This window comes from Lonchura striata, chromosome 7, assembly GCF_050655825.1.
Source record: "Lonchura striata isolate lonStrDom1 chromosome 7, ASM5065582v1, whole genome shotgun sequence".
NCBI lineage: Eukaryota > Metazoa > Chordata > Aves > Passeriformes > Estrildidae > Lonchura > Lonchura striata.
Window position 1 is genome coordinate 1,326,474 of NC_140709.1, and position 283,176 is coordinate 1,609,649.

At 49.4% G+C, this 283,176-nt stretch overlaps 4 protein-coding genes and 2 long non-coding RNA genes across 25 annotated transcripts in view; 3 read left to right on the forward strand and 3 right to left on the reverse strand.

Annotated features, from left to right (window-relative positions):
• Positions 1-26,517: 26,517 nt before the first annotated feature.
• Positions 26,518-29,384, reverse strand: LOC144246645 (uncharacterized). The gene is made up of 2 exons (XR_014956439.1): positions 26,924-29,384; positions 26,518-26,790 (listed from the first exon to the last, which is right to left on the reverse strand). It is a non-coding gene; the product is annotated as an uncharacterized LOC144246645 (long non-coding RNA).
• A 46-nt stretch (positions 29,385-29,430) lies between these two features.
• Positions 29,431-52,371, forward strand: PRPF40A (pre-mRNA processing factor 40A). Its single transcript, XM_077784864.2, has 26 exons — positions 29,431-29,808; positions 32,736-32,873; positions 34,879-34,959; positions 36,240-36,270; positions 36,486-36,508; positions 37,196-37,273; positions 37,350-37,460; positions 38,334-38,454; positions 38,899-38,923; positions 40,543-40,815; positions 42,710-42,818; positions 43,082-43,146; positions 44,335-44,499; positions 44,794-44,902; positions 45,363-45,513; positions 45,613-45,746; positions 46,302-46,416; positions 46,526-46,617; positions 46,723-46,839; positions 47,553-47,690; positions 48,472-48,567; positions 49,987-50,073; positions 50,185-50,281; positions 50,382-50,443; positions 51,043-51,177; positions 51,375-52,371. Exons 1-26 carry the CDS (start codon positions 29,446-29,448, stop codon positions 51,465-51,467), a joined length of 3,009 nt encoding a protein of 1,002 aa, XP_077640990.2. The 5' UTR covers positions 29,431-29,445; the 3' UTR covers positions 51,468-52,371.
• A 1,320-nt stretch (positions 52,372-53,691) lies between these two features.
• FMNL2 (formin like 2) lies at positions 53,692-172,134 on the reverse strand. Of its 12 annotated transcripts, none has more exons than XM_085584062.1 (28): positions 171,872-172,134; positions 105,109-105,192; positions 100,624-100,704; positions 97,746-97,822; positions 94,919-95,002; positions 92,801-92,953; positions 83,484-83,592; positions 81,229-81,305; positions 78,833-78,926; positions 76,611-76,685; positions 73,964-74,074; positions 71,487-71,636; positions 70,589-70,690; positions 69,888-70,197; positions 68,990-69,175; positions 68,028-68,048; positions 66,448-66,572; positions 65,501-65,703; positions 63,769-64,003; positions 62,693-62,761; positions 62,520-62,600; positions 61,819-61,948; positions 61,576-61,739; positions 61,365-61,466; positions 60,576-60,674; positions 59,671-59,794; positions 56,867-56,913; positions 53,692-55,465 (listed from the first exon to the last, which is right to left on the reverse strand). In XM_085584062.1, the coding sequence occupies exons 1-28, from the start codon at positions 171,986-171,988 to the stop codon at positions 55,427-55,429; spliced, it is 3,249 nt and encodes a 1,082-aa protein (XP_085440188.1). In that variant the 5' UTR covers positions 171,989-172,134; the 3' UTR covers positions 53,692-55,426. The 12 variants fall into 12 exon arrangements, with proteins under 12 accessions (XP_085440188.1, XP_085440185.1, XP_085440187.1 ...); XM_085584059.1 differs by having other exon boundaries at positions 56,820-56,913; XM_085584061.1 differs by lacking the exon at positions 56,867-56,913 and adding an exon at positions 57,917-58,050.
• Positions 156,409-164,940, reverse strand: LOC146766858 (uncharacterized). The gene is made up of 2 exons (XR_014956436.1): positions 158,227-164,940; positions 156,409-158,171 (listed from the first exon to the last, which is right to left on the reverse strand). It is a non-coding gene; the product is annotated as an uncharacterized LOC146766858 (long non-coding RNA).
• A 21,041-nt stretch (positions 172,135-193,175) lies between the features above and the next one.
• On the forward strand, positions 193,176-217,442 carry STAM2 (signal transducing adaptor molecule 2). 4 transcript variants are annotated; one of them, XM_085584083.1, is made up of 14 exons: positions 193,176-193,277; positions 202,231-202,315; positions 204,806-204,881; positions 205,761-205,856; positions 208,072-208,218; positions 209,070-209,139; positions 209,475-209,661; positions 210,305-210,399; positions 210,823-210,902; positions 211,066-211,153; positions 211,547-211,601; positions 212,452-212,605; positions 213,582-213,739; positions 214,731-217,442. In XM_085584083.1, the coding sequence occupies exons 1-14, from the start codon at positions 193,226-193,228 to the stop codon at positions 214,903-214,905; spliced, it is 1,518 nt and encodes a 505-aa protein (XP_085440209.1). In that variant the 5' UTR covers positions 193,176-193,225; the 3' UTR covers positions 214,906-217,442. The 4 variants fall into 4 exon arrangements, with proteins under 4 accessions (XP_085440209.1, XP_085440208.1, XP_077640994.2 ...); XM_085584082.1 differs by having other exon boundaries at positions 193,191-193,277; positions 210,820-210,902; XM_077784868.2 differs by lacking the exon at positions 193,176-193,277 and adding an exon at positions 193,676-193,779 and having other exon boundaries at positions 210,820-210,902.
• Positions 217,443-219,237: 1,795 nt separating this feature from the next.
• The window catches only part of CACNB4 (calcium voltage-gated channel auxiliary subunit beta 4), an 81,463-nt gene continuing 17,524 nt past the window's right edge, over positions 219,238-283,176 (forward strand). For 2 of the 6 annotated variants that reach the window (XM_085584076.1, XM_085584081.1), the window contains exons 1-8: positions 219,238-219,373; positions 219,448-219,531; positions 275,117-275,236; positions 275,501-275,623; positions 279,734-279,864; positions 280,619-280,695; positions 281,272-281,291; positions 281,400-281,480. In XM_085584076.1, coding sequence (XP_085440202.1) covers positions 219,365-219,373; positions 219,448-219,531; positions 275,117-275,236; positions 275,501-275,623; positions 279,734-279,864; positions 280,619-280,695; positions 281,272-281,291; positions 281,400-281,480 — 645 coding nt within the window. In that variant the 5' untranslated portion in view covers positions 219,238-219,364. Of the gene's footprint in view, positions 219,374-219,447; positions 219,532-252,515; positions 252,675-252,864; positions 256,062-275,116; positions 275,237-275,500; positions 275,624-279,733; positions 279,865-280,618; positions 280,696-281,271; positions 281,292-281,399; positions 281,481-283,176 lie in introns of those variants that run through there. The other 4 variants (XM_085584080.1, XM_085584075.1, XM_085584079.1 and 1 more) reach the window with 3 other exon arrangements.

Here is a 283,176-nt window from a genome sequence, read left to right on the forward strand (position 1 = left end):
TCACACAAACACCCCGGCGTTCTCCCTGCTCCCACATCCCAGTTTTAGCTGGACAGAAATTAAAAACGAGCTTTGTGGTGGAATATTTGAGAGAATTCCGCAGTGTCCCAGCAGATCCCTGTGGGAGCAGTGGGACACGGCTTCTCCTGCCCTGCTGCCTTGGAGTTCCACACCAAAAATCCATCAGCCCCCAATACTGCCCCAGGGCTGCTCGTTTTTCCAGGCCACTCTCCTGCCACATCCCTGCTTTTCTTGCTCAGTGGCTGATTCCATTTATAAAAACCCGAATTTCCCAATGCTGACCCCCTCTCCCACCTCACTTTGTCCACAAAAACCCACGGGGACTGCAGGAAAATTCTGCTCCTGAGCCCCCTCAGGGCTGGGAATTTTGTTCTTTGCTCAGCTGCCTCCAGAATTTGGGTGTGGGGAGGAAATTCCTCTTGCAATTATTGATAATCCCTTAATTTGTTTTATTTTTAAGCAGTCAGGGTTACTCTAAATTGCCTTTATCCTTCTCCTGTGAAGTCTCATCTCACCAACACCTCCTGTTCCTGCACCACATTCCCACCCCCATTTCATGCCAGAGATGGAATTAGCATGAGGAAAACACGATTCCTCACCTCAGATCCCAAATCCAGCTGGAATTTGGTGGAATCCACCACCACCCTTCTCTCACTTCAGTTTCTCTCTTTCCTTAAGGAAAAATGCTGGAGCTTATTCAGGATTTCCGAGGCACTCCGGCACCTCCAGGGGAAAACCCAAAGGTGACCAAATTCCGTGGAAATCACCCTGATTTGGGTGGGAATTGCTCCAGCTCTCAGCCATTATCACCTTCCAGTGGATTTGGGGATTCCTTGGGCCCCCAAGCTGGGAATTTGTTGGAAAACAAAACATTCCTGAAATGAAATCCAACCAATCCCAAGTCATCTGAAGGATCAGGAGCACCCCTGGCTCTCTTACTCCAGAGTTTTGAGGTGTGGAGATTGATGAAAAGAGGCCCCAGCCCGGCAGGGAAAAGCAGAACAGACTCATCCACAACCTGGCTTGGGATTTGTTTCCATCTTTTCAATCATTCTGCCCTTTTTTGCCCAGTGGGATTCATCCCTCTGCTGCTCCCAAGCTGCTTTTTCCAGGATGGATTCATGCCTTGACAGGTTTGGAATTTAAAAGTCCAACCCTGCAACAAAAAGCAGCAGATAAAACCAATAACAAGCAGAACTGACTGAAAAAAACATAGAAAATAATTTGAAAAAAGACTCCAAATTCAGGAATTTTCATGCTACAGGGGAAAACAAATCAATTCCCTGGAAGGGTTTTGCTGGCACTGCTGGAGTTTTGTTTTTAAAGGAATAAAAAATGCCACCAAGTTGGGCCAAAGTCTTTGCTTGCCCCTGATCTGAGGGAAAAATGAGGGAGAAAAACCCAATTTAATCCCAATGGATGCAAAATCCCAACTTTTCCCATTAAAACTTGGGAATTGCAGCTGCCTGTGACGCCCCTCTGGTCTCACTGAAATGTCAGGGCCTTGCTCTGCAAAAGCAGCAAAAAGCACCAACAGGAACCCTGGAAAAGCTGAATTCCCTCTGAATTATTTCCACGCAAACCCCAGGACTGCAGCAGGACAAAACCAGCAGCAGAAATCTTGGGCAGAGTTAAATTTAAATGGAATTATTGTCACTTCTCCCACAGAAAAAGCAGGCCAAGGGATCCAGGCCCACCCCAGGCAGGTGCTGCACCCTCCCAGGGACAATTCCTTCCCAAAATTCCAGGAAATTTTCCCTCTTCCAGCTCCTTCCCACCCTGTTTTCCTGACTTTCCAGCCAACTCCAGCACCTTCAGAATAAATTGTATTTTTACAAAGCCTTTATATTTACAGGGAACATCAATAAAGTCACTGCTGAAGGAACTTTGGGAGTGGCTGCTCCCAGCTCCAACATTCCCAAAAATAAACCAGGATTTACCTTGGCTCTGCTTGTTTCTATCTGGAATTTGGGAGAGGTTTATCCACGTAAACCCAGCAAGTTCCCCAGCCACTGGACATGGGGAAAATTCAATATTGGCACTCTCAATATTCCCACTGTTGGCTGATTTTTTACTCCCCATCACTTCCCTCATATTCCCCTTTTTCCCATCAGCATTTTCTCATTTTACTGGAATTTCTCCTCAAGGAAAATTCCTATTTAAAGAGCAACACGGTTCCATGAATATTTCCTTAATGGAAATAATTTGGGCCTAAGCAGCAGTTTAGCAGCTGGAGAAAACAAATGGAGTTATTTTAAGCTCAGCCTTTGTGCTGCAGTTCAGGCCTAATTTCATTTTATAATAAAGCCAAACTCTTATCATACTTGGAGAAATATTTGGATGACTTTCCCAAATTTTAATCTAATTCCTGCCAATTTATTTTGAAGGCTTAATTTCAATTGTCACAACAAGCAGCGATATCCAACCTGGAATTGCACATCCAAACCGTGGGAGGATCCCACACCAAAAACTGCTGGGAACAGCCAAAAATCTCTGATTTTATCTCAGTGCCTCAGTTCCTGCTCGTCCAACAGCACAAAAAATAACAGCAACCCGCTCTATAAAACTTAAATAATAAAATCAATGAGGTATTAGAGGGATAATTAATATTTCAATTAATTAGGAACAAAATCGTGCATAGAAGTGCTGGATTTAAATGCAAATTATTCACATGGTTTAGGAGTGGAAAAAAGCCCTGAACAGATGAATTCTGTGATATTTTTTTATTTGATCTGGATGCATTTTGTTGGAAAAATAAATGTGGGAGTATAGACTTAAACTGTTGGGACTCTGTGTCCTCATTAAGCACTAATTGCTCCTGTTTATCCAGCCAACATTTTTCAGCAGGAGAAGCTTTCCAAAATCCTCCTTTTCTCCTTTAAATCATCCCCGTATTTGTTGGAATAAAAGGAAGGCTTAAATTCTATTTTGGATTCATTGTGATTTAACCCCATGACAGAACCAAAATTCTCTGGGCAACGGAAGCCAAAAATCCAGGAGGAAATGGGATGTGTTTCTCCAGGAGGAACTGGATGTTTCCCTAAAAACCATCTCAGCTGTTGAAGCTCTCCATCAAAGCACATCACTTGGGACAAAATGTTTTTGGGAAAAGAGGATTCTGCCATAAAGGGAGACCTTGAGATTTTTTGGGAGCCGCCAGGTTGGAACAGGGTAGAGCTCTAAAAACCAGGAAAACGGGATTATGCTGATTTGGGAATTGCAGCCAGACCTGCATCCATATCCCACCACCAAAATCCCTCACAACCAAACTGCTGGAAAGGCTGGGAGAGCTGGGAATGTTCCCCTGGAGAAGGGAAGGATCCAGGCAGAGCTCAGAGCCCCGGGAATGTTCCCCTGGAGAAGGGAAGGATCCAGGCAGAGCTCAGAGCCCCGGGAATGTTCCCCTGGAGAAGGGAAGGATCCAGGCAGAGCTCAGAGCCCCGGGAATGTTCCCCTGGAGAAGGGAAGGATCCAGGCAGAGCTCAGAGCCCCTGGCAGGGCCTGAAGGGCTCCAGGAGAGCTGGAGAGGGACTGGGGACAAGGGATGGAGGGACAGGAGCCAGGGAATGGCTCCCACTGCCAGAGGCAGGGATGGGTGGAAGATTGGGAATTGGGAATTCCTGGCTGGGCTGGAATTCCCAGAGCAGATGGGGCTGCCCTGGATCCCTGGAGGTGTCCCAGGCCGGGCTGGACCAGCCTGGGACAGGGGAGGTGTCCCTGCCATGGCAGGGGGGTACTGGGACAATCCTTGACACCTCTCCAACCCCAGCTCTCCTCACATTCCATGGAGTTCAGACCCACATTTTTCCCTCTCTCTGTGGCCCAGGAAAATCCAGGCCCCAGGGCAGGAAGGGCTTCTCTCCACTCCTTGCCCTGGAGCACTGCCCACATTCCCAGCTTTTATTTCCTGTGGGGTGGGAAATTTTCCAAGTCCCAACATTCCCCTCCACCCCTCAGGCTTTTCTGGGATGAGCCTTGATTCCTTTTCCATGCTCAATGTAGACCTGGAATGGGGCAATAGGACCTAAAAGCCCCAGAAAACACCGAATTTGGAGGGTCTGGAGCTGGGGAGCCCCAGAGGTGTTGGAATGTGACTCAATCCCACATTTCCCCCCCATTCCTGCCTAATTGAATCCCAGTTCTGGGCCTTCATATGGAAAAGGGATTTGTGTCCATCTCTCATCCATGGCTTTATTGGACTGAGGGTTACACAGCTCCACAGCCTCATAAAACACAATCAACTCTGGAAAATGCTTTTCCTGCCTTCCAGCCCACGGCACAAATCAGATTTCAGGGATAAGATCCAGCCTGCCTTTATGAGGAGAAAGGGCATTAAACCAGGACTAAAATAGGAACCACAGAACTCTCAGGTTTATGTGGAGCATGGATTGGGATGTGCTTCACAAAAACACTTCAAAGATCTTCCCTTTCACTGAAATTCTGCAATCCAGGGCAAATCTGGGCTCAGCAGCAGGAGGTGGCCCAAACACACAGACAGGTGAAGCATCTGCCCACAAAAATCTGCTCATACCTGGCAGCATTCCCAGAGGTCGGAATAAATCCTTCAAAAATTGTCAGCTGAGGCGCAGAGGGCAGACAGAGGAAGGAGAAGGAGATGATAACAAGAAAAATTTGCTTTATTGAAGCTGTCTGTGCTAAAGAGGAAATGACACCTCGGGGGCAGGAGGGCTTTGAAACTCAAAGTTCTCCTTGAACAGACTTCTCCGTGTTTTCCAGCCAGAGCAGCAGGAGAAGCCAGACCAAGGGAACTGTTGCAGCTGAAACATTCAGGGAAGGGCTCAGATGTTCTCCCAGAGCAGCTGGGGCTCCTCAGAATCCCTGGAATGTCCCAGGCCAGGCTGGAGCAGCCTGGGACACTGGGAGGTGTCCATGGCCATGGCAGGGTGGAACGGGATGATCCTTAACATCTTTTCCAGCCCCAGCCATCCCAGCACTCCATGAAACCCAAACCCACATTTTTCTCTCTTGCTGTGGGTTTGTGGCCCAGGAAAATCCGGGCCCCATGGCTGGAGGAGCTTCTCTCCACTCCTTGCACACGAACACTGCCCACATCCCCAGTTTTTGGTTCCTCAGGGCAGGGGTGTCAGCAGATCCCTGGAATTCTGGGGTTCACACAGGCCCCATGTCCAGACCAGCCCCCCCAGGCTGACCAGTCCAGCTCGTGTCCTGAACTGGCCTTTTAGCCAAACCAGCCCAGCCCTGGGTAAATTTTGGTGTTGCTCCGAGGGCAGAGGTTCCCCATCCCTCTTCTTTCCCCACCTGGGAGTTGAATTTCTGCCCTGAATTCCCACTTCCAGCAAAACCAAACCCACAGTCACGCCAGGAGTGTTTTCCAAGAGCTCTGCAGAGCACAAAAAGAGATTTATTTTGGATAAATCCCCATTTCCTTCCCAGCTCTCTAAAACCAGGCTGAGGCAGAGCAAGCGGAGCTTGGATTTGAAACGAGTTTTTCTCCTCAAGCTCTGGAATAGGATCCTGGGGATAAAACCAGCAGCAGAACGGGCAGCTCTCACTGCACTCCCAGAATTGGATTTATCGTGGAGCTTTAGCACTTCCACTGCTGAGAAAATACAGAAAATGTGTAAATGCAACTCAATATTGCACCGAGCAGCAACAACCCCGAGCGTGCTGTGAGAGCTGCAGCTCCTTTGGGATTGCCCTGCTGGGAGAGGCCTGGAGATGGAGATTTATTCCTGTCACTCCAGAATTTCCATCTGGGAGCAGAAAAAGCAGCATTGGAAGTGCTGTGATAAGCAGCTCTCTGTCCTGACTGCTCTATTGCTTTGGGAGGGAATAAACAGAACCTGGGTTGGTTTTCTGGATTATAATTTGATTTTTTTCTTGCTAAAAAAAAATTGATTTATTTTAAATCACTCCACGCACCTTGGAACCTTTCCCTTCCCGGAGGGATTTGCCTTTTAATGGCATTCTCACACATTCACCCTGTCCAGTTTAAATGGTGAGGTGATCCTTGAGCTCTGCAAATCCAACAAATCACCACAAAATAGCAGAGCCAGCAGTGAAATGCCACTAAAATTCCTCCTTGGGCTTCTGCGGAACATTCATTTCCCAGATTGTCACCAATTATGGGCAGCCAAACATACTTAAACCCAAATTCAAGCTTGGTTTGACTCCTCTGACACCTTCCAAGCCAGAAATCTCCATCCCTCACCTCCCTTGGTGGAGAAACCTTTCCTTACACTTAAATTTTCTTATCTACGAAAAGATTCCACTCCAGAATATTAATTGCATTAATTACAGTTATCTCAACCAAACAGACATTTAATTACAGAATTCAAGATCCACAGACCCACCAGCATTCCCAGCGTTTTATTTAGCATTCCTTTTAATCAGAGAGAGGGATGGGGGAGTTATTGACCATGGAATGATGGAGTGCTTGGGATGTAAAAGCTCAAAATTCCAGCCCTGCCAGGGGATGTGGGAATCCAGGGCTTCCCTCTGGCTGCCCTGGCAGGTCTGGGAGCCTGGCAGGGGTCAGGAACCCATGGACAGAGATCACAGACAGTGTCTGTACAGAGCCCCCAGAGACACTGGCTGTGATCTCTGCCCATGGAAAAGAGTTTTCAATCTTACAGGATGAATTACAAGTTCTGAGTGTTTGATATCGGTAATAATTAAGCGTGGCACGGGTGCAAAAGTAAAATTTTAGGATTCTAGATGAGGGGTCCAAAGGGGACAAGCTGGAGGAAATTGGGTGTGCCTTGTCCTTTTTCTCCTTCTTCATGCCCTCCATGTCTCACTGTGGTGTTGGCATTTTTCTGTTGGTTCAGGCTGGGGACACACTGTCCAACGTAGGTGACAGATATTGGCACGTTCTTGTAAATCCAGCCCAGGGAGTTTCTGGTATTTAATGTTTGTCACATCCCACTGAGGGCAGAGCCCCACACGCTGCCCTGCAGGACAGAGCTGGGCAGGGCAGCAGAACATGTGAGAGATCAACAGAATAAACAACCTGGGAACCAGCACAGATTGTTTATTATTTCTTCTTTGGCAATAGGGCAGAAAGACAGAGACTTTTACAATCTCAGAATCATTTAAATACCTCAGATTCCGACATGGGGACACCTCCCTCTATCCCAGGCTGCTCCAGCCTGGCCTTGGCACCACCATGTGGATTGGAACGTGGGATCCTGAGGCTCATCCCTGTCACTGTCGAGGCAGGACGGGAATGAAGAGACTCTGACTCCAAGGCTGTTGAGAGTAAAACTCCAATTTATTCAAAATACCCCACTCTTTTATACAGAGCTCCTCAAGGATCAAATCCATTGGTTGTGAAGTGAAAACAACTCAACCCATTGGTGTACAGTGCTTGACGCACAGTGATAGAACTTAACCATAAACAATGTGAATAACAAGAGAGATAAAGAATTATTTACATTCTTTCCCAGCTCTTTCCCAGGCTTTTTGCCTGGCTGGAAACTCTCGTTTCTTCCTTTGACTGAATCCGAGTCCCACACATCCCCACGTTTGGGATAAGCCAGGACAGAGCTCCTGCAGGAATTCCTGGGAATGGGGAAGGCTCCAGCCCTGCCACCCCCACACTGCCTGCCCCGGGTGCCGGGGGATTATCCAGAACATTCCCCTGCTCGCCCTCTCCCACTGAAAACCCATGGCTTGCTCCTGCCATTTGTTTTTCATCTCCTGGTTTGTCACAAAATAAATTCCACCTTGGATTCGTTTCAAAGCTTTGCATCTTCAGGGCAACAGGGGGAGATGAATTTGCCTTTTTTTGGGTTTTTTTTGGTTTTTTTCCTGGGAAAAAAATACCCAAAAAAGCTGCTGAAGAATCCAATTAACTTGGGAAACTTCCTGTCAGTGGAGATGATGGAAATGAAAAATGGGAATAAATGCAGCTGGAGTGGCAAATGCTTCTCTGAGTGCATGGAGCACAAAATCCATCACCTTGTTCCTGGAATTTTCCAGAGTGTTTTCTCTGCTCTGTGCACCCCCAATCCCCCAAAATGCTCCCTGGCCAGACCCACATCCAGGTGGGAATTCCCAGCAGGGATTTCCCAGCAGGGATAATCCTGCCTCATGATTTTATATCAACTAGAAATCCCAATAAAACCCCATCCCAGCCAGAATTCCTCCTGCAGTTCCATTCCTGTCCCTGTTTGTTGTTCCAGGATTCAAACCCTGGGTTGTTGCTCCCGAAAAGTGCCAGAAGGATTCCTGGGAAGCTGCAGGAGCAGGCAGAGGGAACTGCAGAATTCCCATTCCCTCCAGGTTTTTTGCACTTAGGAAACCCGGGAACAATCCTTTGTTTCCATGGTCCATTTATCCCTGGGAATTTCCAGGTGAAGAACTTCCAGCAGACACAAGGATGGTTTCATGAAGACAAATTATTCCCATTTTCTGGAAGGATCCAGGTTTTGTGCAATACCAGGACAAAAGCAACAATTTCTCACCTGAAACAACTTCCCCACAGACTTTCATTCCAGGATTCCAGAGAAATCCTAAAGAAATCACCCCAAATTCCCCACGATTTCCACTCCTGGAATATCCTGAGCTGGAAGGATCCCACAGGATCATTTTCCAGCTGCTGGCCCTGCACAGGACATCCCAACAATCCCATCCAAACATTCCTGGAGCTCCAGCAGGAAAAATCCAGCAGGGTTCTGCAGGCCCACAGAATTCAGCCTCAAATCCAAAGCAGAACCTGAATTTTGGGATTCATTCAGGCAGGGATCAACTCAGCTCCCAACGTTTTTACTCCATCCTGGGAGTTTCTGTTGGGAGAGGAGGAATCTCATTTCATCACCTGCTTCCAGGGGTCTTTGGGTGCTTCCCAGGGTTCCTCGAGGAGAGGGGGAAACAAATCCCGGCAGGAACATTGGGAATATGACCACTAAAAATTCCAATAATGCATTTAATTATCAACATCCAACAGCTCCCACTGCTTCTTTCCCAAGTCCTGAGCAGGAATTCCCTGAGCAGACACCTCCACCCAGGTTTTTCCAGCTTCTGAGCAGGGTTTAGAGCAAAAATCTCCTGGGAATATCCTGATTCCAGCTCGTCTGGGCTGACTTCCGTGTGCTCATTAAAATAAAAAATCTGAGAGTGAGAGCTGCTGGCTCCCCACTGAGGGGGTGGATTCAGATCCTCATCTCTCCAGCCCTGGAAAATTGACACCAGCGAGGCTCCAAGCATCCATCCCAAATTACCTCGTGAATCATTTTCCCCTTCTGGGAAAGAAAAAGAAGGTGAAAAAAAAGAAAACAAGCAGCAGCTCCCTGGTTATTTTGTGTTTTGTCTCATTTCACTATTGCCACCTGCTGAGGGATATTTTATGCTCCATTTCTTCCACTCTTTTTCCAGGTGGGAATAAAATGTCATTTCTTTTCTTCAGGAGTGGGAGGTCTCTGGCTGAGGGGCACCCATGGAATGGGAAGATTGGGAGCAGGAGTGAGGCCCAAGGAGCTGGAAAATCCTTCCTGCATTTCACCCCAAAGCAGGGACCAGCTGCTCCAGGATTTCAGGAAAACAGCGTGGAAAAACAATGGGATTTGTTGGAATAGGACACCCCAACCAGGGATTTTAAAGGATGTGACCAGCCCAGGACACCCCTGCAGCCCTGGGTTCATTCCCCTTTCTTGTGGGAGCGAGGATTTCCCCTGCTGCTCCACAGAACACAGTGCTGCCTCCCCTTCATTCCCAGTGATGGATTTGATGCCTGAAGCCAAATTTTCTCCTTTTTTTTTTTTTGGCCTCCTCCCAAGCCAAACCTCAGCCCTGCTGTCACTTCCCTCATCACCTCGCAGGAATTATTGCAGCGGCTGCAAATATGCCAGGATGCAGCCACAGCTCCCTAAAACCTCCCATCCATCTTTCCAGAGGAAACCTAATGGCTTTTCCACCCCCTCCAGCCCATCCTGCCTCCAGCACTCCGGAGCATCTTTTATTTAACAGCAGCAGCCAGGCCCCTGCTGAGAGCAGAGGCTGGGGGGGATCTGGGGGATAACAAAACCATTCCTGCTCTTCCCATCAAAGCTGCTGCCCCCAGGATATCCCGGAGCTCAGGGAAGGAGGCTCGGGATGTTTTGGCCACTCAGCCAAATCCCAAATTAATCTAATCCCAGCTTCGTCTCTCCCCATTCCTGGTGTTGCACACTTTTGGACATCTCCCTCTGGAGACAAAGCTGGAGGAAGAAAAGACAATTTTCCTGCCGAAATTCCTCCAGTTTTTCCAGCTCCTGACTCCAGCAGGATGCAGCGGAGGAGGTGAAAAAGGCAAATCCTTTTAATTGACCTGAAACTCAAAGTAGTCAAACCCTTCTGCTTGCACCTTGGAATATTCTGGCTATTCCTGCCTAAATAACCCCATTCCCAGCAGGCAGCGTTAAAGACTTGGCTGAGTTTTGCTGGGATAACCCCAGAGCCTCATTTTCCCTCTCTTTCCCTCTGGAATTGCAGTTTTCCTGGCCAAACAGAAGGAAAAATGTCCACTCCAACTCTGGCACTCCAGACAGAGCCTGCTGTCAAAAAGGAATCCCAAATCCCTCATTTTTATGGGATCAAAGTTGGAAAAGAGCCCCAAGATCCCCAACTCCATCCCCAACTCCACTCAGCTGAACCATCCAGGCTCAGAATCAGCACAGGAAAAGGACCTGGACCCTGCAAACTCGGAGTAATTTTAATTGGGAGCTAATTAAGGGCGTGAGTGACAGCACAGATGGGAGTCAGCAGAGCTGAACTTTTGGAATTTAAACCTCCCAACAATTCAGCTCTCAGCGGGTGGGAGATAAGGCTGGAAATCAGAGCAAGCGAAGGCAGAGGCAGCAGAGAGAGAAATGACAGCTTGGGACAGCTCAAGGAGCCTGGGATTTGTAGGGATTTTAACTGCCAGGTATTAAGGAGAAGGTCACACCCTCAGGAATGGATATTTTTTGACTGCCTTGGATTTTGCACAAATCCATCATTTTTTTTGCCAGGTTTTGTGACTCAATGAAACCTCCTACACCTCCCTCCTGCTCCCCTAGGCAGTGCCTTGGGCACCTGGAGAGGAGATTTGGGAATGAGCCATTCCCAGCTCTGCTCCCCGTGCCCTGGGCCTGGCACTGCCCATGGACTGTGCCCCTCTCCTCTCTGCCCAGGCAGCCCCTGGGTTCAAATCCAGGATTTCTGGCACTCAGGGAGCAGCTTTGAGAGGATCCAAATGTCCATTTTACTGAGCCAGCAGCAGCAAATCATCCTGAGTTTTATCATCTCAATCCATTTTCATTCCCACATGGAAAAAAATATCATTTTAAATCCAGGAAGTCCCTGAAACCTCCTCCTTGACCTTCAGCCAAATCCATATTTCACCTTTCCCTGTGAGCACAAACCACTCACAGATCCTTTCCCACGCCCCTGCTCACATTCCCTCCCTGTTTTTTGAAGCGGGGCTGCTTTGTGTTCCAGCAGAGGAAGGATAAATGCCAGGGATCCATTGTTGTGGGAGATAATGGGGAAAAAAACACCCAGGAAGCAGGCTGGGATATTTTCAGGAATGCAACAAAACATTTAGGGAAGGATCCAGACAGAGCTCAGAGCCCCGGGAATGTTCCCCTGGAGAAGGGAAGGATCCAGGCAGAGCTCAGAGCCCCGGGAATGTTCCCCTGGAGAAGGGAAGGATCCAGGCAGAGCTCAGAGTCCCTGGCAGGGCCTCATCACCAGCAGCTCGCTGCTCATTAACCGCCCGGCGCTAATTGTGTTAGTTAATTGTGATCGGTGTCTGTCCTGCTCCAAAGCCGGGATGCAGACAGCCCCAAGCCCCCTTTCCTGCCAGGAGCATCTCCCTGTCCTTGATCCTGCGCTGATCCCAGGGGAGGGAGCCGCTCTGCTTCCCTGGGATGAGCGGCAACATCTGGCCGGAGCCGCACATCTGGGCGCGATTTGCTCTGTCACCTCGGGACACGCACGTGGGAATCACCACGGGATCGGCGGGATCATCGGACAGGGCTGAGGATGGAGGACACACAGCGGGAACAGCGGGACGGGACTGTCGGAACTCCAAATGTCCCTCAGACATTTTTGAATGTTCCAGGCCCAGGTCAGAAGCATTTGAGACCCTGGCACAGCTGGAAACAGCTGGGATTTTGGGTTTGAGCCATGGAATGAGTTACCAACCTTGCAGGAAGAACAAGAAGTCACAAAAGTTTAGATATTACAGTAGAAGTAGTCACAAAGTAGAGGGAAGAATTTTTTAGTGTTGTACAGGGGGTTTTAGCACCTGTCCAGGGGGGTTTTAGTTTTGTATATGGGGGTCAGAAGTTCTAAGATGGAGGAAAGTGGGCTGACCCTGTTCTTCCTCCTTCTTCTTCCTCACCTCCATGTTCTTGGTGATGTTGGCACTCACAGATTGGTTTAGAGTAGAAAATCACCATTTAATATAGGTAATAGGCATTGGGGAACACTGTAACATGTAACACGTAATGTACCATATAAAAGATAGAAAATCACCATTTAATATAGGTAACAGGCATTGAGGAAAAACTGTAACCATGTAACACGTAATGTACCATATAAAAGAGAGCAGCAGCCCTGGTGGGGAGAGAAGCAGCAGTCGGGGTCAGAGAGGATGTCAGGGTGTGTGTGTGCCTCTGCCTGAGCTGTGAGCAAACCACAGCAGCCCAAGGAGAAAATCTTTTAGATAACTTGCAATAAACTGCCTTGAGACTGGACAACAGAAGAATACTGAGTCTTTCTTTGGAAGCTCGGGCTGGAGGAGAGACTTTTCCAGCACCAGAGACCCCAGACCCAGCCCGGGGTTCTCACACAGGACCTTGGTTTGGGATACAGCTCCTGGGTGCTGGCACAGTGGGAATGCCAGGGAATTCTCTGTATGGGAATGGGAACATGCCTGGGCTCTGCTGGATTTGATCTGTCCCGAGGGAACTGCAGAGCTTTTCCTGTAAAAAAGGGGGATCAGGAAGGAGCCTCTCATTCCGTAATTCCCTGACAGGGTCGGGCTCTGCTCCCCGGGAACAGGGACAGGAGGAGAGGGAACGGCCCCAGGCTGTGCGAGGTTTAGTGGATATTGGCACTATTCCCTCATGGAAAGGGTTTTCCAGCTCTGGCACAGCTGCCCAGGACAGGGGTGGATTCCCCATCCCTGGAATTGTTCAAAACCTGTGGATGTGGCACTCGGGGACAAGGGGCAGTGGTGACCGTGGTGGTGCTGGGTCGGACTCGAGGATCTCAAAGGTCTTTTCCAACCCAAATAATTCCATGGTCCCGCCACCATGGCTGGAAGAAAAATTCCATCCCAGAATGATCAAGTCCCACCTTGGGCAAACCATCAGTTTTCCCAATGTCCATCTGGGAATATTTGAGCCTACAACCTCAGGCCAGGCTGGAATTATCCGACAGGAGAACCTGGAAGTGCCCACAAACATTCCTCAAAAACTTTCTTAGGGCATCCACACCCCATTAGCCAAAATCCTTGGAGTTCAGCCACGTGACCTCCAGCCAGACTGCACTTGGTGGATATAATTCCAAGAATTTCCCATCAGGGAAGGGTTCTGACTCAGCGTGGAAGTGACAGAGGTCACTTCCTTGCTGGGCTTGTCCTTCCTTGCCGCTGGAATAAAAAGCAGCATTGAGGCTCTCCCGTAAATCCAACATTTTAGATTCCTTTAAAATTCCCTGGGGATGGAGGAGAGCAGCTGTGGGCTCATCCCCACCAACCCCAGGTTCCACAGAGGAATGTGGAGATCCCAGGGGTGTGGAGAGCTCAGGGTTTGTTGTCCCACCTTCCTCTCCATCAGATGCACGAATCCTCCAATTAAGTTGGCACCTGCCGGGATTTTTGTTACTTCCCTGCTCCTAAAGCTGAGAAAAACTTGGAGGACGGCTCCAAATGTTCCTTTGTGCCAGGCTGAGGGTGGCAAGTGGAGCAGCAGGGGCAGAAGGAGCCGCAGATGTTCTGCTGCCTGAGCTGCTGCGTGGGAAAAGGTGCCAGGAAACCCGGCCCAAATGCTGCCGCTGTCCTTGAGCTTGGCTGGAATGGCTGTTCCTGGCTGAAATCAGGGATTTATTTGGGGTATCCCAAAAAAACCACAATGCCCAGAAAGGGGTGCTCCACTCCCAGCCCCGCTCTCCAGGCGCCGCCGCCGCTCCAGACGTGAACTGTTAACCACAGGCCAGGGAGAATCCGTTGGATTCTTTGGATAATCTTCCAATAAAGCCCAGATTTGGCTGGGAGTGCTCTCACTTGGTAGCAGAGGCTCCTAATTTGTGGCTAAACCCCTTTGGGAGGGATATTCCTGGATATTCATCAGCGCCGGGATTATCCTGCATTTGTCCCTGCTCCGTTGGCAGCTCGGCCTGAATCCCCAACAGGTCTGAGAGCAGCGTGGGCACAGAGCCTCCAGCCCATTCCTTGGAATTCCTGAGGATGGGATGCTCCCCATCCACCTTTTCCACACCCAGAGTCTTCCCGAGAGCTTGGGAGGAGATGGGAAACGTGTGTGAGGGAAGAGGAAAAGTAAGGAGGGTGGTGGGATGAGTTCTGCCAGGAGCACCCCAATCCTTTCCCACCCATGTCCTTGGAGCTGCTCCGAGGATGGCAAATCCAGGGAAGCACGGAGCTGGATCCCTGCTGGGTCACCCAAGCACCCATTTATGCTCCAGAGAATCCCACCATTCTGCTGACGGAGCCGTTTTCCAAGAGCATCAGGATGTGCAGGGACCTGGGAACCTTCTCCAGGATCCTTCTCCCACAGCTGCAGTCCACAGAAATGAAAATTCCTTGGAGACTGAATCCCAGCGTTCTCCAAGGTGCAGAGTCCTCTTTCCCAATGAAATCAGGCCCAACATTCCCAACAAAACACACACTCCACCCCAGATTCTCTGGGATGTGGGAATTCCTTCTTTCCCATCTACCACAAGTCTGGATTTGGGAATTTCCCGACTCTGGCCTGCTCCAGTGGGTGGAGATTCCCAGAATTCCGAATTCCCCATCCAGCTCCAAAGCCCTCAAGCACCCGGAGGCTGGAGGCAGCAGAGGGATGCCAGAAATTTGGGAATTCCGGGGTGTGGCACTGGGCTGGTTGGGATCGGTCACAGGTTGGACTCGGTGACCTTGGAGGGCTTTTCCCACCTCATAATTCCACCGTTTTATGGTTTGATGGGATGCGGTCACCTTCATGCCTCAGTAACTGCACCAGCTCACGCTGGATCTGTCGGAAAACAAATCCATGGGGAACTCGACAATCCATTCCCACTGCAAAATGATTCGTTTCCGTGAGGAAATCCAAATAAATGTGGATTTCTGGGAGAACCGGATCCCAGCCGGCGACTGCCACTGAGGCACCAGGTGTGGAAAGAGCCCCAGCAGCATCTGCTCCAGAAAATTCCCAACTTTTCCTACAAAAATCCCGTCAGGATGCTCGGGGCCACTTTCTCCCACTTTCATCAGTGTTTAAGGATCATTTTAATAAGGATTCATTTTAATTTTCATTTCCGTTTTAGTTTTAATTTTAATCCCATCCCAGCATGGAATGGACAAGAGATTCCCTCAGGGATGGGAGAACCGTGGAAGGAACTCACTGGAATTTTTAAAGTATTAAAATATAAAAATCCAGCAATAATTAGGTAAAATCAGAACTCTAATTAGTCACTCCTTTTAATGAAGCTGCACTTTAGGTTGGTAGCACGTGAAACTTCCAGGAGAATTCAATTTTAGGACTTTTTTTCCTGGAATTTCAGACTGTTTTAGGTTGGAAGGGACCTAAAAATCCATCCCATTCCAACCAAGGGCCACCTTCCACTATCCCAGATTGCTCCAAGCCCTGTCCAACAAATTTTCATTTTTATTTTCATTTCCGTTCTCATTCTCATTTTTGTTTGAATTGTAATGTTAATTTAATTTTAATTTTAGTTTTAATTTTTACTTTAATTTCAATTTTCAATTTTAATTTTCATTTTCATTTTCATTTTCATTTTCATTTTCATTTTCATTTTCATTTTCATTTTCATTTTCATTTTCATTATTTTCATTTTCATTTCCTCTCTCTCTCATTTAGAACTGAGCTAACTAAAATTGACTTTAATTTCAATTTTTCATTTTCATTTTCATTTTAACTTTCATTTTCATTTTCATTATTTTCATTTTCATTTCCTCTCTCTCATTTAGAACTGAGCTAACTGAAATGAAAACCCAGATCCAGCTTCCCTTTTCCAAGAGCTGTAGCCAAGCCTGAGCCTGGATTTATTGCTCCCCAATAAATCTTCTGCCCGCGCTGCGGCAGCCTCGATAAAGGCTGCCACTCATCCCGCTGATGGAAGGGGATCCTCGGGGCTGCTCATCCCTGCGGAGAACAATCGGGATGAGCAGCCCTCAATTAGCTGCAGGGATCATTCCTGATGGAAACGAGGCATCCCGAGATCCTCAGGCTTTTCCTGATGGATCTCCCGAGCTTCTGGGCACCAGCAGAGCCGGGGCTGTGCTGAGCTCCGGGCTGCGAAGTGGGAGCTGGGCTTTGCCAGGCTGAACTCACAGGAGCTGGGCTTTGCTCCTGCTGCACTAAACGAGGGTTGGCTGGGATATGGGGAAGGAATTCCTGGCTGGGATGGAATTCCCAGAGAAGCTGTGCCCCTGGATCCCAGCCAGGCTGGACATTGGGGCTGGGAGCAGCCTGGGATGGTGGGAGGTGTCCCTGCTGTGGCAGGGGGGATTAGGAAATCTCGAAGGTCCCTTCCCACCCAAACCATCCCATGATTTTATGATTTTGTGCTTCCGCGATCCTCCCAGTGCTGCACCCTGGGGAAATATTCCAGGATTCGTGATCCCTGTGTGCCGTGGGGTGCGGTGGGAGCAGAGGATCCGGGGATTGTCCTGCCCCAGTGGCAGCACCCACGTTTGGAATCAGGCTCTGGGTGCCCCTGCTGAGGCTCTGCCTGGATTCCAGGGGAGCCCGAGGGCAGGAAGCTCCCAGCTGGAAAAAGGCACAATCCTGAACCTCTGGATGCCCTTGGCAAAGAAAGAGATTTTTGTGGGGCACCTGTCAGGACCAAAGAGAAACAAACCCAAACATTTCCCTTTGTTACTTCCCAAGAAAAGTTGGAGACACTGCTCCTTGGTTTTTTTTTTCTCTCCCATCCAGGCTTTTCCAAACCCAGCAGACCCCCAGGAGCAGCAGCTCCTGTTGTGCCCATTAATTCCACCTCATTCCCAGGGAGATATTCCGAGGTGCAGAGCAGCTCTCAGGGCATCTTTTATTCTCTACACATAATTCCAACACAAAGCAACGTTGGTGTAAAACATCAGGAGTCCGATTTATGAAATGCCTGTGGCTCGGATGAATCACTTTGCACATTAATTATGGTAATTTATGCAGATGAAAGGCCAGAACAAGAGAAGTTTCTATTTATTTAGACCAAAAGCACAAAAGACTCGGCAAATTGCATTTTAACTGGTGAGGAAAAAGGGTTTTCAGTCATTGCAGCCTCACAATGGAACTCGGGCTGAGCTGGCGTTAAAGAGATAAGGAAGAAGGAATTCAAAGGGATTTTTTAGCTGCTTTTTGCCATGAGTTCCTTGAATCATCCCAGAATCCTGGATTTTTGGGTGGAAAGGGAACTTAAAGATCATCCATGTCTGCCCCCAACACCTCCCACTGTCCCAGGCTGCTCCAGCCTGGCCTTGGGCACTGCCAGGGATCCAGGGCAGCCCCAGCTGCTCTGGGAATTCCAGCCCAGCCAGGAATTCCCAATTCCCAATCTCCCAGCCATCCCTGCCCCCTGGCAGTGGGAGCCATTCCCTGGCTCCTGTCCCTCCATCCTTGTCCCCAGTCCCTCTCCAGCTCTCCTGGAGCCCTTCAGGCCCTGCCAGGGGCTCTGAGCTCTGCCTGGATCCTTCCCTTCTCCAGGGGAACATTCCCGGGGCTCTGAGCTCTGCCTGGATCCTTCCCTTCTCCAGGGGAACATTCCCGGGGCTCTGAGCTCTGCCTGGATCCTTCCCTTCTCCAGGGGAACATTCCCGGGGCTCTGAGCTCTGCCTGGATCCTTCCCTTCTCCAGGGGAACATTCCCGGGGCTCTGAGCTCTGCCTGGATCCTTCCCTTCTCCAGGGGAACATTCCCGGGGCTCTGAGCTCTGCCTGGATCCTTCCCTTCTCCAGGGGAACATTCCCGGGGCTCTGAGCTCTGCCTGGATCCTTCCCTTCTCCAGGGGAACATTCCCAGCTCTCCCAGCCTGGCTCCAGCCCCTGGATCATTGCACCAAGAGTATCAATTCCATTTATTTTCTCCCAAAAGCCAAAGGTTTTCCTGCTGCTGTGCACCTGTATCCACCTGTTGGAGCAGGGTAAGATTTCCATCTCTCCCCAGCACTGCTTTTCCCAATTTTCTCCTTTTATTCAGGATTTTGCTCTGGAACCACCTGGCATTTCCTTTATTGCCTAAAATATAACTCAGTGCTTCTAAATAAACCTCTAAATTTCACAGCTGAAAGCAGGAATAGGGGCCACCCCTTGGAAAAGCTGAAGGAACACGGAATTCTCAGCTCGTTTGCAGAGTTGTGTTGATGAATAAATTAACTAAAATAGAGTTTGCTTAAACTGCAGCTTTCCAGAAATTCACCCCAAAAAAGGGAATTAAACCAGGCCAGAGGTCCTGCATCCAAGAGGAAAAAAAAAAACTCGAGGTGAGTTTTAGGAATCTGATAAAACCTAAAGGAATTGTACATTACAGATAACTGTTTAAGAGGAATATTCTCCTGGAAAATCAATTTTTTTGCTCCTACACTTGGTTCTTTCCACAGGGTCTATCACTGACTGACAACGAAGTGTCAAGTTTAATCCCAGCCCATGGAGTTATGGCAGCAGATTATACAGAATTTAGTTTTTATGATTTATGGAAACCTGCACTTATCAATACAGTGCTGCTGTTTTCCCTTTTTCCATTGTTCTTCTTTTATTCCTTTCCAAAATTCCCTTTTTCCAAGACCCATTGTAATCCAAGAAGCGAGCAGAAACTCTGAGTGCAGCAATGGAGCTGGGAAGGGAATGAGGAATTCCTGAGGGAGCTGGGAAGGGAATGGAGAATCCCTGAGGGAGCTGGGAAGGGAATGGAGAATTCCTGAGGGAGCTGGGAAGGGGCTCAGCCTGGAGCCAAGGAGGATCCCCAGGGATCTTTTCCCTCTCTGGAATTCCTTGCCAGGAGGGGACAGCCGGGGGGATTTGGGATCATCCCAGGGAATGGGACAGGAGCAGAGGGAACGGCCTCAGGCTGGCCCAGGGGAGCTCAGGGTGGATTTGGGGGAAATTCCTTCATGGAAAGGGGCTCAGGTGGAATCCCCATCCCTGCAGGGAATTCCCAGCCCCATGGATGTGGCACTGGGACTCAGAGATCTCAGAGGATGCTGCCAACTGAACAATTCCACGATTTGATCCTCGAGCATCATTCCTTAAATCACTTTTTCACCTCTCTGTCCCTCCTCCTCCTCCTCCTCCTCCATGGTCTCACCCCCATCCAGCAGCCCTTTCTCCAAAGGCAGCTGGGGCCAGGTGGCAGAAGGGGAGGAAGGACGGGATCAAAGGCTCAGGGTGGATTTCCAGAGCCTCTCCTGGATCTCCAGAGTGCGAGAGCAGCTGAATAATTCATCCTTGGGATATCATCACCCGCCTTTTGTAGGTCACCGGTGGCAGTGACAGACGCTGAGCACAAACCGACGGCCCGAAATTGCTCCACGGAGGGAAATTTAATCCAAATCTGGGAATTATTTGGGAAAGCTAAAAATAAACTTTCAAAAAAAAAAAAAAAAAAAAGAAAAGAAAAGAAAAATAAAAATTCCCCTGAGGATGCTGGGTGTGCTCCGGGACTCACACACTGGAATGAAGAAATGGTGAATCAGCTCCTCAGGGTGAAGTTTTTTGGGAGCCATCCGGGGGATGGAGCTGCAGGGAATGACGAGGGCTGGAAGGTCAGATTGCAATCCACACAGGAGGAAAAAAAGAAGGAGAAGGGATGAGGCCACCCGAGCACAACGGTGGCAACTCTCAACACTCCCTCAGTGGCACGGAATTGGATCTCAGGCACTGCCCTCGCCCTGTGCTTCCAGCCAGGAGTGCTGAGAGAAATCGGAAAGCTCCCGGGAAAACCTGATCCTACCCGTGGAAAAGGGGCAAGTCTGGGTCAGGGAGGGCTTTGTCCATCAGGAACAGGCTGGGATCTGCACCTTGGGAACCTCCTCCAGGGCTGGGGACAGCTCTGGGACCCTCAGGACAACAGGGACCCTGAGGGGTGGGAGAGTGTCCAGGGAAGGGATCGGAGCTGGGAAGGGAACAGAGAATTCCTGAGGGAGCTGGGAAGGGAACAGAGAATTCCTGAGGGAGCTGGGAAGGGAATGGAGAATCCCTGAGGGAGCTGGGAAGGGAATGGAGAATCCCTGAGGGAGCTGGGAAGGGGCTCAGCCTGGAGCCAAGGAAGATCCCCAGGGATCTTTTCCCTCTCTGGAATTCCCTGCCAGGAGGGGACAGCCGGGGGGATTTGGGATCATCCCAGGGAATGGGACAGGAGCAGAGGGAACGGCCTCAGGCTGGCCCAGGGGAGCTCAGGGTGGATTTTGGGGAAATTCCTCCATGGAAAGGGGCTCAGGGATTGGCACTGCCCAGGGAGGGTTGCAGTGCCCATCCCTGGAGGTGTCCCAGGAATTCTGGAGGTGGCACTCGGGGCTCTGGGTGGGGACAGGGTGGGCATGGGGCACTGCTGATGGGATTCCATTACCTTGGAGGACTTTTCCAGCCTCAGAAATCCTGGGATTCTCTGTTGGGAAGCTCCAGCTTTGCACTTCCAGACGTGCAGATGGAGGAATTCCCCACCCATCCCTGGCACACAGCGGAAAAATTCCAGCTGCATCCCAGGTGGAGAAATTCCAGCTCCATCCTCACTCCACCCCTCAGCTCTGCCCTGCTGGGTGCCAACAGCTGAGCTGCAAATTCAATTTTATTGAATTATTTCAACGACCCAACCAGGCTCTGCAGACTCACTTTGGCTTTTAAATGCATTTATTTGAAATTTCTCAAATCCTGGGCGTGAAGACACTTGAAAGCAGAGCAGGAATTTTGTTTTCCTGGTGTTTTGACACCAACAGCTGGAGGAGGAAGGGGACAGGCCTGCTTTGAGAACCCGCTGAGCTCTCCCACAGACAGCACCTGCTTGAATAAAACACATTTTGAGGCCAATTAAAACGTATTTTTATACATTTTTAATAGGGGCTGTCAGTCACACAAGCACCTGCTGCCACCGCAGCTGTGGTTTCTAAGAGAATGGCTCATCCTCAGGCATCCCTGGATACATAATTCCTTAAAATCCTGCATTTCTTACAGGGAATGTTCCTCCTCAATTTCATCCTGACGCACAACTGGTTTCTATTTCTCAGAGCCACATTTTTTCCTTCGTGATTTCTATGAAGGAAATTAAGTGAGACAAATGAAATTCCACATACGACTGGAGACTTGATTTTCCTGGGAAAAACACTGCAGGAAAAGTGGGTTTGTATCGTTTGTAAGGAGAAAACCTCTCCTTACATTTCCTTCTGCAATTATTTAGTCTTTAAATCTGCAACTAAATTCTAAACAATGCTAAAATATAGAAAATTTAATTGCACAATAACACAGCAGCAATTTTAGTCTTTGTCTGTTTGTTCAAACCCGTTTGTATCCTTGGTGCAATTAATTTTGGAGTTTACTCCTGGCTGCAAATGTCTGGCGTGGAATTATAACTGCAGGATTTATAAAAACCATAGGGAAGAGAAACTCCTAAAATCAGATAGAAAAGCAATCCTGTTTTCACTGAATCCAATAAAAATTCTTAAATAACTCAGTACCTGCGGGGTTAGAAAATAAAACAGAGCTGTACAAATATCACCGAGCCCAAGGGTTCGAATATAGGAACCCAAAATTGCTGATTTGTATCAGGTGGAAGTTAAACAGGAGAAGTGAGGAAAAATTACTGTATTTCATCACATTTTAATTGTAAATTGGTTTTGTCTGCTTTTCCCTGCATCTCCGAACCAGCATGAAAATAATATCAAGGAAATCAGAAAATTGGAATTTGAGTTTGGAATTCTGCTGTGTGGAAGATAAATATTCCAGTTTTGTGTTGGACATTCCCACTGTCCCAGGCTGCTCCAGCCTGGCCTTGGGCACCGCCAGGGATCCAGGGCAGCCCCAGCTGCTCTGGGAATTGCAGCCCAGCCAGGAATTCCCAATTCCCAACATCCCACCCATCCCTGCCCTCTGGCAGTGGGAGCCATTCCCTGGCTCCTGTCCCTTTCCAAAGTCAGCTCACGGGCACTGCCAGGATGGAAACACGACGTGCTGTAATTGCATTTGGCATCCAAATTAAAAAATCTAATTATATCCCATGCCTTTAAACACGGTTAATGAATTGAAAACTTCCTCAGGAACTCGGCCTGGAGGAGAGGAGCTCAGAGGTGACCTAAAGGTGACCTGGCAGGGCCTGAAGGGCTCCAGGAGAGCTGCAGAGGGACTGGGGACAAGGGATGGAGGGACAGGAGCCAGGGAATGGCTCCCACTGCCAGAGGGCAGGGATGGCTGGGAGATTGGGAATTGGGAATTCCTGGCTGGGCTGGAATTCCCAGAGCAGCCGGGGCTGCCCCTGCATCCCTGGCAGTGCCCAGGGCCAGGCTGGATGGGGCTTGGAGCAGCCTGGCACAGTGGAACATGACATCCCTGCCATGTTCCATGGGATGGGATTTCAGGTTTGATCCCAAACCAGTCTGGGATTCTGTGGAATGTACTCCAGAAGTGGGATAACGTTCAGTAAAAGAAGTAGAAGGGAACAAATGAAGAAATAAGGGGGGAAAAAGCCATCCCAGAGGATTATTCACTATGAATTCACCTTCCTGAGGGAGTGGCCACACCTGGATGTGGAGCTGATGTCCACAGCTATTCCCAAAAATCTCCCCTCAGGCTGTTTATTCTGACTCTTCGATCCCACTTCATATTCCCTGGAAAAGCCACTTTTGTTTCCCTTGCTTCTGGGTGTGATGCCATGCCCAGGAGCAGGGAGTGGCTGTTATCCCACTCCTCTGGATATTCCCTGGAAAAGCCACCTTTGTTTCCCCTCCTAATGGGGAAGATCCCATTCCCAGGAGCAGGGAGTGGCTGTTATCCCACTCCTCTTCCCAGGGTTTGGGAATTAACTGTTTCAGTTCCTCTTAAGCTTTATCCCCACACTCATATTCAGCCTCAGGAGGCTCCTTAGGGCACATCCCAGGCAGCTCCAAAGTGGGAAAGCAGCAATTCCAGCTCATCCAGAGCTGTTTTATTGGGATTTCTCCACACGCTGCTCCCCCACCTCTTCCCACGTTTATTTCCCATATCCAAAGGCTCCCAAGTGCTGCTGGAGAGCTGGATTCTGGGAAGCAGCTGTCACCACTCTCCTGGCTTTTGAACATTTCTCTGGAGAGATTTTTTATCTTTCCAATTTTAATCCTCTCTTACGACTCCGGGATTTGTTTTTCCACCAATAGTCCAGAGCCCCTTTTTATTTCTAGCACTTGCTGGTAATGAAATCGGGATTATTTGCCCTAAATCCATGAATTCATCAGCTACGCAGCAGCGGGATCAAGGCAGAAATATTACTGATCTCTGCTCCAGGGCGTGATTTTTATGGAAAAAACAACAAGCAGATGGAAACAATAGGGTGGGAGCAACAATTCTTTAGGATCAAATCCCTTGTTAACCACTGAAATCTGGGATTAGGCACGTGAGGTGCAGCTGGGTTTACCCGAGGTTCTCCTGGAGGGCAAATCAGGTGGGAAAAATCCGACAGTTATTGTACAAAGTCCAAATGATCCCTCTTGGAGTGAGGATTCCTGTAAGCCAGGAGGTATCCAAGGGGAATGTCAATTTAATTTCGGAATTCCCACATCTTTTCCTTTGCATTTTGCCCTGGATTTGCTCCACCTTCCTCCCATCCTTCCTCTGGCGCTGGATTTGGGATGTGCTCCTCCTCATGGCACCCATCCCTCCAATTCTCACTTTCCTGAGCTGTTAAAAAGAGGAATTCCCCAGATCCTGAGTTTTCCAGGCTCCCAAATTCCCTGAAATAGATCTCCTGGATGGACATCTCCACGCTCGAGCTGCTCCAGGCCCCTCCAGAGGTGACACCTCATTTTCAGAGGAATTCCCACTCTTTCCATCACATGAAACATCCCCTAGGAATTATTAATCCTCAGATTCAGACTTTGTTTCCAGGAAAAGAAGCTGGATTTAGTCTTTTTTACTTTTCCCTGCATTGGGCTGGTGACAATCCAGCTGTGGCCTGATGTTTTCTGGGATGAAAAGTGGGAGCAGAACACGCCTGGGATAACACATTCCCATAGGGAATGCTGCAGCATCCAGAAAACCCAATCCCACAGGAAATTTATAAGGAAAATTCACTGCTGGGAAATCGGATTTTCATGAGCTAAAGAATGAAAAACAAGTTTATCAGAGGAAGAAATAATGGCAAAAAATACTTGAGGGATACAGGAAAAAGCTCCCTGCAGCTGCTTTCCAAAGGGTGCTGTGCTGAATCCATGGATTCAGACATCCTGGCACTCCTGAAAGGAAAGGAGAGCCCCGCCCTCCCCACAGAACCACTTAAAAACCCCAAATCACTGCAATTCCTAAATAAATTATGAGCTCTAATGGAAAAGAGAAACCCGACCGAAAAAACAACCAGCTAAATCTGCTGGAGGCCGAGCTGCCGGGAAAAGCCAGCCCAGAGGGAAGGCAGCTGCAGCTGCCCGCTGGATCCCATGGGATGGGATCCCCCTGGATCCACTGGAGCAAATCCCGCCGGATCCCACTGGATGGATCCAGATGGATCCCATTGCATTGAATCCCGCTGGATCCCACTGGAGCAAATCCCACCAGATCCCATTTCATTTGATCCAGCTGGATCCCATTGCATTGAATCCTGCTGGATCCCGTTGCATGAAATTCCACTGTATCCTACTGGATGGACCTTGCTGGATCCCATTGCATTGAATCCTTCTGGATCCCACTGGATGGATCCTGCTGGATTCCATTTTATTGAATCCCATTGGATCCCACTGGATGAATCCTGCTGGATAGAATCCTGCTGGATCCCATTGGATTGAATCCCACAGGATCCCATTGGATGGAATACCATGGGATCCCACGGGATGGATCTCACTGGATGGATCCCACTGGATGCAGCTGGATGGAATCCCACTGGATGGATCCTGCTGGATTGATCCTGCTGGATGGAATCCCACAGGATCAAATCCCACTGAATGGAACCCCACTGGATCCTCCTGTTGCATGGATCCCGCTGGATGGATCCTACTGGATGGATCCTGCTGGATCCTGTTGCTTGGATCCCACTGGATCCCATTGGATGGATTGCACCAGATGGATCCCACTGGATGAATCCCACTAGATGGAGCCCGTTGCATGGATCCCGCTGGATCCTGTTGGATGGATCCCACTGCACGGATCCTGTGGGATGGATCCCATTGCATGGATCCCACTGGATGGATCCCGTTGGATCCCACTGGATGGATCCCATTGCATGGATCCTGTTGGATGGATGTCGCTGGATCCCATTGGATGGATCCCGTTGCATGGAACCCGTTGCATGGATCCCACTGGATGCATCCCACCGGATGGATCCCACCGGATGGATCCCACCGGATGGATCCTGTTGGATGGATGCTGCTGGATCCTGTTGCATGGATCTCACTGCACGGATCCTGCAGGACGGATCCCACCTTTGGGAATGCCCCGAGCGCGGTTCCCCGGCGGGGCTGGAGCCGCGGCTCCGGCAGCCAAACCGCGTTTTCCCGGGAATGCCAGAATTCCAAAGGCACGGGAAATGAAAAATCCATTTCCAAGTCCTCTCCTTTCCCTCCTTGCCCGGCCGCCGATTCAGGATGCCGGGACAAGCCGAGATTCCCTGTGCGAGCCCTCTCCCTGCTGGCCGCTCCAGGAATTCGCCTGGAATTCTCTGCCTTTCCACAGGAAATCCTGGGAAACACCCGAGAGCAATTTTATATTCAGTTTACAGGAAAGAAAAGTTTTTCTACGAGAAAAAATAAAGATCACTGGTTAAATATATTCCAGCTAACAGGTAAAATTCCATGGAAAGGGAATTCCAGAGCTCATTGTCCCAAATATCTTATATTCCAGAATTCCATGTTTCAGAATTTGCGTTGCAGAATTTAAATTTCAGGGGTTTTATTTCAAAATTTGCGTTCCTGAATTTTTATTTCAGAATTTTCACTTCTGTTTTTATTTTGGAGGTTTTTATTCCTGAATTCGCATTTCAGAATTTGCGTCTCGGGGTTTTTTATCTCAGAGTTTGCGTTTTCAAATTTACATTGCACAGTTTTCTATTTTAGAACTTTCAGCTCAGATTTTTTTATTTCAGAATTTCTATTTCAGAATCTGCAATTCAGAATTTTTATTTCAGAATTTCTATTTCAGAATCTGCAATTCAGAATTTTTATTTCAGAATTTTTATTTCAGCATTTCTATTTTCAGAATTTCTATTTTCAGAATTTCTATTTTCAGAATCTGCAATTCAAAAGTTTTATTTCAGAATTTTTACTTCAAAGTTCTCTTATTTCAGAATTTGTATTACAATTTTTAAAAAATTTTGGAGTTCTGTATTTCCTACAAATCCTGCCTGAAAATCCAGGTTAAAAAGCAGAAGTTTCCTCCAGGATCAGGAAGAAGAGTGAAGGATTGGATGCTCTATCAAAATTTCTGTAAAAACACAAAAAAAAAAGTTTAAAAAATCAGGAAAAAAAATTAAATCAATTCACTTGATTTGGACTGATTTGAGGCAGCTGTGCTTAAAAATAAAGAAATAAAAATACTCCAAGTACTAAAGTTACACCTTGGGCTGACAAAAGCAGCTGTGCCCCGCTGGAGCTCTGCTCCCTGCACACCGGGAGAGACTGAAATGAGATTTCAAGATTTAATTGAAAATCAATTTAAATTTTAATTTCACTGCTTGATCATGGCCGAAAAATCGGATTAATCAAGACCTTTTTGGGTGGATTTAGAGAATTCTTTAAGCTCGGGGAGGTGAGGGTTGGTGTTTATCCCAAGAGTCCAAGGAAGAACCTGGGAGAGGGGAGGTGTCCCTGCCCACGGGAATGTGGGATTGCAGGAATTTTTGTCCTTTTTTATCCCAATAATTCCATATTTCCATGAGCCGAGCCAAGCCAGCCCCTGGCTGACAGCAGCCACGGGATTGATTAAATATCTGTACCCCAAAATGCAAAATGAGGTGTTTGATAACCGTGGAGGCGTGTGGAAATCCAGGAATATCATGGAAAATAAATCCACATCCCTGACAATCCCTCTGCTCAAGGGGAAGAACGAGACATGGGCAGGGGACAGGAAAATATTCCAAGTTTTGTAACTCCAGGAAGAAAAACACGGATAAATAAACATGCCAAGGGGGCAGAGATCATTCCCTGGATATCCCGAGTCGTTCCGCTTTGGAGTCCCCACTTAAATTCATTTATCCCGCAGAATTGGGAATTCCTGGCTGGGAAGGAGATTGGGAATTCCTGGCTGGGAGGGAGATGGGGAAGTGGGAATTCCTGGCTGGGAGAGATTTTGGGAATTGGGAATTCTGGCTGGGAGGGATTTTGGGAATTGGGAATTCTGGCTGGGAGGGTGGGCTGGAATTCCCAAAGAAGCTGAGGCTGCCCCTGGCACAGCCACGGCCTCGCGGCTGCCAGAGCTCCCGGAGCGCGTCCCGATCCCAGCGGGACATTCCCGATTCCCAACGGGACATTCCCCATTCCCAATGGGACACTGCCCATTCCTCCGGGACATTCCTGATCCCCAGCAGGACACTCCCCATTCCCAATGGGACATTTCCAATGGAACATTCCTGGTTCCCAATGGGACATTCCCAGCGGGACACTCCCGGTTCCCAACGGGACATTCCCGGTTCCCATTCCCGATCCCAGCGGGACACTCTCGGTTCCCAACGGGACATTCCCGGTTCCCATTCCCGATCCCAGCGGGACACTCTCGGTTCCCAATGGGACATTCCCGGTTCCTATTCCCGGTTCCCAATGGGACATTCCTGGTTCTCAATGGGACATTCCCGGTTCCCATTCCCGATCCCAGCGGGACACTCCCGGTTCCCAATGGGACATTCCCAGTTCCCAAAGGGCCATTCCCAGTTCCTATTTCCGGTTCCCAATGGGACATTACTGGTTCCCATTCCCAATCCCAGCGGGACATTCTCCATTCCCAATGGGACATTCCCATATTCCCAATGGGACATTCCCGGTTCCCATTCCCAATCCCAGTGGGACATTCTCCATTCCCAATGGGACATTCCCATATTCCCAATGGGACATTCCCGGTTCCCATTCCCTGTTCCCATTTCCCGGTTCCCACTCCCGGTTCCCACTCCCGGTTCCCATTCCCGATCCCAGCGGGACATTCCCTGTTCCCATTCCCTGTTCCCATTTCCCGGTTCCCATTCCCGGTTCCCATTCCCATTCCCGATCCCAGCGGGACATTTCCTGTTCCCATTCCCGGTTCCCATTCCCGATCCCAGCGGGACATTCCCTGTTCCCATTCCCGGTTCCCATTCCCGATCCCAGAGGGACATTCCCTGTTCCCATTCCCTGTTCCCATTCCCGGTTCCCATTCCCGATCCCAGAGGGACATTCCCGGTTCCCATTCCCTGTTCCCATTCCCTGTTCCCATTCCCGATCCCAGAGGGACATTCCCTGTTCCCATTCCCTGTTCCCATTCCCGATCCCAGAGGGACATTCCCTGTTCCCATTCCCTGTTCCCATTCCCGGTTCCCATTTCCCGGTTCCCATTCCCAGTTCCCATTCCCATTCCCTGTTCCCATTCCCGGTTCCCATTCCCTGTTCCCATTCCCTGTTCCCATTCCCGGTTCCCATTCCCGGTTCCCATTCCCGATCCCAGCGGGACATTTCCTGTTCCCATTCCCGGTTCCCATTCCCTGTTCCCATTCCCATTCCCGGTTCCCATTCCCGATCCCCGCGGCCGCTCCCCTCAGCGGCACCAACCACTGCGCGCGGCCGGGGGGGGGACCGGCGCCACCCCGGCCGCGCTCGGCACGTACCACCGTCACGCAGAGGGGGGGGTACACTGACCCGGCGCGTACCACCCGCGTCCGCCTGAGGGGAGCTCTACCGCCACCTCCCGCCGAGTTGGAGCTGCGGCGCGCGAAACCACCCCCTCCTTCCGGCGCTGTTGGTGCCGCCCGGCGCAGCGCGCACCTCCCCCGGCCCCACGTGAGCGCTCTCCCGGCGTGCCCCGCGCTCGGCCGCCGCAGCCGCCGCTCCGCTCCGCGCGCCGCGCTCCCGGCCGAGCCGCCCGCGCCGCCGCGGGGCCGCCCCGCTCCCCGCCAGCATGTCCGGCGGCGACTCCACCGCCGCGGCCGCCGCCGCCTCCCCGCAGCCTCTGCCGTTCTCTCTGCCGAAACCGCCGCCCCTGATGCAGCTGACTCCGGGCGACGCGGTGCGGCCGGTGGGCTCGGGCGCGGACCAATCGCCGAAGAGCGCGCGGCTGGCGGCGCGGCCCGATTGGCCGGCGGGGAAGCCGGTCAGCCTGCTGGCGCCGCTGCTGCCGCCCCGCGGCGAGCCCGAGCCGCTGCTGCCCTTCGGGCCCGCCGCGCCGCGCCCGCCCCTGCGCGGCCGCCTGCTGGGCCGCTGCGGCGGCTCGCTGCTCAGCCCCGCCATGCGCCCCGCCGCCGTGGACCGCGCCTCGCTCATGGTCAGTGCCGCGCCGGGCCGGGGCAGCGGGGGCAAACCCATGAACGGGCTCGGGGAGCTGGCCCGCGCGGGGGAGGAGTTCCTGCTCCTGTGCAGGTGGGATTCCTGGGCATCGGTTCTTGTCTGTAAAACCCTCTCTGGGCACCTGGAGCCCGCACAGGGGAGGAGTTATTGCGTGTGTTCCTGGGCATCAGTCCGTGCCCATCAGACCCTCTCTGGGCATCTAGAGCCCGAATAAGGAAGGAGTTCTTGCTTGTGTTCCTGGGCATCAGTCTCTGCCCATCAGACCCTCTCTGGGCACCTGGAGCTCATACAGGGAAGGAGTTCTTGCTTGTGTTCCTGGGCATCAGTCCGTGCCCATCAGACCCTCTCTGGGCACCTGAAGCCCACACAGGGAAGGAGTTCCTGCTCCTGTGCAGGTGGCACCTCGTGGGTATCGGTTCTTGTCTGTAAAGCCCTCTCTGGGCACCTGGAGCCCGCACAGGGAAGGAGTTCTTGCTTGTGTTCCTGGGCATCAGTCCCTGCCCATCAAACCCTCTCTGGGCACCTGGAGCCCACACAGGGAAGGAGTTCTTGCTTGTGTTCCTGGGCATCAGTCCCTGCCCATCAGACCTCTCTGGGCACCTGGAGCCCACATAAGGAAGGAGATCCTGTTCCTCTGCTGGTGGCATTCCTGGGCATCAGTCCCTGCCCATCAGACCCTCTCTGGGCATCTGGAGCCCGCACAAGGAAGGAGTTCCTGATTGTGTTCCTGGGCATCAGTCCCTGCCCATCAGACCCTCTCTGGGCACCTGGAGCCTGCACAGGGAAGGAGTTCCTGCTTGTGTTCCTGGGCATCAGTCCGTGCCCATCAAACCCTCTCTGGGCACCTGGAGCCCACACAGGGAAGGAGTTCCTGCTCCTGTGCAGGTGGCATTTCTGGGCATCAGTCCCTGCCAGTCATCTGCATAGAGAAGGAATTCTTGGTCCTGTGCAGGTGGCACTTCCTGGGCATCAGTCCCTGCCCATCAGACCTCTCTGGGCACCTGGAGCCCACACAAGGAAGGAGTTCCTGCTCCTCTGCTGGTGGCATTCCTGCGCATCAGTTCCTGTCTGTCAAACCCTCTCTGGGCACCTGGCACCTGTATAAGGAAGGAGTTCCTGCTCCTGTGCAGGTGGCACTACCTGGGCGTCAGTCCGTGCCCATCAGACCCTCTCTGGGCACCTGGAGCCCACACAAGGAAGGAGTTCCTGCTCCTGTGCAGGTGGCATTCCTGGGCATCAGTCCCTGCCCATCAGACCCTCTCTGGGCACCTGGAGCTCACACAGGGAAGGAGTTCTTGCTTGTGTTCCTGGGCATCAGTCCCTGCCCATCAGAGCTCTCTGGGCACCTGGAGCCCACACAAGGAAGGAGTTCCTGCTCCTGTGCAGGTGGCACTTCCTGGGCATCAGTCCTTGCCTGTCACCCACGCAAGGATGGAGTTCTTGCTTCTGTGCAAGTGGCACTTCCAGGTGGCACTTCCTAGGCATCAGTCCCTGTCCATCAAACCCTCTCTGGGCACCTGTCACCCACACAGGGAAGGAGTTCCTGGTCCTGTGCAGGTGGCGCTTCCTGGGTATCAGCTCCTGCCCCCCAAATCCTCTCTGGGTACCTGTCACCCTCACAGGGAAGGAGTTCCTGCTCCTGTGCTGGTGGGGCTTTCTGGGTATCAGTCCCTGCCCACCAAACCCTCTCTGGGCAGTGGTGCCCGCACAGGGAAGGAATTCTTGGTAGTGTGCAGGAGGCACTTCCTGGGCATCATTCCCTGCCCATCAAACCCTCTCTGGCACCTGGAGCCCACACAAGGAAGGAGTTCCTGCTCCTGTGCAGGTGAGATTCTTGGGTATCACTCCCTGCCTGTCACCCACACAGGGAAGGAATTCTTGGTCCTGTGCAGGAGGCACTTCCTGGGCATCACTCCCTGCCCATCAAACCCTCTCTGGGCACCTGGTGCCCACACAAGGAATGAGTTCCTGCTCGTGTGCAGGTGGGGCTTTTTGGGCATGAGTCCCTGCCCCCCCAAACCGTCTCTGGGCACCTGTCACCCACACAAGGAAGGAATCATTGAAAAACTGAAAGGTGTGGAAATTAAGGGAGAATTCCTTCCCTGTGAGGGTGGGGATTCCTGGGGTGGAATTCCAGGCTGCCTCATCCCTGGAAGTGTCCAAGGCCAGGTTGGAGCACCTGGGACAGTGGAAGGTGTCCCAGAGGCTGAAACTGGAGGAATTCGGGTCCCTCCTACCCAAACCATTCTGGGATTGTGTCTTCAATAATTTGTTTTTTTTTTTTTTTTCCTTTCCTGCTAACTATATTTTCCAAAGGGAAACTCTGCCTGGGTTTTATCCTAAGGAACTCCGAGAGCCGTGGAACAGAAATCCCTCGGAGTGTTTGAATCCCTGAAAAGCCCAGGGAAGGGGATCTCCTTTTCCCCCTGCTGTGTGACACCCAGCCCCAGGGAGGCTTCTGGGATAATAAACAAATCATTGAAAAACTGAAAGGTGGGGAAATTAAGGGAGAATTCCTTCCCTGTGAGGGTGGGGATTCCTGGGGTGGAATTCCAGGCTGCCTCATCCCTGGAAGTGTCCAAGGCCAGGTTGGAGCACCTGGGACAGTGGAAGGTGTCCCAGAGGCTGAAACTGGAGGAATTCGGGTCCCTCCTACCCAAACCATTCTGGGATTGTGTCTTCAATAATTTGGTTTTTTTTTTTTCCCTTTCCTGCTAACTATATTTCCCAAATGGAAACTCTGCCCGGGTTTTATCCTAAGGAACTCCGAGAGCCGTGGAACAGAAATCCCTCGGAGTGTTTGAATCCCTGAAAAGCCCAGGGAAGGGGATCTCCTTTTCCCCCTGCTGGGTGTGTCTGGGGCGCTCGCCTCGCCGCTGATTTTCTTCCCTGGTTGTTTTCCAGATGGGCCACCCGGGAATGCCCCACTACCCCCCGATGGGGATGCACCCCATGGGGCAGAGACCCCCCAACATGCCCCCGGTCCCCCACGGGATGATGCCGCAGATGATGCCCCCCATGGGGGGACCCCCGATGGGGCAGGTAAGGCAATTCCAGCAGCTCCTGCTCCATCCCTCAGGAAAAGGGATCCCTCCTGCTCCCCGGGAGAGGGAGAGGAGAGAATTTGGGAGTTTATCTTAACCGGGGGAAAACCCTTCTTACGGGCAGCAGGGAGTGGATGCACCTTGGTGACTTCAGTTAGTAATTGGTATGGGAGCAGGTAATTAATGCACCTCTAGCTTCACTTTCAATCCAGAATTTGGGATCGAGTCAAGTTTTTTTGGAATGAAAACAGATAGTGTAATGCACCTCTTAATTTTCAATCCAGAATTTGGGATTGATTCAAGTTGTTTTTTGGAAGGAGAACAGGTAATTAATGCACCTGTAACTTGAATTATCAATCAGTATATTGGGATCGATTCATGTTTTTTGGAATGGGAAAAGATAATTAATGCACCTCTATTTTTCAGTCCATAGACTGGAATTGAGTCAAGTCTTTTTTTTTGAATGGAAACAGATAATTAATGCACCTCTAATTTTCAATCCAGAATTTGGGATTGATTCAAGTTGTTTTTTGGAAGGAGAACAGGTAATTAATGCACCTGTAACTTGAATTATCAATCAATATATTGGGATCGATTCATGTTTTTTGGAATGGGAAAAGATAATTAATGCACCTCTATTTTTCAGTCCATAGATTGGAATTGAGTCAAGTCTTTTTTTTGAATGGAAACAGATAATTAATGCACCTCTTAATTTTCAATCCAGAATTTGGGATTGATTCAAGTTGTTTTTTGGAAGGAGAACAGGTAATTAATGCACCTGTAACTTGAATTATCAATCAATATATTGGGATCGATTCATGTTTTTTGGAATGGGAAAAGATAATTAATGCACCTCTAATTTTCAGTCCATAATTTGGGATTTATTCAAGTTTTTTGAAATGAGAACAGATAATTAATGCACCTCTATTTTTCAGTCCATAGACTGGAATTGAGTCAAGTCTTTTTTTTTGAATGGAAACAGATAATTAATGCACCTCTAATTTTCAACCCAGAATTTGGGATTGATTAATGTTTTTTGGAAGTTTCCTGTAGACTTTGAAGGAATAAATTTGTCTTGAGGCTTCACGTTCCTTTAATTCTTGGCCAATCCCTACATCCACACACATGAACGTTTACAGCAAGAGAAAAACCAAAGAAATACAGATTTTTTTTGCAGAATTCCTGTTGGAATCCTAGAGGTTGGTTTACAATCCCTGTGTCCTGATGCCATGGGATGGGGAAAAACCCAAAGGTGCTGACAACTCCTCTTCCTTTGCAATTCCTTGGACACAGCACCCATATTTTCCTCAAACTGGTCAGCAAAGGCTTGGTGGGAATTTTTTCAGTAGGGGTTTGCAGTTCTGGGGTAAAAATAAAAAAAAATTTAAAAAAACCTGAGAGTTTTGACTCATTAGCACTGCATGTGCTCATTAGGAAGTGAAGGCGAAAATCTGGTTTATTTCTCTGCTTTTTTTTTGTACCTCCTTTTCCACAATTCCCACTCTTAGCCAGGGAATATTTCAATATTTCATATTTTAGGGAGGCACTCAGGACTTTTTGGTTGGTGGAGAGCAAAAAGCTGAAGGTAAATGTCACACCTGGGAGTTCTCCTCTCCTTTGTTCCCCGTGGCCTTGGAGTTCTGCAGGAATCATTCCCAATTTGCCTTTCCTGCTTTCTCAGGATTTCAGGAATGGAATCACATCCCACATCATCTGCTCTTCCTCCTTTGGAGTTCAAATGGGTTTTTTTGTTGTTTCTTACCCAACTTTGGAATCTGGACACGCCATTCCTATAGGAATATCCCAATTTAGTGGGAATGGGATGAAAGGAATCACAATCCCACAAATCTCATTTATTTTTCCATGCCTAAGAGGGATGTTTGGGTTGTTTTGTTTAGTTTTTTTATTTAAAAAGAAGTATCAAATAATGGCTTTTAAATAGAAATACTGTATTTTGTGTTGAGAACATGATAAAATGGATGGGAAATGCTCTTGAATTCCAGATGCCTGGAATGATGCAGTCGGTGATGCCTGGAATGATGATGTCCCACATGTCCCAGGCTGCCATGCAGCCCACGGTTCCTGTGAGTTTCATTGCTTTTTTTAAAGTTTTTTTTTTAGTTTTTAAAAGCTTATTTTAGCAGTTGCTGTTGATCACTCTTTGCTTTCTTTAATTAGAAAATAAGAATTTCAATTTTAAATGTATTTTTCATTACAGTGGAGTTTTATGTAGCTCTCGAATGATTGTAAAATAAGATTTTTGTGATTTTCCTTTTAGTTTTCCTTTCATTCCTTACCCTTCACTTCCTGGAGTTTGGCAGGAATCACTGTGACCTTGGATTGTTAAATTGTCTGACCAAGAGATTCTTTTCTCTTAAATTGTATTTTTTTAAGAGTTGTAATTCAATATTAAAGAGATTTGAATCCATTAGAAAGAGATTTTTTAATTAAAAGTTCCCAAAATTCAGCTGAGTATAAAAATTTCTGGAATGGCTCAAGGAATGAGAAATTCTCTGGGTGGAAATGGAGAGAGAAAAGTTAAAATACAGGTGAAATCTCTGAGGGGAAAAAAATTATATTAAATCCTATTCTTAAGAAATAAATTTAGCCTGAGCCTAGAAGATTCATTTAAAACCAGTTCCAGCCATTTCAATTTAGAAATAAATTATTTTTATGTTTCCTTTTCCCGTGCAGATTTAAATCTCTAAATTCCTATGGAATTTCTTGTAGTGCTGAGCACAAACCTTTGCTGTGCTGATTAGAAACAGAGAAATTCCTAAAAATCAGTATTTTGGTCAGATGAATGCTCTTAAAATACATTAAAAATTCCTAGAAATTACTATTTTGGTCAAATTAATGCTCTTAAAACAAACAACAAATTCCTGGAAATTTCCTGGTTTATTCCTGTTGGATAATATCAAATCAAATAGATCCAGTGTGATTTATTTTCACTTTTTAACCAAGTTTTCTGGTTTCCTGAGGAATATTTGATGTTTGTAGCCGAGAGCTGGAAAGAAACCTTAACCAAAGCTAAATCCACAAGGCAAAAATAGGAAAACTTGGAATTTTGTTGATTTTGTTTTCCTTGACGGGAAGAGCTCCGTGAATGCAACTTTAATACACCCAAAGCTTTGTGCCCCATAATTATCCCACTTAATGTTGTTCCTAATTGCTTATTTAAGGAACAGGAATAATTAAGAGGGAAGCAGGAATCCTTATTTAAGGAATTAGCCTTTTGTGGCAGAAAGGCCTTGTTTGGATAATGAATATTGGATTTATTTTAGGACTTAATTCCTTGGGAATTAATTATTTAAATTTTTTTTTGTCTAAACATTTAATTGTTTTAATCTAATTATTTTTACAGCCAGGAGTGAACAGCATGGATGCACAAGTAGGTGAGTAAACAAATTGATATGATTTCAAAATATTTAACCAAAGTCAGCTGAAACATTAAAAAAATTCCACTTTTCTCTAAAATGGAGTGGGGCATTTCAGTCCTGGAATCTCCATTGGTGCCCAGGACGTTTTTTTTCTTTGCACACATGGTGGAATTTTTAGAAAAAATGAAGCCACCAGACCTTTAATTAACTTTTAATTATTTATTTTTCAGGAGTGACCCCTCCTGGGACTCAGGTATGTGGAAAGCACAGTTCCAGAAGGTTGGAATTCCAGTGTGGTGTGTGGGGCAAACTTGGCTTTAGGGATTTCAAGGAAAAGCTTAATTCAGGTTTTTCCTCCTTTTCTTTTTCCCTCTCCCTCTTTTCCCCTGCATTTTTCCAAATTTTTGGTTGTTCTTTGAAATCTGTGGGCCTTGTCCCAGTTATTAATTAATAGATTCTTTTATTAAATTAATTATTATGGAATAGATGCCATCCACATTATTTCCATGAGATTTCCATCCTGCCCATTGGCCTGTCAGGAAATCCAGTTTTCCATGGCCACATCCAATCCCGGATCCACAGTAAGTGGATGCAGACGATTCCAGGGAATTCCTGGGAAAAGTGGCCACGGAAAGCAGCAGAAGTGTGGAGTGAGCGAGCTCAGGGAGCCACTGAAGCAAATTTTCCTCAAGATTTGGGAACAGGGAGTGCTGCTGGAATTGTGGCTTGGGCTCATTGTATTCTGACCCTTCACTTGCACTGATTCCTGGTGGGAATCAGGCCCTTGGGAATGTGCAAATGAGCAGCCCCGCTCCCAAAAAAAGGAGGGTTTTGGGCAAAATACTGACTTCATGTGTGAATTTGGCTCCCTGTGCTGCTGGAAAATCCAGGATATTGGGGTGAAATTAATTTCCCAAGGCCTGCTTTGTCTCCTCCTCAGACAACACATCCCGTGGTGTCCACAGTCCAGCAGAGCTCCACCAGCAGCAGCTCTGCCGGCGAGGAGCACTCCAAGCAGGTTTGTATCCCTCTGTTTTTCTGGAATTCCATCCCGTTTTTCACACCGTTACTAATTCCCCTTGGAACGTTCCCAGAAATCCACGTGGACGGAGCACAAGTCCCCGGATGGAAGAACTTATTACTACAACACCGAGACCAAGCAGTCCACGTGGGAGAAGCCAGATGACCTCAAAACCCCTGCTGAGGTAACCAAATCCCAAATTCCTTCTGGGATTTTGGGGCAACACAGGGATTTCCAAACTGCAGCAGGGAGAGTTCTGCTGGAAGCAACGGGAGCAAACTCTTCCAATAAGAAGCGTTCCTAAAATACTTGGATTTTTCTCCTTACGCTGGGAGAACCTGAGGGTGGAAAGTGGCCAAAATTCCTCAATTTTCCTAATTTTTAAATAGTTTTTTAAAATTAAAAATGTGTCACTTTTATTACTTAGCGAAGTAATGGAGAAATAATTAAGAGAAGAAAAAAACGTCTAAGATTTGCCATTTTGGTCAAATTAATGCTCTTAAAATACACAACAAATTCCTGAGAACTCCCCTGGTTTATTCTTGTTGGAGAATATCAAATCAAATTGATCCATTGTGATTTATTTTCACTATTTTTAGAGAAGTAATAGAGAAATAATTAAGAGAAGAAAAAAAAAAAGCCTAAAAATTGCTATTTTGGTCAAATTAATGCTCTTAAAATACACAGCACATTCCTGAGAATTCCCCTGGTTTATTGTTGGAGAATATAAAATCAAATAGATGCAATGTGATTTATTTTCACTTCTTAGCCAATCCTTCTGTTTTCCTGAGGAATATATGAAGTTTGTAGCTGAGAACTGAAAATAAACGTTAAGCAAAGCTAAATCCACAAGGAAAAAAATGGGAAAATTTGGAATTTTGTTGCCTTTTTTTTTTCTTAATGGGAAGAAATTTCAGGAAGAAAAAGCTCCAAGAATGCAACTTTAATACACCAAAAGTCTTCTGCCCCATAATTATCCTACTTAATGTTGTTCTTAATTGCTTATTTAAGGAATTACTAAAGATTTTCCTTGGAAAATCTGTTTTCTCTCTGTCAGCAATTGTTATCCAAGTGTCCCTGGAAGGAGTATAAATCAGATTCTGGGAAGCCTTATTATTACAATTCCCAAACAAAGGAATCCCGCTGGGCAAAACCCAAAGAGCTGGAGGATCTTGAAGGTAAAAGGCTGCTGGACTTGTGTTTTTATAAATATCTATTAATTAATTGTATTATTGATGTAAATAGCAACAAAATCAGCTGGGGGAAAAGAATAATTGTGGGAAAAAAAAAAGAATAGGCAGCAGTAGTTTAAATATTTCCTTCCTTCAAATTCTGTTTAATAATCTTGACTTTCTGGGTTTTGAACTACCTTTTCATGGATTAAAAGAATTATTTTAAACCTGTCATTTTTATATTCCCCAATCTTCCTATCATGGCATTTCTAAACTTTATTTTAATCTTGATTGATTTCAGTCTTTGAAGGACACAAACATTAACATTTTTGATAGTAACAAAAACATTTAAAACTTCTCTTTTATTAAATCAAGAATTACCAGAACTCCCTGTTTATATGGACTATTACAAATCTATATATTAATTGTTTTTCTCCTTTTTTCCTCTAGCAATGATTAAAGCTGAAGAAAACAGGTACATTTTTAATATTATGCTAATCTTGTCCTGAGGGCCTTCAGACTTTTTCTGAGGGCCTTTAAGCCTTTACTGGGTGTCTTCAAAACTTTCCTGAGGAAGTTTAAACCTTTTTCCTGAGGGTCTTTGAACTTTTCCTGGGGGTCTTCAACCCCTTTTTTTCCTGGTGGGCTTCAACCCCTTCTTGGGATCCTTTAAACCCTTTTTTCCTGAGGTTCTTCAAGCCCTTTTTTTCGTGAGACTCTTCAAGCCCTTTTTCTCTTGAGGACCTTCAACCCTTTTTTCTCCTGAGGATCTTCAACCCATTTTTCTTGGATTCCTTCAAGCCCTTTTTTTTCCTGAGGATCTTCAACCCTTTTTCTCCTGAGGATCTTCAACCCTTTTTTTCCTGAGGATCTTCAACACATTTTTCTTGGGGGCCTTCAGATCCTTTTTTTCCTGAGGCTTTTCAACCCTTTTTCTCCTGAGGATCTTCAGCCTTTTTTTTCCCTGAGGATCTTCAACCCCTTTTTTTCTTGGGAGCCTTCAGCTCCTTTTTTTCCTGGGAGCCTTCAGGTCCCTTTTTTCCTGAGGGTCTTCAACCCATTTTTTCTTAGGGGCCTTCAGATCCTTTTTGTTCCTGAGACTCTTCAAGCCCTTTTTCTCCTGAGGATCTTCAACCGTTTTTTTCTTGGGTGCCTTCAGCTCCTTTTTTCCTGGGAGCCTTCAGATCCCTTTTTTCCCTGAGGATCTTCAAGCCCTTTCTCTCCTGAGGATCTTCAACCCTGTTTTCCTGAGGATCTTCAACCCATTTTTCTTAGGGGCCTTCAGATCCCTTTTTTCCCTGAGACTCTTCAAGCCCTTTTTTTTCCTGAGGATCTTCAACCCTTTTTTTCTTGGGAGCCTTCAGCTCCTTTTTTTCCTGGGAGCCTTCAAATCTCTTTTTTCCTGAGGATCTTCAACCCTTTTTTTTCCTGAGGGTCTTCAACCCTTTTCTTCCTGGGAGCCTTGAGATCCTTTTAGTTCCCGAGGCTCTTCAAGCCCTTTTTCTCCTGAGGATCTTCAACCCTTTTTTCCCGGGAGCCTTCAAATCCCTTTTTTTCCTGAGGGCCCTCAGCTCCTTTTTTTCCTGAGGATCTTCAACCCTTTTTTCCCGGGAGCCTTCAGATCCCTTTTTTTCCTGAGGGCCCTCAGCTCCTTTTTTTCCTGAAGACCTTCAACCCTTTTTTTCCTGGGAGCCTTCAGATCCCTTTTTTTCCTAAGGCTCTTCATCCCTTTTTTTCCTCCAAGGCTCTTCAAGCCCCTTTTTCTCCTGAGGCTCTTCAGATCCCTTTTTTTCCTAGGAGCCTTCAGCTCCCTTTTTTTCCTGGGAACCTTCAGATCCCTTTTTTCCCTGAGTCTCTTCAAGCCCTTTTCCCTGAGGGTCTTTCACCCTTTTCCCTGAGTGCCTATAAACCTTTTCCGAGTCTTTCCCTCACCCTGAACCCCTCATTCCCCGCTTCCCCCTCATCCCTAAGCGCCTCAAGGCCGGTGATTTATTCAAGTTTTTTACAACAACTAACACACCTCTACCTTTAACTACCAATATCTAATTTGGCATTTACTCAAGCTGGGGTGACCGCTGTTGCTTTCCTCCCCAGCACGAAGCCGGAGGATGCGGCGGCCGCCTCGGCCGCGGCCGGGGACGCCGCGAGCGCGGCTCCGGCGGCCGACGGCGCCACGGCCGCTCCGGCGGGAGCCGCTCCCGAGGCGGACCCGGCCCCGGCCGCGGCCGCGGGGGACACGGACGGAGCCGGCGCGGCCGCGGCCGAGGAGCAGGGCCAGGGCGGCGCCGCGCCCGGCGCGCAGGACGGCGGCGCCGACGCCGCGGCCGCCGCCACGGAGGAGGCGGCCAAGCAGGAGGGCGCGGGAGAGTGAGTGCCAGGGGAGCGTGGGTTTGCGTGGGGTGTCGGGGGGATCGTTCCCTGCGAGGCTCTGGGATGGTGTTCCCAGCATCCCTGAAGTGTCCCAGGCCAGGTTGGAGCAACCTGGGACAGTGGAGGTGTCCCTGCTGTGGCAGGAGTGGATTGGGATGATCCTTCATGTACCTTCCCACCCAGCCCATTCCATGATTCCCATCCCAAGCACCAAGATCTTCCCTTAAACCTTCAAGCAAGTTCAAGGGAATGAATAATTTACTGGGAGCAGCCTGGGACAGTGGGAGCTGTTGGATTGGGATGATCCTTCATGTCCTTTCCCACCCAGCCCATTCCATGATTCCTATCCCAAACATCGAAGATCTTCCCACAAACCTTCAAGCAAGTTCAAGGGAATGAATAATTTACTGGGATCATCCTGGGACAGTGGAGGTGTCCCTGCCGTGGCAGGAGTGGATTGGGATGATGCTTCGTGTCCCCTCCTATCCAACCCATTCCATGATTCCCATCCCAATCACCAAGATCTTCCCACAAACCTTCAAGCAAGTTCAAGGGAATGAGTAATTTACTGGCAGCAGCCCAGGACAGTGGAGGTGTCCCTGCCGTGGCAGGAGTGGCTTGGGATGATGCTTCGTGTCCCTTCCCACCCAGCCCATTCCATGATTCCCATCCCAAGCACCAAGATCTTCCCACAAACCTTCAAGCAAGTTCAAGGGAATTAATAATTTACTGGGATCAGCCTGGGACAGTGGGAGCTGTTGGATTGGGATGATGCTTCATGTCTCACTTCCCACCCAGCCCATTCCATGATTCCCATCCCAAACATCCAAGATCTTCCCACAAACTTTAAAGCAAGTTCAAGGGAATGAATAATTTACTGGGATCATCTTGGGACAGTGGAGGTGTTCCTGCCATGGCACGATTGGATTGGGATGATGCTTCATGTCCCTTCCCACCCAGCCCATTCCGTGATACCCATCCCAAACACCAAGATCTTCCCACAAACCTGTGGGAAGCACACTTAAATCAAGTTCTTCAAGGGAATGAATAATTTACTGGGAGCAGCCTGGGACAGTGGGAGGTGTCCCTGCCCGTGGAACTGGGTGGGCTTTACTGTCCCTTCCCATCCACCCCATTCCATGATTCCATGATAATTCATGGAAATAATGGAGTAATTCCATGATTCCATGATAATTCATGGAGTAATTCCATGATTCCATGATAATTCATGGAGTAATTCCATGATTCCATGATAATTCATGGAGTAATTCCATGGCTCCAAGATAATTCATGAAGCCTCAAGACTTTGCTGCAGTTTTTCATTTCTCAGCAGCATCAGTGACAAGATCATTCCATGGATTTTCCAGTATCTGTAAGAATTTCCCAGCGTGCCATTAAGGCACCTGTTTATGCTCCTTTTCCATGGATCTGTGCCATTGGTTATCACTGGAAGAAAATAAAATACTAGAGGGATTTTTATCTCTTCCAGCCAGGATTCCTTTTTTTTAAATAATGAAAAATCTTTTATGTGGAAAATTATAACTTAGGATTTTTATCATTCAAATAAAAAAAAAGAAATACTGTGAAGGATTTTAGGCAGCAGGATGTAATTAAGGAGAAAAAGCCCATTTTTAAGCACTTCTTTATATTTTTATATAAAATATTAATATTCCTGCTGAACTTCAGCATTATATTTTTAAGAATAATTTCTAGATATAACCTTAGCAGGCAGCCAATTGCAGGAGGGAAAGCTTTTGTCTCAATTATTGACTTTATTATTTTTTTTACTTGGAGTTGCTATTTAGAAAACTCTTTCTGTGGTGGTTTTTGACTCTTCAGTGCCTCTAACTTAGGAAAAAATGTTGAAACAATAAAACTCTTTTTGTTTTAGTGCTGCTGCAAAGAAGGAGGATGAGGATGCCCAACCAGTTAAAAAAACCTACACGTGGAACACAAAGGAAGAGGCCAAACAAGCATTTAAAGAACTGTTAAAAGAAAAGGTATTTGGGCCAGTTATTAATGTTTTATTGCACTACAACACCTGGATTTAATTCCATTTTATTTGCCAGGTTTTACTTGATTTTCTTGGGGAAGAACTCCTCACTCTTGAGGAAATGAAGGAAAAGAACATGGCAGTGAAATGTTCTTTTAGCTTAAAAATCAAATGTTCTTTTTTCTTTTCCCCATGGCTGATTTTAAGGAATTGTTCAGTGTTGGATGTTAATTCCAGGTCTGATTCATCCATAATTTCCTGTTTTCACAGCGAGTTCCATCCAATGCTTCCTGGGAGCAGGCCATGAAAATGATCATTAATGACCCCAGATACAGGTACTGAGTCCTTCTTTAATTCCACATTTAGGGAATTCCACAAATTTAGGGAATTTACTTCCAAAAAATCCAAAGTTCTGTCAGCAACAGATACTCCTGCACTTGTGCCATTGGCAGGGAATTGCCTTCCTTTCCTCCATAAGGAAATGCTTCCAACTGCTTCATTTTTATTGGGAAGGAGTGTGGAATTTTATCTTGATTTGGGGATTAAAATGTCCAGATTGATTTTATCTCAAATCTGAAGTATTCAAACCTGTTGCCTTTTGCTTTCTGGTTTTGATTTCCTTACTTAATTTTCTTGGGTTTTTTTTCTACTTTTTTTGATTGCTCTTGGTTTTTTGTTGCTCTTTTTTTTCCTGGTGTTCTGATTTTCTTTTTTTCTTTGTTCTGATTTTCTTCTTTTGTTCTGATTTTCTTTCCTTTTTTTGGTTCAGATTTTATTTTGTTCTGATTTTCTTTTTTTTTTGTTTGTTCTAATTTTCTTTGTTTGTTCTGATTTTCTTTTTTTTTTTATTTTCTTTCCTTTTTTTGGTTCTGATTTTATTTTGTTCTGATTTCCTTTTTTTTGTTTGTTCTAATTTTCTTTGTTTGTTCTGATTTTCTTTTTTTTTAATTTTTTTTCCTTTTTTTGGTTCTGATTTTATTTTGTTCTGATTTCCTTTTTTTGTTCTAATTTTCTTTGTTTGTTCTGATTTTCTTTTTTTTTTATTTTCTTTCCTTTTTTGGTTCTGATTTTCTTTTTATTTTGTTCTGATTTTCTTTTCTTGTTCTGATTTTCTTTCTTTGTTCTGATTTTTTTTTTCTGATTTTATTTCCTTTTTTTGGTTCTGATTTTATTTTGTTCTGATTTCCTTTTTTTTGTTTGTTCTAATTTTCTTTTTTTGTTCTGATTTTCTTTTTTTTGTTTTCTTTCACTTTTTTGGTTCTGTTTTTTTTTTTTGTTGTTCTGATTTTCGTTCTTTTTTTGTTCTGATTCTCTTTTTTGTTCATTCCGATTCTATTCTCTTTTTTCATTCCAATTCTCCTTTTCATTCCAATTCTCTTTCTTTTTTCATTCTGATTTTCCTTTAACTTTTTCAAATTTTAATTTTTTTCCCTGATTTTCCTTTTCTGATTGTCTTCTCTTTCTGATTTTTTTTTTTTTTAATTAATAAATAACATTGCACTTTCCTTTCCTTTCCTGGGAAGTGCTTTGGCAAAACTGAGTGAAAAGAAGCAGGCCTTTAATGCCTACAAAGTTCAGACAGAGAAGGAGGAGAAGGAAGAAGCCAGATCCAAGTACAAGGAAGCCAAGGAATCCTTCCAGCGCTTCCTGGAAAACCACGAGAAGATGACATCCACCACCAGATACAAGTGAGAGACTTGGGATGAAAATCTGGGATTAAAATCCTCATGGGATGCACTGCTTGGAGTGGCATCCACTTCCATTTTTAGATTTTTCCTTCCTTTAGAAAAATTCAAAAGATATCACAAAAAAAAAACAAAACCAAAAACCAACACTTCCCAAGAGGGAAAATCAAGGAGAATTCCTATCAAAAGTGTTCCTGCTTGGAGCAGAGCCCTCCCTGATGTTGAGGGGAACCGATGGATAATTTAGCCACCAAGAAATAAAAATGAAGTTGTGTGTTTTTTGTTTGTCTTGCCCAGAAAAGCTGAACAGATGTTTGGGGAGATGGAAGTGTGGAATGCCATATCCGAGCGGGACCGGCTGGAGATTTATGAGGATGTTCTGTTTTTCCTGTCCAAGAAGGAGAAGGTAAATTCCCTCCAAATCCATCCAGCATCTCCTCACTTGTTCCTCAAACACCTCACACCTGTGCTTCAGGCTTTATGGCAGATAAACAGCAGCTTGTAGGGAAAATTTGGGGGTTTATTGAGATTTATTCCTGCTGGTTTTACTGCGTGTTTTATTTCTGGGGGATTTTAATCAATCACATGATGGATTTTATTCTGAATCTCTGAAATAATAATAAGATGGAAAAATTGTGCTGTTTTGTGTCCAGGGATGGGGCTTGGAGCAACTGGTCCCTGTCCCAGGCAGGAGGTTGGAATGGGATGAGCTTTCAGGACCATTCCAACCCAAACCGCTCTAGAATTCCATGATCTTGTATCAATTAAATATTACTCTCATATTTTCTTGGAGAGCACACTAGATATCTTCCATTTCTGTCCAAACCACCTCAAACTGAGCCCAAAAAAGAAACTTTTCCCCTCAGGAACAAGCCAAGCAGCTGCGGAAGAGGAACTGGGAAGCTCTGAAGAACATCCTGGATAACATGGCCAACGTCACCTACTGCACCACCTGGTCAGAGGCCCAGCAGTACCTCATGGACAACCCCACCTTTGCCGAGGATGAGGAGCTCCAGAGTATGGCCGTGGGCTCTGGAATTCTTTGGGGAGGAGGATTCTTCCTGACTTGGAAGGAATAACCTGATTTTTCCCCCCTTCTCCCTGTGTTCTCACTAGACATGGATAAGGAGGATGCCCTGATCTGTTTTGAGGAACATATCAGGGCCTTGGAGAAAGAGGAGGAGGAAGAGAAGCAGAAAAGCTTGCTGAGGGAAAGGAGGAGGCAACGTAAAAACAGGGAATCTTTCCAGGTTGGTGGAATTTGGGATTCTGTCCTAAAAATCCCATGGGATATCATGGGATATTCCACGTGGGTTTTTTTTTATTCCTGAGGGTTGATTCAAGGGGGTGTTTAAAGCCTCAGGTGTGGGGCTGTGGCATTTTCTCTGCTTGGAGAGCTGGAAAAGTAGGGAAAAATCAGAGGGAATAGGCCTGGATGGGAAGGAGATGCAGCGGGAACGTTTTAAGTGGTGGGGAAATGCAAGAGAACAAAAAAAGGGGATTTTTCAATCCTATTGGAACAAGAATGGAATTCCAGTTACCAAGCCAATCCATCCCAGTTGGGACTGTGCATTTTCTCTACTTGGAGAGCTAGAAAAGTAGGGAAAAATCAGAGGGAATAGGCCTGGATGGGAAGTAGATGCAGCTGGAACGTTGTAGGTGGTGGGGAAAAGCAAGAAGAACAACAAAAGGGGATTTTTCAATCCTATTGGAACAAGAATGGAATTCCAGTTACCCAGCCAATCCATCCCAGCTGGTACCAGGGAGAAGCTGGAGGAATGGCTGAATTCCCTCATTTTTTGCAGCTGTTTCTGGATGAGCTGCACGAGCACGGGCAGCTGCACTCCATGTCCTCCTGGATGGAATTGTACCCAGCCATCAGCTCCGACATCAGGTTCACCAGCATGCTCGGCCAGCCTGGTAAGGAGGGGAAATCCTGGGATTTGAGCAATTATTCCTGTTCCTCAGCACCTAAAAATGCTGCTCTGGGGTTAAACCTGACCTGTGCCTTAACTAAACCCTCCCTCAGGATCAACCGCACTTGACCTGTTCAAGTTTTACGTGGAGGATTTAAAAGCTCGTTACCACGATGAGAAGAAGATAATTAAAGACATCTTAAAGGTGAGCATTACCTGGCTCCTCCTTTCCCATCCAAGGGAGCTGGGATTTCCTTGGAATTGGAGGAATTCCCCATGTCCCTCACACCAAAGGAGCTGTTTTTTCCAGGATAAAGGATTTGTGGTGGAAGTGAACACTTCCTTTGAGGATTTTGTCACTGTCATCAGCTCCACTAAAAGAGCCACCACGTTGGATGCAGGGAACATCAAGCTGGCTTTCAACAGTGTAAGTATTAATTAATACATTAATTAATTAATTAATTAATTGGGATAGCTGGGTAATGAGGATGGAAAATCCCTTCTCCAAATACAAATTGGGGTTTATTTTCTAACTAATTCCATAATATTTGAGGAATATTCTGTTATTTGGGGTTACTTAACTCATTTCAGTTGCCAAAATAAAAATAAACCTTAATTCGAGCAGTCAACATTCCTAAACTTGAGGAACTCTGGGATAGGAATTCAGTGATGCTCTCCTGTTTGTACATTAAAATTCCTCCTGATTTGGCTGGTTCTGCAATTTTGCATCATTTGATTTTCATCAACACCAATTCCATGCTTGGAAAAATACAGAATTGATTAATTATTGATGAAGTAATTTAATATCATAGCTGTTATTAATTAAGTACGGGAAAAGCAATTAATTTCCTTGTCATTTCTGAGTGATTCAGACACAACCGTGAGGGTGGAGTGTGCCGATATCCCAATAAATGGAATTTATTTCTGAGTGACTCAGACACGGCTGTGAGGGTAAAGTGTGCAGAAATCCCAATAAATGGAATTTATTTCTGAGTGACTCCGACACGGCTGTGAGGGTGAAGTGTGCAGAAATCCCAATAAATGGAATTTATTTCTGAGTGATTCAGACACAACCGTGAGGGTGAAGTGTGCAGAAATCCCAATAAATGGAATTCTTTCCCTTCCCTTGGATCCCCGCAGCTGCTGGAGAAGGCGGAAGCGCGGGAGCGGGAGCGGGAGAAGGAGGAGGCGCGGAAGATGAAGAGGAAGGAATCAGCCTTCAAGAGCATGCTGAAACAAGCCACCCCCCCCATCGAGCTGGATGCTGTCTGGGAGGATGTAAGGATGAGAATCCCTTGGGAAAAACATTCCCAAATTCCCAGACAGCTCCCTGCTAATCCCTAAAAAAACCCATCTTCGCCAGCCTCTCCCTGGTCCTGCTGGTGGGGCTTCAAAACCCCGTAAACACCCGTGGTTCCTTCAGGAAAATTGGGTGGGAAAAGTTTCATCCTTTAGACACACAAACATCCTAAAAGAACTGGGAAAAAAAAACCCAAAACCCCCCCAAAAAATGCCACAACCGCCCCAAAGTTAATTGAAATTATTTAGAAGTATAAACTTCGTCCTAGGTAAAATACCCTGGAGAATCTTTACTTTCCAAGGATAATTTATATAAATATTTGGGGGTTTTTTAAGCTTAAATGGAATGTGCAGGGAAAGCAGTGGGATTCTCCATGTTTCCATGAGTTAGAGCTTTCCTGAACGCTGGAAATTCGGGATTTGCTTGGAAATCTGGGATTGCAGGTTTAGCCTTGTAGCACTTCAGGGGCTTTTCAACTGGTAAAAATAATTTTTTTAAAAAATTATTTTTAAAAATTATTCACTTTATTTTTTCATTTTTCTATTATTATTCTTATTTTTCTTATATATTTTTATTTATTTTTATTTTTACTTTTATGATTTCTTAATATTTCTATTATTATTGTTTTTATTTTTCCTTATTTATTCAGAGTTTTAGTTTTATTTTTAGTTCTTATTTATGTCTTATTTTTATTATTACTTTTATTATGCCTTATTATTTTTATAAATTAATAATTAATGGAATTAATTTTCCTGACAGATCAGAGACAGATTTGTGAAGGAACCAGCATTTGAAGACATCACCCTGGAATCTGAAAGGAAAAGAATATTTAAGGATTTCCTTCATGTACTTGAGGTAATTATTCCTTTATTTTTGAAGTCATTGGACAACAAACAAGAAAAATTATTTCTACATTGAGTGGGAAGGGGAAGGATTTAATGGGATTTTTTCCATAAAGTGGTATCAGGAGATTAATTTGATTTTTTCAGCTCTCACACTTGGGGGTTTTGTTCCATTTCTCACAGTTTGGAAGAATTTGAACTGAAATTTTGCCTTTTAATTCTATAATTTCCAATTAGGCAGAGCAAGGGGTGGGTTTGGATCCAGGGAGCGGATCCATGGGAATCCAGGTGTTTTTCCCTGCTCCTGGCTGCCTTTATTGCAGCTCCAACATGCCAGCAGTGCCCATTTTTAGGTATTTTGGCATGAAATGGTGATTGTGGAGTTTTTAACTTTGCCCAGCTTTTGTGGATGAGGAGAAACATCCCATCAGTTATTGGGATGTCCTGTAGGAGATGATGAGATGGTTCTCCCATTAAATGCTGATTTTATGGAATTTTTAACCTTTTCCCAGCTTTTGTGGATGAGGAGAAACCTCCCATTAATTCTTTGGGATGTGCTGTAGGAGATGATGAGATGGTTCTCCCATTAAATGCTGATTTTATGGAATTTTTAACCTTTTCCCAGCTTTTGTGGATGAGGAGAAACCTCCCATTAATTCTTTGGGATGTGCTGTAGGAGATGATGAGATGGTTCTCCCATTAAATGCTGATTTTATGGAATTTTTAACCTTTTCCCAGCTTTTGTGGATGAGGAGAAACATCCCATCAGTTTTTTGGGATGTTCTGTAGGAGATGATGAGATGGTTCTCCCATTGAATGAGGAGAAAGATCCCATCAGAGTTTTGGGATATCTGTAGGAGTTGATGAGGTGGTTCTGCCATGAAATGGTGATGATGGAGTTTTTAACATTTCCCAGTTTTGTGGATGAGGAGAAAGATCCCATCAGTTCTTTGGGATGTGCTGTAGGAGATGATGAGGTGGTTCTGCCATGAAATAGTGATGATGGAGTTTTTAACCCTTCCCAACTTTCTTGGATGAGGAGAAAGATCCCATCAGATTTTTGGGATGTGCTGTAGGAGATGATGAGGTGGTTCTCCCATTGAATGAGGACAAAGATCCCATCAGATTTTTGGGATGTGCTGTAGGAGATGATGAGGTGGTTCTCCCATTGAATGAGGACAAAGATCCCATCAGATTTTTGGGATGTGCTGTAGGAGATGATGAGGTGGTTCTACCATTGAATGAGGAGAAAGATCCCATCAGGTTTTGGGATGTCACTGCCCCATCCCTGGAGCTGTCCAAGGCCAGGTTGGAGCACCCCGCTCTGGGAAAGTTCTCCTTACCCAGGGTGGAACAAGCTGGGATTTTAGGGCCTTTCCAAGGCCAATCCCTGCTGGAATTCCGAGCTCTCCCCTCCTTGCCTTGCCCACAGCACGAGTGTCAACACCACCACTCCAAGACCAAGAAACATTCGAAGAAATCCAAAAAACATCACCGGAAGCGCTCCCGTTCCCGCTCCGTGAGTATCCCTGCAGCCCCTCCCTCTGCACTGATGGTGCTGGAATTCCCATTCCTGGTTGGAATGCCATGGAATTATTGACTGGGGTTCTCCCCTGGGCTGTGTGTGAAGGGCTCGGAGTCCGAGGATGACGACAGCCACTCCAAGAAGAAGCGGCAGCGCTCGGAGTCGCGGTCGGTGTCGGAGCGTTCCTCCAGCGCCGAATCCGGTACGGGGTGGGATGGGATTGGCTTTACACCAGCTGTGCTCTTCTCCTGTGGGATTTACCCACTGATTCCTGGGGGGTTTCTGTCTCCCTGTGGCTGCAGAGAGGAGCTACAAGAAGTCCAAAAAACACAAGAAGAAGAGCAAGAAGAGGAGGCACAAGTCGGTAAGTGGAGCCCAGTTTGCAGTTGGGTTATGGACAGCCTGGCACCCCAGCTGGATGCTCCTGGAGAAAAACTGGGATCAAGGTGGAGGGGGGAGCTGCCAAAATAACAACTCTGTAAACCACCTCAAACTGCTGAATGTGGAGGGTTTAACTCCAGGTGAAGTTGCCTGAGCTGCCTGGCAAATCCAGGTGTTCTCCTTGCTGGAGGGAGCTGGGAAGGATCCCGACCATTCCTTGTGCCTGCCTGAGTGTCAGGGTCGTGCTGGAAGCTCCGAGTTGCACAAGAGCAGCAAAAGGATCCAAAATGCAGCAAGAGCTTCACTTCTCCCTGGCAGGGTGGGCAGGCCCTGGCACAGGGTGCCCAGAGCAGCTGTGGCTGCTCCTGGATCCCTGGAAGTGCCCAAGGCCAGGGTGGACAACCTGGAGCAATCTGGGATGGGGGAAGGTGTCCCTGCCCACGGCAGAGGTGGAATGGGATGAGACTTAAAGTCCCTTCCAACTTAAATCATTCCGTGATTCTACAATTCTTTAAATGGAAGTTGGACTTCAAAATATTCAACATTAATGTTCACTATTCCCATTTTTTTTTTTCCCCACAGGATTCGCCAGAATCCGATGTGGAACGAGAGAAGGACAAGAAAGAAAGAGAGAGGGACAGTGAGAAGGAAAGAGCCAGACAGAGATCCGAGTCCAAGCATAAATCCCCCACTAAAAAACGGCCTGGAAAAGATTCCGTAAGCTCTGCTTCCTGTTCTTCCTGCTGCTTTGGGCTCTGCTGGCTGCAGCCTTGCTCTGGGAAAGGGCAGAGGTTGCACTTGGGGATCCTGGAGCTCTGTGCCGTGCCCCAGTTGGGATTTGGGGGTTTCTGGCTGGGTGTCCCAGCGTGGAGCCTCCCTGGATCCCATCCTGACCCTGCCCCATCTCTCCTCAGGGAAACTGGGACACCTCTGGCAGCGAGCTGAGCGAGGGGGAGCTGGAAAAACAGAGGAGGACTCTTTTGGAACAGCTGGATGAAGATCAATGAGAAGATCCTTGATACCAAAAACGTTTACAGGTGGCAAAATAAAACCAAGCCTTGTGTGGGCAAGGCCCTGGGGCCGGTGGCCCGTGGCCCGTGGCCACAACAAGGGTGGCTTTTAGTTTTTTACCACTTCAATCCAGTCAAAAGTAGAAAAATCCATGGAATTCTGAGGGCAAAGCTGTGCCTGGCCTGGAGCTGCGGGGCGGGATGGGATCCCCTGGAGGGGACACAGAGGTGGCAGCAGTGTCCCCAAGCACTTTCCCGTGTCCTTCCCAAGGCAGGGAACAACCCTGGGCTGCCTGGGCAGAGCCCAGCTCAGCTTTGGGGAAAAAACTCCTGATTTAAGTCCTTGTGCTTTCGTTCTTTGGATTTGCTTGGGTAGGATTTTTTTTTTTGGGAAGGCAGCAGGAGTAAGGAATCCATGTCCTGATGTGTTCTGCAATCCCCTGGATTTTGGGGTTGTTTGGCACTGGGGTTTTTGTCCAAGATTGATCCGTGTCCAAGTCCCGACTCCATCGATCCCAAATGCCAGGGAATGCCGTGTTTGGGAATTCTGCTGTGCCAGCAGAGGGAGCGTGTGGGACACGAGCACCTCGGCATTCCCAAAATCCCGGCCCAGCCCTGGCTGTTACTCCAGCGTTTCTCTCCACCTTTTCTCTCCCCCTTCGGAAAACTTAGGAATAAAAATCCAATGTTAAACGCAATTCCATGTGTTGCCTTAAGAACCTGCTGCAGAATGTACCTGCACAGCCAGAGGAGGGAGGAGGGAGCAGCTCCAGCCCCGTTTTCCAGCCCCTGCACGTTCAGGGAGGTGCCCCCAGCCCTGCTCGGTGAGAAAACTGGGAAGCCGCTGTCCTTGGAATATTTTTGTACATTTTTATCGATGATTAAACCTTGTCTTTTAGCATGTACTGGTATTTATTTCTCCTTAAATACTCTGTACAGCTCTGAGCCACGGACTCGCTCGTAAAACCTGATTTGAAGACTTCCAGATTCCTTTTCAGGAGTTTTTCCCTGAATTTTGACCACTTTTACCAGTGCATAAACACATAAGGATCCATTTATCCTGGGAATTTTGTGGCTGGGGTGGTTACAAGGCTCAGAATCCTTAAGAACACCGTGAAATTGAAACGAGTTAATTTGAAATATAAAAGGCAGGAGGTTGTAACCATTTTTTCCTGGGATGCTTTGGAATTTTCTGGAATGGTTTGGGATGGGAAAGCACATCCCAGTCCTGCTGTTTCCTCCTGAAGGGTCATTGCTCATCACCCATTGCCTGGGGAATAAACACCTGGATTTGGTCAAACAGGGCTTGGGTGGGGGGGTGGTTTGTTATCCATGGGTGTTTGGTGTGGAAATCCAGGTTGGAATATTCCAGGTTTTTCCCTGCAGGGTTTGGAGAACAGGAGGGCAGCAGGTCCTGGGAGCTGAGAGGAGGATTTGGAGTCTGACAGGTCCCGAGGGTTTGTAAGCAGGGAGGAACTTCTCCCAGAGCTCTTCTTCCCTTGCAGCCACACAAATTCAAGGAGAAAGATGTTCCTCGGGGAATATCACCTGTAAGAGGTTTGCCTTGATTTTTCCATTAAAAATAAAAAAAATGGGAATGTCAGTTAGTCCAGTGGTGGGGTTTTCTTAACATCTTAATTCACTTTGCTGGAAGAAACTCAGCTTAAGCTGAGCCTGCTTCAGGTTTATTTTTCCAGCTTGTTTTTGGTGTTTTCCTATTTCCCAACCTCTGCCTTCTCTCCTGGGAACTGGAAGGAATTTTAGCCAAATTGATTCTTTTTGATGAATCACTGGATTATTTTGGATGATTTTTAACCGTGTCCATCAATGTTGAAACCATGGCTGTGCTGGTTAATCCTGATCTCCCTCCTCAGAATAATTTTATTAAACCCTTTTAAAAATTAAATTTGATCTTAAAATTCAAATTGTTTGGGCCTTAAATATTTGAATTGTTTTGAGTGCATTTCTGGCAAATATTAATCCCCATTTATTTTATTTCTCTCCTGGAGCTGATCCAGGTGTCTCCCAGGAACATCCACACCCCAAATTTCTTCCCTCAGCCTCTTTGAGATTAATGAATAAGAAATTATTTCAAAATTCTTTCAGTCTTCATCCACACAAGCTCCAGGTGTTCACCTAGCAAATAGCATTTTTTTTTTGGCAAAAAAACCCCAAACAAAACAGGTAAAAGTGACCCAAAAAACCCCTCTGGATTTCAGTGTAGTAGTGTAAATAGTTTATTTGATTTTATGGCAGGAACAGACCAGGAAAGGAACGTGAACTGCTTTAGAAACACTCCTAATCTTGCTAAGAAGCAGATCTATGACTAGAAAAATATTAAAGAGAACATGCCAGCTTGGCTTTCATTCTCAGCTTTTATTATAAAAATACCTTTGAGCTGAAGAAAATGAGATTTAGTGCTTATACCCCAACAAGTGCTGAAATTTGAAATTCAAATTACCCAATTTTCTTTGATCCAAACACTCATTCCAACAGTGGCATGTTCTCTTTAGCAGGTCAAGTACACAGTGCTGTAAATGCAAAACTTGGCAGTTTTTCAAGGAAAAATTCCTGGAAATTGGTCAATGTGGTAACTCTTGAGTCCGAAACTGTCCTTTTAGTTAAATATAAAAACAAAAACTATAAGTTAAAATAACATTCAGATTGTATAGCACAGGCTTGATGCATTTATTTCATTTTAAACAATATTTACAATATTACCCAGAGGCTAAAGTGGGGGCGGGGGGGTAAGTGTAAAAACCATAAAAAACTGCACCAATTTTGTAGCAAAATATCTGTACATTTAAAAACAGATTATCATATAACTACACATTATCCAAGGGGAAAAAAAAAACAAAAACAAACAAACCAGGGACCTTCACCAGTGGTTCACAGGAGCACAATGGAAAAGGGCAAAGAAATTCAGTGGTTAAATACTATACAAGAAATTTTACAATGAACAGATGGATGAGCCCAGGCAGGGAAGCTGGAAGCAAAATGGGATTTGGGAAGGACAAAATTTCTCCTCAGTCCGGCTCTTCCCAACTCCTGGATGCTGCTGGCAGGGAGTGGGATCCATCCTCTGCTCCGGGGCACAGGGAGGGGCACCATGGTTCTAAATCGGCCTCCTGACCCTTTCTGGGCTTGGAAAACTCCATGGAGAGCATGAGCCCTGCTGGGAATTTTAGGCTGGGCTTCCCTTCCCAAGGAGCCTCAGCGGGGATCTCGGAGCCGGAGCAGGGTTGGAATTGGAATCCCCCTGCCAGCAACGGGACTGCACGGGTCCTCAGAGCCTGGCACTGGTTACTGGGTGTTAATTGCTTAGTGCTAATTAATTAAACGCGCCGTTACCCCAACGCTGCCCGCCTCGGCCGCCCAGCCAAGCCCCGGAACATCCCAAAGCCCCGCGCTGGGCTGGGGGAACCTCCTGTTCCATTCCCAGCCCCGGGGGCCGTGTTCCGTTCGGAGCTGCACGGCTGGGAAAGGCCTGGCTCCTTCTTGGGATTAATTCCGGGTACGGAAAACCCTCCAACGTCTTGGTTTGCGGGTTTAATTTAAGTTAAGTGCAGCTGAAGGCCGAGCCTGCCCCTCGGCCCAGCGTTAAAAGCCAAGCGCATCCCAGTTTTCCCAGTATTCCAGTTTCCAACCAGTCAGGCGCACGGGAGCCCTCACTCTCACCAACCCAACGCCCCAACCCAACCCCTATTTTACATTTTGGTTACAAACCCTACGGAGCCTCGGCGTCCAGAGAAACCCGACCGAGCCCGATCCTACGGCTCGGATGCACCGGAGCGGGAGCTCCCGTTGGAGGCACTTGGCGTGGCGAGCGCGGCGCGGGGCCCCGGCTGGAAGGTCCGTGGTGCTCCCTGGAGAAGGTCGGGACGGGGCTCACATGGCCAGCTCGGCGCCGTTGGAGCGCAGCCCGTGCTCGTCGAAGCGGCGGCGCACGCTCCTCCTCAGCGCGTCGGCCCGGCGGTACGGCTGGTTCCGGAGATCTGCGGGGAGCCGGCAGTCAGCAGCGCCCACGCGGGGACGCGCGGACACGCGGAGCGCCCGGACAGACGCGGAAAGGCCCGCTGGAAGCCAGTCAAAGCAGCTTGTGGAGGACGGGAGCGAGGGTGGCACCGCGAGGGGAAGGACGGACGTGCCCGAGCTACGCGCCCCAGCGGCCGGTTAATACTGGTGGGATTGGGGTGCTGGTGGGAATGGTGCTGTGGGAATGGTGCTGTGGGAATGGTGCTGTGGGAATGGCCCCTCGCACCCACCACCAAGGCCACATCGACCCCAGCCCGCTGGTTCGAGGTGTTCCCTGCGTGTTCCCACGCGCCAGAGCTGCAGGGTGTTCCTCACGGCAGCTGTGTGACCCTGCCGGGATGGATTTAGGATCCTCACGTCCCCATTTGGCATGGATTCATGGAGTCGTTCAGGTTGGCAAGGAGCTCCAAGAGCTAAAAGAGGTGCCCCTGGGAAAAGCAGCTGGCACTGGGTTGGGATTCTCCAGCTGCTTTGCATGGCTGGAGGGATGCGCCATCAGCCAAAGGAGGGGAGAGCTCGGGAGGGAACACTGAGCATGGGATGGATGGATGGATGGATGCATGGAGGGAGGGAGGGAGGGAGGGATGGATGGATGGATGGATGGATGGATGGATGGATGGATGGATGGATGGATGATTGATGGATGGGGGATAAAGCTGATGGATGGTGGAAGCCCATTACAGGTGTCATTACAGGTGTGCTGTCACCTGTGCACCTACAAGAGAACGAGCACTGAAGACAATTCCAGCTCAAATACTGGTCTCCTGGCCAACAAATTTGTGTTGGACTGGGCAAATCCCTCAGATGTCCTGGATAATTTGTGTTGGGGGTTACACAGAACTCCCAAACTTCTCAGCTCTCCCCTCTCTACACCTAGAGCTGGAGATTGTCCACCTCATGCAGAACCCAACTATGGGATGCAACACCTGGGGACAAAACTGGTTTGGGCTGGACTTGAAGAGAAATGGCCAAACCGGAGTGTGACGGTGGTCACCAACCAACAACACCTGGGGACAAGATTATTTCGGGCTCAACTTGAATTAAAATGGCCAAAATGGAGTGTGAAGATGGTCACCAACCAACAGCACTTGGGGACAAGACTGTTTTGGGCTCAGCTTGAGGAGAAGTGGCCAAAACAGTGTGATGATGGTCACCAGCCAACATCCTGTGGATCCCTGCACCTCCAGAGGTGAAAATCAAGGATCTGGGTCTCAAGTGGCCTCCAGGGTCTCACCAGTATTAGCTCAGCCACATCTACCACCAGCTGCCTGGCACAGAGAGAGAGGAGGAAGCCAAGTAAAAAGAGATGCTTGCCAGCTCTGGGAATCCTCCACCACGGCTGTGCTAGAAGAAATCCTTACCCTCGAGTGAACATTGGGAAATTTAGTGATATTATTCTTCTTTAGGGCTAAACAGAAAACAAAAAACAACAAACAAAACAGAACACAAAAAAATGATGGTTAAGTAAAAAAAAAAAAATGGGATGGAGAATGAAGAGCAAGTCAAGTCAGTGTTCAAACCTCCCGGGCAGAAACCACAGAGCAAGAGGGGTTAGACAGGGCAGGAGGGACAGGAGGCCGCTCCCTACCCCACTTCCAAGCTGCTTTGAAGGTTGGCTCCAGGAAGAGGACACAGAGAGAGCCCGAAGAGCGAAGAACCATGGAGTGGGTTAGTTTGTGGATTTATTGGCCGATGGAATTCCACAGGGAACGGTGAAAGGAGCACTGCTGGTTCCTTAAGCTGAGTGCTTAACGAGGACAGCAGTGTCCAGGGCCATGCTGGGTGGGGACACACCCGTGGGACAACGGGCACCACGGTGGGAATGGCTCAGTTCCATGCCAGGTTTGCCTTGGCACCGTGCCGGTGGCTTTGCCCTGTGTTCCCAACTCCCAGCCCTGCTCCATGCACTGGCTCCAGGCTCAGAGAGAATTCCTGACTCCGTGAAATAAAGCTGGCATGGAAGCGGCATGGAATAAAAGAGTTAAATGTGGACACGACCGAAGGAGGAGAGATTTCACCCCATGCAGCTGAACATGCAGGAGCTCGCGAGGACTCCTAAACCACCCCGTGGGTGTTATTCCCGAGTCACATCCACCCAGCCCGACATTCCACATGCAATTCCACATGCAGAGCACCCCGAGGTGACACAAGCCAAGTGAGCTGTCACTGCCTGGGCTCCTCAGCCCTTGCACTGCAGGAGACCCATCCCAGTGAGTCCCAGCTTGCTGTTCCACGGGACACAAGGACAGCCGGATGGGATGGGATGGGATTAGGGACGGGATGAGCAGGACATGCAACAGAGGGGACGCCACTACAATGTCAGGAGGACGCTGGACACCACTACACACTCGACAGTCACAGACTCCTGGCTGAGATCCACACAAACAAAGTGGCAAAAAGTCTACAGCGACCTTCCTGGCTTCTAAGAGCGTCAGGTGTGAAAGAGGGAGAGTTTAGTAATGGAATTCCTCGGGGACAACGGGGTCGCAGAAGAACCGAGAGCCGCGCTTGGCGCTCCGGGCGGTGAAGGGCACCGTCTTCAGCACTGCATGGGAACAACAACAGCCACACACGAGCCGAGGTCAGCGCTGCCCCGCCGGGGACACCGCACAGCTCCAGCCCGCTCCTCCTGGCCTGGGGACAGCGGGGTGGACACGCTGCAGGAGGAGTTTCACCCAGCCTGGTCTGGCTTGGAAGCGACCTTCAACTCATCTCATGCCAGCCCTGCCGTGGCAGGGACACCTCCACTGCCCCAGCTGCTCCAGCCCTGTCCAGCCTGGCCTTGGGCACTGCCAGGGATCCAGGGGCAGCCAGAGCTGCTCTGGGCACCTGTGCCAGGGCCTGCCCACCCTCCCAGCCAGGAATTCCTTCCCAATCCCTGACCTTTCCTTCATCTTAAAGCCATTCCCCTTCCAATAAAGGGATTGCCTTGAAGAACTTGCTTTAAGGTGTGCTACGGGTTTGTGGGGAGACCTTGGTGTTAGATTTGGGTGGGAAGGGACCCTAAATCCCATCCAGTGTTACTCCAGCCATGGGCAGGGACACCCCCCACTATCCCAGAGTGCTCCAAGCCCCATCCAACCTGGCCTGGAGCACTCCCAGAGATGGGGAGGTGCAGGATTCACCGGGAGATCTCCAGGGATGGGGAGGTGACCTTGGTCCCACCTGACCTTCCATGCCTGACCTTTCCTCCTCCGTGGCTTGAGGGCCCCAAATGGGCAAACCCAGGCACAGGAGTGCAGGAAATGTTTAATTGGAGCCTGGCAGCCTCTCCCCTGGATGGTTTTCTCCACAGGGATGGGCGTCTGCCACACAATCTGTTCCTTCCACAGAGCAGGAAAACCATTTTTTCCAATTAATCAAAGTCCCAGGAGTCCGGAGGAGTTGTGGAAGCAATGCCAGGTTGGATATTATTGCCACCCTGCCCTTTAAATGAGGAATGTTATCTCAGGGCCATTAATCAAGGTTAAAAGGAGCTGGGCAAGCTTCACACACTTCATCCAGTTGGGCAAAAATTCCCTGGCTGCCTTAGTGAGGGATCAAGCAGCTCTCCTGCCCTTCAGCAGGGAAAAACTCCTGTGGAAAACTTCCAGGAGCAGTTGGCAAAGACCCTTTATTTTTGGGTTCTGCACAAGGAAACTGAGTTTGTGAAGCTCCTGAGGTGTTTAAATCATTTTCCTTCCACACCACAGGTGAAAAACGTGTGGCAATCTCACGGTTCTGCAATCCCTGTAGCTGGAAGTGTTCAAAAGGATTTAATTCCTGGGAAAGATGGAGTTCAGGTGGCTCTTAATCAGCAAATATTTCCTGACAGTGCCTGGCTGCAGCAGGGGCTGCGTCCCTTCCCCCTGGGATCTGCAGGAAAACCTGGAGCAGTCTGGGGTCGCTGAGGGTCGACTGAAGGATTTCTGGGATCAATCTTAATGAAAACAGAGCCTCTCCATCCTCACCCTGATCCCATTTGTGGGGGGAAAAAAGGGATCCGGGACAGATCCACCGGGCACAGCTGGAGCAGCTGCTGGGATCAGGCACCCCCTGCCTGCTCTAAAACCCCGGGAACGTCCCCGGCAGCTGGAAGAGAAGGAGCAGAAGCCTCTGGACCTGCTCCACAGCACTCAGGCAAGAGAGGAGGTGGAGCAGAGCCCGGGCACTGGCAGCAGGGTACCTGTGATGATGTCCTCGATGGCGCCGTCCTTGCCCTCGTACACGTGCCGGTTGTCCTTGACCTGCCGGCGCCGCAGCTCCGCGATCAGCTCCTGCTGCTGCCGCTTGCTCTTGTGGGACGGGGACTGGGAGCACAGGCACGGGTCAGGGCAGCTGCCCCCTGCTCCCCTGGGCTCCTTCCCGAGCCTCACCCACCCCTGCAGCCAGCACTTCCCGCAGGAGCTGCCATTTCCACTGCGTTCCCTCCTCCTCCTCTTTTTCCTCTTCTTTTCTTTCTCTTCCTCTTTGCCCTCCCCCCATTTCATCTCCTCCTCCTTCTTCTCGTCCTTCTTTTCCCCCTCCTTTTCATCCTCCTCCTCTTTCTTTTCCTCCTTTTCTTCCTCTTCCTCTTCCTCCTCTTTGCCCTCCACCCCACTTCTTCTCATTCTCCTCTTTCTCCTCCTTTTCTTCTCCTCCTCCTCCTTCTCCTCTTTTTCATCCCCCTCCTCCTTTTCCTCCTTCTTCCTCTTCCTCCTCTGCCCTCTCCCCCACTTCTTCTCATCCTCCTCTTTCTCCTCCTTTTCTCCTCCTCCTCCTCCTCCTTCTCCTCTTTTTCATCCTCCTCCTCCTTCTTTTCCTCCTCCTTTCTCCTCCTCCTCCTTCGTCACTCCCACTCCACAGAGAAACCAGGCAAGGATAAGAGCTCGTGGAAATACAGACAAGACAACTCTCCACCTATTTCATTTTCCTTAATTTTGCCAACTCCCAAAGCAGCAGAACCCACACTGGAATTTTTCCAGCCTATCCCAGTTCGCTCCATAAAAACTTCCAGACTCTTTGTAGGCAACTACAAAGTTCCTCACTCAGAGCTGAGGTTTCTGGAAATCAGGAACCCAATCCCAGCTGGAAGCTCTGTCTGTGCCACACCTTTTGGTCCTGCTGCTCCATCAACGCTTCTTGCTCCATGAGTTTTTCCATTAAGGCCTGCTCCTGCTTTTTCCTCAGCTCGTTTTCTTCCTCTGCTTGCTGTTTGTGAGAAAATCCACAGGTTAGAGATCCCAGGGAGCCAGGGAGGAATGGGATCCGTGCCAGCACGGGGCTTTCTGAGGAAGGGAGAGGAGGAGGAGAGAGAAGAAGAAGAAAGGCAGAAGGGAGAAAGGAGAAGGAGGAGAAAGAGGAAGAGAAGGAGAAGGAGGAAAAAGAGGAGAAGGAGGAGGAGGAAAAGAAAAGGAGAAGAAAGAGGAGGAGGAGAAGGAGAAGAGTATGAGAAGAGAAGAATTTAGGGGAGGACAAAGAAGATGAGGAGGAGAAAGAGAGAAAGAAAGAGAGAAAGAGAGAGAAAGAGAGAAAGAGAAAGAGAGAAAGAGAAAGAGAAAGAGAAAGAGAAAGAGAAAGAGAGAAAGAGAAAGAGAAAGAGAAAGAGAAAGAGAAAGAGAAAGAGAAAGAGAAAGAGAAAGAGAAAGAGAAAGAGAAAGAGAGAAAGGGAGAAAGAAAGAGAGAAAGAGAGAGAAAGAAAGAAATAGGGAAAGAGAGAGAGAAAAAGAGAAAAAGAGAAAGAGAAAAGGAGAAAGAAAGAGAGAAAGAAAGAAAGAGAAAGAGAAAGAGAGAAAGAGAGAAAGAGAGACAAAGAAAGAGGGAAAGAAAGAGAGAAAGAGGAGGAAGAGAAGGAAGAGGAGGACAAGGACCAAGGACAAGGACAAGGAAGCTCTGGATTACCTTGTAGGCCTTCACAAAGCGGACAAACACCGGGAAGAAGACCGAGGGTGGGGTTGTTTTGGGGTTCTCCCCGAAATACTTCACAGCATCATCAAAGGCATCCTGCAACAGGCACAGCTTCAGCGCCCTGCACACCTCCCAGGCACCCTCCCCACCCCCAGCATCCCATGGAAATGCACCCCCCCAGCAGATCCCGGGAGCACAGAAGCACCTGGGCTATTTTGGCATCGTCCTGGAGCTTCTTGAGCTTGCCCTCGTTGCTCTGGATGAAGTCCTTGAGCATGGTGTTGTGGTCGTGCATGGTGTACTCGCGCTTGGTCAGCTCCAGGCCCCGCTGCAGCTCCTTCACGTCCAGCAGGACGTTCTCCAGGGACACTGCGAGGGCCAGGGGAAGGCTGAGCGTGCCAGCGGTGCCAGGAGTGCCAGCCTGGCAGGGCAGGGGACGGGGCTGTACCTGCTGCTGCCTTCTCCACGTAGTGCAGCTCGTTGTAGAACAGGGCCACGTGCTGGTACTTCTCCTTCACCACGTTGGAGATGTAGTGCAGCAGCGTCTGCTTGCGGTCCGTCGACTTGGTCTCCAGGAGCTGCGGGGAGCAGGGACGGAGATGTGGGAGCTGAGGGAGCTGGGAATGGGCTGGGAAATTCCTGAGGGAGTTGGAGAGGGGCTGGAGAATCCCTGAGGGAGCTGGGAAGGGAATGGAGAATCCCTGAGGGAGCTGGGAAGGGAATGGAGAATCCCTGAGGGAGCTGGGAAGGGGTTCAGCCTGGAGCCAAGGAGGATCCCCAGGGATCTTTTCCCTCTCTGGAATTCCCTGCCAGGAGGGGACAGCCGGGGGGATTTGGGATCATCCCAGGGAATGGGACAGGAGCAGAGGGAACGGCCTCAGGCTGGCCCAGGGGAGCTCAGGGTGGGACCAGCAGGAATTTCCCATGGAAAAGGGGCTCAGGGATTGGCACTGCCCAGGGAGGGTTGCAGTGCCCATCCCTGCAGGGATTTAAAGCCCTGTGGATGTGGCACTGGAGACATGGGGCAGTGGTGGCCTTGGCAGTGCTGGGAATGGTTGGACTCCATGATTTGGGAAGGTTTTTCCAGCTTCAAGAATTCCACAGCTTTAATTCCAGCTGGTGCCCAGAGGACATCCCTGCTTTTCTCACCAGGTCTAAACTCTGCAGTTTAAATCCGTACACAGCCCCTCGTTTGCTGCTGTTCATGTAATTCCCAAGGGCCAGGATGATCTGCCAGGATGAAACAGAGCAGAGCGGGAATTCTCAGCACAAATTCCTGGAGCTTTAGACACCACTGGAAGGAGAGCTGAGACCAGACCTACCTCCAGGATTTTCTTAAGTTTTTGGGATGACTTTATGGAGACAGAGGCAGCGATTATGGCGTGGAGTTGCTGCAGGGAAACACAGGGAGAGCTTTGGTTAATGCACATCCAGCCAGGAGGAAAATCAACATCCAAACACTCACATCCTGGGAAAAAAACTTCCTGGTTTTTATCCACACCATGGGACAGAGCAATGGTGTCCCTCTGCCACGGACCCAGGCTGGGAGCCCCGGGAATGTTCCCCTGGAGAAGGGAAGGATCCAGGCAGAGCTCAGAGCCCCGGGAATGTTCCCCTGGAGAAGGGAAGGATCCAGGCAGAGCTCAGAGCCCCGGGAATGTTCCCCTGGAGAAGGGAAGGATCCAGGCAGAGCTCAGAGCCCCGGGAATGTTCCCCTGGAGAAGGGAAGGATCCAGGCAGAGCTCAGAGCCCCGGGAATGTTCCCCTGGAGAAGGGAAGGATCCAGGCAGAGCTCAGAGCCCCTGGCAGGGCCTGAAGGGCTCCAGGAGAGCTGGAGAGGGGCTGGGGCCAAGGGATGGAGGGACAGGAGCCAGGGAATGGCTCCCACTGCCAGGGGGCAGGGATGGGTGGGAGGTTGGGAATTGGGAATTCCTGGCTGGGCTGCAATTCCCAGAGCAGCTGGGGCTGCCCCTGGATCCCTGGCAGTGCCCAAGGCCAGGTTGGAGCAGCCTGGGACAGTGGCAGGTGTCCCTGCCATGGCAGGGCTGGAATTGGATATTCCTTCTTTTCCCTTTTTTCCCTGCCCTCTCTGGGATTCTGTCAATGTTCCCCTGCCCTGATTTGGACTCCAGGATTCCAAACCCAGATTCACCCCCTGAGATATAAATGAGGATCCACATTCCAACCCCTACAGCTGTCCCAGGCTGGGTGGAACAGAATTCCAAGGGCCCACGGACCAGCACCAGGAGTAACTTTTCCCAACAACATTCCTTTGAGGCTGCCCAGGGAATGGGCACATTCCTAAGGCTGCCAGGGATGCCCAGGCTGGTGCTTTGGGTGTCTGTGCAGGGAAGGGGTTGGATCCATGGTCCTGTGGAGATTCCCTGCTGCCACTCACCGGGGTGAGCATCTGGATGCTCTCGGCGAAGTTGCCGATGAAGGCCATGATGGTCATCTTCTGCATCAGCCTCTCGATCTTGCTGAACTGCATCATGAACCTGTCCTCGTCCGACAGGTTCTCCAGGGGCTTCCTCTCCCTCTCGTACAGCCGCAGCACCTTCACCTCGTTCTCCGTGGGCAGGAACCGCATCAGGCACTCCACGAAATCCACCGGCAGCGTCTTCAGGTCAAACCTGCGGGAACACCCCGGGAAAAGGCTCAGGGGACAGAGCTCACTGGGAAGTGACACCCATGGGTGTCCCTCTGCTCTGGGGCCAGCCTGGGAGAGCTGGGGATGTTCCCCTGGAGAAGGGAAGGATCCAGGCAGAGCTCAGAGCCCCAGGAATGTTCCCCTGGAGAAGGGAAGGATCCAGGCAGAGCTCAGAGCCCCGGGAATGTTCCCCTGGAGAAGGGAAGGATCCAGGCAGAGCTCAGAGCCCCGGGAATGTTCCCCTGGAGAAGGGAAGGATCCAGGCAGAGCTCAGAGCCCCGGGAATGTTCCCCTGGAGAAGGGAAGGATCCAGGCAGAGCTCAGAGCCCCGGGAATGTTCCCCTGGAGAAGGGAAGGATCCAGGCAGAGCTCAGAGCCCCGGGAATGTTCCCCTGGAGAAGGGAAGGATCCAGGCAGAGCTCAGAGCCCCGGGAATGTTCCCCTGGAGAAGGGAAGGATCCAGGCAGAGCTCAGAGCCCCTGGCAGGGCCTGAAGGGCTCCAGGAGAGCTGGAGAGGGACTGGGGACAACGGATGGAGGGACAGGAGCCAGGGAATGGCTCCCACTGCCAGAGGGCAGGAATGGCTGGGAGATTGGGAATTGGGAATTCCTGGTTGGGCTGCAATTCCCAGAGCAGGCTGGAGCAGCCTGGGACAGGGGAGGTGTCCCTGGATGAAGTGGATGGGCTTTAAGGTCCCTCCCAACCCAGGATTCAGCTCCACATGAAGAAAAGCAAAGATGAAGCTGTGAAGCTCCTCCTGCCCTGCCCATGCAGATGGGAACAGGATCCAGGGATAATGGGAATGATGCTTCTTCCACTTCCAAACAATGGCCATTCCCCCACCCCTCCAGGCTCACTTTTCCAGGGAAAAGAGGAGGGGAAGAGCAAATATTTGTATTTAAATGGCCCAGAGTCCCCTAAAGCCCAACTGCCGAACCTGCCAGGACCTGGGACAGGTTTGGGTCACCCTCAGCCAAAGGCAAAGCTTGTGCACCCACATTTTGGAGGTATTCCTTAAGGGAAGGGTGGGAGATGTTTGCCATGGCCCCCATGGGTCTGGATGGATTTGGGATCAGCCCCAAGGAGCAGGGAAGGATCCCTATCAGTTCCCGAGGCCACTCCCAAACCTAATTCCATGCACAATCTGCTCCAGCACCTGGATTAACTCATCCCTCATGGAGCAAGGCAGAAGAGCTGCCTCTTCCCAGGTTCCCTCTGGATTTTGGGACAGGAAAATCCCTTACTGGGACAGGAAAATCCGTGGAGCTGCCACGGCAAGCCGGGTAGGCTGGAACGAGCTGCTTGAATAAGGGAAGCGCCAATTTGGCCAACCTCGACAGCGACTCAGCAACACAAATCAAAATTCTGATTTCTGGGAATTCACCAGCATTCCGTCCTTCCCCTGGAATTTTTTCCATCGGCTGCCGACTCCAAAGCACTTCCCAGGGAGCCGGGGGCAGGGTTGCTCTGGTGCACTCACACGTGGATGGCTTTGCAGATCTCGTCCGCCGTCTTCCCGGCTTTCCGCAGGGTGATGGCCAAGTTCTTGGCTCTGTTGGCATCCAGCAGCGTCACCTTGCTGGATCCTTTCTGAGGGATCTTCTGCTTGCTGGAGGTCAGATCCATGGCCGGGCCCTGGGCTTTCGTTTTGAATATCTCCTCAAATTCATCCACGTTTAGATCCTGGAAAGGAAAGGAAAGGATTTATCCTGCAGGGAACGCTAAATCCTAATCCACAACTGCAGGGGAAGCGTTGTGGTGGCTGAGACAGGGCCACGGAATCATGGAATGGCTTGGGTTGGAATCTTAAAGCTTATCCCAGTTCCAGCCCCTGCCATGGGCAGGGACACCTTCCACCAGCCCAGGTTTTCCCAATCTGGATTTGGAACGCAGAGAGCTCTGCCAGAGGCTGAGGGATGGAAGGAACACACTCCTGAGCTGGCCAGATCCCAGAAATCCAGCCCCAGACAGCTCTGCACGTGTTCAGAAATTAAGGAAAACACTGGTGAGCACTGGTGCCTCATCCAGCCACGGCTAAAGCATCCGTGGGAGCATCCAGGACCTGGAAGGAGCCCTGTCCCAAGGCCACTGCCGTGCCCTATCCCTGTGGAGATCTCCCCACAGCTCCCTGACAGGAGCGGGCAGCCAGCTCTGCTCCCAGGAGGAGAGGAAATGGAATCGGGCTGCTCCAGCAGAGGGTCAGCTGGATATTAGGAAATCCTGGCTATTAGGAAATCCTGGCTATTAGGAAATCCTGGCTCTTTCCTTCCTGGCCCTGGGAGGGGCTGGAGCCCCCATGCCTGGAGGGATTTATCCCCCTGTGGATGTGGCACTTGGGGCAGGGCTGGGAGGTCCGAGAGGCTTTTCCAAGGCCACCATTCCATGGCTCCAGGCGGCGCTGGGCAGCAGGGGAGGGAGCAGGGGCACCTCGAGGATGCGCTCGTCGTCGATCTCGTTGAAGACGGTGCCGTTGATCTGGTTGGGCTTCAGGGCCACCCAGTTGAACACGGGCATGCGGAACTTGGTCTTGATGGGCTTCTTGATCTTCACAGCTGGGGACAGGACGGGGGGAGCTCCTGGAGAACCGCCTGGGAACGCCCCGGCGCAGCTCCCCGGGCGGGCTCCAGCACTGGGGAGGAGCTGGGCAGAGCTCATTGTCCCACCGGGATCCTGGGAAGGTGCCTCTGCTTCCAGAGGCTGCTGGAGAGGGGAGTCCCACCCCCAGGGCTCTGCAAACCTCCCCGAGGGAAACCCGGGATCCCTGGAGCGCTCTCAACTCCCAGGCTCTGTCCCAATTCCATGGGAAAGGGGGGGAGTGGGTGGATCCAGCCCACCCTGAGCCGTGGCACAAGGGAAGGGAAAAATGCCCCGCTCCCAAGGCTTTGGGAAGTGGGATCTGGGGAAACTGCAGCGGGGCAGCTCTCAGCAGGTCTGAGTTTCAAAGCCAAAGGGGCTGAGCTGCAGGAAAGCTGAGCTTTAGCAGGGCTTTAAAACCAGGTTTTAAATCCTGTGCTGTGCAAATCCAGCAAACCCGAGTCATTTGGGAACTTTGGAGACATTTAGGAATTTATCAGAGGTGATAACATTTAAAAATTTCCATTTGTAAAAATGAAACCTGGAAGTGAGGCCTGATTGAGCAAGGGAACAACATTTCTATTTCTATTTCTATTTCTATTTCTATTTCTATTTCTATTTCTATTTCTATTTCTATTTCTATTTCTATTTCTATTTCTATTTCTATTTCTATTTCTCTATTTCTATTCCTACTCCTATTCTATCCCTATTTCTATTCCTATTTCTACTCCTATTCTATTCCTATTCTATCCCTATTTCTGTTCCTATTTCTACTCCTATTCTATTCCTATTTCTATTCCCTTTCCCATCCTATTCCCATCCCTATTCCATTCAATCTGCAAGCCACATGCATAATTTCCATCATCTAGTTCCCATTTCCTTTTCCTTACATGAGAACACAAAATTTTTCCTTGCTACAAAATCAATGAATTAAAGTCCATCAATCAACCTTTTGCTCCTGAATGACTTCCCAAAAAAATCTGGTAAATATGGAACAGAAACCCCGGTCCTGCAGTGCTGGACACCAAGTGGGTAACAGGGAATACACGGAATATTCCAGTAGGTATTTTGGGAATTGCATTTATCCAACTTGTGCTCATCTACACTAAACGGGATTTTGCTCTCTGCTTAATCAATGGGGTTACTTAAAATAATTCCTAAAAGAAAAGAAGGAATAGCTTCGAACGCCCACGGAAAAAGGAATTTTCTACTTGTGCACCCATTGGAATGGATAATTAACTGCTCCCAGGTTATTCCAGGACAAGGAAGATAACATGGAAAAGATAACAGAGCTCAGAACCCCTTCAGATTCCCCTCCTGAGCCCTGGGTGCCCAAACCCAGGGTTGGCTCCGACCTCCCCCTGCCCATCCCCTGGAACCCCCAGGACACAGGGAATGCCAGGATAAGGAATACTTAGCAGGAAGGAACCTACAGAAGAGCTTGATGGGCCCATCTTAGCAGGAAGCAGAAGGAACAGAGAAACAAGTGTTAGGAGAGGTCAGAAAAGCAGCATTTGTTATTTCCCAACTCCCCTCGGCCCCACGGCGCTCCTGCCCTGGGAATGCTCCTTCCTGCAGAGCCCCTGGCATCCAGAAAAGCCACTCCCAGTCCCATTCCCTCGGAATTCCCACTGAAAAATGGGATCTGCAGCCCAGCAGCCCCCAGAAACCTCCACGGCCACATCCCAAGGCATCAGTCCCTCTTTCTGGGGCTGGATTTTCCTACAAAACACCCTGGGACCCTCCGGATCTAGGATGCTTTTTGTCTTCCAAGGAACCTTTAAAGGCTGGAATATTTAATTCGATTTTTTGTCCTTAATGAAGCTGTTAATGAGAGTTTCTTGCTTTGGACTCATAATGAGCTCTGGAGATTTTTGGGGACACCAGTGAGCCCTCACTCACTGCCTGAGACACCTGGCAGGAGGCAGTGACTAAAACACGGGCAAGGATGGGCAGCAGATGGCTCTTCGTTCCAAAAAATCCCCAAACTTTGCCTCTTCTTCCCAAATTCCCACCAAAAAAATCGCAAATTTTGCACAGATACTTCTCAGAAGAAATCAAACCCATTTTCTGTCAAAGTCAGAAACGACCCTATTTATAAAATATTTTTGGTGTGAGTTTTGTTCCACTGGAGAATCCGACTCCTCCAGACCAACCCCAAAGTGGTGGGTGGATAAATCCCAGAATCTCACACTGGTTTGGGCTGGGAGGGACATCGAGGATTATCCAGCTCCCCCATCCCAAGCTGCTCCAAGCTGGACACTTCCAGGGATGCACGGGGCAACCCCAGAGACCCCGGAATGCTCCTTCCTCCCAGGAACTCCTGATCCCAACCCCGGTGAGGAGCACTGGGGTGTGTTTAGGGGTGTCCTGCCCTCCTCTCAGGGAGCTTTACCTGCCAGGCCAGAGTTGAAGACCACGGTGGGCGAGGAGCCGGGCAGGGGGGGAGCCGAGGGCGGCGGCGGAGGGGGCAGCGGAGCCGGAGCCGCGTCCGGGAGAGGAGGAGGAGGAGGAGGAGGAGGAGGAGGAGGAGGTGGAGGTGGTGGAGGTGGCACAGGCACCGCCACGGGGCCGTTGGGCACTGTGGGATGGAGGGAAAATGGAGTTACCGTGGAGGGAAGGGGCACAGAGGAAGAGCCACAGCACTGCCGTGATGTCCCCTCCCCACCCGGAGCCACCAGAGGCCTTCAGCACCTGGAAGTGCCCTCAGGAAAGAAGGGAACCACTTTTCCATCCGTGGAAAAGCTGATGGAGGGGGCAGCCAGGTGGGGGTCATGCTCTGCTCAGGGAGCAGGGACAGGAGGACAGGGAATGGCTCAGGGCTGGGTAACAGGAGGAGTTTCCCCATGGGAAGGGAGGTCAGGCACTGGAGCCACCAGAGGCCTTCAGCACCTGGAAGTGCCCTCAGGAAAGAAGGGAACCATTTTTCCATCTGTGGAAAAGCTGATGGAGGGGGCAGCCAGGTGGGGGTCACGCTCTGCTCAGGGAGCTGTGACAGGAGGACAGGGAATGGCTCAGGGCATCGGGAGGAGTTTCCCCATGGGAAGGGAGGTCAGGCACTGGAGCCACCAGAGGCCTTCAGCACCTGGAAGTGCCCTCAGGAAAGAAGGGAACCATTTTTCCATCCGTGGAAAAGCAGGTGGGGGCCACGCTCTGCTCCCAGGGAGCAGGGACAGGAGGACAGGGAATGGCTCAGGGCATCGGGAGGAGTTTCCCCACGGGAAGGGAGGTCAGGCACCGGAGCTGCCCAGGGAGGTTTGGTGCCCACAGCTGGGCTCTCCCCCCTTGCTCACCTGCCTCAGGTGAGCCCGGCAGGGCAGGCAGGGGGGGTGGAGGTGGGGGCAGTGGCACTGAGGAGGCAGCTCCAGGTGTGGCACAGCTCCCTGGCACCGCCTCCACTCCTGCTGGCACCATCCCGGAGGCCAGGGCCACGGGAAGGATGGAGATGTCCCCATCCCCTTTCTTCTGGATCTTGATGGTTCCCTGCTTCTCCAGCTCGTGGATCTTCTTCTCCAGCGTGGATTGGCGCTGGATGGCTTCCTCCTTCTCCTTCACCATCTTCCTCAGGGTGTGAACCTGGCTGTTGGCGTCCTTGTAGATCTCCTGGAACGACACAGGAGCAGGGAATGTGCGTTCAGAATTCCAAGGGCAGGATCAGAACGGTCTGATCCACAGAGGGGATTGCACTGCACGTGCCCAGGGCAGCCCCCCACAGAGAAATTCTGGATTCTCCCACCCTTTGGGACCTCCACGGGTCCAAAACTCCCACCTGGAATGCTCCAGACCTGGGGAATGAGATGCACCCACCTCACTCAGTGATTCCAGGCACATGCACAGGGATTTCTGTCCATCCTTTGAGTGCACACATAAACAATTGCACCTGGAATCTGCCCAGGGCTCAATACTGGGAAGCCAAGAGAATTCCCCTGCCCCAGCTCCATGATCTCCACTCCCTGCATCCTGAATCCACCCTGGGCTTCCCCGTCCCACTCACCCTGATCACATCCAGTTCTTTGTTCCTTTGCATCAGCTGCTTTTCCAGTTCCACAATCTTGGCCATGGCTTCGTTCTCCGTATCCTGGAGTTTTTCAGATAACTACCCAGCAAAAAGAAATGGATTAAAGAACTGGAAATCTGGGGGTTTATCCATCAAAACAAGAGGTATCCATCTTGGATAAATGGATAAATTATTGATATTGCAGGAAACCCTGAAGCCTTTCCTTGGAAAGAGAACAGCCTGAGATGGGAGACATCAAGTTGGAATGTGTTTGGACAACCTGGGATAGTGGAAGCTGTCCCTGCCCGTGGCAGGGGTTGAACTGGAAGGCTTTTAATGCCCCTGCCAACCCAAACCATTCCCTGGCTCCTACAGCACCTCAGAGAGGCAAACACTGCACAGTGAATTAAGAACATTATTTATTCCATGTGATGGGAATACAGGGATGCTGAGAGAAGGAAAAGCCTTTTCTCAGTTTTAAAGTACGGAAAACCCCTTTTTTGTCTTATTATTTTCCAAGAGCCAGGCCATGTCTTCCAGCCTAAAGTGCCTGACACCAAGGTTTGGGACAGCAAACCCTGAGCATCTACACAAGAGGATTTTCCAGGTCCTTCCCTCCTGAGCCTCTGCTTAAAGCACAGCCAGGATGTTTTTTCTCCCCTATTTTGGGCCTGCTCTGCTGAGGAGTTGGAGTTTTCCATGGACATCAGCTCTCCCAGCTCCTACACCTGAGCAGAGGCTCCCTGTGCCAGGTGAATCCTCCTTGGAAGCACAGCCAGAGTCTGATTCTTTCCCAGCTCAGATCCCAGGGATCCCAAGGCTTTTTCCCAGCGAGCCTCCCCCCAGACTGGGCTGTGCCAACCCAGAATATGCAGGAGGCAGCGTGGGCACTCACGTGGGAAAGGTTCTCTTCCAGTTCTTCCACCCTTTCCAGGGCTGCGTTCTTGGTCTCCGCGTCCTCCAGCAGAGCCCCCACATCAAACACGTTGTCCAGGTAGGCCTGGATCTGCACCTGCAGCTTGTCACTCTCCGTGTGCTTCAGCTTCTGCAGGGCCCAGGGGACACGGGGGACACGGGGGACACCGGTGACAGCGAGCCCTGGCACAGCTCTGGGCACCTCCACCACCCAGGGAGACGCTTTGGACCCCAAACACCCCCAGCTCTTATCCTCTGTCCCTCCAGGGGACATGACAGCTTCCCTGCCCATGGAATGGGATCTTTAGGGTCCCTTCCAGCCCAAACCATTCCATGATTTCCTCTGGTTGCTGGGAAAGGCTCTGCCTGGTGCCCATGGACTCCCCAGAGCCACTCCCAGACCCCAAACACACCCACGGCCAGTGCAGCCCTGTCCAAACACATCCCACAGAGCCCAAATCCCCCTCCTGGTGGACACTGAGCAGGAATCTGCAGGGACAACAGCAGCAGGGTTTCCATGGATGTGCTCTCGAGGACAGGGGGAAAAATGCTGCCTGGAGAGGCTGTGGCTGCCCCAATCCCTGGAAGTGCCCCAGGACAGGCTGGAGGGGCTTGGAGCAGCCCGGGACAGCAGAAGGGTCCCTGCATGTGGCCGGGGGGATCGAGAAACTCCTTAGGGTACCTTCCGACCCAAAAGATTCTGGGATCCCATGGGAAGTAGAGAAGGGGAACAAAGGAGCAGCTGGCAGGCAGACACCAGAGGACTGGTGGCTGTCAGGGAATCTCAGAGGAGACTCCTCCGGCCTGGAGCCGGGACGTGGCAGGGCGGGTGGCTGCCTGCGGTTCATCCTCCCTTTGTCATCAGCTCCACATCCAGCTCCGGCCTGTAATTGCAGCCGGCTGCGGCCCTGCCCCACTGCAGCCCTGTCCCACTGCGGCCCTGCCCCACTGCAGCCCTGCCCTGCCCCACTGCAGCCCTGCCCCACTGCAGCCCTGCCCCACTGCAGCCCTGTCCCACTGCAGCCCTGCCCTGTCCCACTGCAGCCCTGCACCACTGCAGCCCTGCACCACTGCAGCCCGGCCCCACTGCAGCCCTGCCCTGCCCCACTGCAGCCCTGCCCTGCCCCACTGCAGCCCTGCACCACTGCAGCCCTGCCCCACTGCAGCCCTGCCCTGCCCCACTGCAGCCCTGCACCACTGCAGCCCTGCCCCACTGCAGCCCTGCCCTGCCCCACTGCAGCCCTGCACCACTGCAGCCCTGCACCACTGCAGCCCTGCCCTGCCCCACTGCAGCCCTGCCCTGTCCCACTGCAGCCCGGCCCCACTGCGGCCCTGCCCCACTGCAGCCCTGTCCCACTGCAGCCCGGCCCCACTGCAGCCCTGCCCCACTGCAGCCCTGCCCCACTGCAGCCCTGCCCTGCACCACTGCAGCCCGGCCCTGCCACCACACCCCTCCAGCTGCGGGACAGCCCCGAAACTGCGGGTGAGGAGTATCGGGAAGGGGGAGTGGGAATGGGGGAATGGGAATGGGGGAATGGGAATGGGGGGAATTGGGAATGGGGATTGGGAAGGGGGAATGGAAATGGGGGAATGGGAATGGGGAATAGGAATGGGGGAATGGGAATGGGGATTGGGAAGGGGGAATGGGGGAAATTGGGAATGGGGATTGGGAATGGGGGGAATTGGGAATGGGGGAATGGGAATGGGAATTGGGAAGGGGGAATGGGAATGGGGGAATGGGAAGGGGGATTGTGAAGGGGGAATGGGAATGGTGGAATTGGAAATGGGGATTGGGAAGGGGGAATGGGGGGGATTGGGAATGGGGGGGATTGGGAATGGGGGAATTGGGAATAGGGATTGGGAATGGGGGGATTGGGAATGGGGGATTGGGAAGGGGGGGACTGGGAAATTGGGATCGGGAAGGCAGGATCGGAATGGGGGATCAGAATGGGTGGTTGGGAATGGGGGATTGGGAATGGGGGAATTGAGAATGAAGGAATGGGAATGGGGAATTGGAAATGGGGGAATTGGAAATGGAGGGGATTGGGAAGGGGGGGATTGGGAATGGGGGGAATTGGGAATGGGGGGATTGGGAATGGTGGAATGGGAATGGTGGAATTGGGAATGGGGGGAATTGGGAATGGGGAGAATTGGGAATTGGTGGTTGGGAAGGTGGGGAATTGGGAATGGGGGAAATTGGGAATGGTGGAATGGGAATGGGGGAGACTGGGAAGGGGGGGTTTGGGAATGGGGGGAATTGGGAATAGGGGGGGTTGGAAGGGGGGATTGGAATGGGTGGTTGGGAAGGTGGGGAAATTGAGAATGGGGGAATTGGGAAGGGGGGAATTGGGAATGGGGGGGGATTGGGAATGGGGGATTAGAAGGAGGGATTGGGAATGGTGGATTGGAATGGGGGACTGGAATGGGGGACTGGAATGGGAGCAGCCCCAGACTCACATCCAGGTACTCGTCCAGGCCCAGCTTGGTGAACTCGTACTGGAGGTGCACTCGGAAGTTCATGTCCTCCACGGAGTGCACCACGATGTTGATGAACTGCATGCAGGCCACCTGCAAGGACACCCCCGGTGAGCCCAGGGCTGGAACTTGAAATGCAGGCAGTTCTCAGAACCCGGGGCTGGTCAGCCAAAATTCAGAGTTAAATACGGGATTTTGTCTGAGAAATAAACACAGCATTTCATCTTTGAAAATAACTTCTATCTTCAGAGTCATCTTCTATCACTCTGAAGTTCCTGAAGTGAGAATGTAGATTTAAAGTTTAAAGTAGAGACACATTAAGAAGAAGAAAGTTTAGAGTTTTAGAGTTTAAGATACAGGAAAAAATAAAAGTAGTTACAAAGGTAAATAAGAAGTTTAGAATATAGCACTGTAGGTTTGTATGTTATAATGTGATTAAGGAAGTTTACACTTTAAGATGAATTTAAAAGACGAAATATTTACAGATTAAGTTAAAAATATAAATATCCTTGCTAGCAATGTTTTATTGGTTAATAAATCTTTAGAAGTTCCTATAATTAGAGGTTTTGTGACCTTATGAGCTGAGCGGTGAAGATTTGAACCGACCTTTCTTTCTTTTGCAGAAGATAAGAAAAACAAATTCCATCATCTAAAGCAACCCAGAAATCACATCTCAAACCTATTCCAAATTCCTCCACAAATCCCCAGCGCCAGGTATCCCCAGGAAGGGCTGGAATGGGATCTGTGGGACCAGCACTGGGACAGGACGCCCAGGCTGGGCTCAGCACATTCCCCTGGGGTTCCTCCAAGGGAAAACCATCAGCTGCTGTCCTGAACTGCTCCACTGCCAGGCTGGGCTCAGGCAATCTTGGTCTGCTGGGATGACGGGGAATGAGCATTCCAGGAATTAAATCATGTCTGCAGAGTCACCTCCCCAGAGCAGGAACACTGCCTGGGTCAGGGCAGGCTCTGAGAAACCAGTCCTGGGCTTAAACAGCCTGGAAAAGGGAGATTCACCTGGGCTTGGGCTTAAACAGCCTGGAAAAGGGAGATTAATCCTGGGTTTGAGTTTAAACAGCCTGGAAAAGGGAGATTCATCTGGGCCTGTTTTAAAATAGCTGGAAAAGGGAGATTCATCTAGCCTGAGTTTAAACAGCCTGGAAAAGGCAAATTCATCTGGGTCTGAGTTTTACCAGCATGGAAAAGGGAGATTCACTTGGGCTTGGGTTTAAACAGCCAAGAAAAGGGAGATTCATCTGGGTTTGTGTTTAAACAGCCTGGGAAAATGAGATTAATCTGGGTTTGAGTTTAAACAGCCTGGAAAAGGGAGATGCACCTGGTCCTGGGCTTAAACAACCAGGAAAAGGGAGATTTATCTGGGCCTGGTTTTAAACAGCCTGGAAAAGGGAGATTAATCCTGGCCAGGTTTTAAACAGCCTGGAAATGGCAAATTCACCTGGGCCTGAGTTTTACCAGCATGGAAAAGGCAGATTAATCTGGGTTTGAGTTTAAACAGCCTGGGAGAATGAGATTAATCTGGGCCTGGTTTTATACATCCTGGAAAAGGGAGATTCACCTGGGCCTGTAAAAATGAGGTTAATCTAGGCCTGGAAGCCCCAGTTTAGGAAAGGGAATTTGCACAAAAAGACCTTTGCTGCTTGCCCACAGCACATGGAGCAGATCCCAGGGATTGGCATCCACACACATCCCAAGCCAGCCAGGGCCAGGCAAAGGCTCTCCAGGGCATGGGGTGTCTGCAGTGCAGGAATTGGGGTACAAATCCCAAGGATTTTCCTTCCCTTGCCACACCTTGCTGTGCCCAGGTACCCCCAGGATCCTCTCTGGGAGCTGCTCCAGGAAGGAATTTCCCTCATCCTTGCTGGGTTTCTCATGGATAAAACCCCATCCTGCAGCATCCCAACACCCACCAGGATCCCTCCCGGATTTCCAGGAGGAACCTGAGGATTGGAGCAATCTGATTTTCCTGCAGGAAAGCCTCCAGGAGAAGGAACAGAAGGCACCCCATGGATCACCAGTTTGCCACTGGAATTTGGCCCCTTCCCTGGGATCCGTCCCAGGGCCCAGAGGAAAAATGAATGGGATAAATTTAAAAATCCAGGCTGGGTGCCTTGAGGGGAAATGCAAGGATCATGTAATTTCCTTCTTTTCTTTTTAAATCCAAGGAATTTGCCAGCCTGCCTCCCTCACACCATGTTGAACCTGCTGGCCCTCAGGGCTGTGATCCTGTCCTGGAGCGTCCAAAGCCCGCAGGAATCACCTCACTGCTGCTCCAACACCTCATTTTTGGCAGAAAAAGGTCTTTTACACAAAGCTCAGCACTGAATTGATACGAAGTGCAACACAGGCCTCAGAATTCCAGTGCTGGGGTGGGAAATCCCGCTCGGAACGGACCCACATCGGATCCAAGCGCTGAGCAGGAATTCAAGATTTTTCCTGATTAAATTAGGATTTGTTGCTCACACTCCAGCAAAAAAAAAACTCAGATTTGGGAGATTTTTGCCATCAGCCCTGGAACCAACACCCTCCCTGCTGCTACTGAAACAGCAGGGCTGGGCCCAGGGAAGGAAAATGATGGAAAACCCCGGAATTTCTGGAAAATCCCACTCACCATGAAGTCAATGTTGTTGTCCTCGTTCCGGAAATGCTCCATGAGCTTCTCGAAGCGCTGCTTCTCCCCGCACACCTGAAAAGCAGCAGCACACCTGGGGTCAGCCCCAAAAATCACTCCAAAACCACATTTTATCTGCTCGTTCAGACCCTCCCCAGCCAGGTTTCCTCCCGTTAAAATATCAGGAATAATTCCACGTGGGCTCCTGCAGCGTGAGGCTGAGGAGCCAGGCACAGCTCCTGCGCATCTGTCATTACCATAATTACCAAAGAACTCTTTTTTATCTCTTTTCTCCTTAAAAATTGGATCTTATCCATGAGTGGAAGGAGCAGAGCTGCACCAGGCTGTGCCACAGCTCAGAGCTGACTTTTCTCTGTAATTAGGGAGAAACCCAAATGACAGGGAGGGGAAAAAAAGAGAAAATTATCCCTGGCTGAAGGAGGAGTGAAAATAAATCAGTGCAACAATCAGAATTCCAGAATGACCTTCCAAAAGCTGTCTGGATGAGCTGCATCCCAATTTATTTTCTTGGCATTTCTTCTTGCCTCGGAGCAAAACACATTGGATTCTTCAAAGTCATGGACACCTTCAGAAAAGCTCCTCAGCTCTGAGTTTTTTCTTCCAAAGCACCTGAATCCTGGGTTTATTTGTAAATTCCAGATTTCCCACCCAGAGATGCCACGAGCACACCTCCCCTCCAGTATCCCATTTTTATGGAATATTTTTGTATAAAAACAACCCAGCAGCTCTGCTGGGTGAGAGTCCATGCTGGGAAGTGCATTTTGGGTTGTTTGGATTGTTGTTCTGTGTTGGGGAGCGTTTATTTTGTTGTAGGTTTTTATTATTTGAGATAAGCTCAGCTGGGATATCCCATTCCAGCACTTTGCCCACCCTGGAAGGTGCTGGATTTGTTGGAATTACAACTCTTTTGCATAAACATGGAAAAGAGGGATAATATTATTTCACTAATTTGAATTATCATTATTTCCAGTAATTGAATTATTATTAATATTTGCAATTTTATATTATGGTTTTACTTGTTGGGGAACACCTTTTATGGCAAAAGGTTTTTATTTGTTTTATATTTGGAATGGTACTGATTTGTATAGTGGTTTTTTATTGTATTTAAAGTAACAATTTGATGTTGCATATTTTCTGTAGATTTTGGGTAACATTTTGTCATTTATTTAAATTTTTTATACTTGAAATATGTTTTTTTGGTGAGTTTTGTTTTTATTATATTTGTGGAATTATTTTGTTGAGGGGTTGCATGGAGAGTTGTGAGGGGCTTTTTGAGGTTTTTTTCAGAAGTTTTGGAATTGTTTTTTTTTTAAGACATTTGTTTGGATTGTTGTTCTGTGTCGAGGAACGTTTGTTTTGTTGTAGGTTTTTATTATTTGAGATAAGCTCAGCTGGGATATCCCATTCCAGCACTTTGCCTGCCCTGGAAGGTGCTGGAATTGTTGGAATTACAATTCTTTTGCATAAACATGGCAAAGATTGATAATATCATTCCAGTAATTTGAATTATTATTATTTCCAGTAGTTGAATTATTATTAATTTTTTTTTTATATTATGGTTTTATTTATTGGGGAACACCTTTTATTGTAAAAGGTTTTTATTTCTTTTATATTTGGAATGGTACTGATTTGTATAGTGGTTTTTTATTGTATTTGGGGTAACAATTTGTGTGGTTTTTGTAGGTTTTAGGTAGTATTTTGTTATATGTTTAAATTTTTTATACTTGAAATATGTTTTTTTGGTGAGTTTTGTTGTTACTATTTCTGCAGAATTATTTTGTTGAGGGGTTGCATGGAGAGTTGTGAGGGGCTTTTTGAGTTTTTTTTCCAGAAGTTTTTGAATTGTTTTTTTAAGACATTTGTTTGGATTGTTGTTCTGTGTTGAGGAGCGTTTGTTTTGTTGTAGGTTTTTATAATTTGAGATAAGCTCAGCTGGGATATCCCATTCCAGCACTCTGCCTGCCCTGGGATGTGCTGGGAATAAAAGGCGCTGGAATTGTTGGAATTAATAATAATTCAAATTACTGGAAGAATCTCTTCTGCATCAACACAGGGACCACTGAATGGACACCGGGGTGCTCCAGGGGACACCTGCACTGATGGAAAACCCTTCCTGCAGGGAATTCAGCTGGATGAGCAGGCTCCCACCCACCCCTAAGAGATGTGGGGCCACCCAAATTTGCCCAAGCAGCTCCACCAACCTCCTTGAAGTTATCAAACGCAGACAAAATGATCTCGTGGCCCCCTCGGACCAGGCAAACGGCTGCCAGGAGCTCCAGGACCAGAGCTTTTGTCCTGTGGGGGCAAAAAAGGGACACTGAGGCACAGCTCCTGGTCCTGCAGGGACGGGGGGAGCTGCAGCCTCGCTCCGTGCGATTTCCACCCCTGGAATAAACGTCCCTGCAAGGTGCACAGTGCTGCTGCAGGGAATTTCACCTCTCCTGCCAGCATGCAGCTCCCCCCCTTCCCCGTTTTTAAAGCTTCTCAAACCATGCAGGGATTGAAATCCCGAGTTGGAAACTCAAGCAAAAAGGCACCGGAGGAAGAAGCTGCTGCTCCCAGGGAATTCCCTGCACACGCCTGGAGGAGCAGCTCTGCACCCCCAAGCGCCTTCCTCGGAGGCCAGTTTTTAATGGAGCAGCTTAAAATTCCAATCTGCAGTTGGCCTGACACGAATCTGAATTATTCTCGGTGATAATTTGTATTTATAGCCCCACACACACACACAATTCACTGCAGGAACGCAGGCTGTTGGAGCACGTCCTTCTCCTTAAAAATCAGGAATTTGAGCTGATTTTCAGCAGTGAAGCTGAGAGAAAAGGAGATCACTGAGGGAAAAACATGCAACAAACTCGGTGTAACCCTCCTGGAAATAATCTACAGTATTTCCTTCCAGGATTCCTGGAAAACAAAAGACTTTCTGGGCAGCTGAGCTCTGAGCAGAGGCAAACCATGCACACACAGGAAAAAAATTAGTCCCATGCTCAAGCAGCGACTCAAAGCAGATGTTACAGAACAAGAAATACCTTGTGGGCTCTCAAAGGGTCAAGGTTATCTTTGGAAACCAGAAAAAATGGTCACTTCCCTAGGAAATTTTAAATGGAATGTTCAATCCTGCCTCCTCAAGGGTTTGTTGTTTTTTTTTCCTCCTGCCACAAGAAAAACTTGCAGGTTTTTTTTTTTTTTTCAGGATCAAGGAGGTGTGGTGGGGATTTGCTGGAATATTCCCTTTGAGGGGAGGGGGTGGAGATCTCTGGGGTTGGAGTTTCCAGTGCTGCCCACAGCTCTGGGGTGAGCAGAATTCCCTGGAGCTGGGCTCCCAAACCTCAGGGCTCTCCAGCAGCTGCCACGGGGCTAAAACAAACACAGCTTGGGTTCTGAGCAGGGGTTAGCCCTCAGCTCACTCCAGTCACGTTTCAAAGCAGTTCCTTTAGCCACCAAAACAGAAATAACCCACTTCTTCCAAAAGTGAAAACTTGGGTTCTCCCCTGATTTCCAGCCACTGGAAAATGATAAAAGTGATGATAAAAACGAAGATAAAAAATGATGATGAAAAATGATGATAAAAATGATTTTAAAAATTACAAGAACAATGAACTTTACGTTTCTTGGCTTGCTGATTTGGGGTTGAATAAAAGAAAGAAGGAAGAAGCTGCTTCCCTGAGAAGATTCCTGCTCCCAGCCTCAGTCCAGGCTGGGAATATACATCCAGTGAGGTTATCAGCTCATCCCTGTTTCCTTGGAAGCATCTCTGTGTCAGAACTGGACTGGTTTGACCTGCCAAGGTGCAGAATTCCAGGATCTGCTGGAGAGGGACCACAGGGATGTGTGGGAGAGGAGGGACATGGAATCACCAGCAGCTCCACTGAGCAATTACAGCATCCTGGCTGTGGCTGCAACCTGACCCAGAGCAGAATTCAAACCATCTCCCAAAAAAATTCCAGGCTAAGGATCTTGGATAACATTCCCTAAAGAAGATTCTCCCTGGCTGTGGCTGCAACTTGACCCAGAGCAGAATTCAAACCCTCTCCCAGAGAAATTCCAGGCTAAGGATCTTGGATAACATTCCCTAAAGAAGATCCTCCCTCTCTTCAGGAAAATCCCACATGAAGCTGCTCATTGCCACTGGGGTTTCCCTGCACTGCAACAGAGCAGAAAGGCTCCGGCAGCCAAATTTCAGCTGAATCCTAAAATTCCAGAATGGTTTTGGTGGGAAGGAGCTTCAAGATGATCCAGTGCCACCCCTGCCCACGAGCAGAGACACCTTCCACTCTCCCAGCCTGGTCCTGGACACTTCCAGTGATGCCAGCCAGAGCTTCTCTGGGAATTCCATCCCAGCCAGGAATTCCTTCCCAATGTCCCACCTAAGTCCCCCCTCCTTCAGCCCGAAGCCACAATTAAAGCTGGAGAACTTCTGAACTTTCCGAGCTTCTGAAAGCCCTGGGATCAGACACGCACTGCTGGTTCATCTGCACCATTCCAGATCCCTCTGATCCAGAGCCAAGCCTGGTTTCTCCTCCAAATCCCCCTCTGGAAGCCCTTTCCAAGCCCTCCTTACTCACCTGCTTGTCCAACGTGAGGAGCAAGGGGAGCCTACCTGGGGTTCTTGTTGTTCAGGCTCAGTGCAATCTCGTTGACGGCGTGAGGATGGGACATGACCATGTTGAATCCGTACTGGAGAGAGAAGGGACAATCCGGCTTGGTCTGACCCCAAAATCCCACCAACCCCACCTCTGAAAGCTTCTCACCAACCCCACCTCCCTGAGAGCTTCTTCTCACCAATCCCACCTCTCCTGACAGCTTCTCACCAATCCCACCTGAGAGCTTCTCACCAATCCCACCTCCCTGAAACTTCTCACCAATTCCACCTCCTAAATCTCCTCACCAATCCCACCTCCCTGAGAGCTTCTCACCAATCCCACCTCCTAAATCTTCTCACCAATCCCACCTCTCTTAAAAGCTTCTCACCAATCCCACCTCTGACATCTCCTCACCAATCCCACCTCCCTGAAACTTCTCACCAATCCCACCTCCCTGACAGCTTCAAGCCAGACAAAACCTGGTGGAATTTCACTCCAGAGTCTTTCATTCTCCCACTGCCCAGCACAGCTTCCAGCTCTGGCCATTCCATGATTTTCCAATTCCCTGCCACCGGCAGCGTTTGGAATCTAATTCCAACCTTCCTCCCACTATCCCAGGGTGCTCCAAGCCCTGTCCAACCTGGACACCTCCAGGGATCCAGGAGCTGCTTTTGGCCACTTCAGCCACCAAAACGGCTCCGAGAGCTGCTCCTGCACCGCCCTCAACTCTTCCTGCTCATCCCGCTCCTGCGGTCCCTGGTTGGTGGAACCTCCCTGACTGTCCCAGCTGGAATCTGCAGGAACACAGCCGGCTCTGCTCTCCACAGCCCACAGGGAATTCCATGGGAATGCCCATTCCCATGGGATCGTTCCTGCCTCCCTGCCAGCTCCTCACGAGGAGCTCAGCTCATCCTGCTCTGAGAGGAAAATCCCAAATTCCCGAGGCTGCCGGGGCGCGCTGCCCGGCCCCAGCATCCCGCTGGAGACCGGGAATCTCTGAGAGCGAGATGAGCTCGGTCCAGTGCGTTATTCCCAGTTATCCCACGGCTCTGCCATAGGCGCATTCGAGGGAAACCTTGGATTTCCCATCTTCTCCAAAAATCTCCTGTTTTGGAGTGTAACTGCTAAACTCCGGACTAATAACTAAATATAATATGACTGAATTCCTTTATAATAATGTTATTTTATGATTCATTCTAGAATTATTTTATAATTCATTAATACTACATAGAAAATATTTGTTATTTAATATATTTGTATTATTATCCATTTTATACAGCACTTAATAGATCATTTAATATATTCATAATTATTATTTAAATATTAAATAAAATTTTAATTATATATAATATTATTATATATAACATATATTATATATATAATTATAATTATACATAATTATAATTATGTATAATTATAAAATTATAAAAATAAATTTATAAAAATTATAAAATATATATATTTTATATTATATAAAATATATATATTTTATATAATTGTATATAAATAAAATATATATAATTATATAATACATAATATATCACATATAAAATATAATACTATTATTAGATATTATATATTATATAATATTATATAATAATTATTGTAGAATGTTATAGTTTATTCTCTTTATCTATTTCATGGATATTAATGGTATATTATTTTATATTGATATAAAATTATATAATATATTAAATATATAGCAAATAGATTATTGTTTTATTTATTATTAATATGATAGAATATAACATATATTTATATTATTATATATAATAATATATTATTATATATTATGATATAGTATTATATAGTATTATATAGTATTATATAGTATTATATAGTATTATATAGTATTTTATTATATGTTATGTTATGTTATGTTATGTTATGTTATGTTATGTTATATATATATATATTAACGTGTTATATTATCGATACTTTTATCTATAATTTTATATAATTATATTATATTATATTATATTATATTATATTATATTATATTATATTATATTATATTATATATAAAATAATAATATATTATTTCCTTTATAACTTATACTAATATACCTAAACTCCAGACTACTTATAACCTAATTAGCTGCATATCTAATGAGCAGGAGCTTGCCCATCACGTCCAGGCTCCCACTGCCCTTTCCCTAACTCCCTGAACACCACCGCTGTGTCCCGGTCATTCCGATTTTCGGAGAACTCCGACATTCCCCCAGTTCTCCCCTCGGCAGCGCCGGCCCCGCTGCCGGAGCTGCTGGATCACCTGGTAGTTCATGATGGCCCGCAGGCACATGATGCACACGTGCACATCGTCCTTCTTGCTCACCAGCCGCGAGTTCTTCAGGGTCCTGCGGCTGGGCAGGGTGTTGTACCTGCCACAAAAGCACCAAAATAGCACCAAAATCCCATTGTCCATCAGCCACGGCTCCCGATTTCGGCAGGGACAAGAAAGGGAAGTTTTGGAAATGCAGGAGAACCCAAAGGGAAGAAATGAAATGTCTGACTCAGCTCAGAAGGCTGAATGATTTCTTTATAGAACTATGCTAAAATACATTCATATACTATTTGAAGGAAGATACTAAAATTATAAATTTACTTGTTTTAACTCCCATATCTGTGATCCAGCCTCTCTGAGCCCAGCCCCAGGTGGGTTGAATTGGTTTGGAACGGGTTGGATTGGGTTGGGTTGGGTTGGATTGGGTTGGATTGTATTGGATTGGGTTGGATTGGGTTGGGTTGGATTGGATTGGATTGGGTTGGATTGGACTGGATTGGATTGGGTTGGGTTGGGTTGGGTTGGGTTGGGTTGGATTGGATTGGGTTGGGTTGGATTGGATTGGACTGGGTTGGATTGGACTGGACTGGATTGGGTTGGGTTGGGTTGGGTTGGGTTGGGTTGGGTTGGGTTGGATTGGATTGGATTGGGTTGCATTGGGTTGGATTGGGTTGGATTGGATTGGGTTGGATTGGATTGGATTGGGTTGGATTGGACTGGATTGGATTGGGTTGGGTTGGGTTGGGTTGGGTTGGGTTGGATTGGATTGGGTTGGGTTGGATTGGATTGGACTGGGTTGGATTGGACTGGACTGGATTGGGTTGGGTTGGGTTGGGTTGGGTTGGGTTGGGTTGGGTTGGGTTGGGTTGGATTGGATTGGGTTGCATTGGGTTGGATTGGGTTGGATTGGATTGGATTGGATTGGGTTGGATTGGATTGGATTGGGTTGGATTGGATTGGATTGGATTGGATTGGATTGGATTGGCCACCAGGCTCAAACAATCCTCACCAGAATCCACCCAAGCCATCACCCCAGGGAAACAATTCTCCAAACACATTCCACGTGGGAAAACAAGGAGCAGAAATAGAAATTGTTTTCTCTTCCATTTCTCTCTGTGCACCTCCATGAAAAATCCTGAGAGGGAGAGAGAGAAATGTGCTGCCACAGGAAAGGGAATATCCCCCCACCGGAGTTTTCCAGACAAGCAGAAATAAAGGAGGAAAAGGTGGAAATAAAGGAGGAAAAGGTCCTGGCAAGGATAAAAATAAAGGAGGAAAAGGTCCTGACAAGGATAAAATCCCCAGGTTTGGGCTGCACCTCAGCCCGTCCTGCCAGCACGGGTGACAGGGAATATTCCCAGGAAAACTGGCACGGGAAATGCTACACTGTTTATTGTGATTCCCTGGCTCATCCCTGAAAATTCCTGGTTTAAATCCATGATAAAAGCAGGAACAGGGAATATCACATCAGTTTTCCATACTTCTTGGCTCATCCCTGAAAATTCCCTGTTTAAATCCACAAAAAAGGTAAGGATGGGGAATATCACACTGGTTTATTGTGACTTCCCAGCTCATCCCTGCAAATTCCTCCTTTTTAAATGTACAAAAACAGGGAATACCACACCGGTTTATTGTGAATTCCCAGCTCATCCCTTTGAATTCCTGCTTTTTAAATGCACAAACCAAGAGGAACAAGGTGCCACAGCAGGGCTGGTGCTCCCTGTGCCCACCCTGCCCACAATTCCCAGATTTCCACAATCCCTCCCCTGGGCTTTTCCTTCCCAGCCCTGCTGAGATGAAAGGAATCCCACAAATTCCCCAAATTCAAAGCAGGATTCTATCAAAGGAGTTTTTTCCTTTTTTTTTTTCCATCCATAAATATGAATGAATCCATCAGCTCAGGGCACTGCAGGATTTTGGGAAATGTGACCCAGTTTGAGATCAGCACTCCATATTAACTAATGTAAAATTATATGTAATATGTAGATTAAATAACATTAAATGATAAACATGTACTATTTAATATTAGTTTAAATAATTATAAAATAAATTTCAAGTTATAAAATATTGTATTATTACAAAGGACTTTATTCAGGAGCTGAGTGACCCAAACTGGGAATCTGAACTGGGAAGTGTGGGAGCACCTCCAGTGCTGCCCGGACCTGCCAATGCCCCACATTCATCCCACCAAATGTGAAAAAAAGAATTAAAGTTTTTTTAGTCCCACAGGGATGGTTCCTACGATGGTTGATCTCAGATTTAAATTATAAAGGGCTGCAGAATTATTTTCCATGCATTTTAAATCAGATTAATGAGATTTTTATCACACCACTGTTGGAAGAAAATTAATTTCCTCAGTGCCTGGTGAATCCCTAAATTTTAGAATAGAAGCATCCACCTGTTCTGTTGGCTCTAAGAAATGGGGGGAATAAACAACAAAAATTGGTATAAATCCAGATTTTGGTATTTCCAGGTGCTTGGAAAAACAGAATTGGGAAGCAAGGATACTCCAGCACATCCAGGACTGGGACTGATCTGCCTGGGTCCAACCACCTGGATGGAACCTTCCCAAGCTGAGATGTCCCTCAGGGCAAATTGGGAGAGCTGGGAATGTTCCCCTGGAGAAGGGAAGGATCCAGGCAGAGCTCAGAGCCCCGGGAATGTTCCCCTGGAGAAGGGAAGGATCCAGGCAGAGCTCAGAGCCCCGGGAATGTTCCCCTGGAGAAGGGAAGGATCCAGGCAGAGCTCAGAGCCCCGGGAATGTTCCCCTGGAGAAGGGAAGGATCCAGGCAGAGCTCAGAGCCCCGGGAATGTTCCCCTGGAGAAGGGAAGGATCCAGGCAGAGCTCAGAGCCCCGGGAATGTTCCCCTGGAGAAGGGAAGGATCCAGGCAGAGCTCAGAGCCCCGGGAATGTTCCCCTGGAGAAGGGAAGGATCCAGGCAGAGCTCAGAGCCCCGGGAATGTTCCCCTGGAGAAGGGAAGGATCCAGGCAGAGCTCAGAGCCCCTGGCAGGGCCTGAAGGGCTCCAGGAGAGCTGGAGAGGGACTGGGGACAAGGATGGAGGGACAGGAGCCAGGGAATGGCTCCCACTGCCAGAGGGCAGGGATGGCTGGGAGATTGGGAATTGGGAATTCCTGGCTGGGCTGGAATTCCCAGAGCAGCTGGGGCTGCCCCTGGATCCCTGGAGGTGCCCAAGGCCAGGCTGGAGGAAATGGCACAGTGGGAGGTGTCCCTGGCACAGCAGGGTGGGATGGGATGGGCTCATTCCAGATGATTCTGGAATATCCCCAGGGAGAAAACTCCATTCAGGGCTTGGGCAGTGCCCAGGGAAGTTCTGCTCCTGTCCAGCTGGAATTTCCTGGGATCAGCTCCTGCCTTTTGTCCCACTGCTGGCATCACCTTCCTCTGGGCACAGCTCCCAGAGCTGCCCCGGGCCGTGCCCAGGTGAGACCTGGCCAGGAGCATCCCTGGAGCTCCTGTGCCCAGCCAGCCCCAGCACAGAGGGAATTCTGCCCTGGCCTCCCAGCCCAGCTTCCCAGAGCCACCAGAACCAAGCATTCAGGAGGAATTTTGGTAGAGGAACTCCAGGAATTCAGGCTGGGGATGCTTTTCCCTGTGTCTGCAGCCATGCCAAGGCTCCCTGATGGTTTTGGTTGCTCCCCAAGGTGGGGCAGCTCCAACACCTCCCCTCGTGCTCCAGCAGCCAGGGAAAGGGTGGCCGAGCTTCTCCTGCTTTCCCTTCAGCGCTGGCTCCCCAAGGCTTGGCCCAGCAGCTGGAGACTGCTTGGGTTGGATTTCCTGCCTGCTGCAGGTCCCAGATGATGTCACCCCCAGGATATTTATCCTGCTAATGAAAGGCAGATGGTTCCTCTCTCATTTCCCTCCTCGGAAGGGGAACTACAAAACCCTTCCCCTGCAGAGGAGCAGGAGCAGCAAAGCCGAGCCCGTGGAAGCTCCTGCAGAGGGGAAGGGTCTGCGAGGGGGTGGCACAGGGGGGAGGGAGCTGATGCTGAGATTTGGGGTGAGGAGGATGAGGAAGAGAGCAGGGTTTCACCAGCAGCACGGGAAAACCAACAACCAGCAAAGCCAAGGCTGACCCTGGGCCGGAACTCAGAGTTTGAGGTTCCTTTCCTCACCCAGATCTGACAGAGAAACGTTTCTGTTAAAGAACAATTCCATAATTTTTTAATATTTTAGAGCCATGGACCTGCTCCCAGGGCTGGAGCCCCTCTAGAGCCAGGCTGGGAGAGCCCCGGGAATGTTCCCCTGGAGAAGGGAAGGATCCAGGCAGAGCTCAGAGCCCCGGGAATGTTCCCCTGGAGAAGGGAAGGATCCAGGCAGAGCTCAGAGCCCCGGGAATGTTCCCCTGGAGAAGGGAAGGATCCAGGCAGAGCTCAGAGCCCCGGGAATGTTCCCCTGGAGAAGGGAAGGATCCAGGCAGAGCTCAGAGCCCCGGGAATGTTCCCCTGGAGAAGGGAAGGATCCAGGCAGAGCTCAGAGCCCCTGGCAGGGCCTGAAGGGCTCCAGGAGAGCTGGAGAGGGACTGGGGACAAGGATGGAGGGACAGGAGCCAGGGAATGGCTCCCACTGCCAGGGGGCAGGGATGGCTGGGAGATTGGGAATTGGGAATTCCTGGCTGGGCTGGAATTCCCAGAGCAGCTGGGGCTGCCCCTGGATCCCTGGAGGTGTCCAAGGCCAGGTTGGATGGGGCTTGGAGCACCCTGGGACAGTGGGAGGAAGGTTGGAATTAGATTCCAAACCCTCCTGGAATTCCAGGACATGTCCAGTCCAGTGGTGCACACTTTGAATGCCCCAATTTAATACAAATCACAGCTGATTTCTCCCATCATTTTCACCCTTTTAGCTGCTAAAAAATATCCTGTTTTCCGCTGGCTCCCAGGAGAGTAGCCCAGGGTGGGTCTCACAGAGGTGAGAAGCTGAAGTTCATCAGGGCTGGGGGGGTTTGGGATCCATCCCTGGGATTTTGCTGATGCCGGGTTGGAAACTCTGGGGTTTGCATCAACTGACAGCAAAAAATTCCTTCAGAAATGAAGGTTTTGGCTCATGCCAAGCAGTTTGGGGTTTCTGTGATCTCCTGGAGATGCTCACAAAGATGTTCTGGTAGATGTTCAGGAAGTATCTGACAAAAGGACAATTCCCCCAAAGCCCCTGAGCAGTGAAAGTGTCACTGGCAAAGCCCAAATTCAGAGCCTGCAGCTCCCAATTATCAAAGCTCATTTCTGGGTTTGCCTGGATCCTTCTCTCCTCACAGACTCGACACTGAAGTTTCTCAGTCCAATCCACGTGAAAACTCCAGGATTTTCCTCAGAAGAAAGGGAATTTCTAATGGGCTGGGCCGCTGCAAAGCCTGCATTAATATTGATCTGCCAGCAGAGTCTGGCTCTCAGCAAAGCTCCTTCTCCCAAAAAAGCAGCAACGAAATCCCCGAAGGTTCTTCCCCCTTTTTTCATCCTCCTGCCCTCATTTTGGAATCGGTTTCCCAAATCCCCGTGCCTCCTCTTTAGGAAAAATCCCCTCTCAGTTGCCAGGGAAACAGGGAGCAGGGAATGGGCACTGAGAGGAGCGGTGGGAGGCAGCTGGGGCTGCAAGGAGGGAGGGAAGGTCCTGGAGCACGGACACAGCTCTGCCCACCCTGGCCAGCTCCCGAATTTTGCATTATCCGGGCAAAATCTTCTCAGCCTTCTCCTTTCTCCTCCACATCTTCCAGCCCACGTCTCAAAAAATCTCATTTATCAGCCGAAGATGAGGCAGAACCTCCTGGTTTTGCCCAAAGAAACCACCCTGTGCCCCCTCCTCAGTTGAGCCTTGTTCTGAGGAAAGGTTTCTCCTTCAGCTCACTGATTTTACTAATCATAAAAATTACAATTCAAAAATTATAACTATAAAAAACTCCTCCCTTCTTAAAAATCTCTCACCTACCTTTAGCTTTCAGGCTTTTTTTGAACGCACATAATTCCCAGCCATTGAAAAAAAAAATATACATTTTTAAAAACAGACCTTTAAAAAAAACCGCACCCTTTTAAAAAACACACTTAAAAAAAAAATAAATTTAAAATAATATTAAAAATACAGATTTTAAAACACGGATTTAAGCAAAAAAAATTTAAAAAAACAAATCTAAAAATGCTGTCCCAGTACTAAGATGGCTCTGCAGGCAGAAGGAAAATTTTGGCTGGAAAACTCTGTCAGATCCCGTTTCCACGGCAGTTTTGGCCATGAGCAAAGTCTCTATTTATAACAAAAAAGGGGAAATCAGAGAGCCGAGGACTAAAAGCTCCAAGTTGAGGTATCCAACACAACTTTTTGCACCACCATAAGGAGAACTCAGCTCCTGCTTCCATGCCAGCTGTTTCCCTCTCTCCGCCAAAATCCCGCCCGGAGGAAGCCTCTGGGGTGATTTATGAGGTGACAGCCACACGTGCTGGGGTTGTCACTTCTTCTCCTGGGGTTGTCACTTCTCCGGGGTTGTCACTTCTCCGGGGTTGTCACTTCTCCTGGGTTGTCACTTCTCTGGGGTTGTAATTTCTCTGGGGTGGTCACTTCTTCTCCTGGGTTGTCACTTCTCTGGGGTTGTCACTTCTCCGGGATTGTCACTTCTGTGGGGTTGTCACTTCTCCTGGGGCTGTCACTTCTCCGGGGTTGTCACTTCTTCTCTGGGGTTGTCACTACTCTGGGATTGTCACTTCTCCTGGGGTTGTCACTTCTCCTGGGTTGTCACTTCTCTGGGGTTGTCACTTCTCTGGGGTGGTCACTTCTCTGGGGTGGTCACTTCTTCTCCTGGGTTGTCACTTCTCTGGGGTGGTCACTTCTCTGGGGTTGTCACTTCTCTGGGGTGGTCACTTCTTCTCCTGGGTTGTCACTTCTCTGGGGTGGTCACTTCTCTGGGGTTGTCACTCCTCCTAGGTTGTCACTTCTCCTGGGGTTGTCACTACTCCGGGATTGTCACTTCTCCTGGGTTGTCACTTCTCTGGGGTTGTCACTTCTCTGGGGTGGTCACTTCTCTGTGGTTGTCACTTCTCCTGGGGTTGTCACTTCTCTATGGTTGTCACTTCTCTGGGGTGGTCACTTCTCTGTGGTTGTCACTTCTCCTGGGGTTGTCACTTCTCTATGGTTGTCACTTCTCTGGGGTGGTCACTTCTTCTCCGGGGTTGTCACTTCTCCTGGGTTGTCATTTCTTCTCCTGGGTTGTCACTTCTCCGGGGTTGTCACTTCTCCTGGGTTGTCACTTCTTCTCCTGGGTTGTCACTTCTCCTGGGTTGTCACTTCTCTGGGGTTGTCACTTCTCTGGGGTGGTCACTTCTCCGGGGTGGTCACTTCACTTCTGCTGGGGCTGTCCCAGCCCCGCTGTCCTGGCATGGCAGCAGCGCTGGCTCCGTGCCCCTTCCCTGGCACTTACGGGATTTCCCGAGCGGGAAAAGGGAACGGGGGAGAAGTTGAGGTGGAGATTGGGGCAGGGGAGGGGTACAGGGAGGTGTGGGAAAGGGAAAAGGTGGAAGGAAATGAAGAGGAACGATGTCATGGACACGGATGGTGCTCCTGAGTTAGGAATTCCTAATCCCAAGCGCTCCTCCTGAGGACACGGCACCTCCTGCCGGCTCGGGCTGTGCCGCTTCTGGCAGGGCAATTCAGGAGCAAAGAACACCAAAACCACTCAAAAAAACCCTAAATTAACTCATCCTGCTGCATTTCTTCCCCAGAGCTCTCCTCCTCTGCACTGCCTGAGGGCTGGGAATTAAACCTTCCAAGGTTTGGAGCCAACTCAACATCGACCCCGGGGCCAAGGTCGCTGCCTGGCACACCAAAGCCACCTCTGCTGGAAGGGAAAGGCTGGAAGTGGCTCCAGTTTTGGGATCTGCTACGCTCGCGGGATTATGGAGCAAAACTCCATGAAAGCCAAAAAAAAATCCCAAAGGATCCCGCGCTCTGAGCTGCGTCCTGAGGAACAGGGCTGGTGGCTGCAGTGGGACATCCAAGGAATGAAGAGAGGTGCCCGTCAACCACTTCTGGAAAGTGATCCTGCCTTTTCCATAAATAAAACTAAAAAAAAAGGAATGTTGGGAAAGAGAGACGCGGTAGCCAAGCGTGGAATGGTGAGAGGGTGACAGCAGGTTTGGGGGAGGGAAGTGGCCTCCCCAAAGAATCCAATATCCCAAAGAATCCAATATCCCAAAGAATCAAATATCTCAAGGAATCTAATATCCCGAGGAATCCAATATCCTGAGGAATCCAATATCCCGAGGAATCCAATATCCCAAATAATCCAATATCCCAAAGAATCCAATATCCCAAGAAATCCAATATCTCAAGGAATCCAATATCCCAAGGAATCCAATAACCCAAAGAATCCAATATGCCAAGGAATCAAATATCTCAAAGAATCCAATAACCCAAAGAATCCAATATCCCAAGGAATCCAATATCCCAAGGAATCCAATATCCCAAAGAATTCAATATCCAAGGAATCCAATAACCCAAGTGCTGCATAACGCAACTCCACACCCAAGGAATCCAAGATCCCAAGGAATCCAATATCCCAAAGAATCCAATATCTCAAGGAATCTAATATCCCGAGGAATCCAATATCCCAAGGAATGCAAGATCCCAAGGAATCCAATATCCCAAATAATCCAATATCCCAAGGAATCCAACATCCCAAGGAATCCAATATCCCAAAGAATCCAATATCTCAAGGAATCTAATGTCCCAAAGAATCCAATATCCCAAGGAATCCAATATCCCAAAGAATCCAATATCCCAAGGAATCCAATATCTCAAGGAATCTAATATCCCAAGGAATCCAATATCCCAAGGGATCCAATATCCCAAAGAATCCAATATCCCAAGGAATCCAATATACCAAAGAATACAATATCCCAAAGAATCCAATATCCCAAGGAATCCAATATCCCAAGGAATCCAATATCCCAAGGAATCCAACATCCCAAAGATTCCAGTATCCCAAGGAATCCAATATCCCAAGGAACCCAATATCCCAAGGAATCCAAGATCCCATCCATGGCAGCACAGAAGGAACGTGCTGCTGGCAGAGAGAGGCCGCAGGGTGGGAGCCCCAACTCCCACGGCTCCATGGGAACGCTGGGCGACATTTGGGAGCAGAGGAAACGCGTCCTCCGCTCATCCTGCCCTGGGAAGTGATTCCTGCCCCTGAGGGGCTCCTTCCACCTCCGAGCACCGAAATTCCTTCCCCCTGCTGGGCTCGGAGGGCGGTCAGGGATATCCTGGTGGGAGAAGCTGTCCCTCAGCGCCCATCCCCGGCTCCGTACCGCAGCGTGGAGTGCCGGCCGGAGCGGGAGACGCTGTTCCCCACGGGAGAGGGCAGATTGCTGCCCCTGTGCAGGTCCTCGATGGAGCGGCTCCAGGGCTTGGACTTGTCCATGGAGCTCTCCACGCTGTTCTCCAGGCTTTCGAAGTCAAACCTGCAAGGAAACGGGAATGCCAAGGCCGGGCCAGGCCGGAGAGACGCGCGCGGAGTTTTCCCTCCCGCCGCAGCTTTCGGAGGAATCGCAGCGTCACAGGACAAAGCCCAACGGGACCAAGGCGAAGGAAAAGCTCTCCAAAAACCATCAAATCCAAGTGATCCCCCAGCACTGGGAAGGTCCCGTCCCACCCAAACAATTCCAAGGTTCTGTGAGCCCAACAGGTGGAATAACAACGGGAAAGGAGAGTTGTGGTGCTGGAGGGACACGGGAAAGTCCAAGGAAACAGGATGAGCTTCGCACGGGGAAGGAAATTCCACACCAGGTTCATTCAGGTTGGGAAAAGCCCTCCAAGACCATGGAATTCAACCATTCCCAGCCTTGCCAAGGCCACCAGTGATCCTTGTCCCCAAGTGCCACATGCTCAGGGCTTTGAATCCCTCAGGGACACATCCAAACAGGATCTAACAGCTTCTCCAACATAAAATAAATGCAGCACTGGCTGCTTGCTGAGGAATAGCCTTGCCTGGAAGGAAAAGCTGGGAATTCTGGGGGCTGTCTCCAGTGAATCTCCATCGATCAGCTGTGCAAGTGCCACCTTGGTTTCCTCCAGCCCAGTTCGGCCCCACAAACCTCCCAAAACACTCAGATATCACCACAACCACACCAGATTCTCTGATTTCTGACTCCTTGCCCATTGTTCTGCCATTCCAAGCAGGAATTGCTTGTTCCCCTTCCAGCTCCTGAGGTTATTACTCATTTTCCCCAAGCAAAAGGGGAAAAACCCAGCGAGCTCCTTGCGTACATTTGTATAAATTTAGGAAGAAAGGCTTTGTACAAACATTTCTTTTTGCTGTGCACGGTTTTTTCCAGTGGGTAACATTTGAAACCATAGGATTTTCCCTCATAAATTTTCCTGCAACCCCACCACAAATCTCTTTTCTGGGCAGTGACCGACGTAAATCTGATGGCAGCCTCGCTAAAAATAAATTATCGGCTCTCCCCAGCTTGATTTTCTGTTCCAAAATTATCTTTAACCTAAGGCTTCTCTTTCATTTCTATAGAAAAAAAAATCTGCTATGATACCCTGGATGACTGTGGATAATTCCCCATGCCTGGAGTTCTCCACGGGCAGCTTGGATGGGGTTTGGAGCACCCTGGGGTAGTGCAAGGCTCCCTGGCCACGGCAGGGATGGGATTTAAGGTCCCTCCCAACCCAAACCAGCCCAGGCTGATTCCATGACCATAAAACAACGTCTGAGCTGAAGATCTCCACTGAAAACTCATTTTCCCTGCTGGTTTTTCAGAACCCACCTCATGATTTATGACCCAAACAACTCAATCTGATCCCAAGGTCCCAGATGTCAGAAAAAAACCCTTTATTTCCAGTCTTCCCAACTCCCAGAAGATCTCTGGGATTGCTCCCGAGTTGTGCTGCAGCACATCTGCTGCCCAGCAGCCCGGGCTGCTGCCGGGAGCAGCTCCTGCAGGGAGGGAATCCCTCTGGACCCAGCAGGAATACAAACCCTGGGCTTAGACACCAACTGCAAACCCATTTTCAAGGAATTCTGCATCTTTCCACACATTGTGGGATGGCTTCTCCACCCCTAAGATGCTCGGAGACCAAAGAGAAAAAATTAGGGATAGAGATGAATAATCTCAAGGTTTAAATTCAGGTTTTTGGGGTTGGTTTTTTTTTGTCTGCTGCGATGAAATAATTCCAGATTCACATCAAGATTCCCTCTGCTCTCAGGCCCACAGAATCATGGAATTATTGAGGCTGGAAAAGACCAGAACCACCAAACACTTCTCTGCCCACCAAAGCATTTTTTGAACAATTCCAGGGATTAGGATTCCACCACTGCCCTGGGCAGCCTGTGCAACACTTCACCCCTTTGGAATGAAGGAATATTCCCTAATATCCATGTTTTTCCTGGCAGGAAATCCCAGGAATGTCTCACTTACGTGACTGCATACTGGGCAAAGCTCAGGTATTCCACCAGGACATCCAGGCCTTTGTTCTCCTCGTTCAGGAACTCCCTGACCCACCTGGGAGAGGAACACCAGACATTAGAGCCGTGCTGGGGCTTTGGGATTCCCTGGAATTCTCAGAAAAACTGGAGTCAGAGCCACTGCAGCAGTCAGGGGAATAAAAAAAAAAAGGTTTTCAAAATGATTTAGACTTCAAAGAGTCCTTTGGATGCTTTGCAAATGAACTGAAATTCAGTTTTTTTGCAGCACTCTGGAGGTCAGCTCCTAACACAGGGACGTGGCTCCGTTTTTATCTCATCCTGGTTTCCAGCAGGCTGGAAAAGCAGGAAAAGAATCTCTGATGGATACCCTGGGTGTGCATTTAACAGCAATTCTGCCTCTCTTTTAACAGGTGTTCACCTCTCCCAGTGAATTCTGGCCCCTGGGCTTTGCAGAATAACTCAGGAAAGTCTGTTATGTTCCAAGATGTTGAAAATGCCGAGAAAAAAAATGGAAAATCTCTTTAAAACTGCAAAGCCAGAGGGGAAAGGAAGCTCAGCACAGCCCCAGCTCTTCCCTGGGGCAGCAATCCCCTGGGAGGGGCTGGGTGCCGCTGGAATGAGGGAATCCGGGCAGGGAATGGGAATTCCGGGCTCGTGCAGAGGGAATTCAGCACCTGGGACGTGCTGGGATTTCAGGAGGGACATTTTGGATCAATTCCCCGCGAAAATAACCAGCCCGGGCTTCCATAAAATGTGTTTGGGAAAGAATTCCTCAGCCAGGGCTCCCAGGGGAATGGGCACCGGGGCTGCTCCCTCTTTTATTGGCTGGGCAGCACCCAGGGTCCTCCTGCTCATCCCAAATCCAGGAACACCCATGGGTGCTTCAGGGCTCCTGCTCATCCCAAATCCAGCAGCACCCATGGGTGCTTCAGGGCTCCTGCTCATCCCAAATCCAGGAGCACCCATGGGTGCTTCAGGGCTCCTGCTCATCCCAAATCCAGCAGCATCCATGGGTGCCCCAGGTTCCTCCTGCTCATCCCAAATCCAGGAACACCCATGGGTGCCCCAGGGTCCTGCTCATCCCAAATCCAGCAGCACCCACGGGTGCCTCAAGCCTCCTGCTCATCCCAAATCCAGGAGCACCCACGGGTGCCCCAAAGCCTCCTGCTCATCCCAAATCCAGCAGCACCCACGGGTGCCTCAAGCCTCCTGCTCATCCCAAATCCAGCAGCACCCATGGGTGCCTCAAGCCTCCTGCTCATCCCAAATCCAGGAGCACCCATGGGTGCCCCAAAGCCTCCTGCTCATCCCAAATCCAGCAGCACCCATGGGTGCCCCAAAGCCTCCTGCTCATCCCAAATCCAGGAGCACCCACGGGTGCCCCAAAGCCTCCTGCTCATCCCAAATCCAGGAGCACCCACGGGTGCCTCAAGCCTCCTGCTCATCCCAAATCCAGCAGCACCCATGGGTGCCTCAAGCCTCCTGCTCATCCCAAATCCAGGAGCACCCATGGGTGCCCCAAAGCCTCCTGCTCATCCCAAATCCAGCAGCACCCATGGGTGCCCCAAAGCCTCCTGCTCATCCCAAATCCAGGAGCACCCACGGGTGCCCCAAAGCCTCCTGCTCATCCCAAATCCAGCAGCACCCATGGGTGCTTCAGGGCTCCTGCTCATCCCAAATCCAGCAGCACCCATGGGTGCCTCAAGCCTCCTGCTCATCCCAAATCCAGGGTGAGCAGGGCTGCAGCAGCTTCTGTCCCACGGGAAATTGGAATTGGTGGGAGCGAGGATGGGAAAGGGATGTCTGATAAAAAATTAAATTCTGATTCCAAATTTCTGCTGCAGCAATTTGAGATTTGCTGCTTTGGGGATAAATGTGCTGCTCTTATTCCCAGCCAGGCTCCATGTTAAATCTGAAAGACAGCAGTTGAGGGGGGTGATACATAAATAGTTAAATTTAAAATTTAAAAAGCCGAAAGTTATTATTTATTAAAAACAATGTATTGTTTCTCTAAAATTTTAGATTTCTATTTTATGAATTTATTAAATAGAAATAGAAATTTATTTCTATTTATTCTGGACACAGCTTCACTCCCTGTGCTCCAGTTGAGCAGGAGCCGATTCCAGCCTTTCCTGAGCCCTCAGAAAAATGTGGATGAATCCATCAGGAAAGGATTAAAGCTGAATTATCCTCCCGAGATGCCCAGCTCCCCTTAATTAAGCCCATCAGCTTTAATTAGCAATCAAGTGGCATCACTCATTGACACGCAAAGGGGTGTACTCTCAAAGACAGACACCTGTAGAATTTAAAAATAAATTACTAAATAATAAAAATTAAATTAATAAATAAAATCAATTTTAAATGAAAATGAATAAAAATAAAATGAATAAAAGTAAAAGTAAAAATAAAAATAAAAATAAAAATAAAAATAAAAATAAAAATAAAAATAAAAATAAAAAAAAATAAAAACTAAAAATAAAATTAAATAAACTAAAAATAAAAATAAAATAAAACTAAAAAATAAAAATAAAAATAAAATAAAAATAAAATAAAAATAATATTAAAAATAAAAATAAAAATAAAAATAAAAATAAAAATAAAAATAAAAATAAAAATAAAAATAAAAATAAACTAAAACTGAAACCAAAACTAAAACTAAAAATAAAAATAAAAACTAAAAAAATTAATAAAATTAAAATTAAAATTAAATAAAATAAAATTTAAAAATTAAAAATAAAAATAAAAATAATTTTTAAAATAAGATAAAATAAAAATTTAAAAAAAAATTAAATTGAACCAGAGGCATCAGAAATTCTCACCCAATGTGGTTCGTCCTCAAGGAAATTTCCAGTTCTCGGAGCACCTGAGTCGACTCCTGGACTCGTCTCCTGAATTTCTGCAATGGAGTGAGCAGCAAAAATAACAATTAGGCTCCATGAAAAAAACATCACCATCTCACCCAGCACAGAGGGAATGAAGAAAACAGGGAGGAACGGAGAACTCCCCTAAATCCCCAGGAATGCAACAACAGCCCAGCAGTCAACACGCGTGGAGACCTCCCTTCTGCTCCCAGGAACAGCACGAAGGAAATCAAAAACCTGGAGATGAAGAAATGTTTCCTTCCAAGGCAAGCTTGGACACCAAACCTTCTCCTGAAGGTTGCAGAGCCCCTGTGCTTTGGAAAGGAGGTGGCAGAGAGCCGGGGGGCTCCTCCAGCCCAGCTGCAGCGGGGTTGGAGCATCCTCTTCTCCCTGCCCGCGGGAATCCCTCTGGAGCAGCTGCTGGGGACATCCCCGGCCTGAAGGAGAGCTCAGGGGGTGACAGGGATAAGGGCAGGCTCGGCTGGGATGTTGGGAGGGAATTCCTGGGTGAGAGAGTGGCACAGGCCACGCAGCAAAACCGGTGCCAGCGCCTCCGTGGCAGCAGAGTCCCGCTGGGGTGAGAATTCCGGGCTGGGTCTGGGGTCTCTGGTGGTGGAAAAGTCTCTCCTCCAGCCTGAGCTTCCAAAGAAAATTCAGAAATCTCTGTTGTTGGTCTCAAGGGAGTTTACTGCAAGTTATCTAAAAGATTTTCTCCTTGAGCTGCTGTGGTTTGCTCCCAGCTCAGGCAGAGGCACACACACACCCTGACATCCTCTCTGACCCCGACTGCTTCTTCTCTCCCACCCAGGGCTGCTGCTGTCTTTTATATGGCACATTACATGTGACATGTTACAGTTTTCCCCAATGCCCATTACCTATATTAAATGGTGCTTTTCTATCTTTTATATGGCACATTACATGTGACATGGTTACAGTTTTCCCAATGCCTATTACCTATATTAAATGGTGATTTTCTCTCTTTTATATGGTACATTACGTGTTACATGGTTACAGTTTTCCCCAATGCCTATTACCTATATTAAATGGTGATTTTCTATCTTTTATATGGTACATTACGTGTTACATGGTTACAGTTTTCCCAATGCCTATTACCTATATTAAATGGTGCTTTTCTACTCTAAACCAATCTGTGAGTGCCAGCATCACCAAGAACATGGAGGTGAGGAAGAAGAAGGAGGAAGAACAGGGTCAGCCCACTTTCCTCCATCTTAGAACTTCTGACCCCCAGGTACAAAGTAAAACCCCCCTGGACAGGTGCTAAAACCTCCCTGTACAACACTAAAATTTCCCCTCTGTTTTGTAACTACTTTTACTATCCCATCTAACCCTTTGTGAATGCTTGTTCCACCTTCAAAGCTGGTAACTCATCCCATGGCTCAAACCCAGGTTCCTCCTGCTCATCCCAAATCCAAGAGCATCCACGGGTGTCCCAGGTTCCTCCTTCTCATCCCAAATCCAGGAGCATCCATGGATTTGTCACCATGGATGTGAATTGTCACCATGGATGGAATTTATCCCCATGGATGGAGGTGATCTCCATGGATGGAGGCGATCTCCATGGATGGGAGTTGTCACCATGGATGGAGCTGATCTCCATGGATGGAAACTGTCACCATGGATGGGAATTGTCATCATGGATGGGAATTGTCACCATGGATGGAGCTGATCTTCATGGACGGAGCTGATCGCTACGGATGGGGGCTGATCCCCATGGATGGGAATTGTCACCATGGACGGAGTTGATCCTCAAGGATGGAGCTGATCCCCATGGAGGGAGTTGTCACCATGGATGGAGTTGTCACCATGGATGGAGCTGATCTCTATGGATGGGGGCTGATCCCCATGGATGGGAATTGTCACCATGGACGGAGTTGTCACCATGGATGGAGTTGTCACCACGGATGGAGCTGATCTCTATGGATGGGGGCTGATCCCCATGGATGGGAATTGTCACCATGGACGGAGTTGATCCTCAAGGATGGAGCTGATCCCCATGGAGGGAGTTGTCACCATGGATGGAGCTGATCTCTATGGATGGGGGCTGATCCCCATGGATGGGAATTGTTACCATGGACGGAGTTGTCACCATGGATGGAGTTGTCACCATGGATGGAGCTGATCTCTATGGATGGGGGCTGATCCCCATGGATGGGAATTGTCACCATGGACGGAGTTGATCCTCAAGGATGGAGCTGATCCCCATGGATGGAGTTGTCACCATGGATGGAGCTGATCTCTATGGATGGGGGCTGATCCCCATGGATGGGAATTGTCACCATGGACGGAGTTGATCCTCAAGGATGGAGCTGATCCCCATGGAGGGAGTTGTCACCACGGATGGAGCTGATCCCCATGGAGGGAGTTGTCACCATGGATGGAGTTGTCACCATGGATGGAGTTGTCACCACGGATGGAGCTGTCACCACGGATGGAGCTGCCACCATGAACAAACAGTGCACTCAGCTGCACTGAGCCTCTGCCAGGCCAATTCCCAGACACAAGGACTCAAAACTCGGACGTTCCTTCTCAGGGTGAGCAAAGGGCCATCAGACAGGGGTTTGGCCAAAGCCAGGCCTAGAGACAATTTGTCAGATCATTTACTGACAACGTGATTAAAACAAGCCGTGCTCCGTGCCAGATGGTCCTTGGCTTCCCAACATCTGCTCTCCTTCCCAAGCTGGAGAACTGCAGCAAATTCCCAATTTCTCTTTGCTTCTCCCTGAAACTTTGCACAAAGGCAGGAAGGAACCTGGACCCCAGCACCATCCTGGCTGAGGAACGAGGGACAGGCAGGAGGAAACGGGATGCTCCTCACCTTCCTGGTCACTGCTGGGTCCAGATATCCCTTCAGCTTCTGGATGTACGTGTGTGGAGGATTCTTCACTTGGAATCTTTCCTGGAAAAGAGGCAGGAATAAACATCAGCCATTTTACTGTGTTTACCCACAAAACACATGCACTGCGTACATATTAAACAATATAGATCTGTGATACATTCTATTCCTAAGTGGATAATCTACGCATGAAATTAAAATAGATTTAAATGGATCTTGATAATTATATCAACAGTATAAAAAGACATCTTAAACATTTGGTGGGAATTCTGAATTTGAGTTGCACATCCATCTGAAGTTCCAGGGTTTCTGCTCAGCAGGAGCACGGAGAGGAAGGAGAAGGGTCAGGAGAGAAGCTGCAAGCACCAACACAAAATCCTTTTTAATCACTTGAAGCAAACCTTCCCCTATCCCAGGCTGCTCCAAGCCCTGTCCACCCTGGCCTCGGGCACTTCCAGGGATCCAGGGGCAGCCCCAGCTGCTCTGGGAATTCCAGCCCAGCCAGGAATTCCCAATTCCCAATCTCCCAGCCATCCCTGCCCTCTGGTCCCAACACCTGGTGCAGGGATCACTCGATCTCCACTCAATCCCCCCTCAGCCCCAGGTGCCAGATTTGGGTGCCAAACGCCAGCTCTGGCTGTTGAGAGCTCCCTGATTTTTCCCTGCTTTCCCAGTGTCCAGCTGGAATTTTATCCCACCAAAGCCGCCGTGAAACACGAGCTGTTCCACGAGCCCTGCGCTGCATCCAAACCTCCTCACAGCATTCCCAAAGATTCTGATCCTACTTGTATCCTGGAAGGACTTCAAGCTATTCTGCCCCTTTCCCTGGAGGAAAGATCTCATCCCAATCTCCTGACATTTCCTCTTTTATCTGAAACCTCCCTTTATTAGGTCAGGATGCAATTCTGACTGCATTATCCCAAGGTTATTCCAGAATGAACAGGACACCCCTGCCCAGTTACCAGAACTGTCTGAACACCACAAGTTCTTCCCGTTATTATCTTGCTGCTTGCTGGAAAAGAAGTAATCCATCACGGCCAGCAGGAAGGAAAATGAAGGAAAAACTCTTCCCTGAGCTCCACCAGGCCTGGTGGGAGCTCAGGAAGTCACAGAGCACTCAGGGCTTTCCTCTTTTACAACTGGATTCTTTTTCCATGCACCTCCACGCAGCTCTGGAATTGGCATTTCCTATTTTATCTAAAAACCAGCTCAGAAAATGCAAAGTTCTTTGCTGAGGCTTCTTCTCTGGACAAAGTGACACCAGCAGGGCCTGTCCTGCTCCAGCACCGTGTCCACCACCGTGGATTCTCCTTGGCTCTCTCTCAGGGATTCCTGGAGCCAGGCTCACCTCAGTGGCTCCCATGGGGCAGACAGAGAATTCCTGGAACCCCAGAGTGGTTTGGGTTGGAAGAGCCCTTAAGGATCCTCCAATTCCAGCTCCTGGCAGCAGTGTCCCATCCCAACAGGGCTCCACCTTCCCTCTCCCCTTGATTCCCCCCTTTTTGGGGGCTCTCTGCTGCTGACAGCGCTGTGTTCACTCCAATCCCCCAGAGAAGCTCTTTTTCTCTTTTGGATTAATTCCTCTTCCCACATAATCCACCCTTGTCTGCTGAAGTGACAGGAGCTTTTCTCAACCACCAGCTTTAATTGCCTGGAATCCTCAAAATTAAACGTTTCAAGAGACTCAAGGAGCACATTTGACAGTCTGGGATGCAGCTACTGGATGTTTTTGTTTGTTTTCTTCAAACCTGGCTGCAATTATGTATTAATGTAATAATCTCTGCAGCAACTTAATTTAAAAAGACGATGCTGATCCTTGTGGAGTGGAATTATTTGGGTTAAAGGACTTTGCAGATGTTATCCACGAGCAGCAAACACCAGCAATGCTCCTACCTGAGGAGTGACCAAAAATGACTTGTGGTAAACATCTCCTAGGCCTGGAAACATTTTTACAGCCCCCTCAAGTGTTTCTTTTTTGCTGGTTTGGAAAGCTACGAGGGATTAGCCTTTAAAATTGCCCTTTCCTGGCTACGATTCCTGTCTGGGTTTATCCAGCTCGGAGTGTTTTATATTAGAGGCTGATTAATAAGCTGCAAGGGCCAGGCTGTGCAGTGAGGCCTCCAAGTCACCCTGGATGTCTGGTCACAGCCACCCTCTTCCCAAAAATCCGACTGGGAGCTCCGAGGGCTTGGGAATGGAGCTGGTTGCAGGGCGACCTTCCTGGAATCCACCAGGATCCTCTCGTGGTCCTCCTTGGGAGCATCCCAACACCCACACTTCCCAAGGCACCGCTGTGCCTTAAAAACCACAGTGAAAGAGTTAAAAACCCCTGCTTTTATTTCCTGTCAGCTCCTCCCCTCCACTTCTGGCAATTCCCACCCACTCCTTGGCCAGCTCTGCTCCCAAAGCCAGGATTTGAACCATCTGAGCGATGAGGTCGGGCATTCTCACCCCACCAAAAGCCTCAAATCCGGGCTGGAGCGGCCAAACTTTGCTCAGCAGATGCTGTGGGGTGACATCACGACTGGGACTTTGCTGGATGGAGCCATTCAGACACACAGCAGAGTTCCCAAATCCTGGCAAAAGCCTTTTTATCTCCATCTCCTGCAGCATCATCTGCAGGCTGAAAGGACACGGAGCAGCAGGGACTGCACGCTGCCTTTGTCAGCCACCAGCCCAGCAAACCAGCTTAATTCCCAAGGATAAAATCCTTTCTGACTCGGAAAATCCCTGGGGAGGGGTGCTGTAAGGCAGGATGGAGCAGCACAGGGAATGGAAGGACAGCAGCACAGGAGAGAAATGAGATAAGCTGGGCTCAGCACCTCATTGGGGGAATAAATGGGGAGAACTCACTGGGATTCAGTTCTGAATTTGGGACAAGGGATGGAGGGACAGGAATGGCTTCCCAAAGCCAGAGGGCAGGGATGGCTGGGAGATTGGAATTGGGAATTCCTGGCTGGGCTGGGATTGCCAGAGCAGCTGGGGCTGCCCTGGATCCCTGGCTGGAATCAGCTGGGATAGTGGAAGGTGTGCCACCAGGGCAGGGCTGGGACTGAATGGCTCTGAAGTCCTTTTCAACCCAGCCCCATTCCATGATCCCATAATTCAGGGAAAATCATTTATTTGATCATTTGTTCATTTGATCATTTGTTCATTTGTTTGGTCATTTGCTCATTTGTTCATTTGTTCATTTGATCATTTGTTCATTTACTCATTTGATCACTTGTTCATTTGTTAATTTGATCATTTGATCATATGTTTGATCATTTGATCATGTATTTGTTAGTTTGATCACTTGTTCATTTGATAATTTATTTGTTCATTTGATCATTTACTTGTTCATTTGATCATTTGATCACTTGTTCATTTGAGCACTTGTTCATTTATTTGTTCATTTGATCACTTGATCATTTGCTCATTTGTTCATTTGATCATTTGTTCATTTGTTTATTTGATGATTTGTTCATTTGTTCATTTGCTCATTTGTTCATTTGCTCATTTGTTTGGTCATTTGATCATTTGTTAATTTGATCATTTGCTCATTTGTTTGGTCATTTGATCATTTGTTCATTTGATCGTTTGTTCATTTGTTTGATCATTTGCTCATTTGATCGTTTGTTCACTTGTTCATTTGATCATTTGTTTATTTGCTCATTTGTTCATTTGATCATTTATTTGTTCATTTACTCATTTGATCACTTGTTCATTTGTTTGCTCATTTGTTCATTTGTTCATTTATTCATTTGATCATGCATTTGATCATTTGATCATTTATTTGTTCATTTGATCACTTGTTCATTTGCTCATTTATTTGTTCATTTGATCATTTGATCGCTTGTTCATTTGTTCATTTGAGCACTTGTTCATTTATTTGTTCATTTGTTCATTTGATCACTTGATCGTTTGCTCATTTGTTCATTTGTTCATTTGCTCATTTGTTCATTTGATCATTTGATAATTTGTTTGGTCATTTGCTCATTTGTTTATTTGTTCATTTGATCATTATTATTTGCTCATTTGATCATTTGCTCATTTATTCATTTGCTCATTTGCTCATTTGCTCATTCATTTGCTCATTTGCTCATTTGCTCTTGTTTGCAAGACCCTGAGGTCAGGCTGAGCCTGTGCAGGGCAAAGCCAGCAGCGCCCAGCAGCCAGAGGGAATCCAGGATGGAAACCCCAGAGGGGAAAGGGACCATCCCTGTGTGAGCTGGCACCAAACAGCTTCTGCCCGACCTGCTGCCAGCACAGCCCAGAGCTCAGAGCCCTCTGAGGAACCATCCACGCCACAAACCAGGGAGTGCCAGCAGCCCAGGACGGGCTGGGGTGGCTGCAGCCACCACTGCGAGACCTCCAGGAGCAGAACGGGGCAGGAATGAGTGCCTGAAACTCCCTGCACGGTCCTGCCCAGCCCAGGGACGCTGTGGATGGAGCAGCTGGGAGGAGGCACCTCCCAAAAGCTCTCACCTGGTCACAGATGAGCTCCCACTTCTTCTCGTTGTCGTACTGTCGCAGGAGCCGGGCTTTGTCCGGGGGCAGGTTCATGGCATTCTGTGGAGAGAAGGAGCACTGTGAGACACCCACCACGGCCAAAGGGCTGCAGCAAGCCAAGGCAGCGTGCCTGAGGTTGCTGAATTGTTCCCCGTGAGTTCCTGATGCCAGAGCTGCTCGGGAACGTTCCCTCCCCGTGGTGGTTTTGGCCCCAAAAGCTCCAGAGAATCACGAGGCGCCCGAGGGCAGAGCTGGGACACACGAGGTGAGCGACTGAGGGCCAGCCCTGAGCTCCAGCTCCTGCGTTTTTAGGGAAAAAATATTCCCTCTCAGGGTGGGAAGGTCATGGCAGAGCTTCCCAGAGCAGCCGTGGCTGCCCCTGGATCCCTGGAAGGGTCCAAGGCCAGGTTGGACACAGGCTTGGAGCAGCCCGGGATGGAGGGAGTGTCCCTGCCCATGGGATGAGCTTTAAGGCCCCTTCCAGTCCAACCTGGTTTTGGATTCTGTGACCATCCACCTCCCTCCAGCAGACAGGACAGGGTTCCCCGAGCTGCCACAGGCACAGGAGCCACTCTGTGCCCCAGCCAGGTCCCCCTCCCTTCCCCTGAGCACATTCCAAAGGGAAACACCCTCACTGCAGCTGGGGCTGCAGGACAGTCCCCCCAGTGAAATGCCACTCCATTAAACCTCCAACAGCTACCCAGGCTGGAAAATCACCATCCCCACCTTATCTGGATGACACAGATCAGACTGCCCAGCCCCCAGAGACAACAATCCCAGACCCTGAGTGACAGGACTGGAAGGAAGGGGAGAGGCAGCAATTATTCGATCCCTATCGCTCCTGCCTCCTTTGATGTGAGCTCGGCTTTCCCAAGAGCCCTGTCCCAAAATATGAAGCATAACTGTTGTGCTTGTGCTCCTGGAGAACCCAGGAAGGGTGGATGGGACCCAGGAGCATCTGGAGAGGACCCAGGAACACCTGGATGGGACCCAGGAGCACCTGAATGGGACCCAGGAGCACCTGGATGGGACGCAGAAGCACCTGGATGGGACCCAGGAACACCTGGATGGGACCCAGGAACACCTGGATGGGACCCAGGAGCATCTGAATGGAACCCAGGAACACCTGGATGGAACCCAGGAACACCTGGAGAGCTCTGCAAACACCAGGTCTGGGAAGGATCCCCATCAGCCCAGCCGGGCACAGCAAGGCCAAGTGGTGGGTGGAGAATCTGCTGAGCACCCCTTGGGCTCCAGCATCTCCTGGGCTCCAGCTGGAATTCCCAGACTGGCCCCAGTTAAGCCAGTTGACCCCTGGGGACCTCTGGCAGTCCATTCCCAGTGAGGAAGAGCTGGCCGGTCCCGGTGGCACCGGACACAACAATAAATCAGGAATCAATAAATCAGAGTTTTGGACTGGAATCCCGCTCCAGGAGCACCTTCCCCAGCTGTGTGACACACAGCCTCCAGATTTATTCCAGCAGGCTGTCCTGGGGGTGCCTGAACCATCCCAGACCCATCCTCTTCCCTTCCTTCCCTTTGTTTCCTTGCACAAACCCTGTTGCAGGGAAGAGGAAGGATGTGAGCAAGCAGCACCTGTGGGGATCAGCCAACCAGGACACCTCAGTGGCACCCGGAAAATCAGAATTGAAGGGAGCTCCTGGCAGGATCACAAGTGCCAAGGGCGGTTCTGTGCCAGGGGATGCAGTGCTGACCACACTGATGGGCACCAGGGCAGAGGCACAGCTGAGGCTTTGCTGGAGTGCTCCTGCTCCTGGGGATCCCCTCCACACCTCCTGCTCCCATGGCTGCTCCTCCCAGAGCTTGTTTTCCATCAGATAACGATGACTCTTTCTCCTGCTCATCCCTGCTGTCAAGCTGACAGCATTTATAGGCTCTGATCATATCTGGGCTGGCTTCTCCTCCCAGTCTCTCACCAGGCACCTTATCAGCCCCGCTTATCATTTCATGCACTTCTTGGTATTTCCCCTGAGGGCTCTTCCAGCGCCATTCCTTGCTCCTGAGCCGTATTTCACAGCTCCACTGGCTCCCAGCTGGAGGAAAAGCTCGGGTGTTTACCTGCACTGCAGCTCTTGTCAAGCTCTGATCTCCTTTAATCAGCTTAGGCACCCTGGCTGGCACCAGGGCAGGAAACCTGCCTGGAAAGCTGGCCATGGCAAGAAGAGCCAGGCAGCATCATCCCCCCATCATCTCATCTCCCCATCATCTCCCCATCATCCCCCCATCATCTCATCTCCCCATCATCTCCCCATCATCTCCCCATCATCCCATCTCCCCATCATCTCCACATCATCTCCCCATCATCTCATCTCCCCATCATCTCCCCATCATCTCCCCATCATCTCATCTCCCCATCATCTCCCCATCATCTCCCCATCATCTCATCTCCCCATCATCTCCACATCATCCCCCCATCATCTCATCTCCACATCATCCCCCCATCATCTCCACATCATCTCATCTCCCCATCATCTCCACATCATCTCCCTGCCAAACGAAGCGCCCCAGCCCAGTCTGCAGCAGAAACGCTTTGCTGTGCTCCACACAACCACTCCAGCTCACTCCAGACCTCCCTGCCCTCTCCCACAGGCAAAATCCTCTCTGCACACCCTGGCTCAGCTCCCTGTGTGCAAGCTGAGGGTGAACTGCATCCCAAAAAGGGATTTCAAGTGTCACCGTGGTGTGGGCAGGAGCAGGGGCACTCCACAGTCCCTCCAGACCTTGGCTTGAGCTCTGCTGGAGGGAACTGGGAAGGAAAGAACCACCTTGGTTACCTGCATGTGGCTGTGGCACGTGCTTCTCTCTCTCAGGATTTTTCACAGAGGAAAGAAAGAGAAAACCATTTCTGTTTCTGCTCCTTGTTTTTCCCATGTGGAATGTGTTTGGAGAATTGTTTCCCTGGGGTGATGCTGGGTTGGGTTCTGGTGAGGATTGTTTGAACCTGGTGGCCAATCCAACCCACCTGGGGCTGGGCTCAGAGAGGGGCACAAGTTGTGTTAAAGTCAGAGAAAGTAGTGTGTAGTTTTAGTATCCTCCTTTTATATAGCATATTAATGTATTTTAGCATAGTTATAATAAAGAAATCATTCAGCCTTCTAAGCTGGAGTCAGACATAAATATTTCTTCCCATTGGGTTCACCTGCATTTACAATTCTAAACAGAATCCCAGAATGATGAGGTTGGAAAAGACCTCTAAGATCATCTATTCCCTGACACCTCAGCTGGACTATAGCACCAAGTGCCAAGTCCAGTCTTTTTTTAAACACATCCAGCGATGGTGATTCCACCACCTCCCTGTGAAGACAATTCCAGTATTTTATTATTCTTTCAGTGAAAATTTTTTTCCTAATATCCAACCTGTGCCTTCCCTGACGTAGCTTGAGAAAATGGGATCCTAAACCACAATATTTTTACCTCCATGGGAAGCAGCAGGTTTATTTTATTTTTTTTTTTACATCCCTGCATGGCAGTACCCCAGTGGCTCCTGAAATGCAGGAGCACTGCTCCCAGGCCCCAAACTCCAGCCTCAGCAGCAGCAGGAGCCGAGGCAGAGCTACTGAGCTGGCTCCAGGAGGTTTGCTGGAGTCACACCCAACCAGACTCATGGGTTGTCTGGGTTTCTCATTCCCTGTGGATCCCTGGAATGACTCACCAACATCTCCTGGCCGCTTCCAGCTCTTCCAACCCTGGGCTTCACACACCCCAGAGTTCTTTAGTTAATGACAGGCCTATGTCCTGTGGTTTCCCTTTCCATCTTTTCCCAATTAGAGCTTTGGAGGCTTCTGAGAGCAGAACTGATCCCTCCCTAAAGCAACCCAAACTCCTGCCTGTGTCCCCTGTGCCACCACCCACTCGTGCAGCTGGAGACCCTTTGCCAGCAGAGCAGATTGGGGCAGCTCAGGAGGAGCTGCACCTTTAACTGCATCCCACAGACCCTTTTCCATCAGTGGGAACTGCAGCTGAAGCAGCCCCACTGCTCTGCATCCTCATCTCCATCCCCATCCCCACCCTGGCCGGCCCTGCCGGGGATGGCTCCTCCCAAGCACAATCCTGGGTAAAAATCAATTTTTGGCCAGGCTATTTTGCCCACCTTCCTCACTTCCAACTTTCTGTCGGAACTCAAAATGTCCCTCAGACATTTTTGGAGGTTCCAGGCCCAGGTCAGAAGCATTTGAGACCCTGGCACAGCTGGAAACAGCTGGGATTTTGGGTTTGAGCCATGGAATGAGTTACCAACCTTGCAGGAAGAGCAAGAAGTCACAAAAGTTTAGATATTAGAGTAGAAGTAGTCACAAAGCAAAGGGAAGAATTTTTTAATATTGTACAAGGGGGTATTAACACCTGCACAGGGGGGGGGTTTACTTTGTACATGGGGGTCAGAGGTTTTAAGATGGATTTGGGATTTGGGCCTGCCCTGTCCTCCCTCTTTCTCCTTCCTCACCTCCATGTTCTTGGTGATGTTGGCACTCACAGATTGGTTTAGAGTAGAAAATCACCATTTAATATAGGTAATAGGCATTGGGGAAAACTGCAAACATGTAACATGTAATGTACCATATAAAAGATAGAAAAGCACCATTTAATATAGGTAATAGGCATTGGGAAAAACTGTAAACATGTAACATGTGATGTACCATATAAAAGATAGAAAAGCACCATTTAATATAGGTAATAGGCATTGGGAAAAACTGTAACCATGTAACACGTAATGTACATATAAAAGATAGAAAATCACCATTTAATATAGGTAATAGGCATTGGGGAACACTGTAACATGTAACACGTAATGTACCATATAAAAGACAGCAGCAGCCCTGGGTGGGAGAGAAGAAGCAGTCGGGGTCAGAGAGGATGTCAGGGTGTGTGTGTGCCTCTGCCTGAGCTGTGAGCAAACCACAGCAGCCCCAGGAGAAAATCTTTTAGATAACTTGCAATAAACTGCCTTGAGACCAGACAACAGAGACTGCTGAGCCTTTCTTTGGAAGCTCGGGTTGGAGGAGAGACTTTTCCAGCACATGGAGCCCCTGACCCAGGCTGGATTCCGACAACTCTCCTCTACCTCGGGCTGCTCCCAGGGCTGGGGAGGAGGAAGCCAAGCTCTGCTTTTCCAGCTCTGGAGAGGAAAGAGGAGCCCTGCGCTTCCCAGGGCTCAGCAACACCTCCAGCCCAAGCCTGGAGCAAGCACAGCTGGACCCTGCACAGCTCCTGCTGTCTGCAGGGGCTCCTGGCCAACCCATCCTGGCTCCAGCAGCACGGGGCTCCGCTGTTCCCCCCGAATTCCAAAGTTATTCACGTCTGCTGCGACGTGCCAAACAAGCTAGGTAAGCTTTCCGCTCCTTCGGTTTGCTCTGGGCTGGCTGGATAAAGCTGGGCCTTAAATTAATCACAGTAGCAGATGGAAAACTGGGGGGGGGAGTACAAGCAGACCTCCAAAATATTCAACTGCTGAAGAGTTAAAAATAAAACCAGTATTTTTAACCTAGGAAACAAAGCCCAGCTCCATCCGAACTGGCGGAGCCTCCCGTTTCAGGTTTTGGCACTAAAAAGTCTCATTTGTGGACTGATCTGCAGGGTTTGGGCACTAGCACCATGGCTTGGCTTTGTCCTTGGGCTCAGAGATGTCCCCTGGGGTTGTCCTGCTGTCCCCTCCCGTGGAAAATGGGCACTGAGGGAGCTGCTGGTGGCCACACGTGGTGGCCCCAGGCCTTGGGGCTCCTGCAGCCAGCATTATCCAGGGAAAATGCTGAAATACATCCCCAGGTGTCAGAGCAGGGTGAAGCACCCAGCTGGAAAGGGAAGCACCAGCAGATGCCTCCAGGTGCCACCTGCAGGGTCACACCAGCACCAACGCCAGTGCTGGAATGACTGAGCTGTGCTTTTTCCAACTTACTCCTCGTTTTCCTCAGGATTAAAAGGTCCAATGTTTTGGAAAACCAGCGTAGGAGCAACTCAACTGACTCAAAAGCATGAGCACTGCTAATTAATAGCACTGCTAATTAATAGCATCGGGCTGCTGCTCTTATTGATCACATCATCTTCTAAGTCCGCATCCCTTTTATTAATGAATCCTGACATTAATTGTGCTGGGAACGAGCACGGAGTCCTCCTGATCCATTTGTTCCCATGAACGGCCCTGGATGTGTCAGTAGGGAGCTCATGAAGCCCTAAAATTTGGGATGTCCTCACCATCCAATGGATGGGGATGGAAAAGGGCAGGAAAGCAGAGCCAGGCAAGGGAAGGTGAGTCCGACCAACACCAGTGCTGGAGGATAAAAACCATCCATTAAAAACCAACCCAACAAAGAGTTAAACTCCCCACTCCCATAAAAGCACTGCTGACCTTGAAAGGAATAAAGGTACCCCAGGAAAACCTCATCTGGCAGGAGACACCCTGATGTGGCAGGTGAGGGTGAAGGGAATTCCCACTCCTCCTCCGTGAGACACTGCACAGTAACTCAAACTCCTGAGAATTAATTCCCAGCTGGCTTTCTCCTCCTGGCCTCCCCCTGACTGGGATTACTCCCACCTTCCACTCCTCCCAGAGAGATGGAAAAGCAAGCCTGGATCGTTTCTGGCTTCCCAGAAGCCACACTTAGGAAGAGCACTTAGGAGAAAGATCAGGGCTTCAAAACACTTCAGACAAGTCTCGGTCCTCGTGACTCGGATTTACACACCCACATCAAAGCTCTGCTCTTACTCCAGGCTTCAAGGACTCCCTGACCTCACCTGGAACTTCCCAATCTGGGTTTGTTCTCCAGCCCATTTGTCACACTTCCCAGTTCCTGAGGTTCAGCAGAGAACTCTGCCTGCAGCTCTGCAGGGTTTATCTCACTGCCTCCACCACAATGAGCTGCATTCCTGAATTTTCCTGCTTTTCACTCAGGGCTGTTTAAAGTATTTTTAACTTTTATTAATATCCAATGAGTTCTTACAAAGCAGACCCAAAACTGGCTGGTAAGGCAAGTCCATAGCTCCCACCTCCAGACCACTGAGGCAGAGCAGCCCTTCCCTGGCTGGAGGGAGCCTGAGAACCAAATCCCAGCTCCAGAGCGGATCCGAGTTTCCTCCCTGGCACTGAGCTGCCCACATCCTCCCAGTGACCAGCATCCAAGAGCAACCAAATCCCAAAACTATTAAAAAGAGAATGAAAAGCAACAGAAATCAGTTCAGATGGGTCCATGTGACGTTGTCACCCTTGGCTGTCGGAGATGTGATGGCTGAGGCTGGAAATGTTCCCTCACAACCCCTAAATTTAGCTGGTGTGAAAAAGAACCAGTTTAGAACGAGGAGGGTGCCCAGGGCTCTGTGCTCATCCCTTGAGGCTGGAGCAGGACAACTCCAACCTCCCAGCTCTCATCCTCTCCTGGCACAACCAAGGGGCTGTTTGGTGGTGGCCTGGAGCCATCAAGAGTCCCCAGTGGGACCTCCTGCCTCACCCTACTCACTAAATCTCACTAAATCACCTCTAACCTGGGGTTTACTACAGGTCTGCACCAGCTGGGTACAACATTCACGGGGGCATGTGGCACCTGGGGACGGGCTGGAAGTGGCCTTGGCAGAGCTGGAGGAGTGGTTGGATCTGATGACCCCAGAGGGCTTCTCCAGCCTCAGTGATTCCGTGATTCTTCATCCTAACACACTTCCCAAGTGGAACACACATTGAGCAGATCACGCCCAAAATTCCACAATCATCCAGGTGGGAAGAGACCTTGAAGATCATCGAGTCCATCAACTCTAAACCATCCCTAAACCATGTCCAGAGACCTCCTGAACACTCCCAGAGATGGTGACTCCACCACACCCTCGGGCAGCTCATTCCAATGCCTGACTGCTCTTGCAGGGAAAAAAAAAATTCCCAATATTTAACCTGAACCTCCCCTAGTGCAACTGAAGGGTCATTTCCTGTCGTGCCTTCACTTGGGACATGGCAGAAGACCCCAAGCCCACCTCAGTCCATCCTCCTGTCCAGGAGCTGTAGAGATCAGTGAGGCTCCCCCTGTGCCTGCTCTTCTCCAGACAAAAATTCCAGAAGAAATTACAAAATTCCATAAAAAGCAGGTCCTGGCCCCAAACCCTGCTCACTTGCCATGGCTGGAGACAGTTCCTCACCCTGCCCTAACTGTGACCCCTTCTGCAGAAAAAGTCTCTGTGTAGCTCCAGGAGCTGCCTACCAAAACAACCTCGGGATTTTTGCACAGCATTAAAATTTAATTCCAGGGCCTGGCCTGTAAAACAGCCCTTAACATTCTCCTAGAATATTAAAATGCAACTTTTTTTGCAATTTTCTGTGCTACTTAACTTCCCAGCCCTGCTCTGGTGTGTTTATTTAGGAAAGCCAGAGGCAACTGAGGCGAGCTCCAAGTTCCCTGACTTTATGAGGGATCCAAGCTAAGCTAAAATTAAATGTGCTTATTGTTCTAATCCTCCTCCTCTCCTGTTTTTTTTTTTTTTATTAAACTTGTCTTTGATCTAAAATTACCAATGCTCTGCCTGCACCAGGCCTTTCTCCTACTAAAGATGCCCCAGATCTGCAGGGAAGAGCAGGAGAAGCTCCCACAGCATGGAGGGACAATGCTGAGGGCGTGTGGAGCTCATCCTTGGGGAATAATTGGGAAAAAAAAAAAAACAAATCAAACTCTCGAATTCTGGATCCAGGATTCCCCCCATGCATCTCTGCGTGGTCACCCAGGAACATCTACTTCACCTTTAGAAGGGGAAAGCTGGCAGGTAGAAAATTGTGGTGGCAACCTGTGGTTCCTCAGCTGATGAGGGAGGAGCGAAGCATCCAGGAATCGTGTGGAAGGGAAGGGGGGATATTCCTTGGGACACCATCACCTCCTGGCTGTTTATGGACAACCTGGAATGCTGATGGAGCCTGGCTTGGAGAGCCAGGGATGTTAACTTCCTGCTCTGAGAAGAAGGAAGACCCATGGTGAAAGTTACAGGCCATAGGAAGCAGATTAGAGTAATGGAAACAGATTGGCAGAATACTGATAAAGCTGTAAATTGGATAAAGGAAGAAGCTGTTGACTTTACTCAATCATTTATTCTTTACTTGGGACTGAATTTACCACACCCATATCCATCACCCTATGCACAAGAAAATTTTGGATCCTCTACATTTTTAACACCTCCCTATTGGCTTGAAAAGGTATGTGGATAAAAATTTGAATATTAATTTATTAAGAACTGTGCTTATTACAAACAGTATTTTAACTGGTTTTTCAAGAGAGACCCAGTCTCGATATTTCACTATGCAGTAAGAAGTACTTGATGAGATGTTAGATTTCTGATTGAAGGCCAAGAAAACAGAAGTGACAAATTTGGCCCCCACGGGGCTCCGGTGGACGATGCCCACGTGCAAGGCGGACGCTCAGATTCCTAAGTTTTGCCACCCCTGTGCTTTTCCATAACTTTTCTGAGCCCTTCATCCTCCCCACGTGCAGCTCCCTGCTGCCCTTGATCAGCACTGCCATTTGCATATTTATCATAAATTAGCATTTCCTTCCCAGCTCTCCCCAGAGGTCAATGTTGGGATGGGAGGAGCGACAATCCTGGGTGGTGGGACATGGGATTTGAGGGACAATTTCCTCATGGAAAGGGTGGCCAGGCCAGGGGAATCCCCATTCCTGGAGGAATTTAAAGCCATGAGGATGTGGCACTTGGGAATGTGTGCTGGGGAATGGTTGGATTGGACATCCTGGAGAGCTTTTCCAACCTTGAGGAGTCTCTGATTCTCTGATCCCAAACCTCTTCTCCTCACTGGCAGAGCCACGACGTCTCCAGCCCCACTGAGGGAACTTTATCCAGGAAACCTCTGGAAGGTTTTGGGGAGCGAGGGCTGCAGTGACCACAGAGCTGCTTGTTCCTCTCAAAAATCCAGACTCAGCTTGACGGCCTCACGTTTTGGGAAAGCTGCAACCTCAGTCATTCACCACTGGAAAAGAATTCCATGGTAGGAACGCTTCAAAGGCCAAGCCAGGCCTGACTCACTCCCAGCTCTGCCCCGTGGCTTTATGGAATCGCTCACTGCTGATAAGGCAAACCACAAAATCCAAAATTAAAGCCCTTTCAGTGGAAAGTCAGAGAAAGTGGCTCCCAAAGAACCAAGATGTGTATTCCAAATTGCACAGATGGCGGGCAGTGCCCACGATTCCATCCACGGGGCAACTGCAGGGCACAAAAATGCTGGGAAACGCACACAAAAGGGGTTCCCAGCAATTTTTACATCTTTTCCACTCCTGTGCTGCCTCACAGCAGCACAGGGAGCAACGAGGTCCAAGCATCCCTACAACGATCCCAAAAACACCGAGGAATTTTGGTTTTTCTCCGGAACTTCTCCCCACACTCCATTAAAAAAGCAGATTTGCTTTTTTGCTTTTTTGTGTCAGAAGATCCCATCCCCTCATGCTGTTCCCTACAAACCCTCTGGAAGTGGAGCATGTCTCACCTGTGGGATTGCACTGCTGCTCATCCCCAGCTGCTCAGGAGGAACAGGAAAATTCCGAGCAGCAGCTCCAACCAGGGACTGTCAAAGCCCATCTGGCAGCTATGCACACCCCACTGCACCACAGCTGGATGGCATTTTGGGAAGGGATTCCTCCCTCTGAGGGTGGGAAGGCCTGGGAACAGATTCCCAGAGAAACTGTGGCTGCCCCAGGATCCCTGGAAGTGTCCAAGGCCAGGCTGGAGTGCCCAGGGATAATGGGAGGTGTCCCTGCCCATGGCAGGGTGGGATGGGATGTAATATTCCATCCCAAACCAGCCTGGGATTCTGTGATTTCTGGGATATTCCTGAGGATGAGAAGGGCTTTTCAGAGGGTGGGTGGAGCAAAACCCCTCCGAGCTCCCCTCACATGGAGGATCCCTCACTTCCCCTCCAAAGGGATGAGCCGGTCAGGGCTGTCGGCCAAGTCAACCTCACTCAGGAAAAGCTGGATAAAATTCACATCAAAACACTGAAACGTCACCTAACTGTAATGTTTAAGGCAGCTGATGATCCCAAATTATCCAACACACCTCCTCTGTTAGAGATAACGTGCATTTTCCCATCAGAAATGATGGAATTCCGGAGAGGCTTGGATTGGGAAGGGCCTCAAAGCCCATCCCATCCACCCCTGCCATGGCAGGGACACCTCCCACTCTCCCAGGCTGCTCCAAACCCCATCCAACCTGGCTTTGGACACTTCCAGGGGTGCCACAGCTTCTCTGGACAACCCGTGCCCACCAACACTCTCCTCACATCCAGACAGAAATCCATGGAATTCACTCCAAGTGAGCTTCTGACCCAACACCAACCGAGATTTCAACTGCAGCGCCCACCAAAAGCAAAATCCTGCCACCATCCCCACAGAGCCAGATGGAAAACATCCCCCCCCAAAGCCAGAATAAACCACAGGGATGTGTTTAAAGGGAAACCAATAAAAATCCAGGAGCAAATCCAACCCACGGGGCCGGCACGGTTTAGTCTCAGGACAGGAAACCCTGATGGATGCTGCTCTAGGAACAAAACCTTCATTTGAATAGTATGAAGGGTCAGATGAAACCAAGAAAAATAAATGAAGTCAGGGATAAAAAGCCTGGCCTGGGGCCTGGTCCCAGGTTTTCTGTCTCCAGTGAATGTCAGCATGAGCCCTGCTTGGAAAACCACGTCCCAGACAAAACTGCTGCTTTGGAGGCAGCCAGGAACTCGCTCAGATGCTCAGGATTGAAGCCTTTGGAACCTATTTTTAATTTTTTAATTCTCCCTGAGCTCTCTCCCTTCCCAACATCCTCCAGCCAACCCAGGTCTCCCCTCATGCTGCCCAGAGGGAGCAGATAAATCAAAAGAACTCCTTAAAAAAAAAAGGCAAATTATTTACATCCCTCTTTGCTGCACTCAAGTACTTGCTGAACAGGGAAAGCAATTTATTTGGAAGTCTATTACACCTAAAAATGTAAACACCAGAAAAGGCTCTCACACACCAAGCCTCAATCCCAAGGGAATTTTTCAGAGCAAGTTACAAACTTGGGTTTATACTGGAAATATTTACAGGTCTCACTACTGCAGGCACCACTCCAGCCCGGCAGAGGAGGTGCAGGGAAGCCAAAATAAACCCAAATCCTGTGATTTTCCAACCCTAAAGAACAATAATTCCTGCAGCAGGGCTGCTGTGTCCAGTGCTGCCATGTCACCGTCCCCGAGGCTCCCTGACATTGCCTGGCAATAAATCACCTGGGCTGGCAATAAATCACTAAAATCGTGTCTCACACACTCGTGGGCATTGTGTGAGGGATTTTAAGTGACAAAAATCCAGCATTTCCAGACACCAGCCCTGGTTTTTGCTGCTTCACCGGACACAAATTTCGCGGCACCTTTCTGAAATATTTTTCCTGACGTGTTCAAGGCTCCACGGGTTTGCCAAGGTTGAGGCACCAGGATTTCAGGGAATGAAGGTGGCCCTGAGCAGACACCTCTGTCTGCCCTCCCTTTTCCCCCTTTCCCAGAAAACCTGCCCTTTGCTGTGTCCCAATTCCCAAATTCATCCATGTGTCCTGCCTGGTACGGATATTTTACACATCAGGCCCAGGAATGCACCAGCCTTCAGTGTTCTTAAGTTTCCCAGGATCTGAGGGAGTTTATTCCCACTTCCACTGGATTTCCATGGATCTCAGGATGGGTAACTCCACTTTCCTTGAGTTTCCCTGGGACTGGGGGTGTTTAAACCTTATTTCTTTGAGTTTCCCTGGATCTGGGGAGTTTAAACCTTATTTCTTTGAGTTTCCCTGGATCTGGGGGGGTTTAAACCTCATTTCCTCAACTTACCCTGGATCTAGGGGGGTTTATCCCCACTTGCCTTAAGTTTCATTGATGTGGGGGACTTTATCCCTTTTTTTCCTTGAGTTTTCCTGGATTTGAGGGGTTTATCCCCCTTCCCTTTTATTTTCCTGGATCTGGGGGTGGGGGTCCTTTATTTCATTGAGTTTCTGTGGCTCTGCATGGGTTTACCTCCCTTCTCTCCTCTTTCCCTGGATCTGGGAGGGGTTGCTTCCCTATTTCCCTGAGTTTCCCTGCATCTCAGGTGGTTTCTCCTTTTTTTCCTTGAGTTTCCCTGGAGGGGCCATACAGGCAGCAGCTGAGGGCACTTGGTTTGTTGGAGAAAAAGTCTGAGGGGGGAAAGACTTATCCCACTTTGGAGCTTCCTCCTGAGGGATCACTTTGCTTATTCCTTAAGCACTTTTACTGTGGCTATCCCAAAACCAGCCCCAAAGGTAGGTGCTAGACCAATAAATGTTTGAACTCGCCCATAAAATCCCTACTAGGTTACTTTTTCCAAATAAATCTGTGGCTGTGCTGGCTGGGCTCCCATTCCCAAGGCAGTTCTGGATGCTATTTTTAATCTCTGTGAGAAGATGAATCCAAAATTTGTGGACAGGCACCTAAACTCAGGAAAAGAAGGGGAAAGGGGAAAAGGGGAAAGGGGAAAAGGGGAAAGGGGAAAAGAGGAAAAGGGGAGAGGGGAAAAGGGAGAAGAGAAGAGAAGAGAAGAGAAGAGAAGAGAAGAGAAGAGAAGAGAAGAGAAGAGAAGAGAAGAGAAGAGAAGAGAAGAGAAGAGAAGAGAAGAGAAGAGAAGAGAAGAGAAGAGAAGAGAAGAGAAGAGAGAAGAGAAATTTCTTTCCAGCTCCTGTCATCCCAGAGTCATCCTTACAACTGAATCCCACAGGATTTCTCACCTGATGGCAACAGATGTTTACAGTTCCCTTTGTTTATCCACAAATATGTTTCTAATTTCATCTTTTCATGTCAGACACACTTCACCTGCTCACCCTCCCAGACATCCACCTCGTGATTTTCCTGCTGCAGGAAGCCTGTAACCAGACAAAACTTGGATTTCAACAAAATTCCCTTTGATGAATGTTTATTAAACTGTGAAACAACTGGAATTGTGACGGAGAATTGTGCTGCAACACCACACACTGGTATCTCCTGCCAGGAGCACAGCCAGGGTGCTGCCAAAATCATGGAATCATGGAATCCCAGGGGTTGGAATAGACTTCCAAGACCACTGAATCCAACCTGTGATGGATCACTCAGCCCAGAGCGCTCAAGCTACGGTGCTGATGGCACAAAAATGGGGAAATTATTCCACACACCTGCTCTTCCTCGGGTTCCCTAAGGCACAACTGTCCCTAATTCCTGGCTGAATTCATTGGACTGTCAGGATGGCTCTGCAAAGGAAGCTGGATTCAGTTATCAGTGAACATCCAAGGACTGTGAGGTGCAGATCCCAGGCAGAAGGAGCTGGGCTGGCTGTCAGCACAATCAGGAACTGAACAGATTCAGGCTTGACGACAGAAACAGCCAAAACTTATTTATAAAGAGGCTTTCCTGGGAATATTTTAGTCCCCTGGGGGCGGGTGCCTGTGGCATGTGGCACCTGTGTGCAAGGGTGTCACCCACGAGTGAAACTCCGGGATTTTCACGTCTGGCTGTGGAAGTGCTGACGTGAGGAGAGCTTTGTAAAAGGAGCCCTGGCTCTCCTCGGCTTCCCACGCCGGGAGCTGGGAATGGGAATTGGGTTAAAGAGCTCCTGGGCTCCCAGGCAGAGCGTGGCACGGAATGAAAACGAGCCCTGGCCGGCACATGACCGGGATGAGCAGCAGGATTAACCAGCCTGGCACCAGGAACAACCAGCTCCCAGCCTGGGCCAGGCTGGAATACCTCAAATTCCGCTTGAAACGGTACAAAAACAAACCAAAAAAAAAAAAAAAATCCTTTTATCCGCTAAGTATGATCCAAGTCTGGCACAGGCAGCTCCATCCTCGGAGGGAAAACGGGATCCGGCCCTGAGCAGCCTGCTGGGAGCACCTCAGGCTGTCAGGGATTCCAGGGAAGCTCGCTGGTGATGGGAGGAGCAGCAGCAATCCCACAGGGCAGACAGAGCTGAGGAAGCTTGGTGCTGCACGTCACAAACAGCTTTTACCTTCAGCTGGAGTTGGCAGAGCAGAAATGTTCTTCCCAGCAATGGCACTTCCTTATCAGCCCCACACTTCATTATCCTTATCTGCGAGAACTCCGAGATGCCATCGGCAGGTCCCCACTTCCGTGGCTGAAGGAATGCCAACAAAAACAGCCAAATTCTCCCGAGTGAGCTCAGCCCCACGGCCTGGATGGGGTGCAAAGGATCAGCTCCCTCTCCAAGCCTCGGCACAGGTCCCACTGCCCAAACACCTCCCAGCCCACGGGGACGATCCCTGCCTGGCTGCTGTGCTTCCCTTGGGATCATGCCTCAGCTCCAGGGCTTCCACACAACACCAGCCCGTGCCTCCTGCACCTCTAGAACCCAGTCAGGGTGTCCGGAAGCCCTGCTGGAAGCATTCCCACCAGACCCAAATTTTGGGGCCCACACAACGTGACATGGTGCCAATCTGGAGGCTTTGGGGAATTCTCCCCTCCCAGCCTCTCCTGCCCTTCCTGGGAACCTCTCGGGGATGGCCAGCATGACTGGTGGGTTCATTTTTGGGGCACAAAGATACCAAAGGAGAGTTGTGGATCTGGCTGTACCCCCCAGCTGCCACCAGCACGGAGCAGTGACACCAACATCCCAGAGGACAGGGGAGTGATGGCACAGCCAGTGGAGCAGCTGCTCCAGGACAAATCCAAATATTTCTCATGCCAATGGAGCTCTTGGATGGCGTTCCAGCACCACAGATCCCCTGAGGGGAGGCTCCAACCTCAGGGTGCCACCAGCACCCCCATTCCCAATGGGAGCCGGTGGGCACGGGCCAGACCCATCCTTCCAGAAGGCTCCAACTCCCCAGCTGCCCATGGGAATGTCTTCTCCAGCTCCACAGGCACCAGAGATGATGGGAAGATTGCAAATCCCAGCATTACCAAGGCTGCAACAAACTGCTCCTAATGATGCCCCTGTGGAACAGATGCTCAGCCTTCTGTCACCGCACTCCAAAGTGGCTCTGGCAGCAGGGACACCCCAGCACAGCCCCACAAACAGGATTTCACACTTCCAGGCTGGAATTCTGCCTTTGATCAGGCACTGGGGGACAGCAGCACCCCCGGGCAGCCACACAGCTCCATAGGGAAGGACCAAATTGGAAGATTTGGGCGAAACTTAGCTCCTTCAAATTTGGCTCCTGCACTGTGTCCAGGCAGAGGGATGGCCCTGATCCCCAGGGAATGTCACATTCCCAAGGCTGCCAGAGCTCAGGGGAGGCTTGGACAAGGCTCTCAGGGATGCCCAGGGTGGGACTGGTGGGGTGTGCAGGGCCAGGGGTTGGATCCACCATCCTCTGGGTCCTTCCAGCTCTGATTTTAAGTGGGAAGGGCAATTCCTACAGCAGCCAGGCCCCTGCAGTGCTCAGGGGAAATGGGGCTGGGGGCACTGTGGGACCCCCAGGGCAGGGAGGACACACGGAGCAGGAGCAGCAGCTCCCAAAATCCCGGCCATTCCCGCGGCGCCTGGAAGGAGCCTGGCTCTGCTCCTGGGAACAGCACAGCCAGAGCCACGCTGGGCACAGCACAGCTAATTAGTGTCCCTTTCTGTCACTAATGAGGGTGGGAAACAGCACTGGATGTGGGATGTCTGTGTTCCAGGAGGGCTGACACGCTCTCCCAGCTCGGCTGGGATAATTCCCTGTGCAGGAAGGGAATCCCAGCTCCATGGCAGCAGTGGGAGCTCCACACCTTCCTGCCAGGGTGACACGGGGGACAGCAGTGAGGAGCACCCAGCCGTGAGTCCTACATCCACACACCACTCCCAGCAGGGAAAATCCTGATTTACAGTCCTCATTTCCTCCGGGATGCCCAATCCGGGTGGTTTTCCTACCAAAACAGGTGCCCACACTGAGCTGGCACAGGGTGAGGAAACCAAACCAAACCCCACAACCCAAACCTCACACAAACACCAATTTTACAAACACATCTTCCCATTTCCTTTGGACAGTGAGGTCTGTGCCAGGGTCAAAAATCCAAGAGCTCAATCCTTTTCCATAATCCCATCTACTTCTCCAGCTGTATTTTAGCCTTTTAAACAATGTAAAACAAAGGAACACCTGGAATTCCCTCTTCAATACCTGTGTTCCAGACCAATGCTCAGTCCTTTTCCATAATCCCATTTACTTCTCCAGCTGTATTTTAGCCTTTTAAACAATGTAAGACAAAGGCACACCTGCAATTCCCTCTTCAATGCCTGTGTTCCAGACCAATGCAGGGAACAGCCTCACGACACCTTCACTTCAAATGTCACCTCAACAGATGGTAGAGGAGAGCCAGGAGGGACAGGTGACAGCAAAGGCAGCAAAGCAGAAAGCTGCTTTCCATGGGCTTCCTTTGAAATTTCCTTGGAAATGATGTGGCATCAAAACCGACTTGGCACAAATAACAGTTGTGGAATTAGGGCAGGACCTGGACACGGCCTCTTCCAGCAGCTATCTGGGGAATCTGTGCTGATACTCTGTATTTGAACAGCATTTATTTTCTATTCCTAAGGTACAAGGTGGATTTGGTGGACAAGGATTTATTCCAGGAACTCCTCACGGGGTTTATTCCAGGAACTCCTCACGGGATTTATTGCAGGAATTCCTCACAGTTTAAGGTGAAACAAATCCTTCAATTTGAGTGGAGCAGTGGAAACTGATTCTCACAAGAGATTCCAGGATACTGCCAGCTGAGCTAGGTAGGATGGATGGATGTGCTGATGAGGATGGGGGTGTACCAAGGACAGAGGCAAAGGGCAGCAGCTCAAATCCCCATAAAATCATGGAATATGGAATCATTTCTAGGAGGAAAGAGACCTCTAAGGTCATCGAGTCTAATCCAGTCTGATCCCATCCTGCCACAGCATGGTCAGAACTCTCTGCCTTTCCAACCCACACAGAATTCCAGGAATTCAGCCCAAAACCTCAGGCTGAAAGTCACCTGAACAACACATCCACAGGGACGAAAACAAATCCACACAAGAGCTGCCAGAGCATCCAGAGAGGAACAAGTAGAGAGGCTGGGACTGTTCCAGCTGGGAAATGGGTCACTGAAACAGCACTTGGCTCATAATTAACCCCCTGTGTTAATCAGGCTCCTTGGAAGGGTGGAACCCAGCAGGAAGAGCTCAGGAGCTCCTGCCTGGATGCCCAGAGCTCCCATCCCAGCGCCCATGGAAAGGAGAGGTCATCCCTGGAAATTCAGGATAGAATTCAGGATATGATCCAGGGCGTGTGGGACTCCATAACCACCCACCTTTTTTACGTAAGGCAGCAAAATAACTCAGATAAATCCAGCATTTACAGCAAAACGTGGTTATTTTGCTCCTAAATTCCCAACCCTGCACTTCCAGCAGGGAGCAGAGATTGGATACTTCAAAATCCCACTTTGCCTCCTCACCTGCATCCCAGTTTCCTCCCCAGCTCCCAGTTCAGGAAGGAAAACAAGCATTCCTCATGGACAAGAGCCAGGGGAATGCTCCTTGCCCTGGGCTAAGAGACCAGGAGGTTTTGCTGTGGCCAAAATGTTATTTTTATAAATATGCACCAAGCTTAATTACAACAAAAATATTCCAAACAATTTTTTTCCCACCTCACAGAAAGAGGCAATCGAAACCTGTTGCTAAAGGTTCCCTTGGAGGAGTTGAAACCCGACCGAGCAGAGCCCTCTGAAATGCAAACCCTCCCTGAAAATGTTAAAAGCAAAAATGGGACGCTGGAACAGCTTCTGTGTCCAAACACAGACAGGAAAACAAGCACGGATAAAAGGAAAAATCCAGCCAGAGAACAAGGAGTGGTGGAACTGATCCGTGTGGGCTCGGGGCAGGTGGCCAGGCAGATGGAACAGCTCATCCCACATGGACACACGGCTCCAGAGGGTCAGCACGGAGCAGGAACCCCTGAGAGTGTGACAGCAGGGATGGAGCGGGGCCAGGGAAGGGAACGGAGCTGGGAATGGGCTGGGGAATTCCTGAGGGAGCTGGGAAGGGGCTGGGGAATTCCTGAGGGAGCTGGGAAGGGAATGGAGAATCCCTGAGGGAGCTGGGAAGGGAATGGAGAATTCCTGAGGGAGCTGGGAAGGGGCTCAGCCTGGAGCCAAGGAGGATCCCCAGGGATCTTTTCCCTCTCTGGAATTCCTGCCAGGAGGGGACAGCCGGGGGGATTTGGGATCATCCCAGGGAATGGGACAGGAGCAGAGGGAACGGCCTCAGGCTGGCCCAGGGGAGCTCAGGGTGGATTTTGGGGAAATTCCTTCATGGAAAGGGGCTCAGGGGGAGTCCCCATCCCTGCAGGGAATTCCCAGCCCTGTGGATGTGACATTTTGGGACATGGGGCCGTGCTGGCCTGGGCAGTGTGGGGATGTTGGACTCCAAGGTCTCGGGGAGCTTTCCCAACCCAATGGATCCCGTGAGCTGACAAGAACAGCTCCATCCTCTGCAAACAAACACCTGGAGCAGAACTGGTTTCAAGCCCTTTGCTCATCCCAGCTAATCCTGGATGTCCTGAGGCCAGGCAAGCAGGAATTCCTGCTCCCACCAGCCAGGCTGTCAGGAAAAGGAACACAAACACTTGGGATTCCACAGCCAGTGCTTCCCATTGACTGCAATCCATGGAATTCAAAAGGCCACTTTCACTCAGTCATACCATTAATACCAGCTAAAATTCTGGGCTCTTGGCTTAGAATGAAACCAAAAGAGAGCATTATAAAACCAGTGTGAAACCTTCCAACACCACATCCATCTAAATCCCTCTGGATTCCCTAAAATGAGACAGAAATACTGGAAGACACACAAAAAGCCACACTGGACACCTGTGAAAGGGGAGGGCAAGACTATGCTGTTCTTTAACCACTAAATCATGGAATTCCAGACTGGTCTGTGTGGGAAGGGACCTTAAAAGCATCTTATTCTACCTCCTGCCATGGGCACACCTTCCACTAGACCAGGCTGCTCCAAGTCCCATCCAACCTGGATTTTTTGCATCTCTGTGCCTCTGAGAAAACAACCTCCTTCACTGTGCTTCATTAATAAACCTTTCCCAAGTGCTCTGAGCATCCAGGTTATTATTTCTTCCAGCAAAGTGATCAAATCACCTCTATCAATACATCACAAGAGACACTGCTCCAGGTCCTTCCTGAATTTAAGAGAAAAGCAGGAATTGGGCCCTGCATCTGCCCCCAAACCCAGAGCCCTGCACCCCGACGTGGTGGTGATGAATCAGTTTGTGGAATCAGCTTCACACCACCCTGAGAAACACAGGCCTTTGTCCAAAAGCATTGGTCAGAACAAAAACAGAACCACCCAAAATTGAACTGCACTCAAGTGCTTAAAAAAGGAGGAAGGGCAAGGAAGGAGTAGACAGGGCTGGACATGAGGGATTTGGGCTGGAAGGGACCATCTCACGAGGATACCCACAAATGAAGGAGCCAGGAGAAGGATTGATGCAATATTTTCTGCAGGGTGGCAAGATTTCTGTAAGTGAGATGCTGTCTGCCACCCTCAGGGGCTGATGGCAGTGGGAGCAGTGTTATCCCCAACACCTTCCATGGAAAAACTCTTCTGCTGAAAAGGCCCCACAAACCAGCTGCAAACCACCCCAAAAGCAGGATCAGGGGCACTCGTGTCCCTGAGGATAAAGCCAACTGGAGCACCAGAAAAAAATGCTTTTACAAGGAATCGCATAAAGACTGGAATGGATTTAAATCTCCTAAACCTGCCCTGGTTTTCCCTTCACCAGCAGTATCACCACTGACCCCGTGGTGATGGGATCCCAAAGGGAACTTTCAGTGATCACAGAATCCCAGAATTGGTTGGGTTGGATGTTGGAGCTCATCCAGTGCCACCCCTGCCAGGGGCAGCTTCCAGCATCCCAGGGTGCTCCAAGGCCCATCCAAGGTGGCCTTGGGCACTGCCAGGGATGAGGAGCTCCCAGAGTGAGGATGGGATCCCAAAGAGCAGGGATGAGGACGGGATCCCGTTGGGATGTGCTCTGGGATGACCTTGCTCCAGCAGGGAGGTTGGATCAGATCACCCCACTGGGGTCCCCTCCAGCCCAACCCATCCCACGAGGGCCACCAGAAACGCCATGAAAACCCAACCCAGGAAAGCTCCAGCCTGGAGGAAGCTGGGAAGATGCCAGGGGAGCAGGAGCAGGCAGAGAGGAGGGATTTGAGGGATGTGCCAACGCTCCAGCCCCTGCCGGGTCACTGGTGTCACTCAGGTGTGACAAAACCCTGGTGGGGGTCTCCAAACCCAGCAGCTCCAGAGCCTGGGATCAGCCGAGGAAGCAGGGCCAGAGGGATCCCAGCCCCGAGCCCGGCTGGAATTCCAGCCCCGAGCCCGGCTGGATCCCAACCCCGAGCCTGGCTGGATCCCAACCCCGAGCCCGGCTGGATCCCATCCCCGAGCCCGGCTGGATCCCAGCCCCGAGCCCAGCTGGGATCCCAACCCCGAGCCCGGCTGGATCCCAACCTCGAGCCCGGCTGGGATCCCATCCCCAAGCCCAGCTGAGATCCCAAGCCCAGCTGGCCCCCAGCTCCTCCAGATCCACCAGCAAACCTTGGGCCAGGCCAGCGCAATCCGGGCGCGGCCCCGTGGAGATCTCAGCGTTCCCATCTTCCCTGACAAGCACGGATTCCATGGAAGAGCCAAGCACGGGGGCAGAGGGCTCTTTTCTCTGAACACGTTTTACTGATTAGGGACTCGTGGTCTCCACCAAAACCTCCAACAAAGGGGACGCACGGAGCGGGGTTTTGGGGACACCGCACGCTCCAGGTCCTCTCCCAGCTCCAATGCTCATCAGGACCCCGGGAAGCTGCCTAAGAAGCTCTAATTAATTAGAGTCATTATCTAAGTCATGCAGTTTCCCTGTTTAGATAGGTTTAAATTGCATTTTTTCATGCCAGGAATTTCTCCCGTTGCAGCTTTCCACACACCAGCTCTGCCATGGCCATTTTCTGCTCCGGGAGGGATCAAAATCCCTGGGATCTCCACTCAGCCAACACCTACAGGGCACCAAAGGCTGCTCAGGGAGGAATCCCAGGCAATTATGAATAATGCAGGGATCTCAGCATCCATCAAGGCCTGTTAGGATTTCATTTAGCAGAAAACAAGGGATCATTCTGCCTGTTATTAAACCCAAAACTCCTTCCCAGCCTGTGCTGTTCAATTAAACATAACAAGCTCCACGCCGAGAGCCAGGATGCTCCTTCTTCCACATCCCAGGATTTCCAGGCGCTGCTGTCAATGCTTTCCATCCAGTCTTAGGGGAGATTTATTTATCAGCATCGAGCTTGTTTTTGTTCTTACGGAAGCCTGACAGCTCTACAGAACTTTCAGCCTCATTATTGGTCAAGAGAGCTGAGTCAGCCCCCATCCCACCCAAAATCCAACATAGCCTAAAGCTGGGAATCCACCTCAGCATATTCCTCTTCCACCTCTCCAATCCAAGCCCTTCCAGCACCTCTTTCCCAGGTGAATCTGAACCCAAAACTCACAGCAGTAACAAACCCCAGCATCCTCATCCATGACTTCCATCTGCATCCAGCCACCCCCTGCCTTTCCAGGGCTCTCTGATGCCCCAGTTTTGCAGCCAGGCTCGGCCCCTGGAAGCAGGACAATGCCAGGAGGGTTCCCTGAGGCTCAGCGCTGCATCCCCAGGATATCCTGCACACCAGCCCTGTCCCGAGGGAGCTCCGGCTGTGCCTTCAGCTATCCCACTGCACTGCTCCCAGAGAACAGGCCCTTTGCTCAGCAGTCAGTAAACAGGCTCCTTCTGCCAATTATGCAAATCAGATGCAGATTTATCCCAGCTTGGCCAGTCCCACCAAGGAGAAGGGAACAGCAGCATCCCGATGGTATCGGCCCCATCCCACTGTTCCATGAGGGGATCCAGAGGCAAAACCATACCTGGAAGGGCTCCCCTCACCCTGCAAAGCAGAGCCAGGGCATCTCTTCCATGCCAAATTTCCAACCACCCCACATCGGGATCACCTGTGGTTTGATTTCCAAGATTCTGCTTGGTTTTCCTCAATCCTTCATGGAGGTGACCTTCAAAGCACCCACGGGCCCACAGATCCCTCCTGCTCCATCCATACCTTTGGAACTGGAGCACAGACAGGGAGCAAACATTCCTTACACCAAAACCCCATCTTCAGCCCCGGATCCCACGGGAGAACGTGCTGGTTGTGGGAATGATGTGGCACAGGCCTGAGGGGAGGTGGCACCAAATGTGAGGCCCATCACCTCCAACACCTTCCATCCACACTCCTGCTGTTCCCCATGGCAAAGAATCCCCTTTTTGAAGGCTCTAACACCACCTGGGTGCTAAATACTCTTGCTCAGTTCTCCTGCAGAACACAGCTCTGGTTTGGAAAAGCACCCTACGGATTTCCTGGTACACGGCGTGTGCTGAGATTGATTTTAGGACCTACTTCTTGCAGGAGCTGCTTCAAGCCAAATTACAAAGTCTCAGCATCAAGCTGAGGATCATGCTGCTAATATGATGCAGTCTAAAAACAGTGGGGTAATTTTATTCTTTAAAAATCTTTTACAGAGTCGTTTGATTATGTTTTCTGGGCTCCACAGCCGCCTGGGAAACAGGGGGTGCCAAAAACTCCTGTGGAAGGCAGCGGGAATTCTCTGCCATGCTGGGCATTTTCCCACCCTGCACTTCAGAACATCCCCTCCCCTTCCATAACAACTCCCTGCTGGAATTGCCTTTCCAAACCCACATCCAGACGTGTTTTGGAAAATTTGACTTGGAAGATGTTCCGGGTGAGCCCTTTTGGAGACCAACAGGGCCCCTCCCGGGGTCACACCTGGGGCCTGGGGGCTCCCCCCTCTTCCTGCTCAGGGAACTGTGCAGAACTCCCTGGAATCTGCTCCAGGAACAGGATCAGGACTCGGATCGGGAGCTGAGCCCAGCTTTGGAGCCAGCTCTGCACTGAGGAACACAGAGCCACACCCCTGCGATGGGAACTTGCTTAGGGGATCACTCAAGGATTCAGGAACTGCCCTTCAGATCCCAGGAAGTTTTCTTAATTGCTGGTGAAGGAGTGGTCAAATTGTTAGGAAGAGTGGTGGGATTGAGAGGACAATCCATGGACTAAAATGCAAGGAGATGTATCCAACAGGGACGTGGCACCCACAGCATCAAGGCTGATGCTTGGATAACTGATCCCAAACTCTGCTCCTGCCTCCCAACATTCCTCCCAGCCCTGAATCACCAGGGAGCAGTTTAGGATTGCTCAGGAGTCCACTATCACCACACAGACTTAATATTTCTCATACTATTTCTCATGCTTAATATTCTCATACTATTCCTAATTTCAGTAAGAATCTCTAATCTCAAAGTTATTCCCCCCCCAAAAAAAAGTTTTTAAAAGAAAGAACAGCCAAAAACTCCTAAAATGCAACTCAAGACTTAGTATTTCTCATATTATTCCTAATTTCAGTAAGAATCTCTAGTCGCAAAGTTATTCCCCCCAAAAAAATATTTAAAAGAAAAAACAGTCAAAAACTCCTAAAATACAACTCAGACTTAGAATTTCTCATATTATTCCTAATTTCAGTAAGAATCTCTATCCCACCCCATTATTCCCCCCAAAAAATGTCTTTAAAAGAAAGAACAGCCAAAAACCCCTAAAATGCAACTCAGACTTAGTATTTCTCATATTATTCCTAATTTCAATAAGAATCTGTAATCTCAAAATTATTCCCCCCAAAAAATGTCTAGAAAAGGAACAACAGCCAACTCCCCCTAAAATCCAACTCAAAAAAAATTTTTTCACCTGCTGAGAAAGCCCCAAAGTGCAAATCCCCAAAGGCACCACGATGAGGAGGTCACTAATTAAAATATTAAAAAAAACCCCAGCAAACCCCAAACCTGCCTCAGGTTGCTCTTTAATTAGATTTGTTTACAATAGCAATGGGATCGCTCTGGAGATATTCTGGGAAGCTCCTGCCAGAAGTGATTTACCTTCCTCAGCAGGAAAGGTCAGGCAGGGAGCAGCTTTTAGCACTTTCATGGACATCTGCTGATGCATCCGGAACACAAAGGAGGAGGCAGGAAAGGCTGGAGGCAGACAAACCCTCTGAAATACGTCTTTGTCCAAACAATTTTCTTTTTTTGTTTTTGGTATCCCAAGAACAATCAAGTAAACTTGGCTGGGTGTGTTTTCAGTGCTTATTCAAGCGCTCTCCAAATTCTGCTTTTTGGTTACTAGGAAGCAGGGCAGGGGCTGGGGGTGATGTCAAGCTTTGACAGCTCCAAGAGCCCCAGAGAAGCTGACAGAGGTGCAGCCTCATCCCAAGAGCCTGCACTCAATGGGAAGCAGGAAAAATCATCCCCATCCTCACTGGTGGCTGAAAAATTCAGATGAATTACAGCCAAACAAGGCAGGACCTCCAAACGGAGGCGAATCGTCACTGGGAATTGCTGGCATCTGCTGGATGCCTTTCATTCCTGGATCAAAGTTCTTGAGGAACCTGAAGCAATTAAAGATCACAAAGCCCGTGTGAATCACGGAGGCTTTTATTGGGATTTCTCCGGGCTCAGCTGAGAGCTGACCACTCTGTGCTGCTTTGAAGGTGATTTGGCTGCCCAGGACAGAGGTGAGAGGTTCTGTGAACTTCCCTGGATCCCTGGCAGTGTCCCAGGCCAGGCTGGACAGGGCTTGGAGCACCCAGGGACATGGGAGGTGTCCCTGCCATGGCAGGGGTGACACTGGATGGGCTCTAAGGTCCCTTCCAGCCCAAACCATTCCATGATCACTGAAAGTTCTACAGGATGCTTCCAGAATCTGAAGTTTATGTGAAAGGCATGAAAAGCCAGGATTTAGCTGCACTGCAGGTTTCTGCCCTGACAGCGTCCAGGGAATGGAGATTCCTCCCTTGTTCTCTCCCACGGTTTGACCCCCTCCTTAACCCCATTTGCATAACCAATTATCACACTGGGTTTGCTGCACTTAAATTTTAACAATCCACAAGGCTCTGAAAAGAGATTTCTTTACAAGTTCATGTATCACAAAATCCCTGAGGTTGGAAAAAGCCTCCAAGGTCATGGAGTCCCAGCTGTGCCCCATGCCCACCCTGTCCCCACCCAGAGCCCGGAGTGCCACCTCCAGAATTCCTGGGACACCTCCAGGGATGGGCACCCCAACCTTCCCTGGGCAGTGCCAATCCCTGAGCCCCTTTCCATGGGGAAATTCCTGCTGGTCCCACCCTGAGCTCCCCTGGGCCAGCCTGAGGCCGTTCCCTCTGCTCCTGTCCCATTCCCTGGGATGATCCCAAATCCCCCCGGCTGTCCCCTCCTGGCAGGGAATTCCAGAGAGGGAAAAGATCCCTGGGGATCCTCCTTGGTTCCAGGCTGAGCCCCTTCCCAGCTCCCTCAGGGATTCTCCATTCCCTTCCCAGCTCCCTCAGGGATTCTCCTTTCCCTTCCCAGCTCCCTCAGGGATTCTCCATTCCCTTCCCAGCTCCCTCAGGGATTCTCCATTCCCTTTTCAGCTCCCTCAGGGATTCTCCAGCCCCTCAGTGTCCTTTTTGTCACGTGGGGAGAATAAAAAAAAAAAATATAGGAGAAAAATTAGGGGGAGAAAAAACAAAACTACATGAGGGAAGTTTGTGGAGGGCTCTGCTTCCTTCTGGATGCTCTGGGATGCATTTTGGGCATCATGGCATCTCCAGAACAGATCCCTGCCAGCCTCTGCTGCTGCCCGCAGCTCCCACTCCTGCAGCTCCAGCAGTGGAGCATCCCACCCCTGCACCAGGGCAGAGATGAAGGAAATCCACAGGGAGTTTGGGGAAAATGGGAAAAACGAGCTCTGTGTTCCTGGGTGGTCTTCCAGGAAATCCAGAGTCCCTTGGAAGGAGCTGGAGCAGCTCCTGTGGGGTGTCAGATCCTCCAGTAGCACCAGTGATCCAGGTAGCTCGGGGCACACCCAGGCTCCACACCTGGGAATGTGCTCAGGAGAGGCACATTCCCAAAAAACAGAAATCCCCACTGCTCTGGAGGACTCCAGCCCAACACAGCTCCCACTCCCAGAACAAATTCCCTCATTCCCATCAAGCCTGACCCCCACCATTCCATCTCCACCCTGCTGAAGGGAACTGCAAGGAAAGTATTCCAATTTCTGAGGAGTTACTTCCTACACACTGTGCGTGGAGTACATGGAATTCTGTGTCCCAGCTGCTCCCTGAGCTAATTCCTGTCAACTCTCTGACCCTCCTCGGCAGCCCAAAAAGCCAATCCAGGCATTTGGGTCAAAGAGAAGGCAAAGAGATTTTTTTTTTGTTTCTCTTGTTTTGTTCTGTTTTTCAGTAAAATACCAGAAAAATGCTGAGAAACCCACTTTCAACTGAGAACAAAACATCTTGCTGGCTCACCATATATTAACCCCAAAATTCTGTGTATAAACAGCCCTACAACCCTGCTGGGCTCAGAGCCTTAGTGAGAACCCAGGAAGAGGGAATATTTTGGAATTCCACCACTCAGTGAAAGCAGAATCTGGCCCCAAATCTTCCATCCAGCTGCTGGTGCCATGTGTACATATCTGCTATGAAGTAAACAACACATTTTTGGATAAAAATTAGAATAACAACTTAAAGTGAGGCTTTTGGCATCCTTTCCTTCAGCAATTCCTGCAGCAAACCCACAAATCTGTGGTTAAAAATGATTGTGGAAAACGGGGCAGGACTAGGAAAAGTAATAAAAGCTTTTTCAAGTCAAGTTGTTGCAGTTTTTAGAATAAGGAGCTCTGGCCACCACAGATGTCCATGGATTCTGCAGTGGAGAGGGATGGCAGGAGCACCTGGAGATGTCCAAGCTGTGGTGGTCACATCCCTGCTTTTCCCACCCATCCGTGGGTCAGAGTCAAACCTCAGTTGATCCAAATTCACCAGGAATTAATTTGGCTTTTCATTATCAGTGCTGCTGCTGCCTGAGCTCATTGTGTCCCCAGCTAAGCCAAAAATAGTGTTCCTGACCCAATTAAATTGCCATCTAGGATGACAAAAGGTGAGGAGAGGGGAGAGTGCAAGTGGAGCAACCTCAATTAACAGGAATTAATTTGAAACTCAGCCCTCCTTGCCCACTGCTGAGCCACCCACGGGAGAAATAAATGCCATATGCAAAAAAGGTGATTTAGGCAGCTCGTTGCTCTCAGGTGTTTCAGTGGCTCAGATTTACATAAATTATAATCTCTGGGGTTTGATCTCGTGTTCCCTGCTCCCCATCCCCTTCCTTTTGATGTCACTGGGAATTTTCCCTGTGTGGGACTGCAAGGCAGGGACCTCTTCCTGTGAGGCACAGACACAGGAATTGCTCCCTGGGGTCATCCCTGGCCTTACACAGCATGGGAAGCACAACCAAGCCTGGACACTTCTAAAAAGTCTGAGCAGAGAACTGAAATCCTGCTCAGAGAGAAGAAAACAGCAGTAAACCCTCTCAGCCTGAACCAAGCTAAGATTTCACTGCCTGCATCTGACATTTTATCTCCTGACTTCCCCGATCAGATACCAAAAAAAAAATCCCCCGGCAGTTTGTTTTTCATAGCAGATATTTTTGTGATGAATTCCCCTTTATTGCCCGTGGAAAACTCCCAGTGCTTTGATACTCCAGGCAGCATTTAACTCCTGGATGCCTCCAACACCCCCTGCCCACCTTCAGAAACCCTGCTTGGGAGGAAAAGCTGGGGAAGAGCAGGGCTTGTGTACAGAGCAAAGACAAATAAAGGGAGGAGAGAGGAAGCTGGAGGCTCCTGCACACTCCAGCCCATCCTACACCCACTCCTTTGGGGCAGGAGCTGGAGCCAAGAGCCCTTCCCAGCACGGAGGGAGGGATGAGCACAGATCCACTGCCCTCCCTCAGCTCTTCCCCTCCCCTCATCTCCCCATCCACACTGGGAATATGATTCCTGTGGATTGCCTTGCCACGTTAAGTGGTGAAAATCTTCCTGCTGTGGCAGCTAAAAGCTGTCGTGCAGCAGTAATAGTGATAAAAAAGAATACCGTGCCCTCCGAAGTGGGGAAAATTACTGTTGTATCCACTGATCCAACAGATCTGACAAGAAACTGATGCAGGACAAGGTACAAGAAGGATTAGATGGGATATTGGGAAGGAATCCCTGGGAGGGTGGGGAGGCCCTCAGCTTCCCAGAGCTGGACAGCTTCAAATCCCTCCTATCCCCTTGTGCCACGCTCCTGCTGGTTGTGCACCTGCAAAAAATAAAATGTTGGCATCTGTGGGTGTAAGAGGGGAGGAAATGCACAAAAAGGGCTTTAAAAAAGCACCTTGCTTCTGACAAATCTGCAATAACTTGGAGTTAACTTCTAAATCCTGGGATAATTCCCTCTTCTCCTTGCCCCCTGCACTCTTTGGAGGATTTGCTGGGATCCCCATACAGCTCACATCCAGGGAAATGGGTCCTGGCTGTTTGGGATCTCTGGGAGCAGCAATCCATGGAATGCATCACTCAAAACAGCAACACCCCCAGTACAGAAATCATCAAAGCCCCTGTGATTTGCTCAGGGAGGTTTTTGGAGCATCCCAAATCAGCAACACCCTGAGAACAGAAATCAGTGAAATCCCTGTGATTTGCTCAGGAAGGATCCCAAAACAGCAACACCCTGAGAACAGAAATCAGTAAAGTCCCCATGATTTCCTCAGGAAGGATCCCAAATCACCAACACCCTCAGAACAGAAATCAGCAAAGCCCCCATGATTTGCTCAGGGAGGTTTTTGGAGCATCCCAAATCACCAACACCCTGAGAACAGATATCAGTGAAATCCCTGTGATTTGCTCAGGAAGGATCCCAAAACAGCAACACCCTGAGAACAGAATTCAGCAAAGTCCCCCATGATTTGCTCAGGGAGGTTTTTGGAGCATCCCAAATCAGCAACACCCTCAGAACAGAAATCAGTGAAGCCCCCATGATTTGCTCAGGGAGGTTTTTGGAGCATCCCAAATCACCAACACCCTCAGAACAGAAATCAGTGAAGCCCCCATGATTTGCTCAGGGAGGTTTTTGGAGCATCCCCAAGGTGGGGACACCCGGGATCTGGAACGCCGCGCTGCCTGCCCGGGGCGAAGCCGCTGTTGTTCCTCCTCACAGTGAGCTCACACCAGCTAATTCTTGGAAGCAGCCACAGGAATATTGATGGGAAACATCTGGCAAAGGATGCAGAGTTACCTCAGCTCCCCTGGCCCCGGCAGCGCCCCGTGGACGCGCTCCCACCGCAGCGCCCGGCCCCTCCGGACACCGCCCGGAGCTGCTGCTGCGCTCCTGTCAGACCCCAAACTGCCCCTCCTGCTCCATCCATCTCCTCGCCCTTCTCCTTTCCAACACCCCTCTGGGCCAAGAGGCACCAGGAGGCTCCTGGATGTAAGGAGGCAGCTCTGGATTTCGGCCCCCTCCTGAATTCTGGGAGCAGGGAATGCTGCGCCACGTGCCCGGCTCTTTCCCAAGGATGGGCTCCCAGGGGAGCCAGCCCTGCTCACTTCCACTCCAGGCACCCCAATCCTTATGGAATCACGTTCCAGGATCCCAGAATTGCTCAGGCTGGAAGGGACATCGAGGATTATCCATCCAGTCCCACCCCCTGCCATGACAGGGACACCTTGCACTGTCCCAGGGTGCTGGAATGCAGGATATGGATACAGCCTCTCAGCATTATGGCAAAATGTTCCCAATTTGTCATTCCCCGTGACACTGAGCTTCCTGCAGCCACTTCTCAGGGACACACAGGGGGAATTTCAGCAGCTCCACAGGAAAATGCATTTTGTTAAATTTCCTACAGCTTTTTTCTGCAATATAAAGGGATAACAAACACTTTCCTTCATCCTTCCAGGGCAGTTCTGCTACATGGGAGATTCCACTCCAAACTGGACAATTCCTTTGGTGGTATCTCAGTCACTCCATGCCACTCAAATTGAGTATTTTTACCTGCAATAATCCAACACCCCACCCACAGATTATTCCATGCCCTTTGAATCCAATGGCTTTCAGGGAAAACAGAAAACATTTCCAGCACCAGTTCAATAAAGGCACCAAAATAGATTATTTTGTCTTGACAATTTTATCGTCTTCTTTGGCACATCCCTTGGTTGAACCATCTGTTTAAACCCACACAACCCTGTCACTTGGGGAGCTCTCAGGAGCTCCAACTTAGATGATGGAGAATTCCATGGAATCATAGAATCACTGAGGTTGGAAAAGGCCGACGAGACCACAGAGTCTCAGCAGTGCCTCATCCCCACCTTGTCCCCAGCCCAGAGCCCCGAGTGCCACCTCCAGAATTCCTGGGACACCTCCAGGGATGGGCACCCCAACCCTCCCTGGGCAGTGCCAATCCCTGAGCCCCTTTCCATGGGGAAATTCCTGCTGGTCCCACCCTGAGCTCCCCTGGGCCAGCCTGAGGCCGTTCCCTCTGCTCCTGTCCCATTCCCTGGGATGATCCCAAATCCCCCCAGCTGTCCCCTCCTGGCAGGGAATTCTGCAGAGCCACAAGGTCCCCCCTGAGCCTCCTTTTCTCCCTTTCCCAGCTCCCTCAGCCTCTCTCATGATTCACTCTCTAAACCCTTCATCTTCCTGGCCAGGTGCAACACGGATGATGCTGAACCTCAACACTGACGACACTGATGCTGATGAAGCACAACAAAAAGGATGGGAATTAATTCCTTTTCCCTCTGGATCTGGGCTCTTCTCCTGGCCTGGGACACTTCTTGCCCCTCTGAGGTCACAGAACTCTGTGGCCAACACAGAGGAACGAGCACATCCAGTGATGCCTTGGTTGGAGGTACAGACAGAATAAAGCAGGGATTAATTCAAAGGATTTATTAAATTGATCTCCTCCATGGATCCACCTTGGGCAGCACCAGAGCCCAGCCAGGGCTGCACCCAAATGACCCAAAATGGTCCCAAAAAATGGATGATTGGTCACAAAATGATCAGTTCTGCTCCATTGGCACCTTGCAGTTCATTGTCCCATTCCAGCTCCAGCCCAGGCAGTCCCACCCTGCTTGTTTTTCTCTCTCCAGCCCACGCTGTTTGTGCTCCTGGGCTGAGATTTGGATCATTTGGGTGCCCAGCTGGAGCAGGAATTGTTTTGTCTCCCTGATCAGCAACACTGAATGTGAAGCTCAGAGCTGCACACCAAAGCAGCACAGAGCCTGAAAAATAGAAATGCTAAACCCTGAGGCATCACCAGCACTGCCCTGCAGAACTGCCATGGTCACAGCGCTCCCAGCCCCGAGCTCCCGTTCCTCCTGGTGCTACAGGGAGCCAACTGTGCTGTAAACAACTCCACGAGCCACTCCAGAGGGAGGAACACCCTCCCTGTGCCCGGGGTGGGCACTTCCCACTGGCAATTAGAGCCCAGCTGGAAGGGCTCAGCTTTTAACGTGATCGGATGCTTGGAAAATCCGGTTGTTCATTTATTACTTCAAGAGGAGCTGAGTTTGTTTGAAAATCTAGTCCTGACTAGCCACCGAGCCTCTGCAGAAAACTGGTCCTTAATCTCACCACATCTTGGTTTCCTCACCTTTAATTAGAAGGTATTTAATATATAAACCTCCTCCACTGAGACTCTGTCAAGTAAACTTCCCAAGTTTCCCCATCCTGGGAAGGATCGTGCAAGTTTTCCCTCAGTGACAGACACAAAGGAATCGCTCAAAAATTGTGGGATCCCCCCCACCCCGAAAAAATCCAAGGGGGACACCCCGACGGAAAAGAGATGTTGTATTGGAGGGATTTTTTTATTTCATGGTCAGGGGCACTGCAGGCAGCAGGGTCAGAGTCTCCTGGTCCCTGCTGCTGCAGTATTCCTGGAATTCCTCAGGTGGCTGGAGGAGGTGTGCCCACCACAGCCAGCTCCACCGGGTGTCCTGGCTCCCAGAGCAGAGCTGCAGCCAGGAGAAAGCCTGGCTGAGCTGGGAGGGCATCCCCCAGCCAGGGACTGGGTGCAGATATGGATTAGGGCACTAATCAAACAAGCCTTCAGCTAATCCCAGGGGGAAATGCATCCCAGGAACAAAATCCCTGCACGCTCTGGCACAGATGGAAAGCTCTTCCCAAGCAGAAGGAAAGCAGGGATGAGGGAGGGACTGGGGAGACTGGTTAGCCCTGCAGCAGCACTCCCAGCTTTCCCTTTCCCAGGCACAAAAACCCCTCTGTAACTGAACTGCCGACAGGAGAAACAACCCCCAGGCAGGAACCCACAGCCCAGGATGGCAGGGGAAGGGCTGCACTTTTTTTGGGGAGCTGTGGCCCCAGTGTCCAGCACTGACCACGTCCCCTGGCCACAGCCCACAGCTGGAATCACTTTCCCTCTCCACGAGGCTGCTCTTGCAACACTCCCAGCTGGGTGTTCTCCTTTCCCTGCTCCCACTCTGAGTGCCATCCCATCCCTCTGGCTCCCATCCTCAGGAACAGCAGCTTTTCCTGCCTCTTCCTCCCACCCAAGTGGCTCCCAACACCAGGAACACCAACAGGAACCAGCCATCAATTAACTGTTACAGTGCCACTCCAAATAAATATCCCAGGAGTGAACATGGCTCCCAGATTTATCAGGGAATGATACACTTGGATGGATGCAGCTGCATAAATTCCCAACATATCATGATCCCAGAAGGTTAAGTCATATTTTGCCTCAGCAGATACAGTGGGGATCTATTTGAACCTCCACAGCCCATTCCCATCTTCCAATTTCTCCCTCCAGGCAGCGCCCAAGCCCAAATTCCACTTGGCAGTGACTCCAGAAATAATCCAGCTGAGTGGCAAGTGGGCACAGAGGAGCCTGTGGTGATTATGTGGGTTCTGCCTTCATGTGAATCTCATTATTTATACTAAAACACAAGTTTAAGCCAAGCACCACAAACATAAATAAATGGATAGATATCCCTGGCTCATCCCAGGCTTTCACAACTTCTGCTTTCTCTCCTTTGAGTCGGGAAAGCAAATCCCTTCCTTGGAGTTTTCCATGGATCCCTCCCTGACCCACAGCTTGTTCCTATCACTGACCCACACTCGTCCCCTTAATCCGTTTTGGAATTAGTTCCATGGGATTGGGAAACCCACAGGAACACTGAGGTCTGGCTTGCAATTCCCAGCAGGTGTCCCCCATGGAAGGTGCAGGATGGGGCTCTCCCCAAGCCACACACCCAAATCCCAACTTTGTCCGTTCCTCCTGGGCTGTTTGTGCTCAAATCCTTTCTCCAAAGGATTTGAATCACCCACTCAAGGATTTGGAAACATTCCTGCCATCCCATGGAGCAGGGCTGGCACTTGCTGGGTGGAGACAAGCTGGAGGAGGAGTCCTGGAAGCCAGGAGATAAAATTCCCTCTGGCACCACACAGATCTCAGCTGATGGAGAACACCACACCCAGCTCCCCAGGCTCCATCCAGGCAGGAATAACCATGCATGAAGGATGCAGCATCATCTCCCTTTGCAAACCAGGTCCTTGTCCCACATAAAACAGCACTTTCACTGCTCTCATTCCCCATAAAGTCACTTCAGTTCTCACCTGCTTTGAAAGGAGTGATTCCTGCCATTGCTCCCACATGAATAATAATCCTATTAAAAGTGAGGAAATGATACAGGGTTCCTCCTCAGATGTTACAGGTGGTGACAGAGCCACCATCAAGTCACAGCCTGTCCTGTCTTGGGTGCAAAGGCAGAGCAAAACATGAACCTACAGCTCCAGTTTACAGGAGGAACGTGACAATTTCCAAAAACCAATAAATCAGCAAGGTGCTTTTATTGATCCTTCCTAGCATTTCCCACAGTGGAGATGCTGGGATGGGGCTTCCACACAGCTCTGCCTTCACAGGAGCACAGCCAGCTGCACCTCCCAACCCTTGGGGTGTCCATGGGGTGTCCCTGGGTCATCCCAGGACCTGGGGACAGGCAGATGTGGCCGCAGAAGCGGCCTGTGCTGCCAACTCCCTGGCATTTCATCCCTCCCATGGAAATATGCACAGGGACCACAGCATCAATGCTGCCTTTGTGATCTCCTCAGCTGACTTCATTCCTCACATATATCCAAATGGAAGAAATTAAATGACATGACAAATCCATGACATTTTCCATCTGAAGAATGCCGAGGAGCAGCGCTTGCTGGGATGAATGAGGTCCCACCGCTGCCAAGCGTGTATCTTCAGGAAACTCAGAGTTATCCTGCCAAAGGGTGGGGGGAGACCAAATCCCCTTCCTGTCTATAAATATTTTTCTGCTGTTCTGCTCCTTCAGCAGAGCTCTTCCAGATTTCTGTCGGAGCAAAGGAGCGCCGGGCCTGCCTCTGACGCAAGCCTGGAGCAACTCCAGCGACATCAAACACCAGAGGCAGGGAAGGACGGGACATAACCCACGCTCATGATGTCCTAGAACTCCTCTCCTCCCAAAAACTTCCCCCAAATCCCCGTGGCTGTGTCTGTCTCACAGCTCTCCAGTGGGGCTGGGTCATGGGGAGGTAACACTGCATGATCCCACATCCCTGAGGATGTTCCCCAGTCCCTCATCCAGGGCTGGACGTGTAAAATCCGAGCAGCAGGTGGTTGGGGATTTGAAAATAGGAAGGCTTAACCTGCCTCCTGCTTTTCTCCTTTTTCAAGGAGCCTGCACAGCCCCTTGAGCAGGGCAAGGGAGAGGAGCCCAGCACGATCCCAAACCTTTTCCCCAAAGGGGAGGTCTCTGGGTCAGATGTTCGGGAAGCGAGCGAAGGCAAACCCCGGGGTTTGTACCTTCAATCTGCTCACCAGATGTGCACTTCAAAAAGCCTCCAAGTCCAAGCCAGCTGTAGGAAAGATCCTTTAAAGTCCTGTGCTGTGTGACCTACATCCCTGATTCTTCGCTCCTTCAGCAAAACTCTTCCTTTTTTCCCTTGACCTCCGATTGTTTCCCGTTTTATCCCACAGGCTTAACAGCCATGCGAAAGTGCATCGCCAGCGATTTAAGAGCAAGGAAGAGAGAGATGTGCAGCTGCCATGGAAAACCTTGATGTGTGTTATACCCTCGAGGTTCCAGCATTTCCCAGGCAGCATTTCCCATCTCCAAATCCCTAAAACCCGAGCCGGGCAGGCAGGGAGGGCGCAGCCAGAGCCGAACAAAGGCGGGAGCGCTCTGTGGAAGCGCTTGGCTGGAATTTTCTCCCCAGGTACTCTGAGCTGCATTCAATGGCAGGAGCATTAATGTCTAGTCCATTCTTCCAGCACATTGGCTTGACCTCCTTGGATGTTCAGAGCTGAGCAGCCTCTGGCTCTGCCCTCCCTGTCACCCCCAGCGTGCCCGGCTGCCGTGGGATTCCTGCGTGTGCCTGTCCTGCATCAGCTGCTGCAGTGGGATCATGGTGATGCCTTGTGCAGGCTGCCCTAGAACAAGGTTAGGCAGAGCCACAGAATAAAGCAGGGATTTATTCAAAGGATTTATCAAATTGATCTCCTCCATGGATCCACCTTGGGCAGCACCAGAGCCCAGCCAGGGCTGCACCCAAATGACCCAAAATGGTCCCAAAATGCACGAGCGCTCCCGGGGGCTCTCCCTGGGATCAGTTCTGCTCCATTGGCACCTTGGAGTTCATTGTCCCATTCCAGCTTCAGCCCATCAGTCCCACCCTGCTTGTTTTTCTCTCTCCAGCCCACGCTGTTTGTGCTCCTGGGCTGAGATTTGGATCATTTGGGTGCCCAACTGGAGAAGGAATTGTTTTGTCTCCCTGCTCTGTGCAGAGAACTCAGCAACACTGAATGTGAAGCTCAGAGCTGCACACCAAAGCAGCACGGAGCCTGAAAAATATCAAAGCTAAAACTCAGGCATCATTCCCCCCTTTCAGGGGCTTGACAAGACCTTTACCTTGTTGAGTCTCCATTCTAAATATCCACTAATAGCAGGCATTCCCTGGGCGCTGTCCCTGTTGGCACTGTCCCTCGGCAGCCCAGGTGAACCAGGGACAATCCCTGTGCCACCAACGCCTGCCCGCTCCTTCCACACGCCCTGCAGGAAGCTCTCAGTGCTCAGAGCTTCCCGAGCTGAGCCTGGAAAAAAGCATGGCACAGTGCCAGGCTCAGCTCGTCCAAAACCATCTTAAAGCTCCGCAGCCTGGCGCCGGTGCCAGGAGAGGATATGGATGTGCCACTGACCCAGTGACACAGTGACTGCGGGCACGGCTGGCACCAGGCAGCTGCCAGGGACGCCACGGAGCTGCCAGGCTGTGCCCGGGGCTCCTGCAGGTAAAACCAGAGCAGGAATCCAGGGAAGCTGTGCTGGCAGATGCTCCTGCACTCCGGGAAAGGAAATCCAACAGTGAAAAGGGAAAGGGAGACAGGAACGCGAAGAAAACAGGGAAAAACGTTTCTGTCCACTGGAACCATATCCTATCTATTTTTAATATTTAAAAGGAAATGTGTTTGCTGGCTCATTTACAATAAAGCTTTTCATCCTCTGCAGCAGAGTAAAGCCCCAGTCACAACTGCAGGAGAAGCAGCATCACCAAGCCCCAGAAGCTGCACCTGGAGCTGGGCCAAAGGGGACAAATTAGAAATAAGGTTTTAGAAAAGCCTCTCCCCTGTTTGCTTTCATTGTGAAATATCATTGAAGCCAGCAGCAGGGCAGTGCCCTTCTCCTGCTCAGCAGCAGCTCATCCCACCCTGGGCTATTCCATGGCAATGCTCCCCAAACCCTCCTGAGCACCCCGTGCAGGAGGGCAGCCCGCTTTGGGCCCTGGGCCTTTCTCAATCTCAGACAATGCCACTTCCCTCTGTTTGCTGACATAATCCCTAAAATAGGAAACTTGTTCATAACAAAAACAGACACACCCACACCCACAATGACAAAGCTGTCTCCACAGTAATATCAACACCAACCTGCTTTCTCCCTTGTTTTCTTACAGAGTTTATTTGCAATACAAGCACAGATAAATGTTTCGTGCTGTTGATTTTTTTTTCTTGCATTTTAGGATGAAAAATTCCAGGAACAAAACTTACAGACGGAAGTTTTTCACTGCCAACCCTCCAAATTGACTGGGGCTTATTTTAATTTCTCTGAAACAATACAAAAGCAGACATTCTAGGGAACGGGGCTTGTACTTCTGAGTGGTTACACCTGTATTAATAAAATCACAATTGTCTCATTTGCCAAAACTCCTGGATGGAAATGGATCAAAGCCCTTGCCAAGACGACGAGGCAGAGAATCACAGGATCACCGAGGTTGGAAAACACCTCTGAGACCATCGAGCCCAGGCCTTACCTGTGCTCACCACTGAGCCGTGTCCCCAAGTGCCACATCCACACAGCTCTGGGACACTTCCAGGGATGGGGACTGCACAGGAGGAGATGCTCCGGGAGAGGAGGGAGCTCCCAGGAGCTCCAACAAACCACGGTGCTGATGTGGCAGAGGGAGCCAAGCACATCCCAGCTCCCACCCCATGGCCAAGGATATCCCTGGTCTCCCCGACCAAACACATAATGCAGGAGTGATGTGACAGGCACAGAGCCTGGTGACACCCCAGGGGTGACAGCCAGGTTTGAATGAGGCACTTTCACCTGGACGAAGCCAGCCCAGATGCCCACCAGGAAGGGTTTGACAGACAACACAAAACGCTGCTCCCGCTGTCCCAAATCCCTCCTGGAGCCCAGCTGCACTCCGTGTTCCACCTCACATTCCATCTCATCCCAAAGCAGGGGTGTGAGCATGAGCCTGCACGGAAAGGGAGCAGCACCAGCACCAACAAACAGCAGCACAGCTCGGTGCCCCCACGTTTCCCTTGGCATGCCGGGCACATTTCAGTGGCAGCTCTGTCCCCCTGCCCGCTTCTCCTGCCCTCCTGGGGGGATCCAGAGGCTGCTCCCACAGGAACCAGCACACCCTGGCACAGGGACACAAAGGAGACCACGGGGACAGCCAGGAGCCCACGGGGACACAAAGGAATCCACAGGGAGAGCAAAGAGACAATTGGGACACAAAGGAGTCCACAGGGACAGGAGGGAGCCCGTAGGGACAGCAGGGAGCCCACAGGGACAGACAGGAGCCCACAGGGACAGCAAAAAGGCAACTGGGACAAAAAGGAACCCACAGGGACAAAAAGGAGCCCACAAGGACAGGAGGGAGCCCACAGAGACAGCAAAGAGACAACTGGGACAAAAAGGAGCCCACAGGGAGAAAAAAGGAGCCCACAGGGACAAAAAGGATCCCACAGGGACAGACAGAAGCCTACAGGGACAAAAAGAGACAACTGGGACAGCAAAGAGCCCACAGGGACAGACAGAAGCCCACAGGGACAGACAGAAGCCCACAGGGACAAAAAGGAGCCCATAGGGACAGACAGGAGCCCAAAGGGACAAAAAGGAGCCCACAGGGACAGACAGGAACCCACAGGGACAAAATGGAGCCCACAGGGACAAAAAGGAGACCATAGGGACAAAAAGAAGGCCCACAGGGAGAGCAAAGAGACAACTGGGACAAAAAGGAGCCCACAGGGACAGTAGGGAGCCCATAGGGACACAAAGGAATCCACAGGGACAGCAAAGAGACAGTTGGGACAAAAAAGAGCCCACAGGGACAAAAAAGAACACACAGGGACAGCAGAGAGCCCATAGGGACAGACAGGGGCCCACAGGGACAAAAAGAGACAACTGGGACAAAAAAGAGCCCACAGAGACAAAAAGGAGCCCACAGGGAGAGACAGAAGCCCACAGGGACAAAAAGAGACAACTGGGACAAAAAGGAGCCCACAGGGACAGGAGGGAGCCCATAGATACAGACAGGAGCCCACAGGGACAGCAAAGAGGCAACTGGGACAAAAAGGAGCCCACAGGGACAAAAAAGAACCCACAGGGACCAAAAAGGAGCCCCCAGGGACAGGAGGGAGCCCATAGGGACAAAAAGAGGCAACTGGGACAAAAAGGAGCCCACAAGGACAAAAAGGAACCCATAGGGACAGACAGGAGCCCCCAGGGACACAAAGGAACCCATAGGGACAGCCAGGAGCCCCCAGGGACACAAAGGAGCCCCCAGGGACACAAAGGAACCCATAGGGACAGCCAGGAGCCCCCAGGGACACAAAGGAGCCCCCAGGGACAAAAAGGAACCCCCAGGGACAGGAGGGAGCCCATAGGGACAGCAAAGAGGCAACTGGGACAAAAAGGATCCCACAAGGACAAAAAGGAACCCATAGGGACAGCCAGGAGCCCACAGGGACACAAAGGAGCCCCCAGGCACAGCAGGGAGCCCACGGACACCGGGGTGCACCAGCTTTTCTGGAAACCCTCGTGAGGAAGGAGCTCCCCTCGGAAGCGCAGGCAGACATCCCCGGGCCCTCAGCACACACAGCCGCAGCAGAAGTGCCCGTCTGAAGGGGAATTTTCCCTTAATGAAAAGAGCCCTTTCAACTGCAGAAGGTACAAGGAAGTAAACACGCTCGTGGGTGTAAGAAAATAAAGCCTTTTCATTTAAGCAGCACTTAACGTGAGCTGTAGAACAAGGAGGAAACCCAGGCGCGCTCCTGGCGTGCCGGGGCTGGGGTGCCTGCGAGCCCTGCACCCCTCAGGTACCCCCAGAACATCCCTCCTGCTCCCATGGGAAGCTCTTCCCACGGCCCTGGACCTGCCGCAGCTCCTCAAGGAAACGTGAAGGAGAATTGGCCGGGGGAAAATTCATAAATTCACGGCGGCTCTTTTCCCTTGGCTGCGCTTTCTCCAGCTCCTCGACTCCAAGGCTGGGGTTGTGTCCCCTGATCCTGCTCCCGGCTCCAGAGGGGCTGCAGGACCATGGCTGAGCCAGGAGTGGCACCATCCCATGGGAAAACCTTTGTGTGTCCCTCCGGGCTGCCCTGGGACGGGGGGAAGCCAAAGCCCGCAGCCACACGGCTCCATTGGCTGCGCCACGGCACTGCTGGCACCAGCAATTAGGGCTCCCTAATTAATGGATAATCGATAATTTTGTCCCACAGTTACCGGAGGATGTGGCAAAGCCACTCCACATTCCCTGGAGCAGCCCATGGGAGCCTGGTTTACCTGGAGCTCGGAGCACCGGGCAGTTTAATGAGCCCTGGCAGTGAGGTAATTAAGTCACTCACTAATCATCCAGGCAGACAACACTGGGGACTTTTCACTGCGGCAACCTCTAAACATCAACAGATTTCCACCCAAAACTGACTTTGTTCATCAGCTGAAATCCCTCCCACAGCACAGCTTCCCACCGAGGGCCTCATCCATCAGCTGTCAGGGAGCTCCTGGCACCAGAATTCCTCCTGTCCAGAGAGAACTGGGAGAGAGCATCCCAAAAGTGAGAGGGAGGATGCTGAACTCTGCAACATCTTGGCCACTGCTTCTGTCACCCACTGAGCCCCGGGGAGGTGGTGGGAGGGTGGCACAGGAGGTGCTCCCCCCTTGGAGCTCTCACAGGGGACAGAGGATGAGCAACCCTAAAAATCCTTCCTCAAACTCCAGCTGCCTCTGACAAGGAAAGGAGGAAAAGCGAGGCTGGTGCACACCTTCTGCTCATCCCAAGGTCTTCCAAGGTGCCCACAAGGATCACAAAGCCGAGGAGATGTAATTTCTCTCTTCCCTGATTGCACAGAGGGGAATTTTTCCTCCAGACCAGGAGGGTTTGTGATTTTCTTTCGCTGTTACTGTGAAATAACAGTGCTGCTGCAAACCTCCTGACGGGTTTTGCATCAAGAGTTTAACCATCAACCACCCCGGGCCAGGAGCCAAACTCACATCCCCCTGGAGCCCCCAGTGCAGGGCCAGCCCCACGAGAAACCCATTGGAAAAGGGTTTTTCCAGATGTCCAATGGGAAATCCAACCGAGCTGCCCACGCGTCTGCCCTGACCGCCAGCAATCCCAGCCTCCCCTTCCTCCTCTCACTCCAAATGCTCCAAAAGCACAATTAAAATAAACCCTGAGCCCTCGTGTCCCTGCAGCCACGTCACATCCCCTCACCATCCCAAAGGACACCCAGAATTCCAGCCAGGCAAAATCCTTGGGAGAAGCAGAAGCATTCGAAAAATCGTTTCAACTCCCTAAAAATCAAAGTGGTTTCAATTCCTTCAAGACACTCAGAGATCTTCCTTCTTTACAAGCAGCTCGTGCTTCAGAGCCTCTTCACAAAACCACCCCCAGCTCTGATGTATTTTCCACTGCCTGAACAGCCCCAGAATCAGGGATCTCCATGGGATGCAGGAGGAGCCTGAAGCTGAGGCCAGCTGCCCATTTTGCAGAGTTTAAACCTGCCTGTGTCCTGCTCAGGGAGTTAAACCAGAGCCTGCCTGGCTCAGTTTTGGGCTCATGTTATTCCTGCTCTTTGCTGGCGTGTTTGGATGTGCAATCTACATAATTATCCCAGATAATATCCCTTGTCCATGACAAACATACAGAAATTCACATTCCTGAGCTGGCTATTAATGGCTCCACAAAATCAATTATTTTCTGGAAGGCTACACCTACCCACTACTGCAGTAATTTTGCACTCAATTTACTTTTCAGCCCCAAATTGCTAAATCTTTTATGGAGACGGATCTGTACGCTGCAGCATTTTGTAATTTTGAGGAAAACCAGGGAAGGCCCAGCTGGTTTTCTCTTTACAGCTGAGATTTGTTGCTGTGGCTGCCCCTGGATCCCTGGAAGTTTCCAAGGCCAGGCTGGATGGAGCTTGGATCACTCTGGGACAGTGGAAGGTGTCCCTGAACATGGCAGGGGTGACACTGGATGGGATTTAAGGTCCCTTCCCACCCAAACCATTCTGTAATTCCATAATTAATCAACATTTTAATGCCCCCGACTTCTTAAAAAGTTCTCAGGTGTAACTGAGGTCAGGGTAGCACAAGATTAATTTCCCAAATCCCACAGCCAGAGCCTGGATTTCCAGCCTGCCCCAGCAGCACCCCCAGCTCTGGGGACACGAATCTGTTGAGGCAAGCCCAGAGCTGAAGCTGTAATTTCACAGAAGGAAGAAGCGCCTGTGAAACACCTTCCTTGAATGCAGGCAGGTATTTACAGTTATCCCAGCACAAAAAATGCAAAAATTATCTGTTCAGACATGTGGTCTGGCTTGGAAGCACCAGGAGGGTTATGCTGCAAGCCTGGAAAAGTGGTTCAGGAGAAACATTATCCTGCTGGTATCATTATCGTTTTTCATTATTTATTTTAATACTCTTTTTTTTTGCCCCAATCCTTAATTTTTCACTGTGACTTCCTTTCTTCAGGAAGCCTATCTGGGAAATGGCTCAGAATCCCAGGCAGTTTGGAACGGAGCATTTTAATCACCTGCTCATGTGCAGGGTACTGACTTGGGAGGGTTTTTATTTCATTTCCAGGCTCGGCAGAGTCACTTCATTAAACCCAACAAGGCTTCAACAGGGAGCTTTTGTATTGGAATCTATAAATTACCCCCAGTAATGAAGAGAAGGGAAGGAGACACCCCTCCCACATGGAATTCCTGGGATCCCTGTGCAAGGGGAAGGAGTGGAGCAGGCACTTTGGGCTGTGCTGGGACCACCAGGAGCCCGCAGTGCCCGATTTGCACCTCCATCCCACCAAAGGAATGGAGATGCTTCAGCCATGCTGCCATTCAGCAGCTGGCACTGGGAAATTCCCATTCCTGGAGGGATTTCGAAGCCCCGTGGATGTGGCACGTGGGGACGTGGGCAGTGCTGGGGAAGGGTGGACTCAGGCTTGGAAAACCCAAGCCATGCCGTGATTCCACGACTGTAACACATCCCCCAGGACAGGATTGTTGCTGCTTCCTCCAGAATTCCCATTCTCCCCTTCCCAAGGCCAGGAGGTGCTGGGGGGGCAGTGGGTGGCTGCTGAGAGCCCTGTGCCAGCTCCCAGGGCACAGCCAGCGTGATGCCACCCCTCAGCTGGGGACATTGGTGACAGGAATGGCAGATGGCACCGGCACCAGCCCTGCCAGCAATCCTACACGTGCCAGGAACCCAAAGAGCTCCTCCATCCATCAGGGAAAGGTCGAGCCAGGACAGAGCCCAGCAGCTCCCAGAGAGCCACAAGGTCACAAATCCCCTCCTGCAGGAACTCAGATGCAACACAGCACCTTTAAGAGTTAAAAAAAAGATCTTTTTGGGTTTGTTTTTCTGATGTTTGGCTCAGCCATCCCTGCTGTGGGAGTTGGTACCCTCCCAATTCATGAGTTATTCCTTCTGGGTTTGCCCTTCACAGGTCACAGCATCCCAGAAGGAAAACAAGCTGGGTTTCAGCCCCAGGGCCAGCGGGTTTGGAGGTGGCACATCCCCAAAAGGAGGAGAGAAGGATCCCACTGCTCCCGGCCCTGCCCAGGGCACCCCAATCCCCTCAATCCCCACGGGCACACAGGTGGCACCCACAGCTCACTCCAGGTTGGAATTCAGGGATCAAAGCTGGAAGGTGGAATTCCAGGTCCATTCACACCCCTGCAATCTGGAGCAGCCTTCAGTCCATGCTGTAGGGCCACCCCACTGCAAAGTGACAAAATGAGTCCCAGCACCCAAAAATGCCTCACCACACGGAATCAGGGGATGGTTTGGGATGGAAGGGACCTTAAAGTTCATCCCATCCACCTCCCTGCCATGGCAGGGACACCTCCCACTGTCCCAGGCTGCTCCAGCCTGGCCTTGGGCACTGCCAGGGATCCAGGGGAACCTCAGCTCCTCTGGGAATTCCAGCCCAGCCAGGAATTCCCAATTCCCACCCATCCCTGCCCCCTGGCACTTTCAATCCATCCCCCCTTCCCCTTCACCAAACACAGGACTAACCCAAACGCACAAAGCTGAACCAAGCTCTGTCCCAAAGGCAAAATACAGAAAGAGCAAAGTTAAAACCAGTGGATATTACAGAAGTGCAAAACTGAAACGCACAGCGCTTGCCCGAGCTCTTGATTCCTGACCTCCCACCACCAATCCATCTGCAGGGAGTGCAACAACAACAGGACATAAAGCAGATCTGCGTGGGACAGGAATAAATTTGGGTCTGAAATGAGGGGCATCTGTTCTTTGTAATGGCAAACACCAGAGATGTGCCCCCGTGAGCAAACTGACGGCAAGAAATGCACGGAGCCAGGGAGAGCTCCTCCTGACGTCAGCCAAGCTGTCCATAACTTAACTCAAACCAGAATTTGACCAGGAATACACACAGAGCTGAGCAGAAATTAAATGTAAATGGAGCTCTTCTAAAAAAGAAAACACAGGAAATATGCAGGATGAGGCTGATTACTCAAGAGGAGCTACCACAGGGACCGAATTTCCATCCTTCCTGAAAATAAATCAGGAATTGCATGTACACAAATCTGACTCTGGGGCTAGAATATAGAAAGCTTTCATATGCATGCCTAAAATATTTATTATAGAGGTCTGGAGTTGTAAGACACACGGTGATATAATTAAAAAAGGATTGTGCTGTGCCGTCATCTGCCATGTCCTAAAAAATGGGAGAGTGTTGCAAGAGCCTGGGGAAAGAGAGAGGCTCACCTCAAATCATTGCTGAGACCCCCAAAATTAACTGAATATATAATAATCATTAGTAATTCTTAAAAAAGATGACACCACCACCACCAACAACATAATATAATAATAATGTTATACCAACAGTAACAAGAATAAGAAAAATAAAATTTGTTTGGACTCCCTGGCACTGTATATTTACTCCTTGATGGTCACAAACTCAAGGTGGCCAAAGCAAAGCTCATCCCATGGTAAAACCAGTCCTGGATCAAGGATAACCAGACTCAGATTTAGTTAAAAGAAGTTTTTCACTCTCTTGAGTGGGAGCAAGAAGAAAAACCCCCCAAATATCCTAAATTCCTTTTTTGAGATAGAACTCATTTAGTGCTTTAATTCCTTACTGATGCCAAGCCTTGCTGCTACTCCTGAAAATTGGAAATTCAGGATTTCTTTTGCAGTGCTCTGGGCTGGCACCACCACCTTTACTGCTCCACAGGGGTGACAGGGGCAGGGAAACAGGAGCTCCAGGAATGTGGCTCCAGGGGGGGCTGACAAGGATACCATCGCAGGGATGGGTGACAATCCAGGGATGGATGACAATCCCAGGGATGGATGGATGACAATCCCAGGGATGGATGGATGAAAATCCCAGGGATGGATGAAAATACCAGGGATGGATGGATGACAATCCCAGGGATGGATGGATGACAATCCCAGGGATGGATGGATGACAATCCCAGGGATGGATGACAATCCCAGGGATGGATGGATGACAATGCCAGGGATGGATGGATGACAATCCCAGGGATGGATGAAAATCCCAGGGATGGATGGATGAAAATCCCAGGGATGGATGAAAATCCCAGGGATGGATGGATGACAATCCCAGGGATGGATGTATGAAAATCCCAGGGATGGATGAAAATACCAGGGATGGATGACAAGGATCCCATTCCAGGGATGAGTGACAATGCCAGAGATGGATGGATGACAATGCCAGGGATGGATGACAATCCCAGGGATGGATGGATGACAATCCCAGGGATGGATGGATGAAAATTCAGGGATGGATGGATGACAATGTCAGGGGTGGATGGATGACAATCCCAGGGATGGATGGATGACAATCCCAGGGATGGATGACAATCCCAGGGATGGATGACAATCCCAGGGATGGATGGATGACAATCCCAGGGATGGATGGATGAAAATTCAGGGATGGATGGATGACAATCCCAGAGCTGGCCTCGGGCTCGGAGCAGGTGGCTGCTCCAGCTGGTCCCAACCCCAGGCAGCAGAAGGCAGCTCCAGCACTGATCCCAGCAGCCTCCCAAGGAATGTGGATTTTGGAAGTCATAACGTCCTGCTTGATGGCAAAAGGTGACACCACAGCGATGTTCTGGCTGCCCCTGGATCCCTGGGAATGCTCCAGGCCAGGCTGGACAGGGCTTGGAGCAACCTGGGATAGTGGAAGGTGTCCCTGCCCGTGGGATCTAAGGTTCCTTCCAACCCAAACCATTCCATGATCCCATGATTATTGTCACTCTGTCTAATTACCTAAAAAACCTTTGGGTACCCAACTCCTGATCTTGTTCATGCCCTGATTTTTTAACTGCAGGGATTATGAAAGAAAGTGAGAGGTTCCAACTAAAAACTAAAAAGAAGAAAAGGGAAGAACTCTGGAGGATACCAGGGGCATCCACAGCTTCTGTGGGAATTCCATCCCAGCCAGGAATTCCTTCCCAATATCCCAATATCCCATCCATCCCTGCTCAGCTTCAGTTTGAAGCTGAGAATAAAATGTCTCTGCAACAATAGCAAAGAGAACTATGTAATTTTTTTTTTTTAATACAATTATTAAATACATCTCCAGCCTCCCAGGAGTTTTCCAGGCACGTTCAGATGTAATATTTGCCAGGAAAATAAACCCACGCAGGGAGTTTTCTGTGAGCTGGACAGGCAGGGGATGTGCAGAGAGTATTCCTGCCCCTTGGAATATAATCCCACCCAAACTGAGCTGGCACAGGAGATCAGGGAGGTGAAACCTTCCCAAATTCCTGGTTTTCCTCACTTAAGCAATAGCAGCACAGAGATTTCCACTCCAAGCTTAGGACATTTTTAGCAAACTAATGCCCCACACGCCCCAAAAGCAGCCCTTGTCTGGGAGCTGGGTTTGACAGAAAACCCAGAGTTTAAAAGGTGGCAGAGGGACAGAAAAGAGCCCTGGCATTCCCCAGAAAGCCAAGGGAGCCAGAGCCAGGCAGTCTGAGGCTGGAAAAGCTCCTTTGTCTCCCTCTCAGGGTGTCCTGGGAGCCCTTCCTTGTCCCCACGGAATTAAATCCATGCAGAAGCTCCTGTGGGAGCTGCTCCCAGGTTCAGGGCACCAAACCCCCCCCAGCTCCGTGCCAGCTCCCAGAGGGGCTCAGAGCCAGCCAGGACCTCCCTGGAGCCAGAGGAGCACAGGGAATGCTCCAGGAACAGATGGCCACATGAGGAATAAACCTAATTACGGGGGAATTTTTGTCCCAAAAGGGCTGGAGCCCAGCAAAATCTGTCCCGGAGTGCAGGAGCTCTCTGAACTCAGGTGCCCAGGAGATGCCATCCACGGGCTGCAGCTGCCTGGAATTATTGTTCCACTCGCCCTGCTGAAAATCTGACCAGCAATTAAATTCATTTCCTTCCCAAATCCCACTCCCCTGAGGAACACCTTCCCCAGGCACAAAAAGCAGAATTCAGGGAAGTGTCCCTGCAGCAGCCCCACTCCTACAAACAGGCCAAACCACACAAAGCCTCGATAAATAAATACAACTCCAAAAATGCCTTCTTTTCCCCTGAATTTCTCTAGTTTGTCCTTAACCACTTGTGTCCCATCTTTCCCAAAATCTGCTTCCAAAACCAAGGCTGTGGTGCCAATTCTCTGCTGTGCAGCTGGGTCTACACAACAATGCCAAAGCCTAGGATTCATTACAGTTTATTAGGATTTATCCCAGCGCAGAGTCAATAAGCAGCTCTCAGTGTGGAACGTTTTGCCCTGATAAGCCGAAATGTGGGGGTGATGTTGTGGGAGTTTAAGGAATTGAAAAACTAAAATTGTTTTCATGTGTTTTGCTGCGTTTCAGGCTACATTAAAAAACATTTGCTGGGATTATTTTTGTGAGGACACCCGTTCAATTGGATTAATTATCCTCATCTGTTACTATTCCAAATACTGTCATCATAAAAGCATTTAACAATCAATTGCTAATCATATATGCTTGTATTTATGCATCTGCTCCTGCACCAGTCTAGGTCTGGCAAAACCCTACTTTTAAGGACCAGGTGAGCTCCAAAAGCATCCAAAAAATGGAAAAGCTGAGCCTGGCCACATCCTGGATTTCAGGCCTCCTAAGCTTTTCCAATCCATTCCCTAAATGAATGCCCAGAAAGATGATTATTGCTGCTTTGCAGTTGTCGTGTGTCATTAGTGCTCCTGCCTTCAAAGCAATTTATGGAGATTTCTGCTCCAAAAGCAAGCAGGGAAGAGCCTGGCTGGGAGTGCTTGGCCAAGATATTCCCCACTTGTGGGAATTTCCATCTCTTGGGAATGCTGGGCAGGAAAAGCCCCGTTCCAAAGCAGCCGGGGCAAAGACAAAGCTGGGTTGATCTCTTTGGGATCCTGGGTGCTCCAGCACTCACCCCACTGCATCCATCCACGGCTCCAGCTCCACAGCAAGGCAATGAAAAGCCCATTTTTGTTTTCCACAGCCCAGGAGTTAACCCCAGCTGAGAAATAAAGACCAGCAGCGTGATTCATGCCCAACATCTGCGGGCCAGAGCCACTTCTCCTCACACTGGGCTGTGCTGAAGTTGGTTTCCAGCAAAAAAAAAAAGGGAATGACAGCCCGAGTTTGATCCCACAGGAATGGTGCAGGGAGAGCAGCTCTGCCTGCCTGAGCTGTTCCCTGGGAAAACACAGCCTGAGTGAGGCTTGGCTATAAATGGGAAAATATCCTGATTTTCCAGATGCTGATCCCTCGGAGAAGGACTTGGGGTAAGGGATGGAGGGACAGGACACAGGGGATGGATTCCCACTGCCAGAGGGATATTGGGAAGGAGTTCCTGGCTGGGCTGGAATTCCCAGAGAAGCTGTGGATCCCTGGAAATGCCCGAGGCCAGTGAAGGTGTCCCAGGCAGTAGCACTGGGAAATCCTTACATCCCTTCCCACCCGAAGCATTCCATGATTCCAAGGCACAGCCATCCCTTCCTGGTGGCTCCTGCCCATCCAGGGAAGCTCCAGGAACACTCCAGAGACTCCCTGGCTGATTGTGCCATAAATAACCCTGGCACTGAATTACTGCAACAAGTAAAACTTAATTGAGTCGCCCAGGAAATTACTGGAAAATGATCCTTGTTTTTATCCCTAAGCTACTTAAGGGCCATGCAAGCAAACCTGTGGAATACTGAACACAGACAAGCAGGGATAATATTGTCTGCAAGCAAAAAAAAAAAAAGAAAAACACACAACAAAAACCTGGATTGATTTTGGCAGAGGAGGATTAAGTTATGGAAAAGAAGCTCAGGCCAGAGCAAAGGAGGCAGCAACAAAATAAATAACTGCAGATGGAATCACAGGGAGAAGGAAAAGGAAAAATCACTGGATAAGGGAAGGGAATACACAAAATAAAGGAGCATTTTCAGGAGCCACACTGAGCTCACCAAGGAGTTAAACTCCTCCATATTCAGATTAAAGCATAAAAGAATAAAAATCTATAAACTGCTAGGATGGAGAAAATGAAAGCGATTTAGAGGTGCCACCAACAACAGTAAACATGAATTATTCCAGCATTCACAAGCTATATCCAAACAGGCATCAAAATATTTACAACTCGAGAGTCCTGAGCACCTGAAAAGCTGAAGAAACCATGAGGGAAGGGAGGGATGCACTGCCACACACCAGGCTCCAAATGGGGAAAAAAGAGAAAGAAAATATCCTTTCCCAAACACCAAAGGAACAGGATGAAAAGAGGGTGTCTAAAACCAATAAATCTGAGAAATTTAACATGCAGGATGAGACAACAGCAAATCTGTCCTAACCCAAATGTTAAAATAAATTGCTCAAGTTGTGCAGCAAGTGATGAGCAAGGTGAGCACTGAACAGGTCCCTCACTGCCGGGTTATTCAGTGCTTGGAACAGCAAAATTCCCTTTTTTCCCCCTGGTTTTACCAGCTTTAGGAAATGCCCAGCAGCAGTTCAGGGGAGAAGCCAAGGTGCTGCTGGGGAGGACAATCCCAGCTTCTCCTTCCACACGCTGGGTGATCCCTGAGATAACTCCGTTTCTCCAGGGATTTTGGGGACCAGACCCTCTGGGCTGCACTGCACCCGGGGTTGTCACCTCAGGGTGACAGAAAAGGCTGCTCCAAGCTCCAGCTTCTACCAGAGTCACAAAATCCAAAATTAAAACTCTCTGGCCTTTTTCTGTCTTCAGCAGGAACTTTTTTCACTCCGCAGCCCCCTGGCACACAGCACCCCACAAGGAGATTTCCCAAAAAACCCCTGGATCAAGGAAGCCTGGTTTCATTCCCAGCCCCTTCCCCAGGACCAATCCCTTACCCTGTATCACCTCCCAAAAATCAGATTACACAACTCTCCCCTACATACCAACATTTAAGATAAAGGCATCTCCATTTAATGCCCACTCCAGGCATCCATCCCTCACGAATCTCCACACCTCTGCTGGAATTGCAGCTCTAATATTCCCACATAGAGACAAAAATACCATTTTACTTGGAGAGCTGGAAGTCACTCCTGAAACGAGACATTTCCAAAGACAAAAAAAAATCTCTTTTTTTGGTTGGGTGAGAAACGTGACTGCATTGGGGCAGCAGCATTTCTGACCATCCCACGTGGACCTGCCAAATCACCAAATCCTACACAACCCCTGAATTTTTAGCAGCAGCATTTCTGACCATCCCACGTGGACCTGCCAAATCACCAAATCCTACACAACCCCTAAATTTTTAGCACTCCGGTGCTAAATATTATATATAAATACATAAATGCCATACTTGAATGGGCTCGTGCTTTGTTTTTCCATGGATTTTCTACTCCAAATGATCCAATTCCAGCAGAATGTGAGGCTGCCTGCTCCCCAGTTTTGTTTGGAAAACTGCTGATCCATTAGCTGTCAATTAGCATCAATTCTCCTGCTGGAAGCACTGTCTCCATCCCACTCCCAACTCATTTCCTAGGAAGAAATGGGATCCCTGAACAAAGCTCTGCTTTTCCCATTATTCCATTCATCCTATGCACAAATACTGGGATAATAGAGTTTATTCAATCTCATTTGAGGTTTTTCCTGGCGTCCTGGTTCAGAAATTATCAGGAATTGCTTGATGGTTAAAAGGGATTTTTGAGGATTTGATGCATGGGATTTGAAAACATCCCGTTTCAGGCTGGAATGCTGTTTTAAGGAAAGGGAAGCTTTCCTGTGAAGGTAAAAAAATACCAATCTGTGGCATTTCATCAGCTATTGCAAGCCAAAGCCAAGGCACTGCCCTGATTCCATTGAATTTTAAATAAAACTATCAAACTGTCCTGATGTATCCCACGCTGAGGTGGGACATCACCCCAGCCCTGCACACTGGAGAGCACTTACGGTGATTTTCAGACTGGTTTCACCTCAGAAAAAAGCCCCAAACACGTAAAAACCCCAATCTGTTTTCCAGATGATTTAGCTATTAAGTGAAAGGCCAGTAAAAATCTGCCTAGAACTTAAATTGGCTATGACCAAGTGAAATGCTTGCTCATGTAACATAAACCCCTGCACAATATGGTGCTACCACAACCCAGGGGCTCTGGGAAAAAGATGTTGCCTATTAAAATAAAATTTTTAAAAAGGAGAGGGTTTTATATTTTCATAGGAGCTGAGGAGTTGAGCACTGAACAGAAGGAAGGGAAGAAAACCCAGTGTAAAGCACTACCTAAAGAGCCTGTTCAGAATGGTTGGTAAGCACAGCTATGGTTTTATTTGGAATAAAAGAAAGCCTTTTTTATTTTACAGGAGTTCCTGCGTTGCATGGGAACTGAGGGGTTAGGTTAACACCTGGCTAGGTGATATTTTCCAGAGGTCAAAATGTGACATGAAAGTGGGAAAAATGGCATCAAAACACACCAGGAACGTGAGGACACCACTGGGCTCCCCTGGCAGGAACAGGAGATGCTGCTCCGAGATCCCAGCTCCTGGGAAAGGCTCCAGTCAAAAACCAGGAGATGGAGAGTGGGAAAATAACCCTAACAAATAATGCCAATGTGATCAAAACCTGGTAGAAGAGACTGGCTCAGCAGAGGCTGGGCATCCTCAGCTGCCAGGCACGGGAACTGTGGCAGTGATGGAACAGGGAAATGCCCCCTCCTTCCAGCACAGCTTTCCCTGGAGAGGAATCCCAGAATCCCAGACTGGGTTGGGATGGAAGGACCTCAAACCCATCCCAATCCAGCCCTGCCATGGCAGGGACACCTCCCACTGTGCCAGGCTGCTCCAAGCCCTGGCCTTGGGCACTGCCAGGGATCCAGGGGCAGCCCCAGCTGCTCTGGGAATTCCATCCCAGCCCCTGGCCAGGAATTCCTTCCCAATATCCCACCTAAATTCCTTCTCCAGCCCAGCCCCTGGCCAGGAATTCCTTCCCAATATCCCACCTAAATTCCTTCTCCAGCCCAGCCCCTGGCCAGGAATTCCTTCCCAATATCCCACCCAAAGCTACCCTTGCCACTGGCATCACCTCCCACAGCTCCTCCTGTGCATCTCAAGGATTCCCTCCAGCTGTGGCACAGCAAACCCAGCCTTTGTTTTTTTTTTTTTTCCTTTTCCCCACCTTTCCCATTTTTGGATGGGTTTCCATCCCCCATTTTCCACAGCCAGCACACAGCTCCCTCCTCCTCCACCCCAAGCACACAAACACCACAGTTCAGCCTCCCACTAATGCAAAAAAATGTTAAACCCTGCTCCCTAATGAGGTGGATTTGCTCGTGGCATGTTGATATTCCTCCAGCCACATTCCCTCCCACGAAGTTCCAAACGAGCAGACAGAGAGGGCTGAGCTCCCACAGCTGGGCTGGAAATGTCCTGGAATGTCCTGGAATGGCCAGGGAGCCAGGGATGGGGCAGGGACAGCACCACAAACACCAGCCTGGCCAAGATCAACCCCACCCCGGGCTGGGCACCATCCCCCAGGGAAGGACCCGCACAGACATCTCCAAGGATGGAGGCTGGCCAGAAAAATCCATAAATCTGCTCTTGTAATCACTGTCTGAAGCCTTTATCACTGTTATTGTTGTTGTTGTTGTCATTCTCGTGATGCTGCAGGAGCTCCAGCTCCCCAGAGAAAAGGGGAAGTTTTCACCCAAAATTTGCTGATGAAGGGAATGAGCAGAAAATTTAAAAAAAATTTTTTTTAAATTAAAAAATATAAACCAAAACAAAACAAAAGCTCTGCTGATTGAAAAGAGGAGGAAACAGCCAGAATTCAGGCACCTTGTAAAACAAAGCTGGGTGATTCCTGAGCTCCCAGAGGAGCAGCAGCCGTGTCCACGGCTGTGGCATCCCCCAGCACAAGGTCAGTGGGATAAGGGCAGCCCCATGCCAGGCCTGGATCAGTGTTTTGGCTACACACAGTGAAGGCCTCCCTGCTTGCCCTGGTATCTCTGTGGGAAAAGGCCCTGAGCAGGAAATCGTGCTTAAAAAGAGTTAAAAACCTGAGCCCAGCAATGAGCAGCCCTGGGGCAGACCCTGAGCTGTCACAGCAGCAACATCTTCTTGACAAGGAATTCCCAAACCCGCTGTTTCTGGGATTAAATAAATCCAAATCTGAATTTTCCAAGTGTTAAAGAAGAGGTGCTTTTCTCCCTCCACATCTTTTCTGTGAAACACTTTGGCAGAGCAGCAGCAGCTGGGATGTGGTACCCGATAAGCCTGTGGGTTAAGCTCAAAATACTTCAGCAGGTATTACTGGTGATGTTTCAGTGCATTTGAGCATTTCTTTATGTGCTGTCTGGGCTGTTTGGATACCAGAACAAGGCATACAAGTCATACTCTGCTCCACAGTATTACACCTCAAGTATCCCCAAGCACTTCCTGGGAGCACCTCGAACAATTCTAACAATTCCAGCAATCCCCTGAATGCCTCACAAGTGCATCGGGGCTGTTTTCACTCCACTTGCTAAACAGAAGGGATAATTCACCTTTAACAAAGATCTGCCATCAGACAGAAAATAAACACCAGCAAAACCAAACAAACAATAGCTCTGAGCTTTCCAAATAAAATTCCTTTTCCCTTTCAGTTGTGCAACCTTTTGTCCCCGAGCCAGCAGTGAATTCACTGCCAGAGAAGAATTTCATGCTTAATCAATTTTTGCCTGAGTGGTGTTTGTGGGTATCCCAGTCCCTCCTCTGCCCTGCAAATCCAGCTCAGGATACCTCGGATCTGCCATACCCAAGGAGAAAACAGAGGTTTTCTGCCATTTAGGAATTCATCTGCATCCCCCTGGCTGCTGAAGGATCCTGAACAGGGATCAAGAGGGAAGGACTCGGCTCATGGGAAGTCCTGCACCATCCCTGCATGTTCTCACTGAAGCACTGAGATGTGACAGAATCATCCCCTAGCACGGAGAAAGCCCACCTGCCTTCTGCTGGGAACGGGCTGCACTTCCAGCAAGGTGCACAGATTGATTTATTTCTGGAAAACACCCCTTGCTCCCATACCAAGTGATGGGAGAGCTGGGAATGGCCCCAAAGCTTCTGCAGACTCCGAGGGAGCAGGAGAGGCCTGAGACAGGAGAGAAGGTCCCTGAGCTGACCTGGAAACCCCTGAGCTGAAAGGTCACTTCCCTCTAATCCACACCAGCCCGAGACTCAGCTTCCCAAATTCCTCTTCTCCCACTCTTCTGCCATCTGATCTGGGTCAGCTGAATCTCTCACTGCTGAGAGTGGGCAGCCCAGCAGCAAGGAAAACACCCCTGGCATAGCCAGGGTCTGGAAGTGAAGGGGTTAAAAAACACCATTTCCAAAGCAAAGGGTTTTGTGCACCTCGTTCATCTGCTCAGGCACAGGATGGTGGAATCCTGGAATGGTTTGGGTGGGAAGGGACCTTAAAGCCACCCCATGCCACGGGCAGGGGACACCTTCCACCATCCCAGGCTGCTCCAAGCCCCTCTCGCTCCTCTCCTTCCTCCACAGCACAGCCAGAGGCTCCTGAAACATTCATGGGAGCAAAAACGTCAAGCACCAAAGTTCTTGTTTCATTTAGCAAAAAGCACATTGTGCACTTGCCACGCTCAGATACTCATTTAGAGGATCAAGAGAACAGGGACGTGGAGCTGAAGCTCTCAGACACAATTCCCTGCGAGCAGATCACTGGCACGAGCTGACAACTCCCAGGCTGCTGCAGGGAGCTGCAATTTTTATCCAACACGCAGCCACCCAACCCAGCTACCTGCAAGCAGCTGCATCACACAAGGATTAAATTAATTACCCAAAAATCCTGCCTCGATCCACTAATAATTATCAAATGGACTCCAGTTACCTGGAGAGTTGTGGCCACCAAGCAACACCTGGCACCAATGGCATGAAAAATCACCCCCGAGCCAAAGGTTTTTGTAGGGATGGCACAGCCAACACTACAGTCCTCAAAAGTGTGATTGCCCTGCTCAATCCATTTTCCATCAGCTTCCCAGGAAAACTCCTTGTGCCATAATTCATCCCCGTGCCGCCCAGTGCTGCATCCCAACCTGCTGCCCATGGAGGGGGAATAATAAATGTAATTAATTATTATTTACATTTCCAGTTTTAGGCTTCTTGTATCTGAGAGAAGAGACAAGTTCAATGTTCATCCACTATCCCTGGGAGAGTGCACAGCCACACAGAGGCTCCCCCACACACACTCAACATCAAAGCTCCTGTTTGAGCAGGCTTTAAGTTAAATATTTGTGATAGTTAATTTATTTGATCATCTGCACTTGCAAGGCTCAGAGCTGGGCAGAGAGGCCTTTGAAGCACTCCCAAACACAGTAAATCATTGGGAACCTTTGTCAGAAAAGTGCTGTATGAGCCCAGCCAAGCCATTGCCATCCCTTCCCAGGGCAGCCCCAAGCCTGGCCCAGGTGGAACTGGGATATTTGGGATATCTGGGATCTTTGCCCTCTGGAAAGCAGGACAAGGGGAGCCACAGGGGGACGTGCCAGGATGCTGGATGGATGCACAACCAGGATTTCTGCATTGAACAATTTGCTTCTTCATTGTAATTACTGGCTTCTGAGAGACTTCAGCAACTTTGCCAATTTGTACAACCCTCTATTCTCTGCCTTTGGCCTCCACTGTGCAGTCATTTTGCAGGCAAACAAGGAACAGATGTACGCTCTAGAGCTGCCCCAAGTCCTTTTATAGTAAAGGATTTCTGGCCAAACAATATATATTAAATAGAGAAAGAGGGGAGAAAAAAAACCAATTTTTGTACTTTTTAAGGTATCTCTCACAAGAGCCAGATGCACACTACAAAATCTAAAATCTCTTCATACGAGTCTGGAAGGCTCAAGAATTTCCTGTCCTGGAACAACTCCTGCCCTCGGCCAACACCCACGTGGGGAGCTGCCCACAAACTCTGGGGACACCAGGGGCAGCCCTGGGGGCTCCTGCTGCCACCACCAACCCCTTCTGCCCCTGGACCACCAGGACAGAACCTCAGAAAGGAGCTACAGAATTCCAGAGTGGTTTCGGGTGGAAAGGACACGAGGGATCATCCAGTGCCACCCCAGCCACGGGCAGGGACACCTTCTGCTGTCCCAGGTTGCTCCAAGCTGCTCTGGAACACCTCCAGCGGTCCAGAGGCAGCCACAGCTTCTCTGGAAATCCATGCTCCCAGCCAGGAATTCCTTCCCAAAATCCCCAAATCCCTCTGGGAAGCCATTCCCGTGTCCTGTCCGTGGTTAACCCCACAGTGCGCTGCCCAGGCAACGTGACGAGGGAAGTCACAACCTCTGGGAGCTTTCCTGCGGATCTTCCTGCCACGGGATCCCTCCCTGGGGCTCGGGCCAGGCCTGGGAGTGCTGTCCCAGTTCCCAGGGCACTTCCCAGCTCCCAGTTCCCAGCTCCCAGTTCCCAGTTCCCAGTTCCCAGTTCCCAGCTCCCAGTTCCCGTGCCGAGGTGTCCCCAGCGCCGGGCGCGGCTCCAGCTCCTGGCCCAGGACACTCAGCCACTCTCCAGAGCTGGGGGACAGTCCTGGAGGTCCAGCACGGCCCAGCCTCATGTGAGGAGCATTCACGGGCAGGACAATGGCCCCATTCTGGTGCTTGCTGAATATCCTCCCCAAATGTGTGTTTAAGGCCGCGCAGACAAACGCTGGTTTTGTTACTGAGAGCCCGGGCTGAACTGGGACCCTCTGCAATATGCTGGGGAGAGCCCAGCATATACAAGTGATACATTAGCCAATCCCTCTGCCACGAAACACTGAGAAAGGTGTTTTTCATAGAGGTGCACAGAGAGAAATGAAAGAGAAAACTATTTCAATTCCTGCTCCTTGTTTTTCCCATGTGGGATGTGTTTGGAGAATTGTTTCCCTGGGGTGATGGCTTGGTTGGATTCTGGTGAGGATTGTTTGAGCCTGGTGGCCAATCCAACCCAATCCAATCCAATCCAATCCAATCCAATCCAATCCAATCCAACCCAATCCAACCCAATCCAATCCAACCCAATCCAACCCACCTGGGGCTGGGCTTTCAGAGAGGGTCACGAATTGTGAGTTAGATTTGGTAGTTAGAAAAGCAGGTTTGTAGTTTTAGTATCTCCTTTAAATAGTATATTAATGTATTATAGTTTAGTTATAATAAAGAAATCATTCAGCCTTCTGGAGTCAGACATCATCACTTCTTCCCACTGGGTTCACCTGCATTTCCAATGAAATCCCACCCTGGGCATCCCTGGGAGCGCTGTCCAAATGCTCCCAGAGCTCTCAGTGCCCAGAAGAGCCTTTCCCTGAAATCCAGCCTCAGCTGGAGCAGAACTAAGTGGCATTTCCCAGCAACAACCTCTTGTGGGCAAGAGCACAGCCCTTGGGGCCAGCTGGTGTGAGCACATGAAGTGATGGAAACCTGCTCAGCCCTCCAGAGCTGAAACCAGGACGTGCTAAACGGGAAATTCCCACTTCTTCATTCCCACCAGCAGCTCCAGGTGCTGTTACCTGACCAGCCTGAGCCCTTTGGCCCCAGGGTAGAGATTTTCTCTAACCCAAATATAAATCAAATGGAACGGGCTGGTGTCACTTATTTCCCATCCCGAATTCCCAAACGGCCTCTTCCAAACAAAGAAGACAATCATTCAGCTGGGTTTGTCTCAAATGTGGCTGCACGCTGCTCACCACAGAAGTCCTCAGCAGCTGCATCACCAGCACAGCCTGCAAACTGCTGCTTTTAAACTCTAATCCTCTGCTTTCCAAAGAAAAATGCCATTTACACCTCCCAGCAGAGGGGGGAAAAGCCCTCCAGAGCCCCAGCTCCAGCCTCCTGCTGTCCCACCCCTTCTGAGGACATGGAAAGGGAGCAGGAGAACCAAGCCCTTCTCGTGTGTGCCTTCCTGCACGGGGCAGCCTTTGCATCCTGATCAGAAAGTGCCTCATCCAAAGCCAAGAGGCAGCCCAGATGCTCCAAAACAAGCTGCAGTGCTGCTGCATTTGCATGTGGTGCATAATTCATGGGCTGCTCCTGCTGGGGAGAGCAGAGCGAGGTCAGGGTGCCAGGGCTCCTGCCAGTGCCAGCCTGCCCTGCCAGACCCAGCCAGCCCAGGAGACAGGCAGGGCTGGCTCTGGATCACAGAATCCCAGAAAGCTGGGCTATTCCCAGAGATGCTGCCCCTGGCTCCCTGGCAGTGCCCAAGGCCAGGCTGGACAGGGCTTGGAGCAGCTGGGACAGTGGGGGGGGTCCCTGCCATGGCAGGGTGGCACTGGGTGGGATTTAAGGTCCCTGGGACACTGGGAGGTGTCCCTGCCATGGCAGGGTGGCACTGGATGGGATTTAAGGTCCCTGGGACAGTGGGAGGTGTCCCTGCCATGGGAGAGGTGGCACTGGATGGGATTTAATGTCCCTGGGACAGTGGGAGGTGACCCTGCCATGGCAGGGTGGCACTGGATGGGATTTTATGTCCCTGGGACAGTGGGAGGTGTCCCTGCCATGGGAGAGGTGGCACTGGATGGGATTTAATGTCCCTGGGACAGTGGGAGGTGTCCCTGCCATGGCAGGGTGGCACTGGGTGGGATTTAATGTCCCTGGGACACTGGGAGGTGTCCCTGCCATGGCAGGGTGGCACTGGATGGGATTTAAGGTCCCTGGGACAGTGGGAGGTGTCCCTGCCATGGCAGGGTGGCACTGGATGGGATTTAATGTCCCTGGGACACTGGGAGGTGTCCCTGCCATGGGAGAGGTGGCACTGGGTGGGATTTAATGTCCCTGGGACAGTGGGAGGTGTCCCTGCCATGGCAGGGTGGCACTGGATGGGATTTAAGGTCCCTGGGACAGTGGGAGGTGACCCTGCCATGGGAGAGGTGGCACTGGATGGGATTTAAGGTCCCTTCCAAGCCAGGCCATGCTGGGATTCTGGCCTCCTGCCCTTTCAGAGGTTGTGTCCTGGTGGTCCAGGGGCAGAAGGGGTTGGTGATGGCAGCAGGAGCCCCCAGGCCATCTCCCAAGTTTGTGGGATATCGGGAAGGAATTCCTCCCTGGATGGTGGGGAGCCCTGGGCTGGAATTCCCAGAGTAGCCGTGGCTGCCCCAGTCCCTGGAAGTGTCCAAGGCCAGGCTGGACAGGGTTTGGAGCACCCTGGGATGGTTTTGGTGCAAAAGTGGCACCAAACTCTCCTGCTGGACGTCACCGAGCCCGACAGCAGCTCAGCAGAACCTGCAGCACACCCCAAGGGTCCCACATTCCCCGTGCCCTAAAGCCACAGCGGGCACCAGTGCCAGCTGGGCACTGCACTGCTGGTGGCCCTGGAGCACAAACCTGCCCAGAGAACCTCCCCTGCCACCCCCCCAGTGCCACCACCCAAATCCAGCGTCACAAACCACGGCTGGGACACCAAAGGGAAGCAAAACCCAACCTGCCACCAAGCCCAGGGATTGCCCACCTCCAGAGCAGCACCGGGCTGTGCTCGCTGCCCCTCCCAGCTGCAAGAACAGCAGCAGCCTGGAAAAAAATGAACAAAAACCTTCAAAGTGTGTTTGGGGCTGAAGGCAGGCGTGGCACAAGGTTTGCCTCTCAGGGAGCAAACCAAAATCAGAAAGTGAATGGCAGAGGTTGCTCTGATTTCAGGATGGACGCCGAGAGAGAAATAAAGAGGAAGAAAAATCCAGCTACTCCTGCAGGGTCATTCACCCCCTCAGCTCCAGAGCCAGGGGGAAGATTCAAACCACTTCTTCGGACAGACTGGGATGCAAAAATCATTTCTTCAGCAGGTGCTGGACTCGGAATGAGAGCAGGAAACTGCCTGGACCCTGTGGGAGCAGGGCTGGTGCTGACCCCACATGGAACAGCAGCCCAACCCCTTCTGCAGCTGGAAGGAGCACCCACAATTCCAGCAGGGAAAAACCCACAATTCCAGCAGGGAAAAACCAAAATTCCAGTGGGAAAAACCAAAAATTCCAGCAGGGGAAAAAAAAAAAAAAAAAAAAAAAATTCCAGCAGGGAAAAACCCCAAAATTCCAGCAGGGAAAAAACCCCAAAATTACAGGAGGGAAAAACACCAAAATTCCAGCAGGAAAACCACCAAAATTCCAGCAGGAAAAACCCCAAAATCCCAGCAGGAAAACCACCAAAATTCCAGCAGGAAAAAACCCCAAAATTCCAATAGGGAAAAACACCAAAATTCCAGCAGGGAAAAACCCAAAATTCCAGCAGGAAAAAAAAAAAAAAAAAAAAAAAAAAAAAAAATCCAAAATTCCAATAGGGAAAAACACCAAAATTCCAGCAGGAAAGAAACCCAAAATTCTAGTAGGGAAAACCACCAAAATTCCAGCAGGGAAAATCACTCCCCTTCTCCAAAGCAGCCATACAAACACAGGACAGGGCTGGTAATTCCCATGCTCACCTCCACATGGATGTTTTACTCCAAAAGGGGTTAGAGTATTTAAGAAGTTGCCTGAATGATTCACACCCTTTGTCCAACAACCCCAAAACACAGTAAAACCAGCAAGGTACTTCTGGAAACGCAGGAGGAAATCAAACATTTTGGTTTGGGTTTGTTGTCTGTTGTCTGCCATCCAGGGGGAGAAGTTTCTGTGCACTTTAACACCTCCTCATGCAGCAGGAAAAGCTGATTTTAAATGAAAGGCTGAGGGCAGCCACCCGTGGCTTCAAGTCATTCAATCCCCAATCAGAAACTACACAAGAGCCACTGATTTATTTCAGCTCGCTTTGTAAAATCCAAATTTCATCCTGCACCTCTCAGTTCTTCCTTCAGCATCACCCATGACATGGAGCAGTTCACCAGAGACCATTTCACACCTCAGGGACAGCTCTGGCACGACCTTGCTCATGCAGACAGAACAAAAATCATAAAAAGCTCTTTATCTCACACCCAAAGTTAAGGAAGTTGATGGAGATGTTTGATAAAGTTTCAGTGTTCTGAGGAAAGAGGATGGGGCAGGTTAAAGGTGGGGTTAAAGTCAGAGAGGGTTTGCTTGACCTGTTGTTGTTCACCTTAAACAGAATTTAATTTGGAGGGTTCATCCCTCCACCATCATCCAAAGTACTGGGATTATTTGGCATGGAAAAATGGTACACCGAAAAATACACGCATCTGCATCAGCCCAGCCATTTTAGAAGTCTTCCAGGTTTCCAGGAGCTGAAATTAATTTTAGCAGGGTTACCACCAGCTAAATACCCACCACAGGACCCTCCTATTCCAGCACTCAAAGGAAAAAATCAGTTTTATAAAAATGTTCTCCTGTGATGTCTGGGTGGAAAAACTTACAAATGCCATCCCCTGACTGCCAAAGCAGCTGGGCAGAAGTGTCACCACCCAGCACTGCTGTACATTTAAACCCTGTGAAATATAAATATATTTAACCATGTGATTTATGAGGTTGTTTCTTCAAGCAAAAGTGTCGCTGCCCCAATCACTTCACAAGCCCTTGAGGAAAATCCCCACGGGCAGGAGCCTGTCAGAGCTGAGGAACAAGGAAACCCCACAGGTCTGCTTGAGATCTGCACTTTAGAAATCTCATTTTCCTCAAGATTCCCAAAGCCCCCTTAGTGTCTCTCACCTCCCAGTACCACTCCCACCTGCATCGGTGCTTCAGGATCTCGACTCAAACCCATCCCAAGGGAATCCTGTTAAATTTAGGGATCACAACAAGGAATCCAGTGCCCCACCAAAGCAGGGAGGCTGATCCTATCCCACAGATATCTCCTGCAGCCCCCCGGTGCTCCGTAACGATTTGCAGACCCTAAACCATACATATGGTTTAAAATACTTATATATTTTATAAAACAATGCCTAATGTAGCTGATAGACAATGAGGAAGGGGAACAGCTGGGAAACATTTCGAGTTTTCACACTGAGCTTCCAAATTCTTCAGCAGGAGACGCTCAAGCTGCCTTCCCTGGGATGGAAAACGACGCTGGGACAAAATCCAGGGGCAAGGAGGGAATTCCAGCAGAAGGGAGATGCTCCTGTGGGCAAGGCAGGAGCAGGTAGTGCCTCACCTGGGGATGGCAGGAACACCTCCCTCACCCTCTGGCCAAGCCCTCCATCCCACAGCAGGGGCACAGAGGAGCCCTTTGTGCACCCAAACCCCACTGGGAGGGGGGGAGAGGATATTTCCTGTTCACCTCACCGCAGATTTGTAATCCAGCAGTCAAATTATGTCAATCACAGCTCATTAGGCAGCGATTTCCCCTGCCAAGCCCGGCCTGGCTGCTTCCTCCACACCACGTGGCATCTGCAAACGTGCAGAGGGAGACCACCCTGCTGCAGGAGCTGCAAATTTGGGATCGGCTCCCAGGGCTCCCAGCTCCGGTGCCACCGTGTCTGTGGCACCCCCGGGCTGCCGAACTGGGGTTTGCCCTGAGCAGACGTGGGCTGGTCACCAGAATTCAGGATTTACGCCCACGTGTGTGTAGGGAAAGATCCCACAGAGCTGAGGAGAAGAGAGCACTGGGGAAGGGACAAGGCTGGGACGTTCCCAAAGCTCAGAGCCAGAGCTGAGACCCAGCACAGCCAAAGTGGGAACTCGGTGGCAAAGCCACACCACTGCTTCCCTGGAGTTCCCACTCTCATGTAACCCTGAGAGGAAGGGAATTCATTGCACAGGAAAAGGGGAGAATTCCCATCAGCTTGAAGGATGGAAGGAACAGCACTCGGCTCACAGACTGAAAGCTGGATCTCTCCTTGGGTTGTCCTGAACATCTTCCTCCTTGAAGTACATCCCAACAAATGCATCCTCCTGGAGCACACCCACAGAGCCCAGGCCCCACCAGCACAGGCTCAGCACACGAACCACGGCAGCACATTTCCTACAGCAGTGCCAAAAACAGCACCAGGAGACGCAGAGCCACGGGGAGAACCCTGATTACTGCCCAACAGGCCACCAGGAGTGACACAGCCAGTGGCATCCCTGTCCCTCCGCTGGCTCTGGACACCTCAGGAACACCAAGGGCACAGGGAGCACAGACTGGAGAACTTCACCCAAAAAAACATCACCTGGAGCAGTGCCCATCATCTCCTGCAATTTCTGCACCTCAAGGAGGATCAGGAGGCAGGGAGGTGACAGTGTGTGTACAACGTGACCAGGTGTGTGTTTGAGGTGACCAGGTGTGTGTGTTGGAGGTGACCAGGTGTGTGTGTTGGAGGTGGACAAGGCAGAGCCCTTTCTCAACACAAAACCCTCTGAGAGCCCAGCAAACACAAGCTGGCACCCATCCATCCCCTCCAGGCACAGCATCCCCTCGCTGAAGGGACTCCAGAGATGCTGGACCAGCTCAGGACAGCGTGTTTGAGGTGGAAAACATAAACCAGTTGGTGTCATGGCACTCAGGGTGAAATCATGGCCAAGTGTGCTCTCCTGGTGGTTTGGAGGGCCAGGGCTCCCTGCTCTGGAAGAGAACAAAACTTCCAAACACGCAGAAGGGACCTCTCCCACACAGGAGTGGGCACAACCCTCCCACTGTGAGGAGGGAAACCTGAACACAGCCACTCACTGTGTTCATCAACATCCAGACCAGCCTTGGGAATTTCAGCAGGGATATGGAAATTGGGATTGTCAGCACAGCCCTCAGGACCTCACCAGGGCTCGGAGTGTGCCAGCAACGCCCGTGCCAGGCTAATTTCTTAAGACAGCACATAAGGAAGGTGAGATTTAGTCTTACAACCTTCAGCATCTCCTTCTTCATGCTCCCATCTCCTGACTAATCCTCTCTCCCCACAGAAAATATTCCTCATGGTTTTTCCCCTGATCATTCCTTTCTCGTTAATCCCTGCACTTCTCCAGCCTACCCCATTCTGGGCTTTGAGCAGTGGCACAGTCATCTCTCCCTCAGAGCCACAGAGAAAACAAAATAATCACAGCCCGGCAGTTTATTCTTTCATTAACTGGTCAGAGATTTCCTGGAAGCTGCAGCAACACCAGCAGCCATGCCCGGCTGGCTGCAAGAACAGCATGAAGGTGATTTTTGGGGCTGTTTGGTCCCATCTCGCAGCTTCTCCCCAAGGTGGGGGAAAACCGTCCCAGAGCACATTTGTAGGGACTGCCCACCCGCATGGCCAGCCTCTCCCTCCAGCAAAGCTGCAGCACTCATCCTCCCAGCCTGAATTGAAGTCCACCTCTAAAACCTTCCAAGCACCTCAGGAAACGACAGGCTGGGTGCTGTTATCTCCCGTATTTACGTTACACGTTTCTAAGGCTGCCCCGAGTGACGTCTCTGCCTTTCACAGATCCCATCCATCACCATCCCCTAACCCAAAGCCACCGATTTCCTCCCGCAGAGCGCGCAGGCACACGGGGCCAGGAGCCCTTCTGGTAGTCCCAGATGAATCCAGACTGGATCCTGAGCCGTGTGCTGCCTGCGGGAGCATCTCCCATCCCCGACAAGAGCAACGCGACACCGGGCTTTTTTTCCACTGCGCCTAATAATCGTAACATCTCACTCGCCATTTGGCTCGTCAGTGGGGGTTCCTGACTGAATAGGCTTATTCTTTTCTTAGACATGATAATCTAATTGGGTCTAACCAGAAATAATCCCCAACACACAGCGGTTGGGAATCCTCGCCCAGCGCCCGGGGGCGGCTCCGGGATGCGGGACGGGAATGACCCGGCAGCTCCGGGCTCCCGGGGCATCACGGCGGGGCCGGGCATGGCACGCACATGGAGCCGCTCGCCCTCCTCCCCCAGCTCCCGTTCCACACGCAAACGTGGCTCCAAGGAAAAAAAAAAACACGGCAGAGAGGAGATGGAGCCGCGCTGCCGGGGTACCCCAAAGGCAGCGGGAGCTTTGCCCAGGGAAAGAAAGCTCAGCCCTTCGCTGGGAGCTGATCTCAGAGCCACCCGTCCGTGCTGCTGAAGTGAAAACCCCGGCACGGTCCGGGGGAGAAGCACCGGGGAGTCCCCCAACGGGGGGGACAGGAGCGGGGTGTCCCGGGGGGAAAGGAGGGCGGCATCCCCAGGAGGAGAAAGCCGGGGGTGTCCCGGGGGGCACAGAGCGGGGTGTTCCCGGGGGGCACAGGAGAACGGTGTCCCTGGCAGAGCAGAGCCGGTGTCCCCGGGCTCCTGGTGGAGCAGAGCGGGGTGCTCCCGGGCTCCCGGCAGAGCAGGACCGTGTCCCTGGGCTCCCGGCGGAGCAGAGCCAGAGTCCCCGGCGGAGCACAGCCGGTGCCCTGGCGGAGCAGAACCGGTGCCCCGGCGGAGCAGAACCGGTGCCCCGGCGGAGCAGAACCGGTGTCCCGGCGGAGCACAGCCGGTGCCCCCGCGGAGCAGAACCGGTGCCCCGGCGGAGCAGAACCGGTGCCCCCGCGGAGCAGAACCGGTGCCCCGGAGCGTCCCCGGCGGAGCCGCTCCCGCTGCGCTCCCGCTGCGCTCCCGCTGCGCTGGCCGCGGGCTGCGCTCCGCCGCCCGGCCCCGGGAGCCGGCCGGGCCGGGGCACGGCGGCCCTCGGGGGGGCTGCGGAGACAAAGAGCCGCGGCCCCGTCCCGCGGGCGGCACCGCCCGGCCGAGCCCACCTGCGCCGGCCGCGGCTCCCGAGCCAACTTTCCGCCGCTCCCCCCGCCCGCGGCCCCTCCGCGCTGCCCGCAGACAATGGGGCCGGCGCTCACCAGCACCACGGCGAAGCGCTCCTCCAGCTCGCCGGGCTCGGGCATGGGCAGCTTCAGGGGCACGCCGTGCGCCCTCAGCTCCGTCTGCTGCGCGTCCACGCTGCCCGCGTTGCCCATGGCGGCCGCTCCGCGCTGCTCCGCGCCCCGCGCCGGGCGGGCTCCGCGCCCCGCGCTCGCCCTCTACCACCGCGGGCGCTCCGCCGCGCCGCCGCCCGTCATGGCTCGCCGCCCTCGCCCTCCTCCCCCCGGGGCGGGCTCGCTCCGGCTCCGGCTCCAGCCCCGGCTGCGGCTCCCCCGCATGCCGCCCGCACAAAGCCCCGCTCCGCCCCCGGCCCGCGGCGCCATGGGACTCGTAGTCCCGCCGCCGGCCGCGGGGAGGGAGGCGGGAGAGGGCGGTGGGAATGCCTGGAAAAGGTGGAAAGGAGTGGGGAAATGGGGGGAAGGGGTGGGGGACACCCCGCCGCATCCATTTTGCCTCGGCGGCCGCGCTGCTGCCGGCCGGCAGTGAGTGGACGCGGGGAGTGGATTCCACCGAGGGCAGGGGGAGAGCGGAGATTCCGGAAAATCCTTCCCTGGCAGGGTGGCAGGCCTTGGCACAAGTGCCCAGAGCAGCTCTGGCTGCCCCTGGATCCCGGGAAGTGCCCAAGGCCAGGCTGGACAGGGCTGGGAGCAGCCTGGGGCAGTGGGAGGTGTCCCTGCCATGGCAGGGGTGGCACTGGGTGGGCTCTAAGGTCCTTTTAAACCCAAACCAGCGTGGGACCCTGGTGCTGTGATTAACTCTAGACCTTTGCTGTGGACAGCCGTGGTCCTGCTGCTCACCAAAACGGCTGTAGGTGCTCAAGGACAGTGGCCCCACCCGGTCGCCCCAGCCCCCATCCCGAGTGACTGAAATCGGGACAATTGGGGTGACTGACCCCCGTGAATTCGCCACCCCGACACATCCGTACCCGAGCTGAGGCTGCCTGGGTGTACACAGGAGGATCATCCACCCCAGCATCTCAAGCCTGGCCGCTCCTCGGGCGTTATCCCCCATTTCTGCAGTGTTCCCCGGGTTTCAGCATCCCAGGGATGCAGGGCTGCACGGGAAACAGGAGCCTGGAACCCTGACCCTGGGAGATGCCATCAGCCCATTTGGTGACTGTGCTGTCCTCACTTACATCTGGCTTAATCCCAAATCCAAGACCTCATTCCCTCCTGTCAGCCCCACCAATCCATACCCCACTGTCCCCTATGAGCATCCCATTATCCTTCCAGGGAAGAACGATTTTCACTCGGCTCTCACCTTCACACCACTCGTGCTGCTGCCTCTCCTCCTGGCCATGGAAACTATCCACATGGAGATTAATTTGGGGAGAAGAGCAAAAGGATAAGCATCATAGTCTGGGAAATGACCATTCCTTCATTTCCATTCTCTGGGATCAGGGCTGTGCCAGAGGCACGGCTTGGGAAGTGCTGCAGAAGCGACGTGCTGGGAATCCTGTGTGGCAGCACACGCAGTCCTGCAGGGGAAATCCATGGAAGTGACAGGCAGCTTTTCTCCCTGAGAGCTCTAAACCCGCTACTAATTAAACGAGCTCATTCCAATTTAAAAAAAAATAAGTGTCATACATCCATAACTGGGATGGGGAGGAACTCTTTGTCCTGGCTCACTCCCCACCTTGCCCACAGAGCATCAGGACGTGGCCTGGGCCCCCGAGCGATGCCAAAGGTTTGGATTTCCCACTCTGCAGGCCCCAGGAACAGCTCAGAATTTCATAAACTGCTTTGTTAAAAGCCCGAAAACCTTGCAATATCCTTGGTAAACAAAGGTTTGAACCCCGGAGAGCTGTCAGGAGTTAACAACGACGTTACTGTCGTGGTAATAGATACTTTGCCCCGTGTCTTTTATCTATCACAATTCTTTGAAAGATTAATTAGTTCATTAAGCTTCACAAGAGTGCTGTGAGATAAGGCAGCCTTAGAGCACCACTGATAACAGGAGGGCAGGGAACAGTGATGAAGACAGTCCCCAGCAGAGGATCCTTCCCTCTCCCAGCAGCAGGGCTTTTCATGACCTGTGATGACAAACTCGCTGCAGTGTCAGGAATCCCAGGATTTTCCCAGTCAATAATTCCCACCATGGAAGCACTCAACACTTTTCTGATGATCCCTGTGGATCCCTTCCAGCTCAGCAAATTCTGGGATTCCCTGAGTCACCTCAGCATTTTTAAGTCCCTCTGGACACCAGGAGACCTTCAGGGATGGGGAGATGCTGCTGGCCACAAATACCTGGGACAGGTTGGGAAAATTGCAGGATAAACTGGATTCCTGGGCTCCAGCAAGAAGTCAAAGGCAGCTCTAAATCCTGCTATGAGGCATATTCAGGTCAAAACTAGCCTTGCAAAATTTTTAATGAATTTAGGCATCCTCACACACAGCGAGCATTTGACATCAATGCAGCAGAGCAAAGAAAAGAATTCTTGTAAAGGATGAGATGATTTTTAAGCAATTTGTTGTTGTCTCTAACTGGGATGTCGACATTTGCAAATGCCAAAATTAGTGTGGGTAAGTAAAAAAAGGGACTTAGCTGGCTCGTGCAATGTAAAGAAATTATTCTGGGATTAAAACTAATAAACAAGAGCTTTGTTTTCACATTTTATTTATTCAAATAAAAGAAGCAGCTCACAGTGTGCAGTTCCCAGAGCTCATCCCAGGCACCTGGGTGATTCACACCGGGTGATGCCAGCAGGGAATTCTTGGTCTGCCCCGGGGTTAATGGCCATACCAGCTTTGCAAGGGCTCCCTGCCATGAGCGTGTGTGGAATTTCACTGGAGAATGAGATTTCTCAGCCTTTCCTCAAGGTCTGTTTGTCACCAAAATCTCCTCATAACGAGCTGGAAGTTATGGCCGAGTCATTCCTAAATTCCCCTGACCCAGCTGCTCTGTTTGTCACCAAAATCTCCACGTAAAGAGCTGCAAGTTTGGGGCTGAGTCATTCCTAAAATCCCCTGAACCAGTCTCTACTTACTTATCTAGAGAAAAACCTTTGAAGGGGAAAGATTGATTTGTGAACCCTCATTTTCCCTGATGCTCAGCACTTCCAGAGGGATCCTGAGCTGCCTTTTCTGTGAAGTTCCAGGTGATCTGATAAAAGCTGGAGAGGCTTTAATAAATAGCCAGACCCTGCTCAGCAGTGGCCAAGGATGCTTCACTCATAATAAAGATGTAGAGCACCCATAAAATCCATCCCTGAGCTGAGCAGTGCTCGCTTCACATGAGGTTATTGATTGCAGTTCGTGCATGCTGAGCTTGCTTAGGAGAGGGGCTTTTCTGTAACAAATGGAAAAAATATTTTAAAATCCTGTTCTGCTTTCTGAGGGCAGCCTTCCCAAGGGAAATGAGCTGCTGCTGAAGCTGCAGGGTGGAAGTGCTCAGTCCCAGCACAGCGAGTGCTCAGGTTCACATCTACCCAGCCCTCTCAATTTTCTCGGGGTGCTGGAAATTAAATGATGAACTTTGGAGCTGATTTCCTCGTGCCCTGCTCTGGCCCTGCTGATGTCCTTGGGCATCACTTCCAACACTGGCGTGGATCAGATGCAGCTCCAGCAGAGCCAAGTGTGGTGCTGTCACCGGCGTCCCACCTAACCCTGCCCTGATCCCTTGTCCCCCATCCCTCTCCAGCTCTCCTGGAGCCCCTTTGGGCTCTGGAAGGGCTCTGAGCTCTCCCTGGAGCCTTCTCCAGGCTGAACATCCCTCCAGGTGTAAACTGAGTTTAAAACAAGCTGCAAAGCTGGGCAGGAGAATGCCCAAGGAGCGCTGGGACGTGAAGATGAGTTGAAGGACATCTCCCCACGTTGCTGCCATCGCTGCTGAGCAAACCCAGCAGCAGCTGGGGTTATTTCCTGGTGGGACTCAGCCTTGCCAGGAGCTCCTTCAGCATTTCTTGGCAGGAAGGCAGGCAGACAAAACACAGCCTCAGAATTCCCAGCAAGGCCAGGAATCGCCAGTGCTGAGGCAAGTGAGATAATGGAGCAGAAAACAGGGCTGGGGAAGGAGTCAATATTTCATAACACTGCAATGTGAGAGCAGAGCAGCACCGAGGTGCAGCCAGAGGCTGGGGGAGATGCTGGATGGAACAGGGGCCAAAAGATGCCTCTGTTTTCCCTGTGGAATGGAGGGGCTGGAGCTCAGGCCTCAGCTGGCCCCAAAGGCCAGCAGGGACAATGACAGCCCTGTCCCCGTGGCAGGGGCACACTGCCAGGTGCTTCCACGTGGGCCTCGCTCACCAACGCCCCGCGAGGTCCCACCAAAGGCTCTCCTCAAAGAACTCCCCAGGATGCTCAGGCAGGAGGAATAAAATGAATTGGATTTCTTTTGCAGCTGATAGGAGCTGTTTAGAGGCTTTAAATGGCTTTGAGAACTGACGAGGAAAATATGGATCTCAGTTTACGGCGCTGATGAACAACATTTGCCTCCCAGCAAGGCGGGAGGAGAGGGGGGATTTGCCAGAGCAGGAGTTGTGCAGTCACTGGAAACACCTTTTCCAGACCTTCCAATCACTTTTGCCAATGTCACCAGCTCCCTTTAGTGATGCCTTTCCATGGTGAGAGTTCCCAGCAGAGCTGAGATCCCCCCTCAGCCACAGCTCCCATGTAACTGCTGCTCCTGGGATGCTCCAGGGATGCTCCAGGGATGCTCCAGGGACACTGGGGCATTAGGTGTGAAGCCATTCCCTGTGTCCTGTCACCCCAGGCTCTTGCCCAAAGTCTCTCCACTTCTTTCCACGTCTTTCCTCCAGGCTCAGGCACTGGAAAACCACAATTAGGTCACCCCAAAGCTTCTCTTCTCCAGGGACCTGCAAGGTTCTGTTTCATGCTAAATTAAACAAAAGGCCAACGATGCAGGTTTTCCCATAAAACAAACATTTCCCCTTTCCAAGCAGCTCTGAACATCTCCACTCCTGTTCCAGACGAGGAGAACAGCAGTTCACTGAATTATTTACTGCCTCCTGAGCAGGGCCAGACTGGCTCCCTTTGGCTGAGCCCAGCCAGGAGGGAAAGGCTGTGGGATGCAGGAGCGTGCTGCATCTTTCCTACCTCTGTAAGCAGCCAGCTGGGAGGGCTCAGAGGTGCCAGGGACAGAACTTCCCAAGGCCCTGTCACCTTCTGGCCCACGGCACAGCTCTGGGGATGGCTCTGCTGTGGTGGCACTGCCAGGGCACCAGCGTGGCCTGGGAAAGGCACATCCCAAACTCTCCAGAGGGCTGGTGGTGGGGCTGGAGGGGGTTTGTGGGCAGCTGCAGGGCACCCCCTGCCTTAGGGCACTTCTGTGTGGGCAGCTGCACCCAGCAGAGGTGGCAGAGTGGTGGGGATGAATCAGTGGTGATGGAGCAGTGCTGGTGGTGCAATGGTGATGGAGCAGTGGAGATGAATCAGTGGTGATGGAGCAGGCTGGAGATCTGGAGGAAAGTTCAGCTTTGCTCCAAAGAGAGCTCAGAGCCCCTCCAGAGTCCAAAGGGGCTCCAGGAGAGCTGGAGAGGGGCTGGAGACAAGAGATGGAGGGACAGGAGCCAGGGAATGGCTCCCACTGCCAGGGGACAGGGATGGGTGGGAGATTGGGAATTGGGAATTCCTGGCTGGGCTGCAATTCCCAGAGCAGCTGGGGCTGCCCCTGGATCCCTGGCAGTGCCCAAGACCAGGCTGGAGCAGCCTGGGACAGTGGGAGGGTTTCCCTGCCTTGGCAGGGGTGGCACTGGATGAGCTTTAAAATCCCCTCCACCCAAACCAGTCTGGGATTCCACGTGTGCACCTCTGCACAAACAGAGGAACTCAGGTTTCCCAGTCACTGGTAACATAATTAAAGCTCATTTCCCAGAAAACAGGCCAGGGTGCCAAACTGAGCCTCTTCTCTGCAGGGCACAAAGCCCAGGCCGGGCCCAGCCGCGTGTGCTGCGTGTGCCCGGTGTGTGTTTGAGCCACGTGCCCGCAGGTGCCTCCACCTTAGCCCTGCCACCTTTTGACATGCTTCAAAGGAAACGGGGCTCTCGCTAGAGCAAATATTTCCAGTTGGAGAGCAGCACATCCTCTGGCTGGAGCCTGCACGCTCGCATTGCAAATCCCAGCGCTCAGCCAAGCCCCAAACCATTGCTGGGGAAGCGGGGCAGGGATTGAGCGTGGCCGGTGGCCCTGCAAAGCTCTGAGACGTGTGGCAGAGAAAACGCTGGCTCAGAGGGATTTGCAGCGTGCTGGGCAGCGTCAGCTGGGAGCACGGAGCCCGGGTCCATCCCTGATCCTGCCCCGCTCCTGCCGACTCAGCTCCTCTTTGTTTGGCTTCTCCCTGCTGGCCACAACAGAGATGCTGCAGTGCACGGCCGGGGTGGGTGACCTCAGCCTCGGTGCCAGCTGGATGACTGAAATGAAGGCAGAAAATACAATCCATTGTCTTGCCCCTGAAATGCCAGCTTTGTTCCACGTGGAGCTGCTGGGTTATGGCCATAACCCCTTCCCTGCTGCGTAGGGCTTTCAGCCGGGCTCCCTGCCCTTGCATCCCGCCAGATCCCAAAACATTCCTGTCAGGGTTTCATTTATATCCTGCCAGATCCCTAAAAATTCCTGTCAAGCTTTCATTTGCATCCCGCCAGATCCAAAACATTCCTGTCAGGGTTTCATTTGTATCCCGCCAGATCCAAAACATTCCTGTCAAGGTTTCTTTTGCATCCCGCCAGATCCCAAAGAATTCCTGTCAAGCTTTCATTTGCATCCCACCAGATCCCAAAAAATTCCTGTCAAGGTTTCCTTTGCATCCCGCCAGATCCCAAAAATCCCTATCAAGGTTTCCTCTGCACGTGGCAAAGGCAGATCCAGTGGGGTGACCGTGGTGCAATGCCCTCCCTGTGCAATTTGCCTTTTGGTGCAAATCCAGATTTGGGTGTTTCCATCTCTGGCTGGGTTAAACCTGTGCGGATGAGCTGGAGAAGCTCTTCCAGCACGGACAGAATGATCATCCCCAGTGTTTTCACGGGGACTGAGCCCCAACAGCGGGCAGCACGCGGGGCTGGTTTGGAAAAGAGCAGGACGTGGCCCAGGGGACAGCCTGGGATGTCCCAGGTGAGACCCCAGGGCTGCTCACTCTGTGTTTGGAGGACGGGGAGGACCCTCCCAAGGACGAGCCCCTCTCGGTGCCAATCCAGCAGCAGGCATTGCCAAAAAAAGCTGGATTCGCTGAGCACAGCAGGTGACACTGGTGTCCCACCAGGGCTGAGGCATCTCGGGCAGGCTGGGAGCTCCTGCAGCTCCATCCCCCGGAGAGGCAGAGCACAGCTCCTGCAGCCGGGTGCTGCTTGCAGGGATGGATCTGGGACCCGAATCCTCTCTGCTGCCAGCCTGGGAGCGTGTTGTCAGCGTGCTGCTGAATTTTCCGAGCGCTTTAACGCGTCTGCCCAGACTGCCGAGTCGCAGGGACGAAGGGGGATGCCAGGGGGCTCGTGGCCCTCTCCAGGCTCTCCCTTATCAGATACACAGATAAGAGCTCTGTGTGTCGGATCAGCCGGGCCGTGCTGACAAGGACACCACGGGATTAAAAGCAAGGAAGATCCAAAGCCTAGAGGAGCGCACAAGAGGGAATCCTTCTCCCTGCAGGGGTTTCCAGTGCACCGCTGCCCAGCCATCCTCTGCTGGCATCAGGACAGATATCCCCGTGCCCACCCCTCGCCCATGCAGCTCCGTCCCTGCTTTTTGGGATTTGCTTCCAAGCGGGGTGGAAGCAGCAGAGGTTTTTGTGCATCCCAAGCCCTGGAGGGCCGGGCAGGGATCGGCCTCTCCTCGCCCACCCTCTGCTCCTGGCCAGAGACATCCCTGCCCCCCGGCCATGCCACCCCAGGCAGGGCCTTGTTTGGGAAAAACAAGTGAATAAACACCCAACCCACAGCAGAATCCACCCTGGCCAACTGCTCCTGCCCTCCCTCTGCCAGAAGTGGGTTCAGAAGAGTCGATGGTTTTTCATGGTGTGGGTGTGATTAATGAACTTCATCACAGGACACTTTGATCCATCTCTTGTTTTTTAAGGGATAGTCAAAAACAAGAAGAACTGCTACCCTTTGTGCTTTTGTAATTTTGTTAATCGTGGAAACCTGGGAGACTTTTGCATAGTCAGCACTTGCATGCATTATAAAATATATTTGCAAAACACAACAACACTTGCTTTCATATTCCAAAGCCAGCGAGCATATCCTAGTTGGCAGAGAGCTCAAAGGAAATTTATGAAGACCCAAAAAATCTTGCAGGAATTTAATTAAGCCCTAATCTTGGTAACACTCATACATATCTGCTTCCACAGTGTCGTCTGCAGGCACAGCTGCTTCTCTGTTTGTGTCTGGGGTCGTCTCAGCTCAGTGCACAGCAGGCTCGTGGGCAAACCTGCCTGGCTGGGGATGGCCCTGCTGGGGCACATCCTTCTGTCCCAAAATCCTTTATCCCTGCAGGAGCATGTCCCTCTGTCCCAGAATTCTTTACTCTCTCCTAGAGCACACCCCTCTGTCCCCAAATCCTTTAATCCCTGCAGGAGCATGTCCCCCTGTCCCCAAATCCTTTAGTCCCTGATGGAGCATGTCCCCCTGTCCCCAAATCCTTTAGTCCCTGCAGGAGCAAGTCCCTCTGTCCCCAAATCTTTTAGTCCCTGCTGGAGCACATCCCCCTGTCCCCAAATTCTTTAGTCCCTCCTAGAGCACATCCCCCTGTCCCCAAATCCTTTATTCCCTCCTGGAGCACGTCCCTCTGTCCCCAAATCCTTTAGTCCCTGATGGAGCAAGTCCCCCTGTCCCCAAATTCTTTACTCCCTCCTAGAGCACATCCCTCTGTCCCCAAATTTTTTAGTCCCTGCTGGAGCACGTCCGTCTGTCCCCAAATCCTTTAGTCCCTCCTGGAGCACGTCTGTCTGTCCCCAAATCCTTTAGTCCCTGATGGAGCAAGTCCCCCTGTCCCCAAATTCTTTACTCCCTCCTAGAGCACATCCCTCTGTCCCCAAATCTTTTAGTCCGTGATGGAGCAAGTCCCTCTGTCCCTAAATCCTTTAGTCCCTGCAGGAGCAAGTCCCTCTGTCCCCAAATTCTTTACTCCCTCCTAGCACACATCCCCTTGTCCCCAAATCCTTTAGTCTCTGATGGAGCATGTCCCCCATCCCCAAATCCTTTAGTCCCTGCTGGAGCATGTCCCCCATCCCCAAATCCTTTAGTCCCTGCAGGAGCAAGTCCCCCTGTCCCCAAATCCTTTAGTCCTTGTCTGCCTCTCCACTGCAGCACTGCTTTTCAATAGGAACAAAAGAACCCCAAAACCCAGAGGCCTGAGCATCCTGCATGCCAATCCCAGGTCCCCCCGTCCCTGCCCTGCATCCCAAATCTCCCTCCCTGAGAGCAGGGAGGGCGTTTGGGTGACCCCCCTGCAGGGGTGCAGCAATGCCCGCAGAAAGCAGACAGGACATTATGTAAAGGGAGGAAATTTAGACTGAATTTCAAGCTGAAACTCTTTTAATTAGTAAACTCTTTGCCGAAGAACCATTTCCATTGGTGGGGACGTGATTCCTCATTGCTTGAGGGATTTCAAACCAGACTGCTCTCTGCTCCAAAAAAAGTGCTATAAGCAACAGTTCTTTGCTTGTAATGAACTGGAAATACTGGCACGTCTCCATCTCCTTCACATATTTTCCCTTGTATCTTCAGAGGTTAAAATAAATTATCCTGAGATGTAACAGATGTAGAATGCAGCCAGTGACATTCTCCAGCTTTTTCGACTGAGTTTTCTTTCCTCGTGGAAAGGACCATGGAGCATGGCCATGTCACCCTCCTGGGCTTCGGGAGGTGGCACTGGTGGCACCTGCCTGGTCACTGGGGCCCTGTCCTGTCCTGAACCCATCCAGCTGAACTGAGATGAGCTGCCCATCGCACCAGTCATTAGCACTGGTGTTAATGAAGCCTCCAGAAACCTCCTCTGGAGCAGTGCAGCGCTTCCAGCAGCCTTCCACGATCCATTCCCATCAGGAACGGGCACCACAAGGATAAAAGTGACCCAGCTGGACTGCTCAGCCCCTGGAAGCCCAGGATTGTTCATCCCCTGGAAACTCAACCTTGCTCATCCCCTGGAAACTCAACCCTGCTCAGCCCCTGGAAGCCCAGAATTGCTCAGCCCCTGGAAATTCAACCCTGCTCAGCCCCTGGAAACTCAATTCTGCTCAGCCCCTGGAAGCCCAGCCCTGCTCAGCCCTGTCCCAGCACTGCCATTTCAGAGTGGGAAGCAGGAGGGATGGAGCTGTGTGAACCATCAGGGAATTTTCTCCTGGGAGGGACAAAGCTTGCCCAGAGAGGAGCCCACAGCAGGATTTGGAAGCAGTGAGATGCAAAAGGGAGAGGGCCTGTGCTGCTTTGCCCACAGAGCTGGTTTACAACAGAAAACTGTTCTCTTTTTTGTACATTTTTGGCCAGTTCCAACAGCAGATACCAGTCAGCCCAGCAGGCACCAGCAACATCTCCTCTCCTCTCCTCTCCTCTCCTCTCCTCTCCTCTCCTCTCCTCTCCTCTCCTCTCCTCTCCTCTCCTCTCCTCTCCTCTCCTCTCCTCTCCTCTCCTCTCCTCTCCTCTCCTCTCCTCTCCTCTCCTCTCCTCTAATTCACTCAGTGCCCCAAGTTGAACATCAGGGAAGTCGATTCCTGCAGCAGCAATGGGAAAACATCTTTGTGAGCACAGAAAACTCCTGGCACTCCCCTCCCACGCTCAGGTACTCCTCAGAGTCACTTGTGCCCACAGAGGCTGTGGATTCCCCATCCCTGGCAGTGCCAAGGCCAGGCTGGACAGGGCTGGGAGCACCCAGGGACAGTGGGAGGTGTCCCTGCCATGGCAGGGGTGGCACTGGGTGGGCTTTAAGCTCCCTCCCAACCCAAACCATCCCAGGATTCCGTGATTTTCCCAAGATTCTGGCAAGAGAGAACAGTCTGAGCTTCCACACGAAGGGAGGTGCAGGCACAAGTATTCAAATGACCCATCCAGTGTTCAACCAGAAGTGGTTCAACAGGAATTATTTGACAATGCCAACATGTCTAGGTCAGGTTTTTACACATCCACACTTTCTCTGGAGGTGACAGCACAGAAAAACCTCCTCCCCTGTCCCTGGCCTGGCTGAATCAGTGGTAGGACAGCAGCAGGGGAAGCCCCCATCTGGCTTTTCCACACTTTTTCTTTTCCTGGGTATATTATCCAGCTTGGGTTTATCTGGAAATAAAGGTGAGCCAGACTAGGACTGCAGGACTGCATTCTCTGGGAGTTGCTCACTGGCTGGAGATTGGATTAGGGAGAACGGTGGGTGACTCAGGAAACAGAAAATAAGATCTAACATGTGAAAATATCTGTGAATTATAGAATTACAACAGAATCACCTCAGGGTTTAATGCTACAGAACATAGTAAAATGCTTTTAAATATCAATTTACTAGCCCTGATAGCTGGAGGAGGTGTCACAGCTTGGGGACAGCCAGGTCAGGTGTCCTTGATTGGATTTCCCGTGGCATTCCATGACATAAGAAGAAGCTGTAGCACAATAAATATTTTTAGGGAGAGAAATATTAAGATTCTTGCTTTTTTTGTATTAAAAATCAAAAGTCATCAGCTCGCTGTGAGGCCAGCAGCCCTGGGCTGGAAGCAGGGAGTGAGGAGCAGCCTGCTTGGAGGCTGTCACTCCTGGATGCTCTGCTCTGGGAAGGTGCAAACCCAGCAGCATCACAGCTCTGCTGCTTTTACAAGCCAACACTGTGGCTGCTCATGAGGAACTTCAAAGCTGTGCCCTTTTTTGATGACATAAACAAAACCACCAGCAGCAGCTTTTCCATTATTTAAACAAGTCCTCAAAACCTTTGGCCCTCTTCCCTCTGCTATTTTTTTCCCCCCTTTTTTAACAAATGCCAGAAGCCTTTTCTGCAGAAAAATGAAAATTGCCAGTGGCCAAACCACCAGATTTGTGCTTTTGGTCCGGGGCCTAATGGGGTGTGAGGGCTGGCTGCAGCTCTGGAGGTGGCAGCTGCCTGTCCACGCTGTTTATTTGGCATTTGTGGCCAAGGGGAGCCTTTGCCAGCTCCTTGCTCCATGCCCAGCACCAGGATGGAAGAGGAAGTGGGACAGAGGTTTGTATCAGGGTTCATTCATCAGATGGAATCGTAAAGATGATGCAGGGAGGGAGCTCTGCTGCCAGCTGGGCACCCAGGAGCACCCAGGGACACCTGAGGAGCAGCTGCATGCCCACAGGAGTCCTGGCAGGGCTGGAAGGAGCCTCCAAAATGCTCCACAAGGAAACTCCACCTGGAGATTGGCTCTGCTCAGGGTTTGGGAAGCTTCTGCCTCTGCAGGGTGGGAAATTCAGGGAGCAGCAGCCAAGGGAGGGGAAATGAATGCTTGAAGGAATCAGGGGGCTGAGGGTGAGCATTTGGCAGGATGGGGAAGCCCAGGGTGGCCAGCAGAGCAGGCTGTGGCCACCAAGCCACTGCTGCCTCTGCTTATCAGAGAATTCCAGAATGGTTTGGGCTGGAAGGGACATTAAAGCCATGAGCAGGGACACCTTCCACTATCCCAGGTTGCTCCAAGCCCTGTCCAACCTGGCCTGAAACACTCCCAGGGATTCTCTGGGCACCCTGTGCCAGTGCAGCAAAAGGAATTCTTATTAATCACCCCTGTTTGCAAAGTGGCCCATGAATAAGTCCTGATTTCCTCACCCATCCATCATTGCCTCAGTGCCTGCCCAACCAAATTCCAGCTTTCCCACTGCAGGTCCACAAGTGGGAGGAGGAATGGAGCCACGGGATCCCAGCTCAGCTGCACAATTGTTTGGATTATCTGCTGCAGCCAGTGGCCCCACAACAAACACGTCTGCTGTGGTTTGTGTGACATAAAGGAACAAAGTCAAACCCAGCTGAATGCATTCCCACATTTCAGTTCTTATTTCCAGGAAGCTTTTCCCTAACGCCACGTGAGCGCAGCACAAAGGCAGAAACAAAAGAAGGAGGAGGGCAGCTAAACAAACAAATGAGTTTCCCATTTTTACAATGTTAAAAATATCTTTAGAAAGGCTTTTTTCTCAATTAGGGATTAAACACGAGGCTGGGCTCGCAGCAGTGGAGGGAATTGTGCAGTTGGAGCTCCCAGGATGGATGATGGAATCTGCTCCCAGTCCACTTGTGCGATCTTGCCCTCCCCTGTGTCTCCTTGAATTTGAAATTATGTGTTTATGAGGTTAGAAACTGTTTGGCAACTTATTATTTTGCACTCGTAAATCCTTTTTCTCAGATCTCAGGGTGGTTTATAAACATGAATGAAGCCACAAACACTGGGGCAGGGCCTCTCCAATCATACTGGTCCAACAGGTGGGGAGTCAGGAGCACAGGAGCAGGGCTTGCCCAGGTTTGAACAGGAGAGGGCAGTTCCTTGAGATCTGGGGAATTTCCTTGAAGTCACACTGGGGCAGATTTGAAATATATTTAAAAAAAAAAAAAAAACCAAAAAAAACACCAAGCAAGAGAAGGAAACTGGAAGAAACATTTTCATAGGAATGCTGTTAGAATGGGAAATTCAGGCAAACTTCTTTGATGCAGCATTGATGGCAAATGGTAACAACAGAGTGTCACTGATCCTGGGGCAGGGACACCCTGGCATGGCTGATCCTGGGGCAGGAACACCCTGGCATGGCTGATCCTGGGGCAGGAACACCCTGGTGCTGGTCCTGGGACAGGGACACCCTGGCATTGCTGATCCTGGGGCAGGAACACCCTGGTTCTGATCCTGGGGCAGGGACACCCTGGCATGGCTGATCCTGGGGCAGGGACACCCTGGTGGTGCTGATCCTGGGACAGGGACACCCTGGCATGGCTGATCCTGGGGCAGGGACACCCTGGCATGGCTGATCCTGGGGCAGGAACACCCTGGTGCCGATCCTGGGGCAGGGACACCCTGGTGCTGATCCTGGAGCAGGAACACCCTGGCATGGCTGATCCTGGGACAGGGACACCCTGGCATTGCTTATCCTGGAGCAGGAACACCTTGGCATTGCTGATCCTGGGGCAGGGACACCCTGGCATGGCTGACCCTGGGACAGGGACACCCTGGCATGGCTGATCCTGGGGCAGGAACACCCTGGCATGGCTGATCCTGGGGCAGGAACATCCTGGTGCTGATCCTGGGACAGGGACACCCTGGTTCTGATCCTGGGGCAGGGACACCCTGGCATTGCTTATCCTGGAGCAGGAACATCCTGGTGCTGATCCTGGGACAGGGACACCCTGGTGCTGATCCTGGGGCAGGGACACCCTGGTTCTGATCCTGGGGCAGGGACACCCTGGCATGGCTGATCCTGGAGCAGGAACACCTTGGCATTGCTGATCCTGGGGCAGGGACACCTTGGCATGGCTGATCCTGGAGCAGGAACACCTTGGCATTGCTGATCCTGGGGCAGGGACACCCTGGCATGGCTGACCCTGGGGCATCCTGGCATCCCATCTGGGTACCAGGACCCCGCTCTATCCCCACACTAGAAGTACAGCAGGATCCTGCTGTGGGTGGGACACAGCTGGGAGCAAAGGGCGTTTCTGCTCCTCCTCACTTCCATGAACCCCTTGGGAAGTGAGCCCTGGAGGAAGCAGGATTCTCTAGGAAACACCCCAAAACACCAGCTGCTCTTGGGGACAGGGAGCGGGGCAGGGGCTCCTCTGGCATCCTGCTGCGAGGCTGGCACTAGCCTGCCCTCGCCGCTGCCAAGGGATGGGGAAAGGCACGCACACGAATGCCAGGAGCAGCTCTTCCCTTGGAGCGCCGCTCTCCGGAGCTGCCTCGGGATGTGTCTGCAAGCCCTGCGGATCTTCAGTGCCTCCACTGTTAAACTCACCAGAGACGCTGGAATTGGGGCGCAGTTCCTTGCTTAGCTCTCATTTTAAGTGCCTTTTATTAGACACTTAAATGGTTGGCACCATTCCGGAGAGGATGGGATCCTTCGATTCCTTTCACTCCCAGTTTAACCCATTGGAACCCGCGATGCTCGTCACCTGTGGGTTCAATCACACCGGCTGCCGTGTCCCACAGCTTCCCCATTCTCCTGCTGCCCCGGCGTGTTTGGATTTGTTCTGGTTTTCGGGGGAGACTGGAACCTCTGGAAGCACAGACGGGACACGAGCAGTAATTGGCAATCAGCTGATCCGAGCCTCATTAACGGCACACGGTGCCGCAGGCGGCTCCGAGCGTGTGCGTGTAGCCAGGCCTCCCTTCTCTCCCCTCCCGACCCCCTGTGCACGTCCCTGGATGTCCCAGGGCTAATTAAAACCCTGCCATTTGCATATTCTAGCCCGCTTGTTAATGATCCGCTTCAAGGCACGCTACGGCTGGATACTCGCTGCGGCGTCGAGCATCCCAAAGAACGCGCGGCGCTGGGAAGAAGCAGAAGGGCGTGGGGAAATCAGAATATTATTTGGGATATTTGGGATATTTGGCAGCAGCCAGAGGGGCAGACGGCTCGCTGCAGCGACAATCGCTTACACGCTGTCTGGATGCGCGGATAACGAGATGCCAAGCGGCGTTCCGGCACTTTCCATCCCCGCTGAAAGGACGCTGAGCCCGCAGCTCAGCGCAGGATCCCGGCTCATCCCGACTTTGGCTCCTGCTGGAAAACAACCGGGACCGGCCGCCGGCTGCATTCCTGCATCCAGCCGCACGGACGGGACGCCAGACGGGCCAAAGGGAGGAGGAATTGTCGGCAAAACTCGGGTTAGCATCCGCTGCCATATGGGATGGGCACCGGGATGCCCCACATGACCCAGCCCCAAGAAAATCCCTTCTCCCAGGCAAAATTCCTGCCCCACGTGCCAGGAGCGTGGGAGAGCGTCTCCCAGGATTTGTGGGCTGAGGTCTTTGGCAACGAACTGCCAGGGCAGGGATGGATGGGGTAGTGGGGAGAAATCCATCCCTCTGAGGGTGAGGAGGCCTGGCACAGCTGGGGCTGCCCCTGGATCCCTGGCAGTGCCCAGGGACAGCTTGGACAGGGCTTGGATCCTGGGACAGTGGGAGGTGTCTCTGCCATGGCATGGGTGGCACTGGGTGGGCTTTAAGGTTCCTTCCAACCCAGCCCACCCTGGGATTCCATGACTCTTTCCAGAGTTCCCTATTGCAAACAGGGAGTCAAGAGCTGTGGCTCAAGGGGCTGAAACATTCCTAAATACATCCCAGTGCACAGGGAAACGTTGGGTCCAAGGGTTGGATCTTCTGGCTGCTCCAGAAGGAGCCACTCACCCTGCTGGCACCACCCTGCCCTGGCTGAGGCTGTTTCTTAGGAGATGCCAAGACTCCCAGGCAGTGTCCATCAACCAGGGCTTTTGCCACTGGAATTGTCTCTCTGCATTTGGGAGAAATCTGGATGTAAACTCTGGGCGGGTGCTGTGCATGGAAGTGGGGAAAATCTAGGATCCATTTCCTCTGTGGCAGCTACTGTAAGGAAGAGGAATGCCATCGTGTAGCAACAAGAAAATAAAGTGTGATTAAAAAACCAAATGCATTCCTGTTGACACCAGCTTGCTTCCAACAGCCACGTGTGGAAAAGCGTCGGAGACGCTTCCGTGAGGAAACTGGAGTGGCTGAGCCGAGTGACACAGCCAAAGGAAGCTGAGCAGGAATGAATCAAAGCTTTAAGCAGCGAGGGGATGCTCACTGAAGTGGCATCAGGCTGTGTGTGCAGTGAAAGGAGTTTTATGAACACAGCCCAGCTTTTCCATGCTTTCCATGCTTTCTCCTGCAGGAATATCCCCACGGAGACAAAGCCTGCCCAGCTGCTGAGCAGAGCTCTGAAAGCCCAGCACATTCACACTTTAAAGGGTGAGCTTCTCACCTTCCAGGAACACCACAGCAGCTCCTCGCTCCCATCTTGGAATGCTTTCCATGGAATCACTCTGGGCATTTCTCTGTTTCATCCGTTTTGGAGCTGTGCGACTCCCACACGGAGAGAGCGGTGTAAAAAACAGGGAACAAATATTCCAGCAAACCACAAAGTAAACGAGAGGGCAGCTGGAGGAATGCAGAGGATCCAGCCAGGCACAAAACAAAGCTGGAAGCCTGGACAAGCTGCTTCTGTGCACCAGGAAAAAGCTTCCTGGGAGCTTCCCGAGGGCTTTCAAAGCACTTTGGGGAATATAAATTGTCCTTTCAAACAGCTGCTGCACAGGCCAAGGCTGGAGATTAAATATTATGACAACATTTTGTAACAAAGAAACTGGGAAAGCTGAGTTGGCCCCTGGATGTGGGGCAGGGCAGGGAGGAGGGGGGAGCAAAGATTCCCTACAAACCCCCTGGATCCATCAGGGACTGGACACGGTGCAGGCAGCTGGGCCTAATGGTGGGAACACAGCTGGGACACGGGGGCACAGACTGCTCAGGGAGACAGAGATTCCCAGAGCCAGAGGCTGCAAATACAGCTCTGGAAACAGCTTCTTTTCAGATCATTTTGCTGTCCTCTCCTCCTTGCTTCTCCTTAAGGAATAGTTTGTTCCTCCATTACTCCATGCCCTGATATTTTCATTTCCTTTCTGTATGGTTGTTGATTTTACCATTTCCTGTGGGATTTTTCCTTTGGGAATTGTGGCTCTGGCTGTGGTGTCACCCAAAGCAGGAGTTCTGTAGGTGCTCCTGGACTGGATGTTCTCCACGACTCCTTGGAGCTGGGAGGCTCAGACTCAGCGGAAAGCCCTTCCCAATCCTTCCTTTCCAGGTGGTCTTGGATGCGTGGTCCCACCATGTCCAAAAGAGAATGGAGCAAAGCTCCACGTTTGATTTGAGGTGACAAAACCTATGGAAATGGAGGAGCCACCCCTTCGTTTCCACGGCCAGCTGCTCTGACTGCGGCACCACGTGGAATGAGTGGAGTTCATGAAAGCCAAAACTCTGGAATTAACCAGGATCCATTCCAAATTCCCACTTTGGCCAGACAACATCAGTGTTCGGTGCCTTCCCGCGCTAATGGGTTCATAATTCCTCTTTTAAGGCAATTAAACCAATGAATACCGTCCTCGTTCCGAGTCGTTAAATGAAAGGAGAAGTTTCGATGCAATTAGTGAATTTAGACCTCGGGAAAGACTCTGCATTTTGTCTTAAAAAATCTGGCAGGAGGCGATTTCCAGCAGCAGGATCGGGATGGCAAAGGGTGGCCGGGAATGCGAGGCAACTGTGCCCCCTGCAGACAGCCGGAATCCCTGGAAAAAGCCTGGAAAACCGGGAAGGGAACGCTCCTTGGACCTCCACAGACCATCCACTTCAAGGCGTTGAGCTGAAAGGTCTCCTCCAACCTTGCTGATTTGATGGAATTTCAGAATCAAAAATCCCGACAGAGAAGCTTTGATAGCCCCAGGTCATCACAGCTGATCTAAAAACCCAATGTTTTGAAGTACAAAATGTTCCAAAAATATGAGCTGTTTTCATGACAAAAATGAAGCACTACATTTTTGTAGGAACACCTCCAAATGAAATTTTAGTGAATAATAATAATTTCTAATTATTCAAATGTATAATTCAATTCAATTACAATATAAGAATTAAATCTCTTTACAAAAGGTGCTAAAAATACTGTTTTCACACGTGCTCTGAATCTTACACTTTGGTATTACAGCTGAGGAAAGGAATGTGGCCCCTGAAATTCAAGGTGAGTGGGCAGGGAAATATCACTGAATCATACAGGAAGCTTTCAGGAATGCTGCAATAATTTGTGTTGGACTTCCAAAATCCTGCCCTTCTCCCAGAATTGGGAACTGTGCTGGTGCCATGCCTCACTTTGCCACAGGTTCTTTGGGAATAACTCAGAATTAGCCACAAGTTCTTTGGGAATAACTCAGTTTGCCACAGGTTCTTTGGGAATAACTCAGAATTAGGCAGTGGGTGCTGTGCTTTGCCACAAGTTCTTTGGGAATAACTCAGAATTAGGCACAAATTCTTTGGGAATAACTCAGAATTAGGCAGTGGGTGCCTCACTTTGCCACAGGTTCTTTGGGAATAACTCAGAATTAGGCACAAGTTCTTTGGGAATAACTCAGAATTAGGCAGTGGGTGCCTCGCTTTGCCACAGGTTCTTTGGGAATAACTCAGAAACAGCCACAGGTTCTTTGGGAATAACTCAGAATTAGCCACAAGTTCTTTGGGAATAACTCCGAATTAGCCACAAATTCTTTGGGAATAACTCAGAATTAGGCAGTGGGTGCTGTGCTTTGCCACAAGTTCTTTGGGAATAACTCAGAATTAGGCAGTGGGTGCTGTGCTTTGCCACAGGTTCTTTGGGAATAACTCAGAATTAGGCACAAATTCTTTGGGAATAACTCAGAATTCGGCAGTGGGTAACGCAGTGACTCAGGCCCGCTCCCACATGGGTGACTGTGCATATTCCAAAGGCACCGGTGCTGGGTACAACCCCTGACTCATCCCACTTGTTCCTCACAGGAAGGACTTGGAGCTGATCCCCCAGCAGGGATGGGGACAGGTGGTGCTCAGGTGTGCCCATAATGGGGATTTTTGGGGGGCCACACATCCCAAAAATCTGAACTGTCACTGAGCCACGTTCCCTGTGGAATGTTCCTGTTTGCCACCATCCCTCCACAACCTGTAATCCCCTCATCTCCTCAGCCAGTTATTAATTAGTGTCCTCTCTCCTGCTGGTTAATGATTCTCTCGTTCCTCATGCTAATTAATGCCGTGCCCTTGTCCCGTTTAGGGTCAGGCAGTTTTTTACCCCCTGCTGGAATTAATTCCCTTTTACCCGGGCACAGCTGATTTCACCACAGCCGCTGAATTGGCTCTGTTGGTTTCTTCCCTGCCCCGGGGGCTCTGCCAGATGCCTTTGTGGCCTGGGAATCCGGCATTCCCTGGATCCACAACCAGGAGAAATCCTTCCTCATGAACAGAAATCCCTGGATCCACAGCCAGGGGAAATCCTTCCTCCTGAACAGGAATTATGCATTCCCTGGATCCACAACCAGGGGAAATCCTTCCTGCTGAATGGGAATATTGAATTCCCTGCATCCACTGCCAGGGGAAATCCTTCCTCATGAAAGGGAATCCCTGGATCCACAACCAGAGGAAATCTTTCCTCCTAAACGGGAATCCCTGGATCCACAACAAGAGGAAACCATTCCTCCTGAATGGGAATCCCTGTATCCACTACCAGGGATTGAAATCCTTCCTCATGAACAGGAATCCCTGGATCCACTACCAGGGATTGAAATCCTTCCTCATGAACAGGAATCCTGCATTCCCTGGAAATTCAGCTCAGGAAACAGCTTATTTTGGATGCACTACCAGGAGAAATTTTTCCTTCTGAACGGGAATCCCTGGATCCACTGCGAGGCAAAATCCTTCCTGCTGAATGGGAATCCTGCATTCCCTGGATCCACTACCAGAGGAAATCCTTCCTCCTGAACAGGAATCCCTGGATCCACTACCAGGGATTGAAATCCTTCCTCCTGAATGGGAATCCCTGGATCCACTACTGGAGGAAATCCTTCCTCATGAACACGAATCCTTGGATCCACTACCAGAGGAAATCATTCCTCCTGAACAACCCTGGATCCACAAACAGGAATTTCTGAAATCCTTCCTGCTGAACGGGAATTCTGCATTCCCTGGATCCACAGCCAGAGAAAATCCTTCCTCATGAACAGGAATCCCTGGATCCACTACCAGGGATTGAAATCCTTCCTCATGAATGCGAATCCCTGGATCCATAACCAGGGATTGAAATCCTTCCTCATGAATGCGAATCCCTGGATCCACTACCAGGGATTTAAATCCTTCCTCATGAACAGGAATCCCTGGATCCATAACCAGGGATTGAAATCCTTCCTCATGAACAGGAATCCCTGGATCCATAACCAGGGATTGAAATCCTTCCTCCTGAACGGGAATCCTGGATCCACTACCAGGGATTGAAATCCTTCCTCCTGAACGGGAATTTCACATTCCCTGGATCAACAACCAGGGCAAATCCTTCCTCCTGAACGCTCTCAGCCTCACCTACAGCTGACCTCACTGGAGCTGACAAGCCCTGAATTTAACACAGCAGTTGCAGCCTGAGGAATTTGTTTTTCCGGCACTGTACATCAGTGGGAGTTCGCTGGCTGCTGTCTCCCACCGCCCTTCCTGGCGATCCTCATTGCAACCTACAAAGAACAAACACCAGAGAACATCCTTCCAAACACCAGAGAACATCCTTCCAAACACCAGAGAACGTCTTTCTTAACACCAAAGAACTTCCTTCCTAACACAAAAGAACTTCCTTCCTGTACAAAACCTTTACGCATTCCACATTGGACAACAATCATGCAGGACCCTGCCTCATGACCCGCTTCCCCTGCAGCTCTCTGGGAAATTTTTTCAGCAGTTCCAACGGTTCACTGTTTTTATTTATTTTATTTTTATTTTTTTTTTTTTAACATTTCCTCTTGACGAGCCAGGACGAGCTGCCCGCGCAGTTTGCGCCCTCAGACAAGCGCAGTTCGGGTACAAAGGACGAGCGGCGCCCGCCGCGCTCGCTCCCTCAGGCGCCGCCGCGACATGGCGGCGGGTCGCGTCGGCGCGCCCTCAGCGGCAGCTCCGCCCCGCGGGGCCCCGCGCCGCGCCTGCCGCCGCCGCGCTCCCGCCGCCCGCCCCGTTCCCCTCATCGCGCGGGGCCGCTCCGCTGTTCTCCCTCCCGGCCGCGATCCCGGCGGCGCTGCGGGCGCGGCGGGGCCGCGCGGCGCTGCGGGCGCGGCGGGGCAGCCCCGCGCGCGGAGCGGCCGAGGCGGGGCGGGCGCGGCGGCGGCTCCGGCCGGGTCAGGCGGTGCGGGACGCGCGGCGGCACGGCGGGCCGAGATGCCGCTCTTCGCCGCCAACCCCTTCGAGCAGGACGTGGGTGAGCGGCGCGGCGGCGGCTGGGCTCGGCGGGGCGGCCTGCTCGGGCTGTAGATTCTCTTCTTCCTCCTCTTTTTTCCCCGCTTCCTTTTCCTCCTCGGCTGTTTCCTTCTCCTTGTCCTCCTCTTTTCGCCTCGCTGTTCCCCGCGCCGGGGGTCGGCGTGGGTCCCGGTGGGTGATCCCGAGGAGGGCACCGTGGCCCGGCTGGGGCAGGAGGGATCGGCAGCCGTGGGGTGAGGCCGGTGTGACACGGGGTCACAGCGAGCCCCGGGAGTGCTGGGCTGGGAAAGGGTCTGGAAGGCTGGAAAAGGCCCTGGGAGGGGCTGGTGCCCAGCTGGGCAGGAGGCCAGTGGTCCCTGGGCTGTGCCAGCCCGGTGTGACACAGCCCGGGGCAGTGCCCGTCCCTGTGCTGGCACTGCGGGGACACCGCCAGGGCTGGGGACAGCTCTGGGACAAGGGAGACACTGAGGGGCTGGAGTGGAGCTGGGAAGGGAATGGAGAATCCCTGAGGGAGCTGGAGAGGGGCTGGAGAATTCCTGAGGGAGCTGGGAAGGGAATGGAGAATACCTAAGGGAGCTGGGAAGGGAATGGAGAATTCCTGGGGGAGCTGGGAATGGGCTGGGGAATCCCTGAGGGAGCTGGGAAGGGAATGGAGAATCCCTGAAGGAGCTGGAGAGGGGCTGGAGAATTCCTGAGGGAGCTGGGAAGGGACTGGAGAATCCCTGAGGAAGCTGGGAAGGGAATGGAGAATTCCTGAGGGAGCTGGGAAGGGAAAGGAGAATCCTTGAGGGAGCTGGAGAGGAAATGGAGAATCCCTGAGGGAGCTGGGAAGGGAATGGAGAATTCCTGAGGGAGCTGGGAAGGGAATGGAGAATTCCTGGGGGAGCTGGGAATGGGCTGGGGAATTCCTGAGGGAGCTGGGAAGGGAATGGAGAATTCCTGGGGGAGCTGGGAAGGGAATGGAGAATCCCTGAGGGAGCTGGGAAGGGAATGGAGAATCCCTGAGGGAACTGGGAAGGGGCTCAGCCTGGAGCCAAGGAGGATCCCCAGGGATCTTTTCCCTCTCTGGAATTCCCTGCCAGGAGGGGACAGCCGGGGGGATTTGGGATCATCCCAGGGAATGGGACAGGAGCAGAGGGAACGGCCTCAGGCTGGCCCAGGGGAGCTCAGGGTGGGACCAGCAGGAATTTCCCCATGGAAAGGGGCTCAGGGATTGGCACTGCCCAGGGAGGGTTGGGGTGCCCATCCCTGGAGGTGTCCCAGGAATTCTGGAGGTGGCACTTGGGGCTCTGGGCGGGGACAGGGTGGGCATGGGGCACTGCTGGAACTTTGGGATCTTGCAGCTCTTTTCCAGCCTCATTTCTGGGATCCTGAGCACCAGAATCCCAAGGCTTTTCCCAGAAGGGAATATCCATCAATCCCACCCCAGCAGCAGAGGTGGCCCTGCTCCAGCCACTTCTGGCAGGGAACATTTTGTGCTCCCCCACAGCTCCAAACCCCTCACACCAACAACAGAAAAGGAGCCCGGAAAGTCCTTAAAATCCCATTTTTTGCATTTTGGGGGAAAAATTCTTCCTGGCAAGCGTGCTCAGGCCTTGGCAGGGGCTGCCCAGGCAGGTTTGGAGGTGTCCCTGGAATTCCTGGAGGTGGCACTCAGGGCTCTGGGCTGGGGATAAGGTGGGCTTTGGGCACAGCTGGGACTGGATGGGCTGGGAGGGCTTTTCCAGCCTTAATAATCCCGGAATTTCTCCTGTGGCTGTGGTGGGCCCAGGGCACACCTGACACATCCTGGCCGGCCTGGGGGCTCTGGCAGGGAAAGGATCCGTGGTTCCCCCCTCTCCCTTCCCCTCAGCAGCATCAAGGAATGGTTTGTGCCTGTTTTGCTCCGACTCCTGAAATTTCCCAGCGTTTTCCAGAGGTGTCTCTGTGCCTCCTGGCCTCGCCATGGCGTTTGCAGGGATTCGGATACTTGTGGCTGCTGGAAGATCAGCTGCTTTTCATCCTTTTATTGAGGATTTTTTCCCAGTGGCTTCCCCAGAACCACGCAGAGGTTGGGGTGGCTGTGCAGGGCCAGGAGCTGGGCTGGATGATCTTGATGGATCTTTTCCAGCTCAGGATATTCTGTGCTTCAATGATTACAGAAGCTGCCTGGAGTTGGGCTGAAGACGGTGACTCAGTTGTTCTGTTTTGTGTCCTGCCCTGACTCGTGCTTCCTTAAACTTGTGCTCTGTGTCACTTTTTTGTTACACAACGTCTGTTCTCAATGGCAGCACTGAAAAAAACAGTGAAATAAGTGAGACACCAGGCTCAGCTTTCTTGTTGGCACCCTAGGAAAGAGAAGAATTCAACATTCCTGGGATTTTTGTCCCGGCCAAAATGGAAGAGTTTGAGTGCTCTTGTTGCCACACAATCTCTTGTTTCGTTTTGAGCTGGTTTCCTGGTTTATTTATTATTTTATTTCTAATTTCAACTCCCTGGTGCAGTTTGCTGTTTGACCACACTCACATTTCACGTGGCTCAAACTGGTGTATTTGTTCAGGTGGATTTTTTTGGAACTCTGCAGGGTTCTTGAACAAACCTAAATGCCTCAAGGACTCCCAGGCTGCAGAACTTCAAAACTGGGACTCTGTTTGCTTCCAGCTTCTTAAACTTTACTCAGTGGATTTTTTTTCTTTAATATTTTAATTATATATAATTTATTATTATCACTTATTAAAATTTAGCATGTACAGTAGAATAGGAGCTGGGGCTTAATCTTAGAGTTCCTTGCCAGGAAAACTTTGTCATTAGAACCTTTAAAAAAAATTAGTATTCTGTTGTAAATTAGACCATGCAGAATATCAGATTATCACATGTGGGTACTCTGGGGAGGTGCTGAATTTGGAATTTTGGTGCCTTTTGTTGGCTGCAAAAGGTGGGGACAGATCCACCTGCCTCTTCATGCAGAGCTGCTCTTTCCTTGGAGAACACCAGTGGGGAAAAAGGAATTTCCTTTTCTTACCTAACCCAGTCCTAGGAGCTTCCATTTCCCTTATGTTTTATTCCTTTTTTATTTTTCTAGTATTTATCTTTTTTTTTTTTTGCTTTTCCCCAGTATTATTGTTTTTCCCCACATATTGTTTTCCCCACATATTATTGTTTCCCCCCACATATTATTGTTTCCCCCACATATTATTGTTTCCCCCCACATATTATTGTTTCCCCCCACATATTATTGTTTCCCCCCACATATTATTGTTTTTTCCCCAATATTATAGTTTATTCCCCATTATTATTTTTTTTCCCAGTATTAATATTTTTCCCCAGTATTATTTTTTGCCACAGCTGGCTTTGCTCCCGTGGTTCCAAGCCCCCAGAGCCGAGCAGAGCCTTGGAATGTGCCTGGACACAGCTGCACATCACAGGATAACCCTCTGGAACTCGGGGGGAGTGGGGCTGCTTCCATTGCTCAGGAACCTCCAAAACTTTTGGAACGTTGACATTTCCTGTCTGGCTCCCTGCAGACTCCACGTGCACTCCCTGTTTTCCCAGCTCTGTCCTTCCTCTTCCACAGCCTTCACCCCGGAGCAGCCTTGTTCCCTGTCATGTTTGTTTTCCTGCCCTTCTCTCCAGGGCTGGGGAGGGCTCCAGGGGGTGAGGACATTCCCTGGTTCACCCCATGGCATTCCCTGTTTTTCCCCCCTCATGGCATTCCCTATTTTCCCCCCCGATGTCATTCCCTGTTTTTCCCCCCGATGGCATTCCCTGTTTTTCCCCCCCATGGCATTCCCTGTTTTTCTCCCCCCAATGTCATTCCCTGTTTTTCCCCCCCGATGTCATTCCCTGTTTTTCCCCCCCGATGTCATTCCCTGTTTTTCCCCCCTCATGGCATTCCCTGTTTTTCCCCCCCTCATGGCATTCCCTGTTTTTCCCCCCGATGGCATTCCCTGTTTTTCCCCCCCGATGTCATTCCCTGTTTTTCCCCCCCATGGCATTCCCTGTTTTTCTCCCCCCGATGTCATTCCCTGTTTTTCCCCCCCGATGGCATTCCCTGTTTTTTTCCCCCTCATGGCATTCCCTGTTTTTCCCTCCCAATGTCATTCCCTGTTTTTCCCCCCCGATGGCATTCCCTGTTTTTCCCCCCTCATGGCATTCCCTGGTTTCCTCCCCCTGGCATTCCCTGTTTTTCCCCCCTCATGGCATTCCCTGGTTTCCTCCCCCTGGCATTCCCTGTTTTTCCCTGGCTGCTGTGGGAAGTTTCCCTGTCTCATTCCAGGTTGGATTTGCCTTTAGGGGCTCTTTAACTTTGTCCTGTGGCAGAACTGAGCATCCTCCTCCTCCTCCTCCTCCTCCTCCTTCTCCTGTTTCCAGCTGCTGAGCTTTCCAGGAGAATCTTTTCCATGGGAAGCTTTTCCATTTTTCTCCTTTTCCTACTTAATCCAGCCCTCAAGGCCTTACATTTCCCTTATATATTATTTCCTTTTTTATTTTTCAGTAATTTGTTTTTCTCTTATTTTTCTACTATTTTATCATTATTGACACTACTGACATTTATGACATTATTACCATTGTTGACATTATTTATTTAATGTTCCTTTCACTTCTCAGTTCATAGTAATTATTGTCTTCAAAATTTAATCTAAAATCTTGCAAATAATTGGACTTCTAAAAATTTTTCTTGCTCTTGCTTTCTTCTTGAAATATTTTCCAGTCTTTGATCTGACTGCTTAAAATTCCTAAATTCTGAGCCTGCATTTTTATAATGTTTCTTTCTTATTTTTTGAGATTATTTTTGCTTTGTTCCCCCATCCTGCCTTGATATTTTTTTAATATACCACAACCTCACAGTTACTGGTTTTCTTTATATTATGAAAGATATTTTATATAATAAACACAAATCCATAATTTAATATAATTTATATATTATACACAAACTAAGAGTTGTCCACTTTCTTTCCAATTTTTTGGGGTTTTTTTTGGTTTGTTTTTTTTTTTTTGACAAACAAAATTATTTCCTTTTCAGCTTATTTGCCTCGATAAAACAAAACACTTTTCAAGCAAAAAACTTGCATTTTAAAAAGACCTTTCATTGAACTGGGTTTATATTGCAAAAAGTTATTTTAATAATGTATTTTAATCCAATTTTTTAGACTGTAATAGAACCATGAGTAGGGATCATTACAGGTGGGGCTGCCTTTTGACTGCAGGTTCATCCTGGCTGTGATCTCTAATTAAATCCAAGCTGGAATTCTCTAATTAGGCTCTGCAAAGGAAGGGGCGTGGATTAAATCTCTGCCTTTCATCCATGTCTTTCTGCTTTATCTCTTGGAAAACAGCACTTGGAGTCACCCTCCATTCCTTTTATATTTACTACTCCCTGTGAAAAGTTCTTCCACGCTTTGTGTAAAATCTGTTTTTGTGCAGACTAGGGTTGATTTCACTTCATGGGCAAAGTGATCAAGAAAATTTTGATTTTAGTGGTGACAGTCACTAAAAAATAAACAAGCACTGGTTTAGCACAGAAGCCTTCTGTGCTGAAAGTGCCTGAGGAGTGATTTTTTTGTGCTAAATCAGTGCTCATTTTGTGTTTCTTGCAGAGGAAGTGACACAGGTGGAGAAACAATGTTGTATTTTAATATATTTCTGGGTTTTTAACGCAGATCTCCCTTGGTGAGCCTGTCCCAGGGGAGTTCAGGGCTGAAATAACAAAATGTTTTGGGAGTTTGAAGGTCCTGAGGTGGAGCTGCCCCAGCCCAGGCTGAGGAGCTGGGCTTGGTCAGGATTGGAACAGGGAGGCTTGGAGCATTCCCACTCCTTGCCTGATCCAGAGTTGGTTATTCCCGAATTTTTTGGTCTTATTTAAGTGTATTGCCTATCCCTTCTTGTGAACAAAGAGAGAAGAAATAATGGAAGAATAATGCAGTGGCTGGGGGAGGTGGGAATGTTCCCCTGGAGAAGGGAAGGATCCAGGCAGAGCTCAGAGCCCCGGGAATGTTCCCCTGGAGAAGGGAAGGATCCAGGCAGAGCTCAGAGCCCCGGGAATGTTCCCCTGGAGAAGGGAAGGATCCAGGCAGAGCTCAGAGCCCCGGGAATGTTCCCCTGGAGAAGGGAAGGATCCAGGCAGAGCTCAGAGCCCCGGGAATGTTCCCCTGGAGAAGGGAAGGATCCAGGCAGAGCTCAGAGCCCCTGGCAGGGCCTGAAGGGCTCCAGGGAGAGCTGGAGAGGGACTGGGGACAAGGGATGGAGGGACAGGAGCCAGGGAATGGCTCCCACTGCCAGGGGGCAGGGATGGCTGGGAGATTGGGAATTGGGAATTCCTGGCTGGGCTGGAATTCCCAGAGCAGCTGGGGCTGCCCCTGGATCCCTGGCAGTGCCCAGGGCCAGGCTGGAGCAGCCTGGGATGGGGAGGGTTTCCCTGCCCAGGGCTGGGTTGGGATTTGGGTGCCTCCCATTCCTCCCTGTGAGGGATTCCAGGACGTTCAGGATTTGGCTGTTGTGTGTTACAGGGATGATCCCGACCATTTTCCCTCAGTGCAAAGCATTCCCTCCTTTCCTTGAAGAGCTGTGGCAGTGCTTTGGGGCAGGAGCTCTCCAAGCATTTCTCCTTTTGGCAGTGGGAGCAGCAAACAATTCCCAGCCCCTTCCCAGCTGCTCCTCTGAGTGCTCTCCCCTCTCCTGGACTGGCATCGTTCCCTTGGAACCACGCAGCAGCTCACCCAGGGAAAAGCCATTCCTTGCACTTGGAGTTCTTTATCAAAGCACCCCAAGCAGCACATTGTGTTTTATCACTCTTTCCATAAAAGCCAGCTCAGGTCTAATGTTCCTTAGTTAATTGGAGGGGTGCAGAGGACAAGTCATTCCATGTTTTTAAAGGTTACGTTCCCTCCGTGCTGAAAAAAATCCTGGAAAAGGCATCCTCCCACATCTGCTCTGTCTCAGCATCTGTGAGGGAGTTATCCTTCAGAATTGTTCCTGAATTTAGGGAAGAACAGCAGCTGCTGCTCAGTTTGTCAGGATGGCAAGGAGGGAAACTTCCAGATCCCTGAGAGTTTGGGAATGGCAGAGTTGGGATCCCCACGGCTGCTCCCGGGACAGGGTGGGCTCAGGGCAGGGACTTGGCTCCTGTGGGAATGTGCTGGCTCAGGAACAAGGCCTGGGAGCTGAGTTTTTGGGATAGGGACGGTGTGGGGTGAGGGATCACAGGGAAAAAAAGAGCTCAGGGGGGCTCTTGTGGGTCTCCACAATTCCTGCCAGGAGGGGACAGCTGGGGAAATTTGGGATCATCCCAGGGAATGGGACAGGAGCAGAGGGAACGGCCTCAGGCTGGCCCAGGGGAGCTCAGGGTGGGACCAGCAGGAATTTCCCCATGGAAAGAGGCTCAGGGATTGGCACTGCCCAGGGAGGGTTGGGGTGCCCATCCCTGGAGTGTCCCAGGAATTCTGGGGGTGGCACTCGGGGCTCTGGGTGGGGACAGGGTGGGCATGGGGCACTGCTGGGACTTTGGGACCTGGGAGGAAAAGGTCAAGCTAAATAATTCCATAATTCTTTTTCAACCTAAATAATTGCACAATTATTTTTCAACTTAAATAATTCCATAATTCTGAGGTGAAATCTTCCTGCTGAAGCCTGTGATCATCAAACCTTCCTGTGGTCAGTAGCAGAGTTGGGATTATTTCTGCCAAGGCAGGAAAAGCTGGTGTGATTCCACTCAGGGCTCAGGGAAATGTCACTGGATCCTTGGGAAGTACTTCAGGATACCCTTGGGAATCTCTTCACTACTTAGGGATTGTATATCCAGGAAATCTGCAGCTTCCAGAGGCTGACTTGGCTTGATTTTCCTTTTTTTTTTTTTTTTTTTTTTTTAAGTATTTAGTGTTGCAGGCACTCATTTATTTTCCACACCATCCCTGAATTTGTTGTTCATTCCCTAAAGTATTGATGCACTTAAAAGAAAATGTAGCAATTCTATAATTTTTGGGGTGAGCTTTGAAGGTTTGTGGTTTGAAAGTAATATTTATGTCCTTGAAGTAAATACTTTCGTTTGTGAGGATAAATTATGGCCAAAATTCTACATTTCTTCTGTAACAAAAGGGATTTGGAACATTGCTGGATTCACATTCCCTTTGTGGAAATCTTTCTGCTGAGCAGCCAAAATAAAATTGAGTTTAGCTGGTTAAAACTTTAATCTTGAAGCAGCCTGTGCAATAAAATACTAAATTTGCTATTTATTTACTTGACCTGTAATATTTACATGGGGTTTGAATAAGATGACTAATAAAAACTCAAAACACGAATAAATACCATTAAGCCTCATTAATTAATCTACAGAATGAGTGGAACAAGATGAGCTTTAAGGTCCCTTCCGACCCAAATCATTCCGTGAATCCATGAAATATTGATTAGGGATACATTTTATTGATAGACTTTGAACTGAATAAATAAATCACTTAATAAATCTACTTTTTCTTTCCAGAAAAAGCTACAAATGAATACAACACCAGTGAGGACTGGGGGCTTATCATGGATATTTGTGACAAAGTTGGAAGCACTCCCAATGGGTAAGCTCAGCATTCCAGGGAATTCTGTGCTGCTGGGAGGAAGAAAATGGCACAGAGAACACAGCTCAAAATTCCCAATTCCCAAACACAAAGAGCTGGCTTGGAAATCCTTGGAAAAAAATGTTCCAGGAGGATTTTGAGCAGAGCAACTTCTGTATGCTGAGCACATTCCAAGTTTTTCCTGGAGTTTTGCACAGCACGCCCAAGTTATTCATATTTAATGATCTGGCATAAATCTGGGGAAGTGGCTGTGCCAGGAGGAGAAAGTGAAAGAATTTCTGTGCAGAAAAACACCTGGCAAGGAGCTTTTCATGAGATTTGTCTGTGTTTGGTTGTTAGGAAAAATCAGAGAGGAAAGGGAAAAAATAGGGATCAAACACAAATCACTTGGAATCAGTTTAGCCTGAGTGGAACATTAATGGAATTTCAGTCATTCTGTAGCGGCCAGAAATATTTGCTGAATTTTAAATTTGGAATCAATCCTCAATTAGTGCATAGGTGGAATTCTTAAGTAATTTTTAGCAGTTCTATTTAATATTAAAATTGGGGTTTTTTTGGTTGTTTTGGTTTGGTTTTAATTGATTACCTACCACAAGGAATAATAGCAAATCTGTTCAGTCTGGGAATCTTTACTCCTGAAGGAAAAAAAAAAATGTCCTTTTGAGTCCTGCATTAAAAATCAAATTTTTTAGTGCCACAAGACTTGTAGAGGGAACTCTTTTAAATCTGGTTTTGAAGGAAGGGATGTTGTAAAGAATTATGTGATTTTAAAAAAATTACATATGTAGAAATAGAAGTAGATAAAATGCATAATTAAATCTAAAAATACATATTTGTATAGAAAATAAAATCCCAATTCTGAATTTTAAATGGCACTGCTGCTGGCATATTTTAATTCAATTTTGTGTCATTCTCTTCCCTTCTGCCCTTGAAAATAATGAAGATTGTTGCCTACCCTTAATAAAAATACAGCTTAAAACAACTGAGTTGACTTTGTTGGATGGTTTGCACGTGAAACAAAATGAAAATATTAGGACTAAAAGTGTATTTTTCTGGCACAGAGGCTTTTCTGTGCTTTTCTAGTCCAGCAGCTCAAGTATCTGCCAGTGATAATATTTTTTAAATGCTGCATCAGCTTTTTCTTTTAGGATTTAATGTGTTTAAATGTTCCAAATATCAGTGTTAATGAAGCTTTTGATGTGCCTGAGCTCCTGCCAGCCATTAATGCTCATTTAAAGTGTGGAAGCCCCTCAGCAGAAGCATTTAAAATTCTATTTATTATTCCCCCCTCACCTCAGATTGTGCTGGAACAAATGATGAAAACCTTTGTGTCCTCAGGCTGTGGAAAAGGGGATCCAAGAGCTGGGAATGAAATCCACTAAAACACCCATTTATTGCATCCTGTCTTTTCTGGGGACATTTCTGTCATGCACTCCCTTCCCTTCCTGGCCTGGCAGCAGGTTTTTGGGAATGGATGTGGAATGCCAGGGGGAAAAAAGGGAATTTCTGTCAATCCAACACCCAGCTGAGGACAGACTGACTGGTCAGTGGGTAAATCTCTGCCCAACCCCGAGAGCTTCAAGTTCAGGGACATTTTGGTTCAGTAAGCTCAGGTTTGGTGACATTTTTGTTCAATAAGTTCAGGTTTGGTGATGTTTTCATTCAACAGGCTCAGCTTTGGTGACATTTTTGCCCATTAAGCTCAGCTTTGGTGCCATTTTGGCTCATTATGCTCAGCTGTGGTGTAATTTTTGTCCATTTAGCTCAGCTTTGGTGTAATTTATGCTCATTAAGCTCAGCTTTGGTGACATTTTTGTTCATTAAGCTCAGCTGTGGTGACATTTTCATTCAATAGGCTCAGGTTTGGTGACATTTTTGTTCAGCAGGTTCAGGCTTGGTGACTTTTGCTCATTAAGCTCAGGTTTGGTGACATTTTTGCTAAATAGGTTTAAGTTTGATGACATTTTTGCTCATTTAGCTTAGGTTTGGTGATGTTTTTGTTCAGCATGCTCAGCTTTGGTGACATTTTTGCCCTTTAAGCTCAGCTTTGGTGACATTTTTGTTCAGTAAGTTCAGCTGTGGTGACTTCTGTTCATTAGGCTCAGCTGTGGTGACATTTTCATACAATAGGCTCAGCTTTGGTGACATTTTTGCCCATTTAGCTCAGCTTTGGTGACATTTTTGTTCAGTAAGTTCAGCTGTGGTGACTTTTGTTCATTAGGCTCAGCTGTGGTGACATTTTCATACAATAGGCTCAGCTTTGGTGACATTTTTGCCCATTTAGCTCAGCTTTGGTGCCATTTTGGCTCATTATGCTCAGCTGTGGTGTGATTTTTGTTAATTGAGCTCAGCTTTGGTGTAATTTACGCTCATTAAGCTCAGCTTTGTTGCCATTTTTGCTCATTAGGCTCAGTGCTGCTGGGGTTTGGGCTCATTCCTTGCTCAGCTCCTGTCCCTCCCATTTTTCCTGAATTTCTTGTTCCCCTGCAGAGCCAAGGATTGCCTCAAAGCCATCATGAAGAGAATGAATCACAAAGTTCCCCACGTGGCTCTGCAAGCTCTCACTGTGAGTAAATTCCCAAATTCCCCCCAAAAACCTCCTGCGATGCAGCAATTACGTAGTTACTGATCAATTAATTTATAAATATCTTCATTAACCTCAGTAAATTAATGGCCATGATGAATTTACCTTTTATTTTGGATTATTTGTACTCTTTTATAAATTGCTTTTTTTCCCTTATTTTGGATTATTTGCACTCTTTTTATTTGCACTTTTTACTATTATTATTATTATCATCATCACTGTTTTTTATTTGCACTTTTTTCATATTCTGGATTATTTGCACTCTTTTTAATTTGCACTTTTAATTATTATTATTTGCACTTTTTTATTTGCATTTTTTATTATTATTTGCACTTTTTTTTATTTGCACTTTTCTTATTTTGGATTATTTGCGCTCTTTTTTTATTTGCAATTTTTATTATTTTTGCACTCTTTTATTTGCACTTTTTTATTTTGGATTATTTGGTCTTTTTTATTTTATATTATTATTATGTACACTTTTTATTTGCATTTTTTTCTTATTTTGTATTTGCATTCTTTATTTACAATTTTTATTATTTTGTATTATTTGCATTCTTTAATTACAATTTTTATTATTACTATTTGCACTTTCTTAATTTGCTTTTTTCCTTATTTTGTATTATTTGCACCCTTATTTACAATTTTTATTTTTATTATTGCACTTTTTAAATTTGCTTTTTTCCTTAATTTGTATTATTTGCACTCTTTTTATTTGCCATTATTACTATTATTTGCACTTTTAAAAAATTTTGCATTATTTGCACTCCTTTTTTTTATTCACAATTTTTATTATTATTAATTTAATTTTTTTTTTTTCCATTTTTTTCTCTGCATTTTCCCAATTATCTTTCTGCTGTTCAGCTTTTAGGAGCCTGTGTGTCAAACTGTGGGAAGATATTCCACTTGGAAGTGTGTTCCCGGGATTTTGCCACTGAAGCTCGAGCTATAATAAACAAGGTAATTGCTTTAGAGCCTGCAATCCTGGGGCAGAATTATTTTGGTAACTTCTCCAAATTAATGTTGTAATTAATGCACATTTTCTAGTTTTCGTGCTGTGTTTTCACCAAAATTTGTGTCATTTTTACTCTGAAAAAATAATCTGTTAAAGAGCTGACAGCTGATAATCCTTCACATTTTTACAAAATTACATGAGCGATTTTAATTAAAATCTCTGTTCCTAAGCTCCATTAATTTGATCATGATAAGTGCAACTCTTCTTGAGGAGAGTTTTTATGAGGCTTGAAGGAAATTCCTGGGCTGAAGTGAAAGAGAAAATGATGAGGGAGTGAAATGACATTTGTACAAGGAAAAGGATGAAGTTCCAGACGATAATTTTGAATTTGTAGAGCTTTTGGGAATGTTGAATGAGAAAATAACCAAGAAAAGGAGACAGAAGTGGTTGGGGTCAAGCAGCTGCTGGGGTGTGAATCTGGATGTGAGGAATGGAGTAAGCAGGAACAGCTTTTCCCTAATTACTGCTCCAGTTGGAGGCAGAACTGGTTAATGGGTTAAAAAGGAGTTTTCAGATCCCTGCAATCATCAGAGGCTGAGCAAAGCAATTAAGGAAAGTAATAACATTGCTGGGAAGCAAAATGAGTTCACAGCTCTTGTGTTCCTGGCTTTTGTGGAAAAATAGGTCTGCAAGTGCTGCCTGTGTTCCCATTAGGCAGGGTCCATCCTGGAGCTCACACTGCCCTTCAGCACCCAGGGATGGGCAGGGATCCCGGGATCCCACCCAGGGACAGGCAGGGATCCCGGGATCCCACCCAGGGACGGGCAGGGATCCCACCCAGGGACGGGCAGGGATCCCGGGATCCCACCCAGGGACGGGCAGGAATCCCACCCAGGGACGGGCAGGGATCCCGGGATCCCACCCAGGGACAGGCAGGGATCCCACCCAGGGATGAGCAGGGATCCCACCCAGGGATGGGCAGGGATCCCACCCAGGGACGGACAGGGATCCCGGGATCCCACCCAGGGACGGGCAGGGATCCCACCCAGGGATGTATTGGGATCCTGGGATCCCTCCCAGGGATGGGCAGGGACCCCAGGGTCCCACTCAGGGACGTACAGGAATCCTGGGATCCATCCCAGGGACAGGTTCTGGAGCACAATTTTGTGTTCTTGGGAAATAATGACCCTTTACCCCCAGCCCTGCCCCCCTTGAAGGAATAATGAATAAAATTGTGCTTTTTCCCTCTTCCCAGAGGGAAAATGAGTTCAGCCAAGCGTGACAAATGTCTTTGTGCTGCTCCTGAGCCCAGCAAACTCTGCTGAAAAAAATGCAGGTTGGAGCCCAAAGCTGGCAGTGCCCTCCCTGCTCAGCCCATGCTGAGTGGGATCTGATTCCTTGGGTTGGGAATCTTGTCCCAGTGCCAGGATCTGGGGGAGCCACAGGAATTCCAGCCAGTGCATGAATTGATCATGGTTTGCCCCCACTCCAAGCAAATGCTCCTCCTTTGCCAGGCTGTCCCTGCAGCTCAGCTCTCAGTTTGGGAATTGAAACTATCCCTAAGGGTCGTCCCTATGGATAATTCCTTTTTGTGGGAGAAGATCAGGTTTTTGTGAGGGTGTCTCAGCTGGGACAAAGCTGTCCTGGCATCTGAGGAGAAACCTCAGAGGCCAGGAAAAGTGGATTGGAGGGAAAGACTGCTTGGAGGATTTCTTGGAGGAAAAGAAAGACTTCTTGGAGGATTTTTTGTAGGAAAGATTTCTTGTAGTGAAGGAGTTCTTGGAGGATTTCTTTTAGGGAAAGATTTCTTGGAGGATTTCTGGGAGGGAAAGACAGTGGCTTATATCAGACCAGTTTATGTGGTTGGGAAGTGGAAAACAACACACTTGAGAAGGAATGAAGAGAAAATTGAGGTTAAATGGAGGGTGACTAACACAGTAGCAGTAACACAGAGATACAGAAATTTGGGGTAAGTGTGGAAGGCAGCCTGAATTTCTCCAGAATCAGGGCTCCAGGTGCTCAGCATGTTCTCTGGAATACCAGATCAGGGTATAAAAGGTCAGATATTCTACACTCTGCTCCCCAAATCTTCTCAATCTACACAATCATTAACAATGAAGTATATTTTTAGTAAAATGGGTTTGGTAACAATTTTGGTAATGGCTCCTTCTGTTCATTTTGAGGCTCAAACATCCCTTTGTATCCAATTTTGTCTTCCAGGCTCACCCAAAAGTGTGTGAAAAGCTAAAAACCCTGATGGTGGAGTGGTCAGAAGAATTCCAGAAAGACCCACAATGTAGTTTAATATCTGCAACCATCAAATCCCTGAAGGAAGAAGGGGTCACTTTTCCTGCAGCAGGATCCCAGGTGAGAGCTGCTTTGGGACAGTGATGGATCCCAAGCTCTGCTTTCCTTTCCACATCCCCTTTTCCTGTTTGTCCCATTTCCTGTCCCTATCAGGAGTTGTCCTGGGTTTGCAGTGGTTTCTTTTTCACTTCTGGTGGTTTGTTGTGCCCAATCTAACAGCAGATATGATGCCAGGTGGTTTTATCCTGACTTTTATAATTGATAGTTCTGAATGTTTCCACATTATTCAGTCCTGAAAATTAAAATTATTTCTATTACAATTTCCTCACACAAAGTTTACTTTCCTCTATATGAAACACAGAGTTTTTTTTAACTTTTACAAACACTCTGAGTTTTTGAACTTTTACAATCCCTCCTTCCTCCACAAAGATGTTTTCACTTCTAAATCTGATCTATGTGTAAAACATATGGCAGGAACATGGAAGAGTTGAGCACTGGCACCCAATTCCACTTTCTGGTGGGAATGAAAACTCCAGCAATGATTTCACTGTGCTGCTGGAGAAAATTGTAGGGTTTAAGTCAGCAGCTCCCAACTAGAGCATCTTCCCTCTTGAAGGGAGGAGTGAACCATAAAAGTGGAAAGAGTTATTTAAATGAGTAGTCTCACTGTAATAAATATGACTAAAATAACTATTTCAATAAAATCACTTAATTCAATCTCATTATTTGTGTTACTTTTTTTTCCCTGCTGAAAACATAAGCAAACCTGAAGAGTGGTGATTTTTATTTCTAGGAGAACACCTGCATTCCACAATCCACCTGATCAGGAACAACTCGTTGCTCATTTGTTAAAATACCAAATTATGGAGATTTCTTTGTCATTTGTCCCTCTGTTGTTCCCACCTTTGCAGGCTTCCACCAGTGCTGCTAAGAATGGCTCCTCATCCAGCAAATCCAAAGAAGATGAGGATATAGCTAAAGGTGAGTTGCTGTCTCAGCCTTGGGTTGGACTCCAGAAGTTTTGTTAAAAAGCAGGGAAATGGGAATTTGGGCTCTTCCCTGCTGCACAGCACTGAAACCAAGGGCACAGCAGGTTGGGAATTGTGGCATTCCAGGTGTTTCCCTCATCCGTGGGGATTTGGGGTAAGACACATTCCTGCCACTCACACAGCATTTGAAATGTTAACTTCCAATACTACAGACCTTGTTTAAGTAAAGCATTAAATCCTGTTTTTGTTAAATCAGGAAATCAAACTGCTTTTTCTCCAGGGATAAACCCCACAAACTTGTTCTTTTCCTCTCTCCCCCACCTGCAGCTATTGAATTGTCTCTGCAAGAGCAGAAGCAGCAGCAAATGGAGACCAAATCCTTGTACCCACCTGCAGAAATGGCACAAAACCCCCAGAGCCTGAGGAAGGTGCGAGCTCTGTATGACTTTGAAGCTGTCGAGGACAATGAGCTCACCTTTAAAAGTGGAGAGATTATTTTTGTTTTGGATGACAGGTACAAATACACTCAGTGGAGCTGACTTTGTTCCACCACTCTTTGTTTTCTCAGGGTAGCACATTTTTACTCTGATGCTTTCCCCTCCCTGCCCTCCCTCATATCCCTTTCTCTTCCTTTTCCCTTTCCAAATTCTTTTAACTTCTGACCTTTAGTGCAGGGAGAACCTTGAGTATTCATCCAATTTGTAGATTTGAAGATAAATCTTAACTGGTTGTCTGAGATAAGAAATTGCTTTGGCATCACATTCCACCTGTTTCCAGCAGCTGTTAAACCTCTGGCTATCAAGAATCAGATTTGCCAAGAGTAAAACTGATTAAAAATAGCTAAAATAATGCTTGTTGTTAACACCTCTAGAGATGTATACAGCTTTAAAGGGCTGGCAAGTATTCGATGTAAAGATTTGATGGATTGTGTTCAATTTTCAGTGATCCCCTGACTCCTCTTCCTCCCTTCCCTCCCCTGTGCCTCAGCTCCTGTTTGACTTTGTGCTAATCCCTGCAAATTCTCTTTTAAATGTCACAAGGTTTTGGTAGAAAAACCACCAAATATGTCTCTGTGCTTCAGGTTTTGAGTAAAAATTCCAAATATGTCCCTGGCTTTGTTCACCCCAGAGTCCTTTAACCCTTCTTTATTTCTTCAGTGATGCCAACTGGTGGAAAGGGGAGAACCACAGAGGAGTGGGGCTGTTCCCATCCAATTTTGTCACCTCTGACTTGACTGTGGAGCCCGAGGCAGGTGAGTTACCTGCTGAAATGATGGATGGATTATTTCACAAGGGCTGAAAGGATGGATCATTGCACCAAGGCAGCTTTGTGCTGCAATCCTAATTAGCCCAGCAGCAAAATAATTTCCTATATCAGCCCCAGGAAAGAATTGAGAGACATCCTGCCCTTGTTTCAAGCAATCAAGCACAGATCATTCCATAACTCCCTTTAATTTCTGCTTCTATTTCTCTTTTAAGTTATTACCATTTTCTGTGACAGAAATTTGGTTTGATTCACCATAATTCCTTGTCAGCAACATATTTACAAATCCAGCAAATTGCCATTTCAAATGTCACAGTGTCTTTTCACACAGAAAAATAACAAGGAGCAAATGTTTGTTAGAAGTTATCACATCAACAGAAAGGAAAGAAACTCATCTCTGTTCTTCCAGCAGCTGTGGAGAAAATCTCTGTTCCTGAGGACACTGCAGAAGAAATTAAGAAAGCAGAACCTGAGCCAGTTTATATTGATGAGGTATGAAGCCACTTTAAAATAAAATATTGCTGGGCTTATACATTCTTTCGGTGCTGAATGTTGGCAGATGATTCTTTGCCTATAAAGAGCTTTTATTAGAATATTAAACCAATCTTGGCGTGGCTGAGAAATCCAAGTTCTTCATCTTGGCTTCCCTTTTCAGGATAAGATGGATAAAACACTGCAGGTACTTCAGAGCATAGATCCCACAGATTTAAAGCTTGATTCTCCAGATCTTCTCAACTCAGAAGGTACTTGCAGCCCTAAATGAGCTCTTTTTTATGACTTCTTCTCACAATTACCTTTTGTGGATTGAGCTGGGAGTTCTTTGTGTTTATTTTAATCTTAGGGGAGCTGTGCTCTGTACTAACAGTGCTGGAGAACACTTATTTCACCGTGGGAGTGTGGGGCTCTGGGGATAATTTGAATTTTTTTAATAGTTCCAAGCCAGCTCCGTGTTTAGCAGAGTCATTTGCATAACTCCCAGCTCTGTAAAATGCCTGAGCTTTGCAAGATCCATCTACCAATCCAACCCTGAAATAAATAAGAAATTAATTTTACTGTAGTTGGATAAAATATTTTTGGCTGCATTTAAACATTTAATTGTGCAAGACATCAACTGCCTCAACACTTTGTCTTCACAGATATCTGCCAGCAGATGGGCCCAATGATAGATGAAAAATTAGAAGAGATAGATAGGTGAGCACAATTTATTCACTGATTTCCTTCAAATTGGGCAGGTTTAATGAGATTTGGTTTTGCTACTTTCATCTCCTAAGCAAGAAAACCTTGCAAGAAAAATTGACCAACTTTACATTTTTTTAATGCTGAAATACCAAGTTCTGAGTGTGTGCACTGAGATTTGATTGCTGCTCTCCCAAAATTCCCTGCACAGGTCATGGATGCTTTTTACTTTGGCATTTTGTGACTGTAGCTTTCTCCAGGCTGTCCAGGGGCTGGAATTTCCAGTCTGTTGGTGACTATTCCAGGTTATCCTCACCTCTCCCTCCTCAGGTGTGGCTGCCCAGTACCTGAAGGAGCTGATCAGGAAAATGGAGAGGGATTTAGTGGGACAGGACCCAGGGAATGGCTCCCACTGTCAGAGGGCAGGGATGAATGGGGAATTGGGAATTCCTGGCTGGGCTGGAATTCCCAGAGCACCTGGGGCTGCCCCTGGAAATACCCAAGGCCAGGCTGGAACACCCTGGGATAGTGGAAGGTGCCCATGGCAGAAGGTTGGAATGGAATCTTGTAAGGTCCCTTCCATCCCAACCCATTCCATGATTCTGTGACTCCGGGGGATATTTGGGGGTGAAAAGAACAGGGAGTTCCACCTGGGAGTTGCTGGTTTGATGCCAGGAATGCTTGTGCAGCTCTTGGATTTTCTTCCAGTCACACAGCAGCAATTTTTCAATATTAATGGGTAAAAATGTTTACCTTTGACCCTTTAGGGGCTTCTTTTCCATGCATATTCAATGCAGCACTGGTCTTTCCTCCCCATCTGAGATGTCCCAGCAGCTCAGTGCCCTCTCCATTGTTTTTGGGACAGGAAACATTCCGAGTTATCCGAGCTGAACGTGAAGGTTCTGGAAGCTCTGGAGCTCTACAACAAACTGATGAATGAGAGCCCCATGTACTCAGCCTACTCCAAACTCCAGCAACCTGCCCCATTCCCACCCACCTCCTCTGGAGTCTCCGTGCAGGTCAGTGTCCCTGGGATCTGGAAATTTCCTGGGATCTGGAAATTCCCTGCTACTTATCCCTGCTTTAAAAAAATCCCAGCAAGAACCAAAGGGAGCCCACGAGCAATCTGACGTTGCCTGTGCAAGAAATTGGGATTTATCCACTAGAACAGAAGGTTTTGCTTGGCCACTGTTGAAAATTCCAAAAGATCCCTTCCATAATTCATTTCTTGCAGTTGGGATTGGGTGTTGCAGCAGCCTGGTGGATATTCTTGCTGTGAGTCATGTCAATCTCCAAGTAAAATGTTCTCTTCTTATCTAATAGTGGGGATGGGAGGGAACTGGAATATCAGTGTATTAATCCCAAGTGTATTTTTTGCTAAATATAGAAACACTCTGCTTTTAGCTCCTTTTGCCCTTAGAAAACTGAACATTTTGTATCAGTTCTAAGCGTGTTGTATTTGTGCTCCAAACTGTTTTACACTGTCCCTAATGATGGCTTAAGGAATAAACATGGAGGGGAAGGAGAGATTTTTCAAAAAAGCACAGAATGAGGGTTTTTACTTGAAATGAATTTTACTTTCATGTTAATTGTTCAGTGGGAAAAGAATAGTTGCCATAGCAACTGCTAGATCTGAAAATATGTCAGTTAAAAGTAATTCCGTGTCCTTAACTCCAGTGACGATGGAAAATTCATTATATTTGGAGGTTACAAAGTAATTTAAGCCAAAAGGCAACTGGAGTTTGCTGTTTCCTCCCAAGACTGGTGCATAGAAATGCAGGATAAAGCTTTATTTGGGACAAAAACCTGTTTATCCCAAATCCAACCCCCACCAGCAGCTCCAGCCCGTGCCACCTGAATTTGGAGGAAATCTTGCATTATTTAAACCAGAATTGGACAAAACTGCAGGTTTTGCTTCCAGCTGTAGAATATTCTGCTGGGTTCACTCCAAAGTGTGCTAAGCACCAAATCTGCTGGCTCTGGTTTGATTTGCAGTCGTATCCTGTGCAGCCTCCCAGTGGGAATTACATGATCCAGGGAGTGTCCATGTCCCCAGGGTACAGCCTGGCCCCGGAGCAGGTGGGCCAGGTGAGGACCCTGCCTCAGAGCATCAGCTCTGCAGCCACCCAGCCACCTCCAGCTGCTTATTTAAGGTATGGATCCAGCAAATTCTTCTTTCCTGGGGGGATTTTTGCCACTCTGGCATTTATGTTTAGTGACACATCGTTTTTGAGAGGAAAATAACAATTTTAGCAAAGCAGGGAGCAATGAGAGCATTATTCTGGGTAAAACTGATCCTGCATGAGGAGATTTCCCAGGAAGGTTTTGAGAGAAGGTTGAAGAGGAACCTCTGACCTCAGCTTTAAGCACTCAGCAGCAAAGATTAAAAATTAAATAGTAGGAGTAAGTTAAAAAGCAAGAGAAAAAAGTTATGTAGTAGAATTACTGAGCTGCTGGAAGAATTTTGAGGGGGAAAAAGTTTTTCATGCAAAAACCATAAAAAACCACCTCCAGCTGCTTATTTAAGGTATAGATCCAGCAAATTCTTCTTCCTGGGGGGATTTTTGCCACTTTGCACCTTCTTGTGGCATTTACATTTAGCGACACATCGCTTTTGAGAGGAAAATAACAATTTTAGCTAACCAGGGAGCAAGGAGAGCATTATTCTAGGTAAAACTGATCCTGCACGAGGAGATTTCCCAGGAAGGTTGAAGAGGAACCTCTGACCTCAGCTTTAAGCACCCAGCAGCAAAGATTAAAAATTAAATAGTAGGAGTAAGTTAAAGAGTAAGTTAAAAAGCAAGAGGAAAAGTTATGTAGTAGAATTACTGAGCTGCTGGAAGAATTTTGAGGGTGACAACACTTTTTCATGAAAAAACCATGAAAAGTGCCACGTTAGAGGCATGAAAAGCATGAAATTCCTGGGAAACTCTCTTTTATCAACACAGAGAAGTAACAGGAGGGGAAAGTACAAGTCCAGAGCTGCTTTAAGTTGAGAGTGTGCACGTAAAAACCTGAAACCCATGGAATTCCTTCCGAAATGCCCGTTTGGGTCGGGTTATTTTCAAACATTTTGGAGCTCCCAGCTCGTTTTGGGAGCGCCGTGCTGGCCCTGTGAGCGTGGTTGGTGTTGTGTCCCCGCAGCCCCGAGCCCGCGCTGCCCTTCCCGAGCGTCCCCAGCGCCGCCTTCCCCCAGCACCAGATGGGCGTGGACGTGGCAGCATTCCAGAGCACCCAAGGACCGGCTTATCCCGTGGCTCTTCCTGCTCATTCCCTGCTCCAGCAGCAGCCCAGTTTCCACCAGCAGCCTCTGCTGTGAGCGGCCAGCATCGAGGAATTCCGAGGTTCCGAGCCGGCGCTCTCTGGGAGTCCCTGCCGTGGCTATCAAAGTCCATCTTCCTCTCCAATAACCCAGCTCGCTGCCTTAGGGTGGTGCAGAGTAAAAATAGGCACCAGCTCTGATGGTTGTTTGCGTTTTTGCATCCTGAACTAGATGTGTGGGGATGGTTTAAAATAATTCTCCATTCCTCCCAGTCTCTTTTCTCTTTTTTTTTTTCCTCTTTTCTTACGCTTTCAGGAAACGCCACTTGTGAATCTTTGAAAGATTGTCCTAAAATAATTCTCTTTTCAATGTGTTTCTGGAAGCTTGAGGATGCTGAGATGCTGTTGCTTTGCCTCCTCTGGTGTCTTCTGTAATCCTTCTGTCCCAGTGGCTCTAGGGAAGCTCTGCAGTTTGGAGTCTCCTTCCTGAAGGATGCACCGTGGAATCCAAGGGGTCCCGAGGAAACTCTGCCACTCAGGACCACATCCCTGTGGAAATAGGAGAAAAAGAGGGGTTTGACAGTGCTGCCTCTGCATTTTGGAAAACACAGAGAATTGCTGTGTTTTCTCATGAGGAAAACAAGCTTTCCTCCAACTGCCCGGTGTCTTGGCAGAGGTGGCACTGCCAGCTCGAGGCTCCTTGGCAAGAGCAGGCAGGGGATGCTCCCAGGTGGATCCAAGGTGCCGAGCCAGGAACTTGCATGGGACCTCTCCTCAGTTTTCCTTTCTGGATGGATGTGGAAGTGAAGGAGCTTTGGAGTTCCTTGTGGGAAAGGAGGGGCTGGAGAAGGTTTGAAGCTGCTGAAGCCTCTGAGGATCTGTTCCCTTGGCAAGGGGGAGCCGAGTGGAACAGGAGCTGCCCTGATGGGACCAGGGGCTTCTGCCTCGCTTGGATTTCCTTTCTCTGCCACTGTGTCCATGTCTAAACCAGCCCTGAGCCCAGAGGAGCTCCTGCACCACTGGCAGGGGGGGTTTGAGGCCATCCCATGTGCTGGTGGGTGGGATTGGGCTCCTGTGGGGATCCAGAGCCTCTCCCTGCAGGAGGGACTGCCTCAGAGCTGGCCACGAGTGGCAGCTGGGGAGAAAAGAAATCCAGGAATTTCTTCCCCGATGCACTTTTTAAAGGGTGGGGTTTGTCCAAGGGAGCAGATGAGCTGCGTTGTCCTTTGGGAATGTGGGATTTCTTTCTTTTTCTTGTTTCAACTGCTGGGAAAAAAAAAAATCACTTCATCCTCCTGTTTACCTGCTCACTGGAGCATGGTCACATTTATCCTGCTTTTAACCACCTCTGGTGAGTGATAACCCGTGGTTTGGGGAAATAATGGAAGCAAATTACTGATTAAAACATCTCCATTAAATGCAGGAAGCTGCCAGATGTCTGAATAAGCATTTTTGATGGATAAACTTCATCCCAGGCTGCTGAGTGACAAAACCCACCCTTCACTCAGCACCTCCTCCATTTCTTTTCCCTTTGATTTAATTATTTGTTATCTTGACCTTATATTTGCAGCCTCATGCTCATGCAAAAAGTGCTCTTTAAATCACTTTTCATTTAAATGTGTGCAATTGGAAGGAGGATTTTGTCTTTCCTTTGGACATGACTTTAATTTGTCTTGATCCTTCCCCTGGAAGTAGCTCAGTTACAAATAACACACACGTGGCAATACTGAAGTGTTTTGATAACTTGTTCTTTGTGTCTTTTGAGGAAATGAATTTATTTCAATGCTGCTGTTCCAAATTCTTGGTTTTTGGAGCTTTTATTTGTCAGAGTTTACTTTGTTCCAAGGTGGTTTGGGGTAGAACTAAACCTTGCTCTCATTGCTATGAATTCTCAGTGTTTGTTAGGAAATTTAAATTGGTGGGTTTTTTTGGATTTTGAGCTTTGGGCCAAGAGAAATCTTCAATTGAGCCAGCCAGATGTGATTTGATGATGTTAATTGTTAAGTATAAATAATGTATATACTCATTTGTCTGAGATTTTCTACACAGCTCCACACATGCCTGAACTTTTATAAAAGCAGGATTTGTCCTTCTGTCACCTCTTCTACTCCTAACTCTGTGATATGCAACTTGTAGATAGTGTAAAATAATTTAATTATTATTAAACAAGTGTATTTAGAGGGGGTTGGTGTTTCTCTTCATACTTCTAGACATGATCATATTTATTTTTAAGGCCTGATTGTAACTGAACATGCTGCCAAAGGATTTCTCTAACTCCAGATTTCTACCTTAGGTTTCTACCTGCTGTTTTCTATCAGGAATTCAGGGTGGAGAACTCCTGCTTTTTCATATAAACCCTTAACATAGGAACCTGGGCGACTTTCTATTGAGACTTTCCTCGTGGTATATTTGTTTCATGGGTGTTAAATATCAGTATGAGATCCATTTCCTTTGGTGGGAGCTGGGGACCTGTTGTGTCCGTTCAGTTTGTCACCCCAGAGTGCTCTGAGGGCTTGTTCTCTGTCCCCTGGTGTCACCCACGCTTTTTCTCTCCGATTGGCTCCAGAAATCATGTTAAAAATCAGATTCTTGAAACCTTCCGAGTGCTGTGGTGTGTTCTTTGTGCTGCAGGGTTTGGTGGGGATGGCCCTGGGTTTGTGGGACTCTGTCCCTCCATGCTGTGGCCTCTCTCGGGGATTATTTCCTGAGATGAAGATGATTTTTCTTCCCTTATTTTTATCTGTGCATCTTTTCTAAGAACTCCCAGGCACTGCCCCTGCTTGCACTGAGAGGTGGCTGTGGGATGAGTCACGTTTGTTCACACACACCCTGGAGAATTCCCTGCTCAGAGGGGTGAGAGCTGCGTCCTGGGATCGTGCCTGAGGATTCTGGCTCATCCCAAAAAATCAGGGTCAATCCCTGGGCTTCAATCCTGCTGCTGGAGCTGTGCGTGGACACCAGCAACGCCTGCAAAGAGCCCCAAAAATTGTCATTTACACATCAGTCACTGGTTCTCATATTTTTTTTTTTACAGCCCTTTGGAGCTTCTGACCCCAGTGGGTTGATTTGGGGTCACTTCAGGTTGGAAGTCAACCTTTAAAAAAGCCAAATCATATCCTGAATTATTGGGAAATGCTGGCTGGTTTTCCCTTCTGAATCCCACCCTGCTCCGTCGGGTCTCCGGAGAGAACCTTTCCCTGGGAAATGTTTCAACAGAAATGCCTTCCTAGGACCAATTCCGTGATGAAACTGGATGTAAAAATAATCTCATTTAGACCACGGCCTCGGTGACCCACATTGAGTGTGGGCAGAGAACCAGGCTGCTCCTTTGAGCCGGGGAAGGAAGGATTTGTGTCTGGAGCGGGCAGGAGGAGGCTGGCAGCGCTCGGAGCGGGCAGGTGTGAGTGAGGATGTGCACATCATCCTCCTGCTCGTGCCCGTGGGAGGTGTGATGTGCCTCTAGGTGAAGCTCGGCAGTGGGAAGCAGGAAATCCAGGTCCCTCTCCCAGATCTTCCTCGGATTTTAGCTTCCAGCTCCTCATCTCCCGATTTAGCTTGATTTCCTGGGAATGGAGCTCTCCCCGCCGGGGGTGCTGATGGATGTGGGAAGGGTTGGGCAGGGCCCTGGGGCTCAGCTGGAGCCCCAATGTCCAACCTGGCCTGGGACACTGCCAGGGATCCAGGGGCAGCCCCAGCTGCTCTGGGAATTCCAGCCCAGCCAGGAATTCCCAATTCCCAATCTCCCACCCATCCCTGCCCCCTGGCAGTGGGAGCCATTCCCTGGCTCCTGTCCCTCCATCCCTTGTCCCCAGTCCCTCTCCAGCTCTCCTGGAGCCCTTCAGGCCCTGCCAGGGGCTCTGAGCTCTGCCTGGATCCTTCCCTTCTCCAGGGGAACATTCCCGGGGCTCTGAGCTCTGCCTGGATCCTTCCCTTCTCCAGGGGAACATTCCCGGGGCTCTGAGCTCTGCCTGGATCCTTCCCTTCTCCAGGGGAACATTCCCGGGGCTCTGAGCTCTGCCTGGATCCTTCCCTTCTCCAGGGGAACATTCCCGGGGCTCTGAGCTCTGCCTGGATCCTTCCCTTTTCCAGGGGAACATTCCCGGGGCTCTGAGCTCTGCCTGGATCCTTCCCTTCTCCAGGGGAACATTCCCGGGGCTCTGAGCTCTGCCTGGATCCTTCCCTTCTCCAGGGGAACATTCCCGGGGCTCTGAGCTCTGCCTGGATCCTTCCCTTCTCCAGGGGAACATTCCCGGGGCTCTGAGCTCTGCCTGGATCCCTCTTTTCTCCCGGTGAGCATCCCCCGCTCTCTCTCCCAGCCCGTCCCCAGCGCCCCGCGCATCTCCAGGCTCTCCCCCCGGCAGGAGCCGCTCCGGGGCCGGGCTCGGGGCTTCTGCCGCCCCAGCCCCGCCCCGGGGCCGCCCGCCGCCCCCTCCCCAGCGCGCTCCGCCCCGGCGGCGGCTCCGCTGCGCCCGGAGAGCGCCCGGCGGCGGCGGAGCGGCGGAGCGGCGGCGGGAGCCATGGCCGCGGTGCGTGCGGGGCCGGGGGCGGCGGGGCCGGGGCCGGGGCGCTCACACCACCTTGACGCTTTGTCCCCGGGCAGGTGACGAGGGGCACCGCGACGCGCCGCAGCCGCCTGAAGCGCTCGGACGGCAGCACCACCTCCACCAGCTTCATCCTGCGGCAGGTCAGCGCCGGGGCCGGGCTCGGGGGGCTCCGGGGGGCTCGGGGGGCTCCGTCCCGCCGCCGCTCGGGACCCCCGTGCGCTGCGCCGCGCTGCCCGGGGGATGCTCGGGGGATGCTCGGGGGATGCTCGGGGGATGCTCCGGGGATGCTCCGGGGATGCTCCGGGGATGCTCGGGGAATGCTCCGGGGATGCTCGGGGGATGCTCCGGGGATGCTCCGGGGATGCTCCGGGGATGCTCCGGGGATGCTCCGGGGATGCTCCGGCTCCGCTGGAGTTGCGAGCGCCGCGGAGTTCGGGGCTGCGAGCGGCCCCACAGCCCGGCCGCGGCCGCGGTGCATTCGGATAAACGCACGGATCGTCCTCGCCTTGCCTCCCGGCGGGGATTGAGCCGCTGGGCACTCCCTCCTTATTGCCCGGGACACCGGGAGATGCGCTTGGCGTCGGGAGTGGAAGCTGAGGTTTTAGTCATCTCCTGACTTTAGGATTTCTAGGGGGGAAATGGTTTTAAGTGTGTCACGAGCATCGGCATCCGAGGTTGGTGCTGCTCAGGGCTGGTTGCACGGCAGCCCCGTGCACCGCAGGAGCACTGGTAGCCATCAGCGTGGAAGCTCCTGCTCACATTCCCTTTTTCCTTCCCTGCCATCCCTTTCCTTCCTGCTCCCCTTTTCCACCCTTGTTCCCAGTCTCCCTGCCTGCCAGCTGTCCCTCGCTCAGACACACACTGACATCCTGAGTCCCCTGAAGCATCACCCTCAGCTAAAACTGGCTGTTTGCAGTAAATATTATCCATTTCATCCCCAACTACAGCATGTGCAGCACTCCCCAGAGCCTGAACCTGCATCCCAAATTGCTCAGGGGAAGTGGAGCTGGGCCCTTGGTGGATCCAGGACCCAGCGTGCTGTGCTCAGGACACGGAGCTTGCTCTGCCCCAGAAGGAGATTGAAATCACCCAGGCACGTTTCATTTGTCCTGGTGGCACCTCCTTGTCACGGCCCCAGCCCGGAGCAGCCGTGCCAGGCTGGCAGTGCCCGTTTTCTGACGTTCAGGGTGATCATCCGTGGAGACTGGAGTTGAGACAAGGATAAATGAGCAGAAAGGCAGTTTTGGGTTATGCTGGAGCTGTGGCAGCTGAGGAGATGCTGCCGTGGGTGCTCCTGGGAGATGTCCTGGAGCAGCTCTCAGCCTGGCAGGGGAGCTGCTTCCAGAGGTGGATTTGTGCTAGGTGGGAATTCAGGGTTGGTGGTTTGGGTACAGGGTCCTTGGCATCACCTACAACACCTGGTGTCCAAGGGAGCATGACATGACCTGGAATTTTGGAAGCCAGGCCTCTCTCTCTCTGGTTTTGGGGGACTCATTTCCCTCCTGAGCCCCCTGGGGTGTTGCACTTCTGATTAGGAAGAGGAAAATCAGGGGATGGGATGTTTTTCCTGCCCTTTACCCTCCCACAGGGAAGTTTTCCCTCATAACAATCAGGCTCTGCAAGCAGAAGTGGAACAGAAAGTCCCACCAGCAGGGATCAGCCCCAGGTAGCTCTGTGGTGCTTGTAGGTCTGCTTGAAAAACAAATAGGAATTCTGTCACTCAGACTTGTAATCCGTGTCCCAAAGGAGTTAAAATCTTTTGTAGATCTTGTATACGTGAAAAACTGAGCACCAGCTTCTTGCCCAAGCCCACAATACCTATGGAAATTATATCCTTGGTTTCCTTCTGTGCCAGGAGGGACGCAGCTCCCTGGGATTTGAACTCATTACTCGACTTTTCATTATGTTGCATTTAATTTCTGGTTTCGATCCATTGCTCAATCTAATTTAGGAAGGGAATAACGTTTGGAGGAGCTTTTGGATTTGCATTTTTTATTTTTTTTTGTCCACACCATGCGGTGGGAAGCAGAGAGGGGCTGTGGGGTGTGTGTCCACAAGGACAGAGCTCCCAGCTCCAGCCTCTGCTGGGGGAGATGCTGCACTGGAGGGCACAGGTGGAGTCCTGTCCTCCCAGGATCACCCAGGGGGGTGCTGGAAATCAGTGGGATGATGTTTAAACACCCCCAAAGGGAGTGGGATCGCTGCTGTCCTGGAGTGACTCCTGATGCAGGAGATTCCCAGCCCCAAATCCGGGGCACAGCCAAGGCTGGGAGCAAAGCTGGCACTGAAGGGGTCAAGTGTGGCCTTTGAGCAAGGAGTGGGTGCACAAAACTGTTCCTCTGACGTGGCAGGTGCTGCTCAATTAGAGCCAAGAACCCCCTGAAGGGACAGGAGTCAATTATTAGACACTAATTAGGGCAGCTGGAAGCGTGTGCTTGTGATTCCACACACCGCTGGCATCAGAACTCCTCCTTGTGTTTTCTGGGGGTTCTGTGTTCCCAGCCCTTGTGACACAGGATCTGGCGTTTTCCCTTGGAATTCTGGCAGGATGGATTTATTCCCTGCAATTTCTGATGAGATTTATTTCACTGACAAAAGCTGTGACCTGTGCAGGGCAACAGCAAGCACCCAGAGGTTGTGTCAGAGCATCCACCACTTCTCAGGATGCTGGGGTGGAAGTGCAGCTTCCCTTTCTCCTCCTCATTTTTCTCCCTCTCCTCCTCCTCCTTTTACTCCTTCTCCTCCTCTCCAGGTATCTCCCAGGGGAATATTTACACATTTTGCTTTTTATTGACCCAACTGCAGCCCTTGTGCAGGTGAGATTGAGACACCTCCTCAGGCAGGGTTTCCCTTTGGAATGTTCTCCCTCAAACCTCAGGGTCAGGAGGGGCTGAGGGAGCTGGGAAGGGGCTGGAGAATCCCTGAGGGAGCTGGGAAGGGAATGGAGAATCCCTGAGGGAGCTGGGAAGGGAATGGAGAATCCCTGAGGGAGCTGGGAAGGGAATGGAGAATCCCTGAGGGAGCTGGGAAGGGAATGGAGAATCCCTGAGGGAGCTGGGAAGGGAATGGAGAATTCCTGAGGGAGCTGGGAAGGGAATGGAGAATTCCTGAGGGAGCTGGGAAGGGAATGGAGAATCCCTGAGGGAGCTGGGAAGGGGCTCAGCCTGGAGCCAAGGAGGATCCCCAGGGATCTTTTCCCTCTCTGGAATTCCCTGCCAGGGGGATTTGGGATCATCCCAGGGAATGGGACAGGAGCAGAGGGAACGGCCTCAGGCTGGCCCAGGGGAGCTCAGGGTGGATTTTGGGGAAATTCCTTCATGGAAAGGGGCTCAGGAGGAACCCCCATCCCTGCAGGGATTTAAAGCCCTGTGGATGTGGCACTTGGGGACAGGGGTCAGTGGTGGCCTTGGCAGAGCTGAGGATGGTCGGACTCGATGATTTCAGAAGATTTTTTGGTACCAGCAGGGCCTTGGAATAAAATCTCCTTGAAACATTCATAGGAATCAGTGGAAATCCTTCCCACTTTGTGCCAGAGACTCCAAGTGAAGCCACTGAGTGTCCCTGAGCTGCCCAAGGACATTTAACTTCACACACAACTATATTTAGACGTGCAGTTTATTTCTGGAAGATTTTTTGCTGCTTCTTTAGAGATAGTTGAGGTTAAAGCAAATTTTCTTTTGAGACTTAGTTACACCTGGTGCTGCATCTCTGGCAGCACTTGTGCTTCACCTTTTTAAATGCAATTTTTCCTGTGTAATATTGAGAGGAAGAGAGGAGCAGCCTTTTGTGTTATCAGAGCAGCTCTCAGGCTGTAACAGCACCTCAAAGGCTGAGGACATTGTGACAAAATAATTTAGAATCTTTAAAAAAAAGAGTTTTGTGGCCTTGTCTCCACAGGGCTCTGCTCGTCAGTGACCGTTTCTTGATGAACTTTTCAAGGTGCATTGGAATTCTTTCCAGAATTCTGCATTTTTTTGTCTCAAAATCCTTTCCCTCAGAGCATCCCCTGGGGACTCTGGTCCCCTCCTGGAAGCTGCTGGGAGCAGGGTCCATTCCAGTGGGAACCTGCAGTGATCCAGGCATTCCCCAAAATCCAGCGCTGATTAAATGGATAAAAATCGTGTCTGCAGAGGAGCAGAGCAGAGGTTCAGCAATTTAGCTCAGGATGAGCTCAATCCTGCCATGAGTCATTAATTTCTAAAATACAGCTTACTGTCATGGAATGTGATTATTCCTTAGGCTGGGCTCTTCTGTTCCTCTGTGCAGCACTGGGGAGCAGTTTAAGCATTTGACAGGTGAATAAAAGGCTGAGCCCTCTCTGCCCAGAGCAGCAGCCCTGGCAGGGCTGTGCCTCATCCCTGCTGAGCTCAGCCAGCTCTCAGGTCATGCCACTTGATGAAAAAACAGTGGATTTAGTTTGTAAAAGTCAAGATTTGACTTTGTAAATCCAAATGTTTAGGTCGAATCAAGGAGGGGAATTAAGGGTAAAAGTGAAATGAATGTTCCCAGGGTGTCTTGCTTGACTTTCCCTCAGGTTTGGGGTTTTCTCCTGCATTCAGCTCCACAGAGTTTACAAAAGCTTTCCAAAAGGGCCTTGCAGCTTTGGGGGAAAGCAGTGTTTTCTGCTTGGAAATGGAATCCTGGCGTGGTTTGGGTTGGGAGGGAATTAAATCCCATCCCATTCCGGCTCCCTGCCGTGGCAGGGACACCTGCCACTGTGCCAGGGCGCTGCCAGCCCTGCCCAGCCTGGCCTGGGACACTGGATCCTGTTGGGTTGGGGCCAGTTCCAGGTGATGGTTTGCTCCTGCAGGGCTGCACTGGGACAATCCATGGCAGGAATTCCCTGTGGAGGACCGGGGAGCTTCCATGGAATCATCCCCTGGCAGCTGGACAGGAACCATCCCACCGAGGGGCAGGGCTGGGATTTTGGAATGGCCGCAGTGCCCTCGGTGAGGAAATCCTGGGAAAATGAGGAGTCCAGCCCCGCTGCCCTACAGCTTCCCGTGTGGAAGGTGCTCACCAGGTGAGCCCAAGGGTTCCAGGACATGCAGAGGACATCCCTCCATCAGCTCCTGATGGTCAGAGCCTTGGTGGGACCTTCTCCAGGGTTTCCTGGAAGGAAATGGATGGATTTGGAGCGTGTCCTTTGTAGGGCTGGGCCAGGCCAGGGGCACGATGGATTTAGGGAAAGGCTCTTCCCCCAGAGGCTGCTGGCACTGCCCAGGCTGCCCTGGGCACATTCCCAAGTGTTCCAGGAGCATTTGGACACCAGGGATGCCCAGGGTGGGAATTTGGGGTGTCTGGGGCTGGATCCATGATCCAGGGCTCCCTTCCCATCAGGATATTCTGTGACTCCATGAACCTTCACAAGGATGAAATAAGAGGAAACTAAATGGATTTTCCTTTTTTCTTTTAATTATTAAGCAAGGAGCAGAAAAATTGGCTTCTCTCCTCAGTTCTGTCATCACCAGAGCCGGCAGCCTTCTGCACATTCCCGTTTTTCCCTGGAATGCTGCGGGCCTGGGAATCTCCAGGGCACGATGAGGCTTTAATGAACATTTCTTCCCGTTCTAATTGAATCCCCAATTAAGCTCTCCCTCAGTTCTGTTAGGAGGCCACGCTGTGAGAGCCATGTTGGCAGGCAAGTCCCGAGGGCGGCCGCGTGTTTCCCGGGAAAATCCCCCCAGATGTTGAGTTTTGGCTGGATTTGGAGCTCCACAACCTCTGGGCAGCTCCAGGGGTGATGTTCACGCTGAGGTGCCACCATGGTCCATCTCCCATGGATTGGGAGTGATGTCCATGCTGAGGTGCCACCATGGTGCATCTCCAACAGGATTGGGGTTGATGCCCACCGTGGTGCATCTCCCATGGATTAGGGGTGATGTCCACGCTGAGGTGCCACTGTGGTGCATCTGCCATGGATTGGGGTTGATGCCCACCGTGGTGCATCTCCCATGAATTAGGGGTGATGCCCACGCTGAGGTGCCACCGTAGGGTATCTCCAACAGGACTGGGGGTGATGCCCACACTGAGGTGCCACCATGGTCCATCTCCCATGGATTGGGAGTGAAGTCCACACTGAGGTGCCACCATGGTGCATCTCCCATGGATTGGGGGTGATGCCCACGCTGAGGTGCCACCATGGTGCATCTCCCATGGATTGGGGGTGATGCCCACCATGGTGCATCTTCAACAGGATTGGGGGTGATGCCCACTGTGGTGCATCTCCCATGGGATTGGGGTGATGTCCACGCTGAGGTGCCACCATGGTCCATCTCCCATGGACTGAGGGTGATGTCCATGCTGAGGTGCCACCGTGGTGCATCTCCCATGGATTGGGGGTGATGCCCACCGTGGTGCATCTCCCATAGATTGGGGGTGATGTCCACGCTGAGGTGCAACCATGGTGCATCTCCCATGGATTGGGGGTGATGCCCACCGTGGTGCATCTCCCATGGATTGGGGGTGATGCCCACCGTGGTGCATCTCCAACAGGATTGGGGTTGATGCCCACCGTGGTGCATCTCCCATGGATTGGGGGTGATGCCCACCGTGGTGCATCTCCAACAGGATTGGGGGTGATGCCCACCGTGGTGCATCTCCAACAGGATTGGGGGTGATGCCCACACTGAGGTGCCGCCGTGGTGCATCTCCCATGGATTGGGGTTGATGCCCACCGTGGTGCATCTCCCATGGATTGGGGCACCATCCGTGTGCCCAGCACAGCGGGGCTGGAGCACGCCAGCAGCTCTGGGACTTCTCGGGAGGCAGAGGAATTAACGGGACGTTAACGGGATTTTAACGGGACGGTTCCATGGGTTTGGAGCCGTTGGGATTGGACCTTCCCAAAGGTCGGCTCCTGCTCCCCGCGGACGCTGACCGGCTTCTGTCTCCATGGCAACAAGGCTGGGCTTTGGGCAGAGCCCAAATTCACCCAGGAAAAGTCAGATATTAATAGAGAGCGACGTCGGGATGGAGGCAGAAATAGGATTTGGCTGCTCCTCAGCCCAAATTTGGGGGATCTGGGAGGGATCCGTGTGCCTGGACCGGCTGTGGGTGTTTGTTTACGTGTCTCTGTGCAGCGTGACCTATAAAATTAATTCTCTTCAGCCATGTTATCCCAGCCAGGCAGCAGAATGGGAGCAGGATGGCAATGGGCGAGGTTCCAGAGGTGGGACAGGAAATATAGAGGCTAAAACTGTCAAATATAAATATAAAGTGATATCATTTCTATTTATATAATAGAAATATCAAAACATATTTATATAACATATATATAAGTGTAAATGTTATAAACGTATTTATATAAAATATATATAAGTGTAAATGTAAATATATATATATAGGGTATGAATGCACAATGCTCTTGCTCCCCTTCAATATTTAATAAGCACTAACTAAAAAAAACCACAATATAAATATAAATATAAATATAAATATAAATATAAATATAAATATATCAATATATAAACGTATAAATATTAGTGTGAATATGAATATATATGTTGTGAAGGCATATATATAAACATATAAATATATATAAAATATGTAAGTGTAAATGTAAATACACATATAAATATATGTATAAATATAAATATATGTAGGGTACTAATGCATGATGCTCTTGATTTCCCCCTTCACTATTTAATCAGAAAGAATTAAAAAATACCCTTACAAACACATAAATATATATCTTTAAAAGGTTATAAAAATATTTTGGTAATGACTGATGGATACCTTGACACCTGAGACAATTTAGAGAGCGGGAATAAGAACATTTCTTTCCTCTGCTGTTTTAATTTTTGGCTGCTGCTAATGAGGTCTCCAGATAAAAAGGGATTGGGAGCAGCAAGGCCTTGCTGCCTTTCCCTCTCCTAAAAATGGGAATTTTTCCTAAAGGACAGGGAGAGAGGCTGGAGATCCCTCCTGGCCCATTCTCTGCCCTGGTACAAACCCTGTGCGGTTTTGGGAATCTTTCACACCTCAGCCCTGCTGTGGGAGGTGCTGCTCCCTCCGAGCTGTTGGGAATTTTGGTGGCAGCATTGCCGTGGTCCCTGAGTGTCCCCGAGTGTCCCCGAGTGTCCCCACCCCAAGCCCTGTGTCTGCAGAGGGACCCTGGGCTGGCGTTTGGTGAGATTTGGGCTGGAGGGTGTGAAGGTCCAGAAGGTTCTGGGGAAAACCCAGCCTGGTAGTTCCCACTGAACAATGGACCCTCAGCATTCCCTGGCCCTGACACTCCCAGGACGAGCAGCGTGCTTCAGGGAAATCCTTTTCTTGTCCCAAATAAGAGATTTAACATCCTTAAGTGAAAGTCTCTTGAATCCTGACAGTTTGCAGCGCTCGGCCCTGGGCTGTGACATCTTCTCCTGCCAGGAATAAGCTGTAAGCTCCCCTTGGCTTTCCTTGGATCCCGTTTTTCCTGAGGTTTGTGTGGTTTCAGTGCTTACCAGGCACTCTTTTCCCAGCTCACATCCTGCATTTTCCCATTTATCCCTGTGACAGCAGGAGCTGCCCCCATGTCTCCACATCTCCGCAGCTTCCTGCACTTAATGCACTTTGATATCCCTGCAAAAATCAGAGATCCCCAGCCAGGCAGGGCAGTCAAATAATTCCAGGCTGAATTTTGCAAAAACCTTTTGAAAGCACTCCTTTGGAATTCAAGGTGATCCTTTTATTAGGATAATTATTGGGATTTGCTGGCTGACCTGAAGCAGCAGCAGCCAGCTGGATTTAAGCAGGAGAATCCCGACCATATCCTGGAGGAAAATCCCTGTTCTGCTCCTCACTAGTGACTCCAGTAAACCTTGACAACTACAGAGTTACGTAGAGGAAGGAGGATTACGGGAGGATTTTCCAGCCAAATTCCATTGGTGATTTGGATTTGCATTCTGCTTGCCCAGGTTCTTGTGGTGAGTTACATCCTCCACTTTTACCTCAGGGGCTTAGGGAACCTTCTCTTGGGGGATTGGGGACAACACTTGGCACGTAAACGTTCACTCCTGTTTTTGTGAAGTGTTTTTGGAGCCTTTTATTCCAAATTCCCTCCCTACTTCAAAGTTCACAAGTGGAATTTTGGTGCCGGGAATTCCTCGGGGTGTTTGTTCCTTGGGTGATCTCTTCTGAGCAATGGGAACTGATTTGCCCATTAGGAGACATTTCATAACCTGGTGAGTTGTTTTTTTTTCTTCCTCTCTTTTATTCATTGAAGAGGGATAAAAACACCCTCAGCACTTGGCATTTCTTGGGCCTTCATGCCCAGTCGAGGTTAATGGGCAGGGGTGATGAAACCTCAGCCAGGCATTCATCTTCCAGGAGCCTGCTGGCAATTAGGGCTGAAATATTCTCCTGCTGCTTTGGCTTGGAGCATCTTGGGCCAGCAGGAGCAGCTTCTCCTCCCTCTCCCTGCTCCCCACACTCGGGGTTGGGGGAGAAAGGATCCATCCCGTGGGACAACAACTCTGCTGTGGACAAAGGAATGTGTGACCTGGGGGTGGCAGAGGGGACAGCTGGTGCTGCTGGGCTGGGGGGAGGAGAGGGATTCCAGGAATTCCAAATGGAACCCACGTCCTTGGAGGAGAAGGTGGCGTGGGGGACGCACAGAAGCGAGGAATGAGCTGGGAGGGTGGGGAAGAGGAGATGGGAGAGGCAGGGAAGGATCCCTGTGGGATGAGTTATGGAATTGATAAGGTTGGAAAAGACCTTTAGGACCATCAAGTCCAACATCAAGCAGCAGCACCACTGTGGTCACCACTGAGCCGTGTCCCCAGGTGCCACCTCCAGGGACGGGGACCTCACACTGCCCTGGGGAGCCCATTCCAGTCCCATTCCAGTCCCATTCCAGTCCCATTCCTGTCCCATTCCTGTCCCATTCCAGTGCTCTACAGCCCTGTCCATGAAAGAACTGATCCTGACATTTACCCTAAACCTCCCCCAGCACAACCTGGGGCTGTTTCCTCCCCTGCAGCTCATGGCCCTGCCCCTCTTCCATCTTCCTTCTCCTCCAAAAGCTGCCTCTGGCCTTGCCTTGCCTGTCTCCTTTTCACCAGTGCCTCTTTCCTCTGCACTGAATTTCAGCAGCTGCCTCATTACCCATTTTTGTACCAGACAAAAAGAGTGGGAAGAAGGGAAATCCCAAATTTTTACTACAGTAACTAGTTAAATTCGGATAAGGACAGCATGTGGGATTCTTGTTGTTGTTTATTTCTGTTTTTTTCCTGGGAATGTTGTTACTCTCTTTTATTTCCCATTGCGTGTGTCACAGCTTGTGTTTGTCCCTTAGAGGTGACAGTGTTGGGACACTCCCTAAAAACTGAGAGCTGCCCAGTGGACAGGGTGTCACATCAGCCAAGTATGGGAACAGACTGAGGGATAAAAGAAAAGAGCTCCCCAAAACCTGACAAAAACCAGGGCCAGGGAAAAAAGTGAGAGGAAGGAGAAAAGGAGGGGGAAAAAAGACCAAGCAAGGGGAGGTGGAATCTGTCTCTGGTTTGTGTGCAGAGAGCCTGAGAGCACAAAATGTGGGTAGTGGCCCTAAAGAGCGGGTGACTCTCATAACTCATCTTCTGGCACTTCAGTCCCCCATTCTTTGGTGTTCTGGAAGGAAAATGTTCCCTTTTCCTTCAGGGAGCAGTTGGATGTGTCCTAGGCACACTCACTGGGGCCGGAGCAGCTTCCTCTGCTTTCATCCCTTTTTTTACCCCTTTCTCTTTTCTTTCTTGTTGTGGTTTGACACGGAAAAATTCTTTTTCCGTGTCAAACCACGACATTTCTGCTTTGGTCCTTTTCCTTTTTTTTCTTTTCCTTTTTTTTCCTTTCCTTTTTTTCCCCTTTTCCCCCCTTTTCCCCCTTTTCCCCCCTTTTTTCCCCTTTCCCCCTCCTTTTTCCCCTTTTTTCCCCTTTTCCCCCCTTTTTCCCCCTTTTCCCCCTTTTCCCCCCTTTTCCCCCCTTTCCCCCCTTTTTCCCCCCTTTTCCCCCTTTTCCCCCCTTTCCCCCTTTTTCCCCCCATTTCCCCCATTTCCCCCATTTTCCCCTTTTTTCCCCTTTTTCCCCCTTTTTTCCCCCTTTTCCTTTTCCTTTTCTATTCCCATTTTCCTTTCCCATTCCCATTTTCCTTTCCCTTTCCCATTCCCATTTTCCTTTCCCTTTCCCATTCCCATTTCCCTTTCCCTTTCCCTTTCCCTTTGTCCCTGCAGAGTTTGGGTGAGGACTGGTACAGAAAGTGGCAGCATGGGGACAGCAGAAAAGCCACCAGGAGTCACCTGCTGCCTCCTGCCACACGATGCCCTCTCCATGGACACTCTGCATGTCCAACCTCTGCCCCTCTCCTTTTTCCAAGGGATTTTTCCAGGGATGTCGTTTGTAGGGTTTCCTCAAGGCACTGAGATTGTCTCCAGCACGTGGTCCCTGTTCTCTCAGGGGCCAAACCTCCACAAAGGAAATTTCCTTGGCTCCAAAACCTCACCAAAACCCACCCAGCCTGGCCTTGGGCTCTCCCAGGGCTGGGAAATGTTTTCTGGATTTATTTCATCCACTCAATTCTGCTCCAAACCATCCACAAGTGGGGGAGCAGCTCTCGTGATAAATCTCCTGATATTTTAAACTTCTCCATGACCCTGGCTCCTCTCTGTGCTCAGTGATTTAAGAGGTTTTTGTGGGTTCCTGCAACTCGTGCTGAGAAACAACTGAGAACCTCCCACATCCTCTCACCTTTCCCAGTTCCTGGCACCCCAAGTCCACCTGCAAACCCTTTCCCTTCCTTTTTTCACAGGTGCCCCAGGTTCCTGTGCTGGGTAAAGGAGAGGTTCCCACTTGCAGGCAGGAAAAGCAGAGTTGGGGAATCACAAGCCGCTGTAATTTATGCAGGAGCAGTGTGGGGGAAATTGCAGCCCACTCCTGTTCCACATAAATTATGGATGTACCTCCTTGGAAATAGCTGCAGAGGGGGTTCAGGGGTTTTTTTGGCTAATGAATCATGCCCTGAATTTCTACAGTACCTACATTGACTCAAATGTCTCCTTGTGGCCCCACCTTTCTTTTTACATCATCTCTAAACTTTGGCTGAACTCGCAGCTCCGGATGCTTCTTTATTTTCCTCACGACAGACCCATTCCTTGAAGAATTCTGGAGAATTTTCCCTTTCTTTGAAGAATTCTGAAGAATTTCCCCCTTTGGAAAAGGGGCTCCTAAATTTGCTCCCAGAGCCTTCCCCACGGGGGAGTTTCCATCTTGTGCTTTGGAGATCTCTGAAGAGATCCCTCAGCTGCTTCTGAAGGATCTGTGGGAATAAATGAGTGTTTAGGAAGGTGCAATCTGCTCTTGTGTGCAGATATCCATGAATTTAGAACCTCTGGAGCTGTGGCCTTCAAACCAAGGTCCTGGGCAACACGAAACCTTTGGAACTGAGCAGGGAAATAAAGGAAGATATTCCTGAAGGAAGTGAAGGATGCTGCTGCTCACCCTGTATTTGGGGGTGTAAAATATAGATATAATATTGAGATTTGGGGGTATAAATATAGATATAATATCGATATTTCTGCAAGCTGAGGGGGGATTTAGAGGAATGCCATGTGCAGCCCTGGGAATTGTCCATGAGGAATGTCTGGGCTGGGATCTGAGCTCCCCCACTGCAGCAGGGGGAACATCCAGCAGCAAGGAGCTGCTGGGGAAGGGCTCTGGGGAGGGTGGGGAAGGTGAAGAGAAGTTGTTTGGAACAGGAGGAGATGGAACAGCTTTGGACCTAAAATCAGCCTGCTCCAAGGATACAGAACGTTGTGGAAAGGAGGAGTGGAAGTGTGATTTTCATGATAATGCAGGAGCGGGTGGAGCAGCGTAGGCACCAGGGAGAGGGGTGGAATGAGGAGATGGAGGGGGGAGAGGAGGCTCGGTGCTCAGGGAGGGGGTGGGAAAATGGAAATCAAATCCCAGTCCTGGAAAACCGCTTGGATTTCGCCAGGGATGCAGCAGGCAGAATTTCGGGATGCTAAAGAGAGACACAAGGAATATTTTATTGTCTTGTGCAAGGAGCCTGCCTGGGCTATATTTAACTGCTCTCGTGTGTGCTCTCATGAGGAATCCGTGCACTTTCCCCCGTTTCATGGCATGGTTTAAGCACAATTATTTCTGTTCTGGTGGAAGGTGTCGCTGCCCGTGGCAGGGGGTGGAACAGGATGAGCTCCAGGGTCCTTTGCCATCCCTCCCAGCCCGGGACTGACTCAGTGCCACACGCATTGGCAAATAGCAGAGGGCTTCGCTTCGGGCCCTGGCCATATGCTCATGTAAAATATGCTAATGAGCAGCTAATGAGCGAGCGGGGAGGATGCTCTGCCTGAATTCCAGCATCAGTTCCCTGGGGTTTGGGGAATTTCAGCTAAGTCTGGCTTGGAGAGGGGTAACTTTGCTCTCCACAGCAGTTCCAAGCTGTGCCTTTCTCCCATTCAGGTCTATTATTAGAATAGTTTGGTACAATGTATTTTAATAAAATCCCTGGGTTTTTTTTTCCTATTCAGTTCTATTCTTAGAACCCTTTCTTGGTAGGGTATATTTTAATACAACCCCAAATCACAGTGCACTGTGCTGATGGTTTGTGGCTCTCCAGCATCCCTGTCAGGACTGTGCCTCTGGACTGGTCCTGCTGTGCCCACCCACATTTTGCTGCTTTGGAGGGGGTCAAATCCTTTGTTCCTGGAAAAGCCCTTTTTGGGTTGTATCTAAAAGGCAACATTTCAGTTGGGATGAACTTGAACTATTCCCATGGAAGAAAATACTGTGCGGAGGAAAAAAACACCCAAATTTTGGAGCATGATTGGAAATCTGTGACCATCTGGAGGGAGAAGGCTGCAGGGAGGTGTCCGTGTGTTCCTCACAGATGTTCATCACCACTCCTGGCACTGCAGATCCCAGGGGATCCCAAGGGATCTGCCTCCCTGACTTCCACCGTGGCTGTGGCTTGGTTTGAGCTTCAGGGGGTTAAGCTGGGCTTAGAGAGCATTGGCACATCCCAGAATCCCAGAATGGGTCGGGTTGGAAGGGTTAAAGCCCATCCCAATCCACCCCCTGCCATGGCAGGGACACCTCCCACTGTCCCAGCCCAGCCAGGAACTCCCAATTCCCAATCTCCCACCCATCCCTGCTCATCCCACCAGCCCAGCCAGGAATTCCCAATTCCCAGTCTCCCACCCATCCCTGCCCTCTGGCAGTGGGAGCCATTCCCTGGGTCCCTTTGTCCCAAACTTCCCTGTGTTTCCAGGAGGAATCCAGCAGTAATAACAATCTTCCAAAATGTAAACTTTGGACCAAAATAAATCCTGTGTCTTCCCTGGAATGGGGGCTGGGACCGTTTGGGCTGTGGGAGCTCAGCCATGGGGGGATGGTCCTTGTTTCCATCTTGATCCTGGTTTGGCTCCTGGATCTGGTTTGGATCCTGGATTTGGTTTGGATCCTGGTGCTGGTTTGGATCCTGTCCTTGGTTTGGATCCTGGTCCTGGTTTGGATCCTGGTCCTGGTTTGGATCAGCTCCTGGTTTGGATCCTGCCCCTGGTTTGGATCCTCGTCCTGGTTTGGATCAGCCCCTGGTTTGGATCCTGCCCCTGGTTTGGATCCTGGTGCTGGTTTGGATCCTGGTCCTGGTTTGGATCCTGTCCCTGGTTTGGATCCTGTCCCTGGTTTGGATCCTGCCCCTGGTTTGGATCCTGCCCCTGGTTTGGATCCTGCCCCTGGTTTGGATCCTGCCCCTGGTTTGGATCATCTCCTGGTTTGGATCAGCTCCTGGTTTGGATCCTGGTGCTGGTTTGGATCAGCCCCTGGTTTGGATCAGCCCCTGGTTTGGATCCTGCCCCTGGTTTGGATCATCTCCTGGTTTGGATCAGCTCCTGGTTTGGATCCTGGTGCTGGTTTGGATCCTGCCCCTGGTTTGGATCAGCTCCTGGTTTGGATCCTGCCCCCAGCCCTTCCCTGGCTGTGTTCCCTGCTGCTGCTTTTTCTCTCGTGGGGTCCCAGAGCTGGGGCTGGGTGCTGTGAGCAGCAGATTGCTGCACTTCGTGTTGCTGCTGTCTTGCTTTTTCTTTTCTTTTCTTTTCTTTTCTTTTCTTTTCTTTTCTTTTCTTTTCTTTTCTTTTCTTTTCTTTTCTTTTCTTTTCTTTTCTTTTCTTTTCTTTTCTTTTCTTTTCTTTTCTTTTCTTTTCTTTTCTTTTCTTTTCTTTTCTTTTCTTTTCTTTTCTTTTCTTTTTTTTCTTTTCTTTTCTTTTCTTCTTTTCTTGGTGGGTCCTTCCACCCTCATGCCATCAAGTGAAGCATTTTGTAGGAACAGACAACGCTGAATTTCATGGGAATGAAATATCTGATTCTAGAAAAAATAGGATATTTTTAGATGTTTATAAGAATTTCAGGCCACTGGGACATGTATTCACTTACGCAGAAAGTCACTAATTACCTTCTAAAAGCCAATTTTCACAAGGTTGTTCCTTATTCCTTAGTTTTTCTTCAGGCAGGACGAACCTGGCAAATCCTGACTCGTGGTGAGCCCAGGTTTTGAGAGGAATTTCTGGGAGTCTGCTCCTAGTTTGTGCAGTGTGAGGATGAATATCCTCTTGATTTACTCGAAGGCGTTTCATGGCTGTCAAATACACGATTCCCATTTCCTTACAAGCTCAGATCCATAGGAAAATCCTTTTCCAAGAGATTTTCAGGCAGGACAGTAACTAAAAAGAAGAATCCCATGCCCGGTGTGGATCTTGGGTGGCGGCAGGAGCTGAATTTCTGGGATGAAACTCTGCAGTTCTGGTCCAAGCCACAGGATGGGGATGTTGGATTGAGGCTCGTTGGAACATCCCAGTGTCCTTTTCATAATTTAAATGTGGGTTTTCTATTTTTCTGTTTTCCCTTTTTTTAAATGTTTTTCTATTTTTCAAAGTCCTGAGCACAGAGGTCGGCTCAGGTGCAAACACCACAAACACAACGTGACTGATTTCCAGTGTTGCTCCTGCTGATTTTTGGGGAATAATTGGCAGTGCTGGATGGCTGTAAGAAGCCTGGGTTATCCCAGGAGAGATGAGTTGGAATGCTGCTTCCAGGAATTCCTGATTTTTTAGCCCAGGTAAGAAAAACACGATGCTCTGTCTTGCCTTAAATGTAAATTTATAGAATCCCAGAATCCCAGGGTAGTTTGGGCTGGAAAGGACCTTAAAACTCATCCCAATCCACCCATTCCATGGGCAGGGACACCTCCCCTGTGCCAGGCTGCTCCAGCCTGGCCCTGGGCACTGCCAGGGATCCAGGGCAGCCCCAGCTGCTCTGGGAATTCCAGCCCAGCCAGGAATTCCCAATTCCCAATCTCCCAGCCATCCCTGCCCTCTGGCAGTGGGAGCCATTCCCTGGCTCCTGTCCCTCCATCCCTTGTCCCCAGTCCCTCTCCAGCTCTCCTGGAGCCCTTCAGGCCCTGCCAGGGGCTCTGAGCTCTGCCTGGATCCTTCCCTTCTCCAGGGGAACATTCCCGGGGCTCTGAGCTCTGCCTGGATCCTTCCCTTCTCCAGGGGAACATTCCCGGGGCTCTGAGCTCTGCCTGGATCCTTCCCTTCTCCAGGGGAACATTCCCGGGGCTCTGAGCTCTGCCTGGATCCTTCCCTTCTCCAGGGGAACATTCCCGGGGCTCTGAGCTCTGCCTGGATCCTTCCCTTCTCCAGGGGAACATTCCCGGGGCTCTGAGCTCTGCCTGGATCCTTCCCTTCTCCAGGGGAACATTCCCGGGGCTCTGAGCTCTGCCTGGATCCTTCCCTTCTCCAGGGGAACATTCCCGGGGCTCTGAGCTCTGCCTGGATCCTTCCCTTCTCCAGGGGAACATTCCCATCTCTCCCAGGCTGGCTCCAGCCCTGGAGCAGCTCCGTGGCTCCTGTGGATTCTGCAGCAGCTCCAGGTCCCTGTGATGTTGGAGCCCCTTCCCCTGCAGGTGTTGAGCAGAGTGAACGTTCAATTACAAACCATTTCCCAACTTCCCAAATGAAACATTCCCAGTGCCCACAGCAGGGGGATGTCACTCCTCATTCCCAGGCAGGGCTGGCATCATTTTGTGGCTGCGAGAGCTGAGCTGCAAAAACCACAAAATAAATCACAAAATAACCCAAAGCCCCGTGCCAGCCCCCAGAACTGCACGTGGGAAATGCTGCAGCCTTTGCCAAGCCGGGCTCTGGCTGCCCAGAACTCATAAATAACTTATAACTTATCAATAACTTGTAATTTATCAATAGCTTGTAACTTGTCAACAACTTGTAACTCATCATTAACTTGTAACTTATAAATACCACAGGCAGGTTGGATTTTTTTTGTTGGTTTTTTTTTTGTTGTTTTGGTTTGGGGTTTTTTTTGTTTTTTTGGGGTTTTTTTGGCTGAGTGGGTGGGTATTTTCATTTCTCTCATTTCTATATTCTCATTTCTGTTAGGCAGGGATGGATGGGATTTTGGGATTTTGGGAATTCCTGGCTGGGCTGGAATTCCCAGAGCAGCTGGGGCTGCCCCTGGATCCCTGGCAGTGCCCAAGGCCAGGCTGGAGCAGCCTGGCACAGTGGGAATTGTCCCTGGCATGACAGGGGTGGCACTGGATGGGCATTAAGCTCCTTTCCAACCCAAAATATTCCATTATTTTCTGATTCTATTATTCCCTTTTTTATTCTTCTCTTTACCCCACAAACCAGCGTTGTTTTATTGTGATCAGCACAAAATGCTCAGATTTATTTTGTCTCCTCACAGAGCTGTTGGTTTATGATAAAGTTGCCTAAAAAAATTCAGGGCTGTTGGTTTATGATAAAGGTGCATAAAAATATTTTGTCCTGAGAGTAGAGGATGGGAATTCCAGCCCTTTTTTTTTCAAGGAAGAAGCCTCCATGTTGTCAGCCCATAAATAACTTTAAATCCCCAGTGGGCATTGTGGTGGGGTGCATGGTGACACTGCTGAGATTTGGGGCGATGCAAATTAAAAATTGGGGGTTTTAACAATAAAAACTTGGCATTTCTTCCAGATTAATCTTTAAAAAAAGAATTGGCTGAGGCAGCCAGATTTGCCAATGCAAATGACCCCATTTGTGCTGCTTGGACACCATAAAACTGTGAGAAATCAGATAAAAAGAGAACTCAGGAGGTGCAGTTTTCTCAACTGACTTGCCCAACTCTTTATGTTCCATAGGGAAAGGTCTTTAAGAAGGAAAATGAAGTTTTTCCCCCATCCTGCCTTTAGGATTTCTCTGGGGAGAGGTCTCTGCCCTGTTGTCTCCCTGGAAGCTGCAGTTAGAGCTCTTGGCTGTGTCTGAATCACAGCTTTTCCCCAAAAAACATTTTCCATGTCCAGCTATCGACTCCATAATGTTCTATTTTATACTTTATAATTTATATACTTGTAATACATGTTTTTATATTCTATTCTGTATTATTTATCTTTATAGATTTCATTTTTTTAAAATCCAAGCTTGCTTGGAAACTTGCACATGGAAACCAGCAGAGGATAAGGTCTCCCAATGTCTTCTCTATGATGACTTTATAGATTAATAATTCAATACAAGAAATTAATTGATGATTTCTAATCAATCTCCTGGGAATGTGAGCTAGGGCTGTCTGCTCTCCTTATCCTGGACTGGTGGAACTGGGAATGCTGGGGGGGAATCTCAGAGCTGGCTCAGCCTTTTGTTTGTCTTCTCAGAGCCCTAAAAATGTTCTGCTGATGTCAAATCTCTGCTCTCTCCCCCTCACGTCGTGGAGCACGGGGAAAATCTGGGAAAAGCTCTAAAGATGGAATAATTCTGAGTCATGGAGACACTAATAAACACTCCCACACGCTGGCAGGGCTCAGGTTTGGTTATCCTAAATAGCCATAATTGCTGAAATTCGTCATATTTGGTGATTTTTGGATTTGTTCACTAAATCAGGAGCTTCAGGAAAGCTCCAGCTCCTGGGTCGAGCTGGGAGAAATAGTAAGAAAATATTTATTTATTCCCTTTGCCCAGGATTGTGCAGCAATTATGGCAAAACAAATTTATTCCAGGTTCTGCCGATTGCCATGGAAACCCACACGGAAAATAGCAGCCCAAGGCCACTTAGCATGAGAAATCCAGAGGGCTCATCCCTGATTAACTGGTTCCTGCTATGGATTTTGGGAAAGAAACCCTTCAGATGGAGACATTTCCCTGTGAGCAGTGGGAATCCTCCCAGGGAAGGCAGAAGATGCTCTGGCTCGGGGTGTCTCTCCTGGGATATCCAACCTTCTGCTCTGCAGGGCTGTGCCACAGGATTTGGATTTTCCAGCAGCAAGTAGGGAGGGAGGACAAGTGGCTGGGCCAGGCAGAACCCCCAGGAGGGAAGGGCAGGATATTGGATATTTTCAGGTGTTTGTGGGAGGCAGAGCCCTCAGTGCTGTGCTGGAGCTGCAGTTTGGGGCTCTGGGCTCGGGACCCGCTGGGGTGGGATGGTGGGATTTGGAGGCTGGGAGGAATGTAGGAATGGATTTAGGGATTGTCCTGGGATCATTGGGATTGGAAAAGTTCTCAGAGGTCATCGAGTCCAACCATTCCCTCAGCACTGCCAGCACGGCCCCATGTCCCAAAATGTCACATCCACAGGGCTTGAAATCCCTGCAGGGATGGGGGTTCCTCCTGAGCCCCTTTCCAGGAAGGAATTTCCCCAAAATCCACCCTGAGCTCCCCTGGGCCAGCCTGAGGCCGTTCCCTCTGCTCCTGTCCCATTCCCTGGGATGATCCCAAATCCCCCCGGCTGTCCCCTCCTGGCAGGGAATTCCAGAGAGGGAAAGATCCCTGGGGATCCTCCTTGGCTCCAGGCTGAGCCCCTTCCCAGCTCCCTCAGGGATTCTCCATTCCCTTCCCAGCTCCCTCAGGAATTCTCCATTCCCTTCCCAGCTCCCTCAGGGATTCTCCATTCCCTTCCCAGCTCCCTCAGGGATTCTCCATTCCCTTCCCAGCTCCCTCAGGGATTCTCCATTCCCTTCCCAGCTCCCTCAGGGATTCTCCATTCCCTTCCCAGCTCCCTCAGGAATTCTCCATTCCCTTCCCAGCTCCCTCAGGAATTCTCCATTCCCTTCCCAGCTCCCTCAGGGATTCTCCATTCCCTTCCCAGCTCCCTCAGGGATTCTCCATTCCCTTCCCAGCTCCCTCAGGGATTCTCCATTCCCTTCCCAGCTCCTTCAGGAATTCTCCAGCCCCTTCCCAGCTCCCTCAGGGATTCTCCAGCCCCTTCCCAGCTCCCTCAGGGATTCTCCATCCCCTTCCCAGCCCTGATCCCTTCCCTGGACATGTTCCAGCCCTCAGGAGTAAAGGCTGACCTCAGTTGTTTCCAAACCAGCCGGAACCACTTTCTCCCTGGCTATATTCATTTTTAGTGATGTAACTGTGATTGTTGAAATTTGTAGCTGCGATTTTGTTGAAATCAAGGAGAATTTTGATTTCCCCAATTGTGCTGGAGAAGAATCCAAATGACAGCAGGGACTGACGGATTGATTTCTGATGTTCCTCTGTCTCCAAAAATGGAAGTGTTGAGGAAAGCATTCAGCGCTGGCCTCGTGCTGAAGCTGAACGACTTTCTCATCCTGTGCAGGTTTTGTACATCCCTGGTGTATAAATATGAGCTCTGTGCTCTGAGTCACTGCGGGGAGCTGCAGGGGAGGCCTGGCAGTGCCTGCCTGGCTGCCCGCGGGCTCACAGGAGCTCGGAAGGAGCCCTGGCACTGCCCACTCCAGCTGCCCCAGCTCTTCTGGCTGGGATCCGGGCAGAGCCAGCAGGGAATGGTGCAGGAGAGGCAGGCAAGGAGTCACTGGATATCCTGTCCCCTGTGGCAATTTAGAATGAGCTTGAGATGGGACCTCTGAATATTTTAGATGGTGTGATTTACTTTTCTTTTCCACAGGCAGGAAGGGTGAGTTGGGCTCACATCTTCACTGCACAGCTCAGAAGGTCACAAGACCTTTAGCTATAAGATCTTTTAAAATTTTCTTGCCCGATAAAACACTGCCAATGAGGATATTTATGGTTTTTTACTTTAAATATTTTCTCTTATGGGCTCATGTGTCAGCTTTCTTATAGATCATGGTATGACACAAACCTGCAGTGCTGCTTTCTGAACTCCTTGTTACCTCTGGAACTACTTTTATTTTTTCTATATCTTAAACTCTAAAACTCTGAACTTTCCTCTTCCTAACTTGTCTCTGCTTTAAACTATAAATCCACATTCTCACTCCTAACCCCTAAGTTTGGAAGCCTTTTCCAAGGTCTCAGCTCAAGTCCTGGGTTTAATTCTAACCTTTGGCTCACAAGCCCAAAGTTCTGAGAATTCCCAGCATTTCAGATTCCAGCAGGGACCCACAGGATCATTATCTGCCTCCTGGCCCTGCACAGGCACCCCAAGAATCCCAGAGAATCCCAGAATCCCAGAGGAGTTTGGGTTGGAAAGGACTTTAAAACCCATCCCATCCCATCCCATCCCATCCCATCCCATCCCATCCCATCCCATCCCATCCCACCCCACCCCAGGGACACCTCCCACTGTCCCAGGCTGCTCCAAGCCCTGTCCAGCCTGGCCTGGGACACTTCCAAGGATGGGGAGTCCCCAGGTTTTCTGGGAATGCTCAGTGAGGTTGAAATGCAGTTGGAAAATACCACCAGGGTTTGATAATTCCCTTTTTTGCCACATCTCCAAGGCTCGAGGCAGAGCTGGAACTCGAGTTGGGGCTTTTCCCTCTGCCCAAAACACTGAAGTGGAGCTGCTTCTCCTCCACCTCCCCACACAAGCCAAACCCTGTGGTGCTCCTGTTTGGAGGGATTTTGGAATCCTTTCCTCCCCTGGACTGGCTCAGTGCAGGACACAGGGGAGCACAGGGCTGGTTTTCCCCCACTTTGTGCCATTTCCTCCTCCTGGGAGTTTATTTTGTGTGATTTGTGGTGCTCTGTAAGAGAAGCAGGTTGGCAATCCTGTGTTGTCACCCAGGCCACTTGTCGTGTTTTGGGTTCATTTTTTGGGTTACTGGCCCAAATCCAGCCTGGGCTCACCAGCCTGTTTGTCTTGCCCACGTGTCTGTTCAGGAGTGCTGCAGAGTCCAGGTCTCCAGAGCTGCTAATTAATGCACCTCCATTAATTGGCACTTCTTTCAGGTGTTGGACCTCAACCAGCTCATTTGAAATAACAAAATAGCACCGTGTGTGAAGCACCCCTGGGCCACAAATGGCCATAACGTGCTTATCCCATTCATTAAATGGATTTTTGGGGATTGATGAATTGATTGGTAGCACTGGAAATTCCTGTGAATTACCTGTGAGGAGCGTTCTGGAATCAGACATTGCTTTTGGGTTATTTGCTGGGGTTTTTTGTGGTGGGAAAACGATGCCTGTGAGTCTTGCAACACAACAGCTTTGTGTGGAAATGGTTGCTCAAATTCCTAAAGCTGAAGTTTAATCTGCACTATGGATGTCGGGAAGGAATTTTGGAGCTATTGTCTGTCAGTGCTCAGCAGGGAGAGGAGGAATTGTCTGCAGTAGAAGGAATATTCTCATTACCCCATCCTACCTGCTCATTTAAGATAAAGGCGTTTAAGAGTCTGGTTTCAATTCGAGCCATTTGGTTTTTTAAGGAAATGTTTTCCTGGATGTATCAACCCTGTCAAGCTTCACCTTCAGGGCTGGATATTCCCAGTTCTGAGCATAATTCAGCTCTGCTCCTTTGTCACCTCTGCCCTTCCCACCCCCTCACCACCCCCGAGCTTTAGGTGGGCTCTGCAGGAGATGAATAAACCCAAATTATCTGCACGAGGAGGAGCTCGGGGCTCTCCAGTCCCGTGGGGAGAGTGGGCACGCACGCGTGTGGGCAGGAATGAGTCCAGGGACAAAAGAACCTGTGAAATCCTCAATGCCTGCTTCCTGCTGCTATGAAAAGTATTGAAGATGTTTCATCAGAACTCTTTTATTTTTTTTTTTTTTTTCCCCCCATGACTAAGTCTGTAAAGCTGCTGTGCTGAACTGGGGTTAAATCCCGTGGCTTGAAGGACCATCCAGCCTTTCTGGGGGTCATTTCACCTCTGATTAAGAGCTTTTGGCCCTTCCACACCTTCCCATTAGGCAGGATCAGGGCTATTTATGGATTTTTCACAGTGGACTTGCCCCACTTCTTTTTGTTCTACGGAATAAGCTGAGAGTTTAGAAGTTATAACAGAAATATATTTATATAAATGAGACAGAAGTCATTGGACAAAACTATTCTCATTGCAGCAGAAGTGAGTAAAGGTGATATAAGGTTAGAAAAGTAAAATAAACTCCATGACAGCTGACTGTTGGGTTAGAAAGCTCTGTATTACCTCGCAATGAAGAAACTTGTGACTAATCTGAGCTGTGGCTGAATGCTTGCTCCTCTCAAATCTCCCAGCCCCTGAGACTGATGTTTATCTGAGTCATAAATCATTCTTAGCCTGAAAATAGCCCCATCCCTTCATTCCTGACAGCAACAAGGACAATTCCTGACTCTGCCAGGCCTCGAGGAGCCTTGGAGCCTGTTCACAGCTGCTCCCTGATGGCCTGGTGCAAACAGTCCCAGTGGGACATGGATGGGAGAAAGGGACTCTGCTGGATCTCGATTTTTTGGGAATTTGACCTCCAGCAGCCTTTGTGGTGTCCATTGCTGCAGCTCCAAGGAGAATTCGAACAGGAAAGTCAAATTATGGCTTTTTTCCCCTCTAAATTCCCTCCATGCCCAGCCAATTTTCCTTCACTCGAGATCGACAGAAGTGATTCCAGAGTATCCCATTCCCAGCTGGGAATTCCCTCCTAAACCCGCAGGTTTCCAAAGCCAGATTTCTGATGGGAGAAATCAGCCAGGAAAGCTCCACCTGCAGCTCCCTGCTTCATCTTACCCTGCTATTTTCATCCTGCTGAACCAAGAGGTGGCAGCAATATTCCCTGCTAAGACATTTTATGTGTTTTACATTCATATCATATTTAATTGCAATAATGAGCCATTTTATTTCTAGCCTGAACTGGAACAAACCCAATTTTTCATCACTGCATCGATAAAAATTCTGCTTCAAGCCTCTGGTCTAGCCCAAAAAGTTTGGGTTTCCTTTGGCTGCACAGGGTGCTGGGCAAAGCAGTAAATCCCAGAATTCAGTGAATTATTGTGTGTTTAAGCTGTTATTCTGCCCATCACAGCGGGTCTTTTTGGAGAATAAAATGCAGTGGAAAACACATACAGAAAAAAAATCAACTTTAGGTCCCTTGCTAAAGCTGTTCCTGCCAGGGGACCAAGGCTGAAGTCAAAGCTTTACCTTTATCCCTAAATTTTGATCAGCACAACATGCAGAGCTACAGCAGGTGTAAAATTCCAGTTCATTGCCAGTCTTTTTTTCAGGATAAGCTTCCAAGTTCTCCATTCTAACAGAGCCTGGGCTTTTCCTCCATTTGGGATAAATACGTCCTTTTATGAATTTTGATTTCTATCACCTTTTAATTCCGTGCTCCCTCATCTGGACACTGAATTAAGTGCTGAGAACATGAGGTTCTGATCTGCTCCTCTATTGCTCATCGTGATTATAGGCAGGGATGGCAGAGCTGCCATTAGTTATTATTCTCCACACTCCCAATTAGAATATTCTGTTTTCTGCTCGTAACTCTGTCAGGCTGAGCTGCTCAGGCTGAATTTTTCCATTTTTTTCGTTCTCAAGTGAACTCCAATTCTCACTTGAAATATAGCGAAAATAAAAGTCCTCAAACTGTTTTTGGGGGGGCCACAGAAAATATTAATGCTTTCCTAATTAAAATATTAATTTTCCTAATTAAAATATTAATTAGGAAATTAATTGTTTCCTAATTAAATTTTAATTTAGTAAGTAAAAAGTAATACTATTATTTTCCTAATCAAAATATTAATTATTTTGGGGGGCACTGAATATTAATGCTTTCCTATTTATTCCGAATTTTTGCTTCCTGTCTCGTAGGCAGTTTTAGATCTAGGACAGAATTTTCAGCAGTTTATTTTGAGTTTGGAGGTTTTAAAGTAATCACTGTAGGGATGTTGTAAAAGACTGGGATAAATGAATGATTCTGTTCTTTTTTTTAATGCAGGGTTTGAGAGATTAGGGAAAATACAGGTCTGAACCTGCATGGAAGAGTCAGAGGGAAAAATATTAGCATTTTCTAAGTATTCAGAGCATCAGAACTGATTTAATCAAGTTTCTGGGGCTCGGAGCAGCCTGGGACAGTGGAAGGTGTCCATGCCTGTGGCAGGGCTGGAATGGGATGAGATTTAAGGTCCCTTCCAACCCAAATATTCTGGGATTCTTGTGGGACTCTGTGAACTGCACATGGTTTTCAGTTCTGATTCTGTGAACTGCACATGATTTTCAGATCTGATTCTGTGAACTGCACGTGGTTTTTATATCTGATTCTGTGAACTGCACATGGTTTTCAAATTTGTTTTCAGATCTGATTCTGTGAACTGCACATGGTTTTCAGACCTGATTTTATGAACTGCACGTAGTTTTCAGATCTGTTTTCTGATCTGTTTCTGTGAACTCCACATGGTTTTCAGATCTGTTTTCTGATCTGATTCTGTGAACTCCATGTGGTTTTCAGATCTGATTCTGTGAATTCCACATGGTTTTCAATCTGTTTTCAGATCTGATTCTATGAACTGCACATGGTTTTCAGATCTGTTTTCAGATCTCATTCTGTGAATTCCACATGGTTTTCAATCTGTTTTCAGATCTCATTCTGTGAACTGCACATGATTTTTATATCCGATTCTGTGAACTGCACATGGTTTTCAGATCCGTTTTCAGATCTGATTCTGTGAATTCCACATGGTTTTCAATCTGTTTTCAGATCTGATTCTGTGACCTGCACATGGTTTTTATATCTGATTCTGTGAATTCCACATGGTTTTCAGATCTGTTTTCAGATCTGATTCTGTGAACTCCACATGGTTTTCAGATCTGTTTTCAGATCTGATTCTGTGAACTCCACATGGTTTTCAGATCTGATTCTGTGAACTCCACATGGTTTTCAGATCTGTTTTCAGATCTGATTCTGTGAACTCCACATGGTTTTCTTTCAGGACGGGCTCTGCTGCTGCAGGCACTTTTGGAATGATTTTTTTTTTTTCCTTTTGCAAGGCAAAAGCAGAAGTAATTTCAGTCCTTTCTAAGTGCCTGGGGTTTGTAAAAGGACTCGCACAGAGCTGCTGGGTTTTGGGAGATGCTGAATGAATGAAGTGAGAGCTGCTCCTCACCCTGAGCAGAAGAGGGATGGCTCCCTACATCCCAAATTCCCTCCTGGCAGTGCCTGGAGATCCCTGAATTCTGCTCCTGTCCTGAGTCCCTGCTGGCCCTGGAGCTGCTGGAGCAGCCCTGGCTCGGGGTGGCCCTGCAGAGGGAGCAACTGGGGGATGTTTTGGTTTTTGGGTGTTTGTTCTCCTGGAAATCTTCCTGCAGGAATTGCCAGTGGGAGGGACTGAACATCTCCAATGGAGAAACACCAGAAATGCAGAAATAGGGTTTTTACAAGTTTCAACAAGTTTAAAATATGACCTTGCAAAAAGACTAGATAATTTAGAGAACTAGAACTGTGAAAGATGCATTGTAGCAGGACCACATGGGGAAAAAATAGAGGTGATTAATGTTAGAAAAAATACAGGTGATTCATGTTAGAAAAAATGTAGGTGATTAGTGTTAGAAAAAATAAATATAGCTGATTAATGTTAGAAAAAATAAATATAGGTGATTAATGTTAGAAAAAATAAATATAGGTGATTAATAGCAGCATCGTGTGGCAAAAGCCAATAGGCTGAAAAACATTTATAAAGTATTGTAACCAGGAAATAGGGTGGCTTCTGATGGAATGGTGTTGAGTTTTGCACCTCTTGTGTCTCACCCTTCATCAAGGCTGATAACAGAATAAAATCCTTTAAAACACCTCTCGGGGAAAGCCAACAAATAGGGTTTCTACCTGTTCCAGGTAAGGAAGATGAGGAGCCATCACTTTCAGGATTTTTCCACAGATGGTGTGTCGTGCTCCTGGATGGTGAGAACACCCCAGAGCCATCGTTTCAGCAGGTACAGAAGGAGAAGTCTCCCAGAGACCTTACAGGAAGGAGCAGAACTCACTTAAATATGCAGAGCTAAAGCCATGAATAATTGTTCTTCTCAGCTCAGCTCCCAAGTAGTCTGGCTAAATATTTCAGGAAATCAGGTTGGACAAGTGGTTCCTCCTTCATTGATCTGTTGTTTCTGGATCGGTTTCTCCACTTGGATGGGAGTCATGGAAATCTTCTGCAGGGAGCTGAGGAGTTTCCTGTCATCCCTGCCCAGGAATTCCGAGTGCTGTGTGGCAGCCCGTGGTAATTGGATTATAAAGCAGAGGGAAGGGCAACAAAATCAGCAGCCTCATCCCTGTAAAGTCCCAAGGGGAAGCAGCAAACTGGGGGTGAAGTTGAGCCATGTCTTCATAGTATTTATTTTTTATTTATTTATTCTCTTAACCTCTTAACAAGAACAGCAAATTCTTCTTAGCACTGGGATTTAAAAGCTCTGCGTCTGACTCTTAAAGACAGCCTTTGCTCTACTCTTTGAACATGAAAACAAAATAAAACATGTAAAACTAAAGAAAAAAAAAAATCTCCATGAGATCCTGTATTTACAGAAGCTGGAATTTCATTTTAGCTTGCTGAGTTGTCTTTTTGCTCACTCAAGGCTTTGTTTTCTCTAAGGAACTATTACATGATAATCATAATTTATCAAAAATACATTTCAAGCAACCTTTTCATGAGTGTGCACTGATAAAACTGCAAATATTTAAATGCATCTGGGAAATTAACACCGACCAGGAGCTTTCTGGGCTGTTTGCCTATTCTGAGGCTGGGAAATCTTTGAGTTCATTGCTCTGTAGAGGTTGGATCTTCAGTAGTGGGACGTCCTGGCATTCCCAGCACACTTCCAGTGCTCCTTCTCCCTGCAGCTTTGCTGGTCCCAGTCCCAGGGGGATGATTGCAGCCCTGGTGGGTGTGTTCCACTTTTGATGGGATTTCCAGGACGTACTGGTGCCTTTCCCTGTTTGGGTAAAACAGCAGCAGCTTCCCATAAAGTTTGTAATTGGCTTTTAGAGAGATTTTTCCCATCATTCCAACAGTTGCAGGCTGAAGTGTTGCACAGAAACTCAGCATCAGCACTTATGGCAGCTAAGGAGATTGATTAGCATTCATAAGGAAAGCAGAGGAGCTTAAAATAAGGAATGAAACAAGTGCTTAATCCTTTGGCCCAGATGGTTTTTGGCAGGGCAGATAAAAACGTGGATCTTCCCTAAAAACAGAACCCCCCCATCTCCCTTCCAGCAAGGAGATCTGACACAATTCCAGCCACAAATCCACTCTGGCTTTTTGGGGTGACTCGATATTTTGGACCTTCTCATCAGCCTGGTGGCCACGCGGAGCTGCCGGAGGGAATCTCTGTGGTGGGTGTCCGTGGATATCCCCATGGATCCGTGCAGATCCTTCATTCCAAGCTCCTCATCTTCCAGATGTGCTCACAGGGGGATGTTCTCGAGGTGATCTGGGATCTGCTCTGCTCAGTGGGTGCCGGTGGAAGCCACGGCTGGAGCTGTCCAAGCCTTGGAGCACAGCCCTGCCTGCCTCAGGAGCTGGGAGCATCCACTCCTCCCTGTGACAAACCCTCTGGAAGGCCTTGGCTTCCTGCAGATCTCCACAGTGCCCATGGGAAAGGAGCATTTCACAGCTCCTTAAATACAGAGGGTACCTACAAATGTAGCCCAGTTACCTCTCGCTGGAGGTGCTTCCAACCAAGAGGAAGTGACAACCGAGTCTTCACACTCTTTAATTATAGCAGCCTTTACATAACAGTGTCAGATAAATGTGTTTTAGGATAGGTGGCACCTCGCTTCCTCCAGAAGAACTGTCAAATTAGACCAGACTAATTTATTACTTGAGATTCCAAGGATTAAAGCACACGGTCCACCCAGTCTGTTTGAATAAAACCTTAAAATTCACCGAATCCTCTGTGCCAGGATGTATCCCAAACAGCACCATCCTGCTTTCTTTTGAAACAGAAATACTGGGTGGAAATCCCTATTCCTCTGGTGGCTTCAAGGACTTCCAAGTGCCACGAATCCCATTCTGCTGGAAAACAGGGTTAGAGGGGATCTCAGGAGGTTCTCCTGGCTGTGCCTCCACCCAGGGCAGAAGCTGCTGTCACTGCTCCAGATTCTTATCTAATCTCTATTATAAAACAGAGGAGGAGGGAGAGAGGAAAGGAAATTGCTTTAGAGGGAGAAGGGGCAAGGAGTGGGGCTGTGCCAAGTAATTTAGGAGAGTGAGGAACTGGCCTCCTTCCCACGGATGGATGGATGGATGGATGGATGGATGGATGGATGGATGGATGGATGGATGGATGGAAGCAAGGTGGATTGCTGGAGATTGCTGATGGTCCTTTTCCCTTTCCATCGCTGAAATCCATCCCTGGGCTCTTCTGCTGATGGCAACAAGAGCAGCTTTCCCTGAAAGGAGAGCAATTTTCCTCAGCTGGCCCCGGAATCCAGGCGGGGGAAGATGAAACCCGAAGTTTGTGTTTCATGGGGAGGATGCTGGTGGAGACTGTGGGCTTGGGAATATTCTGTGTGTTGGAAGGAGCAGATCCATATCCCAGCCTGCTCTTAATGCAACCACTAATGCTCTTTGCTAATGTGCCCTTGCCTTCTGGGGGGGGTTTTGCCTCATTATCCCTGAGTAATGTCAGGAATCCATGGCCTGATGTGACAGCAGGGAGAGGCCAGCAAGATCTTGGCTGTGTTGGTGTGTCAGAGTCCAGCACATCCCCCTGGATGTCCTGGCTGGCTCCAGACCCTGGCAGAGGGCTCAGAGACCTTGGCATGAAGTCAAAAACACCCATGGCTTCCATTTTAGCCCATGGAAAAAACTGCCAACTTTGTGTGAGGAATTACAAGCCACAAGGGTTTGAGTAGTGTGGCAGTTAACACAGGGTGAAAAAGTAGAATTTTGGGTTTTTTAGAATGGGGTTCAGGGATACAAGATGGAGGGATTTGGGCATGTCCTGGCCTTCTTCTCCTCCTTGCCCTCCATGTCTTGCTGTGATGAAAACCAAATTTTCTATTGTTTTAAGGTAGAGGCACGCTGTCCAACATAAATGATAGATATTGACACGTTATTGTAAACATAGCACAGGGTAGGTTTTGGTATGAAATGTGAACACCTGGAGAGCAGACAGAACACCATGGCCAAGCTGCTGGCCAGAGCTCAGCAGGGCAGAGAAAGAATGTTCTAGATGAGGGAAAATAAACACCCTTGAGAAGCTGATCCTGCACATTCCGACTCCTTTGGCTGCACGGGCTGGGAAACGAGGACTGGGAAACAAAACCTGAGATGGTGTTGGGGTTCTGCTGCCCCAGGCTGAGCACTCCTGTGGCTCCCACAGCAGCAGGGAAGGAGGCAGCGAGCTGCTGCTCCACTTGGCAGATCCCAGGGGAAGTGGGAATGCTGAATTCGGGAGAAGGGAGAAGTGGCTGACTCCCATCCCGCTTGGCGCAGTGCGGTGCCAAGGCGAGGGAACAATCTGGATCCTGCGTGTTTATTTATTCCAGCAGCACTTCAGTGTGTTTATGCAAATAGTTCATTGCTCCAGCTCCTCAAAGAACCACACAAGTGCTGTCACTTGATTGAGGAATCATTAGATTGGGCTGGAAATAAAATTTTCTCTGGTTCTGTATTCACACCCTCGGAAAAAAAATAAAAAAACAACCCAGTGCTCCCACATTTGGGTAGCTCAGGACTGACTAAATAATGGATATTTTGGGATAGATGGATGCACGCTCAGAGAGATTTCCTTTGTACTCTAATTAAAAATAAAGAGGATGTGAATAATCTCTAATGGCAACAGAGTATTTGGAGGAAGTCAAGTATTTTTGGAGGATTGTTGATAGTCAAAGTATTCTGACTGCTGAGCTCTTCTCTTTCCCCCACCTCCAACCTGAAGATATTTTAGTCTGGGTTATGTCCTCAGTGACTTGTTGGGCATTAAAAGTTTTGGGTGACTCGTGGTCTTTCTTTACATCTCTTTCTTTTTTGCATCTCTCCTGTGCCGTTGTGGGCTCTGATTAACATCATCAATGAATGCTATTAAAAAAATGAATAGCACAGCAACTGAAGCCATTCAAAAAATGACATTTTTTTAAAGGTTGGACTTTACCAAGGCTCATTTCAGCTCTTTAGCCACTGCATGTTTTCAGCACGTCGTTCCTGTAGTGTTGGCCAGTGGAATTCCCTGTTGGATAACATCAGCTCCATTCAGCCCCCCGTTCCCTCAGCACATTTATTATATTTATATAACTTCACAGACAGCTTAAAAGAACTGGGTGTCTTCCTCCCTCACCTCTGTGTGTGTTTCTTGGATAAATTACCTCATCATATTCAAAACAGCCTTTGATTTAGAATTCCTCTCCAATTACAGGGAATTGTATTTTTATAGCATCTTCTAGGAGCCTTTTGAGTTGAGTCATTAAATATATATTTTTAATAAACTCTGTGTCTTAAAAGGAGAGTTTGAAATGTAAGGACTGGGAATCAAATAGTGATTCCCCTGATTTCTGAATTGTTTTATTACAAATCTATGTGAAGTTCACTTCTTTCCCTTCATCTTGCCATTTCACAGCCTTTTGTTTCTTAAATTTGAGCTGACCAGTGATTCTTGCAGTTGATTCTTTCAATCTGGAATATCACAGAAGTCTGTAGAACATGCTGTAAAAATTAACTCCTGGACTGGGAGTTTTATGAACATTTTAAAGATCGTTTTAGAGGCTGAGATCCTCCTCCATCAGAATTGGTAAATTGGGAATAAGACTTAGCACAACTTTGGGGAATCTTCCACTGAATTTGTAAGAAACTGTGAATATGGGAATATTCACAACAATAACACCTTTGGCTTGGCTTCAGGTGTCTGTTGGACACTTCCCATGGGATTAGTGGTGATTTTGCAGAACTGATGGAAGCTTTTGGAAGGAAAAATGGATGAAGGAAATGGAAAACACAAATAGGAAGCGTTTGTGAAACTGCAGTGGTGGATCAGATTGCACTGAAGATGAGATTTTAAGTAATTGTTTTAATAAGGGTAGGAAGTAAATTGTAAATTAGTTCTGTCATTAGTGTTTAATTATTTATTGACTTTTTAATCACGTAATGTTACACCAGAAGTTTTAATTTGTAGAGCTCCAGGAGGAACCTGTTTAGAGCTTTTGTTTCTTAATTTAGTTGTAAATCAGGTACACACTTTTGTTCTTCTAATTCTTGGTGTTTAGGATTTGGTTTTCTTGTTTCCAGACATTGTGTGTGTGTTTTCTGTTTAAATTCTTAGTGTTTAGTCGTAGTGGCTTCAGGGTTTAATGTTCCAAATATTGTTGGGAGGTGGACAGATGTTTTTTTTGGAAACCACCCGCTGTTCTCTGGAGTCTTGAAGGAGAAAGGCTGTATTTTATTGTAAATAAATCACAGAATTGGGCTGGAAGGGACCTCTGGAGACCATCCAGCCCAGGCAGGGTCACCTGGAGCAGTGACACAGGAATGTGTCCAGGTGTTTGGAATGACCTGGAGCCTCCAGCCCTCCCTGGGCAGCGCTTCCAGTGCTCTGCCAGCCTCACGGAAAGATGTTTTTCCTCCCTGGGCAGCGGTTCCAGTGCTCTGCCAGCCTCACGGAAAGATGTTTTTCCTCATGTCGAGCTGTAACTTGTGTTTTACTTTATGGCCATTGCTCCTCAACCTGTCACTGACACCACTGAACGGAGCCCGGCGCCAGCACATTTTGGAGATGTTTGTATGCATTAAAGAGGTCCTACCTCAGTCTTCTCTAGACTGAGAATGTTGTTTTATTGTAAACCAGTTTTATTACAAATAAGCACGGCACAGAAGCCGCCGCCATCATCCCGTGAGGCGCCGTGAGGCGGCGCCAGCGCGCAGCGCCGCTCGCGGGCGGCGCGTCCCAGCCAATGGCGTGGCGGCGGCGGCGCGTCGCAGCCAATAGCGAGGCGGCGGCGGCGCGGCTCAGCCAATGGGGGGCGGCGGCGCGGCGGGCGGGAAGCAGCGGGGCAGGCGGGGGGCGGCGGGAGGCGGCGCCGCCGCAGCGCTGAGGGAGCTCGGCCCCGCCGCCTCACCGCGCTCCGCCGCCGCGCTCCCCGGCCCTCCGGCCCCGCACCGGCTCTCCATGTACGACAACTTGTACCTGCATGGGTTTGAAGACTCGGAGGCGGTGAGTGCCGCGCAGAGCCGCACGGGCGGGCTGGGTGTCGGTGCGGCGGGCGAGGCACCGGCGGTGACCGTGCTGCCCCGAAGATGCCGGGACGGGCTGCGGGGGTTCCCCGGGCAATTCCCGCTCCCCGGCACCGCTGGCCGGGCGGTGCTGTGGCGGCACGGAGCCCCGGGCCGCGGTCGGACGCCCCGGTCGGGAGCGCTCCCCGCCGGGTCCGGGGGTGTCGGCGGGATCGCCGCGGCGCTGGACACGCTGCTCCATATTAAACAGGGATCCGTTACGTAAGCATTGTGGACAGCTCGTAAAACACATCGGTAACAACATAATATAGGGTGTACGTCAATGCAGACGTATGTATGGCATGATGTGGTGGCCTCGGGAGAATGGATGGGTCCTGGAGGGCTTCGGATGAGGAATTTTTTCCTGCCTGTGTCGGTCTGGAAGAGCGATCCCTCTTAAGTGTTACCTCACTCCTTTTAGCATCCCGTTATTTCAGGGAGAGAGGAACAACAGCTGGGTAAAACGGACATTAATGCAGTGCACCATGTTGAGAGGAAATACCGTGTATGGGAATCCTTCTGAACTGGGTATTTGAATTATCTCCAAACTCTGCTGCTTAGAAGCCTGGAATGGTTTGGGTTGTAAGGTTTAAAGCTCATCTCACGGGCAGGGAGACCTTCCACCATCCGGGGTTGCTCCAACCTCTGTCCAGCCTGGCCTTGGACACTTCGAGGGATGAGGAAACGCTTTGTGCCAATTTAGAAATTCCTGCCCTTGTGTGTTAACTCTTCCTTTAGGTTGTCTCTGGCTGCTGCTGCTCACAATCTGCCAGGCCGAGTGCAGATGAGTGTGTTGGTTCCTTTAGGGATGTGATTTGGGATCCAACTGGATGTTTCTGTAAACCGGGCAAACTGTGAGTCCTTGGGAGGTGTCCTCCATCCCAAGTCTGTCTTGTGCTGGTTTAATTCCAGCAAAGTCTAGCCACGTTCTTAAGAAGACAACTTAAAAGTGCAGTGTTAGGGCTGAGAAAACTGAGTTGCTGGATAGTGGTTGGTGTAGAAGAAATGTGTAATTTATAAAATGTATAATTTAATAAAGTTCCTCAGAGAATGCAGGTAAATGTGTGCTGGATCTAAAGGTGCTTCTGAGATGCTCAACTCCGTGCATTCCCAGAATCCCAGCGGATTGGAAGGGACCTCTGGAGAGCTCCCAGTCCAACCCCCTGCCAAGGCAGGGTCACCTGCAGTTGGTGACACAGGAATGCATCCAGGTGGGTCTGGAATGTTTCTGGAGAATCCACACCCTCCCTGGCCAGTCCCAGTGCTTGTTCACCCTCCATGGAAATAAGTTTTTTCTCATGTTGAGGTGGAGTTTCTTGTGGTTTAATTAATATTTCAGTAAAGCCCGGTGATCTCTTCCAAAAGCGTTATTTGGGCAAAGCAGCTTTAATGGCAGCAGAACCTACCTGTTGCACAAGCATCCGGGTTAGGATTTGTGCTGGAAGAATTTGGTTTATGGATGAGAGGAACTTGGTCTTTAGCTATCCACTTGGAAGGACTGGGATGAAAAAGGAATTTCCAGATTCCCTAAATACTCTCTTAAGCAGTTTATGATAATGCAATTTTGCAGCTTTTTAAATTTTACAGCTGCTCTGTAATTGAGAATGCTTTTGATAGACCAAATTTCCAGAGTCACAGGAATATGTGAGAGCCTCCCTTTTCTTAATAAAAACACCCCAAACCTTAAAAGCAATGTGGACCTCACAGTTGTGTGGCAAAACTGGAGGCCATAAACCTCAAAGGCTCAGGCACAAAGCAGTTAAAATTCCCCGAGTGTCTGTTTGCTTTATGCTGCTGAACCACTTGCTTAAAGCATTAAACCTTATTATTTTAGCTCCTGACTCAGGGATTGGGAATGCCTGCTGAGACAATATCCTGGCAAACAGGTAGCGGGGATGGGTCACATGAGTGCCACTTTCTGGCCAGAGAGAAGCAGGGAGAGGATTGAGAAAAGGAATTGTGGTGGAATTCTGGTGCAGAGCGTGAAAACCGAGATGAAAGCAGGGCCTCTGCATTGTTCTGGTGTAGGAGCTGGAAGCTCATCCTGCAGCTGGAGAGCTGGAGCAGCCCCGGGCTCGGATCCTCCTCGCTGCCCTGGAGCACCGGGAGCCGGGAGGGAGGGCTCTGCTAATTGCAGCGCTTCCAGCACGGAATAAACCACAGCCACATGAGTCACTAGCACGGAACGTCTGCCTAAAGTGGGCATTTGCCCTCGTAAAACCCATCCAGCCTTGTGTGCAGAATGCAGCTTGGGTTTGCATTAAAGGCAGGAGTGAATGGGCAGAGAGTGGCACTTACCCTCAGTCGACACGCTCGCTTTTGGGAAGGTGCTGTAAAATCTATACCTAATTTATCCTGATTCACTGCTCAGCAACAAACATATTTTTTAACACTGAACAGATATTTCCATGACTTTTGTAACAGCAACTCTTTGTATAATGTGTTTGTGTGTGTAGATATCTATAAAACAAGCAAAAATACAGTTTTTATTGATGGATGTATAAAGACATGAGTGTGTGCATGGTATTGCAGTCCATTAGCAGCTGTGATGATTAACGTGAAGTAGGTGATGCAGTAGCTGGTGTGAGGCTTTTTGGAGGAGGAAAATTACACTGCTGAAGCTGAGGACTGTAGACAAAAAGTTGTTTCCACGTTCTGCAGGGACAAGTGTCCTTGTCAGGAGCACAGAAACATGGAGAGTGCATCACCCTAGGGGGAAACATCTTCCCACTGAAGGTTTTTGGGTTGTTCTAAGCAGGGTCACCCTTTTGGGAATTAAAGTTTGTTTGCCTTGTAGGGAAGCATTTCATGTTTTTGATCACAAGAGGATATAAAAGCCTGTTAGCACAGGGGCTTAAGGCAATGAGATCCCCTGGGTGAGCAAATAATACATGAATTTTGCTTTACCTCTCACAGTTGGGAACTCGTTGTCGTGTGTCTGTGGTGGGGAGAAATTGGAATGCTGCTCCATGGGCAAACTCCAGAGTTTCACCTGGATTTTGGGAAAGACTTCACCTTTTCCAGAAACAAACTTCAGTGAAACCTTCCCATAGGAAATAACTCTTTTCTTCTGTAAAATTACATTTCCATTAAGGCAGCATTTAATTACGAAATTATCTACAGGAGTTAGCAACAAGTCCCCTGTGATACAGAGTCCATTCCAGCCCCAGGAACAAAACCTGGCTCGGCTCAGTGTTTTGCACCTGCAGAGCTGTCAGAGCAGCCCCTTTTAGGCTGTTTGCTTATATTTATCCCTTCAGAACAACGCATGAGCACCTGGAGCACCTTTCCTCACCTGTCGGGGTGTCAGCTTCGGGCCTGTCAGCACGTGAGCAGCTTCATCTGGGCTATTCACTGCCTTAGGGGGGCGGCTGGGAAGGGCTGGTGTGGGGTCAGCCAGGGGCTGGTGTGGGGTCAGTGAAGATCTGGTGTGGGGTCAGTGAGGGGCCGGTGTGGGGTCAGTGAGGGGCCGGTGTGGGGTCAGTGAGGGGCCGGTGTGGGATTAGTGAGGGGCTGGTGTGGGGTCAGTGAGGGGCTGGTGTGGGGTCAGTGAAGATCTGGTGTGGGGTCAGTGAGGGGCCGGTGTGGGGTCAGTGAGGGGCTGGTGTGGGGTCAGTGAGGGGCTGGTGTGGGGTCAGTGAGGGGCTGCTGTGGGGTCAGTGAGGGGCTGGTGTGGGGTCAGTGAGGGGCCGGTGTGGGGTCAGTGAAGATCTGGTGTGGGGTCAGTGAGGGGCCGGTGTGGGGTCAGTGAGGGGCTGGTGTGGGGTCAGTGAGGGGCTGGTGTGGGGTCAGTGAAGATCTGGTGTGGGGTCAGTGAGGGGCCGGTGTGGGGTCAGTGAAGATCTGGTGTGGGGTCAGTGAGGGGCCGGTGTGGGATTAGTGAGGGGCTGGTGTGGGGTCAGTGAGGGGCTGGTGTGGGGTCAGTGAAGATCTGGTGTGGGGTCAGCGAGGGGCCGGTGTGGGGTCAGTGCGGGGCAGGGCAGCACTGGGAGGGCACAGTGCCAGCGCTGCTTGGAGCCAGTGACAGCCCCAGGAGCCGGTGACAGCCCCGTGCCTTTTCCCCTGGTCATCCAGTGCTTCCCAGGCGGGGCAGCTCTGCCTCCTCCCGTCCCAGCCATTTAAAAAGACATTTTTTGCTGGGGAAGTTCCCATTTATTGGATTTCGACATGGTGCCTCTGACCTGTACAGGAGATGGAAAGGTGGCTATGCTTGCCCTGTGTATCCCTGTGGTAGTAGATTTTTTTAGTAACTGCTTTGACTTACTTGCTGTTTCCCCAGCATATCCTCCTCTCCCAAGCCATAGAAGCACCTCCTTTCCTTGACCTCTTTTAGCTGTTTGACCTGCATCTAAGCCTGCCTGGCTTCCCTTGGCAATTCCCATCCCTGCATCCACAGCCTCCCTCCTCGTGCTGGTACCAGAGCAGGCTCTCAGTTCACCAGGCAAGCAAGACTTTGTGCTGCTGTGTAAGCCAGGGTGATGCCCTTCTGTGCAAGTTCAGACTGTCACCAAGAGTCAGACAAACACCGTGGTGGGATTCACGCCCACAAAAGTGTTTTAGATTCTGAAAGTCCTTTGGTGTTTATAGGGGCTAAGCACCAGTGAGATCAACCCTGGTAATTAAAGGTCCCAGTTTGCCATGAGCAGGACTGTGTGTGGTGCTGCATTATAATAGAGTTTGTCTCCAGTCACTCTATACAATTCTTGAGAGCTTTGCTGAGAATTTTTAGGAAAAAGGTGATGGGAATATTGGGAAACACATTCTGTTCTCCACATGAATGGTCAGCACAGTGTTTTGAGGACTCTACTCCCTGCTTTTTCAGTGGCATTACTCCTCAAACCTGCCATTCCTTCTGCTGCCAGCATACACTTTCCTCAAGGCACCTGAGACAAGAAGATCTCTGTGTGCTGCTCAAGCAGAAAAAGTGATTATAGAAAAACAAACCTTGGTAGGGAAATTCATATCCAAATATTGATTGGATTTGTGTCTGGTGCCTCTGTGATTGCTGAAGGGGGAGGAAAAGTGGGCTTTGCTTGCTTTGTACATCTCAGTTGTTGTGGGTTGAGTAACAATCAAAATGTGTATTTAGAAGTGTTTTTCATGCTGTCTCTTCAGTGATCATGTACTGGGTTTTGCAACACCCAGTTCATTCTGTAGAACATCTCTGTACAACAGGCAGCTGAGAGCAAGCAGAGGCTTTATCCAGCTGCCAAATAAAACCTGGGACTCCAGGGGGGTTGGTTAGAAAGGTTTCAGTGGTTATTGCCTTTATCATGTCCACAGGGCACTTCTGAGATTGTCAAGCTGAAGTTGGTGGTTGAGATCTGATGGATTTTGCAGGCAGGGACACCTTCCTGTATCCCAGGTTGCTCCAAGGCCTGTCCAGGCTGGCTTTGAACATTTCCAGTGATTGGGCAGCCACAGCTTCTCTGGCACCCTGTGCCAGGGTCTCCTCACCCTCCCAGGGAAGGATTTTTGCCATGGATGGGAACATGAACTGGGAGAAGTGTTTGCAATGCTCTTGGTTTGCTGGAGACACCTTTCTCTTGCTTTGCCGTGGGCTTGACTGTTCCCAATTTGCCCATTTCAATTAGTGCAGTTTCTAATGAATCCAAAAAGGCTGAGTGATGTCAGGACCTAGGCATGCAGGGTCTTCTGCCTAACCACTTACCTACTTGCTGTTTGTTTTGTAGGATTTTTAGTTTCCAATGTGTGCTAAACTCTGCCTTGATTGGGACAATAATCAATATTTTCCCACCCAAAGAGATTATCCTCTGCCCATTATGTCTCCTGAATTCTCATTGCAATTTGGCTTTTACACGGTCAGAGCTTTGGTGTGTTTTTGACACTTTCAAATCTGTTTTTGTTTCTATTAGCCCCTAATAGACTGCCTTGACTAATGAATCATCAGCTGCCTGATATTTATCTTGTGTGGAAAGGGCTGCCTGAGAGGGCTGGAAGGTGGTTTGTTTGGGGCTTTGCTGGGGTGGTTTTGCTTAGATTTTCCTCCTAAAATAACCAAAGTTCTACTACTACAGCATTGGCTATGCTTGCCTTGTTTTGTGCTCTTGTGAGGATGGTTTTCTGTGTGACTCAGATCTTCTGTTTGTTAAATGCCACATTGTGATTTGATAGTATAGTAGTCAAATAAAACACTCAGTAAGAATCATAAGTCATTTTTATAAATTGCTGCTTGCTGTTTCCATAGAGGTGCTTCTTTTATACCAGAATACCAGAAACACATTGAAATTAAATGAAAAAAAATAAGCAAAGCTTCAAGTCATCTAAATGAGAGATATAATGAGGAATAGGTAAGAGAAATACATAATTTTGTGTTTTCAGTTCCAGCTGCAGGTCAGAGCTCAGCTGATGGTCCAGGGTGTGGTTGCTAAAACTGAGTTCATGTGGAGCCCTGAGGTGTGTGGTGAACTGTGGATTTATCCTGCTTTTGGATTCCTTCTGCTGAACTCCTGACTGGCTGTGGAGTGCAGCCAAAACCACAGGGCCCTCTCAGCACTGTGCTGCTCCTGGATTGCAGATTGCTCTCCAAATTGCCCTGTGCTTAAGGAAATGCTGCTGCTGGGAAGTGGAAGCAGCTCTCCCTGGGCTCAAGGGCATTGGAAGGAGGAGTGTGGCTCTTGGTGCTGAAGGAGCACATCATAGAAATAATAAATAACAAGGGAAGAAGCTTAACCTAGGATTTGTTGATGCCGTGGCTTGCTTCCCTATCTCCCAAAAACATGCTCTGCTTGGGAGACCCTGAGCTGTTGGATGTTTTCCCTTGGAGCATGCATTTTATAAAGATAGGAGAGCCTGATTTTCCAAATCAGCACTTTACCCAAATGCAGATTGCTTTACAAACAGGACAACTGCTCATGGTCATTTGGAATCCAGTAATTAATTCCAAAATGTCATTTAGCTGGCGGGGTGCTGAGTTCCATAGGGATCACAGGTGGTGTCAGGATTTGTTTGCAGCCTCTCCTCAGCTCCTGCTTTGTATTTTTCCACAGTGCTTTGTCACTGGTTTTCATGCCAACAGTGAACTGGTTTCAGCTCTAGAGTGTCTTCTTTTGCCATGCTCTTTCCTTCTTTTCCTATCTCAGCATAAATTTCCATTCAGGTGCAATATGTGGAGCACAGTGAGCAGCTTTGTCTGCCCCACTGTACTGATCAAGTAAACTGGATTTTTGATTTGGAGGATATTCCAACGTCCAGAGCCAGCCATGGAGAGCTGGAGGAAGCCAGCAGTGCCTGAATTTGTGAATGCACAACACAGGATGTAAATCTACTTTTTCTGCTTCTCTCTAAAGCCTTGTCAGAAGGGGTTTGAAGTGTCCTGAAGAAAGGACTCAGAAAGGGAAGTGGTGGCTATAGGCTCTGCTCTGCTCCTCAGGAGGGTTTTAGTTTTCATTAAAAGAGCAAGAAAACCCCGAGGGAGGAGGACAAGGGGCTGCTCTTCTCATTTGGTTTGTTTGGGGTTTCTTTCCCTAAAAAGTCACCTAGGACAAAGACTCCATAAGTTAGAGAAATTGAACTATTTGGGTTGTGCTGCTTCACCAGCTTGGGGAATGCAGCCTGGCAGGGATTTGATTTATTACAGCAACAAGGCAGAAATCATCAGTTAAAACCAGTCCCTATCACTGTGCTGAGTACTGGAGGTGTGTGTTTGAACGAGCTCCTAATGCTTCATATAAACCTCCACAAGCCTTTCTATTCTGAGAGAATTCTACTTATACCAAATATATTTTCCTATGAGTCCTCCCTTGGTTTTTCCCTGTGCTGGGACATTTCCCTGCAGATGGACTCTGCTCAGCTCGTTTGTGTTTTTTTTCTGCTTCCTCCCAGGGGCTGCGTGTCCTGGCTGGAGTGGCACCACAGTCAGTGATGGCATGGGCAGAAATGTCCTGTTCCCTTGGGAAGTGTTGCTGTGGGTGCTGTGCCAGGTGCTCTCGGTGTGGAGGATTTTGTTTTCAGTAGCAATGTCCTTTATGGCCAGAAACAAGCCCTCAGCCCTCATGGGACAGGCTCTAGGGTGAGATGACCAAGGCATCCTCCCTGTCCCTTTCCCTGTTCACAGAGCCAGGTACAACCTGAATACCCCTGACTAACAGTTCAAACCTAATCTCTTAGAATAAAAATAAGATCATGTTTCTAATGGTTACTTCCCTGTGCTGTTACTTTATAAACATCTCCTTCCCATGCAGGATTTCTTGGCAATATTTTAACCCCCATTCCCATTGTGGTTGTGGAGTCCCTGAAGAATGTCTCTCTCTTGCTTGAGAAAACGATGTGTTTCTGACAAATCACCAGTTAATCTGTGATATATAGGTCATGAGATACTGTGATAAAATTTTATGTTCCGGGACAATTAGTGCTGAGCTCATCAGGTCCTGACAAAACAAGCCCCAGCATCACCCTTGGGCAGGGATGTTTCAATTATAACCAATAACTGGAAAATCTCACCGAGGAAAAAAAGCCAGTGGCAGCTTGGCCCAGCCTCTGGCAGCTGAGAGACCTCAGCAGCTGCTGGCAGCTGTGACAAGGCTCAGGAACAAAGCTGCCATGCTCCAGGAGTGACAGATCCCACAGAAATCAGTGTCCAGGGAGAAGAGGTGGCTGGGATTCTGCAGCTGTGGCTGAACTCACCTGCCCACGAGGTCCAGCTGGATTCAGGGAAGGTTTCTCCTCTGTGGGACACAACCAAGCTGCCAGCTCATGTTCCATAAGCAATGTTACTTGAACTAAAGTGTGCCACTGAAGTGTCTGTTGGAACAGGCAAAACTGCTTCAAAGTATATTTATTTCCAAAGTTTCTGACAAGTAACTTTTATCCCCGCTGTGGTGCTTGTTCTGGTTGAAATGTTCTCAAGATGTTTTTGCACTCCATAAACACCAGGAATGTTGGAGCTCTGTACTTGTTATCGATCTCTTATTGGAAAATGAACGGGGTATTGACAGATGGAAAAACAGACAAATGAGTTATGCTTTGCCCCCCTCCATTTTTCCATGCTGATTACAGCTGTCTGTTGGTTTTACTTGCTGCCCCGAGGAGCAGAGTGGTAGTAAGTGCAGGAGTACATTGCTGAGTAGCCCCTGTGTTCAGCCTGGAGCAGATTCATTCCAGGAATGCATTAAGTGATATTTCCCTTTAATAGATCAATGTAAACATCCAGCGTGAGTGGGAGGCTGGGAGGAGAGGAGTCACTGCAATATTTCCCCTTACACATTCAAAATTCATGCATTGCTGGTGGATATGTACAAACTGTCTTGAGGAGTTGGCTTAGGCCTTCAGACTTGCCACTGGATGTCCCTTTAGTGCTGATGTCGAAGTTGTTTTGTCTGTTGGAATATTTAAAAACCTTGTTAAATGTTTAGCTTCACTACTCTGTACTGAATATATCACACAGGAAGCTTTCCTTTTTGTTGGCTTTCTTAGAATCCCAGATTCATTCGTGTTGAAAGGGACCTTAAAGCCCATTCCATTTCCATGGGCAGGGACACCTTCCACCATCCCAGAGACCTGTCCAGCCTGGCCTTGGACACTTCCAGAGACAGGACAGCCACAGTTTCTCTCAGCAGCCTCTGGATAGAACACACAAACCCCCAGATTCCATCGACTCGGTGCTGTCTGCAGGAGGAAGCTCTGTCCTGTGATTTCTTACTCAGGTTCTCTGCATGCAAGCCGTACCTGCTGAGGGGGAAGATGCTTTCAAAGGGATGTAGCTTTGCAAGATATTTTGTGTCTTCCTTCACAAGCGAGAATTTAATTTATAAAAGATGTATGAGATCTCTTTGGTATCGGAATTGAATGTTTTACATTCCACAACAACATGTAATTATTCATAAAGCTTGTCTGCTTTTCTTCTAGATGGTCTGATCTCATACAGGTAAAGAAATCCCAGTTGTATCCTCAGAGTAACAATCACAACAGTGCAAATAAATACAAACACTGCAGTGTTGTTTTGCTGAGAACTGAGCAGTGATCTCTCCAAAGGCATCACAGCTTTTCAGACTGGTTTTGTTGAAAATCTTCAAACCAATCTAAAACAGAAATACATGTGCCTTTAAATCTGAAATCTGGGGCCGGAACTGAACAGAGGGATAAAACCAAATGTAGGTTTCAGAGGAGCTGCACTGATGTATTTCAATCAAGTGTAGCCCAAAAGTCCTGATGGCTGCACGTTTCTTTCAGCTGTTAAATAATTCCTCCCTTTGCCTTTTCACCCAAGTGCAGTTGCTGCATTACTTGCAAAAATAAAGAAAGGAGAAAAAGCCACTTGCCAGCAGCTGGGAGCTGAAGCAGCTTTCTCCCCTCCCAGCATTTCAGGAAGGCAGTCAGCAAAGTGCTTTCCCGAGGGGCTGCTCCTGCCTGGGTGCTGCTGCAGTCTCTGGAGAGCGGAGGGACTTGGGGAGATTCGTGTTCATTTTGTTGGGCTCCTTTCTCTTAGAGCGGGTCCCTCTCCCAGCTCCTCTCCCGTTTTCCTGCCGGCACATCCAAGGGAGCTGGCCAGGCTGCACGGACAGGAGGAGCAGCCCCTCCTCCCCAAGGCTCGGCACGTTTTTCCTCTCATTTATTCGTGTCCCTTTCGCTAATTTGGGGATGGCAGCAGCGTGCCTTGCACAGCTCTGTTTTTGGATGGAGGTGGGGAAGGGGCTGTGTCAGGGCAGCTCAGAGAGATACAGCCATAAATGTGTCTGTCGGGAGCCAGCTCGAATCCTGGCTGTGCCTGTGATGCTCTGTGCTCGCTCTGCCCTTCCCTGCTGGAAAAGATGTGCAGGGGGCAGGAACTTCATAGGAATGCAGGAATCACAGAATGGCCTGGCTTGGAAGGGACCTCAGAGCTCTCCTCCTTCAGGAGATCACCTCCTGCACGATCACCTTCCACTCTGTCAAACCTGCTTTGCACACTTCCAGGGATGGGGCAGGCACAGCTTCTCTGGGCAGTTTTCTGGAGAGGAGGTGCATGAGCTGTGCCTCCAAGGAGGAGACCGGGATTTTGTACCCTCACTCTGCTCTGTGTCATTGGGGCCAGGCAAAAATCCTCCTCTGGGGGTGGAAGTTGAGTCTGGGTGCCCAAAGCAGACCTTGTCCTCACACCCATGGAAGTACAGCCCGTGCTGGGGACAGAGCAGGGGCACTGTCCCCTCCCTTGCCCTGTCTCGGGAAGGTTTGGCTGTTCCCGAGGGAGAACTGAGGCACGGGAGAAGCGGTGGCTCATGCCTCGGTGGGAGCCCTGGCCGTGCCCCGGGGGATGCACATCCCTGCGGGACGGAGGGTGCCGCTGGAGCCGATGTGCACCTCCTCCTCTCCCCGCGCTCCTCCCGCTGCTGCCTGCGGTGTCCGCAGCATTCCCACCTGCCGGGCACAGGGAGAGGGATGCTGGGCACGGCCGGGAGCCGCTCCGGCAGAGCGGCACACGGAGCTGTGCCCTGCTCACGCTGCAGGAGCTGCAGAGCGGCGGGGACAGCGCTGTAGGACCTGGATCATCCTGCAGGTCTGTGCTGGGGAAGCGGGATGTGCACGGCAGGCGCTGCGGCTGAACGCGGCCCCGATCCCGCAGGAGCCATCCACACTACAGCTTCCAGGGAGAGAGCTCCTGGCACGGGAAGCGCTCGCAAAGGAGGAAATAACAAACAGTTCATGCTCAAACGCACCAGAGAAATGCGAGTTGAACAGAAGCCTCTCCTTCCTGCCGGCAGCTCAGGGACTGGCACTGGCAGGGGATTATTCTGGAGCACGGAGCTCTCCCGGTGGTCTGTCTCCTGCAAGAGTGCAGGGGTGCACTGACACATCCCCTGTGCCTGGTCCATCCCCAGGCCCGGCTGTGCTGGCTGTTCGTGTGCCTGGATCAATGTCACACTGTCACACAGGAAATCTCTGCCCCAGCAGCTGCAGTGCCAGGGGAGGGCTCTGGCCAGCACCAGCAGTTTGGTTTGCTTCGTTTAAGGCAGAAAGGGAATTTGGAACTTCCTAAAGTTCAAGCTGGTTTTTGATTGACATCCTTCCCCCTCATCCTTCACTTTCTTTGGAAGTGCAAGGAATGGCTTTGGATCTGATGTCAGTGAGGCACTTCCCTCTCCAGGAGGAGCTCGCTCCTCCTGTCAGCCACCACCTTCCAGCTTTGGGATGAGTTCCTTACTTGGGGCTGTTGTACTCTGGCTCTTGGAATGTTCTACTTGTTCCTGCTGGATGTTTTTCTGTACCTTTGGCCAGACCCTGACTTCACTCATCATCCCCATTCCCTGCCTTTTTGGTTGCATTTCAGTGCAGATTTATAGGGCACCAGCAGAACCTTTGACATTTTCTTTTGGAGCGGATATACCTCTGCTACAGTAGCCCAAAATAATGGCAAAGCTTTTTTAAAGGTTTTAAATCTTGTCAAGATTGACAGATTCCACTCCTGACAAGGCTTTTTTTTTTTACCTTCTTTCAGCAAAAAACAATATCCAGGTGTTTAAAGTTGTCCTGTTTGCTCCTGCAGATTTGTGTTTACTGGTGCATTTGAGAACTGTGATGGAGAAGGAATTTTTGCACAGAACGAGACCACCAGGGTCTTTCTCAGTTAGTGCTTGTGCCAAATCAAAAGGGCTGTGATTCCTAAAGGATTTTTTCCTGATTGGAATGCTTGTTGATGGCTGTCAAGAAGGAATATTAAACTATTGTTTCTCCTGAGATATTTCATTAAGAATCCATTTTGTAGATAAAACTGGAGGCAGTTATTAAAAAAATAAAACATTTGTCTTTGAATTTTTAATGTTTAACCCTCTAAATTGCTGTTAATCATCAAATCCCGGAATGGGTTGGCCTTGAGGACCCTGATGACCAGATAGTCATAAGAATTTGGGAAATGTAAAAAAAAAAAAAAAAAAAAAATTATGGTGGCTGGAGTTGAGATGTATCACAAAGTTCTGGCTGTTCCCTCCTTGTGGATTTGCATTTCCACCTATCACTGCTACCTTCCCATCCAACCCAACAGGGAATACATGGAGAGACTATTTTGCCAGCAGCATCCCCAGATTTTTTTTAAAGTCTTGGGTATTTATTTGTTCTTGCTTCTCATTTCCCAAAATAACAGTGGGTTGGTTGTTTATCCTGTGTTCTGTTGGTCCTCACAAACCACCTGGGAATACTGATAACAAATCCCTCTCACACCAGTGTTCTGTTTTCAGTGTGGGGAGCAATATCCAAGTAGGAACAGATACGGGAACAAGAAAATTATCAGTGGGGGATACTTCCCCCCATTTTATGTAGTAATGATAAAAACCAACCAGTTTGGTTTTCCAGAGTGCCCTCAGAGCTACTGGAATTGGGCCCACTGAATTCCCAGCCCCATCCCTGTGAATTCCCAGTGGGCAGCAAAGTCCTAGAAAGTCCTTGGGCTCCCTGGTTGATTACAGCAATTAAGGACCATAAAGTGTTGCTCAAATATTACCTCAGCAGGTGACAGTAAAATGTCCTTTCTCTTGTATTTTGCTCTCAGCACGTCGAGTTTTTCGATTGCAAGGGCTCGGGGGAAGGAGTTGCTATTTACAGCCTGCACAGCACTTGGAAAATTAGGGCTTTTTCTTCCTGAGAGATTCCTAGCAGTCCAGAAGAGCTTCTTGTAGGTTCAGCAGTCGAGCGATTTCAGGATTTGCTGCAGGAAAAGTAATCAGAGATCATGGCAGCTCCTTGGAAAAAGAAATAAAGTACAAGAAAAGCGTAGAAAATGTAAAAAAGAAAAAAATTAAAATTCTCTGTTTGTAAGCCTCATTTATCAGTGTTTAAAGCAGCTTCTAAACCTCCTGGTTTGGAAGCTTTTGGAAGGAAGGAGCTAATTAAAACCATAACATAACACAACATACTCAGCTTAGGCCCAAACTTCATCAGTTGCTTGGCTTAAATTAAGCAGCGTGAAATTCATTTCAACAATGCCCTCCCAGCATGTCACAATTCCTTCCCATTCACTACCCAGCGTGAACATTTTAAACAAAGTAATTTTCCTATAATTCTGTTGAAGATGGGAGTCTGGTTCTGTGATTCTGTGACGTTCTAAACCACTTCTGTTGAAAAAAAGTAAAATAAATATTCAGGGTTATTTTGGTTGTGTAAAGCCTGATGGTGTGGGAAGTGGTGACACCACTCTAGAAGAAAATCAGGACACTGTAATCATCAAAATCCTTAAAAAAGATGTATATTCTTTAAATTAGCTGTTGGAATTAGGAAGAGCATGCAGTGAAAGCAGACAGGTGGCCAGGACCTTCTCAACACTGAGGAAAATTCCACTTCATTACCTGACATGTAGAATACCCTGAAGGTTCTTGTGCTGCTCATCCCTGCTTTGGGGACTGAAGTGTTCTGTGTGTGGTTGAAAGAGGTGGACTGGTTTTATTTGTTGGGAAGTTGAGAAATCATTTAGCTGATTGATGGGTGCTGCTGATCACTCCTCCAGGAGAAGAAGCTGAAATTTTTCCTTTGTTCAGCCTGGAGAAGAAAAGGCTTTGGGGACATCTCTCTGTGGCCTTCTAATAAAGTGAGGGAGAGGGACAGGAGCCAGGGAATGGCTCCCACTGCCAGAGTCAGGGATGGGTGGGAGATTGGGAATTGGGAATTCCTGGCTGGGCTGCAATTCCCAGAGCAGCTGGGGCTGCCCCTGGATCCCTGGCAGTGCCAAGGCCAGGCTGGAGCAGCCTGGCACAGGGGAGGTGTCCCTGCCATGGCAGGGGTGGCACTGGATGAGTTTCAAGCTCCCTCCAGACCCAACCATTTTGGGATTCTGGCATTCTCTGGTGTCTGAGAGCAGTCCCTGGACAGGACATGAGGGGCCCAGCTTGGCACAGCTCATCCTTATGGAGATGTTTGATGGAATTTCAAATGAGTTGGAGACGGCACCTCTGAGTTTTTTAGATGGTGTGATTTATTTTCCTTATCTTCTACACAGGCAGGAAGGGTGAGTTGGGCTCACATCTTCACTGCACGGCTCAGAAGGTCACAAGACACTTAGTTACAAGACCTTTTAAGGATTTATTGACCTATAAAACACTGCCAATGAAGATATTTATGTTTTTGACCCAATCTTTAAATATTTCATCGTATTGGCCCCACGCTACAGTATCAGCTTTGTTAGCCAATCGTGCTGTGACACACAAACCTACAGTGCTGCATTCTGAACTCCTTGTTACCTCTGGAACTACTTTGAGTTTTTCTATATCTTAAACTCTAAAACTCTAAAATTTCCTCTTCCTAAATTAATGTGTCTCTGCTTTAAACCATAAATCCACATTCTCACTCCTAACACCTAAGTTTGGAAGCCTTTTCCAAGGTCTCAGCTCAAAGCCCGTGTTTAATTCTAACCTTTGGTTTACAAGCCCAAAGTTCTGAGAATTCCCTGCATTTTGGATTCCAGCACATCCTGGTTCTCCCCTAGTGACAGGAGAGCCCCAGGGAGAGCAAACCAAGCTAAGCTCCATGAAACCAAAAGGGAAATAGAGATAAACTGGAACAGAATGAAAAAGGAGGAGAAATGGGAGCTCATCCTCTTGCAGATCCCAAGTGAAATGTCCCTGGTGCAGCAATAAGGAACTATCTGGAGGTGTGATTTTTATTTTTATTCTTTTTTTATTAAGAAGTGATCCTCCCCTGTGAGCAGGAGCTCTCCATCCCAGCCAGCAGGGAGGGTGATTGGAGCATGGTTTGGGAATACACCACGTTACTCCAGCACCTCCTGGCTGCAGGCTGCATGTCTGAGGGAATGCTGTGCCAGAGCACATATGGCAGCCACAGATGCCTGTGTACTTGGGAGGATGATTAAGTTTCGTTTGGGGGCAGTATTTGTAATTTATTTTTTTTTTTCCTGGAGACTTGTGGAATGTTCTTGCCTTCCCAACATGTTATGTGGGACAGACACAGAGCATCCTCCTCACAGGAGAGCTCATTTAGGATACCAGGTGCACTTTTATTATCAGGTTTCATCAAACCCAACAGCAGCAGCTTCCCCAGAGCCCTGGGAAGATCTTTCAGTGCTTTCAAGAGCTGAAGCAATTAGAAAAAATAAAGCAGTGTCTCTGTGCCGTTGCAGCTTTAGTTTGGAGCCTTTTATCATGGAAAAATAGCACCTTTTTTCCTCTCCTGGGACTGCTGAATAGCTTTCCTGAAAAAGAGGGACCAGCTGCAGAGGGTGAAGCAAAATTCAGGCTCGAGGTGTTCAGGTGTTGATTCAGCCCCAGGTCTCACAACCTGCATTTGGAATAAAGCACAGATCAGAGCATTCCCAGGCAGATCTTTGCTGCTTTATGGCTGAACAAAAGCATGGAATTTGAAAGGTTTGTGTGTTCAAATTTGGATCACTTTGGTGGGTGAAAACCACCTGAGCCTGTCGCCATCCCTCTGGCTGTGATCCTCACCTTCCCCTTGGCTCTGAGACTGCAGGAAAAGTGCTTTGGGTGTTAATTTGTGGAGGAAGATCTGGATTTTTCACCTGTGCAAAGGAAAAGTTCAGAGCAGCTCATCTATTCTCTAACCATTACCTCAGGCTTTGTGTGTACTTGCAGTGCCTGCTAAGCAAAATCTTGTGCCTTGCATGTTCATTTGAACATTACCAAAAGAGATGGGAGTATTTTGGCAGTAAATAGAGATATATATTACCAGTATTTTTTTTAAACTCTGTTTCTTAAATGTAGCAACACAATCTGTGCTGAACTGAAGGCAGCTGGAGAAAGGAGATAGACTGCAAGATTTGAAATCCAGGGTAAAAAAAAGAGATCAGGAAATGTTGGAAGAATTTCCCTATTTTCTAACAATTAGTATTCCCAAAGAAAAAACATGTTCCAACTACCTAGTAATTTCCAAATTGCTGAGACACCTAATGAGTTGTCTTAAATAAATTTACCAAACATATAGAAGGAAATAATTGCTGAGCATTTGATTCTGAAATCACAACTCGGTGCCAAGCAGTTGTGCAGCTGCCTTGTGTGTGTTGGGGATTCAGCAAGCAAATCATTTGTTTGGGAACTGAACCTTGTCCTGGTTGCACTTCCAGTGCCACATCCACATGGGAATTTGTGGAAAAGTCCCATTCAAGTCCCTCTCTGCTCCTGGACCTCCCTGTTTTAACACTGCAGTAGCTGGATTTTGTAGTTTGAGGGGGATGTTGGTAATTCCAGAGGACATTAAAGCAAACAGGGAATCTCTGCAGCCCTTTCCCCATGGGAATGATGCTTTGCTCTCCCTGCTGCCCAGGCTGCAGCTCCCATGGAATGCCCCTCCAGCCTGGGTAGGGCTCTGCAGTATTTTTCTGGGCACACACAGATTTTCCTGGCCTCGGTTTCCATTGCAGCACAAAGAGGTTTTCACGCCAAAGGAAGAGATCCCCACTGCTTTGTGTTTGACTTTTAATTCATTACATCACCTGCCCAGTAATTAAATTTAGCTGCCCACCCTGAGTGCTGGGATGAGGTGAGCACCAACTGTGGAGGCCACTGGTATTGAAAATGTGAGTGTTTCTTAAGTCCTCAACTTCTGGTTCTTGTTTTCATGCAAAAATGAGTTGATGCTTATTTTCTGTGACCCCTCCATCTCCACGACATACTTCTGGTAGTAACCTGAGAGTTAAATCTGCTCTTGTGCACCTGGACCGGGGAGATCTTCATGCTGGGGCTTGGAGTGAGCTGCTTCCCCGAGGAATAAATCTCCTGTGAGTTTGTGGGGTTTTTTAAATGGTTTCTGGAACATCCGTGGCATAAGGCAGCATATGGCCCTGCAGCCATCCCTGTGCCTGTTTGCTCTCCTTGTGCTGTGTCAGGAGCTCTGTCAGGTCTCTGGGAACTCATCAGGGAGGGACGTGGCCTCGATTCTTCCAGGAACTTGCAGAGGGCTGAGGACACTTGGGCTTTTTTCAAGATGAGGCTCCAGTTTGTGATGGATTTGTCTTGGGGGAAAGGGAGGATGGGCTGATGGAATCTTCCTGCCAGTGAAAAGGCTGGGAGAGCTGGGGATGTGCAGCCTGAGGAAGAGAAGGCTCTGGAGAGACCTCAGAGCCCCTGGCAGGGCCTGAAGGGCTCCAGGAGAGCTGGAGAGGGACTGGGGACAAGGGATGGAGGGACAGGAGCCAGGGGATGGCTCCCACTGCCAGAGGGCAGGGATGGGTGGGACATTGGGAATTGGGAATTGTTTTCTGGGAAGATGATGAGGCCCTGGCACAGGTTTCCCAGAGCAGCTGTGGCTGCCCCTGGATCCCTGGAAGTGCTCAAGGCCAGGTTGGATGGGGCTTGGAGCAACTTGGGCCTTTGGAAGGAGATGAGCTGAGTCCCTTCCAACCCAAACCAGTCTGGGATCCCATGTCTGCTAAAATATCTTTAGTTGACCAATTTAAAAGCTTTGGAGCGACCTCTGGTTCAGCTGTTAGGTCTGCTGGGTAATCTCTGAGTTTGGCATCAAGACAGGACCTTTGGGATCTTTGGGAATTTGACTTCCTGAGTCTTGCAGAATGAGACTGCCTTGAGTATCCAGAAGCCTGTCGGGAATCTGGGAGGTGCTGCTGGGATTGGTGCTGGGGAGGAAGAGAGGAGCAGGGACAGAGGGTGAAGCAGTGCAGGCTGTCCCCAGCTGGGATTTTATCCCAACTGCCCACTGGCTGCGTGGGGCAGCTCTGCCTCTCCCAGCCCTTTGTGCCCTGTGGGTTTAGGGTGGGCTCTGTCCCTGCACTGCTGTGCCCAGCAGGAGCAGGCTGTGTGCCTGGGCACAGAGCGGGCACGGCTGCCCCCTGTGTGCCTGCTGTCTGCTCATTCCAGGGTGCAGGAGTGCCTGGCCTCATGGAGAGGGCAGGAGCTCTCTGCGAGCAGGGATGTTCCCCCAAAGGCTCTCCGGGCTGGGATGGACCCACAGCACCCTAAATCTTTTCAGGAGAAGCTGCCTGTCATCTGGCTGATTGGAGCTGCTAATGGATTGCTGCTTTAATTGCCCTAGCTGTGTGACAGAGCATTCCTTAGGGATGGAGGGAGAGCTGTGGATTTATGGCACTTGGGGAAAAATTACTTGCAAGCTCAGTAAGTCTTTATTTTTCAGCTGAAACAGCTAAAGGTTGATTATTTCTTCAGTGAGCACAAAGGCTGGACGTGGCTGGATGTTGTAGTGTCCAGGAAGAGGATTCATGTCACCTCCTCCTCCCTAAAATGCTGGGGCATCCCCATTCACCAGGAATATTGTGTCACCCTTTCCACCTTGGCACATCCTCCAGCAGCCTCACGTGCAAGGCCAGTCAGTGAGCAGGAGAATAAAAATGAACAGACCCACTGTTCTTTCTGCTTTACCCTCCTCCCTGGTGTTTTTGGGATTGCTTCAAACCTCCACGTTTCTAGCTAAGCTGAATTACACTAGTTGATGAGAGAAGGAGAAAATAAATAATAAATTGCACAGAAAATTAATTCATAGGATAAGGGCTGTTAAGTAAGCACTGAGTCTTTCATTGCCTTGAATAATGTAATTATCTAGAAAAGCCTGTTTCTTTCAAATTGCCAAATCTGGTGTCACTTGAACTCACTGAAGCCCCACTTGACAAAGTTCCTCTGTCTCCCAGAGGGTCGTGGGACTGGGGTTAGGTAAGGGTGGGATTGATTATTACTCCTCAAATGTTAGGTGTGAAACTGTGGGCACAGGTGATATCCCTAAATGTCCAGGCTGCTGCTCTAACCAGTGAGAAAACAAAGAAGTTAAAGGGTCTTTTTAGAGAATCCCAGAATCACCAAGGTTGGAAAAGCCCTTCAGGACTGAGTCCAACCTGTGCCCAGACCCTCCCTTGTCCCCAGCCCAGAGCACTGAGTGCCACATCCAGTCCTTCCCTGGACACCTCCAGGGATGCAGACTCCACCATTCCCTGGGCAGCCCCTTCCAGTGTCTGACCACTCTTTCCATTAAGAAATTCTTCCTTCAGGAACATCTTGGTGTACAAAAAAAAAAAAGGGAAATGGCTTTCCTCTTTCTTTTGCTCTCATTCCATATTGCATTCAGCAAGTAGGAGCTGTCAGAGCAGAACTCACTGCACTGGGTGCAGAGCAGACAGCAGTGTTTGTGTTGGATTGTTGGGCAATATTCTGTCAATATCCCACAATATTTCTGGCAATAATTCTGATCTGCAATCAAACATTTCAAGCAGAACCCAAAATCCAATACGAGTTTGGCTCCTTTTCTGCCCCTCTTGCTGCTATTTGCAGAACAGTGCCTGGTTTTCGGTGTGATGCTGCAGCTCAGCACCGTGTGAGTCACAGTCCTGGGGCTGCATCTTCCAGATAAGGCACTGCCTGTGGGGAAGGACTCGGGAGAGATCCTGCGGCTGGGATTGTACCAATCCCTGGCACTTGGCACACGGGCACTGCTCAGCCTGGCAGGGAGAGCAGCCGGGGGTGGCCTGGCAGCATCAGCTGCTCTGCCCGAGCCTGGGTTGTTCTCACAGCAGTAAATAACTCGCTCTTCAACACACACCAGTGCAAACCAGTGTGGGCACCGTGTGACCAGCACAGGGCTCTGCTCTGGTTAAATTCCTTCACTGAGCTAGGCTGGATCACCTCGGACCTGAGTGAGCAAACGACCAGCAGTGGTCCCTGGGCTGTGCCAGCCCGGTGTGACACAGCCCGGGGCAGTGCCCGTCCCTGTGCTGGCACTGCGGGGACACCGCCAGGGTGGGGACTGCTCTGGGACAAGGGAGACACTGAGGGGCTGGAGTGGAGCTGGGAAGGGGCTGGAGAATCCCTGAGGGAGCTGGGAAGGGAATGGAGAATTCCTGAGGGAGCTGGGAAGGGACTGGAGAATTCCTGAGGGAGCTGGGAAGGGAATGGAGAATCCCTGAGGGAGCTGGGAAGGGAATGGAGAATTCCTGAGGGAGTTGGAGAGGGGCTGGAGAATTCCTGAAGGAGCTGGGAAGGGAATGGAGAATCCCTGAGGGAGCTGGGAAGGGAATGGAGAATTCCTGAGGGAGCTGGGAAGGGGCTCAGCCTGGAGCCAAGGAGGATCCCCAGGGATCTTTTCCCTCTCTGGAATTCCCTGCCAGGAGGGGACAGCCGGGGGGATTTGGGATCATCCCAGGGAATGGGACAGGAGGAGAGGGAACGGCCTCAGGCTGGCCCAGGGGAGCTCAGGGTGGGACCAGCAGGAATTTCTCCATGGATAGGGGACACTGCTCCATTCCAGAGGAAGCAGAAGGAAGAGCAGGATGTGCAGCTTCTGAGCTGCTGCCAGCTCCAAATGCTTCTGTTCAGCCTGGGGATGCTGCACTTGTTCCAGCTCAGGACCCTGAACTCTGCATCTTCTCAGCCCTTCCCAGCTCTCCCTGGGTGTGGGATGTCCTGGAAGGAATTTTCTGCTGTGTTTAAAATCACAGCTGGGAGTGAAGCTCCTGTTGGTAAATCCTGGTTTTGGCCTGGAGGAAATCTGCCTTTCCCCAAATGAGTATGGAGCAAGGAAAGAGCACAGGCTCCTCAGTGGTTCTGAGCCAGAAGAATCCTGATGGATGTGGATTCACAGGGATGGACAGGGATCCACAGCAGTGGCCATGTATTCACAGCAATATTTAAGAATAGGTGACTTTCCATGGACAGTGAGAATATTGACTTCTCCAGTGTTTGTGCTGCAGGATATAAATCAATGAAAGGAGAAAAAAAAGAATAAGGATCCAATGCTGTAGACTGGCTCTGTTGGAACACAGAGCCACAGATTGATCAGGAGTAAATGTTCTCTGCTTTGCAAGGTTAAAGCCCTTTTTTTTACCCCTGGCCCCACACACATAAAGATCAGGTGTGTGGGATGCTGAGTCAAGCTGGTCTCTACAAAGAGAGGAACCAATCCACATTTAAGGGTTTGTCATGTATCCTGAAAAATGTCCCAAAAAATGGCAAAAAATCCAACTGTGGCAGCACCTTCTTTCCCGCCCTGCAGGCTGATGCTCTCTGCTGCTGCCTGAATGTGCTGGTTTCGTGTCCTATTGATACAGAGCTGTTGAGCAGCTTTAATAAAGTCGTTTTTGCCACTTTTCCCCCCTGGAAGGCCAGAACAAAGCTCTGTGTGAATGAGAACAAAGCCCTTACACAACGGAGCATATTTGTGGGGAGGGATGATTCAAACCAAGCTTTATAATTCCTTAATTATATTTGATGTGACCTAACCCTTGACAATCCTGAGTCTGAGGCTGTCAAACAGGATATGAACATTATAAAGATTTTTGGACAGTGCCCAGAGCTGAGCTGGATTTCACTGTGTCAGTAAGAAAGTGAAGGAGAGAGGTTTTCTCAGCATTTGTAAAACTCTCTCAAAAAATATGAAGAAACAAATTACTTTTAAAGTATTTTTTAAATTTGACTGGGGAGGGGGTTTCTGTTCCTTGCCTGTGTTTTCTTAGTGACCTAGGTTTCCTTTCAGGGCTCAGCAGATTCGTACACGAGCAGACCCTCAGACTCTGATGTCTCTTTGGAAGAGGACAGGGAAGCAATCCGCCAGGAAAGGGAGCAGCAAGCAGCCATCCAGCTTGAGAGGGCCAAGGTGTGTTCTTCTCACCAAGTCACGGGCCAGCTGCCTTCTGCCTGCTGGTAAAATTCACACTTTCTTTTGAAATACTTTGGCACTTGAGTCAAAGTATCTGCAGAGAAGATGTTTGGGGAATTTAGTGTAAATATCCTCCTCTAAGTAGGGATATTCTCCAGGGAGCTGAACTCTGCTGGCCTGGGTGAAATTATTAGGGCTGCATTTTTATGGATGAGAAGTTCCCAGTGTTTTTGATGTAATTTTTTTTTTTCCTGTTTGTAGTCCAAACCAGTAGCATTTGCTGTCAAGACCAATGTGAGTTACTGTGGGGCTCTGGATGAAGATGTTCCTGTCCCAAGCACTGCCATCTCCTTCGATGCCAAGGACTTCCTCCACATTAAAGAGGTAAAACCCAGGGAAAGGGGATGGGAAAGGGAATCTTCCTAAGGCCAAGAGCTTTGATTTGAATAGCTGAGCCATATCCAGGAGGGCACAGTGAGGATGAGCTGGTTCTTCATCCCTTGTGGAGTTCTGCACCCTGGAGTGCTTGTCCTGCCCTTTTGGAACACTTGGTGTTACCAGCATGTTGGAATTTCATCACACAGGAAGGAAATAATACCCTTTAAAGTGGTGGGTTCAGATTCTTTCCATCAGAACAAGTTTGTGATGGATCAGACATGGTGCAGGAGAAAGGGATTCCGTGGAGCACTAAGGATTCCATGGAGCAGCACCAGGTCATACCAGGTCTTCAAGAAAACACCAGATAGGCTCCCTTCCAGAGAGGAAGTAACACTTAGGATAATAGAGTAAGCAAAGAAAATCCTGAAGAGGACAGATGCAAAAATAAGGGATAAAATGGAATAAATGAGCCCTGAGTATAGCTTTGGTAGAGAAAATTGCATTTTATTGCATGCTGAGCATATTTTATGCAATTTTTTATCTGAAGTGAGCCCTCCACATTTGCATAACCCCCTGTTGTGCTGTGGATTGGTACAGAAGCTTGCAGCTTGCAAAAGCACTTTTTCATCTCTGCATTTTGGGTTTATTTTGGGGTGTTCAGTGCTCATCTGTGTCTTTCTTTGAACACGTGTTCATCATCACTCCAGAGCACTGATCTCCCTTAGACAGAGCACATTCAGGAGGAAAACACCTGCTGCTGCCCCTCCTCTGCTGCTGGAACAGGGAATTGCTTCACACCCCCTCTCCCTGAGAGGGAAAGGCAGTAAATTCCCTTTTTCCAGTTTTTAATCTTGGTTTTCCTGGACATGGCCACCTTTTTTGTCAGGGCACTGATTGACTTACTCACTCATGCCCTGTACATTTTTCCAGACAAGTGTCCCAAATCCATATCTTGGCATTCCATGAGTTGTCTCCCAAGGTCTAAAAAACTGGGATCACACTGCCACTGAGCTGGAAACCATCTGGGTACTGGTGTTTGTCAGCTCAGCCTGCCAGGAGCTGGAACTCAGCAGGATTTGGGGAATGGTTCCCCATGCTGCAAAAAGGCTTGGCAGGATTTGTTTTTCAGTGATTCCAGGTTTTGGAATGTTGCTGAGCTGGGTCACCCTCTGGCAGGATGGAGCAGAGGCCCTGAGTGAGGAGCTGCTATTTTGAGGCTGTGTCCTGTATGTCTCATCTGTCTCCTCCAAACCATACATTGTGTGCCTGCTTAAAGGATGAAATGGCACCAATTCCTGACAGAGCAGAAGGAATCATGGGCATGGCAACCAGGGAGGGAACGTGCTCCTCCCACACACAGAGTAACCGAGGGGAGGGAGTGACCTAATGCAGATAAATCCCGTGCTCCTCACTGCAGCCTTGGCATTTGTGTGTTCAGATGCTCTCAGCATAGCCCAGACTGGTTTGGGATGGAAGGGACCTTAAATGGGCAGGGGCATTTCCACTGTCCCAGGCTGCTCCAAGCCCTGTCCAGCCTGGCCTTGGATACTGCTCTGGCCACCTGTGTTAGGGACTCCCCATCCTCCCAGGCAGGAATTCCCAATTCCCAACATCCCATCCATCCCTGCCCTCTGACAGTGGGAGCCATTCCCTGTGTCCTGTCCTTCCATCCCTTGTCCCCAGTCCCTCTGCAGAGGGGCTGATTCTGATTCCATGTCTAGAGGCATCACTGAGAGGTCCACGAAGAGATTCCCATGGCCAGGCTTTACCTTTAAAGACAAAATGAAGCAGGCAGTGCCCTTGGAGCTCAGATTTTGCAGGGATTGGTTTTGTAGAGTCAGACTGGTTTGGGTTGGAAGGGACCTTAAAGCCCACCCAGTGCCACCGCCTGTCCTCCAAGCCCTGTCCAGCCTGGCCTGGAACACTTCCAGGGATGGGGGCTCCACAACTTCTCAATTCACTGATTTCCAACAGTAGGATGCTGAATCCTGAAGGATATGCCTGGTTCACAAACTGGAAGTAATTCTGTAATTTAACATACTTCAGATAAAGCTTTGCTCACTGCCACTGTCTGAATCAAGGTCAGAAGAGCGGGAGGAATAAATACTTAGTTGGAATGATCAAATAATGGAACCTCATGCCTAAATATATAAAAGAGGATAACGAGGTTTTTCAGCATAGGAGGATTGCATTCCCTTAGTTTTTATTACATGTTAATATTTATGATTGGGTTAATGTTCAGATATCTGGGTTGATAAAAACCCATCTGTTTTTCAGGGCTGAGGCTCTGTGTTTCAGTCATCACCAGGCACTGCTGCACCTTTGACAGCAGGGCCTCAGTGTTCCAGCAGGAGGTGAAGCCTTGCAAATGTGGAGCCAGGAGCAGGGATGATCTCGAAGATGAGATCTCTGTGATGGCTTTTTCCTCCAGGCAGACAAACAAAACCCATTCACTCGTGCTGCTCTTAATGACTCCAGAGTCAGTTGTGAAAAGCAATGTTTCTTTTGAACACCGAGCTGCCTAATGAAGCAGAACAGAGGAGAGGCTTTTCAGATACTTTTCTTCAAAAGCTCTGCTGGCAGCAGCTACAACAAATCCTTTTCCACTCTAATATCCATCAGGATCCTGCTTTTCATTTTGCCATCATTAGGGACAGACCAGACTTTCAATAAAGCAGAAAGATATATGTTACTAAAGGTCAATGATAAAATGCTGTGCTTTAGGTATATATTAAAGTTTCTTCCTAAAAGTGAATTTTTCTTCATCTGTCATAACCTGTTAATAACATTCCTACAAGCACCTGGAGAGGAAGAAGGGAAAGTGGTGATCTTTTGTCTAGACCATTAAATATGACAAATAATATTCGATGGGAAGCTGAAGGTGTTATTTTTATGTTTGCTGCTGGGAGGTTGTTTGGTGGCCTCAGCTCAAAGAAATAGTTTCTGTTCATTAAATCAACCTTGAAATTAAATCAGCAAGGGCCTGGACAAGGGGAAATGGCCTCGGTGCTCTGCTCTCACACATGAGCCTGGCTCATTATCCAGTGTGGAGTTAAGGAGTGTGGGTAACTGTTGGGAAGGATCAAAGTTTAACAAGAAAGTCTGACAGATAAGTGTGCTTGGCAGAAAGCTCTCTGAATGTAGAACCTGAGAACAGAACAGAGATGGAAGCAAGTTTTGATACAGAAGAATAATAGATGTGTCAATTGGGGATTGCTGAGCCAGTCTTGCTGGACAACTAAGATGGCAAAGGGTGTGTTGAGTTGGAAAGAGATTTTATGGCTTAGAGCAAAGGATGAGGTGACCACAAACAAAAGGGTATTTTTACCAAGCAGAAAGATACCACAGGCCACGTGGTGATGTGGCAAGTAGAAAAAAGGTCTAAAATTTTCCATTGCAAGAAAACTGAAAAACAGCTTTAAGCTTAAACTGTGACATACTAATTCATGTGACTGGGCAGTATTAGCCATAATATGGTAATGACAGTAGTTATGATAGGCTACAGGTAAAAGTTAAGGTACAGATTTGTTGCATCATTTCTGAGAGAGAGAGGGCATGATTTATGTTTGGAATGAGATTTGAGCTATTCCAGTCCAGGCCTCAGATTTGGGCCTTGTGAAGCCTTCCAGCCTCTGACACAGTTAGAAATGAAGAGTTTGTGGCGCAGTTAAAAATTGTATTCAGGTGTGATGGGGGGCACTGGGCTGTCTGGGTGTGAAGTAGGACAGGTTTATAGTGTAAGGTTTAGACCACCTTAAGACAAAGATAAACAATGTCAGCTTGCAAATCAGAGTGCCTTTGTAAACTGTAAGCTATATAGATTTGTATATAAACTGCCATTTCTCTTGAATAATAATTAATCATATTGGGTGGATGTGCATTCTGTCCTGTCCAGCTTTCCCATTTTATGAGGTCCCTGGCTTTGCAGGTTGGTTCTTCTGTATTAAGATGCTCAGCAAAGAAAAGTACATAATGCATTGTAACCAAACCTGAAGGGTCTCCAGGCCTGTGTGCAGCTGGAGCTGACAGCTGGGGCCGTGGCTCTGTCCCCCGTGACCCTGCACTGCAGAAACACCTGGGAGGGGCTCTGGGAGCTGGAACCTTGCTGTGTTGCAGAAATACAACAACGACTGGTGGATAGGGAGGCTGGTGAAGGAGGGCTGCGAGATCGGCTTCATCCCCAGCCCGCTGCGCCTGGAGAACATCCGCATCCAGCAGGAGCAGAAGAGGGGCCGCTTCCACGGAGGGTGAGCACAGCCTGCCCTTGGCAAATCACCTCAAATCCTTCCAAAGGTCACCCCGCTGCTGCTTTATTGCAGGGCATTTGCAGTGTTGGGGTTGGCATTCCCGCTGGAGGTACGGATTTGCGGGGAGCGGGAGATGTTGGTGATGACAAATAAAAATGGGTTTGACTTCAGGAAAGAGCAGTGAGGGATAATGACAGGGATTTTTGAGAGTTTTGTGTGCCTGTGGCCTTAAGTCAACTTGGTGCTCAGAGTCTCCCAGATTTTTCCCAGCTTTTCTTAGGTTGTGGTGTTTTATTTGCTTTTTTTTCCTTTTCTCTCCATTTTGGCCCAAACCAGACATGTCAGACTTTGTAAGATCAGCTTTGCCATCCTTTATTCTTCCAGCTTGAGGTTTTTGAGACCCTGCCAGACCTGGAGATGGCAAATCACTGGAAAAAGGTCTGGGAGATAAACCTGGGAAATGCTTTCAGAATGGTTGAACAGCATCCAAATTTCTTCTATAATTTTTGACACAACTTCAGGGGCAGCCAGTGGGTCTCAATACACAGGGAAATGACTTGAGTTTAGTGAGCTGTTCCTGGGATTTGTATAGTAAAATTCCATATTATCATGACAAAACAGTTAATATTTACCTTTTTTAGTTAGAGTCATTTATGTTTTTATAACCTTGTGATTCCTCGTGGGACAATTCCTCCCCAAAACCTCCCACATTTTGGGGTGCCTGGTGTTAATGGGGATCTTTCTGCTGCTGTAGGAAATCCAGTGGGAATTCTTCTTCAAGCCTTGGAGAGATGGTTTCTGGCACATTTCGAGCCACACCTACAGCCACAGGTAGGACAGGATTTTATCAAGGAAACCCTTGCTAATAACTCTGTTTAAAAACCCTACGTGAGAAATGCAGGTTGTTCCCTTTGCTGAGTTACTGAGATGTTTTCCAGCAAAGTGTTTGCATGCACAGGGGAGGAGAGCAGCTATTCCCAGCCTGCAGGAGTTGCTGAGGGCTGGGAAAAATCCTTGGGAGCAGGACGGAACACTTGGGAACACTTTAATGCACAGAATACCCAGTTAAATGTGTAGAATACCCAGTTTAATGCACAGATTTCCCAGTTTAATATATGGAATGCCCAGTTAAATGCACAGAATGTCCAGTTCAAAGCACAGATTGCCCAGTTTAAAGTATAGAATGCCCAGTTTAATGCACAGAATGCCCAGCTCAATGCACAGATTGCCCAGTTTAATGTGTAGAATACCCAGTTTAATGCACAGAATGCCCAGCTCAATGCACAGATTGCCCGGTTTAGTCAGGCCTGAGCAGAGGGAGGTGCTCAGACAGAAATTAAAGTGCTTTGGCAAAGGGATTTTGGTTGCCTGGGTTTGTTTTAACCAAGTTCTCATTTGGTCTTCTAGCAAAACAGAAACAAAAAGTGGTAAGTAATGCTTTTGTTTCCATTTTATTTCCTCCTACTTCATAATTGCCAGGATTTCCCTATGGATTTGTTTGACTGATGATCTGAAGGATTGTCTTTTCCCTCTAGACAGAACATATTCCTCCCTATGATGTAGTGCCATCCATGAGACCTGTGGTGTTGGTGGGCCCATCACTCAAAGGCTATGAGGTATGGACTGAGATGTTTGCAATTAATTCAACTTTCATTAACCCTGATCATCCTCAGTAATTCTGTGTGTGCCTCAGTGCAACTGGTTTATGATAATTTCAAGTGATGTAGCTTAAATAATTATCAAAATGTTCTGTAAGAGCTAAGAGTTACTTCTGACTTGTACTGTTTTAAGCACAGTGCAAATCCATTCTTTTCAGTGCACTCATTCCTGATCAAATCAAGTAAAAAATAAAATTTGTGTCTGCTACAAGAAGTCAAATTAATGAGCTGGACTCTACACATGAAAAATGCTCATCAAACCAGCCCGTGCTCTGAACTTAATTAGCAAAACATTTGAAGGAGCTTCTTTGTTGTTTTCCTTTTTTCACTTTATTAATAAATTCAAATATTTTGCAAAGAAACCTTCAACCCTAGTAAAAGATTGTCCAGGTGGAAATGGGCAGGATAACGTGCCCAGATAACCAGGACAGCCTTTTTTGGGCTGCTCCAGACTCAAGTGAGCATTTACCACGTGCTGAACCAGCAGAGACTTCGAGCAGGGCAGTTTAGGGAGCTCAGCCATCTGGGAAGTGCTGAACCAGGAACTAAATGAACATAAAATCAAAGATACACTTCATTAAGCTTAATTAATGTTGTCAGTAATTTATAGGATATTATTAAATAAATTTGAATGGTTCTTTTTGGGAGGTGACAGCCCTGGCATAATGCAGTGTTCTGAAATTGTTTTTATGTGAGAGTGACTGAAGGTGCAGCTCAGCAGAGCAGGTACTTCATGTTCTGCTCTCTGCCTTTTAATTTGATGGGGAAGTTTTTTGACAGGAGTAAATTCCCTCTGTGCTGCACCACAGATCAATTTACCTCTCCAGTTTGGAGGGGAGAGAGGCTGTTGGTTCATAAAAACCTCTTCAAATCTGCCACTCTGTCTCTTTCTTTGAATAATACAACACTAAACACAACACCTTGAACATACAAATGTGTGGACATGGTAACACAGAATATTAATTTCAATAACAAAAATACTTGGATCTTACATGGGGGAATTTATTTTGACTGGTTTTTCCTGGCTAAATGCTGAAGGAATCGGTTGGAAGGAGAGAAATAAACTGGCAGAGAAGCCTGGGGGCTTTGATGAAGCTGCTGTCCGGCCTGGCAGATAATAATTGTCATCCTGAGCTGTCCTGCAAAGGACAAGGAGCTGCCCAATAAATCAGATGGCAGAGATGACAGCTCTTGGGGCTGAGCAGCTCAGCTCTGTTCCCAGCTCCAGCAGTGGGAACATCCCATTTTTCTGCTGTCATCCCTCTGGGAGAGCAGTCCCCCAGCAGGACAGATCTCATCGCTCACGTCTGAAGGCGGCTGTAACAGCGTTGTGTAGGAAAAGCCCCAGTGCTCTGCTCAGCCATCATCCCCCAGCTGTGCCCTGTGTGCAGCTCTGGGAGTGGTGCTGGATGTGAAGGGGCTGAGCAATGCTCAGTGCAGCTCAGGACAGGAGCACACAGAGGGACAGCTCTGCACTTGGGCCGGTGAGTCAGGAAACTCCCAGGGATTTATAGGCGAGTGCTGTGGCAGGGCGTGGCGCTGGGGTGGTTCTGCCCAGCAAGGGTGTGGATTGTTGGCTGGATCCCTGCCTTCTACTCACCTCTTTCCTTCCTTTTGGCTTCTTTCTCTCCCTGTCCATCCCCCTGCTCAATCT

Excerpts from the sequence above, each read along its gene's own strand:
- PRPF40A (XM_077784864.2), top strand. The coding sequence starts at position 29,446 with ATGTCCGGCGGCGACTCCACCGCCGCGGCCGCCGCCGCCTCCCCGCAG. Across the intron at positions 38,924-40,542 it reads ATTAAAGCTGAAGAAAACAG|CACGAAGCCGGAGGATGCGG; the intron begins GTACATTTTTAA and ends TTTCCTCCCCAG. Across the intron at positions 40,816-42,709 it reads AAGCAGGAGGGCGCGGGAGA|TGCTGCTGCAAAGAAGGAGG; the intron begins GTGAGTGCCAGG and ends TTTTTGTTTTAG.
- FMNL2 (XM_085584057.1), bottom strand. The coding sequence starts at position 171,988 with ATGGGCAACGCGGGCAGCGTGGACGCGCAGCAGACGGAGCTGAGGGCG. Across the intron at positions 76,686-78,832 it reads CGTTTGATAACTTCAAGGAG|GTGTGCGGGGAGAAGCAGCG; the intron begins GTTGGTGGAGCT and ends GCTGCTTTTCAG. Across the intron at positions 59,795-60,575 it reads TGGAGCAGCAGGACCAAAAG|TCCCCGTCCCACAAGAGCAA; the intron begins GTGTGGCACAGA and ends CTGTGCTCCCAG.
- STAM2 (XM_085584082.1), top strand. The coding sequence starts at position 193,226 with ATGACCCGCTTCCCCTGCAGCTCTCTGGGAAATTTTTTCAGCAGTTCC. Across the intron at positions 209,662-210,304 it reads ATTTTTGTTTTGGATGACAG|TGATGCCAACTGGTGGAAAG; the intron begins GTACAAATACAC and ends TTATTTCTTCAG. Across the intron at positions 213,740-214,730 it reads CCTCCAGCTGCTTATTTAAG|CCCCGAGCCCGCGCTGCCCT; the intron begins GTATGGATCCAG and ends GTGTCCCCGCAG.